Source organism: Stegostoma tigrinum, chromosome 24 (genome assembly GCF_030684315.1).
Source record: "Stegostoma tigrinum isolate sSteTig4 chromosome 24, sSteTig4.hap1, whole genome shotgun sequence".
Classification (NCBI taxonomy): Eukaryota; Metazoa; Chordata; class Chondrichthyes; order Orectolobiformes; family Stegostomatidae; genus Stegostoma; species Stegostoma tigrinum.
In genome coordinates, this window is record NC_081377.1 from 130,757 (window position 1) to 406,341 (window position 275,585).

At 44.5% G+C, this 275,585-nt stretch overlaps 1 protein-coding gene across 2 annotated transcripts; it reads right to left on the bottom strand.

The window, feature by feature from the left end:
* Nucleotides 1–51,533: 51,533 nt before the first annotated feature.
* LOC125465071 (granulocyte colony-stimulating factor receptor-like) lies at nt 51,534–227,923 on the bottom strand. Of its 2 annotated transcripts, XM_048558158.2 has the most exons (16): nt 227,582–227,923; nt 205,854–205,939; nt 178,984–179,295; nt 174,425–174,551; nt 150,404–150,594; nt 145,853–145,998; nt 144,347–144,500; nt 128,023–128,105; nt 115,738–115,960; nt 102,868–103,053; nt 88,739–88,840; nt 82,421–82,567; nt 79,250–79,390; nt 74,616–74,712; nt 62,942–63,023; nt 51,534–53,213 (listed from the first exon to the last, which is right to left on the bottom strand). In XM_048558158.2, the coding sequence occupies exons 2-16, from the start codon at nt 205,918–205,920 to the stop codon at nt 52,722–52,724; spliced, it is 2,550 nt and encodes an 849-aa protein (XP_048414115.2). In that variant the 5' UTR covers nt 205,921–205,939; nt 227,582–227,923; the 3' UTR covers nt 51,534–52,721. The 2 variants fall into 2 exon arrangements, with proteins under 2 accessions (XP_048414115.2, XP_048414116.2); XM_048558159.2 differs by lacking the exon at nt 88,739–88,840.
* Nucleotides 227,924–275,585: the final 47,662 nt, after the last annotated feature.

Below are 275,585 nucleotides of genomic sequence, written 5' to 3' on the forward strand. Positions count from 1 at the left end.
TTTTCTACATCTCAATAAAATTACCTCATTCTCCGATGCTCCAAGGTGTATCCTGACCAACTTCTTCCAATCACTGAGGACTACTAAGGGTGGCAAGGTGGGTCACGGGGACAGCACAGTGGTTCAGTGACTCATTCATTCATTCGTAAAACAGCGATCTTGCCATACTTTCCACTGTTAAAGGGAGACTAAATTAAAATTCTCACCCTATTACAATAAGACGCTACCTCAGAATTGGCTATCAGACAACACTGCACTTCCACATTACTGACTCTTTGACAAAAATGCACTGCCTCAGAACTGACTTGCTGACTGAGGTACTATCTCAATCCAACCATCTTGAATTGCTGTACTACAGGCTCTGTGTTTCTATTTCCTGGGGGCTCTGTTATTTTGTGTTGATTTGCAGTGGGCCTTCTGTTTTTGGTTTTAAGAACTGGAGGCTCTGTGTTTTAGGAATTGTTTACAGTCACCTTCTTTTGTTTACTTATACGAGGCTCAGTTTTAGGGAGGATTTGCAGGGGGGACTGTGTTCAGGCTTTATTTTCAGGGGCCTCTGTCTTTTATAGTTTCTTATGGGGGCTCTGTGTTTTATATTTTATTTCCCAGGGAGCTTTCTTTGGGTTTATTTGAAGGGGTCTCTGTGCTTGAAAGTGTATTTACACGGGGCTATGATTTTAATGTGTTTAAATGAGGGTCTGTGCTGGAGATTCTTTACAGGAAGCTTTGTGTTTCAGGATTCATTTTCAGGGATGTCTGTGTTTTGGAGTTTATTTCTAAAGGAGATAGTTGAAGCGATAGCGGAATCATTAGTGGTGATCTCTCAGGAATTGCTCGAGTCAGGGAGGGTTCCAGACTACTGGAAAACCACTAACATGACAGCCCTGTTTGAAAAGGGAGTAAGGCAAAAGACAGAAAGTTATGGACTGATTAGCCTAACCTCGGTTGTTCGTAAGATTTTGGAGTCCATTGTAAAGGATAAGTTTTCTGAATATTTAAAATTGTATCATAAAGTTGGGCAAAGTCAGCAATGGCTTCATCAAGGGGAGGTCATGCATGACAAATCTGCTAGAATTCTTTGTGCAAGTAACTAGCAGGGTAGACCAAGGACAGCCAATGCATGTTATCTACCTGGACTTCAAGAAGGCCTTTGACAAGGTGCTACACAGGAAGCTGCTGAGTAAGACAAGGGCCCGTGGTGTTAGAGGCAAGGTGCTGGCATGGATAAAAGATTGGCTGTGTGGCAGAAAGCAGAGAGTAGGGATAAAAGGGTTTTTCTCAGAATAGCAGCCGGTGACAAGTGGTGTTCCGCAAGTATCAGTGTTGGGGCCACAACTTTTCACTTTATACATTAATGATCCAGATGAAGGAACTGTGGGCATTCTGGCAAAGCTTGCAGATGATACAAAGATAGGTGGAGGGACAGGTAGTATTGAGACTCTTTCGAATGGAGATAAGGAGAAACATCTTCAGCCAGAGAGTGGTGAATCTATGGAATTCACTACCACAGAAGGCTGTGGAGGTCAGGTTATTGAGTACATTGAAGACTGAGATAGATAAGTTCTTGATTATCAAGGCGATCAAGGATTATGAGGAAAAGTGGGAGAATGGGGTTGAGGAACTTATCAGGCATGAATGAATGGCAGAGCAGACTCCATGGGCCAAATGACCTAATTTCTGCTCCTCTGTCTTATAGTCTTACTGACAGGAGGCTCAGCATTGACCCTGTCAGGCCCCTTTATGTTTCAATGACATCACCTTTCATTCTTCTGAACTCCAGTGAGTACATCCCAACCAATTTAGACTATGTTCATTAGACAATCCCTCACACCAGGGATCATTATGTACATTGTCGCCAACCCATTCTGAAAATGTTGTAAGGCAGTACGACATGGGGAACAGGAATAGACCATTCAACCCCTCTAGTCTGTCCCACCATTCAATAGGATCATGGCTGATCTGACATTCCTCATGTCCACTTTCTTGCTCTTCTCACCTGTTACTTTTAAGACCCCGGCTGATCAAGAATGCAATCGGTAAATTCTTAGCTCCTCAAAATTTGGTTGACATTATAAATGGAGAGATATCAGATCCTTAACTAGGTATTCAGAACCTCCACTGTCAATTCCGGGATTGGCCTGTTCAGTATATCGTCAACAACTTTTGAAATTGATGATTCATGGGATCTGGGCATTGCAGCTGGATGAGGATTTATTACCCATTCCTAAATGCCCAGTGAGGGCGGTTAAGAGGCAGTCACACTGCTGTAGGATCTGTAGTCACAGGTAGGCCAGACCAAGTAGGGATGGCAGGTTTCCTTCCGTAAAAGGATATCAGTGATCCAGATGGGTTTTTACAGTCATAGATATTGGATTCACGGTTACCAAGAGACTCTTAATTTTCATTGTTTACAAATTTAATCCTGTTTGAATTGCTTCAAAACCTATTTTAGCATCCTAAACTTACAAGAAGAGAAAATATACAAATTACAAAATCATTTAAAGTACAGAATGCTCCAGGTTGACACTAGGATTTGAGCACATTGAGTCACAAGGAGTGACTGCACAGCCTGAGAAGATTGGGGCAAGCGCACACTGCACTGCAAAATCTAATATAATTTTTAAATTAGAAAAAGGATGCCTGAAAGCATTTTTCCAAATTGTTACCAGATTGGACCAATTGTGAACTGTGCAATCATTTTAAAGCATGAGTGTTGGCCCCTTATTTCAGGAAGTTTCCACATTTAGATGTACAGTGTTAGTGTACAGATTACGCAAAGATAGGTGGAGGGACAGATAGTAGTGAGGAGGCAGGGAGGCTGCAGAAGGAGATAATGGGAACTGCAGATGCTCCAAGATAACAAAGTGTGAAGCTGGATGAACACGGCAGGCCAAGCAGCATCTCAGGAGCACTGAGATGCTGCTTGGCCTGCTGCGTTCATCCAGCTTCACACTTTGTTGTCTAGGCTGCAGAAGGACTTGGACAGATGAGAGAAGTAAAGCAAAGAAGTGGCAGATGGATTACAGAGTGATAAAGTGTGAGGCTATGAACTTTGGTGAGAAGAATAGAGACAGAGACTGTTTTGTAAATGGTGAAAGGCTTCAGAAATCCAAAGCACAAAGGCATATGGGACTCCGAGTTCAGGATTCTCTTCAGTTTGACAGACAGGTTTAGTTGGCAGTTAGGAAGGCAAAGGCAATGTTCACATTCATTTTGAGGGGGTTAGGATACAAGAGCAGAGATGTCCTGCTGAGGCTGTATAAAGCTCTGGTCAGACCACATTTGGAATATTGTCAGCAGTTTTGGCTTGTAACTAAGGAGAGGTATGTTGGTCTTGGAGGGGGTCTCGAGGGGATCCATAAGAATGACCCCCAGATGAAGGGCTTGTCGTATGAGAAGAGGTTCAGGACTTTGGTTCTGTACTCCATGGAGTTTAGAAGGATGAGAGGGAATCTGATTGAAATTGACAGAATCCCGAGAATGGACATGGAAAAGATTTTTCCACTAGGAGGAGAGATTTGGTCCTAAGGGCATAGGCTCCGAGTGCAGAGCGCATTCCAGGCACCTCCCACCTCTTTAAAAAAAATAGACTTGCTTTGCAATCTGCTTTGAACTTGCCCCTTCTCACCTTAAACCTATACTGCATAGAATTTGTCAATTCTGCAATTATTTACAATTCTGCCTTTTAGAGCTAAGATGAGGAGGAATTTGTTTAGCCAGAAGGTAGTGTATCTGGGAAGTCACTGCTGCTGAGCTGTGGACACCAAGTAATTGAGGGTGTTTCAGATAGGTAGGTTTTGGATTAGTAAGGGCATCAAGGGTTATGAGGAGAAGTTGAGAGAATGGGGTTGAGAAACCCCATTGATAGAATCCTATTGCCATGATAGAATGTTGGAGCAGATTCAATGGGCCAATCTAATTCTGCTCTGATATCTTACGGTCTTGTAGAAATCTTACTACAACAGTGCATGGAACACTGAACAGTTTTGGATGTAAGTTTGCTCGATGAGCTGGAAGGTTCATTTTCAGACATTTCGTCACTTTTTTATTTGAAAAAATATACTTTATTCATAGAATGTACAAAAAATAAAACATATTTATACACCTACCCAGTCATGCAAGCCGCTCCGAGTACCCGGGGGTACATACACCAACTAAAGGAAAAACTAAAACAAAGAAGAAAAAAAAAACAAAGCAAAGAAAATATCCCAGCAGTCGTCTCCCCGCACAGTCCCAGTTGGCCCCCTGACCAGTTGGGGAAGGCACCAGCTGGGCCCAGTTACCAGATAGGGCCCTTTTTTCTATTCTGGATGAGGGGTTTCATACCGTGGTCTTTCCCGACTGCGCCTTGGTGGCGGCTGCCCCAAGCTTTAGCGCGTCCCTCAGCACATGGTCCTGGACCTTGGAGCGCGCCAGTCTGCAACACTCGGTCGAGGTCAGTTCTTTCAGCTGGCAGACCAGCAAGTTGTGGGCAGACCAAAGAGCATCTTTCACCGCATTGATGGTCCTCCAGGTGCAGTTGATGTTGGTCTCGGTGTGCGTCCCAGGAAACAGCCCGTGGAGCACAGAGTCCCGCGTGACGGAACCGCTCGGGACGAACCTTGACAAATACCACTGCATCCCCCTCCAGACCTCCTGCGCATAGGCACACTCCAGAAGGAGGTGATTGACAGTCTCGTCCCCCCGCAGCCGCCTCGAGGGCAGCGTGCAGTGGCATACAGGATCTCACTGGCAGAGCCCCTCTCACCGCCAGCCAAGCAATATCCTTGTACTTGTTTGAAAGTTCTGGCGATGAGACATTCTGCCAAATGACTTTGGCAGTCTGCATGGGGAACCACACGATGGGATCCACCCTCTCCTTTTCCCGAAGGGTCTCGAGGACACTACGTGCTGACCACTGCCTGACGGCCTTGTGGTCAAAGGTGTTCCCTTTCAAAAATTTCTCCACGAAGGACAGGTGGTACGGGACGGTCCAACTACTCCACAGTAACAAGGCCAGGCCCATCCTTCGCAACATCGTGGACAGGTAGAACCTCAGTAAGTAGTGACACTTGGTGTTTGCGTACTGAGGGTCTATGCACAGCTTGATGCAGCCACACACAAAGGTAGCAAGGGTGCCATTCGGTACGCCCTTTCCCCTGTTCCCCAGGTCTTTGAACATGGTGTCTCTGCAGACCCGGTCCATCCTCGACCCCCAAATGAAGTGGAAGATGGCCCGGGTGACCGCAGCGGCGCAGGTCCAGGGAATAGGCCAGGCCTGCGCCACATACAATAGTACCAAAAGCCCCTCGCACCTGACAACCAGCTTCTTACCCGCGATGGAGAGGGACCGGAGCATCCACCTGCCCAGCTTCTGCTGCAGTTTGGCGATACGCTCCTCCCAAGTCTTAGTGCATGCCCCAGCTCCACCGAACCAAACACCCAGCACCTTCAGGTAGTCTGTCCTGACGGTGAAGGGGTTGAAGGAGCGGTCGTCCCAGTTCCCGAAGATCATGGCCTCGCTCTTACCCCTATTGACTTTGGCACCCGAGGCCAGTTCAAACTGGCTGTAGATGTCCAACAGCCTACTCACCGACCGAGAAATGGTGCAGAAGACTGCGACATCGCCCATGTACAGGGAGGTCTTGACCTGAAGGCCTCTGCTGCCTGGGATAGCCACGCCCTTCAAACTCACGTCCTTCCTGATGGATGCGGCGAAGGGCTCCATACAGCACACGAACAAGGCAGGAGAGAGCTGGCAGCCCTGACTGACTCCAGATCTGACGGGAAAACTATCCGATTCCCAGCCATTGATCGAGGCTGCGCTAACGACACTGGTGTAGAGCAGCCGGATCCAATTGCGGATGCCCTCCCCGAACCCCAATTTGGAGAGATCGTCCCTCATGTAAGCATGAAAGACCCTGTCGAAGGCCTTCTCCTGGTCCAGGCTGACGAGGCAGGTGTCCACCCGCCTGTCCTGCACGTAGGCGATCATATCCCTGATGAGCGCAAGGTTCTCAGCGATCTTCCTGCCCAGCACAGCACAGGTTTGGTGAGGGTGTATCTCCAACTCCAGGACAGACCTGATCCGGTTGGCTATGACCCTGGCCAGGATTTTGTAGTCCACGTTCAATAATGAAATGGGACGCCAATTCTTAATTTCTTCCCTCTCCCCCTTCCTCTTGTAAATGAGGGTGATGATGCCCTTCCTCATGGACTTGCACATTTCCCCTGCCCGAAGCACACTATCGTACACCTCCAGCAGGTCCTGGCCGACCAGGTCCCACAGAGCGGAATACAGCTCGACCAGTAAGCCGTCGCTTTTGGGAGTCTTATTCCTCTCCAAGGACTTGAGGGCTCTGGTCAGCTCGTCCAGTGATATTGGCCGGTCCAGCCACTCCCTCGTGCCGTCGTCTGAGACCTCAGTCATAGATGACAGGAACGACTCGGAGGCCGTGCTGTCCGTGGGCTTCGCGTCATACAGTCCAGAATAGAAGGATCTGCTGATCCTCAAAATGTCAGGCCGAGACGACATCACCGAGCTGTCGTCCTCCTTCAGCCGGTGAAGCACAGAGCTCTCCTTGTGCACCTTCTGAAGGAAGAAACGCAAGCATGTCTTGTCCTGCTCCATGGACCGGACCCTGGACTGGAAAATTATCCTGGAGGCCTCAGCGATGAAGGGCGAGGCTTGCTGGCCCCTCACCTCGCGGAGGTCCTCCGTGACATTGACCCCCATCGACTGCAGAAGGAGCCGGCTCTGCATCCTTTTCTACCTGACCACCGTCAAGGCAGACCTCCTGTTTCTGCAGGAGTGCAGGATACCGCACCTCAGCAGGTACGGGAAATGATCGGGCGCCTGGATTGTGGGCCTTCGATCTGGTCCTTTCCCCGCCTCTCTCCCGCCTTCCGAACACCCTTTAGAACAAAGTACCTCTAGATGTTCTCCTTCACTGTCTCCCACCAGTCGCCCGGAGACTCAAAGAGGGGTTTCACGGTTCTCCAACCGGCGTACTCCCTCTTAAGCTCCTCGACGTTCTCTGGGGTCAACAGAGTCGTGTTGAGCTTCCATGTCCCCCTGCCGGCAGGCTGGTCGTCCTGTAAGTGATAGTCGGCCAGCAGGAGGCAGTGGTCAGAGAAGAACACCAGCTCGACGCCGGTGGACCTGACTGAGAACGCCCGTGACACAAACAGGAAGTCTATCCTTGAGCGAATAGACCCGTCTGGCCGTGACCAGGTGTACCTCTGCTGCGCTCCGTCTGCAGGGTTGCTGAAGACGTCGAGCAGCTTGGCGTCCTTTACTGTGCCCATCAGCAATGTGGATGTGACGTCCAGTTGACTCCCCCCACCCGCAGTCCCCACGCCGGATCTTACATCTGCATCGATGATGCAGTTGAAGTCTCCCCCTAGGATGACCGGCCTGGACGTAGTCCGCAGGGGTGGAAGCCGCTGCAGGACGGCCAACCGCTCACTCCGTACCGCTGGGGTGTACACGTTGATCAGCCTCAGGGGAGCGTTCCTGTAGGTGACATCAGCCACTGGGAGGCGCCCCCACCACCACCTCCTGAACTTGAGAGATGGTGAAGTTGCACCCCCGCAGCAGAATAGCCAGGCCCGAAGAGCGACAGTCATTACCCCGCCGACCAGATCGAAGGCCCACAGATCCAGGCGCCTGACCATTTCCCGTACCTGCCGAGGTGCGATATCCCGCACTCCTGCGGAAACAGGAGGTCTGCCTTGACGGTGGTCAGGTAGGCGAACGTGGACACACATCTTGCGGTGGACTTGACACTGCGCACGTTAACGCTAGGAACTCATATCCCCATTGTGGGCAGTGACCGCAGTACCCTCCCCGAGTCCAAGGTCCAGCCCCTCCATCTGTCCCTTCATGCCCATTGCCCGGGCTAACTGCTGGACGCTCTCCCGGCTCAGGAAACCATCTGTGCTGCCTTCCGGGTGGCATCCCCCCGTCGGGGGTACGGAGTCCGGCTCTGGGTCAGGCTGGGGACGCGCTGTTTCCTCCTTCCCACCTGGAAGTTCCGGGGGGCCCTCCAGTGCCCCAGCAGCACGTGACTGGGTGTCGGAGGGAGCCTCAGGACGCCTCCCGTCATCTGGAAGCGTGGTGCTGCTTTCCTTCTCCCTTGAGATCTTTAACTTCTGCTTCGTTGGGCCCTCTCCGAATCTTCCTCGTCAGAGGAGCTCTTATAGCCCCCCTGTAGCTGCCTCTTCCCGCCTGATGGTTGCAGTTCCTGGGCCCGCCGACGCACCTTCCTCCTCGCTTTCCGGACCGTCGTCCACTCCCCTGGGTTGCCTGTCACCGCCTCCATTGACTCCGGATTGTCAGGGGGGAGCGGAGCCTGCAGGGGCGCTTTGCTGGCCTCGGGTCCAACCTGCGGGGCTGGGCCCTCCTGCACGACCTGGCCTTCCTGCACATTAGTGGGGTCCTTGCTGGGCCCTGGTGCCTTCCTCTCCTCCGGGGGAGGGGGGGGGGGGGGGCTGCTGGCCCCCACATTGCCCCTGCCGGCAACCTGGGCATATGTGGTCCCCCGCCGCGGGCATGCCCTATAGAGGTGGCCCGCTTCCCCACAAAGGTTGCGGCTTTTTTCTTGTGGGCAATCCTTTGCAAGGCGTCCCTCCTCCCTGCAGTTCCTGCAGATGGTGGCTTTGCAGTCGGCCGCCACGTGACCTGACTTACCACAGGCATGGCAGACTTCAGGTTGCCCTGCGTAGGTCAGGTAGGCCTTGCTCCCGCCGATCGCGAAGCTGGATGGTGGGTGTACAATGTTCCTGGTCCAGATGCCAAAGGGGTCCATGATGTCGGTTAGGTCCCCTTCCACCTTCACGTACCTTCCAAGGAAGGTCAGGACATCAACTGCTGGCACATGCGGGTTGTACATGTGTTCAGTCACTTTACGGCTCCTCTGCGCTGGCATCACAAACAGTGGGACAGCAGTCAATACAGAGAGGGGGCCCTCACCTCCTTTCTCCTTGAAATCCTCCAGGAAGCGCTCGCAAAGCTTGGCACTCCTGAAGGTCACATTGTAAAAACCTCCTCCGGGGAAATCCTGCAGGCAGTAAATGTCCGCAGCAGCGAACCCACTACAGTCCAACAGGACCCTCTTCACGAAGAAGGTGCGGTCCACAGATGCACCTTCATCCACCTTCTTCACGGAGGCACAGATGGTGTTCCGGACCCCCTGAGTACTTGCCGCATCCATCGTTGCAGGTTGGCTGCTCCCCTGAACCAGCGTTAGGCCGAAGCCAGCATTAAGATCCACCGGTTGCAAGGGTGCACAGTCAACCCGACGTCTTCCTTCCACCTCCAACACAGTCGTGCTCTCCTCTTCTCGGTCCACAAAAGAGTGGGTCTTTATTGCGTTCGGATGTAAGCTGGTTCACTGAGGGGGAAGGTTCGTTGCCAGACGTTTCGTCACCATTCTAAGTAACATCATCAGTGAGCCTCCGGTGAAGCGCTGGTATTATGTCCCGTTTTCTATTTATCGGTTTAGGTTTCCTTGGGTTGATGATGTCATTTCCTGTGTTGGTGATGTCATTTCCTGTTCTTTTTTCACAGAGGGTTGTAGATTTGTTCCAAATCAATGTGTTTGTTGATGGCGTTCCGGTTGGAATGCCATGCTTTTCGGAATTCTTGTGCGTGTCTCTGTTTGGCTTGTCCTAGGATGGATGTGTTGTCCCAATCAAAGTGGTGTCCTTCCTTATCTGTATGTAAGGATATGAGTGATAGTGGGTCATGTCATTTTGTGGCTAGTTGATGTTCATGTATCCTGGTGGCTAGCTTTCTGCCAGTTTGTCCAAGGTAGTGTTTGTCACAGTTCTTGCAAGGTATTTTGTAAGTGATGTTTGTTTTGCTTGTTGTCTGTATAGGGTCTTTTAAGTTCATTAGCTGCTGTTTTAGTGTGTTGGTGGGTTTGTGGGCTACCCTGATGCCAAGAGGTCCGAGTAGTCTGGCAGTTATTTCGGAAATGTCTTTGATGTAGGGGAGAGTGGTTATGGTTTCTGAGCCCGTTTTGTCTGTTTGTTTGGGTTTGTTGCTGAGAAATCGGCGGACTGTGTTCATTGGGTACCCGTTCTTTTTGAATACGCTGTATAGGTGATTTTCCTCTGCTCTTTGTGCTGCAGTGTGTGGTGGCTCATTGGAATAATGTTCTAATGCAGCTTCGTTTGTGGGTGTTGGGATGGTTGCTCCTGTAGTTCAGTATTTGGTCCGTATGTGTTGTTTTCCTGTAGACGCTGGTTTGAAGTTCCCCATTGGCTGTTCGCTCTACTGTGACATCTAGGAATGGCAGTTTGCTGTTGTTTTCCTCCTCTTTTGTGAATGTTATGCCAGTAAAGGGTATCATTGATGGTCTTGAACGTTTCCTCTAATTTGTTTTGTTTAGTGATGACAAAGGTGTCATCCACATAGCGGACCCAAAGTTTGGGTTGGATGATTGGCAGAGCTGTTTGTTCGAGTCTCTGCATTACTGCCTCTGCTAAGAACCCTGATATCGGAGATCCCATGGGTGTACCGTTGGTTTGTCTGTAGGTTTTGTTATTGAAAGTGAAGTGGGTGGTGAGGCATAGGCCCACTAGCTTGATGATGTTGTCTTTGCTGATGAGGTTGGTGGTGTCTGGTGTATGTGTCTTTGGTTCTTCTAATAGTGTCATCAGTGTTTCTTTGGCCAGGTTGATGTTGATGGATGTGAACAGGGCTGTCACGTCAAAAGAGACCATTATTTCATCCTCTTCCATCTTGGTGTCTTTGGTGTTCAGGAATTCTTGGGTGGAGCGAATGGAGTGGTGGGAGTCTTCTACTAGGTGTTTTAGTCTTTGGTGTAGTTCCTTGGCTAATCTGTAGGTTGGTGTTCCAGGTAGCGACACTATGGGCCTGAGGGGGGGCGTCTGGTTTGTGAATTTTTGGTAGTCCGTAGAAGCGTGGTGTGTTGGTTCCATCTGGTTTCATTTTTTGGAAGTCTCTCTTGTTTAATTCTCCAGATTTTTGAAGTTTTTTGAGTAAGGCTGTGATTCGGTTCTCTAGTTGTGGGGTCGGGTCTATCGCCACCTGTTGGTAAGTGTCGGTATCTGCAAGCGGTGCGTTCGCTTTCTTAATGTAGTCTGTTCAGTTTAAAATGACTGTCAAGCGTCCTTTGTCTGCAGGTAGGATAACGATGTTTTTATATTTTTTGAGTCCTTTTAGTGCTTTCCTTTCTTGTGTATTAAGTGTGTTTCCTTCCTTTCTCCTGCTTCATTTGGATTTTCTTCAGATCCCGCACCAGCCGATGACTTTTTAAAAAAAGTTAAGGTAAAAGAAAATTGACAAGAAATTTAACAAAAAGCAGCAAGAGCTTCTAAGTGTATAAAGAGAATAGGTCATGCGTGTGTGTGAGATCCTTAAAAGAAAGAATAGCTAATGTAAATGTGGGGCACTTAGATGATACAATACTTGGGGAATTGGTAAAGGGGAACAAGGAAATAGCAAAATTTAAACCAATAGTTTGCATTGTTCCTCACAGATGGAACAAATATGAGTATCCCAAAGATATCATGGAGGCAAGGTTTGAATGGGTGGAAAGTTCTTCTGACTGTCTCTCATGATAGAGACCATGCATTTGACAAACGAATGGGACTAAAGTCAGGACTAATCTGCCAGGACTTTATCATCTGCATTCAAAAGTCTTAAAGGAAGTTTCTACAGATGTAATGGAGGCACTATTGGAAATATTTTAGAACTCATTACATTCCAGAGAATTTAGAAGCTCGATAAAGTGACACCTATGTTTGAAATTAGGAGAAGATAGCAAGCAGGAACCTGCACGCCAGTTAACCTAACATCCATTGTTCTTTGAGGATAGAAGCTGGTCATTAGTGTGTTTGGATTTCTAGAAGGCATTACCACATAAACCATTAGAGGGAATGTATTAACATGGAGTAAAGATTGGATAATACACAGAAGACTGAGAGTTGGGTTTAATTGGTTGGAGAGACGTAATTAATGAAAATGTCAATCTTAGAAATGCAAATATTTATATTCTATCTTAATGACTTGAAGGAGAGGGCAGAATGTAAATATTCAAGTTTTTTGATGATACAAATAAAGGAGTGCATGTTGTGATAAGGATGTAAGGAATCTGAGGTGAAATAGTTTTAGTGAACAGACAAAAACTTGTCAGCTGGAGTTTAATGTAGGAACTTGTGAGGCTATGTATTTTGGTGGGAAGAATCAACAGATTCTTATTTAAATGGAGAAGAATTTTAAAAAAAGCAGCACAGAAAAATTTGGGTATTTGTGTGCACTAAATCCAAAATGCAAGTGCAGCAAGTATCTTGGTTGATTCACTGGATTGATTTCTGGTGTGAAGGGGTTGATTTATCAAGAATAGCTAAACAGGTTGACCTTTGCCCACTTTTAGTTGACATAAATGCAAGTATGGTGGGTGGGTGCAAAATTGAAACATAAGAAGATCTTGAGGAGGCTTGATAATGTAAATATTCAGTATGCCTTTCCATTTGTGGAGCAATTTCAAACCAGGGATATCATTATAAAATAAGAGACTCTCATTAAAAGCTATGATGTGAAGGCATATCTTCTTTCAGATGGTAATGAATTCTCTAACTGGGGAGCTGTGAACAAGCTCTTTGAGCCCATCTACCTCATTTTTGATGTTATCTCTAGTTTTCTCTTCACAGATGTTGTCAGAATGTTTACACCATTTTTGTTTTTTTTTCACATTTCCAGCATCCACAATATTTTGCTTTGAGATGGTTATTTGGTTGACTGGCGAATTGAGGACTGTGAGGAGTTGAATGAATTCAGAACAATGACTGACATAAAACGGTGTGAACACAGCAGACCAAGCAGCACCAGAGGAGCAGGAAAGCTGACGTTACAGGTTGAGACCATTCTTCTGAAGAAGGGTCTCATCTGAAACATTAGCTCTGCTGCTTGGACTGCTGTGTTCATCCAGCTTCACACTGTTTTATCTCAGATTCTCCAGCATCAGCAGTTCCTGCTGTCTCAGAACAGTGACTACTTTGTTTCCTTTTCTGTTCAGCAGACAGTGAAGAAAGCTAATGGCGTGCTGACCTTCATAACAAGAGGAATTGATTATAGGAGCAAAGAGCTCCTTCTGCAGCTGTACAGGGCCCTGGTGAGACTGTACCTGGAGTATTGTGTGCTGTTTTGGTCTCCAAATTTGAGGAAGGATATTCTTGCTATTGAGGGAGTGCAGCGTAGGTTCACGAGGTCAATTCCTGGAATGGCAGGACTATCATATGTTGGAAGATTGGAGCGACTGGGCTTGTATACACTTGAGTTTAGAAGGATGAGAGGGGATCTGATTGAGACATATAAGATTATTAAGAGATTGGACACTCCGGAGGAAGGAAGCATGTTTCCGCTGATGGGTGAGTCCAGAACCGGAGGACACAGTTTAAAAATAAAGGGTAGGCCGTTTAGAACAGAGTTGAGGAAAAACTTCTTCACCCAGAGAGTGATGGATATATGGAATGCTCTGCCCCAGAAGGCAGTGGAGGCCAACTCTCTGGATACTTTCAAGAAAGAGATAGATAGAGCTCTTAAAGATAGTGGAATCAAGGGTTATGGAGATAAGGCAGGAACAGGATACTGATTGTGGATGATCAGCCATGATCATAATGAATGGTGGTGCTGGCTCGAAGGGCTGAATGGCCTACTCCTGCAGCCATTGTCTATTGTCTATTGTCTATTCACAACAAATTTTAAATATAACCGGTTTGATAGGGGTAATTAGACAGGTTTCAGACAATATCTGGTTCGGTATTAAGAACAAGTAGGTTCCTTCAGCAACAAATATTGAATTATAACCACGACAAACGTCTTTAAGCAAAGAACAGTGACAAACAGCCTGGATTATAGGAATAAGTGCAAATGCATTTACCCTTCTAAGAAACACATAAACATGCTAAATAATGGTTAAATACGTGACAAAAAGTTGCAGACTGTCCCAGCTGTTGCTCTCATTCTGTTGTTATTCTGCACATTCAATTTGCTGGTATTGGGGATTCTTCCTGGAACAGTTGCGTTTGGCTGAATTCCCTTTACTTCAAAACTAGCTCCGTTCAAATGAGTCCTGCACAAGAATTTTCCATCAGTGTTATACATTTTAGTGTTGAAATGCATCTCCTGTTTTAATCTTTCCCACGAAAGGAATCATTGATGGGATAGCCAGTTGACTTAAGAGCTTGTATGATTCAATAAGTTCAACTCTCATTCTCAGTTCTAAGTTGTTATAACATTAACATAATCTGCACATCACAGAAATAATTGAAGTGAAACATCTTTGAAGTGCTTCAAAAGTAACTCCGTATTTTTGTTTCAATTTGTGTGGTCCAAACTGCACAGTGTGCATCAGATGTGGACTCCATTGTCCTCTTACGATGCTGTGAAACATCTTTACACTTGTACTCAATATCCCTTGTGCAAGAAACGGCATTTTGCATTTATCTTCCCAATCAATTGTTCCACCTGCACTTTGTGAATCCCATAGCATGATATCCAAATTCTTCTGTACCACTTACCCTCTCTATTGGGGTATCATGGTAGCTCAGAGGTTAGCACTGCTGCCTCACAGCACCAGGAACCTGGGTTCAATTCCACCCTCAGGCAACTGCCTGTGTGGAGTTTGCACATTCTCCCTGTGTCTGCGTGGGTTTCCTCCAGGTACTCTGGTTTCCTCCCACAGTCCAAAGATGCGCAGGCTAGGTAGATTGGCCATACTAAATTGCCCAAAGTGTTCAGGGAAGTGTAACTTAGGTGGGTTATACAGGGATGGGTCTGAGTGAGATGCTCTGAGGATCAGTGTGGACTTGTAGGACTGTAGGGCCTGTTTCCACACTGTAGGGATTCTATAATAAGAATGAAAAAGTTCTATCCATCCGGCTAAAATGGTCAACTTTCCATAACCAGTGTTACATTCTTTCTGCTGAATGTTTGCTCAATGTGTTTATACCTTTTCAGGTTCCCAACATCTACTTCCAATTATTGAATTACTATCTTTGGTGCATTAGCTAATTTAGATCTAATCCATACACACCTTCATCCAATTTAGAACAAAGAACATAGAACATTACAGCACAGTTCAGGCTCTTCAGCCCTCGATGTTGTGCCGACCTGCCATACCGATCTCAAGCCCATCTAACCTACACTATTCCATCTACGTTCATATGCTTGTCCAATGACGACTTAAATGTACTTAAAGTTGGCGAATCTACTACTGTTGCAGGAAAAGCGTTCCATACCCTTACTGCTCTCTGAATAAAGAAACTACCTCTGACATCTGTCCTACATCTTTCACCCCTCAATTTAAAGCTATGTCCCCTTGGCTCGCCATCACCATCCTAGCAAAAAGGCTCTCCCTATCCACCCTATCTAACCCTCTGATTATCTTATATGCCTCAATTAATTTTTTTGAGTGCGAGCAGCAGCGGAGGCAAGACGGACCCGGAAGACTGCAGCTAAGGTAAAGCAGTTTATTTTTAAAATTACTTACCGGTAGCGGGCAGCGGTGTTTTTTTTTCCTCTTTCAGAGAAGGAGCGGGAGCATCAGAGGAAGTGACGAGGACCAGAGGGGCAGCCGGGAAGGAAAGCAGTGAGTATAAATACTCACCCTTCGACGCCAACGGCCTTTTTGAGTGCGAGCAGCAGCGGAGGCAAGACGGACCCGGAAGACTGCAGCTAAGGTAAAGCAGTTTATTTTTAAAATTACTTACCGGTAGCGGGCAGCGGTGTTTTTTTTTCCTCTTTCAGAGAAGGAGCGGGAGCATCAGAGGAAGTGACGAGGACCAGAGGGGCAGCCGGGAAGGAAAGCAGTGAGTATAAATACTCACCCTTCGACGCCAACGGCCTTTTTGAGTGCGAGCAGCAGCGGAGGCAAGACGGACCCGGAAGACTGCAGCTAAGGTAAAGCAGTTTATTTTTAAAATTACTTACCGGTAGCGGGCAGCGGTGTTTTTTTTTCCTCTTTCAGAGAAGGAGCGGGAGCATCAGAGGAAGTGACGAGGACCAGAGGGGCAGCCGGGAAGGAAAGCAGTGAGTATAAATACTCACCCTTCGACGCCAACGGCCTTTTTGAGTGCGAGCAGCAGCGGAGGCAAGACGGACCCGGAAGACTGCAGCTAAGGTAAAGCAGTTTATTTTTAAAATTACTTACCGGTAGCGGGCAGCGGTGTTTTTTTTTCCTCTTTCAGAGAAGGAGCGGGAGCATCAGAGGAAGTGACGAGGACCAGAGGGGCAGCCGGGAAGGAAAGCAGTGAGTATAAATACTCACCCTTCGACGCCAACGGCCTTTTTGAGTGCGAGCAGCAGCGGAGGCAAGACGGACCCGGAAGACTGCAGCTAAGGTAAAGCAGTTTATTTTTAAAATTACTTACCGGTAGCGGGCAGCGGTGTTTTTTTTTTCCTCTTTCAGAGAAGGAGCGGGAGCATCAGAGGAAGTGACGAGGACCAGAGGGGCAGCCGGGAAGGAAAGCAGTGACCATATATATCAGCAAGGTGGCTTAACCCGAGACTCTACAACTGTAGTGTCTCCCACCCGCCCTCCTCCTCTAACCTAGTTAATAAGGTAAGGTTCATTCTAAACTTTCTCTATTGAACATAAGTTTGTTATTAATTTGTTATTATTACTTGAAGTGAGCTTTCTGCTTTAGTATTGAGTGGGTGTTCAGATAAGTGGGGTATGGATGCTAGGGCAGTTGCTTGCTCCTCCTGCAAAATGTGGCAGTTGGGAGATGTGGCACACGTCTCCGCTGGCTACATCTGCGGGAAGTGCACCCAGCTACAGCTCCTTGAAAACCGTGTTAGGGAAATGGAGCTGGAGCTGGATGAACTACGGATCATTCGGGAGGCAGAGGGGGTAATTGAGAGGAGTTATCGGGAGTTGGTCACTCCTAAGGCTCAGGACGAGGATAGATGGGTTACAGTTAGGGGGAGGAAAGGGGACAGACAGACAGTGCAGAGATCCCCTGTGGGCATTCCCCTCAGCAATAAGTATACCGTTTTGGATACTGCTGGGGGGGTTGACCTACCAGAGGAAAGCCATAGTAGTCAGTTCTCTGGCACTGAGCCTGACACTGTGGCAAAGAAGGGAAGGGGGCAGAATAGACAAGTACTCGTGGTAGGGGACTCGATAGTTAGGGGAATCGACAGGAGATTTTGTGGGCAAGATCGGGATTCCCGGAAGGTATGTTGCCTCCCTGGTGCCAGGGTCCGGGACGTCTCCGATCGGGTGTATAAAGTTCTGAAAGGGGAGGGTGAACAGCCAGAAATCGTGTTACATATTGGCACAAATGATATAGCCAGAAATAGGTTTGAGGATATAAAAAGTGATTTCAGGGAGTTAGGATGGAAGCTGCAGAGCAGGACGAACAGAGTAGTGTTCTCTGGTTTACTACCGGTGCCACGAGATAGCGAGGTGAGGAACAGGGAGCGGGCGCAGCTGAACACGTGGCTACGCAGCTGGTGTAGGAGGGAGGGTTTCAGATATGTTGATAATTGGGATGCCTTCTGGGGAAGGTGGGACCTGTACAAGAAGGACGGGTTGCATCTGAACTGGAAGGGGACCAATGTCCTGGGTGGAAGGTTTGCTCGAGTAGTTCGAGAGGGTTTAAACTAGTATGGCAGGGGGGTGGGAACCTGAGCTGTATACCAGAGGTGAGCGTTGATGCAGGTGAGGCAGTAGCAAGAGGTAGACCAGCTAGTGAGAAGGATTTTCCTGGGAAGGAACCAAGGGATCGGTTAAAGTGTGTTTGCTTTAATGCAAGGAGTATCAGGAATAAAAGTGATGAACTTAGAGCATGGATCAGTACCTGGTGCTATGATGTTGTGGCCATAACAGAGACATGGGTTTCTCATGGGCTGGAATGGTTGCTGGATATTCCAGGGTTTAGAACATTTAAAAAGAATAGGGAGGGGGGAAAAAGAGGAGGGGGTGTAGCACTACTAATCAGAGAGGGTATCACAGCTACAGAAGCTTCCATTGTCGAGGAAGATCTGCCTACTGAGTCAGTATGGGTGGAAATTAGGAACAGCAAGGGAGTAGTCACCTCGTTAGGGGTTTACTACAGGCCCCCCAATAGCAGCAGGGAGATTGTAGAAAGCATAGGTCGACAGATTTTGGAAAAGTGTGGACGCAGTAGGGTTGTTGTAATGGGTGACTTTAACTTTCCTAATATTGATTGGAACCTCCTTCGAGCAGAAGATTTGAATGGAGCTGTTTTTGTAAGGTGTGTTCAGGAGGGTTTCCTAACGCAGTACGTTGACAGGCCGACGAGGGGAGAGGCCATTCTAGACTTGGTGCTCGGAAACGAGCCGGGGCAGGTATCAGATCTTGTGGTGGGAGAGCATTTTGGTGATAGTGACCATAACACTCTCTCATTCTACATAGCTATGGAGAAGGAGAGGATTAGGCAGAATGGGAGGATATTTAATTGGGGAAGAGGAAACTATGATGCGATTAGACACGAGTTAGGAAGCATGGACTGGGAGCAGTTGTTCCATGGTAAGGGAACTATAGACATGTGGAGATGGTTTAGGGAACAGTTGTTGGGAGTGATGAGTAAATATGTCCCTCTGAGACAGGCAAGACGGGGTAAGATAAAGGAACCTTGGATGACGAGAGCGGTGGAGCTTCTAGTGAAAAGGAAGAAGGTAGCTTACATAAGGTGGAGGAAGCTAGGGTCAAGTTCAGCTAGAGAGGATTACATGCAGGCAAGGAAGGAGCTCAAAAATGGTCTGAGGAGAGCCAGGAGGGGGCACGAGAAAGGCTTGGCAGAAGGAATCCGGGAAAACACAAAGGCATTTTACACTTACGTGAGGAATAAGAGAATGGTCAAAGAAAGAGTAGGGCCGATCAGGGATAGCATAGGGAACTTGTGTGTGGAGCCTGAGGAGGTAGGGGAAGCCCTAAATGAGTTTTTTGCTTCTGTCTTTACGAAAGAAACGACCTGTGTAGTGAATGAAACCTTTGAAGAGCAGGTGTGCATGCTGGAATGGATAGAGATAGAGGAAGCTGATGTACTGAAAATTTTGTCAAACATTAAGATTGACAAGTCGCCAGGCCCGGATCAGATTTGTCCTCGGCTGCTTTGGGAAGCGAGAAATGCAATTGCTTCGCCACTTGCGAAGATCTTTGCATCCTCGCTCTCCACTGGAGTCGTACCTGAGGACTGGAGAGAGGCAAATGTAATTCCTCTCTTCAAGAAAGGAAATAGGGAAATCCCCGGCAATTATAGACCGGTAAGTCTCACGTCTGTCGTCTGCAAGGTGTTAGAAAGGATTCTGAGGGATAAGATTTATGACCATCTGGAAGAGCATGGCTTGATCAAATACAGTCAACACGGCTTTGTGAGGGGTAGGTCATGCCTTACAAACCTTATCGAGTTTTTTGAGGATGTGACTAGTAAGGTTGATGAGGGTCAAGCTGTGGATGTGGTGTATATGGACTTCAGTAAGGCATTTGATAAGGTTCCCCATGGAAGGCTCATTCAGAAGGTCAGGAGGAATGGGATACAGGGGAACTTAGCTGCTTGGATACAGAATTGGCTGGCCAACAGAAGACAGCGAGTGGTAGTAGAAGGAAAATATTCTGCCTGGAAGTCAGTGGTGAGTGGGGTTCCACAGGGCTCTGTCCTTGGGCCTCTACTGTTTGTAATTTTTATTAATGACTTGGACAAGGGAATTGAAGGATGGGTCAGCAAGTTTGCAGACGACACAAAGGTCGGAGGTGTCGTTGACAGTGTAGAGGGCTGTTGTAGGCTGCAGCGGGACATTGACAGGATGCAGAGATGGGCTGAGAGGTGGCAGATGGAGTTCAACCTGGATAAATGCGAGGTGATGCATTTTGGAAGGTCGAATTTGAAAGCTGAGTACAGGATTAAGGATAGGATTCTTGGCAGCGTGGAGGAACAGAGGGATCTTGGTGTGCAGATACATAGATCCCTTAAAATGGCCACCCAAGTGGACAGGGTTGTTAAGAAAGCATATGGTGTTTTGGCTTTCATTAACAGGGGGATTGAGTTTAAGAGTCGTGAGATCTTGTTGCAGCTCTATAAAACTTTGGTTAGACCGCACTTGGAATACTGCGTCCAGTTCTGGGCGCCCTATTATAGGAAGGATGTGGATGCTTTGGAGAGGGTTCAGAGGAGGTTTACCAGGATGCTGCCTGGACTGGAGGGCTTATCTTATGAAGAGAGGTTGACTGAGCTCGGTCTCTTTTCATTGGAGAAAAGGAGGAGGAGAGGGGACCTAATTGAGGTATACAAGATAATGAGAGGCATAGATAGAGTCGATAGCCAGAGACTATTTCCCAGGGCAGAAATGGCTAGCACGAGGGGTCATAGTTTTAAGCTGGTTGGTGGAAAGTATAGAGGGGATGTCAGAGGCAGGTTCTTTACGCAGAGAGTTGTGAGAACATGGAATGCGTTGCCAGCAGCAGTTGTGGAAGCAAGGTCATTGGGGTCATTTAAGAGACTGCTGGACATGCATATGGTCACAGAAATTTGAGGGTGCATCCATGAGGATCAATGGTCGGCACAACATTGTGGGCTGAAGGGCCTGTTCTGTGCTGTACTGTTCTATGTTCTATGTTCTATGTTCTATGTTCTAAGTCACCTCTCGACCTTCTTCTCTCTAACGAAAACAGCCTCAAGTCCCTCAGCCTTTCCCTCCATACCAGGCAACATCCTAGTAAATCTCCTCTGCACCCTTTCCAAAGCTTCCACATCCTTCTTATAATGCGGTGACCAGAACTGTACGCAATACTCCATGTGCAGCTGCACCAGAGTTTAGTACAGCTGCAGCATATCCCCTTGGTTCCAGAACTCGATTCGTCTATTAATAAAAGCTGAAATACTGTATGCCTTCTTAACAGCCCTGTCAACCTGGGTGGCAACTTTCAAGGATCTGTGTACATGGATACCGAGATCTCTCTGCTCATTTACACTACCAAGAATCTTACCATTAGCCCAGTATTTTGCATTCTGGTTACTCCTACCAAAGTGCATCACCTCACTGTCTGTGTGGAGTTTGCACATTCTCCCCGTGTCTGCGTGGGTTTCCTCCGGGTGCTCCGGTTTCCTCCCACAGTCCAAAGATGTGCAGGCTAGGTGGATCGGCCATGCTAAATTGCCTGTAGTGTTCAGGGGTGTGTGGGTTATGGGGGATGGGTCTAGGTAGGATGCTTCAAGTGGCGGTGTGGGCTTGTTGGGCCAAAGGGCCTGTTTCCACACTGTAAGGAATCTAATCTAATTACATTTGTCTGCATTAAACTCTATTTGCCACCTCTCAGCCCAGCACTGCAGCTTATCTATGTCTCTCTGTAACCTACAACATCCTTCGTCGCAATCCACAACTCCACCGACCTTAGCGTCGTCTGCAAATTTACTAACCCATCCTTCTACACCCTCATCCAGGTCATTTATAAAAATGACAAACAGCAGTGGACGCAACACCAACCCTTGCGGTACACCACTAGTAACTGGTCTCCAGGATGAACATTTCCCATCTGTCTTCTTTCAGCAAGCCAATTTCTGATCCAAACTGCTATATCTCCCACAATCCCATTCCTCTGCATTTTGTACAATAGCCTACTGTGGGGAACCTTATCGAATGCCTTGCTAAAATCCATATACACCACATCAACCAGTTTACTCTCATCTACCTGTTTGGTCACCCTCTCAAAGAACTCAATAAAGTTTGTGAGGCACGACCTTCCCTTCACAAAACCGTGCTGACTATCCCTAATCAATTTATTCTTTTCTAGATGATTATAAATCCTATCTACTTATAACCTTTTCCAACACTTTACCAACAACTGAAGTAAGGCGTATAATTACCAGGGTTATCTCTACTACCCTTCTTGAACAGGGGAGCCACATTTGCTATCCTCCAGTCGTCTGGCACTATTCCTGTAGACAATGCCAATTTAAAGATCAATGCCAAACGCTCGGCAATCTCCTCCCTAACTTCCCAGAGGATCCTAGGATAAATCCCGGTCCAGGGGACTTATTTATCTTCACCCTCTGAGGATTTCTAATACCCTTGTGAACCTTAATCCTATCTACTCTAGTAGCCTGTATCTCAGTATTCTCCTCAACCGCATTGTCGTTTTCTAGAGTGAATACTGTTGAAAAATTTATTGGCATAGATTATACATGACCCCAAACTGATGTCTGTGACACTCCACTAGTTACCACTTTCAAATACAAAAATAAATATTTATCCTATTAGCCAAAGTGGGGTGGTGGGGGGCTGGGAGGTCCCTTCCTCCTGTGTTTTATAATGTGTTCCAAAGACTGAATAACTGCACCTGTTGAGAGATAATGGGAACTGCAGATGCTGGCAAATCCAAAATAACAAAGTGTGGAGCTGGATGAACACAGCAGGCCAAGCAGCGTCTTAGGAGCACAAAAGCTGACGTTTCAGGCCTAGACTCTTCATCACAAAAGGGGGAATATGAGAGGATTCTGAAATAAATAGGGAGAGGGTGGAGGCGGACTGAAGGTGGATAGAGGAGAAGATAGGTGGAGAGGAGAGTATTGGTGGGGATTTAGGGAGGTGATATGTCAGTCCGGGGAGGATGGACAGGTCAGGGTGTGGGATGAGGTTAGTAGGTAGGAAATGGAAGAGCGGCTTGAGGTCGGAGGAAGGGATAGGTGAAAGGAAGAACAGGTTAGGCAAGCGGGGACGAGCTGGGCTGGTTTTGGGATGCAGTGGGGGAAGGGGAGATTTTGAAACTGGTGAAATCCACATTGATACCATTGGGCTGCAGGGTTCCCAAGTGGAATATGAGTTGCTGTTCCTGCAACCTACGGATGGCATCATTATGGCACTGCAGGAGGCACAACACATCATCCTCTGACACTTCCACCATCTACAATCTGACCCCACCACCAAAGACATTTTTCCAACCCCACCCTTGTCTGATTTCCAGACTGACCACTTTCTCTGCAACTCCCTTGTCTGCTCCACACTCCCCTCCACCTCCACCACACCCGGCACTTTCCCCTGCAACTGCAGGAAGTGCTACACCTGCCCCCACACTACCTCCCTCACCCCCATCCCAGGCCCCAAGATGACTTTCCACATCAAGCAGATGTTCACCTGCACATCTGCCAATGTGGTATACTGCATCCACTGTACCCGGTGTGGCCTCCTCTACATCAGGGAAACCAAGCGGAGGCTTGGGGACCGCTTTGCAGAACACCTCCGCTCGGTTCGCAGTAAACAACTGCACCTCCCAGTCGCAAACCATTTCCACTCCCCCTCCCATTCTTTAAATGACATGTCCATCATGGGCCTCCTGCAGTGCCACAATGATGCCACCCGAAGGTTGCAGGAACAGCAACTCATATTCCGCTTGGGAACCCTGCAGCCCAATGGTATCAATGTGGATTTCACCAGCTTCAAAATCTCCTCTCCCCCCCACTGCATTCCAAAACCAGCCCAGCTCGTCCCTGCCTCCCTAACCTGTTCTTCCTCTCACCTATCCCTTCCTCCCACCTCAAGCCGCACCTCCATTTCCTACCTACTAACTTCATCCCACCCCCTTGACCTGTCCGTCCTCCCCGGACTGACCTATCCCCTCCCTACCTCCCCATCCATACCCTCCTCTCAACCTATCTTCTCCTCTATCCATCTTCAGTCCGCTTCCCCCTCTCTCCCTATTTATTTCAGAATCCTCTTGCCATCCCCCTTTTCTGATGAAGGGTCTAGGCCCGAAACATCAGCTTTTGTGCTCTGAAGATGCTGCTTGGCCTGCTGTGTTCATCCAGCCCCACACTTTGTAACTGCATCCTGTTGTTGTGTAACAGTTTCCAGGGACTGAATAGCAACCTCTTGTCCCAAATATAATGGCTCCAAATGATTGCATAGTATTTCTCTGTGCTATGTAACAGATTCTATGGTTTGAGTGAGAAATTATATGGGGTAGAGGCAGAATTTGACCATTCAGTCCTTCAAGCCTATTGCACAATTTCGAAAGATCACGGCTGATCTGATTATGGCTGAACTTCACTTTCCTGCCTGTTCCCAATAAACATTGACTCTAGGTTTTTGAGAAGATTTGTAGCTTGGGTGTTGATGCTGTATATGTGTTCTTCCTTGACTTTGTATCTTTAGAAACAATGGTTAGCTAAAAACGTAGTCCGCCAATACCTACATATGAGATCACAACAGGAAGATACAACACATCCAGAGACACTAGTCACCCCACAATACGTTAAGGACATATCTGAAATGACAACCAGGTTACTCTGTTCCTTAGGAATCTCGGAAGTCCACAAACCAACAGCTACACTCTGGCAGATTTTGGTTACAAGATACCATTGCAAAACATTATGTAGAGAAAACCGGAAGGAAACTAGCCATCATGATTCATGAATACCAACAAGCTACCAAGAGACATGACCAATTATCACTCATTTCAATACACATGAACAATAGCAACACCAATTCGACTGGGACAACATAGCCATTGTAAAACAAACCAAGCAAAGGCACGCACAAGAATTCCTGGAGGCCTGGCACTCAAACCAGAACTCCATTAACAAGCATGTAGACGTGGCCCCATATGCCAACCACTAAGAAACAAATCCAGATGTGATGATATCCACCCCAGCAAACCAAGACAAATAAATAACTAGTGGGACAGAATACCGATGCTTCACCAGAAGCACATTGATGATGATACCTCATGTGATGAGGAGACGTCTGCAAACAAACTTACCAGCTTGGTAAGCAAAGCAACAACTGAAACATTGACTCCCTTATATATAAAAGATCTATCAAGTTCAGCCTTGACTATCTCTAATAACCCAGTCTTCACTGCTCCTTGGGGAAGAGAATGCTGCAGAGTGGAACATCCTGAACTCAATCTTAAATGGGCCTCTTACTTTTAAACTGTGTTCCTTCACATCAAGTCACTTCCTCTTTGTGACAGAAGGTCAAAACAATTAAGAACAGAAGTGGATCACCCAGCTCTTCAAACTGGTCCCACTTCCCCCTTGATTCTCTGTGTTCAAAAATCTATCAAACTTAAGCTCCACTGCTCTCTGAACAAGTCCGCCTGGTCATTTCAGTCTGAAATGGGAGAGCCTGTATTTTTAAATTCTGTTCCCAGGAAGCCCCACACTGGAAAACAACTTCTCAACCACCCTGTCAAGGGTTGATTTACATCTCAGTAAGACTACTGTCGTTCTTTAAAACCCCATTGGATGTAGGCCCAAAAAAGAGCTTGCCAACCTCAAGCTAAATTGCTTCCAATGTAATTGTATCCTTTCTCTGGTAAAGAGACAAAGCTTTGCACACACAAAAAAAAGGTATGATTGTTCTATGTTCTATATATTCCTCCAATGTGATCTTAGTAAGACTGAGAAAGGTAAAGGTAATGTGGTCAAAGCCTTCCCATTCCATAGGGCTGCTCTCTCATTACAAATAGATGGCTGGTGACAGTTTAACCTGAGAGGAGCTCCTCCTCAGGTGAAGGAAAAGTTCGAGAAGGTAAGCCCTTCACGGTAACCTCATCCCAGTGCAAGTATTGAACCCACACTGTTAACATCACTCTGCATTGCAAACCATCACAAATTTTGTTGAGGCAGGCCAATAGTATCATGAATAATAACTGGGTGAAGGATAATCCAGAACATGCTATAAACATCATTCTCTAGAACATTCTCTAGCCAGAATTCTTTTTAAATGGCTGGATGTCAGTTAATTTAACAAAAGGGGGAAAAGATTCTATTCTAGTAAGGAGGAGAAACTGTTTCAAAGTTCCCTCAGGAAGTAACAAAGATCAATATACTTCTCCTGCATTTATGTTTCTTCGCTACAGAGGATCAACCATATTTAGACAGAAATTTCCAACTGACTTCAAGGACCCAGGATAGAATTATTCAAGGTGACAACATTTTCACCCTCCTTTTTAGGAGCATACCTGTGTCTGCTCTCAAGAGATTGAATGAATGTGTTCAAGAGGTCATCTGTTCTAATGGATGTGTATCTATAAGTTCGGGGAGGGAATATTTGCTTGTTTTCAATTCAGTCCTCACTTTCTGAAATAATTCACACCTTCCCATTTGTTATTTGAGGTCTAATAGATTCAATAAATAGAATTGATCTGGAGTATTATTGTAGCAAAGATGTGACTGCATGGAACAGAGTATGAAAGCTACATACGGCTTGGGTTCCAGAGACGAGAAACTACAGTTGTGAGGAGTTGGGATTGTTCTCCTTGGTTAAAAGAAGGCTGAGAGGAGATTTGATAAGGCTTTCAAAATCTTGAGCTTGCTGTATTGAATAGATATGATGAAGCTGTTTCTGCTCACATTAGGGACAAAACCAAAAGGGCATAGATTGAAAAGTGAAGCACAAAAGAAATCCGGGTGATGTGAGAAAAAGCTTTTTTCACACCACAAGCACTTAGGATATGGATTGTCAGGCCTGGAAGTGTGGTGGTGGTGGCATGTTCAATTGAGGCATTCAAGATAATTATTTGGACAGAAGCGGTCTGCAAGGATATGGGGAAAAAGAGATTGACACTTGGTAATGAGATAACAAGGTGTAGAGCTGGATGAACACAGCAGGCCAAGCAGCGTCAGAGAAGCAGGAATGCTGATGTTTTGAGTCTCGACCCTACTTCAGAAATGTGTCTAACCCTAACCTACTTCTGAGGAAGGGTCTAGACCCGAAACGCCAGCCTTCCTGCTCCTAAGATGCTGCTTGGCCTGCTGTGTTCATCCAGCTCTACACCTTGTTATCTCAGATTCTCCAGCATCTGCATTTCCTACGATCTCTGACACTAGGCAATGCTGCTTGAAGAGATGGTACACACACAATGGACCAAATGGCCTCCTTCCACGCTGTTACATGCTACAGTTGAACAACCACAAGATATTGGCATATAATATTACTAACAAAAACTCTAATCCCCTTATAAAACCCCTCTATGCATTCACACAGATGAACAAATAGGGAAAAGGTAGAATTCTATCAGTGCTGAAAAACACATTATTGTTGGCAAGTGAAAGACCTGGTGAGACCTGGTGTCACTACGCAACAGACCAGTCAACTTCCTGCTATCAATAAAAGCTGTATCAATATCTACCCTCAGTATCAGTTTGACTGCAATCTGAACAATGCCTGCTGTGGGCATCAGGTTATGTGGTTTCAAATGTGCAATGGAAGTAGGGGGTGAGAGGTGGTATTCAAGATACAGAGGGAAATGGAATGTAACATAGTGCGAGGGAGGGAGCTAGAGAAATGAGTTAGAGTGAAAATGACAGAGCAAAGCAGGGAGAAGGAGGAAGGGAGTTGGACTGAGAGAGAACAAAAGAGGGAGTAGAGATGGAAGTGGAGAGATGGAAATGGATCCAGGGATTATGTGTACACAATGTTTTCCATAAATAACAAGATTTTGTTCTTGGAAGGAATGAAAGCTAACTTTCAAGTAGATGAGAGAAAGAAGGCAACAGTCAACTGACATCATGAGTTGCTGTCCTATTTTCATTGGCCAAGAAAGCAGAGATGGCCAACAACTAAAATAATGCATATCAATCGGGATCAAAGAGGACAAGGAATTACAAGTGAGAGGACCCAAGGAATTGAGCTACCATCTTCTTTGGAGAAGACCACGAGTTCCCCTGCATCAGCCTGGGGTAAGAAGAAAATCAAATATATTGCTTCAAAGCCACCAAACCTCCGATCCTCAGGTCAGCTTTGGGACCAGAAAATCAGTTTTATACTCACTTTGCCTATTTAATTAATGTATCATATGTAAGTGGCAGCTCCTTAACAAACTCTATAAATGTTCTGAAATTTGTAACAAATTATTAACTGCCAGGTTAACTTTGATATTGAACCCCAAGACCAACAGGACATGGGATGTCACAAAAGTTGAGGCTGTATTTTGGGAAATTGTGAAACCACAGTCTTTGATTATATTTGAACATATGCTGTATAATTTCGAATCATTGGGTTTTGTGTATGCTAGACAGCAGTTACTAGAAAGTTTGATTATGGATATCAGCAGTGCTGTTTTAGGAATAGCCAAAGACTGTGATGGAGATTGCACGTCAATTTGTGATAAACTTTCTAGGGAGACTCAAAAGGGTAGGATGAAGGTAAGAAAACTCCAGAATGTGCTCATGGGTATTAGAGGTCAGCTTATTCTGGAGTTTTCTTACCTTCATCCTTGGCTATCTATCTGCCCACCTCTGTCTCTGTCTTTGTGTGTGTGTGTGTGTGTGTGTGTGTGTGTGTGTGTGTGTGTGTGTGTGTGTGTGTGTGTGTGTGTGTGTCTCTCTCTCTCTCTCTCTCTCTCTCACGCGCGCGCGCTCTCTCTCTCTCTCTCAACACCTTGTGTAATTGCACTCCAATTGTACATGACATCCTGACACTTACTTAATTCCCCAACCAATAAAGACAAGCATACCACATACCTTCTTCACCATCCTATCTACTTTCCGGGAGCTATGATCTTGAACCTCAAGATCCCTATGTGCATTAATGCTGTTCAGGGTCCTGCCATTAACTGTATTCTTCTTCTTAACATTTGATCTCCCAGAGTGCAACATCTTATACTGAGCTGGAATAAACTCCATCAGCCATTTTTCTGCACATTTCTGCAACTGATTTATATCCCGCTGCATCCTTTCTCTCTCTCTCTCTATGCCGGTGTGCGTGTGTGTCTCTGTCTGCTCTGAGGGAGGCACTCACACACAGGCATGGTCAGAAATACACTAACATACAGGTAAAGAGAGAGAGACACACACAGTGAGTTAAACATTTTGTGGAGTTGTACTTCTGCTATTTATGAAGGTCCAATCATATTCAAGTCTTTCCGTAAAAGTGCTCATGTTCAGGTAACATGTTGATTGATTTCCATTACTTTCAATATCTTCGTTGAACAATTTTCATTTATTTTGATTTTCTCACAAAAAAATGCATCTCTGCCTGGGATCAGCAGCAGGTCAGTCCAAGGAGGGTACACCTGCACCTGTGCAAGAGGTCTTCAGTCCCCACAATACACTGGTCCAAGTCTTCACAGCAATGTGTGTGAGTTTAAATTTGCTCCCAGGACCTAGAGAAGCACGGGCTTAACCTTTGGGGACATTGAACTTTGTGTTATGATTTCCGAATGACAAGCGTGGTCTTGAAACTACAACGTTGCAGATAGCTTAATTTAGTCGTAAAAATCAAATGGCCAGGCTTGTACAGCAGAGGAAGGAGAGACCTTTTCCAGCCAGGTACATGTCTCTTGTATGTTAACAGTCAATCGCTAGAAGCCTGGCTAGGGCCTTAAAAGGCAGTGATTAAGACTGAAGTTTAGTTTAGGTTGTGAGTAATCTCAGTTCATCCCAGCTCTACTTTTAAAAAATGGGATTGCTATGCTTCATACAAGCAAATGGGAGAAGGCACACCTTCAGTGAGGGACAGCCTGAATGAAGGTCTGATTCTGGAAAGTTTGTGACCATGAGAGTTCGGTGTATGAGAAAAAGTCCTTTAAGGTTCTTTTGTTCATAGGTTCTTTTTTGGGGTTTATAGTTTTTGAGGCGATATTCCTCAGCTTCAAATGAGCAGTGAGAAAAGAGTTGGAGTGGAGGGATTGATTGTGCATACCGGTAGGTTCTGCAGATTGGGAAAACAAATCAAAACAGGCGCATCACAGGGAAGTAGTGAGTTGATTGTTCATGACTTTAAAAAAAAGTGCTTAAAAAAACTGAAAAACAGTAGGAATAACTGAAAATCAGGGCCAATACAGTAAAAGCATATAAGTAAGCAAAGTAGGGTAAGGGAAGTACAGATCGTGTAAGTGAAGGGGGTTCTAGCCAATTAGATACAAAATAGGCTTGAAGGTAGGAGACAGACGATGGTGGTAGAGAGTTGCATTTTGGACTGGAGGCCTATGACCGTCGTGTACCACAAAGATCAGTGCTCGGGTCCACTACTTTTTATCATAAATATGAATGATTTAGATGTGAAGACAGGAGGTATGTTTAGTAAGTTTGCAGATGCCAACAAAATAGGTGGTGTAGTGAACATAGAGGAAGATTATCTCAGAATACAATGGGATCATGATCAGATGGCGCAAAAAGTCAAGCAATGGCAAATGGAGCAAAATTTAGGCAAATATGAGATGTTGCATTTTGGTGGGACAAATCTAAGCGGGCTTATACAATTAATAGTAGGGCCCTGGCAAGTTTTGCTGAACAAGCAGACCTCGGGATGCAGATGCATAGTTCCTTGAAAATGGAGTCATAGGTAGACAGGGTGGTGAAGTTGATGTTTGGCACACTTGCCTTCATTGGTCAGAACACTGAGTATAGGAGTTGGGCTGTACTGGACAAAAAGAGGCCACTTTTGGAATGCTTAGTACAATTCCAGTTGCCTTTCCTTCAGAAGGAATTTGATAAATTTAAGAGGGTTCAGAAAAAAATTGGATGTTGCCTGGGCTATTGGGTTTGAGTTATAGGAAGAGGCTGAACAGTATGGGTCTTTTTTTCCCTACAGCATAAGAGGGTGACCTTACAGAGTTTATAAAATCATGTAAGGGCATGGATAGGGTGAATAGCCAAGATCTTTTTCCTAGGATGGTGGAATCCAAAACCAGAGGTCATAAGCTTAAAGTGAAAAGGATAAGATTTCAAAAGGGCCGTGTATGAAATGAGCTGCGAAAGGAGGTGATGGAGGCAGGTACAATTACGACAGTTAAAAGGATGAGTATATGAATAGGAAGGATTTAAAGAAATCAGGGCCAAGTGTTACCAAATGGGACTAGGTCAAATTGAGATGTCTGATTGGCACAGATGAGTTAGACGCACAGGTCTTTTTCTGTGCTGTATGACTCTATGATTCTATATTCTTACAGAAACATAATTATATTCTTTTGAAAAATAGAGCTGCACAGGAGTTTAAAACAAATCATGACAATAGTGCCCGCGCCTTTGATGTGCTCCCGCTTGTGCTGTGTAGCAAATCATGGAAGCTTCAGTTGTCTCTCGTGACCTACTGTGCAGTAAGTGGGTCCAGCTGCAATTCCTGGTGAACTACATTTCAGAGCTGGAGCTGCTGCTGAATTCACTGTGGAGCACTTGTGATGCTGAGCAAGTCATGGATAGCTTAGTCACTCCACAGGTACAAACTGAACAGGTAGAAAGGATCTGGGTGACCACCAGCAATCAAGGTAGGCAAAAACATTTGGTGCAGAATCCCCTATGGCATTTTCTATCAGTTATGCTGTTTTGGATACTGTTGGGGAGTGCAGGGGACATCATTGGGAGTGAGTTTTGAGAAGATTTGTAGCTCAGGTTGAGGTTCTGGATGTGAGTTTGCTCGCTCACCTGGAAGGTTAGTTTTCAGACATTGCGTCACTTTTTTTTAATTTGAAAAAATATACTTTATTCATAAGATGTACAAAAAATAAAACATATCTATACACCTACCCAGTCATGCAAGCCGCTCTGGGTTACCCAGGGGGTACGTACACCAACTAAAGGAAAAAAACAAAGAAGAAAAAAACAAAGCAAAGAAAACACCCCGGCAGTCGTCACCCCGCACAGTCCCCGTTGGCCCCCTGACCAGTTGGGGAAGGCGCCAGCTGGGACCAGTTACCAGACAGGGCCCTTTTTTCCATTCTGGACAAGGGGTTTCATACGGTGGTCTTTCCCCACCGCGCCTTGGCAGCGGCTGCCCCAAGCTTTAGTGCGTCCCTCAGCACGTAGTCCTGGACCTTGGAGTGCGCCAGTCTGCAACACTAGGTCGGGGTCAGTTCTTTCAGCTGGCAGGCCAGCAAGTTGCGGGTAGACCAAAGAGCGTCTTTCACCGCATTGATGGTCCTCCAGGCACAGTTGATGTTGGTCTCAGTGTGCGTCCCGGGAAACGGCCCATAGAGCATGGAGTCCCACGTCACAGAGCCGCTCGGGACGAACCTCGACAAATACCACTGCACCCCCCCCAAGACCTCCTGTGCACAGGCACACTCCAGAAGGATGTGATCGACAGTCTCGTCCCCCCCGCAGCCGCCTCGAGGGCAGCATGCGGTGGCGCAGAGATTCCGGGCATGCATAAAGGATCTCACTGGCAGAGCCCCTCTCACCGCCAGCCAAGCAATGTCCTTGTGCTTGTTTGAAAGTTCTGGCGATGAGGCATTCTGCCAAACGACTTTGGCAGTCTGCGTGGGGAACCACACGACGGGATCCACCCTCTCCTTTTCCCGAAGGATCTCGAGGATACTACGTGCTGACCACTGCCTGACGGCCTTGTGGTCAAAGGTGTTTCCTTTCAAAAATTTCTCCACGAAGGACAGGTGGTACAGGACAGTCCAACTACTCGGAGCGTTCCACGGCAACGAGGCCAGGCCCATCCTTCGCAACACCGGGGACAGGTAGAACCTCAGTAAGTAGTGACACTTGGTGTTTGCGTACTGAGGGTCTATGCACAGCTTGATGCAGCCACACAAAGATAGCTGTCAGGGCGAGGGTGGCGTTCAGTACACCCTTTCCCCCATTTTCCAGGTCTTTGTACATGGTGTCCTTGCGGACCTGGTCCATCCTCGACCCCCAAATGAAGTGGAAGATGGCCCGGGTGACCGCAGCGGCGCAGGTCCAGGGAATAGGCCAGGCCTGCGCCACATACAACAGTACCGAAAGCCCCTCGCACCTGACAACCAGCTTCTTACCCGCGACGGAGAGGGACCGGAGCATCCACCTGCCCAGCTTCTGCTTCAGTTCGGTAATACGCTCCTCCCAAGTCTTAGTGCGTGCCCCAGCTCCACCAAACCAAACACCCAGCACCTTCAGGTAGTCTGTCCTGACGGTGAAGAGGATGAAGGAGCGGTCGTCCCAGTTCCCGAAGAACATGGCCTCGCTCTTACCCCAATTGACTTTGGCACCCGAGGCCAGTTTAAACTGGCCGCAGATGTCCAACAGCCTACTCACCGACCGAGAAATGGTGCAGAAGACTGCGACATCGCCCATGTACAGGGAGGCCTTGACCTGAAGGCCTCTGCTGCCTGGGATAGTCACCGCCTTCAGGCTCATGTCCTTCCTGATGGATGCGGCGAAGGGCTCCACACAGCACACGAACAAGGCAGAAGAGCGCGGGCAGCCCTGCCTGACTCCAGATCTGACGGGAAAACTGTCCGATTCCCACCTGTTGATCGAGACTGCGCTAACGATGTTGGTGTAGAGCAGCCGGATCCAATTGCGGATGCCCTCCCCAAATCCCAATTTGGAGAGGACGTCCCTCATGTAAGCATGAGAGACCCTGTCGAAGGCCTTCTCCTGGTCCAGGCTGACGAGGCAGGTGTCCACCCGCCTGTCCTGCACGTAGGCGATCGTATCCCTGATGAGCGCGAGGCTCTCAACGATCTTCCTGCCCGGCACAGCACAGGTTTGGTCAGGGTGAATCACCGACTCCAGGACAGACCTGACCCGGTTGGCTATGACCTTGGCCAGGATTTTGTAGTCCATGTTCAATAGTGAAATGGGACGCCAGTTCTTAATTTCTTCCCTCTCCCCCTTCCTCACGTCTCGTCCTGCTCCACAGAGCAGACCCTGGACCGGAAGATTATCCTGGAGGCCTCAGCGGCGAAGAGCGAGGCTTGCTGGCAGCTCACCTCGCGGAGGTCCTCCGTGACATCGACCCTCATCAACTGCAGAACGAGCAGGTTCTGAACCCTTTTCTGGAGTCGCGACAGCTTTCCCCGCCTCTCTCTCGTCTTCTGAACACCCTTGAGGACAAAGAACCTCTTGATGTTCTCCTTCACCGTCTCCCACCAGTCGCCTGGAGACTCAGAGGGGTTTCACGGTTCTCCAACCGGCATACTCTCTCTTAAGCTCCTCGACGTTCTCTGGGGTCAACAGAGTCGTGTTGAGCTTCCACGTACCCTTGCCGGCCGGCTGGTCGTCCTGTAAGTGACAGTCGACCATTAGGAGGCAGTGGTCAGAGAAGAACACCGGCTCGACGCCGGTGGACCTGACCGAGAACGCTCGTGACCCAAACAGGAATCTATCCTTGAGCGAATAGACCCGTCTGCCCGCGACCAGGTGTATCTTCACTGCGCTCCGTCTGCAGATGATGCAGTTGAAGTCTCCGCCTAGGATGACCGGCCTGGACGTAGTCAGCAGGGGTGGAAGCCGCTGCAGGACGGCCAACCGCTCACTCCGTACTGCTGGGGCGTACACGTTGATCAGCCTCAGGGGAGCACTCCTGTAGGTGAAGTCAGTCACTCGGAGGCGCCTCCCCACCACCTCCTGAACTTGAGAGATGGTAAAGTTGTGCCCCTGCAGCAGAATAGCCAGGCCCGAGGAGCGACAGTCGTTACCGCCCGACCAGATTGAAGGCCCACAGGTCCAGGCGCCGGACCATTTCCCGTACCTGCTAAGGTGCGGTAGCCCGCACTCCTGCAAAAACAGGAGGTCCACCTTGACGGTGGTCAGGTAGGCCAACGTGGACACACATCTTGCGGTGGACTTGACGCTGCGCACATTAATGCTCGCAACTCGTACCCCCATTGTGGGCAGTGACCGCAGTACCCTCCCCAAGTCCAAGGTCCAGCCCCTCCATCTGTCCCTTCATGCCCATTGCCCGGGCTAACTGCTGGATGCTCTCCGGGCTCAGGAAACCGTCCATGCCGCCTTCCGGGTGGCATCCCCCCGTCGGGGGTACGGAGGCAGGAGAGTCCGGCTCTGGGTCAGGCTGGGAGTTCTGGGGGGCCCTCCAGGGCCCCAGCGGCACGTGACTGGGTGTCGGAGGGAGCCTCAGGACGCCTCCCGTCACCTGGAAGCGGGGTGCTGCTTTCCTCTTCCCTCGAGATCTTTAACTTCTGCTTCGGGCGGGCCCTCTCTGAATCTCCCTCGTCAGAGGAGCTCTTATAGCACCCCCGTAGCTGCCTCTTCCCGCCTGCTGGTTGCGGTTCCTGGGCCCGCCGACGCGCCTTCCTCCTCGCTTTCCGGACCGTCGTCCATTCCCCTGGGTCACCTGTCGCTGCCTCCATCGACTCCGGATTGTCGGGGGGGAGCGGAGCCTGGAGGAGCACTTTGCTGGCCTCAGGCCCATCCAGCGGGGCTGGGCCCTTCTCCATGACCTGGCCCTCCTGCTCATTAGTGGGGTCCTTGCAGGGCCCTGGTGCCTTCCTCTCCCCCAGGGGGAGCTGGCCCTGCATTGCTGGGCATAGGTGGTCCCCCGCCGTGGGCATGCCCTATAGAGGTGGCCCGCTTCCCCGCAAAGGTTGCAGCTTTTTTCTTGTGGGCAATCCTTTGCAAGGTATCCCTCCTCCCTGCAGTTCCTGCAGATGGTGGCTTTGCAGTCGGCCGCCACGTGACCTGACCTACCACAGGCATGGCAGACTTTAGGTTGCCCTGCGTAGGTCAGGTAGGCCTTGCTCCCGCCAATCGCGAAGCTGGATGGTGGGTGTACAATGTTCCTGGTCCAGATGCCAAAGGGGTCCATGATGTCGGTTAGGTCCCCTTCCACCTTCACGTACCTTCCAAGGAAGGTCATGACATCAACTGCTGGCACATGCGGGTTGTACATATGTACAGTCACCATACGGCTCCTCTGTGCTGGCATCACAAACAGCGGGACAGCGGTCAATACAGAGAGGGGGCCCTCACCTCCTTTCTCCTTGAAATCCTCCAGGAAGTGCTCGCAAAGCTTGGCACTCCTAAAGGTCACATTGTAAAAACCTCCTCCGGGGAAATCCTGCAGGCAGTAAATGTCCGCAGCAGCGAACCCGCAACAGTCCAACAGGACCCTCTTCACGTAGAAGGTGCGGTCCACAGGTGCACCTTCATTCACCTTCTTCACGGAAATGCAGATGCTGTTCCGGACCCCCTGTCATGTGGTATGAGCACTTGCCGCAGCCATCGTTGCAGGTTGGCTGCACCCCTGAACCAGCGTTAGGCCGAAGCCAGCATTAAGATCCACCGGTTGCAAGGGTGCACAGCCAACCCGACGTCTTCCTTCCACCTCCAACACAGTCACGCTGTCCTCCTCTCGGTCCACAAAAGAGTGGGTCTTTATTGCGTTCGGATGTAAGCTGGTTCACTGAGAGGGAAGGTTCGTTCCCAGACGCTGCATCACCATTCTAAGTAACATCATCAGTGAGCCTCCAGTGAAGCGCTGGTATTATGTCCCGTTTTCTATTTATCGGTTTAGGTTTCCTTGGGTTGATGATGTCATTTCCTGTTCTTTTTCTCAGGGGATGGTAGATTGGCTCCAAATCAATGTGTTTGTTGATGGAGTTCCGGTTGGAATGCCATGCTTCTAGGAATTCTCGTGCGTGTCTCTGTTTGGCTTGTCCTAGGATGGATGTGTTGTCCCAATCAAAGTGGTGTCCTTCCTTATCTGTATGTAAGGATACGAGTGATAGTGGGTCATGTCGTTTTGTGGCTAGTTGATGTTCATGTATCCTGGTGGCTAGCTTTCTGCCAGTTTGTCCAATGTGGTGTTTGTCACAGTTCTGCAAGGTATTTTGTAAGTGATGTTTGTTTTGCTTGTTGTCTGTATAGGGTGTTTTAAATTCATTAGCTGCTGTTTTGGTGTGTTGGTGGGTTTGTGGGCTACCCTGATGCCAAGAGGTCCGAGTAGTCTGGCAGTCATTTCGGAAATGTCTTTGATGTAGGGGAGAGTGGTTATGGTTTCTGAGCCCATTTTGTCTGTTTGTTTGGGTTTGTTGCTGAGAAATCGGCGGACTGTGTTCATTGGGTACCCGTTCTTTTTGAATACGCTGTATAGGTGATTTTCCTCTGCTCTTTGTGCTGCAGTGTGTGGTGGCTCATTGGAATAATGTTCTAATGCAGCTTCGTTTGTGGGTGTTGGGATGGTTGCTCCTGTAGTTCAGTATTTGGTCCGTATGTGTTGTTTTCCTGTAGACGCTGGTTTGAAGTTCCCCATTGGCTGTTCGCTCTACTGTGACATCTAGGAATGGCAGTTTGCTGTTGTTCTCCTCCTCTTTTGTGAATGTTATGCCAGTAAAGGGTATTATTGATGGTCTTGAACGTTTCCTCTAATTTGTTTTGTTTAGTGATGACAAAGGTGTCATCCACATAGCGGACCCAAAGTTTGGGTTGGATGATTGGCAGAGCTGTTTGTTCAAGTCTCTGCATTACTGCCTCTGCTAAGAACCCTGATATCGGAGATCCCATGGGTGTACCGTTGGTTTGTCTGTAGGTTTTGTTATTGAAAGTGAAGTGGGTGGTGAGGCATAGGCCCACTAGCTTGATGATGTTGTCTTTGCTGATGAGGTTGGTGGTGTCTGGTGTATGTGTCTTCGGTTCTTCTAATAGTGTCATCAGTGTTTCTTTGGCCAGGTTGATGTTGATGGATGTGAACAGGGCTGTTACGTCAAAGGAGACCTATTTCATCCTCTTCCATCTTGGTGTCTTTGGTGTTCAGGAATTCTTGGGTGGAGTGAATGGAGTGGCATGAGTCTTCTAGTGTTTTAGTCTTTGGTGTAGTTCCTTGGCTAATCTGTAGGTTGGTGTTCCAGGTAGCAACACTATGGGCCTGAGGGGGGCTTCTGGTTTGTGAATTTTTGGTAGTCCGTAGAAGCGTGGTGTGTTGGATCCATCTGGTTTCATTGTTTGGAAGTCTCTCTTGTTTAATTCTCCAGATTTTTGGAGTTTTTTGAGTAAGGCTGTGATTCGGTTCTCTCGTTGTGGAGTCGGATCTATCGCCACCTGTTGGTAAGTGTTGCTTCATCGGAGGCTCACTGATGATGTTACCTAGAATGGTGACGAAACATCTGAAAACTAGCCTTCCAGCTCAGCGAGCAAACTCACATCCAGAACATCATTGGGAGTCAATGCCATGACACCATTTGCTGCACGAACGTGAAGTCGTCAGAATGACAGAGCTGTACTGATAGGGGTTTCAATGGTCAGGGGAACAGATAGGAGTCTCTGCGGCTGCAGGAGAGATCCTAGGATGGCATGTTGCTTCCCAGGCATGCCACTGAATGGTTACAGTGCATTCTGAACCGGGGTGGGTTGCAGTTGGTGGTGAGTGCAAACTGAAAGAGATCATGTTACATGTTGGTGCCCATGGCATATGAAGCAAAGTGGACAGGGTCCTGAATATAGAATTTAGGGAGCTAGGAAGTAGATTAAAGAATAGGACAAAAAAAGATGATAATGTCTGCATTTCTCCCAGTATCATGTGCATGTGAGTAAATATAGGAGGCTAGTCTAGGAGGGAGGGTTTTAAATTCATTGAATCCCTGCAGTATGGAAAAAGGCCTTTTGGTACAAGAAGTCCACACTGACCCTCAGAGCATCCCACCCAGACCTATCCCCCTATAACCCACCTAACATCCCTGAACACTATGGGCAATTCCCATGGCCAACCCACCGAGCCTGCACATCTTTGGACTGTGGGAGGAAACCGGAGCACCTGGAGGAAACCCACACAGACAAGGGGAGAATGTGCAAATTTCACACAGACAGTCACCCGAGGCTGGAATTGAACTCGGGTCCCTGGCGCTGTGAGGCAGCAGTGCTAACCACTGAGCCACTGTACCGTCCCGCATCAGGGCCATTTTTTGGGGTGGTGGGACTTGTACAAGGTAGATGAATTAAACCTGAACTGGAATTATGCCAGCATCTTGCGGCGAGGTTTACTTATGCTGCTAGGGAGGTTTATACTAACTGGGCAGGGGGCGGGATCCAGAGAGAAGGTTCAGCTGGGGAAGATGAATAGCCACAATTAAAAGAAACAGCAAGTGAATCAGGAACATAGAACATAGAACAATACAGCACAGGAATGGGCCCTTCGGCCCATGATGTTGTGTCAAACAAGATGCCAAATGAAACTAATCCCTTCTTTCTGCACTTCGTCCATATCGCTCTGTGTCTTGCCTATTCATGTGCTTGTCTAAAAGTCTCTTAAATATCCCTATCATATCTGGTTCTACTGTCACCCCGGCAGTACCCCGGCAGTGAATTCCAGTGGCCTGTACTGTGCTGTAATGTTCTATGTTCTGTGTAAAAAATGTGCCCCTCACATCTATTTTGAACTTTCCCCCCACCTTAAATGCATGTCCTCTAGTTTTAGACATTTGAACTCTGAGTAAAAGGTTCTGATCATCAACACCATCTATGCATCGAATAATTTTATAGACTTTTGTCAAGTCTCTGCTCAGACTCCACTGCTCGAGAGAAAGAACATGGATTTCTTCTAGCCTCTCCTAATAGCTTTCTACCCCTTGAATCCAGGCAGCATCCCGGTAAACCTCTTTTACACACTGTTCAAAGCTTGCACATCTTTCTTGTAATGTGGTGCCCAAAACTGAACACACTTCTCTAAGTGTAGCCGAAACAAAGTCTTATAAAGATGCAACATGACATCCTGACACTTACTTAATTCCACGACCAATAAAGACAAGCATACCAAATACCTTCTTCACCGTCCTATCTACTTGCATGGCCACTTTCAGGGAGCTATGATCTTGAGCCTCAAGATCCCTATGTGCATCAATGCTGTTCAGAGTCCTGCCATTAACTGTATTCTTTTTCTTAACATTTGATCTCCCAGAGTGCAGCATCTTACACTTACCCGGAATAAACTCCATCAGCCATTGTAGAGACGGGCACGATAGCGTCATTTAAGATGTATCTAGAGAAATACATGAATGGGCAGAGTAGAGGGATACAGATCCTTGGAAAATAGGCGAAAGGTTTAGATAGCGGATCTGAATTGGCGCAGGCTTGCAGGGCCAAAGGGCCTATTCCTGTGTTGTAATTTTCTTTGTTCTTCTTTGTTCTTTGGAACAGAATTTTTAAAATGCATCCGTGGGATCTGTTTCAGTCAGTATTTGTAAGGACCTACAAAACAGGGGTGGTCCTAGATTTAATTTTAGATGTTGAAGCTGAACAAGTTTTTGAAGTATCAGTAGTCAGGTATTTGAAGTGAAACTTTCTCAAATGGGTAATCGTTAGTTGGGAAGGCAACTTAACTACAACTCATTGTACTTTTAATGAGACCCTAATGTAATAACACCTTTCAGCACCTGTAACTGGGAAGGTTGACTAGCATTAAGAGCCATAGAAGGACCCTCTTATAACGCAATGATAGATATCTTTATCCCTGGAACAAGAAAGCCAAGTTTAATTCGCGTCTGCTCTCGAAGTATGTTAAAAAATGTTTAGAAAAAAAAGGTTAATAAAAAATATTAAGAGCCATAGATTCAGGAAGATTATTAGCACAGAACAAGGCAATCAGCCCATTGTATCCACAATAGTGAAAAACAACCACCTCAATATACGAATCCCATTTTCCAGTACCTGGCTCATTCTTTGAGGATCTAACCAGTAAAATAGATAATGGGGATCCAGTGGAAATGGTATATCTAGGCTTCCAGAAGGCATTTGACAAGGTGCTGCAGAAAAAAACTGATCCAGAAGGTTAGATCGCAGGAGGTTAAAGCTTGTATAGAGGATTAGCTGACTGACAGAAAGCAGAAGGTCAGGATAAATGAATCCTACTCTGGATGGCAAACTGTGACTAGTGGGGTTCTGCAGAGTTCATTTTTGGACCTTAATTATTTACAATCTATATACTTCAACTGCAAGCAGGAACAGAGTGTACCGTCGCAAAGTTCTTGGATGATATTAGAATAGGTAGGAAAGCAAGCTGTGATGAGGAGATAAAGGATTTACAGATGAATATTGATAAGGTAGGAGTGTGGGCCAGAATCTGGCAGGTGAAGTTTAATATGGAGAAGTGTGATATTGTTTATTTTGGCCAGAAAAATAAAACAACAACAGTAGGAACTGCCGATGCTGGAAAATCTGAGATAACACGGTGTGAAGCTGGATGAACACAGCAGGCCAAGCAACATCGGAGGAGCAGAAAAGTTTGACGTTTTGGGTCACGACCTGAAATGTCAAACTTTCCTGCTCCCCTGATGCTGCTTGGCCTGCTGTGTTCATCCAGCTTCACACCGTGTTATTTAAAATAAAACAGACATTTTTTTTATAAACAGGAAGCAGATTCAAAGTGTGCTTGAACAGAGGACTTTGGGTGTTATTGTGGATGAATTACAGAAAGTGGGTACGCAGTTACAATAAATAGTGTCAAAGGCAAATTGAACCCTGGCATTTATTGCAAAAGGACTGGATTATAAAAGTAAATAAGTGTTGTTACAATTAAGTAAGATATTGGTGAAACCACATCTGGAATATTGTGTCCAGTTTTGATCTTCGAACTTGAGGACAAATGTGGAGGCACTGGAGGTAGTAAAAGGAGGTTCACTAGGTTGATTCCAGGGATAAAAGGGTTGACATACAATGAGGGGTTGAATAGCTTGGGCTTGTACTCACTGGAATTCAGAAGAATGAGGGAGAATCCAACTGAAGTGTATAAAATGCTGAAAGGAATTGATAAGGTGAACATTGAATAGATGTTCCTCCTTGTGGGTCAGTCTTGAACAAGAGGAAATAGACATAAAGCGAGAGGAGGTAGGTTCAAAACTGAGATGGGGAGAAACTACTTCTCTCAGAGGGTTGTGAATCTGTGGAATTCACTGCTCCAGAGAGCAGTGGAGGCAGAATCAATCAAGAATTCAAGAAAGAAATAAATATGTTTCTGATAAAAAGAGGGATAAAGGCCTGTTGGGAGCAGGCAGGAAAGGGGAGTTGAAATCAGAATAATTTCAACCATGATTATGTTAAATAGTACAGCGGGCTCAAAGGGCTGAATTACATACTCCTGCTCCAAATTCCTATGTTTCTACAGCCTTGGCATTACAAGTGCATATCCAAATACTTCTTAAATGTCATGAGGGTTTCTGCCTCTACCACCCTTACAAGCAGTGAGTTACAAGTCTCCACCACCCTTTGGGTGAAAAAGTTTTTCCTCACATCTCCTCTGAACCTTTTTCTTTTAATTTAAACCTATGGCTCCTGCTCCCACTATCAAGAAGAAAAAGTTTCATCCTAACTGTTGGGGAGAGATGTCAAAGAGGAGTCTCCAGTTCTGTGTTCAATAATACAAGTGACCTTTATTTGGAGCTCTTTACCACATATGTGAGAGAGACCAGAGACTGCTCTCAATCTGGCTTTCATGTGGGGATCTGTTGTCCTCTTAATCACAGCTCAGACGGGAGGTCAGAGGAGCTTCTCCTTTCCCAATAAAGTACAGGATATTTATACATACGCATTACAGTCATTACATGCAACACTGACATCAGTGTTCCACATCCATTCTGACATACATACCCAATTCTGTATCCACGATCAATGATCAACCTTAGGTTCCCCATGATCTCATGATGTTTAGCAGACATTGTTATCAGCAGGCCTTGAGGTATATTACATTAAGGTATCACATTAATTTATATTCCAATGTTACTAGTGTATTCTTTCTGAGACATTTGCCAGACTTTCTTGTCTCCAAGGACTGTTTGAATTCTGTTATTGATTCATTGCTATCTTTCTCAAATCATGTCATTCACCTTATACTATCCTTATCAGAGGAGGTGCAAAAAGATGCTAATTCCTAGTAATTGCTATAGAATTCTTAATACAAGCTCTAATCTAAAGTTAGTTGCATATAAAGTTAATGTTAGAATTCTTTCACCAATGAGTTTTGATCAGCTTAATTCTCATCTGAACTTGAAACGTCAAACAAACACTTCCCCTCTATCTACCTGCAATTATAAATCCTTCCAGTCACATGCTCTCTGTAAGTTGTTTGAAACAGGAAATTGCTTCTAAGACAAAATTTATTATCCCTACTCTAAATATTTACACACTATTTTACCTAATAAGACATCTATTCAAATTTCATTAATGAATGAACTGCAACTCAGTCACTTTCCCAGCTCAGAAATCTTGCCTGAATTTCTAGGTTTTCACACTTTATTTCTGTCCTTCCCCAACATGATCCTTGGAAGTAAGAATTCAGCTGAGCTGTCGACATTTTCATCTAAGTTTGCTTATTTAGAATGGGAAGGTGCCATTGTTTATTTTCTTGACTTCAAACTGGTACCCTTTCGAGATCATCTGATTACCCAATTGTCATTCAGTCCCCTTGCCAACAGGATGGAGGCTCCACTTCACTATCTAGATTTTCATGTTTTAAAGCAATTAAATCAAAGCTCTTAACATTATTTGTTCATTTGCATTTCTCAATACTCAATTACCTAAAGAGTCTTGTTATTGTGGGATCATATTTTTCTTTTAATTCTTGCTAAATTACAAATTCAACCTGTCTGTTTCCAAACTGAATCAAACTTATCAAGCTGCTTCTTACATAGATCTACTTCTGTGACTTTGTGCTGGACTTCCTGGATTTCAATTTGTAAGATTTTTTGTTCTGTTACCTTGGGTTTATTTCATTCTAAATGCTACCATTGTCCTAATTTATGATCTCTCTTTAATTCTGAACTCAGCAAGCTAATTCAGTTAAAAATATTTTCTGCCATATTTATGCCAACTAAAAGTCCTTATGCAGCTAACTTATGCCATGTCTGGCCATGGGCTGCCTCAACATTATCTACCCTATCTATGCCCTTCATTATTTTATACATCTCAATCATGTCCCGTCTCAATCTTCTCTGCTCAAAGGCAAACAACCCCAGTCTGTCCAATCTTTCTTCACAGCTGAGGCTCTAGCCCAGGCAATGTCCTGGAAAATCTCTGTACCCTCTCCAAAGCAATGACATCCTTCCCATAATGTGGATCCCAGAAATGCGCACATTATTCTAGCAGTGGGCTAACTAATGTTCTGTACAATTTATGCATAATTTCCATGCTTTTGAAATCTGAACCTCGACCATTAAAGAGAAGTATCCCAAATGCCTTATTAACCATCTGTATCTTTATCCACCCATATATAATAGCTTAAGGGACTGGTGTACATGCACACCAAAGTCATTCTGATCCTTGGTGCCTTCTAGGGTCCTTATGTTCATATGTATTTCTTTGCCTCATTTCTCCTGCCAAAGTGGATCACCTCTCATGTAAAAACAAAACAAAAGAACAAAGAACAAAACAGTGGTATGGCACAGGAACAGCCCCTTGGCCCTCCAATCCTGTGCCAATCATCGTGCCCTGACCAAACTAAATAACAAACCTTCTGCCCTTATTTAGTCTGTATCCCTCTATTCCATCCCTATTCATGTAACCATCCAGATGCCTCTTACATGTCGCCAATGTGCCTGCTCCCACCACCTCCTCTGGCAATGCATTCCATGCTCCTACCACTCTCTGCATGAGAAACTTTCCTCGCACATTTCCCTTAAAATTTCACCCTCTCACCTTGAACCTGTGCTTCCTTGTAATTGCAACTTCAACCCTGGGAAAAAGCATTGGACTATCCACACTATACATGCATCTCATAATTTTGTAGACCTCTATCAGGTCTCCGCTCAGCTGCCATCTTTCCAGTGAAAACAATACTAGTCTTTTTAACCTTTCTTCATATCCAATGCCCCGGAGACCAGGCAATATCCTGGTAAACCTTCTCAGCACTCTCTCCAAAGCTTCCACGTCCTTCTGGTAGTGTGGCAATCAAAACTGCACATAATACTCCAAATGCAGCCTAACAAGGGTTTTATATAGCCACAACATTATACTTTATGGCCAGGCTAATGAAGGCAAGCATGTTATACGCCTTCTTAATCACCTTGGCTACCTATGTTGCCACTGTTGGGGAACTGTAGACCTGCACATCCAGATCTGTCTGAATGTTAATGTTCCCAATGGTTCTGCCATTAACAGTATAATTCACACCTAAATTTGATCCTCCAAAATGTATCACCTTGCATTTGTCTGGATTAAATTCCATCTGCCATTTCTGTGCCCAAGTCGTCAATCTACCTGTTTCCTGTCGTATCATTTCACAATTGTGTGGTCTGTCGTGGGGATAATGGTGGATTGTGCTTTTTGGGAATCATTCCTTTGAAAATCTCCGTATAAGTGCTTCTGTTCTGCTTTTTTGCAATTCTGGGTTGTTGCAGTGTGTTGTTGCTCATTTGAATAATGTCCTGATGGAGCTCTGTTTATGGGCTTTGGGGCAGTTGCTGGTGTAATTAAGCATTGGTCCGTATGTGTGGTCTTATTGCATATGCACTAGTCTGGAGACATATCAGAGATGACTACAAGACTACTCAACCCCTGAGTATCAAGATAGCCCACAAACCAACAACCACTCTGCAACAGCTATTGACAAACGTAAAGGATCCTGTACCCACAATCACTAAAACTAATGTAATGTACAAAATACAATACAGGGACTGTGAGAAACATTACATCGGCCAAACTGGAAGAAAGCTGACAATAAAGATACATGAACACCATCTAGCCACCAAGGAACACAACCAATTCTCACTGGTCTCAATACACACGGACAAAGAAGGACACAAATTCGACTGGAACAACACAATAGCACAAGCCAAACACAGGCAATGCCAGGGAATTTCTGGAGGCCTGGCATTCCGACCAGAACACCTTCAACAAACATGTTGACCTGGACCAGATATACAAACCACTGAAAAACAGAACCAGAAGTGATGCAAAACACCCCAGCAAACCGAGGTATGACAAGCTAGAGGGAAAATGATGATGTTATCTAGCTGGATGACAAAATGTCAACAACCAAACACACCGGCTCAGTGATAACAAAGTGTGAAGCTGGATGAACACAGCAGGCCAAGCAGCATCTCAGGAGCACAAAAGCTGACGTTTCGGGCCTAGACCCTTCATCAGAGAGGGGGATGGGGAGAGGGAACTGAAATAAATAGGGAGAGAGGGGGAGGCAGACCGAAGATGGATAGAGGAGAAAACAGGTGGAGAGGGGAGTATAGGTGGGGAGGGGATAGGTCAGTCTGGGGAGGACAGACAGGTCAAGGAGGCGGGATGAGCGAGCAAGTTTACAACCTCAGGAATTGAAATTTTGGCAAAAACTGTTTCTGTCGGTGGTGGTTTGCAATTGCCTTTCATTCATGGGGCAAAATGGATTCTGGGTAATCCAGGATGGAGGATGGGATAAAATATGTGGCTGTAAGCTGTCCTTTTTTTTGACCTTTTTTTTCCACACTGCGTTGGAGGTAATTTCCTCGATTCTTTTAGAGCAGTAATTCCTGCTTTGTAAGCTGTTGAAATGTTTGGAATGTTGGAAAAAGCAGATCAAAACAAGGTACTGTAAAACAAGAGAGAGAGAGAGCAGGGTCACATGGAAGTGGAAAACAAAAACAAGCAGTGAGCCTACACAGCTGTCTGAGCAGGCAGTAAATTTTCACAGTTGACTGTCTCTGCTGCTAATTTCAAGTATCTCTAGACATTGGAGATCTATCCAAGAAAAATAAACAAACAGTAAAATTCACAGCTGACCTTGGAGAAACTCAATATTGGATCTCCTCACAGCAAGGGAACAGCTAAGTGGTTTATTCAGTCTAATCGTACTCTGTTTATTAATCTATAACAGTGAGTAGAGTCTTTTTTTTGTATATATGTTTTATTCAGATCTGTCTCTAGATTAAACTTTCTTAAAAAATATAAAACATAGGCACCAAATTACCCTGGAGCAGTGTTTTTTTTAGAGCAGTAAAGATTGTGCTATTTTCTGGGTCCGTAGATTGTTAAGGTACAAAGCTGGCCTTTAGTAGAGTGATGTGCTCTCCTTGTTGGATCTGAAGTGGGAGATAAGAGAGAATTTCCACGTTACTGAGGATTATGTCTGCAGAATATATAATTAGTTGTGAATCCTATTGGATCGCATGGATCAGTTGAGCTGCAGTTAGAGGCAATGAGGAATTTTACAGGATCTGGGAATGTGATAGATGGCAGTTTCAGGAAGGTAGAAAAAATGCAAATACGGTCAGGTAAATAGGTCACTGCTAGGAAAGGTAGAAGAGGAAGGCAGCTAGAGCAGGAATCTCTTGTGGCTATACCTATCTCAAACAAGTATGCTGTTTGGAAAATGTAGGGGGTGATGGGCTCGCAGGGAATGTAGCATGGACAGTCAAGTTTCTGAGAATTGCTCCACTGCACTAAGAGGAACACAAAGTTCCAGGAGATTGATTGTGATAGGGAACTGTCTAGTCAGAGGTACAGACAGACATTTCTGTGGCTGGCAACGAGAAAATGGAATGGTGTGTTGCCTCTCGGGTAACACATGGGAGGGTGTGTCAAGGATGTCTCGGAGAGGCTGTAGAATATTCTCAAAGGGGAGAAGGACCAGCAGGATGTTGTTGTTCACATTGGAACCAATGACACAGGAAGAAAAAGGGATGAGGCTCTAAATACAGGAAATTAGGCAGGATGTTAAAAAGTAGGGTCCTCGAGGGTAATAATATCTGGATTACTCCCAGTGCCATGAGCTGGTGAGAGTAGGAATAAGAGGATAGAGCAGATGAATGAGTAGGTGAAGAACTGGTGCAGGAGAGAAATATACACATTTTTGGATCACTGAAATATCCTTTGGGGTAGAAATGTCCTGCATAAGAAGGATGTGTTGCACCTGAACTGGAAGAGGACTAATATACCATTGGGGAAATTTGCTAGTGCTACTCAGGTGTCTTTAGACCAGTAAAGGGGTGGGGGAGTGGGAGAACCCAAAGACATAGTGAGAAAAGAGTCAAGTCTGAGGCTGGTACAATTGAGAAGATGAGCAAAAGCAAGGGAGAGAACAAGGTGAGACTGATCAATTAAACTGCAATTATTTCAACGTAAGATGCCTGACAGATAAGGCAGATGAACTCAGGGCACAGTTGGAAACATGGGACTGAGATATTGTAGCTATTACAGAACATGGCTCAGGGATGGACAGGACTGGCAGCTTAATGTTCCACAGTTTAGATGCGATAAGAAGGATAGAAAGGGGGCAAGCAAGGAGCAGGGATGGTGTTTTTCATTACAGATAACATTATGGTTATACTTATGGAGACTATTGCAGGGCATACATCCAGTGATGGTATTTGGGTGGAACTGAGAAATATGGAGGGGATGATCAACTTATTGGATTGTGCTATGGAACACAACCCCACCACACCACAATCCCAACCCCCAATTCCTGCCACCAACCCCCCCCCCCCCCCCCCCCCCCGCCCTGACTCTAACCCCACCAAATGGTCAACAAGAAATTGAGAAGCAAATTTTAAGGCGATCTCAGTTATCTACAAGAATAATAGGGTGATAATGGTAGGGTATTCTAACTTTTCAAACATAGCCTGGGACTGCCATAGTGCTAAGGGATCAAATAGACAGGAATTTGTTAAGCGCTAAACAAGAAAATGTTCTTATTCACATGTGGATGTACCTTCTAGAGAACAAACAAAATATTACCTACTCTTAGGAAATAAGAGAGGGCAAGTGACTGAGGTGTTAGTGGGGGATCACTTTGGGACAAGTGATCATCATTCTATCAGTTTTAAAACAGTTATGGAAAAGGATAGACCTGATCTAAAAGTCAGAGTTCGTAAATTGGAAGAAGGCCTAGTGGTAAAGTCTGAAGCCTTCAAAAATGAGACAGCAAACATTCAGGAACAGTATGTCCTTCTTGGGGTGAAAGGCAAGGCGAGTAGATGTAGGGAATGCTGGATGACTGGAGAAAAAGGAAGCATATATCAGGTATAGGTTCAGACATCAAAGGAATCCCTCGAGAAATATATGTGTAGTAGGGGTGTACTTAAGAGGGAGATCAGGAGGGCAAAAAGGGGACATGAGACAGCTTTGGCAAATAAAGTTAAGGAGCATCCAAATGATTCCCACAAAGACATTAAGAACAAAATAATGAGAGGGGGAATAGGGTCCTTAAAAATCAGCAAGGCCACCTAAATGTAGAACCGCTAGAGATATAGGAGATACTAAATGAATATTTTGCATCACTGTTTACTGTGGAGAAGGATATGGAAGCTAGAGAGTTTGGGGAAATAAATAGTGATATCATGAAAAATGTCCACATTACAGGGTGGAGGTGTTGGATGTCTTAAAATGGATAATGTGGATAAATCTCCAGGACCCGATCAGGTGTAGCGAGAAGTCTGTACGAAGCTAGGGAAGTGATGGCTAGGCCCCTTGATGAGATATTTGTATCATCAATAGCCAAGGATGAGGTGTCGCAAGGTAGGTTAATGTGGTGCCACTATTTAAGAAACCAGGGAACTATATCAGTGGTGGGCAAGTTGTTGGAGGGCATTTTGAGGAACAGGATACACATGTATTCAGAAAGGCCAGGATTGATTAGGAATCGTCAACATGGCTTTATGCTTGGGAAATTGTGTCACAATAACTTGATTGTCATTTCTTCAAAGCAAAGAGGATTGATGAGGGCAGGGAGGTGGATGTTGTGGAATGCCTGAAGTCCATAGACAAAGTTGCACATAGTATACTGGTTAGATCACATGGAACACAGGGAGAACTATCCATTTGGATACAAAATTAGCAAGAAGGTAGGAGACAAGTAGTGGTCGTGGAGGGATGATTTTTGCACTGGAGCCAGAGGTATGCCAGAAATCGGTGCTGGATCCACTGCTTTTTGTCTTCTATATAAATGATTTGGATGTGAAAATAGGAGGTATGGTTAGTAAGTTTGCAGATGACACTAAAATTGGTGATGCGGTGGACAGCCATAGAAGATTACCTCAGTGTACAATAAGACCTTCATCAGATGGGCCAATGTGTGACAAATGGAGTTTAATCTAGATAAATGTGAGGTGCTACATTTTAGTAGGGCAAATCAGGGCAGGACCTATACACTTAATGGAAAGGTTATGGAGGGTAAAAACAGAAGTTGCTGGAAAAGCTCAGCAGGCCTGAAGAGAAATCAGAGTTGGCGTTTCGGGTCCGGCCAGCCTTCCTCAGAACTGGTAATGGGAGTGTTGCCAAACAAAGGGACCTTGGAGTACAGGTTCATTGTTCCTTGAAAGTAGAGTCGCAGATTGACAGGGTAGTGAAGATAATGTTTGATACGCTTGCCTTTATTGGTCAGTGCATTGAGTATAATTTTGGGAGGTCATGTCGTGTCTATACAGGACACTTTTGGAATACTGCATGCAATCCTGGTGTCCTTGCCATAGGAATGACATTGTTAAAGTTGAAACGGTTTGGAAAAGATTTCCAAGGATTGGCCAGGTTTGGAGGGTTTGAGCTGTAGGGAGGGGCTGAATAGGCTGTGGCTATTTTCTCTGCAGTGTTGAGGACTGAGGGGTGGTCCTAAAGTCATGCGGGGCATGGATAGCATGAATAGTCACAGTCTTTTCCCCAGGTTAGGGTGAGATGTTATTGGGATAACATCCCATTGATTTCTACATTTCTGTAAATTAATGTCCTTTATCTACTTACATATAGGCATGCAGACACTGTCTTAAAACTTCCTGCCCAACTAGAATTAGGTGTAAAACTTTGTAACTCCTTATCTTCCTAACACAGGAATGCAGACACTGCCTTAAGCTTCCTGCCTGAATAGAATTAGAGTTAAACTGTGCAACTTTATCTTCCTGCATGGGGGTATGTGGAAACTGTCTCAAATAGAGTTAAGTGAGGAGCACTTGTAAAGGTGTGGGACTTCTGAAGTATGTAACTTGTGTTCCTGACCAAGGGGCCAGGCCACTGACTTTTGTTCAAGCCAGACACTTTGGCGGCTTGAAACCGCCTCCTGTCATTAGCAGTCACTTCGCAAACGATCAACACTATATCCTGCTCTCTTTACGTTTTCGATGTCGTAATTGTTTTGTATCGTGTCATTGTCCGATGCAGTGACTGTTTCATGTATCATGCCATTGTGAGATGTAAAATTGCTTTATGTATTATGCACTTGGTAAGGTATAAAAAGCGGGGACTGTCCGCTGCTCGGGGAGAATTGCTTATGAGACTCTGCACTCTGTGCCGGGTTGAGTAGAGTGATACTCCACATCTTGCACTTGCTTTGTAATACAGGATTTGTGTTTTTCTAAACAGGTCAGTGCCTTGTTATTGCAACAAGTCCATGAGGGTCTCCGAAAATGAACCTAACAAGAGGAGTCCAAAACTAGAGGAGATAGGTCCCTTTTAAATTTTTCCCCTCTCACCGTAAACCTAAGAGCCACAATTTCATGCAGAGGGTGTTGCGTGCTGGAATGAGCTGCCAGAGGAAGTAGTGGAGGCTGGTACAATTACAACATTTAAAGGCATCTTTAAAGGATGGGTATATTAATAGGATGGGTTGAAAGGGATATGAGCCAAATGCTGGCAAATGGAACTAGATTAATTTATCTGTGTGGCATGGATGAGTTGGACCGAAGGGTCTGTTACCATGCTGCACATCTCTGTGACTGTGACTCTGACTCTGACTCCATGAGGTGTGGAGACAGGTGTGAACTTCACATCAGCTAGATCAGGAACTGAACCTGCAGTATTGGTGCTATTGATAACCACATGATAGCCAAGTCATTTAACTAGCACATCTAGAGATGATAATCTGGGACAAAATTAACAGTCACTCTGTCAAGGGTAGACAAGATTCAAGATTGCAGCACAGATTTGTTCATGGAAAGTTTAATAAACTTTGATTGCATCTTTGAGTAGATTTTATAGTTGATAGTAAATGTGATTGGTGTCATGTACATGGATTTCCAAAAGGTTTTCTTTAAAAATGCTTTGTCAGCAAAGCTGAGGCCCAAGGAACAAAGGCAATCGAGGCAGCATGGATACAAGTTGTTTGAGTAATAGAGAATGGGTGTTCGATCAGGCACGATCACACTGAATGGTGGGGCAGACTTGATAGGCTGAATAGTCTACTCTTGATCCTCACGATTTATGGTTTCTCATGATCTATATTAATGACCAAACTTGGGTGTGCAGGCCACAATTTCAAAATTTCCTGATGACATAAAATTGGAAGCATTGTGAACTGAGAGAGGACATCATGAGGCTGATCAAATGGCTGGGCTTATGAAGTTTAGTTCAGAGAAGTGTGAAATAATACATTTTGTTTGGGTAATATGAAAAGGTGAGAGAGTGAAGGATACAATTCTCTCTCTAAATAGGGTGCAAGAGCAGAAAGATCTGGAGAAATACCAATATGAATTATTGATATTGGTCATATATTGAATGTGAAAGTGGTTAATGGGAAAATGAAACTTTGGGCTTTGCAAAAAGAAGTATATACACTACAAAAGTAAGGAGTTTGTGGTGAACATAGCTCAGTTTTAATTAGAGTTTTGTGTCTAACTACAGGTAACAGTCTTTTTAGGAGGACACAGAAAAATAAATGAGAATGGTTCCAATGACAGAAGACTTCAGTTACATGTATAAATCAACAAAGTTGAGAGTTTTATCCTTTGGGAACTGGTTGTTGCAAGGAAATTTGATGCACGTATTCAAATGACCTGAGGTTTGGATCAAACAGTTTAGATAAATTCTTTCCATTGGTGGAAAGGTCAAAAACCAGAGGACATTTGATTAAGGTGATCAGCAAAAGTACCAAAAGTGACAGGAGAAAATCTGAGAGCCAGTGTTTGAAATCTGGAATGTACTTTTGGAGATTGGTGGGGGAGGCAGATTCAAATGTGGATTCAAAAGGAATTTATAGAACTCCATGAAGAGAAGAAACAAACTGCAGGTCAATGCAGAAATAGCAGAGGAATTGGGCAGAGTGAGTTGCTCACACTGGTGCATGGAGCAGAGCTGTTACCATTCAGCATTGACGATTGTGGCATCTTTGAAGCATCAGTGCATCATCAATCAATGTGTCACCATTTCTGTAATTCACCAATGGGTCATAACTGTGTCACCATTTAATCAGCTTTGTGCTCAGACACCAATCCCCATAAAAGTGGGAACGTTTTCCAGATTTCCTCCTCTTCAACTGTAACACCTGACAATGAAATATCCTGGGACGATTCACTGTCATTTGTAGCAGACGTTGTAAACCATGGATTCTCATATAGTTTGGGACTTGGGGTTAATTCATGCAGAAGTGGTTGAGTGGAATCTGACCTCAAGAAGAGTGTGGGTGGACCTTTAGAGTGCAACACAGTTGCATACTGAGCCTCCTCAGAATGATTGTGGTATGACATGTAAACAACATAATTATGCCCCTCTGAGCAACAGTGCAGAGTTGCTACACCACTGGTGCTCTTTATATTCACGTCAACGTTCAGAACATTTTCATCATCAAGCAAGGGGTTTGATTTTGCTCCAAAAGCGGTGTTCTGTCTTTCGTCTCTCTGAAGTAAAGTAACAGAGGAAACAACGTGGTCAGGGGCTCCTTCCAAAGAATTCCAATCCTGAATAAAACAAGTATCTCAAATTAATAGAACAGAATCATACACAAAGTTCTGACAAACTCAGAACTAATCTTACTAATCTAAAGCCAAATAATAAATACAGTATTGCCATTTTGCTCTTACTTGAGTAAAGATATGTGTAGCTGTACTGGTCGTACTTGGCCAGAGATGTGGCAAGTTCTGAAGCTCAGGTCTTCAGACCTATTACCAGAGAGTGTTGTCAGGGCCCATAGGCTTTCAGGATAAAAAGCCTGGAGGCATTTCTAGATATCACATGGAGTGTATTCAATTGGCTGCAGACTGACATCTGTGATACTGGGGAACCTTTGGAGAAGACCTAGGCGGATTATCCACTCAGTATTTCTGGCTGAAGAATGTTGCAAAAGCTTCAGCTTTATCTTTTGTACTTAGCTGCTATGCAACACCACCATCCTCCCCACCCCAGGTAAGGATGAGAATATATGTGAAACCTTGTTTAAGGAGGGTGGCAGGGATAATCCAGCTAATGACAGGCTGGTGAGCCTTACGTCAGCGATAGGGAAATTATTGGAGAGAATTCTTTGAGACAGGATTTACTCCCACTTGGTAATAAATGGGTGTATTAGTGAGAGACAACATGGTTTTGTGAAGAGGAAGTCATGTATCACCATCTTGATTGAGTTTTTTGAGGAGTGACGAAGATGATTGATGAGGGTAGGGCAATGGATGTTGTCTACATAGACTTCAGTGAGGCCTTTTACACAGGTCCCTCATGGCAGACTGATGCAGAAAGTAATGTCACATGGGTTCAGAGGTGAGCTTGCAAGATGGATAAAAATACTGGTTGGTCATTGAAATCAGAGGGTAGCAGTGGAAGGGTACATTTCTGAATGGAGGTCTGCGACTAGTGGCGTTCCTCAAGGATCAGTGTTGGGACTTTTGCTATTTGTAATATCCACAAGAGAGATGGTAGATGGAGTTTAAAACCAGAAAAATGAGAGGTAATGCATTTGGGAAGGCCTAATCCAGATGGAAGATATACATTAAAAGGCAGAACCCTTAAGAGTACTGATAGGCAGAGGGATCTGGGTGAGCAGGCACACAGGTCAATGAAAGTGGCAATGTAGGTGGAGGAGATAGTCAACAAGGTATATGGCACACTGGCCTTCATTGGCCAGGGCATTGAGTTTAAAAATTGGCAGGTAATGTTGCAGCTTTATAGAAACTTAGTTAGGTCGCATTTGGAATGTTGTGTTTAATTTTGGACATCACACTACCAGAGAGATGTGGTAGCTTTGAAGAGCGCACAGAAAAGATTTACCAGGATGTTGCCTGGTATAGTTGGCATTAGTTATGACCAGGGGCTGGAGAAACTTGGGTTGTTCTCACTGCAATGACAGAGTTTGAGGGGTGACCTGACAGAGGTCTATAAGATTATGAAGGGCATAGACAGAGTGGAAGCTTTTTCCCAGGGTGGAAGAATCAGTTACTAGGGACCATGTGTTTAAGGTGTGAGGGGCAAGGTTTAAAGGTGACGTACAAGGCAATAGTTTTTACATAGAGGATGGTGTATGCCTGGAAATCGTTGCCGGGGGAGGTAGGAGAAACATATAGTATAGTGGCTTTTAAAGGGCGTCATGACAAATATATGAATAGGGTAGGAATAGATGGATATGGTCCGCGGAAGGGTAGGGGTTTTAGTTGTGATGGGCAGCATGTCAGTGCAGGCTTGGAGGGCTGAAGGGCCTGTTTCTGTGCTGTAATTTTCTTTGTTCTTCGTTCTGCTGAGGAAGTGGGCTGAGAAATGGCAAATGGAGCTGAATAAAGATAAGTAGGAGATGTTACCTTGATTTGGCTTTCCAAAATGTAGGAGTTTCAGGGTGAATGGTAGGGTCTTAAGGAGTGTAGTGGAAGAGACAGACCTTGGAGTTTAGGTGCACAGTTCCCCAAAAGTGGAGTCACAGGTAGACAGGGCAGTGAAGATTTTTGGTGCACTGGTCTTCATAAGGCAGGGCATTGAATATAGACATTGGGAAGTTATGTTGCAGTTGTACAGGACACTGGTGAGCCTGCACTTCGAGTATTGTGCTCAGTTTTGGTCACCTTGCTGTAGGAAGGATGATATTAAACTAGAAAGAGTGCAGAAGAAGTTTACAAGGATGTTGCTAGTTCAAGGGGCAACAATTAGGGACATTTAAACGGTCCTTGGATAAGCATATGGATGATGATGGGATAGCGTATGGGGATGGGCTTAGATTAGTTCACAGGTCGGCGCAACATCAAGAGCCGAAGGGTCTTTTCTGCGCTGTATTGTTCTATGTTCTATGGGACTGAGTTATAGGAAGAGTTGGACAAGCTAGGACTTTTTCTTTAGAGGGTGGAAAGCTGAGGGGAGATCTTATAGAAGTGTATAAGATCATGAGAGGTATGGATAGGGTGAATGCACTCAGTCTTTTTCCCCAGGGTTGGGAAATCAAGGACTAGAGGGCATCAGTTTAAGGTAAAATGGGATATAATACATGGGAACCTGTGAGGCAACCTTTCTTTTATTTTTTTACACACAGAATGTGATACACATGGAATGAGCTGCTAGTGGAAGTGGTTGAAGCGGGTACATTAACAACATTCAAAAGGCATTTGGGCCAATACGTGGACAGGAATAGGTTAGAATGATAATCGGCCAAGTGCAGGGAAATGGGGTTAACATGGATGGAATTTTGTTTAGCATGGACCAGTTTGGGTCAAAGGGCCTGTCTCTGTGTTGTAGGACTCTGTTTATGACTGTTTAGTCAATTGCCCTGTTGGTGTACATGTGTATGTGAGGAGGATTTTTGGTTCTAATGCCAATTTAGGACATCTTGGGGACAGTCACCTTCCTGACCCCAGAAGCATATGCAGTATTCCAACTCTGACCAATCAAGTGGCCTGTATTGTTATCATGTAATAACCCTGTTCTTATATTTGATGTCACTGAATAAAAATAACTATCACACTGTTGTGCATTTCCTTGTGTTGTTTCTTCTTTCCAACCATATTATCTTACTTTTCTCAGGATTGATTTTCTTTTGCTAATGTTCTGCTTGCCAACTTCTATAATGACGACACAATACCTAAAGCTTAATTTAGCAGTGGACAGCATGAGAAAAGGGAAATTGAAACGGATTCTCAAGTCAGCTTGCTCCTGAACCACTTTGTACTGAACTCCAAGGCTTAGATTTTTGCTCTGCTGGAGACCTTAGTGAAAATTACAGAAGTTGCCACGATCATTCTGTCCTCAGACAGGGTAATTTCTATTTTCACAAGGTGAAATTGGAGGCAAGGCACATTTCACACCTCCTTACCTTATGGAGACAGCTGGCATTTTAAATTTTCAGCTTCCTTTACTGAGGTGGAACTTTGGTATCTGTACACAGTGTGAAACCTGAATTGTACAGATTAGGCCTGATAAGAGAAGATCTGATCTTTGTAGGTTCATTTCTATAGCCAGGATATCTCTTTGGAGTGGTAAGATGTCCTTTAGATATACTATGAGGGAGGTAAGTTTCCCTTTGGAATTGTTAAAAGTAGACAGAAATGTATGTAAGCAGTATATGTAGCCATTAATGTCACATACATGTCAACAAACATGACAAATATCATCCGTCAGAATTGACAAAAGGACCTAGGGACCGATCAAAAAGGAACTGTCAAATGTATCAAGCGGATGTATCAATGTCACCTGTCTAAAAAGGAGCTGTTGAGCATTTAAAAGTCCTGCTCTTTTTAAAAAAGGTCCTGCCTTTTTAAGCAGAAATATCTTGTTGTTAAAGAAAAGTCTGTTATTTCATGCTGTTGATATTTAACTTTACTGGATTAATGCTGTATGATGTTTTTCACAATCATGCATTACCACTCTACGGAGCCTGCCATTTTAGTTTCATAGAAACTACAAGAGGTTATAGACTGCTTCAAATTTCAGACCTGTTTGATTACTCTAGGTCAAGTCAGCATTTGCTATTATAAAAGGAATTGTATGCTTGAATGCAAAGTATGCTGTTATAAGATTTTTATTTACTGGTAGGATTGCAAAAGTATCAAATAGGTTTTTATATGAGAGCTTTTTTTTAAAATATGTCTACATTCGACATTTAGAAATGTATTTAATACTTTATCTTATCTTGGTATGGGTCCTATGGATCTTCCCATTGAGGATACCAGATTCGTTGGCATGGTCGGTGAAAGGCCAAAGGGTTGGGGGCCCATGAGTTGGCATTAGATCGGTAGGGAGTTGAATGAAGAACAGGAGGTCATACACACACGCGTGTGTGTGTGTGTGTGTGTCATTCATTATGTTTACATTTTAGCCACAGATTGTGAGGTAACATGTACACCCAGAAAGAAAATGCAGGCGCAGTGGCTCAGTGGTTAGCACTGCAGCCTCACAGCGCCAGGGACCCGGGTTTGGTTCCCCCTCGGGCGACTGTCTGTGTGGAGTTTGCACATTCTCCCTGTGTCTGTGTGGGTTTCCCCTGGGTGCTCTGGTTTCCTCCCACAGTCCAAAGATGTGCAGGCTAGGTGGATCGGCCATGCTAAATTGCCCGTAGTGTTCAGGGGTGTGTGGGTTATAGGGGGATGGGTCTGGGTGGGATGCTTCAAGGGGCGGTGTGGACTTGGTGGGCCAAAGGGCCTGTTTCCACACTGTAGGAAATCTAAATCTAAATAATACTGCAAATGCTAAAGATCTGAAATAAAAGAGGACGGGAGAAACTCAGCAGATCTAGCAACATTTGTGGAGAGTGAAACAAAATTAATGTTTTGAGTCCAATACCTAACATCAATTCAATTGTTTGCTACATTATCAGATTTAAAACATGAACCTGCTGTGTTTCTCCAGCAGTTTATTTTTAATCCATGCCCATCATCCTCCTTAGTTGCTAAAATTTACTTCTGACTTCTAATTCAACTCAGTTCCCCCCCACTATGAAGCTGAAAATCCAACATTGAATCGGATTTTTAAATTTGGCTGGGTCAGAGCAGGGAACTTTCCAAAGTGAAAATTCAGACCCAAGTGCTTCAGGCCCTCGCACCAAACCAAAGTGTTCTCATGCAAATGGACTCAACTCCAATTCGTCACAATCACAAAAACAGTGAATCTGACATTTTCAGAGTAAAAGTATTTGAATCCATGCCGACTCTCTGCAGGACAACCCATTCGGCCCCATTCTTCCGTTCTACTCATTACTGCAGCAAACTAATTTCCCTCAAGCATCTATTTAATTTTCTTTTGGATGATGTGCTAGGGAATGAGGAGGATCAAATGAATGATGTATGAACTTGGGTAATGGCAATGTAGGGTCACTAGAGAAAGGGTTGGCCCACATGAGGACAAAGGAGGGAATTTATGAAATGAGTCAGAGAAAATGAGTGAGATTCTTAATGAGTACTTTGCATCCGTTTTCACCAAGGACAGGGACATGATGGATAGATTAGGGATAAATGTTTGATTACTCTAGGTCAAGTCAGCATGAGGAGGGGCCAGAAGTGTTGGGTATTCTAAAAGGCATTAAGGTGGACAAGTCCCCAGGTCTGGATGGGATCTATCCCAAGTTACTGAGGGAAGCAAGAGAGGAAAGAGCTAGGGCCTTAACATATCTTTGCAGCATCCTTGAGCACGCGTGAAGTCCCGAAGGACTGGAGAATTGCTAATGTTGTCCCCTTTGCTAAGAAGGGAAGTAAGGATAATCCAGGTAATTATAGACCGGTGAGCCTCTAGTCAGTGGTGGGGAAACTGCTGGAGAAGATACTGAGGGATAGGATCTATTTACATTTGGAAGAAAATGGGCTTATCAGTGATAGACAGCATGGTTGTGTGCAGGGAAGATCATGTCTTACCAACTTAATAGAATTCTTTGAGGAAGTGACAAAGTTGATAGATGAGGGATGGCCTGTAGGTGTCATATACATGGACTTGAGTACGGCATTTGATAAATGTTCCCCATGGTGGGCTGATGGAGAAAGTGAAGTCACATGGGGTGCAGGGAGTACTAGCTAGATGGATAGAGAACAAGCTGTGCAACAGGAGACAGAGTTGTAGTGGAAGGGAGTTTCTCAAAATACAGAACTGTAACCAGTGGTGTTCCACAGGGATCCATGTTAGGAGCACTGTTATTTGGTGATATAATAGATATCTATACCTTCCTGCAGATAATTTGATTAGCAGGTTTGCAGATGACGCTAAGACTCGTGGAGTAGCAGATAGTGAAAGGAACTGTCGGACAATACAGCAAAATATAGATAGATTGGCGAGCTGGGTGGAGAAATGGCAGCTGGAGTTCAATCCAGGCAAATGTGGAATTTTGCATTTGGGAAGATCTAGTTCAAAAGTGAACTTATACGGTAAATGGAAAAGCCCTGAGGAAAATTAATGCACAGAGATCTCGGCGTTCAGGTCCATTATACCCTGAAGGTGGCAACATAGGTAGAAAGAGCGGTCAAGGCAGCATATGGCATGCTTTCATTCATTGGACGAGGTACCTAGTACAAGTGTTGGCAGGTCATGTTACAGTTGTATAGGACTTCGGTTCGGCCATATTTAGAATACTGCGTACAGTTCTGGTCGCCACATTACCAAAAGGATGTGGATGCTTTGGGAGAGAGTGCAGAGGAGGTTCACCAGGATGTTGCCTGGTATGGAGGATGCTAGCTATGAAGAGAGGTTGAGTAGATTAGGATTATTTACATTAGAAAGACAGTTTGAGCGGGGACCTGATTGAGGTTGACAAAATCATGAGAGGTATTGACAGGGTGGATAGCAAGAAGCTTTTCCCACCCAGAGTGGGGGACTCAATTACTAGGAGTCACGATTTCAAGGTGAGGGGGGAAAAGTTTAAGGGAGATATGCGTGGAAAGTTCTTTACGTAGAGAGAGTGGTGGGTGCCTGGAATGCATTGCCAGCGGAGATGGTAGAGGCGGGCATGATAGCATCATTTAAGATGTGGTAGACAGATACATAAATGGGCAGGGAGCAGAGGGATACAGATCCTTGGAAAATAGGCAACAGGTTTAGATAGAGGATCTGGATCGGCACAGGCTTGGAGGGCCAAAGGGCCTGTATTGTGCTGTAATTTTCTTTGTTCTTTCCTTGATGATGATATTCAGAATGCAGAAGAGTAATGAATATTCTGGAGTAAAATTTCTGAACTGGAAGAGAGCTAATTTCAACGGGATAAGATAGGATCTAAAGTTTACAATACTCCAGTCTTCCAGCACCTCAGTGCAGGGAAGACTGGCAGATTGTGGCTAATGCCCCAACAATTCCTACGCTCACTTCCTTCAAAATCTTTTGATGCATCTCTTCTGGTCTTGCTGCCTCTTCAACTTTTAGGCGGCAAACAATTTATTGCACCCATTCTATTCTGTACCTCTAGCCAAATTAACTCTGTCCTTGAACACCCCAAGACATCCTTGTTCTCCAGCACTGCAAGCCTCCTTAACCAACACTGCTACTCCTCATTTATCTCCTTTTCTATCTTTCTAGGACAATTGATACCCAGGAATGTTTAACATACATTCCTATCCTTACGTGAAGCAGATCTCCATCACTGCCACAATGTCAGAACCACACATTGCACATCTGCACCTGGAACCCCCCACCAAATTTATTTTCTATATTCTACATGAACATTAACTCTGTTTTTGACTTTCCTTCTTTCTCCCTTCCTTCAACATCATTTCTTAACTTACCATTTTCTATACTAGTGGCAACTGTATCCCTAGGTATTTTGCAAGCTCTGAGAATTTCTACCTATGTTGCCACCTTCAGGGTACAATGGACCTGAACACCCAGATCTCTCTGTGCATTAATTTTCCCCAGGGCTTTTCCATTTACCGTATAGTTCGCTTTTGAACTGGATCTTCCCAAATGCATCACTCCACATTTGCCCTCCCCATGGCACTGGTAAAGCTCCCATAAGGACCTCAGGCCCAGCTTTGTTCAGGTGTAGCCCATAAACTTGTAGAGGTACTATCTTTCCCAGAGTCAGCCTCAGTGTCTCAGGATTCTAAAGCCTTCCCTCCTGCACCATCTTTCCAGCCATGCATTCATCTTTCTTATCCAGGTATTTCTGTACTCGCATGTGAAACTGGAGATTACTATTTCTGTGGTCTCAGAGTATGGTGAAGACTTGAATTGCTGCTCTTACTCCTTTGCGATCTTAAGCTGTTCTCTCCCACCAAGTCTATAATAATATCACCATGGTCAGTGATGCAAAAGGCACTCCTCAACATTAACCTTTCCAGAATTTTGAACTCTTATACAACAATGTTTTACTGCCCAATCTAAACTGTCTCCTATTTTACAGGGACAGTAGACACACCATCCGACCCATAAGCCTGTTGAATGTCCACTTAAGTATCTTATGTCACTGATTCATGGCAATGGTATAAAACTTTCACTGTATTTTGTATTGAATACATGTGAAAATAAATTATTCAACCCAGTAAAATAATCCTACCTCTATCGGGGTGGCACATGCCAGGTTGGTGGTCTAGCGTGTTTTACTGGATAGCTAGTAATTGCTCAAGAACAGTGGGGAACGGGTGTTGGGTGTCTGCTGTGATCATCAGAATCAGTCATCCCAAAGTCATACCCATACCTTTAATCTTCTGTCCACCTGAATTTTAAATGGCGATGCATCATGTCAAATTCCCTCATTTTAATGTTTCAATAAGATCACCTCTCATTCTAAGTTCCAGTAAGTATCAAATTTGTTTAATTTTCTGACCACTTCATGCCCCTTAGAACAAATGTTTGGTTAATTTTCCTCCCCACTGTTGAACTGCAGTATCCAAAACCGAGACTCCAGTTCATTAGCCGTGAGGTGACGTTTGTCAAACCACAGACATCCATTGCAAATGTGGTAACTGTGACTAGTGTCCATCATATAATGGCAACAGATCACCTGGTCTGTCATTTCCCTTGTGTGTTATTTAACTAATTTAAGTTTGAGTTTTGAAGTATCTTTCTAATTACCATTTCAATGTAGGTAGTGTAACAATCTTTCATGTATTACAGTCATGTTCAAACGTTAATGCATTAATGTAATTTACCCCACAGTTCCAATTTAATTGTTTAAATATATTTATGTATCAAGCAAATTCTTTTACACAAGCTCACTGAATTTTCATAATCACTAAAATTCCCTTGTATTTTGCTGAAATTTACGCTCATCGAAAACTGCTCTATGCCAATAATCAGAATCCCTGGAGTGTGGAAATAAGCCCTTCAGCCCATCCAGTCCAAACTGACCCTTGGAGCATCCTACCCAGACCCATCCCCTTATAATCACCTAATCTACACATCCCTGAACACTATGGGCAATTTCTCACAGCCTATCCACCTAGCTTGCACATCTTTGGACTGTGGGAGGAAACTAGAGCACCCAGAGGAAACCCTCACAGGCACTGGGGAGAATGTGCAAACTCCACACAGACAGTTGCCCAGGGGTGGAATCGAACTGAGGTTCCTAGCACTGTGAGGCAGCACTGCGAACCACTGAGCCACCTCTTCTTTATTAATTTACCATCTAGCATACTTACCACATGAATATTTTGAATTTGCCATCTCTCAGTTGCCAGGGGTGAGGCGGCAGGGAGTAATCAATATAAAAGGGGAGTGATGGAAAGTATGGTGTTGTCAGGAGGGAGCTGGATAGTAACCTTCTGAATTTCAGTCACTCCATGGTATTAGACACTGTAGCTAATATATTTACCTGGGATTGCCTCCCTGGGCTCCAGCTGGCAAGGGCGCTGTTTGCAGGATTTGGTATCTTTGGCCATAGTTGGCCAGTTGACCTGTGATTAATATCAAATACATTTGTGTAAATATTCCAAGCGCAGCAACTATTACACAGTCATAAAATTAAATTGCATTTCCTGTTTGAACATTGTGGTATAGATTGAAATAGATATTGCAGTTAGGACCATTCAAAATGGTAGATCACACAATGACACCTTCAGAAATTCAAGTTGGCACAAGATTCCAGCATTACGACATAACCAGCCTCCTGAACCAGTGATGTTATCCACTCTGTTTTTCACTCGCTGGGGCATTTTCAGGTTGGGAAAAGTTCAAAGTTAATTTGCATCTCAGTATGAAGATGACTTAGACATCAAGACGCCTTTTCCTTGTAAAGTAATTTATTTAGTAAACTACCACACAGTTCATACGACGCCTTGGTATCAACTGCATGTGTTTCACAAAAAAATACAAAACAACTTATTTGGACATGTTCCAGGGGAGTTGGGACTTGAACCATACTTACACAGTGCCATAAGACCCTTTACAAAGTCATTGGATAAATTTATTTTCACTGGACAATTACACCCTGTATTTGTAGTTTCCAATAGCACCAATGTTTATATAGAAAGGCACATTTAACTATCTTTGTTATTTTCTGGCCCTCCTGGTCCAATGAACAGTATTTATCAATCCCTCCCACAAAGGAAACTATAAACTCTGATGTACTCTTGGGGGTATGTAGGAATGCAGAGTGGAGGTTAAAAATCAGATCAGTCATGATCTTATCAAACGGTGGACAAGGCTAAAAAGGGTCGAGTGGGTTATTCCTGTTCCTTAGACTACTCAAATATCTATCTGGAGACTGAAGCATTACTGAAAAATTCTAGTTTCATACTTCAACGAAAGTCAAGGCTATAAACACAAGTACACATTTTTCTGATTGTAATTTCTTTAGTATTGCAATTGCTGTCAAGGGCGGCATGGTGGCTCAGTGATTAGCACTGCAACCTCACAGTGCCAGGGACTCAGGTTCAATTCCAGCCTCAGGTAACTATCTGTGTGGAGTTTGCACATTCTCCCCATGTCTGCATGGGTTTTCTCTGGGTGCTCTGGTTTTGTCCCACAGTCCAAAGATGTGCAGGCTAAGTGGATTGGCCATGCTAAATTGCCCAGTGTTCCAGGGTGCGTGGGTTATAAGGGGATGGGTGTGGGTGGGATGCTCCAAGAGATGGTGTGGACTAGTTGGGCCGAAGTGCCTGTTTCCACGCTGTAGAGAATCTAATCTAAATCTAAAAAGACTTTCTTAACAGTAATCTGTTTCATCACCATACTCAACCCAATACATTATAACTAGCACTGGTTATAGTCTAAGTGCACAACTAGCTTAACTGTCAGACTTCTTGGCTGCAGTTTTTCCAGATTGATCCAAAGTCACTTCTGACTTATTCTGCTTACTAAGATCATAAGAGGTCATTCATCCCAACGAGTCTGCCCCAATGTTCAATGAAATAATGGTACATCTGACCTCCCATCCTCAACTCCACTTTTCCACCTAATCCCCAAACCCTTGATTTTCTTTACTGATTGAAAACCTGTCAATCTCAGCCTAGGATACACTTAATGACCCAGCTGCAATAGCTCTCTGCATAAAAGAATTGCAGATTCACTACACTTTTGAGAGAATAATATTTTTGTCATCTCTATCTTAACCTCTTATGCTGAGATCATGCCTTGTGGTTCTAGACTCTCTCACAAGGAGAAGTAATCTCTCTCTGCAACAACTTTGTGAAGCCCCCTACAAATGTGTTTCAATAAGAACACATCTCATTCTTCTAACCTGCAATGAGGCTTGCCTATTCAACATCTCATAAGAGAATCTTTCAAACTCAGCATCAGCCTAGTAAAGGGGTAACAAAGTGTGGAGCTAGATGAGCACAGCAGGCCAAGCAGCACCTTTTTCTGATGAAGGGTCTAGGCCCAAAACATCAGCTTTTGTGCTCCTAAGATGCTGCTTGGCCTGCTGTGTTAATCTAGCTCCACACTTTGTTATCAGCCTAATGAACCTACTTTGGTCTATTTCTAATGTTACCATATCATTCCTTAGATAAGGCATGCAAAAACTGTTCACATATTCCAGCTGTAGTCTGGCTAATGCTTTGCACAGCTTTCACAAGACTTCCCATTCTCTCTGAAACAAAAGGCCAACATTTCACTTGCCTTTCTTAATACCAGTTGAACTTGTATGCTAGCTTTTTGTGATACATCTACAAGGACTCCAAAATTTGTGTGTGCTGCAGCCTTCCACAGTCTTCCCTTGATTTAAATATTCAACTCCTCCATTCTTCCTGCCAAAGCGCAAAGCCTCATTTTCCCACACTATATCTCACAGGCCAAGCTTTTGCCCACTCAATTAATCTGTCTACATCCCTCTATATAGTCATCTTCACCATTTGCCTACCCATCTCTTGTGCCATCCACAAACTTGGTTAGAGTACATTCACCACACATCTAAGTCATTAATAAATGTTGTAAGTAAATTTGATCCCAGCACTGAAGCCTGCAGCACACCATTAATTACAGATGACCATCTTGAAAGTACTTTTCCAATTCTTGATCTATGGTAATACTCCACCACACTAGATTCTTATCAAATTAAGTTGCCTACTGTGCCATAACTTGTCAAAAGCCTTTGGGAATTCCAAATATATCCAATGGTTCCCCTTTATCTATCGTGCTTGTTATTGTAGTCATTGTAATGAGGTCAGCCAGGTGGGTAGAATGAGTTCCCTGATTGGACCAGATTAACAGCTCCAATCAGGGTGTCCTGGCTGACAGTTTAAACAGGTGTGTCAGAAGTTGCGTTCAGAACTGGCTTAGTATCAAGGACTGCCCATGTATAAATAAAAGGTGATTTGGTGTTAGGATACTGGCCTTGTAGAGTTATTTCTGTGGCAACAAATAAAAAGTGCACTTTTGAAGAAACACCTTTGAGTTGGGGGTTAGCATTTTTGGCATCATACTGTTATTTGGAAAGCTTGATATCTTTGTTCCTGCCAAAGACAGTGCCCAGTATGTGGAAAGGGTATTATTTTTCAGAAAAATGACATCAGAATAGATGAAAAGCAACAAGTAATTCTCCTGCTTTCCTGCTCCTCTGATGCTGCCTGGTCTGCTGTGTTCATCCAGCTCTACACCTAGTTATCTCAGACTCCAACATCAGCAGTTCCTACTGTCTCTAAGTAATTCTCTTGACAGCTTGTGGACCTGCAGCTTTCAGTTATTAGGAGCCTAACTTTCCCTGAGGCACCAGATACTGAAACCTTTCAAGAGCTAATGGATTTAGTTAAGGAATATTATGATACCAATCCTCCTCTAATTCTGACATGCTATTGGTTTTATTTGGCAATCTGAGAAGTGGGGAATCCGTATCAGGATTTTAGACTCTGTTAAGATGACTGGCAGAGGCACCTGACTTTGATTTAATGCTTACTGACATGCTGAGGGACTATTTAGTATGTTGGATTAATGATGTAAAAAAAAAATGTAAGAGTGCCTATTAGCTGAAGCCCAACTGGACTTTAAACAAGCACTACAACTGGCTTTATCATTGGAAAATGTGACAAGTGGAGCACATGAGTTGCAGGGTGTTCCAATGTAAGTGGACACACTTGCCAGTCCAATTGAGCTTGGGGAACACAGAGTGAAGGCAATTGCAATTGCAGACGGACTGTAGGTCCAAAGCAAAGCCTTGGCCAAATTGTTGTCTTGTTCTGGGAAGGTAAGCCAATGTAATGGCTGCCAGTATGCAGTTAAGACAGCAGAAGAGTCCCAGATGTAAATGGAGGAGGAACTCAGTTACCTTTTTATTTACACAAGTCGTTGACACTGATCCAGCTTTCAGAGTGAACAAACCCACAAACTCCTGTTTATATGTCAGCCAGGGCTCCCTGATTGGGGCTATTAATCTGGTCCAATGAGTGAACTCATATTCTATGATGTCCACCTGGCTGACCTCAGCACGTTCACTCTAGTTTCTACCTCAAATTTCAAATTTGAGAGTCATGATTCCCTCTGAGAATTCGTGGTGATTCTGCTCCATGATATTGTGTTTCTAAATGGTCTTCTATTATATCCTTTATTATAGACTTGAACTTTTTCCTCAATATCAGATGTCAAGATAACTAGCCTACTGTTACTGGTATTTATTGCCTTCCTTTTTGAATTGGCAGTTTTACAATTGTGGCCAGATGGCAGGGGCAGGGGGGGGTGGTGCTGAACAGCTAGGCCGGAGACCAGAATTGTCCATCTTTAAGCAACTAGTCCTTATGGGACTTAAGATAGGTGAAGAACAAAGCATCCACATGAGACAACGTTAGGCAAGGATAACAACAAATACAAAAACCCAGCATAAAAAGTGTAGAGCTGGCTGAACACAGCAGGCCAAGCAGCATCTTAGGAGCACAAAAGCTGATGCTTTGGGCCCAGACGCTTTTGTGCTCCTAAGATTTTGCTTAGCCTGCTGTGTTCATCCAGCTCTATACGTTATCTCCGATTCTCCAGCATCTGCAGTTCCTATTATCTGATACAAATGCCCAGCAACTGTGAAGGGAAATCAGTTAATGTTTTGGGTCTAATGACCCTTCTTCAGAACTCAAAGCAAATTCAAGCCCAGAGTCCTTGTGGAATAACAAGGCTGGTTTGTGTATTCAATTAGTGACCAGATTCAGTAGAACGTCAGGTTCCCACCAGGGCCATGTATATGGAGGGGAATATGTCCTTGACACCTTGGGCTAAGGGTAGCCCAAGTGTCTTCCTTACATACCTTGGCTTGGAAAATCAATTGGCTGAGGGCAAGAGAACATTCTGGAAGGATGTTGCAGGGAGGGTTATAAAGAGACACAGTGGCCATTCCCTCAGTTAAGACTCAACCTGACTCAGCATGCAATTCTACTCCCTGGAGGGGGTGTGCGTGTGCGTGCGAGAGAAAAAAGTGCATTACCAACTTTTGCCAAGTTAAATCAGTGCCACCTACACCCGAGTCAAGTTTAACTGCATGGAAAGTACCTGGTCTCTGTCTGATAGCCAGTAAGGCTTAGAAAAGGGTTGCGAGAAAAAGAACTTAACATTGCGATTGGTAGAATCACGAATGTAAGAATTGGGATTTTTTTTAATCTCAAAAAAGAGCAGGGTTCTGTCTAATATTTAGCCATACAGCATCTTTTATGTATTTTGCCTATAAAGTTGCCATGAATTGTGAATTGACTCTGGCTCTTCTGTTCTTCTCACATATAATGCCTAAGTAAAATCCTCCAGCCTCAGGTAACTGTCTGTGCGGAGTTTGTACATTCCGCCTGGGTCTGCGTGGGTTTCCTCTGGGTGCTCCGGTTTCCTCCCACAGTCCAAAAGATGTGCAGGCTAGGTGGATCGGCCAAGCTAAATTGCCCATATAGTGTTCAGGGGTGTGTGGGTTATGGGGGATGGGTCTGGGTGGGATGCTCAAAGGGGTGGTGTGGACTTGTTGGGCCGAAGTGCCCGTTTCCACAAGTAGGGAATCAAATCAAACCAAGTTTACATAGAAACTGGTCAAAATGACCAAAGCATGGATAACCCAATCAGCAGACTTTTCCAGAATCTAAGGTTTCTTGGAAGATTACTGCCAGTGCGCTTACCTCCCTGCTGTCCTAAGAAAAAAACCATCAAGTCCAGGGAACTTTAGCCCCATTATTAACAGTTGCAGCAACTGTTTCCTTTCTACTTTTTTTCTTCTTGATAATTTAATATTTCTGGAAGTCTACTAGTGTGTCTAATGAAGACTGATAAATTCCTATTCAACTCTTCTGCCATTTACTGGCTCCCCATTATTTCTCCAGCAACATTCTCTAAAGGGCACCATGTTCATGTTATCCTCTTCCTTTTAACACATTTGAAGAAAGTCTTACTGTTCATTTTTTATAATACTTGCAGGGGCACACTCAGTTTATAGTTCCCTCTATTGTTTGGTTAGTTTTTAAACACTTCCCCAATTCGTTTAATATTGGTCAAATTGCATGTTTTCTTTTCAATTTGACATAATCATGTTACAGTTGTATAGGATAACAAAGCATGAAGCTGGATGAATACAGCAGGCCAAGCAGCATCTCAGGAGATGCTCTTAAGATGCTGCTTGGCCTGCTGTGTTCATCCAGCTTCAAACTTTGTTATCTTGGATTCTCCAGCATCTGCAGTTCCCATTATCTCTGATCACAGTTGTATAGGACTTTGGTTTGACTGAATTTGGAATACTGTGTACAGTTCTGGTCACCACATTACCAAAAGGATGTGGATGCTTTGGAGAAGGTGCAGAGGAAGTTCACCAAGACGGTATGGAGTATGCTAGCTATGAAGAGAAGTTGAGTATGTTAGAAAGTCTGAGGTTGAAGGGGGACCTGACTGAGGTCTACAAAATCATGAGGGGTAGAGACAGGGTGGATAGCAAGAAGCTTTTCTGCCACCCAAGTGGGGGACTCAATTACTAGTGGTCACAAATTCAAGGTTGGGGGGGGGGGGGGGGGGGCAAAGTTCCTTACGCAGAGGGTGGGTGCTTGGAATGTGCTGCCAGCAGAGGTGGGCACGATAGTGTCATTTAAGATGTATCTAGACAGATGCATGAGTGGGCAGAGAGCAGAAGGATACAGATCCTTGGAAAATAGGTTGATGTTTCAGGTCTAGGCTCTTTTTCTTACAAATTTAGCACAATTTGCTACAAATGTAAAAACAATAGCAAGAACTTCTGCAGGTATTTAAAAAGGATAGTAAATAAAGAGCATTCTTCTAGGAGGAAACTGAGGAATTAACTGAAATAAGGAAATGGAGAATGTAGTGAAATATTTTGCTTCTGTCTTCATGATTGTCTCATCCTCTGTCTTACTTTCATGCAGCAAACAAGCAGCCATATCTTAAAGTCTTACAGGAGTGGTTGTCATCAATGTCCATAGAGGCCCCATCAGTCAGGGAAGCCTATGATGTCAGTCCAAGAGATTGGCCATGATCAAGCATTGCTCAAGGAGTTGGCTCATGTTCAGCCCCTGGGCTCCATCTAATGGAAACGAGGAGGAAAGGGAGCTAGGGTTAGGGAGTGGCTGCAAGGGTAAATATTGCCTTGAGAATGAAGCTTGGCAAGTTAGTATTGGGGGCTGGGTAGCTGGGTGAATGTAGGCAACAATATCTTAAATGAGGGTGGGAATGGATAATACGATGAAGGGTGGCTGGGAGGACAGTCATATGGGAGTGGCTATTTGTTCATGGTTGGGCACACCCTGGTATTTGGGTCAAACAGTATTTGACCACACCTTGTGGTCATCTCATACACTAGGGGCTGGAGGGGAGAGTTGAGCAGCTGTAGGCTCATGAAGAAGACGTGCTTGGTGTGGACCTGAGTAGGTACAAAGCCGATGCAGTTTATAGGAAGGGCTGCCAGGAAATGGGTTAGGACATGCAGGAGCTCACCAAGATATTCAGGCAGAGGCTGAAGCATGCTTATTGTCTCCTTCCCTTGGGCTGGAAATAGAAAGTGTGCAGTAGGAAGAAAATATCAACAGCCACATCCAGACTAGATGTTGTTAATGAATCGACCTGTGACTTGATAGCCACTGATGACAGGGCTTGCAATGAGAAAGAATACTTGGCACACTGACCCATGTGCTCTAAGTGACAGATCTGCAAGGTCCCTAATCCCTGGCTATCCTCATGGATTGCTTCCCCACCCCCACCCCTACTCCTTAATTCTGCAGCTGGAGTGAAAGGACTCTGCTCAGCAGTGAAAACCGTGAGCCTTGGAGGTTTGGTCAGGTCACCCAAGGTGGGTGGGGCCTTGTCTGGACAGGCCTGACACAATGAGGCTTTTTGATATGAACTTTCAAGGTACAGAACAAGACAAGCAGGGTGGACCGATCTAGTCACCACTATAAAAAGAATTACTATAGGACCTGAATATAGGTATCTTGGCACTGCCCTGTCTCCCTGTGAGAAAGGGTGCAGAATGTGGCAGGTTATCCAGCCTCTTCTTCAGTTCTGAGGTCCAATGGTTGGACCATAGAGTCCAAGTATATGTGCTTCTCCAGCTGACCCTGAAGGTGCTGGTCCTGGCTCTTAGCGACAGCTACCAACCTGTTCATGGAAGCCGCTGGGTACTTGCATGACACTTCACTGTTGCAACTCTGGACAATGACAGCAGTTGCATCTCATACCTGTCTGCCAGTCTTGTTCATCCCTATACATATACAAGAAAATCACTGATTCTTGATAGTACACAGTGTCTTCTCCCTCTCTTGGGCTGTGCAGGTCCTGCACTCTGGCAGTCCTCAGAGTGCCAGTGGACTGGGGCATTTCTTCAGCCAGCAGTAAAACTGTCATAGTAAGGTGTTCACTAGCTGTGCTCCCAAATTTTCTAAGCCTGGCTTTCCCGCAGGTGTCACTCAGGTCTGGTGGGGGTTGCAAGAATTAATCTTACCAATGTTTCCTGCGTTCTCAGATGGGGCCTGGATGCCTCTGCATCCCTGCAGGAGTGATCCTGGACTTCTGAGGGCCAGGATTGTCCCTTCATCTGCCATCATATGGGTGAGCAGTCTAGTGTCCAGCATATCTCCAATTATACATGCTCACTCTGCCCTGCTATGGGCTGTTTTTCTCCTGTAATGAGTGGAAAGGGTCTGCATGGATGTCATTACAGCCTCAGGCTGTTCAATTTCTCCTCTTAGGTTAATTCCATTCTGTGACAAGGCTAGCCTTTCTTAGGCAAGGGGATGAGATGGCATACAATATTCCAGGTGGAGTCTCACCAGTGTTCCATACAATTGGGCAAAAGCATCTTGCTTCAAAAGCCTTCTCAGTTGGTTGCTGCACCTATATGCTAGATTTCAGTGACATTCAGACAAGAACACCTTGACAAATCATTAACACTTTTGACACCAATACTTTTCAATCTCTCAACATATTAAGAAATACTGAGCCTTTCTTCCACAAAGTGCATCATGTGATACTTATCCACTCCACTTTTACTTGCTTTTTCTAAATTCCCAAGAAACTGTTTTACATTGTCCTCAACATTCATTCCCATCAACTTTTATTTAATCTCCAAACTTGGAAAGATGACTATTGGCCCTTATTTCCAAATTATTGATCTAGCTTGTGAACAGCTGTCACCCAAGCATTGATGTTTACAGTATGATGTTGTCGCAGCCTGCTAAACAGAGATTGGTCCACTTATTCCTAACTTCTACTTGTTAGCCTGTCATCCAATGTGATATAATGGGACTGACTGAAAGCTTTGAGAAAAGGATACACCACATCTACCGATTCTCCCTGACTGCCTCTGCCAGTAATACCCTCAAACTCTCATGACTTCCCCTTAAAATTCCATGTGGACGCCGTCTGATCAGACAATTACATTCTAAACATCCAGTATCACATTTTATATAAATAAAACAAAAAAAGGTGCCGATTCTGGAGATCTGAAACGAAAACAGAAATTGTTGGAGAAACTCCGCAGATCTGGCAGCATCTGTGTAGGAACAAAGTGGCGTTAAACTTTAAAGTCCAGTGACTCTTCACCAGATTCGAAACTTGAGTTTCTCCAGTAATTTGTGTCTTTGTATCACATCCTTTGTGTGAGATTCTAATATTTGTCTGACACTAGTAATTGGCTTTTGTTTAAAAAAAAACTGCCCTTCCTGGCTTTCTCTCTCCCACTTTTCTTAAATCAGAGTTACATTTACAAACTTCCAATCTGGAGGCACTGTTGTAAAGTTAATAGAATTTTGACACGTGACCACAAACATCCATTATCTGTACAGCTGTTTCTTTCAACACTCGAGGGGGAATATTATTAAGTTCTAAGAATGTCAACTTACAGTTCATTAACTTCTCCTTTTTCTAATAGTAATTTTCTTCAGTTTCACTCAGACCCTTGGATCTTACTTGTTCTAGGGAGAGATTCCTCCCCCCACCCTTTGAGAGAAGGCATAAAATACTTATTTTCTCGTATAAATTATCCTGTCTCTGCCTATCATGGTCATGCATTTACCTTTGATAATAATTTCCTTTTCACGAATTGATGGAAACTTTTACAACCTATTTCTATGTTTCTTACCATTTTGCATTCATATTTTTATCAATTGGTTGTTCCTTGAATTTTAATTTTTTTGACCCTTAGGCCTCCAACTTTGTTTTCTACAACTATAGAAGCCTTATCATTTGATCTAATACAATCTTTAACTTGCCTTGTTAGACACTGCATTCTCAATTTTTCTGTTGGGTAGTCTAGTTTTAAAGATTTTTTTTTCCCCCAAATGAAGCATTAACTCTTTAAATACGAGCCATGACCTACCTATATTCGAATATACTCTTCCAATCCTCCCAGTCAACTACCCCTACATATCTTAATAACTGCCCTGGTTTTAAATTGAAGAACCTGTTTTGGATTAAAACACATCATCTTCAAACAATGGTCATCAAGCAAGTTCTAAACTAACTTTATTGTCCTGGCATAAGTATCAATTGAATCAATCTCTGAACTGCGTATTGTTAGGGCAAGTCTCTACATCAACTGGCTTTTGGAAGAAATCCAAAACCCCTTTGATAATGAGTGATCCAAAACCCAGATGGGTAAGGGCCGCAACTAACTCAACATTTTGAGCATCTGAATGCTGAGTGTGCAGGGAGCATGACATACATTTAATGTAAGGTTTCAGGGAATATTTGAGCATTGCAACCCTGTATAAGCCCATCAGAAATTAATTCTAATGCAGTGGACACTGTATATTACAAAACAGTGGCAACTATTTTTGTTATGTAGTTTGATGCGCACTATGAGCTTGAGTTCTTCACAAACTGGGGAGAAAGTAAAGTCAAGAACTGTCCTGGGCTTATGCTTCATCGGAACACTAATATTTTCTAAACATTACTATACACAGTAACTATGGTTATGACAGGCTCTGACTTAAGAGCAAAAATCTTATAACTAATTTTATAACATGGCAACAATTAAGGTGCATTCCTTGTGTTGAATTGACACTGATTATTCATCTGCAGAAGCAAAACAAGTCATAGAAAGTGAGTCATATTGTACACGTGAAGACCAGATTTTGGCAGCTGAATGGCTGATTGTAAGTGGACAAGATGATATTGTCATTTCCAAGTTTTTAAATCATCTTCTACAACACAAAAAAAACTTGCCCACCACAGCAATGGTCTTGGTCCTGTTCAACTGTAACCTATACAGCTTGTATTGTTACTATCTCCTCCAGAATTGATCTGACGGTCTCAAATCTAAAGCCCCTCTTTGACATCTTGTCAGCTTCCAATTCATTTGTTGAATGTTCCTATTTCTGTACTCACTAGCACATAAGATTGGGGCTTCTTTCCCAGCTGCCTAACATCATCTTGCAGAGCCACTTCCCACTTGCTGTAGCTATGGAGCATAACCTTTGATTGCTTCTCCTTATCCGTAAATTTCTGCACTTGGTCAGAATGGTAATACAATGAGAAACTGAAGTAGCAGACAATATGCAAACAGATGCCACAAGATGTATTGGATTTAACTTTCTCTCATTCACTACACTGTAGACTCACTACAGAATGATACAACTTAAAGGATATCAAGTACTTACATCTTTTTGTAAAGAAAATACATCAAAAGCAGAACGGACATCAAGAGAAGGAGAATTAGGAAAAGCCATGCAATGATAATCACAATGTTCTCATCATCTGCAAGAAACAAAATGAGATAGTTTGTATAATAATGTTATTAGAAATCTGCTACATACCTCAAGGAGAAAAAAATTCAGTACCTTCAAGATTGTGGCTGTGTGGTCTCTTTATCGGTGTCTCACTTGATCTCCATCTCTGTGTACTTTTTTTAACCTTTGTCTGTTATCCTTACTTTTCCTGTCTCTCTATCCAAATCTCTCTTGCTTTTTGCTGGTTTGGTTTGGGGATACCAAGCCAGACAAAGAACTCTCTCACTCTCCAGTAACCAAAACTTCTGCTCTTGCTCTTCTCCACGCTACAACTGGAGTGATCTAGATTATCTTAAATTGGGCTAGAGTATGTTGACCAGAGGGCAGGAATAGACGGTAAATCTCTCTTGTATTTGTAATGGAAAGTTCATTTTCTCCACAAGGCAGCCCCTTTACGCCTGTCATTTTCCACTTTCCCTTTAACTTCTGTGACTGGACCCAGTGGACTGTGGTTCATCCCCTTGAGTGATCTTACCAGACATCCCTGGAAGAGAAATGCCTGAAACTTTGACTAAAGCACATGTATCTCATCACCGTATTGATCCTACTCCCCTAGGCTGGCTATTATAGAGCCACAAAAATGACTGTGATTAATTCCTCCAACTGCAGAGGCACAGACCCCTGACTGAAAACATCCTGACTAGGTGCAGTCCATGACCTATCCTCTGCACTGGTAGGAGAGACAGCCTTGGACATACTGTGCCAGGATCATCTGACTAACAAACAGAACACAGAATGGTACAGCACTGGAATAGGCCCTCGTGCTGAACAGGATGCCAAATGAGACTAACCCCTGCTGCCTGCCATTGGTCCATACTCCTCAGTAACACCCAGCCTGGATACTACCAGGGTCCCTCGTCACATTGGTTCAAATCTGGATGACGCACAGAATTCAAGCGGTGAGGTGAAAATGATAGCCCTTGACATCAAGGCCACATTTGACTGAGCCCTAGCAAAACTAGGGTCAATTGGTATGGAGTCTCTCGTGTCCAAGGTTCAACCATTTTCAGCTGCTTTAATGATTTTTTTTTCCTCCTCCATAAATCAGATCAGAAGTGAGGATGCTCACCAATTATTCATGATGCTCAGCACCATTCGTAACTCCTCAGTGAAGGAGTCCATGTTCAAATGCAACAAGACCTTGATAATGTCCAGGCTTTTGGTTGAAAAAGTGACAATTGGACTTTGTACTATACAAGTGCCCCCCCCCCCCCAGGCAATACCATCCTGAACAGGAGGAAATCTAACAACAGTGGCTGAATAGTTAGCACTGTTGCCTAACAGCACCGCAACCTGGATTAGATTCCAGCCTTAGCTGATGTCTGTGTTCCATGTTTGCCCAGTGTGTGCATGGCTTTACTCCTGGTGCTCCAGTTTCTACCCATAGTCCAAAGAGATGAGGATCAGATGGATTAGCCATGGTAAATGTGATTACAGGATATAGCCAGTGGCTATCTCTGGGATGCATGCTCTTCAAAGTTGTTGCAGACCAGCTGGACTGAAAGATTCCCTACAGTATGGAAGGAAGCCAACGATTCCATGATTGCCCTTTCTCATTCAGTGAGATGACCATCACTGAATCTTCCATTGCCAACATTTTTGGGGTCATTATTGACCAGAAACTCAACTGGTCTCACCATATAAATATATTGGCTATATGAGCAGGTCAGAGGCAAGGAATACTGCAGTGAGTAACTCACTTCCAAAGTTTGTCCACCATCTGCAAGGCACAAGTCAGGAGTGGAATGGAATATTCACCACTAGCCTCAGAGCATACCACCAACTCTTGTTTGACACCGTCAAGGACAAAGCAACCCACTCGATTGGTATCTCAATCATCCATTCCCTCACCATGATTGCTTAATTCATACTGCTGCTCCTATCTACAAGATGCACTGCAGAAATTCAAAGATCATTAGGCAGCACCTTCCAAATCTGTGACCTCTTCCATCTAGAAGGACAAGGGTAGTGGCTATATGTGAACACTACTACATGCAAGCTCCCCTCCAACCCACTCTGCTCTACTCTTATTGCTAATTTTTCAGTGTCACTGGATCAAAATCCTTGTATTCCCTCACTAAGGACATTGTACACGGACCACAATGGTTTGAGAAGTCAGCAAGGCACCACCTAGGGCAATTACAAGAAAAAGGTGGCTCAAGGATGACCTTGTAGTGAGCCAATGTGATTCATATTGGCATGGAGCGGAGTTTTGAGATGTAAACAGTTCTAAGACATCCTTGAAAGCCTCAGACATAGACAGGCTCCAAAGTTCTGAGGGAAATTATCTAGGAGGCACAGAATTTCTACGGTTTCTGTGGTGTAAGAATGGAGAAGGAATTCAAGCGTGGATTTGTAATGGCCAAATTCATGAGAATTTGAAATGAATCTGGAAGACTGAAAGGAGTATACTTTCTGCAAGAGGGAGGATCTCACCATGGAAAAAAATAGTTGGGGTTAAAAGTTTAGATCATCATATAATCCCTACAGTGTGTAAACAGGCCCTTCGGCCCAACCAGTCCAAACTGACCTCTCACCCAGACCAGACCAATACCCCAATAACCCACCTAATCCCTGGACACTACAGGCAATTTAGCACGGCCAATCCACCTAACCTACATATCTTTGTATTGTGGGAGGAAACCAGAGTACCCAGAGGAAACCCATTCAGACATAGAGAATGTGTGGAGTTTGCACAGACAGACAGTCACCCAAGGCAGGGTCCCTGGTGCTGTGAGGCAACAGTGCCTTCTACTGAGCCACTGTGCCTCTGTACACGCTAGGTTGTGAAAACAAAAAGGGAGGAAATAGAAGTAAACTCTTGGGGCCCAAAAACCATTTTGGTTTTGGAAAAACAAAAGATTACTTAAGGGATGGTGAAATCTGTTTTATAGCTTAAACCATAGTGACCTATATAAAAAAGAAAATTGTACTTCATCAATTATGTCTGTAGTCTGTGAGATTTACAGCATAAGTTTTTTACATCATGAAATTTTGTTGCACAGAGAGGGACAGATGGTGGTGTGGTTGTAATAACACTGGCCAAATAACCCAGGGGCCCAAGCTAATACTCTGGGGACATGTTCAAGTTGATTTTTAATACAACTAATAAAATTTGGAATTTAAGATTTGCCACTATTGCTGAGGCTATGAAATTAACAAAAATGATAAAATCCCAACTGGTTCACTCATGCCCTTTAGTGAGGGACATGTGCCATCTTTACTTGCTCTGGCCTGCATGTGACGGCAGACTCTCAAGTGTGGTTAACTCTTAACTGGCCTCTGAAGCAAATTAGGAAGCTGCTCTGTTCAAAGGGAAATAGGAATGGGCAACAATTGTTGGCCTTGTCAGGGACATCCACACCTTACAAGAGATTTATTTTTTAAAAATACTTTCTGCAATCAACTGGAAATTTAAATAAACAAGAACTGTAAATCAAGAACAAAAGCAGAAGTTGCTGGAAAACCTCAGCAGATCTGGCAGTATCTGTAGAAAGAAATCAGCGTTAACATTTCAGGGATAACAAGGTGTGGAGCTGGATGAACACAGCAGGCCAAGCAGCATCATAGGAGCAGGAAGGCTGATGTTTCGGGCCCAGGCCCCCCTTCTCAAGATTTAGGATCAGCTGACCCTTCCTCCAAACTGATGGCAGCTGGGAAAATGTTGATTTACATGTCTATGTTTTCTCTGCTGCCATCAGTTCTGAGGAATGTTCACCGGACCCAAAATGTTAACTCTTATATTTTTCTTCAGATGCTGCCAGACCCGCTCAGCTTTTCCAGCATCTTCTACTTTTGTTGTGGGGGTTTGAATTACCTTTTTATGTTTTAAGTGCATGCTTTCTGGGGAGATTGGAACCACTAGGAGGCGAATCATATGCAATGTCTCTTTATACCAGTCTTTCTGCCTGTCTTTCCATATTGGTCAACTTGTCTGACAGGTTTAGCACTCCTCTCTGTACAAGGTGGTATATTAGCCAACATCCAATTCTACCTAAACCATCATCTAGCATCCTTAGGTGCAATGGCAAGGCAATTTTAGTCTATGGTACACTCCTCAAAACGGACAAGTACATTCCATTCTGAAAATTTCTTTACACAAATCAATTTGAAACCCTGGGTTTTGATATTTGATTCAATAAAACAAAGTAACAGTAATACTTTATATATTATGTTTGTAATAAGGAGCATGATGCAAGGAAACTACACATGATACAGATATAGGTTAAAGAAACGAACAAAGGGAAAATTCCTATTGATTGTGAATTCAGTACCTTTGCATATTAAAGATCTGTGCAGAGTGAATTCAATTCCCACACCTAATGAGGTTAACATGAAGGACTGTCCTTTTCAACCTCCCTCCTTACCCGAGTGGTGATTTCCCCAGGTTAAACCACCTCTTAGTGAATCAGCATCCCTCTGTCTGGCAAAAATCAGTGACTGTCCTGTTATTTTTATAATTGTGGAAAAAACTGCATTTTGCACACAAACAGATTGATATTTACCAGATTTCTTTGTGGTAAGATTCAAGACAGAACTATTTGTTCCACCTGCATCAGTTGTTGCCATGACTGTCACCTCATAATCAGTAGCAGCTCGAAGCCCAGTCAACACGTATCTCTTTTCCAATTCATTTCTCACGATATCTAAATTTATCAAAGAAGCAAAATATGTGAAAGTCAAATGGAAAAGTTATGAACAGCTGAAACAGAACTAACACTAAAAGAACAGAACAATACTTGGTGATTTTCTGAAAGAAATTGATACTTTTGGAGAACCAGCACTATAAACTCTGTGGAAACAAGCCACTTGGCCCATTGAGTCTGCAGGGTAGGATACAAGGATCTGCAGTCTAGACAGATTAGCCACAATAGGTGTAGGATTAAGGACACAGGGTCTGGGTCTGGGTGGAATGATCTTTGGAGAGTTGTTGCAGACCAGAGGGTCTCTTTCCGCACTGTAGGGATTCTGTAATTCTGTGTGGTGAAATGTGGAATGTGCTGGCAGAGGAGGTTTGAGAAGCTGATACATAGCAAGGTTTAAAAGGCATTTTGACAGATACATGAGAGGACAGGGATATGGACTGTGTAGAGGCAAAAGGGTTTTCAGTTTGAAAACTCCGGTGGGTTTGGTGGACCAAAAGGCCAGTTCCTGTGACATACTATTCTTTTATTGTTTGTACTAACAGGGCTTGATAGGGTGGACGTGGAGATGAATCCACTAGAAGAGACTAGGATCCAAGAGTGCAGCCTCAGAATGAAGTGTTGACCTTTTAGAACCAAGATAAGGAGGAATTTCTTCAGCCAGAAAGTCAAGAATCTGTGGAACTCACTGTTGCATAAGGCTGTAGAGGCCAAGTCATTCAGCCTATATAAGGCAGGCTAAATAGGTCTTGATTACAAAAGGGTTTCAAGAGTTGTGGGGAGAAGGCAGGAGAATATAATTTAAAAAAAAACACTTATCAGCCGTGATTAAATGCAGAGCAGACATGATAGTCAAAATGGCCTAATTCTGTTCCTCAATTTTATCATCTTACAATACAAGATAATTTTATCATATGACAGCAATAGGAACAATTTACATTGGATAGACATTAATTATGGCTAAGGCAAACAGGGCCCCGATATATCTGACTACATTGGGATCTAGAGTGGACCTTAATTGATTCTCCAAGCAAGACAGGTAACATCAGACTGATGGAACCCAATGCAGTCTAGAACATTAATCCTTTCAGGACCTTTCCAACATCTTCCCAGCATCCCCTCTCCTCAGTCCAAGCTTCATTCTATATAGCTAACATTTAAACAATTTCCTACAAACCCATCTCCCCTCAAGTCTCTGACTTCACAAATTCAAGCTGACTGGAGGTTTTAGAATTCTTCCAGAACACAATCACGTTGATCGTTCTAGTCTTCCAAATCCAATCTTGATTCAGATCTTCTGTAAATCATTTCTATCATGAAAGGATTTGCAGATCAAAACGCATTTAGAGATGTATTTACATACATTATCTTTACACATTAATAAAGAGATGTCTGTGGATTCATAGAATCCCATCCCTACAGAGTGGAAATATGGCATTTGGCCCATTGAATCTACATCAACCCTCAGAGCATCCCATCCCTGTAACCATGCATTCCCCATGGCTAATTCACATATCCTTAGACACTGAGCAATATATCATAACCAATCCACCTGACCTGTATATTTTTGGACTGGAGGAGGAAACCTATGCAGAGACAGGGATAATGTGCAAATTCCATTCATGCTTACACACTAACGTGACTTCGAACGTGGGTCCCTGGCACTGTGAAGTGGCAATGCAAACCAGTGAGCCACCATACCACACATTAAACAAATGCTGACATTGGAAAGGAACTGCTTATTTTGCCAAAATCCAGGAAAGAACTTTAGATTTTCAATGTAACACTCTCTGAACACTTAGAATTCTTCGATGAGGTGACCAAACATGTGGATGATGGTAGAGCAGTGGATGTGGTACACATGGATTTAAGTAAGGGGTTTGATAAGGTTCTCCATGGTAGGTTCATGCAGAGGGTAGGGAGGCATGGGATAGGGGAAAATGTGGTAGATTGGATTCAGAATTGGCTGACTCTTAGACAAAAGGGTGGTAGTGGGTGGAATATATTCAACATTGTTGTTAGTTGCGCGTGGTGTACCATAAGGATAAGGATAATTTCTGGGTCCTCTATTTGTGATTTCTGTAAATGATTTGGATGAAGGAGTGGAAGGGTTTGTGGATGATAAGAAGATTGGGGGTTTGTTAGTAGGTTTGTGGATGATAAGATGATTGGGGTTGGGAGGGCTGCTCCAGGTTACAAAGGGACATTGATAGGATGCAGAGCTGGGCTGAGAAGTGGCAGATGGAGTTTAACCCTGAACAGTGTGAGGTGATTCATTTTGGAAGGAAGAACTTGAAAGCAGAATACAAGGGTAACAGAAAGATTCAAGGCAGTGTGGAGGTGCAGAGGGATCTTGGGTTTCATGTCCACAGTTCCCTGAAAGCTGCCACCCAGGTGATAGAGCTGTTAAAGGCATATGGCGTATTAGCTTTCATTCATACAGGGATTGAGTTCAAGAGCCATGAAGTTATGCTGCAGCTATAGAAAGGCCTGGTTCGGCCACATCTGGAGTATTGTGTCCAGATCTGGTTACCTCATTACGGGAAGGATGTGGAAACGTTGGAAGAGGCGCAGAGGCGATTTACCAGGAATGGAGGGTAGGTCTTAGGAGGAAAGGTTAAGCGTGCTAGGGCTTTTCTCTTTAGAATGAAGGATGAGAAGTGACTTGATAGAGGTGTACAAAATGATCAGAGGTATAGAGTTGTCAGCCAGAGACTCTTTCCTAGGGTGGAGGTAGCTATAGAGAGAGGGTCATAGTTTTAAAGTGAGTGAAGTTAGATTCAGGGGAGGTGTCAGAGGTAGGTTATTTACTCAATGGTCAGTATGTAGAATGCATTGCCAAAGGGTAGTGGAGTCGGCCAAAAAATGGCTGAAGAACTAAGAACTTTCCAGCCCCATGTTTCTGTACACTGAAGATCATTGAGCATTGAACATCCACAAAGAAAACAACATCCAATAATTATTCAGTCGTAACAGTGAATTTTAACAATAGGTAGAAAATTATTGTCTTATATTGTTGATTCAGATACTCACGTTGAACAAGCCCTGTCTTATCACTGTAGAATATTGTGTAATTCCGAATAAAACCTTGGCGTTTGTTGATTGGAATCTCCTCCCAGATCACCTCAGCTTTAGATTTCCAAATACGGCTTGCAGTTACTTTCGGGCCAGTCAGTGGGGCTGAGACAGAGGTAATCAGAATGAGACAGTTACTAATGAAAGCTGATTAGCACGATGCCGGACAGGCAACAGCACAATATTTCATTTTCATTCTTGGGGCCAATTCAAAATAAATGAACCTTATTAGTATTGCATTGTAAAATGTACAGACAATAAAGAACATGTTACACATGAAGGTGATAGGCAGAAAGAACTGAAGGAAAGGGACATCCATGATTAAGAAAGACATAGGAGACGGGCAATGTGAAGATGAGAAAAGACGACCGAGAAGAAAAAGGCCAATAAAAGAGAACTGAAGGTAGAGATAAGGATAGAGGTACAGCAATAAAGGAGAGGGATAGGGGCCATGAAACTGAAGATGCGATAAGCAAAGCAAGAGATTGAGGGGTTGGGGTGAGCGAAAGATGGAGAGAGAGAGAAAAACAAAGAAGAAAGAAAGACTTGCACTTATTTTACAACCACCAGCCATCTGCACTAGAGCCAATAAACCACTAAGTGTAGCTACTGTTATACTGTGAGACAGGCGAGCTAATTGATTCACAGCAAGCAGTCACGTGATCAGATCATCTCATTTGTTTTTGGAGAATTGACCAGAAGACCAGGACCTTCTGCTCCTCTTTTGTATCAATCCGTGCCGATGTACCCTCCGACAGTGCAGCACTCCTTCAGTACTGCAGTGCTACCTTGAGTTTTTATGCTGCAGCCCTGCAGTAGGATTTTAACTCTGACTTAGAGACAAGTTATAGTAGCTGAGCTCAGCGGTGAAGTGGGCTGAGTAACATAATGGATGGAATAGGCAAGGAGGAGAGGGATTCATAGGATAAATGGAGATTCAGGGATTAAAGTTGAACAGTGGTCCGGTGTTCGTATCCTTATCAAGTCCCATCTGCTTCACAGCTATGTAGTAACATGTCTAAATAGGTTGGTTAGAAGAAATCTACATTCAAAATGATTTTTTTTTCTTAAACAAAAGCAGAGTCCTTCCATTTAAATGGTAATGCCCCTGTATTTAAGCAAGTAGGTCCAGATTCAGTTCCTCCCTATTCTAGAGCGCAATGACACTGGTGATTAGGAAATACTGAATAAAACTCTTGCGGTGCAGTCCCAACCTCCCTACCTCTGAACCAGTAGGCTAGGGTTCAGGTCTCACCTGCTCCAAACAGGGTATAACAACATCTCCAGACGAGCTGATTGTATAAACAAAATGATCTCTTCTATTCTGCAGGACTCCTGCTGAGATGCCCTGGGACTGAGATGTCTGACCTTCAAAAACCACTGTGTGGTAATCAGAAGGATGTTTCCTTGTTCACATTTGATCTAATACCGTGAAAGCTCATGAGGACCAGAGTCATTGCGAAGGACCCAAGGGTGACTACATCCTGAATGTATACCACTGTGCTGCAATTATTGGTGTGTCTGCCCTGCTGCTGGGAAAGAACATGACGACTGGTGCCTGGTTGCAGGCTATAATTTTGTCAGTATGACGGTCAGTCAATAGTTTTAATAGTTTGGCTGAGGGTGTCAAAAAACTGGGGACAGTAAGAAAGAGGTAGGCCATTCATGACAGATGAAGAGGAATTTCTTTACTCAGAGTGGTGAATCTTTGGAATTCTCTATCCACAGTGCAAATACTCAATCATTGATTTCCATTTGGAACCTAGTCAATGGGTTTGTGGAAACCAACATCATCAAGGGTTATGGAGATGATGTGAGAAAAAGGGGTTAACATAGAAGATCAGGGATTAACTTACAGCTAATATTTAAAGAACACTTGCATGAATATCAGCAACTTATCATTTCTGTCTGGCACAAAAACAAAACAAAGGAAAGTTGGTTCATCTAAGGTTTACAAAAGAAATTCGGTAGAGTAACAGATCTAAAGAAGACCTAGGTGGTGGGGCTGGTGGGGAGCGTGGAGTGGACAAGGGAGTCACAGAGTGGTCCCTCCAGAAAGCAGATAAGGGTGGGGAGGGAAAAACATCTTTGGTGGTGGGGTTGGATTGCAGATGACAGAAGTGTCCAAGGATGATGCTTTGGATCCGGAGGTTGGTGGTGTAGCAAGTGACGATGAAGGGTAATTGTTATTATTGCAGAGAGGAGGTGTGAAGGATGAGTTGCAGGAAATGCGAGAGACACGGTCGAGGGGGTTTTCGATCACGATGGAGAAGTTGTGATCCTTGAAAAACGAGGACATCTGGGATGTCTCCCAGTGGAATGCCTCATCTCAGGAGCAGATGCGGCAGAGGCGAAGGAATTAGGAATAGGGAATGGCATTTTTACAGGAAGGTGGGTGGGAGGTGGTGTACTCTAGGTGTCGGTGGGCTTGAAATAGATATGTTTCCGGGAGTCGGGGAGGGGTAGAAAAAAAAAGAGAGGCTGGTGAAGTGGATGAGCTGTTTGAGCTCCTCGTGGAGCATGAGGTGGTGCCGAGACAGACAGACACAGATGTAACTGAGGAAGGTGGTGGGGTTTAGGGCCAGTGTAGCTATGGAAGGGAGATTGTTCCACGTATCCTACAAAGAGGCAGGCATAGCTTGGTACCCATGGCCACCCCCTTTGTCTGTAAAAAGTGGGAGGAATAGAAGAAGTTAAGGGTCAGGATGAGCTCAGCTAAGTGGATAAGGGTGTCAGTGCAGGAGGGCTGGTCAGAGTCCCCTCCATAACTATCCATCCCCCACGATCAAACTCCCTTGACCAGGTCTCTTGCATTTCCTGCAAGTCATCCCTCACATCCCCACATCCCCTCCCTGCAAACAATAACAGAATCCCCCTTGTCCTCACGTACCAACCCCCGGATCCAACGCATCATCTTCATCGACTTCCGCCATTTGCAATCCAACCCTACCACCAAGACATTTTCCCCCCACCCTTATCTGTATTAGAACATAGAAAAGTACAGCACAGTACAGGCCCTTCGGCCCACAATGTTGTGCCGTGGAATAATCCTAATCCAAACATAAAATAACCTAACCTACATTCCTCTCATTTCACTGCTGTCCATATGCACGTCCAGCAGTCGCTTGAATGTCACTAATGACTCCACTTCCACGACTACCACTGGCAAAGTATTCCATGCGCTCACAACTCTCTGGGTGAAGAACTTCCCTCTGACATCTCCTCTATACCTTCCTCCTAACACCTTAAAACTATGACCCCTCGTGGCAGTCAATCCTGCCTTGGGGAAAAGTCTCTGGCTACCGACTCTATTCATACCTCTCATTACCTTGTACGCCTCCATCAGGTCACCTCTCTTCCTCCTTCTCTCCAGAGAGAAAAGTCCGAGCTCAGTCAACCTCTCCTCGTAAGACAAGCCCTCCAGTCCAGGCAGCATCCTGGTAAACCTCCTTTGCACTCTCTCCAAAGCCTCCACATCTTTCCTATAATAGGGTGACCACAACTGGACACAATATTCCAAGTGTGGTCTCACCAGGGTTTTGTACAGCTGCAGCATAACCTCGTGGCTCTTAAATTCGATCCCCCTGTTAATGAAAGCCAAAACACCATATGCTTTCTTAACCTTATCCACCTGGGTGGCAACTTTGAGGGAGCTATGCACTCGAACACCAAGATCCCACTGTTCCTCCACACTGCCTAGAATCCTGCCTTTAATCCTATATTCAGCATTTAAGTTCGACCTTCCAAAATGCATCACTTCGCATTTATCCAGGTTGAACTCCATCTGCCATTTCTCAGCCCACCTCTGCATTCTGTCAATGTCTCGCTAAGCCTGCAATAGCCCTTGATACTATCAACGCCACCTCCAACCTTGTGTCGTCAGCAAACATACTAACCCAGCCCTCAACCTCCTCACCCAAGTCATTTATAAAAACTACAAAGAGCAGAAGCCCGAGGACAGAGCCCTGCGGGACACCGCTCAGCACTGACCTCCAGGCAGAATACTTACCATCTACAACAACTCTGCCTCCTGCCAGCCAACCAATTCTGAATCCAGACAGCCAAATCACCCTGTATCCCATACCTCCTGACTTTATGAATGAGCCTGCCGTGGGGAACCTTATCAAATGCCTTACTGAAGTCCATGTACACCACATCCACTGCTCGACCCTCAACCTGTCTTGTGACCTCCACAAAGCACTCAATAAGATTTGTAAGGCATGACCTGCCCCTCACAAAGCCATACTGACTCCCTTTAATCACGCTGTGCTTTTCCAAATAGTCATAAATCCTATCCCTCGGAATTCTTTCCAAAACCTTGCTGACCACAAACGGAAGACTGACTGGTCTGTAAATTCCAGGGATTTCGCTGTTCCCTTTCTTGAAAAGAAGAACATTTGCCTCCCTCCAATCTTCCGGTATGACTCCCGTGGAGAGAGAGGAAGCAAAGATCTTCGCCAGCAGCTTAGCAACCTCCTTTCTTGCTTCCCGGAGCAACCTATATTCACATAACCCGCAGAAACCTATATTCACATAATATAGAATTTTAGTCATCTGCAGGTTTTTTTTTTCCAGACGTTGAAGAGTGACAAGCAGAGCAAACAAATCCTACAAGCCTAATTGCAGAGCTGGATGTATACCTCTGATCTGCTGATCTGCCAAACTCTGTTGCTGAATCAATACATGATGCAGACTGCTCATCATGTGGATCAGCAAGTTCTACAGTTCATAAGTAAATTAAATATTATGCAATAACAGATCGGCAGATACCAGCAAATGACGCCACACTGCTGATTGCCAATTTCAGAGAAATGTCAAGACATGTAAAGATCTGGATCTATAACCCTCGATTAATGGGTACAGCTTCAGTATACTAAATATACCCCAACCACAGCATCATTATTCATCAGCTATGTAAGACAGCAGGTCTTGGTAGGTGCTCAACAATACAAGACATCATAAACATTTGAACACAAGGGTCGTGCAATAGCAGTGGAATCGTTATTTTCCAGGGAAGTAGAGGACCAATGTCCATGCAACTATATTCACTCAGGTTGATTAGCTCATTATTCAAATGAAGAGTCAAGGAAAGCATGCCAGGAGCTGCACCAGACAGACGTGAAAATAAGGCGTCAGCCTGGTGAGGCTACAAAGGAGGACTATTTGCATAGTGTTCTGGAGGGACGACTCACTGACTCCCTTGTCCACTCCCCATCACACCTGGCACTTTTCTTTGCACCTTCAGGAAGTGCTACACTTGCCTCTACACCACCACCACCACAACCTTCGTCCCCATCCCAGGCCCCAAGAAGACCTTCCTCATCAAGCAGATGTTCACTTGCACATTCGCCAATGTGGTATACTGCATCCGCTATTCCTGTTGTGGCCACCTGTAAATCGGGGAAAACAAGTGGAGGCTTGGGGGCCTCCTGGCAGAACACCTACGCTCGATTCACACCAAACAACTGCACCTCCCAGTCGCGAGCCATTTCAACGCCCCCTCCCCCGCACCCCGGATGACAAGTCCATCCTAGGCCTCCTGCAGAGCCACAACGATGCCACCTCAAGGTTGCAGGAGCAGCAACTCATTTCACTTGGGAACCCTGCAGCCCAATGGTATCAATGTGGATTTCAAGGATGTTTTGAGCGGTATCTCGTATTCATAGAATGATCAAATCCCTACAGTTCGGCCCAACAAGTCTGTAGTGACCCATGGAGCATCCCACCCAGACCTATTCCCCTAGAACCCACTTAATCTACACATCCCTGAAAACTATTGGCAATTTAGCATGGTCAATCCATCTAGACTGCACATCTTTGGATTGTGGAATGAAACCAGAACACGCAGAGGAAACCCACGCAGACACAAAGAGAATGTGCAAACTCCACACAGACAGACAGTCACTCAGGGTGGAATCAAACCCAGGTCCCTGGTGCTGTCAGCAGCAGTGCTAACCACTGAGCCACCGTGGCACCCATCATAATTATTGTTAACAATTGTAGAAACTATACCTCTGGAAGATTGTAAAGACCTTAAAAAAATCCAGCACAAGTTTATAATGTTTGCAGCCCTATGAAACTTAACTGATGAGGAAAAAGATGATAACTCTTGGTGACATTCATCCATCTACCTAACTCAGATTTGATCCAGAATTATCCTGTTCAGAGAATGGGTCAATCAGCAATGTGAGATGTCACATGAAGTGTTACAGTGAAACGCTAATTAAAGAGCATGATAGAAAATGGACAGAGAGAGGGAAGTTGACAGACACTTACCACCTTGCTTGGAATATGCTTCAGTAGAATATGGAACTGCAAGTCCTTTGAAAAGCAGAGGGTAGATGGAGATGGCATAACATTTCATGGGTTCAATATTCTCTGCAGGGATGAACATTGCCGCAAAGTTTTACTAACATACATTTGGAGGAATCATTTGGAGTATGTAACAAGGTTAACTGAATGATGGCAACATACACTGCAATACGCATTCAGGACTAGCAAAAAATGTTGTCGAAAGCAACATTAGGGTTTGCCCATAAAACCACATTGATTAACTGAACAGATATCCTACACCCTATTTACAAATATTGCTCCGCAATCAAATTCAGTGTATTTAGACTTGTGTTTACAGATCAAGACAGACCGTGGCAGCAACCTACTGTCATCTAAATTGGCTCATCTCCTCTAAATTAGCTAAAGCACCAGCTCAATACACTTCCTCAGTTCATGTTGGGCTGCATTTAAGAAGTGAAATTGTTTTGATTTGGGAATGCTAGAAAACCAAAATCTTTAACAAACAACAAGTAGTGTAGTAAGGAGATGCTCACTCTCCAAGGCAGCAAGCTAGGCTGATAACATCATAACAGCATGTGATCAGACTCTTAAAAGCAGCAGTCAACCATATTTACATAAATACACAAGAGAAATAATTTCTAAAACAGGAACAAAGAAACAAGATGCTATTCAATCAATACCCTGGGCCATCAATTAGACAGGGATGATCAACATAATATCTATATTTTTCCTGTCTTTGATATGTATCTAATAGAGATATATCAATCTTAGCCTTGAATGTTTCAACCAACTCCCAGTATCCACATTTTAAAGTAGAATTTGATTTTATGTTATCTCTTTATAGCTGAATTTTGTTCTACTTTTAACTTATTTTGCCCGAAAGAGCGCCATGGGTGGGGGACAGCATTTGAGGCAGGTGGAAGTGAGTTGTAGCACAGAGTAACAATATCACTGGCAGAGTAATTCCAGAACACTAGGTTAATAGTCTGGGTACATGGATTCAAATCCCATCTGCATGGTGGGAGTTTTCTTAAAAGAATTCATTCATAGGAAAGAAAGTGACATATTTCCAAGTCAGGAAGGGACTTACAGGTGGTGGTATTCCCATGTACATTCTGCCTTTATCTTTCAAAATGGCATTGTCATGGATTTAAAAAGGTGCTGTCTTGGTGAATGTCTACAGTGCATCTTATACATGGAACTTACTGCTGTCACTGACACTCAGTTGTGGAGGGAGTGGATATTTGTGGATGTGGTGCCAGTCAAAACGGCTGCTTTGACCTTCCGATGGAGTTGGCTGGATGGCTGATTTGCAAAACAAAAATGCCAACAGCATGGGTTCAATTCTCACAGACCAGCTGAGGTAACCATGTTTCTCCATCGTGGCCTCAGGTTACACTCACCAACGGTTGCTCGCTGTAACAAGAGAACAGTCCTAAGGTCTCTTGGATCATGGTGACTTTACCCTTTACCACTAGGATAACATTGTTTTCGGGGGGGGGGGGCATGTAAGGCCCGTATATTTAGCCTTTAATGGGTTTATCCTTCTTAAACAAAATACTTTACTACATTTACGGCTTAAAAGATTTTTCAGAAGATTTCTAGCTCAGTTTATGGATGAGGTTGTATATGTGCTCACAGACCTGGTGTGTTTGGTTGCAGATGTTTTGTCACACTGCTAGATAACATTGTCAGTGCACCTTTGGTGTTCCGTCCTGCTTGTTATACCTCAGTCAGCTGGGGTGGTTAGCATTACTTCCAGTTCTGTTTTTCAGTGGTTTGTACATCGGGTCCAGTTCTACATGTTTGTTGAAATTTCAGATGGAGTCAGAGAATTGGTCGTTTCCCTTCGTGGTCATGGATACTGTTGGGGGAGATGGCTCACCAGGGGAAGGCAGGTTCCTGGCACCGTGGCTGGCTCTGCTGTACAGAGGGCGGGGAAAAGAGTGGAAGGCCTATAGTCAAAAGGGGATGTGATTGTAAGGGGAGTAGATAAGTGGTTCTGTGGTCAAAAACAAGACTCCCAAATGGTATGTTGCCTCCCAGGTGCACAGGACAGGGATGTCTCAGATCGACTGCAGGACATTCCGAAGGGGAGAGGGTGAACAGCCAGCTGTTGTGGTGCATAAGCACCAATGATATAAGTAAAAAAGGGGTTGAGGTACTACAGGCAGAATTTAGGGAGTCAGGAGGCAAGTTAACAAGTAGGACCTCAGAGGTAGTAATCCCAGGATTGCTACCAGTGCCACGTGCTAGTCAGAGTAGAAATGAAAGAATAGGCAGGATAAATGAGTGGCTTAAGAGATGGTCCAGGAGGGAGGCATTCAGATTTTTGGGACATTGGGACTGGTTCTAGGGGAAGTGGGACTGTTACAAATCGGACAACCTACACCTGGGCAGAACTGGAACCAATGTCCTAGGGGCTGCTTTTGCTAACATGTTGGGAGGGTTTAACTAATGTGGCAGGGAGACGGGAACCAAATGAGGATATTAGTGGACAGTAAGGAGGTAGTAACTAAAGCCTGTAAGGAACTAGGTAATAAAGTCAGTACTTTTAAGGGGAAAGAGTAGACCGAGAGCAGATGAACGCAAAGTGACAGGTGATCTGAGGTGCATTTGTTTTAATGCGAGTGCGCAGGAGGTAAGACAGGTGAATTTAGGGCTTGGGTTAGTACCTGGGAGTATCATGTTATTGCTTTTACTGAGACTTGGTTGAGGAAAGGGCATGATTGGCAACTAAACATCCCAGGAGATAGATGCTTCAGGCAGGATAGAGACGGAGGTAAAAGGGGTGGAGGAGTTGTATTACTGGTCAAAGAGGACATCACAGCTATGCTGAAGGAGGGCACTATGGAGGACTCGAGCAGTGAGGCAATATGGGCAGAACTCAGAAATAGGAAGGGTGTGGTAACAATGTTGGGGCTGCACTACAGGCCTCCTAACACCGAGTGTGAGGTATAAGCACAAATATGTAGACAGATTGTGGAAAGATGTAGGAGCGACAGGGTGGTGGTGATGGGAAATTTTAAATTTTCCCAACATTGACTGGGATTCACTTAGTGTTAGGGGTTTAGATGGAGCAGAATTTGTAAGGAGCATCCAGGGTTTTATGGAGCAGAATGTAAATAGTCCAACTCGGGAAGGGGCAATATTGGACCTGGTGTTGGGAATGAGCCCAGCCAGGTGGTTGATATTTCAGTAGGGCATTACTTTCAGAACAGTGATCACAATTCCATAAGATTGAGAATACACATCAACAAAGGTGATAATGGGTGGCTTTTAAAGAGAGTTTGATGAGAGTGCAGGACAGAAATATACCTATGAAAATGAGGGATAGGAAAGGCAAGATTAGGGAATCATGGATGATGGGTGAAATTCTGAGACTAGCAAAAAAAAAGGAAGCACAGAGGGGGTCTAGGTAATTGAAAACAGACGAAGCTTTGAAAGAATATTGGGAAGTAGGACCAATCTGAAATGAGGAATTAAGAGGGCCAGGAGGGGTCATGAAATATCTTTAGCAAACAGGGTTAAGTAAAATCCCAAAGCCTTTTATTCATACATAAGGAGCGAGAGTGTAACTAGAGAAAAGGGTTGGCCCACTCAAGGACAAAGGAGGGAAGTTATGCGAGGAGTCAGAGAAAATGAGGGAGATTCTTAATGAGTGTTATGCTACGGTATTCACAGAGGAGAGGGACATGATGGATTAGATTAGATATCCTACAGTGTGGAAGCAGACTCTACAGCGTGGAAGCAGGCCCCTCGGCCCAACAGGGAAGGGAGTTTCTCAAAAAAGTGATCCCAACACAGATCCATTGTGATATACATAAATGATCTGGAGGATGGTCTGATTAGCAAGTTTGTAGATCACACTAAGATTGGTGGAGTAGCAGATAGTGAAGGGCATTGTCGGAGAATAGAGCAGAATATAGATAGATTGGAGAGTTGGGCGGAGAAATGACAGACGGAGTTCAATCCAGGGAAATGCGAGGTGATGCATTTTGGAAGATCCAATTCAAGAGCAAACTATGTGATAAATGGGAAAATTGATGCACAGAGAGATCTGGGTGTTCAGTTGGATGGCAAGAAACTTTTTCCTAGTGTGGGGGACTCAATTACTAGGGGTCACGATTTCAAAAAGAGAGGAGGAAAATTTAAGGGAGATATGCGTGGAAAGTTCTTTACGCAGAAGCTGGGGGATGCTTGGAAATGCATCATTTAAGAGGTGTCTAGACAGATACATGAATGGGCAGGGAGCAGAGGGATACAGATCCTTGGAAAATAAGCAACAGGTTTAGATAGAGGATCTGGATTGGCACAGGCTTGCAGGGCCAAAAGGCCTGTTCCAGTGCTATAATTTTTTGTTCTTCCCGACTCATTGGTGTTAGCATATCCATATTGTCAGTTTTCTTCCCGTTTGGCCTGTGTAATGTTTCTCACAGACCTCACTGAAAAAACAGAACTGGAAGTGATGCCAACCACCCCAGCAAACTAAGGCATGTAAATAACAATGTGGTTGACTCCTGACTGCCCTCTGGGCATTTGGAAATGGGAAATAAAGACTGGACCTGGCCAGCAACAGTCAAAATAAAAAACAGGTTTTGATTTTCTAAGCCTCTTTCTTAAACCCAGAGTAGATAGCAGTCATAATAACAAAGTGTGGAGCTGGATGAACACAGCAGGCCAAGCAGCATCTTAGGAACACAACAGCTGATGTTTCGGGCCTAGACCCTTCAGAGAGGGGGATGGGGAGAGGGAACTAGAATAAATGGAATAATAAAAATAAACTGAAATCATTTATTCTAGTTCCTCTCTCCCCATCCCCCTCTCTGATGAAGGGTCTAGGCCCGAAACGTCAGCTTTTGTGCTCCTGAGATGCTGCTTGGCCTGCTGTGTTCATCCAGCTCCACACTTTGTTATCTTGGATTCTCCAGCATCTGCAGTTCCCATTATCATAGATAGCAGTCATGATTAGAATAGAAATATCGGGTGAGAGGAGTTTAAAAGAAGACCATATGGTCATGAGAATTCAAGAGTGGATATCTCTCTCCAAGAAACAGTTCAGTACTGGGAAAGTAAGGGTGCCATGTGAGCAGTGTTTTAGAAGTTGGGAAAATGGTCAAAAGGACATCATTTGACTATAGAGAATGCAAGAGAAACATGACTGGTCTGGTAGCATCTGTAGAGCAAAAACAGAGTTAAATGTTTCGAATCCAGTGATCTTTTGCCAGAAATTGAAGGCCGCTGGGAAAGAACGATATTTATGCTGATGATAGGGTGGATGGTTGGGGTAGTGAACAGAGTAAAAGAGGATGGAGCCCAGAGAGAACAAAAGGGATAGTTCATAGCTGATAGTGAAGGGTGCAAATAAGTGCTAGATGGGGAGCTAATGAGAACTGTGAATAGTTGAAAGTGGGTTCACTATGGGTTGGTCATATTCTGACATTATTAAACGCAATGTTGAGTCCTGGAGGATTATAAAGGCATCTTGATGGATGATAGGATGTTGTTTCTTCAGCTTGCAGTGAGCTTCGCCGGAGCACCACAGCAGGCCTGAGAGGCAGATGTTAACCAGGAGAGGCAGTGGGTTTTTTTTGTGGCCAGAACATCTGTGCTGTACAAGATGGTCATCCAGTCAAGCAGTGAATACAACTGACTACATTCAGTGGACTGCCGGGGGTGGGGGGAATTTAAAAAAGAAAAGAAAAAGAAATCGCTGTTTCACCTGCAAGGTATATCTTGTGCCTTGGTAGTAAGGAGGAAGGAAGTGAACAGGCAGGTGTTACACTTTCTACAATTGCAAAAGAAGATGCCTTGGGAGGTGGGGACATGTTGGGAGTAGAAGAGAAGTGGACCAGGGTATCCTGGTGGAAATAATCCCTGTGGAATGCTGATAAGAGAGAGGAGGGGGAACACATTTCTGATGGTGACATCCTACTGGAGGTGTTGGAAATAGCAGCTAATGCACCTTTGGATAGGAGGGCTCTTGGGGTGGCAACTGAGGACCAGGGCACACTATCACTGTTGTGGGAGAGGATAGAAGGGATGAGGGCAGAAGTGTAGAAAAGGGGTCGAACATGACGTAGGGCCCTGCCATTCAGCAAATGGTGGCATCAACACAAAGATGGATTTAAGATGAAGACACTGAATGGCAGTGTGTCTTTACAGGAAGTAGGGTGTGAGTATGTATAGTCAAGATAACTATAGGAGTCAGTGGATTTTGATGGCCAGTCTATCCCCAGAATTGAGGAATGATAAAAAGGAGGAGTCAGAGATGGACCAGGTGAAGATGAGAACAGGGTGGAAATTGGAAGTGAAATAGATAAACCTTTCCAATTCCAGACGAGACAGAAGTTGCATTGATTATGTCATTGACGTACCAGAGAGGCAGAGAAAATGGAGAGGAACCTGAGTAGGACTGGAACAAGAAACGTTTCACGTACCCCACAAAAGAACAGGTACTCAAGGCCAACCCTTTGATCTGAAGAAAGGGAGAGGATTGAGAGTCATGGAGGCAGCTGTACAGCATGGAACAGACCCTTTGGTCAAACTTTTCAATCAGATATCTTAAAGGAATCTAGTCCCATTTGCCAGTATTTGGCCCATATCCCTTCCTATTCATATATCCACCCAGATGTCTTTTAAATGTCGTAGTTCTACCAGTCTTTTCCACCACTTCCTCTGGTAGCTCATTCCATACACACGCAGCCCTCTACGTGAAAAAGTTGTCCTCTCACCTTAATCCCGTGCCCTCTAGTTTTTGGACTCCCCCCACCTTGTCTATTTACCTTATCTATGCCACTCATGATTATATAACGATATCCAAGGTAACCCTGTAGCCTCTGATGCTCTGCAGAAAATAGCCTCAGTCTCTTTATAGCTGAAGCCCTCCAAGCCTGACAACATGCTTATAAATATTTTTTGAACCCTTCCAAGTTTCACAACATCTTTCCTGTAGCAAAGAGACCAGAACTGCATGCATTATTCCAAAAGTGGCCTAACCAATATCCTATACTGCGGCAACATGACCTCCCAACTCCTTTACCCAATGCACTGACCAATAATGGAAAGCATACCAAATACCTTCTTCACTCTCCGGTCTACCTGCGACTCCATTTTCAAAGGAACTATGAACCTGCACTCCAAGGTCTCTTTCTACAACAACACTCCCCAGGCCTAAACCATTAAGTATATAAATCCTGCCCTGATATACCTTTCCAAAATACAGCAACTCACATTTATCTAAACTAAACTCCATCTGCCACTCCTTGGCCCATTGGCATCTTGATCAGATGGGCCATTGTACTGAGGCAACTGTCACTGTCCACTACACCAATTTTGGTGTCATCTGTAAACTTACTAACCATACTTCCTATGTTCACACCCAATCATTTATACAAATGAAGAAAAGCAGTGGACCCACTACCAATTCTTGTGGCACACCACTGATTACAGGCCTCCAGTCTGATAAGCAACCCTTCACCACTACCTTCTGTCTTCTACCTTCGAGCCAGTTCGGTATCCAAATGCCTATTTCTCTCTGTATTCCATGTGGTCTAACCTTGCTCACCAATTTACCATGTGGAACTTTCTGGAATATCAACTGCTCTACCCGCATCAATCCTCTGTTACTTTTTCAAAAAGCTCAATCAAGTTTGAGAGACTAGCTTCCCCATCCACAAAGCCATGTTGACTATCCCTAATAAGTCCTTGCCTTTCCAAATACATGTAAATCCTGTCCCTCAGGATGCCCTCCACCGATGTTAGGCTTGGTGGTCAATAGTTCCCAGCTTTTCCTTGCCACCTTTCTGAAATAGTGGCACTACATTAGCCAACCTCCAGTCTTCCAACTCCTCACCTGTGGCTAGCGATGATACAAATTTCTCAAAGGGTCCAGCAATCACTTCCCATGGAGTTCTCGGGTATACCTGAACAGATCCCAGGGATTTATCCACCTTCATGCATTTTAAGACATCCAGTTAAAAGAGAGGATGTTTGTTAGGAGATAGCAGTTTTGACTTTTGACTTTAGAGGCTAGCAGAATTTAGAGTATGTCCCAATTCTAAAGGTATAACATTTAAGCACATGCCACTGTCTCCTAATGATGCCAGTGTTTAATTTGAGCAAGCATGTCTCTTTCTGAACTTAGCGCAAATGATGGTTATTCCACTCATTTTCCTTGTTTTGTTTCCCACAAGATAGATATCAGGAGCTGCAGACATCTGCCCCAAGGGTCCATCATTATACTCTGATGAAGCTGCACACCTAACATACCGTTCAACAAATTTGCACCAGTTGGCCATACAGATTACAGCCAGGATAAGGCACCTACAGTCACATCCAGGTGTCTCAGGAAACCAGTAAGCATTAAATACATGCATACATATTTACAAGGAGTAGCCAATTAACCTTTTGAACCACCTTCACCTACTGAAATTATGCTGATCTCATTGGAAAATAAAGTTGAGACAAACTGCCCCATTGACCTTTTCAGACCCATGTTGGTCACAGGTCTATTCAACTCAACCATGAAAATTTCAATTCCACGGAATAACAACTTCTGAGAGAAAAAAAAATTCTCCTCATCTCCATTTTTATTGCAGGATTTCTTTAGTTTTATATCATGTTGTCACAGTGACTTGGAAGAGTGCGCTGATGATCATGTCCCACAGTTCCACAAGGTATTGTGCTATGAACAAAATCCCAATGAAAATACAATATGGGTTTCATGGGCAAAAGACCCTTTCTGTGCTAAAACAATTGATTTACCTGATTTATTTCCTGAATAGCAGTCAGTCAAAGTGATTCACACCAAATTTAATCTTAAAACAGAAAATAACTACTGTAGCACACTTACAGTACAGCAATAAGACAGACAAAAGACAGATGGATATTGACAAATATTATGGATGGAAAAACCTCAGACAGGGAAACAAAATTCTGAAGATCAATAGTTCAGATTCCAAGGGGGTGTTATTATTGTCTCTTCAGTTCATTTTGATTTTAACACTGATGATGCACTATTGTCTGTAACAGAACGGTCATTCTCACACTTAGTAGACGTAGGTCTTTGCCACTTAAAAGAGAGGATTCTAAAGCTTCTGTCTTTAAACTTTTTTTTGTCTTTTCACCCACAGAGAGAGGCAGTAAGAGACAGAGGGCGGGGGGGGGGGCGGTGCACGTGGGGGAAAGATGGGAGCTACAATCAGATTTCGGGCTCTGGAATTCTCTAGCTGCCCTGTGTGTACAAATTTATAGCAAACAGTGGCTGAGCCAATCTGAGGGTAGTCATCAGGCAGTCTTTCATTTCATTCAGTGCTGTGTCTCAAAATATCCTCTTCACTGATCATCATCATCTTGCAGAGCTCAGAATGTGACCTCCAAGGAAGGGTCACAAGATCCGAAATATAATTGATTTTTTTTCTTCAGTTGCTGCCAGACCTACTGAGATTTTCCAGCAACTTCTGTAAGCTTGTTCAAAATGTGCACTATTTGATTACCATAGAATCCCTACAGACACTGGGAGAATGTGCAAACTCCACACAGCCAGTTCCCTGAGGGTGGAATTGAACCCAAGTCCCTGGGGCTGTGAGGCAACAGTGCTAACTACTGAGCCACTGTGCCACCCAAATTATACAGCAATTAAACTTCCATTTCAGTTTACAGTTCAAACAGGGAAATATGTGGTCCTTTTAGTATCCCCTGGTTCCATCCTCTCCCAAAAAATGGAAACATCCTCCAGTGTCCACCATTTCAAACCACCTCTGGACCTTTATATATTTCAATACATTTCTCATTGTTCCAAATCCAAATCAATACATGCCCAATCTCAAATCTTTTTTTCATAAAATAATCTCAAAATAACATCATCCTGGGAATCAGACATATAAACATTCTCTTAATTGCTTCTAATGCAACTATACAACCTTTCAAGTAATAATTTAACACTCTACATTATATTCCAGATGTGGTCTCACCAACTCCTCCAACACAGCGAGAAAAATCCAGTCTGAGAAACAGCCACCTACCACAAACAGAAGTTTTCTCTCCTTCCTTCAAGCTAATTTTCAACCTAATCAATGCTTTCTGGAATTTTGTATAAACAACATCTAGAGGCATCCACACATCTACCTTACTTGTGCGTGCTAAAGGAAATTTCAAGAAGGTTCGGCAAACCTTATTTCCCCTTAACAAAGCCATACTAACTGCCCTGGGTCTGTTCAAATTTGTGAAATTGTCATTGATGTTACTGATAGCATGGTGGTTCAGTGGTTAGGGCTGTTGCCTCAGTACCAGGGACGCAGATTTCATTCCACCCTTGCAAACACCACACAGATAGTTACAAGGGTTTCCTCCAGGTGCTCTGGATTCATCTCAGTCCAAAGATGTGCAAGTTAGGTGGAATGACCATGCTAAATTGTCCATAGTGTCTAGGGATGTGCAAATTAGGTAGATTAACTATCGGAAATGTAGAGCTACGGGGATATGGAATGGGGGAATTGGGATGCTCTTTAGAGGAATGGTGTGGACTTGATGGGCTGAATGGCCTGCTTCCACATGGCAGTGATTCTATGATTTTAAGCTGACTGGTCTGTCATTATGTGCTTTATCTGAACCTGAACAGACTTCAACCAAATAGAAGTTCTGATTCCAACATTATCAAGGATATGCAATGAAAGTTGATGAAATTGGTTTTTTACCAACTTGGTGGATTCTAGTGAAATGAAATTAAGCGTTAGAAAGCTTCACAAAATTCACAGGAGATATCATTGTGCTTGGAAAGAGAGTTTTGCACCTTGACATACGGTAAATGGAAAAGTTCTGGGGAAAATTGATACAAAGAGATCTGGGTGTTCAGGTCCATTGTACCCTGAAGGTTGCAATGCAGGTCGATAGAGTGGTCAAGAAGGAATACAGCATGCTTTTATTCATCAGATGGGCTATTCAGTACAAATGTTGGCAGGTCATGTTACAGTTGTATAGGAGATAATGGGAACTGCAGATGCTGGAGAATTCAAAGATAATAAAAGGCTTGGAGACCGCTTTGCAGAACACCTCCGCTCAGTTCGCAACAAACAACTGCACCTCCCAGTCGCAAACCATTTCCACTCCCCCTCCCATTCTCTAGATGACATGTCCATCATGGGCCTCCTGCACTGCCACAATGATGCCACCCGAAGGTTGCAGGAACAGCAACTCATATTCCGCCTGGGAACCCTGCAGCCATATGGTATCAATGTGGACTTCACCAGTTTCAAAAGGACGGGACAGATGAGGGGAAGAATAGGTTAGGGAGGCAGGGATGAGCTGGGCTGGTTTTGGGATGCAGTAGGGGGAGGGGAGATTTAAACTGGTGAAATCCACATTGATACCATTGGGTTGCAGGATCCCCAAGCAGAATAGGAGTTGCTGCTCCTGAAACCTTCGGGTGGCATCATTGTGGCACTGCAGGAAGCCCAGGATGGACGTGTCGTCTGAGGAATGTGGGGGGTGGTGGGTGTTAAAATGGTTCGCTACTGGGAGGTGCAATTGTTTGCTGCAAACCGAGCGGAGGTGTTCTGCAAAGCGGTCCCCAAGCCTCCGCTTGGTTTCCCCAGTGAAGAGGAAGCCACAACGGGTACAGTGGATGCAGTATACCACATTGGCAGATGTGCAGGTGAACATCTGCTTGATATGGAATGTCATCTTGAGGCCTGGGATGGGGGTGAGGGAGGAGGTGTGGGGGAAGTGTAGCATTTCCTGCTGTTGCAGGGGAAGGTGCCAGGTGGAGCAGACAAGGGAGTCCCGGTGAGAGTGGTCTCTCCGAAGGCAGGCAAGGGTGGGGATGGAAAAGTGTCTTGGGTGGTGGGGTCGGATTGTATGGCGGATGATGCGTTGTATCTGAAGGTTGGTGGGGTGGTATGCAAGGACTAGGGGGATTCTCTTTGGGTGCTTATCTCCCCTCCCCCAACTGCATCCCAAAACCAGCCCAGCTCATTCTTCCTCTCACCTGTCCCCTCCTCCCACCTCAAGCCACACCTCCATTTCCGGCCTACTAACCTCATCCCGCCCCCTTGACCTGTCCGTCCTTCCCAGATGGACATATCCCCTCCCCACCTATACTCTCCTCTATCCATCTTTGGCCCGCCTCCCCCTCTCTATTTCAGAACCTTCTCCCCATCCCCCTTTTCTGACAAAGGGTCTAGGCCCAAAACGTCAGCTTTTGTGCTCCTGAGATGCTGCTTGGCCTGCTGTGTTCATCCAGCTTCACACTTTGTTATCTTAGACTCTCCTGCATCTGCAGGTCCCATCATCTTGGAAAATAGGTGACAGGTTTAGATAGAGAATCCAGATCAGCGCAGCTTGGAGGGCTGAAGGGCCTGTTCCTGTGCTGTAATTTTTTGATCTTTGATTAAATGTCCCCAGTTTCTCTTCTGTTTCAAGGAGAATCACAATTATATTTTACTTGCTGCTGAACTCTTTTCAGTCACTGAGCATTAAATGACAGGAAAGCCGTTATTTAACTATTAAGGAAGTTTTATATCAGAGATTCAGTGGTAGACATTTACAGGAAATATTTCACAACACACGGAACAGAGATTTGAACAAGTTAGTAAAATTCTAAGGGATGAACCAAGGGATAGTTAACTAAAAATGTCAAAGATAGTGTCAAAACAAAAATGATAATGCATATATTTGTGTGAAATGTATAATTGTGAAAAGATTTAAGAGAAAGAATATGGTAGGGGGTTAGCCAGAAACAAAAACAAGTAGTAAGACATCCTCTAAATATTTAAAGAAGACTTAAAGTGAAGGTAGTCCTTTAGAATGTCAGTCGAGAGAATTAAGAATGACATAAGGAAATGAAAGATGAATTGAACAGGTGAAGGCTGATGCAAAGCACTAGAAGACAGTTACTAGAGGGGATTCTATTAATATCCTACAAGCAGTTTTTTAAAAAAAAGAGGAAAATGGAAGGGAAGGAGAACTCAGCAAACTCCTAATCGCCACAACTATGCGCTGATCAGTGTTCAGATCTTGATGGACTACGTCCCAGAGTCTTCAATGAAGTGGAAAGTAAGATAGTAGATGCAGGATTTTCATTTTTTCAAATTCCCTTGATTTGGGAAGGTCTCAGTAGATTGGAAATAATGAATGTAAATTGTTTATTCAAAAAGAACAGGAGAAGAAAGCAGCGCGCGTGAGGGCGGTGGGTGGAGCAAGCGAGCGCACGCGAGGGCGCGGGAGGGTGCAGAGCCTGTACTGTTCTAAGTTCTAAAAGGCTCCAGCGGTCTGTGGAAGTTATTTGAAATGGTGACTTTGGAATTCAAGCAAGACACAATGCTGTGTGCTTGGAAAACACATTGTTCAAGGATTTCTGAGGGCTTGGTACCCATTATGAAACAACTGAACTGGCAAACTACAATTCTTTGTATCCTATTCCTTAACTATCTGTTGTCCAGTGTCAGAGTAGGTCTGATATGTAAAGAAGATTGTGCTAATATTCATAGATATTAAGTAGATCACCTTGTTGTTTATCCATGTTTTGCTAAAGTCATGTTATTAACAATAAATTGTTCAGGGTTTTGACGTCGGATGTCTGCTATTGTAAAATCTGATTAGGAACAACTGGGCAATGGTGAGAGTTTTTGAACATTTTCATTTTACAGAGCAGCAAATGTGGGGGCACAGAAGCTGATATGGTTTGGTCTGCTGTCCCACATTGTAACATGGGCATTAAAAGAACAGACTTGTGAGAATCTGTCATGGTGTGTTTCCATCCGATTGGTGAAGTGCACTTGTTGAGGATGATAATGTAGGAGAAGCATCAGTCAGCATGAGGATGAGGCTGAGTGGGTATGGTGAAAATGACAAACTACACAGAAAGACAAATAATGCAATAATAAACTCAGAGCCTAGATCCTAAGGAAATTGCTTTGCTTTCCACCTCCCCCCCCCCCCCCCCACCACCGAATTTGGACTTTGCAAACAAGCAGTTGTTTGTCTACCTTTTCTTCAAAAAAAAAGGGAAGCAAAGGAAATAAAAATCCACCCTGGAATACGATACAATTCACTTTCTCCGCGTTGTCTGTGACAACAGCTTCAGTATATGATGGCAGATAATGATGACTTACCTTGTAGAACAGAACTAGTGCTGTCTGCTGAAACTTTCTTCCAGTTGATTTCACAGGAATATTCTGACATTTTGCACCATTCTACAATGTAACCAAGAACTGGGATGCTGAGAAGAGTCCAATTAATTTGGAGACTGTGTTCTGTTATTGGGATGATGTTTACATGTGGATGAAGAGCAGCAATATCTGAGGGTAAGTGAATAAAAGATCCATAAATCAGAATTCGGAATGAATAGACCAACTCAAAATATGAACTGGCGACTGAGATCAATGTGTAACCTTATTTTTAGATTCATGTTGTTTAGATTTGGGATACTAAACACTTGGTGAGTACTTTTAATTTTACCTTCAATCATTAATATCTTTAGGGAAGGAAGTTTGCGTCTTTACTCAGTCAGGCCTACATATAAATGTGACTCCAGACCCACAGCAGTATAGTTGATGTAGTATGTTATACCACATTAGAGCAGGGCACTGACAACAAAGCACTACTATTCCCAGTCATCACAAAAAAGTTAAGATATTTAAAAGTGCACAGGATTCCCCAATTACTTTCTCTTAGACCCTGGTTGACAGCAAGTATAGATTTGGTTTCTGTATTTATCAACAATTCTTGTTAGTTGTATTAAATAGACCAATAACATTGGTAATTAAAATTCTAAACCTGGTTATAAACTCTCCCTTAAACACAGAGTCAAAGGTAAGAAAAAGAAGATGGGTGTCACAGACAGAGGGAAAGATTGGGAAAGTAATGGCCTTTATTCAGAGGATTTGCTGAGATGATTCTTGTGCTGATCAGATCATTGCTTCTTGGTCTTCTTCTCCAGACACTTACACTTATTTGCAGCAGTCACAGGGTGACTGGATAACACAACTAGTTCTACGACTTAGTAAAATTTACAGCAACTGTAAAATGACAGTCAATATCTGGTGACTTGTTCACAAACCAATTAGTACTTGTCAGCTGAATCTGTTTGTGGAGAGCCCTTGGCTCTAGCTCGTCTGCAAGCCACCCACTACTACTCGAACCAGCAGCTGTGTAAAAAGAAACTAGAATGAATAGCAGGTTTCAGATAATGGGAACTGCAGATGCTGGAGAATCAGAGATAAAAGCGTGGAGCTGGATGAACACAGCAGGCCAAGCAACATCTTAGGAGCACAAAAGCTGATATTGCGGGCCTAGACCAGGTAACTTATGTTCAAAACTGCAGTGATCCTTCAATAACCCTTGGTTTTTGAAACAGTTCTTTTCTTATTTAACTCCATAAAAAAATATTAAATTGATATAATCTTTAAATGGTTTAGAAAGGCTGAAGTCTGCATTAAGCTGCAGAAAGTATGTGCATGTTATAGGGCTTTGGTGAGGAAAGATTTTGAAATGGACAGATGCATAGTTTTCAGCCACCCAAACGTCTTAGTTACAATGTCTGTCTTACTCAAGTAAGCTGCAGCTGATTGCTAGCATGCAGTAAACTCCACTTTGTTTGAAGTAAGAGCCTCAACTGTTGGTTATTTGAAATGTAAAGAACTACTTACAACTGAGTAAGCAAAGCTGCTATTGTGGGGTGAAACCATAAGAAACAGATACAAGAAAGGAACTCACAAGCCATATTACAAATTAAACCAAGTGCAGAGAACTGGCAACAGCACACAGCCAGAGTTAAGTCAATAAAGGGTAAAATATGTCTGTTTTAGGCTTCCAATCTCCAATTGAGGGTGCAAATATCAAGGCAGATACATAATTGAAGTTGCAGTTAAAGTGAGAAGAATTTATTTAGGCTGTGGAAACCAGGATTATTCAGAAGCAAAAGAATATTTCCTTTATTAAAAATTGTGCAGCTTTAGTCAAAACCATGTGAATCATCCAGGGAAAACTACTAAGAAGCAGGATTCATCTTTAACATTTCAGGTGGCAAAATTGATTCAAGAAAATCAAAAACAGATTTGATTGCTTGCTGCAAAACAGTCATCCACTTAGCGATGGCAAGAAATATCTATTTCAAAGTCATAGAATGAGGTTCATAGAGTCTGTGCTGACCAGTTTATGCCAGTCTCACTTTCCAAAACTTGGACCATAGCCTTGAATACTTGGAAATTTCATGTGCTCATCCAAGTAATTGTGAAAGACTTTGACATTTTCCACCTCTACCACCAACCCAGGCAGAGAACAAAGAACATTACAGCACGGCAACAGGCCCTTCAGCCGTCCAAGCCTACGCCAATCTAGATCCTCTATCAAAACCTGCCGCTTATTTTCTAAAGATCTGTATCCCTGTCCATTCACGTATCTGTCTAGATACATCTTAAAATGACACTATTGTTCCTGCCTCTACCACCTCCACTGGCAACGCATTCAAAGCACCCACCACCCTCTGCGTAAAGAACTTCCCATGCATATCTCCCTTTTCGCCTCTCACCTTGAAATCGTGACACCTAGTAATCCCCCACTCTGGGGAAAAAGCTTCTTGCTATCCAATTAGTTTTCACCTGGAGAGAAGAAGTGGGAATCTAGAAGACACTGACCTCCTCCTCGGACCAAAAAAAAAATAGATGACTCTGGTGTGTCAATAAGGTAAGGTTTTACTTTTTTTAAAAAGTGTGCAAATAAGTAGAGTGATTGGTTTTTAAAAAAAATTCATTTCATTTATCTAGTATTTGATTTTAATAGTAGGACCAAGTTAAGCTTAGGAGTAAAAACGGCAGGAGATTCCAGACCCATGTTATGCTTCTCTTGCTCAATGTGGGAGCTCAGGGATACGGCTGATGTCCCTAGCTCCTACACGTGCAGGAAGTGTCCAGCTGCAGCTCTTGTTAGACCACATGACGGCTCTGGAGCTGCGAATGGACTCACTTTGGAGCATCCGCGATTCTGGGGAAATCATGGATAGCACGTTCAGCAAGTAGGGTTGCTGAGGGAAAAAGGGAATGTGTGACCAAGAGGCAGAAAAAAAAATGCAGGAAGGCAGTGCAGGTGTCCCTGCGGCCATCTCCCTCCAAAACAGGTATTCCGTTTAGGATACTGTTGGGGGAGGTGGCTCACCAGGGGAAGGCAGCAGTAGCCAGGTTCATGGCACTGTGGCTGGCTCTGCTGCACAGAAGGGCAGGAAAGAGGGTGGAAGGGCTTTAGTCACAGGGGATTCAATTGTAAAGGGAGTAGACTGGTGGTTCTGTGGTCGAAAACCATAGTCCAAAGATGTGCAGGCTAGGTGGATCGGCCATGCTAAATTGCCTGTAGTGTTCAGGGGTGTGTGGGCTATAGGGGAATGGGTCTGGGTGGGATGCTTCAAGGAGCGGTGTGGACTTGTTGGGCTGAAGGGCCTGTATCCACACAGTAGGGGATCTAAAATCTTTTAAAAAAGTGACTCCCGAATGGTATGTTGCCTACCAGGTATTAGGGGGTCAGGGATGTCTCAGATCAACTGCAGGACATTCTGTAGGGGGAGGTTGAACAGACAGCTGTCATGGTGCATGTAGGCACCAATGAAAAATCGGTTTAAAAAAGGGGATGAGGTCCTACAAGCAGAATTCAGGGAGTTAGGAGCCAAGTTTTAAAAAGTAGAACCTCAGAAGTAGTAATCTCAGTGCCATGTGCTAGTCAGAGTAGAAATGAAAGAATAGGCAGGATAAATGAGTGGCTTAAGAGACGGCGCAGGAGGGAGGGGCTCAGATTTATGCGACCCTGGGACTGGTTTGGGGGGGGGGGGGGGGGGGTTGTTGGTGGTGGGACTATGACAAATTGGACAGTCTACACCTGGGCAGGATTGGCATCAATGTCCAAGGGGCTGCTTTTGCTAATGTGTTGGGGAGGGTTTAAAAATTAAATGTGGCAGGGGGATGGGAACCAAATGGAGAAAGAAAGATGGTGGACAGTAAGGAGGTAGTAACTAAAGCCTATAAAAAGGAACTAGATATTGAAGTCAGTGCGACTAAGGGGAAGAGTAGGCAGAGAGCAGATGCTGAATGCAAAGGAACAGGTGGTCTGAGGTGCATTTGTTTTAATGCGAGAAGTGTAGTAAGAAAGAACTTAGAACAGTACAGGCCCTTCAGCCCATGATGTTGTGCCGAACTTTTACCCTCATCCTAAGTTCTAACTAACCTCCACTGCTACCTTTATACTATCATCCTTAGGCCTACTTATTAGGGGCATTTAAGCAGCTATTGAGGCTGACTCCACTACCCACTCTGGCAATGCATTCCACGCCCTGACCACACTGAGTAAAGAACATACCTCTGACATCTCCCCGATATCTACCTCCTTTCACTTAAACTATGTCCACTCAAAAGCTACCTCCACCCTAGGAAAACGTTTCTGGCTATCTATACCTCTGATCATTTTGTACACCTTAAAATCAAGTCACCTCTCATCCTTCGTTCTAAAGAGAAAAGCCCGAGCTCTTAATCTTTCCTCAAGACTTTCCCTCCAATCCAGGCAATTTCCTGGTCAATCTCCTCTGCTCCTTTTCTAATGCTTCCACATCTTTTCTGTAATGAGGCAACCAGAACTGGACAAGACTCCAGATGTGCAGAACCAGGCTTTTCTATAACTTGAGCATAACTTCACAGCTCTTGAACTCAATCCCTCTATTAAGTGAAAGCTAACACCATATGCCTGCTTAACAACTCTACCTACCTGGGTGGCAGCTTTCAGGGAACTGTGAACATGAACCCCAAGATCCCGTTGCCTCTCCACACCGCCAAGAATCTTTCCGTTAACCCTGCAGTCTGCTTTCCACAATGAAGCACCTCACACTTAAAAGGTAAGGCAGATGAACTTAGAGCTTGGATTAATACCTGGGAGTATGAGGTTATTACTATTACTGAGAGTTTGTTGAGGGAAGGGCAAGATTGGCAACTAAATATCTCAGGAGATAGATGCTTCAGGTGGGATAGAGGTGGAATAGAGGTGGAGGAGTTGTATTACTGGTCAAAGAGGATATCACAGCTGTGCTGAAGGAGGGCACAATGTGGGACTCGAGCAGTGAGGCACTATGTGCAGAGCTCAGAAATAGGAAGGATGCGGTAACAATGTTGGGGCTGTACTACAGCGAGGCTGAGATAGAGACACAAATATGTTAGACAGATTATGGAAACAGGTAGGAGCAACAGGGTGGTGGTAGGGATGGGAGATTTTAATCTTTCCAAAATTGACTGGAATTCATTTAGTGTTAGATTCATAGAATCCCTGCAATGTGAAAAGGGTTTAAGATGGAGCAGAATTTGTAAAGGAGAATCCAGGAGGGTTTTATGGAGCAGTATGTAAATAGTCCAACTTGTGAAGGGGTCATACTGGACCTGGTGTTGGGGATTGAGCCCAGCCAGGTGGTTGATATTGCAGGAGGAGATTATTTTCAGAATAGTGATCACAATTCTGTAAGATTTAGAATACTCAAAATGAGAGAGTGGTTCTCAAGGAAGTGTGCTAAATTTGGCAAGAGCTGGGGAATGTGGATTGGGAGCATCTGTGTGAAGGTAAATCACATTTGGTATGTGAGAGGCTTTTAAAGACAGGTTGATTAGAGTGCAGGACAGATATGTCCCTGTGAAAATGAGGGATAGAAAAGGGCAAGATTAGGGAACATTGGATGACAGGCGAAAATGAGACTAGCAAAGAGGAAGCATACAAAAAGGTCCAGGCGACTGAAAATAGACGAAGCTTCGAGAGAATATTGGTAAAGTAGGACCCATCTGAAACAAGGAATTAAGAGGGCCAGAAGGGGTCATGAAAATCCCAGAGCCCTTTTATTCATATGTAAGGAGCAAGAGGGTAACTAAAGGGTTGGCCCATTCAATGGCAAAGGAGGGAAGTTATGCGAGGAGTCAGAGACAGAGACAGAGACAGAGACTGTTAATGAGTTCTTTGCGTCGGTATTCGACGTTGAAGTTAGGGATAGATGTTTGATTATGCTAGGTCAAATCAGCAGAAGTGGGTAGGGGAGAAAGTGTTCAGTACTCTAAAAGGCATTAGGGTGAACATGTCCCCTGGTGCGGATGGGATCTATCCCAGGTTATTGAGGGAAACAAGAGGAAATAGCTGCGGCCATATCAGATATCTTTGCAGCATCCTTGAGCATGTGTGAGGTCCCGGAGGACTGGAGAATTGCTACTGTTGACCCCTTGGCTAAGAAGGGTAGCGAGGATAATCCAGGTAACGACAGACCGGTGAGCCTGGTGTCAGTGGTGGGGAAGCTGCTGGAAAAGATACTGAGGGATAGGATCTATTTACATTTGGAAGAAAACAGGCTTATCAGTGATAGGCAGCATGGTTTTGTGCAAGGATGGTCATGTCTTACCAACTTGATTGTCACTACCTCAAAGAATACAAAGTTGATAGATGAGGCAAGCGCTCTTGACGTCATGTACATGGACTTCGATAAGGTGTTAGATAAGGTTCTCCTTGGTAGCCTGATGAAGACAGTGATGTCTCATGGATAAAGAACTGGCTGGGCAATAGAAGACAGTTGTAGTGGAAAGGAGTTTCTCAAAATGGAGAGCTGCAACCAGTGGTGTTCCACGGGGATCCTTATTGGGGCCACTGTTGTTTGTGATATACATAAATGATCTGGAGGAAGGTATAGATGGTCTGATTAGCAAGTCTGCAGATGACACAGATTGGTTGAGTAGCAGATAGTGAAGGGGACTGTTGAAGAATGCAGCAGAATATAGATAGATTGGAGAGTTGGGTAGAGAAATGGCAGATGGAGTTCAATCCAGGCAAGTGTGAGGTGATGCATTTTGGATGATCCAATTCAAGAGCGAACTATACGGTCAATGGAAAAGCCCTGGAGAAAATTGATGCACAGAGAGGTCTGGGTGTTCAGGTCCATTGTACCCTGAAAGTGGCAACGCAGGTCAATAGAGTGGTCAAGAAGGCATGCAACAGCTTTCCTTCATTGGATGGGGTACCAAGTACAAGAGTTTGCAGCCCATGTTACGGTTGTATAAGACTTTGGTTCAACCACATTTAGAATACTAGATACTGCTCTGGTCACCACATTACCAAAAGGATGTGAATGCTTTGGAGAGGGTGCAGGGGAGGTTCACCAGGATGTTGCCTGTTATGGAGGGCACTAGCTATGAAGAGAGCTTGATTAGATTATAATTATTAACATTAGAAAGACAGAGGGGGGTGGGGGTCAAGACCTGAAGGAGGTCTACAGAATCAAGAGGGGTATCGACTGGGTGGGTAGCAAGAAGCTTCCCCCCCCACCCCCACGAGAGTGGGTCTCAATTATTAGAGGTCACGGTTTCAAGGCGAGATGGTAAAGTTTATGGGAGATAGGAGTGAAAAGTTCTTTACGCAGAGGATGATGGGTGCTTGGAACACGTTGCCAGCAGAGGCAGGCACGATAACATCGTATAAGATATATCTAGAGAGATACATGAATGGGCAGGGAGCAGAGGGATACAAATCCTTGGAAAATAGGTGCTAGGTTTAGATAGAGGATCTGGATCAGCGCAGGCTTGGAGGGCCGAAGGGCCTGTTCCTGTGCTGTAATTTTCTTTGTTCTACCCTCTAACGATAGCTAATTTTAACTTCTGAGGAAGGGTCACAGGTCCCAAAAACATTAACTGATTGAACTTCAGATGCTGCCAGACCTGCTGAGTATTTCCAGCAACTTTGATTACTTTTTGCCAGTATCTCCTCCCTCTCAATTTTCACCTTTTTTGAACATCTCTACAAACTAACTTGGTGTGTCAGAATCCTCTTGCTTTGTAAATTTCAGTACAAAGTATTCCAGGCTTATGCTGGAATGTGTCATCTTTGTCCTGGCTAGTACTCATTTCACTTCAGGGGAAGGTTTTTGTTTTCCCTGTTCCTTTTTGAAGGAACAAAAAAAAAAACTGGGTTTTCACCAGTTTTTAAATTCCTCATTACTTCCCCGCTTAATCTATTGTTTGACCTGGTTCTCACTTGAATACACTTGATGTACATGTAGACTTTGCTGATAGGATAACAAGGTGCAGAGCTGGATAAACACAGCAGGCCAAGCAGCAGGAATGCTGACATTGTGTTTGGCCTCTTCTTCAGAAAATACACTTGTGTTCTGTTGCAAGACTGCTTTATTTTATTCATTGTATATACCTACATTATATATTTTAGTGTTTCTCTCAATGTGACCCAGAGTGTTTTCTCAGAGCTAAATTAGCAAATTTAATAAGATAAAGAACCCTGTCCCTATAGCCTGTCTCATATGATTCTCACCACATCCTAACATCTGCTATTCCCAGAATGACTCACTGCTTCTGGGATATCCCAGAAGCAACCAGCATCCCTGGTATAATCTTTACAAGGCTGCTGTACACCCAGACAAGCACTGTCAGTCTGGAATTGCCCTGCATTTGTTCTTGACATTTGGCCTGGATATGGCAACAAAGGCAAATTGGCATCTCATTTTGTGGACAGGATCCTGGAGGAAGAGATGGACGCAGCAGTGAAGATTCAGGGCATTCTCTTGCCCCAGGACGTGTAGAGGAGGTTACCAGACCAGAACATGTTGGAGTTGTCACCCAGGTTATCCATCTGGAAGTAGTGATCATAATACATCAGAGCAGATTCAAGCTATTCAGCCCATCAAGCCTGCTCTGCCATTCAATGAGATCATGGCTGATCTGATACATCTCAACTCTACCTTCCTGCCTTTTCCCAATAACCCTTGATTCCTTTATTTAAAATCTGTCTCAGTCTTGAATATCCTTAATGACACAGCCTTGACAGCCCGTCAAAGAATAATATCAGTGATCTTCTCCACACTGCCAGCTAAGTGCCACCATATCTAAGAGTTCAGACAGACACTGTTTACTGTACTGACCTCCCACAAAGGCTCATGCTCTATCACTGTCATTACTACCTGCAACATCTGCCTCATTTGCTGTTATCCACTCATTCTGCATGCCCTCTGTGCTGCCTACTCAATCATTTGGGACAACTTCCTACCTGTACCAAAAATAACAGCTGTTCCATCGATTTTCACCTCCCTTTATGGATCATAAAACAATGCAGCACAGGAATGGACCCTTTGGTGTCATTAAGGATATTCAAGACCGAAAGATTTTAAATAAGGGAATCAAGGGTTATCAGGAAAAGGCAGGAAGGTAGAGTTGAGATGTATCAGATTTTGCGCCAGACATGACGTCAAGTTAACCTAATCCCTTCTGCCTGCCGTTGGTCCATATTCCTCCATTCCTCGTATATTTGTGCGCTCATCTAGAAGTGCCTTAAACACACCTAACTTAGCTGCCCCTTCCACTACCCCTTCAGTACATTCCAGGCTCCCACCGCTTTGGGCAAATCTTGCCCCTCATTTCCTTTGAGGGTTTCCCCCTGTCACCTTAAATGCACGTCCCTTAGTAGTAGGCATTTCAACTCGGGGTGGGGGGGAAAGAGGAGAAGGATTCGGATCATAAAATCCTATTTATGCAACTCAATTTTAGAGACTTCAATCAAGTCTCCTCTCAGCCTCCATCATGCAGAGAAGGCAACCCAGGTTTTATTAGAATCTAATTCATGCAGCATCCTGTACAGCTCTTCTGAACCCTTTCCAGAGCCTCCACATTCTTCTTGTAATGCAGTAACCAGAATTGAATGCAGTACTCCAGGTGTGGCCTAACCAAAAAGTCTTATAAACATGACATCCTAAATCTTGTACTCAATTCCCATAAAGACAAGCCATAAGCCCTCTTTATCACCCTATCTACTGGTGTGACCACTTTCACGGAGGGAATGCCAATATCCCTCTCTACATCAATGCTGTTTAGGGTCCTGTCATTAACAGTATTCTTTTCCTTCAGATTTGATTCCCCAAAATGTCCCTCCAGCCCAGGAAACATCCTGACAAATCTTCTCCTCAGCCTCACATTTATCCATCTGCCATTTCTCCACCCATATTTTCAAATGATCTATATCCTGCTGTTCCCTTTGACAACTTCTACACTATCCATAACTCCATTTGATCTTTGTATTGACTGAAAATTTACTAATCCACCCATCTACATTTTCATCCAAGTCATTCATATATCACAAAACAGCAGAGGTCCCCATATGGATCCCTGCCAATCACTAATCACAGAACTCCAGCCAGAAAAACACCCTTCCACCACTACCCGGTCTTCGATGGGCAAGCCAATTCTGATTCCAAGATGCTAAGTCACCATGGAGCTCACGTATCTTAATTTTCTGGATGAGCCTACCATGAGGAAGTTTGTTGAAAACCTTAGTAAAATCTTTGTAAACAACATTCACTGCTCTGCTCTCAATGATCACCTTCTCCAAAAATTCAATCAAGTTAGTAAAGACATGCCCTGCCCCACACAAAGCTATGTTGACTGAGCCTAATTAAGCTATGCTTTTACATGGTTTACAATGGCTCCCAACCAATGTGAAAATCACTAGTCTATGAGTTTCATGGATTATCCTTATTTCTCTTCTTGAACAGAGGAACAACATTAGCAACTAACCAGTCCTCCGGGGACCTCTCCCGTAGTTAGTGAGGATATAAAGATCTCGGTCAAGGCTCTAGCCGTCTTTTTCTGGACTCTCAATGACTTGCAGACATATCCAACTTAGTGCTCTTCAAGAAACCCAACACTACTTTATCCATGATCTCAATGCCCTAGCATATTAGTAAATTCCATACCAATCTCACTAACCTCCACATCCTTCATTTGGATGAATGCCAACAAAATACTCATTTAGGGTCTAAACCATATCTTCTGCCTTCAAGCATGTTATCCTTCCTCTAAGTCTATGCCTCATTCATTCTAGGAAGGAACCCACAATAGGCCAATGCTAGAGTGCAGTTCTGGCATCAGAGGAGATATGGTATTGCACTGGAGAGGCTGAGGAGGAGATTTGCCAGGATGTTTCCTGGGCTGGAGAATCTCACTCAAGACAACCAGGGTTGTTTTTCCTGGTAGCAGAGGAGATTGAAAGAGCATGTGATTGAGATGGAAACAGAAAAACCCTTTCCTCATGATGGAGAGATAAATTGCAAGAGGGACATAGCTTGAAGGCAGAGGGTTTAGACGTGATGTGAGGAAAAAACTTCTCATCCAGAGACAAGTAGGAACCTGGAACTCACTCCCTGCAAGAGTGGTAGAGGCAGAAACTCTCATAACATTTAAGAAACAAACAGCCTAGACAGATTCGAATCTAATGAGGAGTGAATCCCGACTCTGACTGCCCCAGTGGCTGATAAAAGTGACTAGTCAAAGTATTTTCTCCAGGGTAAAAGTCCAAAACTAGAGGGCACAGGTTTAAGGTGAGAGGCGAAAGATTTAAAAGGGACCCGAGGGACAACTTTTACACACAGAGGACGGTAGTGTGCGTGGAATGAGTTGCTAGAGGAAGTGGTGGAGTTAGATACAATTACAACATATAGTCCTGGGCAGAGTAGTTGCCACCAGAAACTACAAAAGGTGGTGTGCGCAGCCCAGATCCTCACAGAAGCCAACCTTCTGTCCATTGGACCCTATTTACACAGCTCACTGCTACAGAAAGGCAGCCAACATCAAAGACCCATCGTACCCTGGTAATGATCTCCTACAACTTCTTCAGTCAGGCAGAAGATACAGAAGTCTGAACATACACAAGTTCAGGAACAACTTCTTTCTGACCATAATCAGACTGTTGTATTGAGGCTGGAGTCCAATAATGTAACCTGTACGCCTCTATGTCTTTTTTGTCTGTACATCTTCTGCTTGCTGTGATCTGCCTGTACCACTTGTAAACAAAGCTTGTCACTGCACTTCTTTACAAGTGACAATAAAAGCAATAAGAACAAACCAACCAACATTTAAAAGACATTGGGACAGGAACATGGTTAGAAAAGGTTTACATGAATGAGGACCAAGCCCTGCAATAGAACTATTTCAGGTAAGGAAACCTGGTTGGTAAGGACAAGTTGGGCCAAAGTTATAATGCTGTATATTTTTCTGAATCTTGTTTGTAGATGAGCTGGGTTCAATAACTCTGAGCAAATTGAGATTCAGCAAGCAATGAGCAGCTGATTGATTTGTAGCATAGTAACCAGTTATTGATTTAAAACAAAAAAAGCCCTCTGTCTGCCAATAATTGAGTGATTGGCTCTCCAGATCATCACCAGCTCAGAAGCTCTCCGTTCTCTGCAGTAAATGCCTTCTTAAACACTGTCTACATATGATTGTGAACTAGTCACCCTGTGCATCCTGAAATTCAATGAATGGATGCAAACAAAAAAGTCTGAGGGGCAGCATTCTGAACACAAGAATCATCTTAACACACCCTGTGAACAGACAACAATGAGCTGCTTTCTCATTTTTTTCCCCCCTTTCTCCATGACATCTGTGTCTTTGTCATGGTCATGTGTAGTGATTGTGTGCGAGGGCACACAGTGAGTTTTACAATATTACTAGCATTTAAGCAGCAGAGTAATATTCCACAAGTTCAAAGTTGTTTGTTTGTAGCTGGTGTTTATTTACTTGAAATAGTAATCCTTGCTAAGTGCAGAACTCTGAATAGAGGGGTAAATTAGACAAGTTTGTCTACTTCTATAAAGTCTATATAATACATTCCATTTTATCAATCTCAACCTTCAGTCTCAGAGCACAGCTCCTCCCCCATTCTTCACATGACCCATCTTGCCTTTTCTCCCAATCTCTGCCACCTTACATTGCCCTACTTCTTAAAACTTCTCAAGCCTAACTAAGTTTTTGATACATTCTTCCCTTTATCCCCCATTTCTTTATCTCATTCTCTTGTTCTTTCTTCCTCCTGCCTTCTTTTTGCCAGGTCCAGACTCTCCACTTTGTTCCACCAGCAGTAAAACAGAATGCAGACCTTCCTTCCCACCTCCTGGATTGAGAGGCTGGGGAGGTGTTGTCTGAAAAACTTACCTGTCTGGTATAGAGTCGGCAGTGCCAGCAATGCAGCAGGAGAGTGCCCAGCTGTGTTGTAAGCACGGACACATATGTTGCCATCTCCTTTGGGAGTTGAGATTCTGCAGCTCAAACTTGTAGTATTACATAAAGTGACTTCAGGATGATTAGCATCAGGTTCACATCCATATGTCACTCTGTAGCCTTGGATCCTCCCATTCATTTCTGACTCCTTCAGTTCCTGTTACAACATTGCAAATATATTCAAAACCAAAGCACAGAAAAATAAAGCAAAGCAATCTCTGCCAAACCCTGCACAGATCAGCTGATTGACATTTGTCCAACTTGTCACAATCATTTGTGAAAGTGTGTCAGGTTTCAATAGGATCTTAAACAGGTGTGGCATATTCACAGAGTAGCCCTAATTCCAGTATGCACATCCTTGCTACTCTATCCCTCCCCCAATTAACATCCCCTTTACCCTGGCCCCAAATCACTTATCATAGACCTGCCCTGTCCCAATTAATCTATCACTAACCCAGACACAACCCACCAATAACTTAGCCCCAATTAACTAACCCCTTGTCTTGACTCAATTAACCCATCCCAAATCCTGCCACAGTGAACCCTTATTCTGCATCAATTATTCTACCACTCACCCAACCTCAATTAACCCACTCCTAATGATGCCCCAATTTACTTACCCCAGACTCAGCCACAACTACTGCTGTTTCAGGAGCCATGCACTGTATCTTGTAGATGGTGCACACTGCTGCTACTGAGCATCGCTGCTGGAGGGAGTGGATGCTTGTCAGTCATGCAGGCTGCTTTGTCCTTGATGGTGTCAAGCTGCCTGAGTGTTTAAATAACTCCACAAAGGCTGGTATCCCATTTGCAAGTTACCCTTTTTTTCAGTAAATGGTAATAACCCAGCTAGCTCCTAGAGTACAAAGAATCCCTAACACTCCTGTTTATATCTGTCAGCCAGGACTCCCTGATTGGACCAGGTTAAGAGCCCCACTCAAGGATCTCATATGCTATTGCAATCCACCTGGCTGACCTTGTTCCAATCACTACAAGTGTTGCTAGAGCTGCACCCATCTAGTTAAGTGGGAAGCATTCCATTGTATCAGAGATAATAGGAACTGCAGATGCTGGAGAATCTGAGGTAACAAAGTGTGGAGCTGGATGAACACAGCAGGGCAAGCGGCATCTTAGGAGCACAAAAGCTGATGTTTCGGGCCATCGTACTTCTGACTTGTTCCTGTAGATGGTGGATGGGCTTTGGGGAGTCAGGAGGTGAGTTGTTCACTGCAGTATTCCTAGTCTGTAACTCGCTCTTGTAGTCATTGTATTTGAATGGTGAGTCCTGCTCAGTTTCTCATTAACTGTAACTCCAAGATGTTGTTTGTGGGGGATTCAATAATGATAATGTAACCGTATGCCAGATGGCAATTGTTAGATTCTCTCTTGTTCAGCATGGTCATTGCCTGGTGTTGTGTGAATGTTACTTGCCACTTGTAAGCCCAAGTCTGGATATTGTCCTGATCTTGTTCAATTTGAAAGTTTCTATGGAATGCTTCAATACCTGAGGAGTTGTGAATGGTGATGAGCACTGTGCAATCACGGTAGCTGAGTTCAAAACTAGAGGGCGCAGGTTTAATGTGAGAGGGGAAAGATTTAAAAGGGACCTGAGGGATGACGATTGTACGCAGATAGTAGTAAAATGGCATTGTAGTATTATCACTGGACTGTTAATCTAGAGATCCAGTTACTGTTCTGGAGACTCAGATTTGTACCCTGCCACAGCAGATGGTGGAATTTGAATTCAATAAATATCTGGAATTAAGAATCGAATGATGACCATGAATCCATTGTCAATTGTGGGGAAAATCCCATCTGGTTCACTAATATCTGTTAGGGAAGGAATCTGCCATCCTTATCTGGTCTGGCCTACATGTGACTCCAGACCCATAGCAATGTGGTTGACTCTGAACTGCTCTCTGGGCAATTAGGGATGGGCAATAAATGCTGCCTAGCCAGCGTTGCCCTCATCCCATGAATGAATAAAGGATGCATGCAATGAGCTGCCAGAGGAAGCGGTGGAAGTTGGTACAATTACAACATTTAAAAGGAATTCGGATGGGTATGTGAATATCTGGAATTAAGATATAATTATAAGTCATTTTTAAATAGGAAGCGTTTGGAGGGATCTGGGCCAAATGCTGGCAAAAGGAACTAGATTAATTTACGCTATCTGGTCAGCATAGACAAGTTGGACTGAAGGGTCTATTCCTGTGCTGTACAGCACTATGCCACAATGACATTGATATGGATTGTAATTTGTTAAGGTCCCAGCCCTGATCCTTGTGGTACACTACAAGTTGTAGCTTGACCAGCTGGAAATGACATATTTATTGATATTCTCTGAGTGAAATGTTATAAGAGCCTGAGCAGTGTAGTCTATAGCGGGAATATGTGGCAGAATTGAACAGAAAGTCCAGCAAACCAACTTAAACATCAGGAGCAAATCACACCATCTTTTATAATTTTTACAAGCAGCAGGGAAGATTCTGTCTTGGCAGTCATGAGGTGCACTTTGACCCTAGTTGTTTGTTTGTCAAATTGATCGTCAAACACCTTGTTAACACCACAAGTCACCTCATTAATGTACACACTCCCATATTATCAAACTCATCAAAAAAAGCTAGAAAACACGAAAGCAGAGTGAAAATTTGGCGGATTCGGCTCACTGTGTGCTCTGAATGAACACTGGGCATCGACGTCTCTGGCATATTCCATAGCCAGTAACCACATGCACCCCACAATGACATCTGACATGTGCCAGCTTCTAACAATCCTCATGACACATCTCTGATCCACTTATAGGAAACTTCTGCACCTCAGGCTGCCAGTAACTACCACTGTAATGCTGCAGCAAGACCGCTATGTTCTCAGGGACATACACCCAGCTCATTGACTGGACTTGGCTGTACCACCTAGGTTCTTCACTCACTGAACTAGCACGCACTCACTCTGGGTCTATGTGAATGCTCATGGCATTACTGACTTGCATTGCCTGGCCTTTTTTTTCACTTTTCTCCCTCAGTCAGGAATACCAGATTTATATTAATGATGTTGCCATGCTGTTTAGTGCAGATACAAATGCCGGAAGCTTCTCATGGTTATCAGCAGGCCTCAGTAAAGTCCAGAGGAAGAATTGATGTGCAGAGGTTTCCTATAAGTGGATCAGAGATGTGGCATGAGGATTGTTAGAAGCGGGCGCATGTCAGATGTCATTGTGGGGTGCATGTGATTACTGGCTATGGAATATGCCAGAGACACCGATGCCCAGAGTTCATTCAGAGGGATAGAGTTTGCTCAGGTACATCTCTGCACATTAAGTCATGGGCAGCCTTCAATACTTATCCAGATCCTGCTTGGGGTAGTCAGAGTTGGGATCCTAATCTCATAAAGGGTGAGAAATCAACTGTCAGGCAGCACACCACCATCTGGACTCTCTCTTCCCCATTATGGGCTGTTTTCCCCCTTTGGAATGAGATAGAGGCAGGTACGATGGGAGATGAAGTAGAATTATACGGTACAGAAGAGGCCCTTCGGCTAATCAAATTTGTACTGCCACAGCTACACTAACCTGCGCTAGTCCCACGTTCTAGCTCTAGGTTGATAGGCTTGAATGTTATGACATTCCCAACTGCTCATCCCAGTACCTTTTTTAAAAGGTTGTGAAGTATCCTGCCTCAACTACCCTCCCGGGCAGTGAGTGACATAGCTATTAAAGTCTGTGCAGGTGGGGAGGTGTTGTAGTGAAGCAGTAGGCAGCATAGTTAAGGGTGTTGGAGCTTGGGATGGATGAAGGTGATTGGGGAAGTAGTATTGAGAGTTGTAGAGCAAGGGCCATGCTGAGAGATGGGTCCAGTAGCAGAGGCAGAGCTAGTGTAAGGTCTCATAGGAGGAGGGAACATGATGAACATCCCCAGTCTGAATGGAAAGGGAGATTAACCTTCTTCCTACAGGTGGTGTGTTAAACTGGCAGGCAACAGGCAGTTCAGGGTCTTTTTGGTGAGCAGAACATAGATGTTCTGCAAAGTGGTCGCCCATTCTACACTTTTCTCCAGAAAGCTGAGACTACTTTAATCCAAGTGGACACCTCCGAGCCAGTTGGCATAGTCTGGTGGCATGGCCACCACATGAAGACCTACCTATGCACCATCCCACCCAGCCACACCCCACCCACAATGCAGAGCACCAACTTCCACATCCGTATTGTCTGGAATCAATTTCAGGAGACATGCAGGACAGCTCTGAACTAAATGTGTTTCTAGGCACACAGCAGGCTTTTAAAGATGGTGTAGGAGCAAAGGATGCTGATAAATTCCAGTGTACCTGCTGAGTTGTTGTAGAAATAAAACCTGGTGAGGTGGGGTAGAAATCAAATTCCTTAGGGTGTAGTGGTCAATTAATGAGGTGAACCTGATCACTAATCCCTCCAAACAGCTCACTTCAGCTGAGGTTTAGATGCAAAAAAATCTAAGATTCAGCTCAATAAAAACGGAAAGAATTGCAGATGCTGTAAGTCAGGAACAAAAACAAAGTGGCTGGAAAAGCTCAGCAGGTCTGGCAGTGCCTGTGAAGGATAAAACAGTTTCAGAGATAATGGGAACTGCAGATGCTGGAGAATTCCAAGATAATAAAATGTGAGGCTGGATGAACACAGCAGGCCAAGCAGCATCTCAGGAGCACAAAAGCTGACGTTTCGGGCCTAGACCCTTCATCAGAGAGGGGGATGGGGAGAGGGAACTGGAATAAATAGGGAGAGAGGGGGAGGCGGACCGAAGATGGAGAGTAAAGAAGATAGGTGGAGAGAGTATAGGTGGGGAGGTAGGGAGGGGATAGGTCAGTCCAGGGAAGACGGACAGGTCAAGGAGGTGGGATGAGGTGAGGAGGTAGATGGGGGTGCGGCTTGGGGTGGGAGGAAGGGATGGGTGAGAGGAAGAACAGGTTAGGGAAGCAGAGACAGGTTGGACTGGTTTTGGGATGCAGTGGGTGGGGGGGAAGAGCTGGGCTGGTTGGGTGGTGCAGTGGGGGGAGGGGACGAACTGGGCTGGTTTAGGGATGCAGTAGGGGAAGGGGAGATTTTGAAACTGGTCAAGTCCACATTGATACCATATGGCTGCAGGGTTCCCAGGCGGAATATGAGTTGCTGTTCCTGCAACCTTCGGGTGGCATCATTGTGGCAGTGCAGGAGGCCCATGATGGACATGTCATCTAGAGAATGGGAGGGGGAGTGGAAATGGTTTGCGACTGGGAGGTGCAGTTGTTTGTTGCGAACTGAGCGGAGGTGTTCTGCAAAGCAGTCCCCAAGCCTCCGCTTGGTTTCCCCAATGTAGAGGAAGCCGCACCGGGTACAGTGGATGCAGTATACCACATTGGCAGATGTGCAGGTGAACCTCTGCTTAATGTGGAATGTCATCTTGGGGCCTGGGATAGGGGTGAGGGAGGAGGTGTGGGGACAAGTGTAGCATTTCCTGCGGTTGCAGGGGAAGGTGCCGGGTGTGGTGGGGTTGGAGGGCAGTGTGGAGCGAACAAGGGAGTCAAGGAGAGAGTGGTCTCTCCGGAAAGCAGACAGGGGTGGGGATGGAAAAATGTCTTGGGTGGTGGGGTCGGATTGTAAATGGCGGAAGTGTCGGAGGATGATGCGTTGTATCCGGAGGTTGGTAGGGTGGTGTGTGAGAACGAGGGGGATCCTCTGAGGGCGGTTGTGGCGGGGGCGGGGTGTGAGGGATGTGTTGCGGGAAATACGGGACGATCACTGTGGGGGGAAAGTTGCGGTCCTTAAAGAACTTGGACATCTGGGATGTGTGGGAGTGGAATGTCTTATCGTGGGAGCAGATGCGGCGGAGGCGGAGGAATTGGGAATAGGGGATGGAATTTTTGCAGGAGGGTGGGTGGGAGGAGGTGTATTCTAGGTAGCTGTGGGAGTCGGTGGGCTTGAAATGGACATCAGTTACAAGCTGGTTGCCTGAGATGGACACTGAGAGGTCCAGGAAGGTGAGAGATGTGCTGGAGATGGCCCAGGTGACCTGAAGGTTGGGGTGGAAGGTGTTGGTGAAGTGGATGAACTGCTCGAGCTCCTCTGGGGAGCAAGAGGCGGCGCCGATACAGTCATCAATGTACCGGAGGAAGAGGTGGGGTTTGGGGCCTGTGTAGGTGCGGAAGAGGGACTGTTCCACGTAACCTACAAAGAGGCAGGCATAGCTGGGGCCCATGCGGGTGCCCATGGCCACCCCCTTACCCAACGTTCAGTTCACCTGGGCCATCTCCAGCACATCCCTCACCTTCCTGGACCTCTCAGTCTCCATCTCAGGCAACCAGCTTGTAACTGATGTCCATTTCAAGCCCACCGACTCCCACAGCTACCTAGAATACACCTCCTCCCACCCACCCTCATGCAAAAATTCCATCCCCTATTCCCAATTCCTCCGCCTCTGCCGCATCTGCTCCCACGATAAGACATTCCACTCCCGCACATCCCAGATGTCCAAGTTCTTTAAGGACCGCAACTTTCCCCCCACAGTGATCGTCCCGTATTTCCCGCAACACATCCCTCACACCCCGCCCCCGCCACAACCGCCCTCAGAGGATCCCCCTCGTTCTCACACACCACCCTACCAACCTCCGGATACAACGCATCATCCTCCGACACTTCCGCCATTTACAATCCGACCCCACCACCCAAGACATTTTTCCATCCCCACCCCTTTCTGCTTTCCGGAGAGACCACTCTCTCCGTGACTCCCTTGTTCGCTCCACACTGCCCTCCAACCCCACCACACCCGGCACCTTCCCCTGCAACCGCAGGAAATGCTACACTTGTCCCCACACCTCCTCCCTCACCCCTATCCCAGGCCCCAAGATGACATTCCACATTAAGCAGAGGTTCACCTGCACATCTGCCAATGTGGTATACTGCATCCACTGTACCCGGTGCGGCTTCCTCTACATTGGGGAAACCAAGCGGAGGCTTGGGGACTGCTTTGCAGAACACCTCCGCTCAGTTCGCAACAAACAACTGCACCTCCCAGTCGCAAACCATTTCCACTCCCCCTCCCAGTCTCTAGATGACATGTCCATCATGGGCCTCCTGCACTGCCACAATGATGCCACCCGAAGGTTGCAGGAACAGCAACTCATATTCCGCCTGGGAACCCTGCAGCCTAATGGTATCAATGTGGACTTGACCAGTTTCAAAATCTCCCCTTCCCCCACCGCATCCCTAAACCAGCCCAGTTCGTCCCCTCCCCCCACTGCACCACGCAACCAGCCCAGCTCTTCCCCACCACCCACTGCATCCCAAAACCAGTCCAACCTGTCTCTGCCTCCCTAACCGGTTCTTCCTCTCACCCATCCCTTCCTCCCACCCCAAGCCGCACCTCCATTTCTTACCTACCACCTCATCCCACCTCCTTGACCTGTCCGTCTTCCCTGGACTGACCTATCCCCTCCCTACCTCCCCACCTATACTCTCTCCACCTATCTTCTTTACTCTCCATCTTCGGTCCGCCTCCCCCTCTCTCCCTATTTATTCCAGTTCCCTCTCCCCATCCCCCTCTCTGATGAAGGGTCTAGGCCCGAAACGTCAGCTTTTGTGCTCCTGAGATGCTGCTTGGCCTGCTGTGTTCATCCAGCCTCACATTTTATTATCAAGGATAAAACAGTTAATGTTTTGGGTCCAGTCACCCTTCCTCAGAACTGGTGGTGGCTCAGAAAACGTCAGATTATATGTAGTAAACAGGGAGGTGTGTGGGGGAGGGAGTAAACAATAAGATAGAGCCCAAAGAGAGACTGTTGGACAGACAAAGGAGTTGCTAACGATCAGGCTCGGAGGGTGAGTAGTTTTTAATGGGAACTGTTAGTGACTAACAACGGAGGCGGGGTGGGGGGGGTATGTAGTGGCAGGCTACGTGGTACCAAGCCCTGGTGCGTGGAGTGGGGGGCTGAGACATGGGAGAGTTTAGGCCGTTAAATTATTGAACTCAATATTGAGTCCAGAGAGTTGTAGGGTCCCCAAGTGGAAAATGAGGCATTCTTCCAGCTTGTGTTGAGCTTTGCTGGAACACTGCAGAGAGCCAGAGACAAAGATTATGGCCAGGGAGCAGGGTGGTGTGTTAAACTGGCAGGCAACAGGCAGTTCAGGGTCTCTTTGGCGTAGATGTTCTGCCAAGTAGTTGCCCAGTCTACGCTTTTCTTCCCCAGTGTAGAGGGGACCACATTGTGAGCAACAAAGGCTAGAATCTGGGAAGTGCAGGTGAAGTGTTGCTTCACCTGAAAGGTATGTTTGGGCACTTGGATACTGGGGAGTGAGGAGGTAAATGGGGAGGTGTTCCACCTTCACCAGTTACAGGAGAAAGGTGCCGTAGGGCTGTGGGGAGGTGTTGAGGGTGAAGGAAGTATGTCCCGAAGGGAACGGTCCCTGAGGAAGGCGGACAAGGGAGGGGAGGGGAATATGTGTCTAATGGTGGCATCTTGCTAGAGGTGGCGTAAATGGCGTCTGATAATCTTCTGGATGTGGATGCTAATGGGATGGTAGGTAAAGATAAGGGGACCCTACCGCTGTTGCGGGAGAGAAGAGAAGGGGTGAGGGTGAAAGTGCGGGAGATGGGTCAGACCTGGTTGAAGTGCCTGTTGACAATGGAACTGGGGAATCCTCAGCTGAGGAAGACTTTGGACATTTTGGAGGCTCCCTTGTCAAAGTTGGACTCATCTGAACATATGAGACGGAGGAACTGAAAGAATGGGATGGAGTCTTTACAGGAAGTGGGGTGTGAGCATGTATAGTACAGGTAGCTGTGGGAGTCAGTGGGTTTGTAATGGATATTAGTGGCCAGTCTATCCCCGGAAAAGAAAACAGAAATGTCAAGGAAAGGAGGAGTAAGAGATGGGCAAGGTGGAAATTGGACGCGAAATTGATGAAGTTTCCCAATTCCAGGTGAGAGTGGGAAGCAGCACCAATGATATCATCAATGTATCGGAGACAGTGTTGTGGGTGGGGGCTGGAATAGGACAGGAACAAGGAATGTTCCACGTACCACCTGAAGATACAGGCCTAACTGGGGGCCATGCAGGTACCCACAGCAACGCTCTTACCTGAAGAAAATGAGAGGAGTAAAAGGAGAAATGTGTAATATTTAGCCCTCTTTCAATTCACTAACCAAGCAAATATGTTGACCCTACACATTAAATTTGATTTTGTGCTATAGTCATTGGTATGACATCTTATCAAATGCCTTCTTGAAGTCCAAGTACTCCACATGTGACAGACATTAGGATAACAGGCCTGTAGTTTTCTGATTTCTATCGTTCTCCTTTCTTGAATGCAGGAGTTATATGCATTACGTTCTGATCTGAAGGGACCTTTCCAGAAACTAAGGAATTTGGAAAATGGCAATATCCAATACTTCACCAGTCACTTCTTTTAACTCTACTTAATATGGCAAGCCATATAAATACCGTGGCAACAACAGCAAGCCAGCAGCTAGGAATTCCTTGGTGAGTAGGTAAATTTCGAGCTCTCAAAAGCTGAGAACCCCAACTCCGAGATAATAGGAACTGAAGATACTAGAGAATCTGAGATGACAAGGTGTAGAGCTGGATGAACACAGGTCAAGCAGCATCAGAGGAGCAGGAAGGCTGACGTTTCGGGCTGAGACCCTTCTTCAGAAATTGGGGAGGGGAAGGGGGTTCTGAAATAAATAGGGAGGGAGGTGGATAGAAGATGGATACAGACGTTGATAGGTGGAGAGGAGACAGACAGGTCAAAGAGGTGGGGGTGAAGCCAGTAAAGGTGAGTAGAAGTAGAGAGGAAATAGGTCAGTCCAGGGAGGACAGACAGGTCAAGGGAGCAGGATGAGGTTAATAGGTAGGAGATGGGGGTGGGGCTTGAGGTGGGAGGAGGGGATTGGTTAGGGAGGCGGGGGTGAGCTGGGCTGGTTTTGGGATGCAGTAGGTGGAGGGGAGATTTTAAAGCTTGTGAAGTCCACATTGATACCATTGGGCTACAGGGTTCCCAAGTGGAATATGAGTTGCTGTTCCTGCAACCTTTGGCATCATTGTGGCACTGCAGGAGGCCCAGAATGGATATGTCATCTGCAGAATGGGAGGGGGAGTTGAAATGGTTTGCGACTGGGAGGTGCAGTTGTTTAGTGAGAATTGAGTGTAAGTACTCCGCTTGGTTTCCCTGATATAGAGGAGGCCACAACGGGTATAGCGGATGCAGTATACCACATTAGCAGATGTGCAGGTGAACATCTGCTTGATGTGGAAAGTCTTCTTGGGGCCTGGAATGGCAGTGAGAGAGGAGGTATGGAAGCAGGTGTAGCACGTCCTGCGGTTGCAGGGAAATGTGCCGTTTGTGGTGGAGCTGGAGGGGAGTGTGGAGTGGACAAAGGAGTTGCGGAGAGTGTAGTCCCTCCAGAAAGCCCTCACCCCCATCCCAGGCCCCAAGAAGACTTTCCTGCTGTATTCATCCAGCTCCACACCTTGTTAACCACAACTCAGGAGTGTGACAGAATACTCTTTAATTGCATGAATGATGCAACTTCAATAATGTTCAGGCTTCTCCCCTGTTCAAGAAGGGGAGTAGAGACAACCCTGGGAATTACAGACCTGTGAGCCTTACCTCAGTTGTTGGTAAAGTGTTGGAAAAGGTTATAAGTAGATAGGATTCATAATCATCTAGAAAAGAATAATTTGATTAGGGATAGTCAGCATGGTTTTGTGAAGGGAAGGTCGTGCCTCACAAACCTTACTGAGTTCTTCGAAGGTGACCGAACAGGTAGATGAGAGTAAACCGGTTGATGTGGTGTATATGGATTTCAGCAAGGCTTTCGATAAGGTTCCCCACAGTATGCTATTGTACAAAATGCGGAGGAATGGGATTGTGGGAGATATAGCAGTTTGGATCAGAAATTGGCTTGCTGAAAGAAGACAGAGGGTGGTAGTTGATGGGAAATGTTCATCCTGGAGACCAGTTACTAGTGGTGTACCGCAAGGGTCTGTGTTGGGTCCACTGCTGTTTGTCATTTTTATAAATGACCTGGATGAGGGCGAGGAATTTCAGGCGACACCAAGGTCGGTGGAGTTGCGGATAGTGCTGAAGGATGTTGTAGGTTGCAGAGAGACATAGATAAGCTGAAGAGCCAAGATGAGAGGTGGCAAATGGTGTTTAATGCAGACAAGTTTGAGGTGATGCACTTTGGTAGGAGTAACCGGAATGCAAAGTACAGGACTAATGGTAAGATTCTTGGTAGTGTAGATGAGCAGAGAGATCTCGGTGTCCATGTACACAGATCCTTGAAAGTTGCCACCCAGGTTGACAGGGCTGTTAAGAAGGCATACAGTGTTTTAGCTTTTATTAATAGAGGGATCGAGTTCCGGAACCACGAGGTTATGCTCCAGCTATACAAAACTCTGGTGCGGCCGCACTTGGAGTATTGAATACAGTTCTGGTCGCCGCATTATAAGAAGGATGTCGAAGCTTTGGAAAGGGTGCAGAGGAGATTTACTAGGATGTTGCCTGGTATGGAGGGAAGGTCTTACGAGGAAAGGCTGAGGGACATGAGGCTGTTTTCGTTAGAGAGAAGAAAGTTGAGAGGTGGCTTAATTGAGACATGTAAGATAATCAGAGGGTTAGATAGGGTGGATAGGGAGAGCCTTTTTCCTAGGATGGTGACGGCGAGCACGAGGGGGCATAGCTTTAAATTGAGGGGTGAAAGATATCGGACAGATGTCAGAGGTAGTTTCTTTACTCAGAGTAGTAAGGGAATGGAATGCTTTGCCTGCAACGGTAGTAAATTCGCCAACTTTAGGTACATTTAAGTCGTCATTGGACAAGCATATGGACGTACATGGAATAGTGTAAGTTAGATGGGCTTCAGATTGGTATGACAGATCGGCACAACTTCGAGGGCCGAAGGGCCTGTACTGTGCTGTAACGTTCTATGTTCTAACAGTTTCTGGCACAAAGAAGGAGGTGGAGGCAGGTTCTTCAAATGCTGAGTTGGATAGGTTTTTGATAGTGAGCAGAGGCATACATTTCAGGGTGCAGGCAGGAATGTGGAACTGATGGCACAACCAGATCAGTCATGGTCTTAGTGAACCCATGTCACATCTCAAGACTGATTTCTTTTTTTAAAAAAAAAATCATGTTTCCACTGTCCCTGTAATCAATATAGGCCTCGACAACAGTATGAAATGAATAAATTCTCTCTCCAGATTACTCACTTTCCAAAATATTCGAATGTGCATTTTTTCATCTTGAGCAGAACCTTCAAAATGCCACCAGACGTCAGGTGTCCCCACAGGAGCTACAACAGAAAAACAATAGTTAACTGAGGATTTTTCAATGTCATGGATTAGTGCTCTGCCTGTTTTGGATATTTTTGAGGAATCTATAATTGACAGCAATACTCTTATCTGAAACATGCTGTTGCTTCCTGTGCATTCAAATATGAGACAATATAGAGGCAGATTTATAATGTAAGTAAACCCTTCTGTTAATCTTCTGGGAGTGTTTGAAGCAGATGGTGTGGAGGGAGCTTTACTCTGAATCTGACCCCATGTTGTACAGAGGAGCTCAAACAGTTCATCCACTTCACCAACACCTTCCACGCCAACCTCAAGTTCACCTGGGCCATCTCCAACACATCCCTCACCTTCCTGGACCTCTCAGTCTCCATCTCAGGCAACCAGCTTGTAACTGATGTCCATTTCAAGCCCACCGACTCCCACAGCTACCTAGAATACACCTCCTCCCACTCACCCCCCACCCCCTGCAAAAATTCCATCCCCTATTCCTAATTCCTCCGCCTCCGCCGCATCTGCTCCCAGGATGAAGCATTCCATTCCCGCACATCCCAGATGTCCAAGTTCTTCAAGGACCGCAACTTTCCCCCCAAAGTGGTCGAGAACGCCCTTGACCGCGTCTCCTGCATTTCCCGCAATACATCCCTCACACGCTGCCCCAGCTACAACCGCCCAAAGAGGATCCCCCTCGTTCTCACACACCACCCCACCAACTTCCGGATACACGCATCATCCTCCGACACTTCCGCCATCTACAATCCGACCACCACCCAAGACATTTTTCCATCCCCACCCTTGTCTGCATTCCGGAGAGACCACTCTCTCCATGACTCCCTTGTTCGCTCCACACTGCCCTCCAACCGCACCACACCCAGCAGCTTCCCCTGCAACCGCAGGAAGTGCTACACTTGCCCCCATACCTCCTCCCTCACCCCTATCCCAGGCCCCAAGATGACTTTCCATATTAAGCAGAGGTTCACCTGCACATCTGCCAATGTGGTATACTGTATCCATTGTACCCGGTGTGGCTTCCTCCACATCGGGGAAACCAAGCGGAGGCTTGGGGACTGCTTTGCAGAACACCTCCGCTCGGTTCGCAATAAACAACTGCATCTCCCAGTCATGAACCATTTCCACTTCCCCTCCCATTCTTTAGATGACATGTCCATCATGGGCCTCCTGCAGTACCACAATGATGCCACCTGAAGGTTGCAGGAACAGCAACTCATTTTCCGCTTGGGAACCCTGCAGCCCAATGGAATCAATGTGGACTTCACCAGCTTCAAAATCTCCCCTTCCCCCACCGCGTCACACAACCAGCCCAGCCTGTCTCTGCCTCCCTAACCTGTTCTTCCTCTCACCCATCCCTTCCTCCCACCCCAAGCCGCACCTCCATTTCCTACCTACTAACGTCATCCCACCTCCTTGACCTGTCCGTCTTCCCTGGACTGATCTATCCCCTCCCTACCTCCCCACCTATACTCTTCTCCACCTATCTTCTTTTCTCCATCTTCGGTCTGCCTCCCCCTCTCTCCCTATTTATTCCAGAACCCTCACCCTACCACCCTCTCTGAGCTTTTGTGCTCCTGAGATGCTGCTTGGCCTGCTGTGTTCATCCATCTCCACACTTTGTTATCTTGGATTCTCCAGCATCTGCAGTTCCCATTACCTCTCCCATGTTGTACTGGGAAGTGTTTGATGAAACAGTAGTGTGAGAGTGCTACTCTGTGTTGAGGAACATAGGAACGGGAGTACACCATATAGCCCCTCAGATCTGATCCTCTATTCAGTGAGATCATAGCTGATCTGCGGCCTAACTCCATATATCGACCTTTGTCAATATCCCTTCTCTTCCTACCTTGACTCAGTCTTCTCCCATGGCCCAATCCCTACCCACATACATCCATGATTCATCTGACGCCTAATGCTGGTTTCAAAGCCTCCAGTTTCCCGGCTCCAGCCACCTCTGCTTTACCTTGGATGTGCAATCCCTTTACACGTCCATCCCCCACAAGGAGGGTCTTAGGGCTCTCCGCTATTTCCTGCAGCAAGGACCTGAACCATCCCCATCCACCACCACTCTCCTCCGCTTGGCTGATCTTGTCCTCAACCTCAACAACTTCTCTTTCACCTCCTATCATTTTCTTCAGGTAAGAGGGGTTGCCATGTGTACCCGCATGGGTCCAAGTTATGCCTGCCTCTTCGTGGGGTATGTGGAACATTCCTTGTTCCAGTCCTATTCTGGCCCCCACCCACAACTCTTTCTCCGAAACATCGATGATATCATCGGTGCTGCTTCCCTCTTTCGATGGGAATTGGAAAACTTCAACAATTTCACCTCCAATTTCCACCCTGCCCTCACTGTTACCTGGTCTATCTCTGACTCCTCCCTTCGGTTCCTCGACATTTCTGTTTCCATTTCTGGGGATAGACTGGCCACCTAATATCCATTACAAACCCACTGACTCCCACAGCTAACTGGATTATACATCCTCACACCCCATTTCCTGTAAAGACTCCCTCCCATTCTCTCAGGTCCTCCATCTCCATTGCATATGTTCTGATGAGGCCAAGGGAGCCTCCGAAATGTCCATGTTCTTCCTCAACTGAGGATTCCATAGCTCCATTATCAACAGTGCCCTCAATCGGGTCTGACCCATCTCCCGCACTTCTGCCCTCACCCCTTCTCTTCCCTCCCGCAACAGTGATTAGGGTTCCCCTTATCCTCACCAATCATCCCTCCAGCATCCACATCCAGAAGATCATCAGACACCATTTCCGCCACCTCCAGCAAGATGCCACCTCCGGACAATGTTCCCCTCCCCTCCCTTGTCCACCTTCTGCAGGGACCATTCCCTCTGGGACACCCTGGTATGTACTTCCTTCACCCCTAACACCTCCCCACAGCCCTACGGCAACTTCCCCTGTAACCAGCAAAGGTGCAACACCTGCCCATTTACCTCCTCCCTCCCCAGTATCCAAGGGCCCAAACATACCTTCCAGGTGAAGCAACACTTCTTGCACTTCCCAGAATCTAGTCTACTGCATTCGCTGCTCACAATATGGTCCCCTCTACATTGGGGAAGAAAAGTGTAGACTGGGCAACTACTTGGCAGAATATCTATGTTCTGCTCGCAAAAAAAGACCTAGAACCACCTGTTACCTGCCACTTCAATGCACCACCTTTCTCCCTGACAAACACCTCTGATTCCGGCTTGCTACAGTGATCCTGTGAAGCCCAGTGCAAGCTGGAGGAACAACACCTCATTTTCCACTTGCGGATCCTACCGCCCTCCGGATTCAATATTGAGTTCAATAACTTTAGGGCCTAAACTCCCCCATGTCGCAGCCCCCACCCCACACCCCAGGCCTTGTTACCACATAGCCTGCCACTACGCACCCACTGTTGTTAGTCACTAACAGTCCCCATTAACAACTATTCACCCTCCCAGCCTGATTGTTAGCTACTCTTTCTCTCTCTTTGGGCTCTATCCTATCGGTTACTCCTGACCCCACCCACCTCCCCACTTTCTGCATATAAACTAACGTTTTCCCAGCCGCCACCAGTTCTGAGGAGGGTCACTGGACCTGAAATGTGAACTGTTTTCTCCTCCACAAATGCTGCTGAGCTTTTCCAGCCACTTTGTTTTTGTTTCCCTTTAATTCCTTTGCTTAACAAAAACTGATCTATCTCAGATTTAAAATTAACAACTGATTCTGCATCAACTGCCATTTGTGGAAGACGGTTCCAAATATCCTTTGTGCATGGACATGATTCCAAACATCTCTCCTGAAGGATCTGGCCCTAATTCTCAGACTATGCTCCTTGTTCTAGAATCACCAACCAGTGGAACCAGTTTACCTTTCTCCACAGGGTTAAAATTGTTTCAGAGATAGTAGGAACTGCAGATGCTGAAGAAGCTGAGATAACAACGTGTAGGGCTGGATGAACACAGCAGGCCGAGCAGCATCAGAGGAGCAGGAAGGCTTAGGGTGTCTTTCCTAAGATATGTTTTCCAAATCTGCTTGCTGTGTACCAAGTAGGGTCTGATCAGTTTTGTGTAACTGCAGCATAATTTCTGCATCTTCATACACCTGTCCTCTAGATACAAAGGCCAGCATTTCAGTAGCTTTCTCAATTATTTTCTCCAACTGTTCATGACATTTTAAAGATCTATTGACCTGAACCCCCCAAGAGTATTTGGACAACCCCTGTATTTAATACCCCACCATCTAGTAAGTATCCCTTTTCAAGCCTCCCACTTGCTTAAATTGAGCTAACAAAGTGTGAAGCTGGATGAACACAGCAGGCCAAGCAGCATCTTAGGAGCACAAAAGCTGACATTTCGGGCCTAGACCATTCATCAGAGAGTTTTTGTGCTCCTAAGATGCTGCTTGGCTTGCTGTGTTCATCCAGCTTCACACTTTGTTATCTTGGATTCTCCAGCATCTGCAGTTCCCATCATCTCTGCTTAAATTGAGCTCAATTTGCCACAGTTCTGGCAATGTACTTAGTCAACCAATATCCCTTTGTAATTTTGTGCTGTCATCATTAACATTGTGTCATCAGCAATTTTGGATATATGATTTTCTATGCTATTATCCAAGTCATTAATTATGGACGTACATGGAATAGTGTCGGTTAGATGGGCTTGAGATCGGTATGACAGGTCGGCACAACATCAAGGGCCGAAGGGCCTGTACTGTGCTGTAATGTTCTATGTTCTATTAATAAACAATGTGAATAATGAAGCTGTAACTCATCCTTGAAGGACACCATTGGTCACATCCTGCCAATTTGAGAATTTAACTATTACCCCTACGTTCTGTTGCCTGCCACTCTACCAATTTCCCAGCATGTCAGTAATTTGGTCAAAGTTCTGTAGGCTTCTGTGTCAGTAAACAGTAGTTTATGTGGGACTTTCTCAAGTGCCTTCTGGAAGTCCACAAAGACGGCATCCATAGACATTCCCTGTCCAACACCTTAGTCGCCTCTTCAAAATATTCAATGAGATTTGTCAAGCATGACGTACTGTCATGAATCCAGGCTGGCTTTCCCTACCCTTGGGTATAGGCTCCAAAAATTTCTCAACCACAGGTGTGAGGCTAACTGGCTTGTAATTTCCCAGGTCTCCTCTTTCACCCTTCCTAAAAAGTGGAGCGTTATGTGAAATTTTCCAATCCAGAGGACAGCTCCTATATCGAAAGTCAAGGTATCAAAAATGTCCTCCCCTAGTTCCTTTTAATATCTTTTTTAAAATTAATTTTTACTAACACTTACTAATTATTAATCCTGTGCTTGTACCTGTACTGGTACAAATGTTCACTCTAATTTGTCATCATAGATGCTGCCAGACCCGCTGTGTTCAACAAGCAATTTCTGTTTCTGTTATTCTGTGTCATGTTGTACTTGTCCTGGGAGTGTTTGATGGGGTCAGTGTAGAAAGAATTTTATTCTGTATCTAAATCCGTGCTGTACTTGTCCTTGGAGTGTGTGATGGAGATTGAAGAGAGAAAACGTCATTCTGTTTGAAACCTGTGTTGTCTCAGTCCTGGAATTGTTTGATGGGGATAATTAATATGTGCTCTTATATAATCTGTTCTCAAACTTGTCCAACTCTATCCCTCTACAATAAAGCCAAGTGCTTGTTTTGATTTTTGATGGCCTGTGGGACACCATTTAAGGTAAATTCTTTAAAACTGCCGTTTCAGTATTCTTTCAGTTTAAATTTGGAAAGTCGTTGGGGCCTCAAATTCCACTGAGCATCACAAGATTCATTTTAGAGTTGTTTACCATGGGACCTGGCTCACTTGGTTCCATTTTAGGGTATTCTTTGCTATTCTCTGACTTGTGTGTCAGTGCCACCCACTGCCTGACGTCTGCATCAGGAAGAACACATCACCAAATAAAATAAACACACACCTGCTGGAACTGCCATCCCACCTCCTGGGGAGCCCCCCAAAACTACACAGATGCCAAAGACCTTCCGTTCCTGGCCAGCTGCAGTGTTTCAGCCCTATCAAACTCCCAAGCAGCTAGACCAGGATCCCCTACCTTGCTGAGGCTCACTCCCTCTGCACACAACAGTGGCCCACAACTGAAGTGAAGAATATGTGGAGCTGCTGAACTCCACCTGGAACAGAGCAGGATCTTCCCCTCAATCTCTGACCCCTCCCTGCCAATAATCATCCTTTGTCCCCTACATGGCCCATTTCTAAGGCTAAGCCTTTTTAAAAAAGTCAATGAAAAGGTGTCGAATGGAGGCCAGGTCACGTATGAACTTTCAGGAATGGCTCACCAGCCCAAGGAAAGACCTAAGCCCTGGAACAGATGCGGCAACCAGGGCACTTTTTTGATTAGGCTCACTTTATCTTCCAACAAGTAGCCTGGTCTTGTTGACTCTGTAGCCCAAGTAGGTCAATGTACGATGCCTGGGACACATTTTTTTTTCCCTTTATAAAGCACATGCTCACCTGCAAGAAATCTCTAAGAATTATGTCCGAGTTATCTAAGTGCTTCTTATTGGTCTTCCCTGTTTTAGCACATCATGTAGGTAAATAGAGACCTGAGGTAGACCTTTACAAGTGTGAGGTGATGCACTTTGGTAGGAGTAACCAGAAGGCAAAGTACAGGGCTAATGGTAAGATTCTTAGTAGTGTAGATGAGCAGAGAGATCTCTGTGTCCATGTACACAGATCCTCGAAAGTTGCCACCCAGGTTGACAGGGCTGTTAAGAAGGCATACAGTGTTTTAGCTTTTATTAATAGAGGGATTGAGTTCTGGAACCAAGAGGTTATGGTGAAGCTGTACAAAACTCTAGTGCGGCCGCACTTGGAGTATTGAATACGGTTCTGGTCACTGCATTATAAGAAGGATGTGGAAGCTTTGGAAAGGTTGCAGAGAAGATTTACTAGGATGTTGCCTGGTATAGAGGGAAGGTCTTACGAGGAAAGGCTGAGGGACTTGAGGCTGTTTTCATTAGAGAGAAGAAGGTTGAGAGGTGGCTTAATTGAAACATATAAAATAATCAGAGGGTTGGATAGGGAGAGCCTTTTTCCTAGGATGGTGACGGCGAGCACAAGGGGGCATAGCTTTAAATTGAGGGGTGAAAGATATAGGACAGATGTCTGAGGTAGTTTCTTTACTCAGAGTAGTAAGGGAATGGAACACTTTGCCTGCAACGGTAGTAGATTCAACAACTTTAGGTACGTTGTAGTCGTCATTGGATAAGCATATGGACGCACGTGGAATAGTGTAGGTTAGATGGGCTTGAGATCGGTATGACAGGTCGGCACAACATCGAGGGCCGAAGGCCCTGTACTGTGCTGTAATGTCCTATGTTTATAAAATGTTCTCCAGTGTCCATTGAAAAATTGCACAGGCTGATGATATTCCAAATAGTAGTGTTGCGTATTGGTACAAACCCTTTATGGGTATTGATGAGAGCAGAACTCTGGGAATCTTCATCTAAATGCAATTGCAAGTATGCGTGGCTCATGTCCAGCTTTGTGAAGGACACCCCCTGCCAGCTTTGTGTATAAATCCTGTGAAAGGGATTGGGTATTTGTCCAGCTGCAAAAAGCAGTTTACTCTGATTAAAATCTCCAAAGGTGGGCTTCACAATCAGTATGACTGGTGCTGCCCATTTTGCCAAATGTATTGGTTTGATGATCCCTTCATATTCCAGCTTCCCGATTTCTGCCTCTAGTTTTGTGTGGAAGGCAAATGCCACTGGATGGACCTTACAGAATCATGGAATTGCTTCCTCATCAACATGCAAGGTGGCCTTAATTCCTTTGTCAGACCCGCCGCCTTCCTGAAAAACCTCTGGGTGTTTAATTAGGGCTCAGGCAACCATTTTCCATTGAAAAAATGATGAGCCGATGTTGGTGAATCTTTCACAACAAATCTCGACCCATCAAGCTTGTGCCCGAGCCATTGACTACAATCAAGTAACTGAACCCACTGCTTCTTGTAAGAGACTGGAACTGGAGATGTACCCTTAATCTGAAAAGGATTTCTAGTATTAGTACTCAGCCTAACTGAGGCCTTATGCAAACTTAAGCGTTGGGGACCAGAGCCAATTCTGGTAAACACTGCTTCCGTGATCACTCTCTCACACACACACACTCTCACGAGCTCTCTCTCTCTCTCTCTCTCTCGCACGCGCGCGCTCCCCCCCTCTCTCTCTCGTGCGCGCGCCCCCCCTCTCTCTCTCGTGCGCGCGCTCCCCCTCTCGCTCTCTCGTGCGCGCGCTGCCGCCTCTCTCTCGCGCGCGCGCCCCCTCTCCCACGCGTGTGCGCGCTCCCTCTCCCTCTCTCTCTCTCTCACACGCACGCTGCCACACACCCACGCTGACACTTCGCGAGAGACTAGCTTTTAGTGCTGTGGTCATTGAACTATTAACTCTTTGTGGTCTGGTTTGAATGCAGCTTTGTTTAATGGTTGTTAAATGTTGTCTTATGTAATATTTGTGTTTTTTAATTCTCTGGAGTTCAAGATCTGGGAGTGCTTTGAAATTAGTTTGCTGTCTGGATATCTGTATCAATGTGGAACATGTCTGGTTAATGTAATGTCCTTTTAAGGAACTATCTTTGGTTGCGCAAAGCAAAAATCTGCAATGAAATTTTTTTTTAAAGCTTGGTAAACATTTACATCTTGGAATTGGAAATTATCACATTTGGAATTTCATCTTCTGGCCAGAGTGAACTTCCAAATTCTATTTTAACACATGAGTGAATCTTTAATTCTGGATGAGATGATTTGCTTATTGTAAATGTACTTTGGTGTGAAAGTATCCAAGTAATAGGAAAGTTGGAATTTTGGAAATGCAATTTTCTCTGAACAAAATCCCTGATGAAACTAATATCAAAGTGTTTAAAAACAGTGTACAATCTAACAAAGGAGATGGGCTTTTTCTATGTTATTTATAAGACATTTATTTCTGAAATGGAGGAAGAGAGAGAGTTGATGTAATTATGTCCAGGAGTTACCACCCCACCCCTTAAACATTACTAATTAACCCATTCTGCTTGAAGTGGAATGGATGGATGGTGTTTTGTTTTTCAATGACTGAAAGACATTGAAGGCTTTCATGGATAGCTACGAACCTCTGAACCTGTCTGCAGACTTTCAAAGTTTTCAGCACAGTGATGGGTGAGGTATCCTCAATCCATCAAACCAATCATTAATAGCACATCTCAGCATCGGAGAACTACTGCGATAACATTAAAAGTATTGGGTATCAGGAATTTCAATGCATAAAAATTGTTGGCGACTTTGGGGGAGTAAACAGAATTTTGAATTTGAACAAATCTACACAGGAGATGTATCAAATGTCCAGAATGAGTTATAAAGTAACTTTAAACTATGTGTGCCATCTTAGAGATAGAATGAACAAAGCATGTTTTGACTGAATCAAACGGAAATGTTGGATTTCTGTTTTAAACTATTATAAGATGATTTACCATGGACTACATATCTCTTTAGATCTCTGGAATTAGATAGGTGGCAGTAGTTAAATTGCAAAATTGGATGAGATGAGGTAATTAGGGATGGAGTGAAGTGATGGGGAAAGAAATAGAACAATGATTTGAAATGGCAATTGAAGTTATAACATGCATTTTAGTGGAAGAGAATTTTAGGTTAGAGCAGTAAACTATAGCTTTCTCTTGTTGATGTTTGTGTACTTGTCTTTCAAAGAACAAAGAAAATTACAGCACAGGAACAGGCCCTTTGGCCCTCCAAGCCTGTGCCGATTTGAGATCCTGTGTCAAACCTGTCATCTATTTTCTAAAGGTCTGTGTCCATTTGCTCCCTGCCCATCCATGTACCTGTCCAGATAAATCTTAAAAGACGCTAATGTGTCTGCGTCTACCACCTCTGCTGGCAACACGTTCCAGGCACCCACCACCCTCTGTGTAAAGAACTTTCAAAGTATATCTCCCTTAAACTTTCCTCCTCTCTCTCTTTTTTTGAACTCATCACCCCTAGTAATTGAGTCCCCCACTCTGGGTGGGGGGGGGGGGAAGCTTCTTGCTGTCCACCCTTTCTCTACCCCTCATGATTTTATAGACCTCAATCAGGTCCCCCCCCTTAATCTCCGTCTTTCTAATGAAAATAATCCTAATCTACTCAACCTCTCTTCGTAGCTAGCACCCTCCATACCAAGCAACATCCTGGTGAACCTCCTCTGCACCATCTCCAAAGCATTCACATCCTTTTGGTAATGTGGCAACCAGAACTGTACACAGTACTCTAAATGTGGCCGAACCAAAGTCTCATACAACTGTAACATGACCTGCCAACTCTTGTACTCAATACCCCGTCCGATGAAGGAAAGCATGTCTTATGCCTTCTTGACCACCCTATTGACCTGCGTTGCCACCTTCAGGGAACAATGGACCTGAACACTCGGATCTCTCTGTTCATCATTTTCCCATTTACTTTATAGTTCGCCCTTGAATTTGATCTTCCAAAATGCATCACCTCGCATTTGCCTGGATTGAACGCCATCTGCCATTTATCTGCCCAACTCTCTAGTCTATCTATATTCTGCTGTAATCTCTGACAGTCCCCTTCACTATCTGCTACTCCACCAATCTTAGTGTCATCTGCAACTTGCTGATCAGACCACCTACATCTTCCTCCAAATCATTTACATATATCACAAATCAACAGTGGTCCCAGCACAGATCCCTGTGGAACACCACTGGTCACAGGTCTCCAATTTGAGAAACTCCCTTCTACTACTCTGTCTCCTGTAGCCTAGCCAGTTTTTTTTTTATCCATCTAGCTAGCACACCCTGGACCCCATGTGACTTCACTTTCTCCATCAGCCTGCCATGGGGAACCTTACCAAACGCCTTACTGAAGTCCATGTATGTGACATCTACAGCCTTTCCCTCATCAATCAACTTTGTCACGTCCTCAAAGAATTCTATTAAGACATGACATTCCCTGCTCAAAACCATGTTGCCTATCACCGATAAGCCCTTTTTTTCTTCCAAATGGGAATAGATCCTATCCCTCAGTATCTTCCCCAGTAGCTTCCCAAGCACTGACGTCAGGCTCACCAGTCGATAATTACCTGGATTATCCTTGCTACCCTTCTTAAACAAGGGGACAACATTAGCAAACCTCCAGTACTCCGGGACCTCACCCGTGTCTAAGGATGCTGCGAAGATATCTGTTAAGGCCCCGGCTATTTCCCCTCTCGCTTCCCTCAATAACCTGGGATAGATCCCATTCCGACCAGGGGACTTGTCCACCTTAATGTCTTTTAGGGTACCCAACACTTCCTCCTTCCTTATGTCAACTTGACCTAGAGTAAGCAAACATCTATCCCTAACCTCAACATCTGTCATGTCCCTCTCCTTGGTGAATACTGATGCAAAGTACTCATTAAGAATGTCACCCATTTTCTCTGACTCAGTGCATAACTTTCCATCTTTGTCCTTAAGTGGGCCAATCCTTCCTCTAGTTACCCTCTTGCTCTTTTATATATGAATAAAAAGCTTTGGGATTTTCCTTAACCATGTTTGCCAGCAATATCTCATGTCCTCTCTTAGTTCTCTTAATCCCTCGTTTTTGATTCGCTCGACATTCCCCATTTTCTTCCAAAGCTTCGTCTGCCTTCAGTCACCTAGACCTCATGTATGCTTCCTTTTTCCTCTTGGCTAGTCTCTCAATTTCACCTGTCATCCAGGGTTCCCTAATCTTGCCTTTTCTATTCCACATTTTCACAGGAACAAGTCTCTCCTGCACGCTAATCAAACTCTCTTTAAAAGCCTCCCACATATCAAATGTGGATTTATCTTAAAACAGTTTCTCCCAATCTACATTCCCCAGATCCTGCCGAATCTTGGTATAGTCGGCCTTCCCCCAGTTTAGAACTCTTCCTTTAGGACCACTCCCATCTTTGTCCATGAGTATTGTAAAACTAAGGGAATTGTGGTCACTATTTCCAAAGTAGTCCCCTACTGTAATTTCAACCACCTGGCCGGGTTCATTCCCGAACACCAGGTCCAGTATGGCCCCTTCCCGAGTTGGACTACGTACATACTGCTCTAGAAAACCCTCCTGGACATACCTTACAAATTCTGCTCCATCTTGACCCCTAATACTGAGTGAATCCCAGTCAATGTTGGGAAAAATAAAATATCCCATCACCACCACCCTGTTTCTCCTACACCTTTCCATCATCTGTTTACATATTTGTACCTCTATCTCACGCTCGCTGTTGGGAGGCCTGTAGTAAAGCCCCAACATTGTTACTGCATCCTTCCTATTTCTGAGTTCTACCAATATTGCCTCACTGCTTGAGTCCTCCATGGAGCCCTCCTTCAGTGTGGCTGTGATATCATCTTTGACCAGTATTGCAACTCCTCCACCCCTTTTACCTCCATCTCTATCCCGTCTGAAGCAGCGATATCCTGGGACAACTAATTGCCAATCATGCCCTTCCCTCAACCAAGTCTTAGTAATAGCAATAACATCATACTCCCAGGCACCGATCCAAGCCCTAAGCTCATCTGCCTTGTCTACTACACTTCTCGCATTAAAACAAATGCACCTCAGACCACCTGTCCCTTTGTGTTCATTATCTGCTCCCCGACTACTTTTCCCTTTAGTCACTCTGACTCCATTATCTCGTTCCCTACAGGCTTTCGTTTCTACCTCTTTTCTGTCCAATATTTGGTTCCCATCCCCCGCCACATTAGTTTAAACTCTCCCCCACAGCATTAGCAAAAGCACCGCCAAGGACATTGGTTCCAGTTCTGCCCCGGTGTAGGCCGTCCGATTTTATGATAGTCCCACCTTCCCCAGAACGGTTTCCAATGTCCCAACACCTCCCTCCTGCACCATCTCTCAAGCCATGCATTCATCCTGGCAATTCTTTCACATCTGTACTGACTAGCACGTGGCACTGGTAGCAATCCTGAGATTACTACCTTTTGAGGTCCTACTTTTTAACTTGGCTGCTAACTCCCTAAATTCTGCTTGTCGGACCTCATCCCATTTTCTACCTGTATCATTGATGCCTGTATGCACCACGACAGCTGGCTGTTCACCCTCCTCCTTCAGAATGTCCTGCAGTTGATGTGAAACGTCGCTGACCCGTGCACCTGGGAGGCAACATACCATTTGGGAGTCTCGTTTTCGACCGCAGAACCGCCTATCTACTCCCCTTACAATTGAATCCCAATGACTATCGCCCTTCCACTCATTTTCCCGCCCTTCTGTACAGCAGAGCCAGCCACGGTGCCGTGAACCTGGCTACTGCTACCTTCCCCTGGTGAGCCATCTCCCCTAACAGTATCCAAACCCGAATACCTGTTTTGGAGGGAGATGATCGCAGGGGACACCTGCACTGCCTTCCTGCTCCTCCTCTGCCTTTTGGTCACCCATTCCCTTTCTCCCTCAGCAATCCTAATCTGTGGTGTGACCAACTTGCTAAACGTGCTAGCCACGACCCCCTCAACATCGCGTATGCTCCAAAGTGAGTCCATCAGCAGCTCCAGAGCCATCATGCGGTCTAACAAGAGCTGCAGCTGGACACACTTCTTGCATGAAGGAGTCAGGGACATCAGCCCTGTCCCTGAGCTCCCACATTGAGCAAGAGGAGCACAACACGGGTGTGAGATCTCCTGACATTGTTAAACTTAACTCAGATAAATGAAAAAGGAACGAGAGACCTGAACTTGGTGATCAAGCCACTGCCTGAGACATCAGGACTGTATGTGGAGAGATAAATAAAATCTCATAAATCTTTTGATATGATCATATGAGAGTCGAGAATGCATGACATGGTTTTGGGATAGCGATGTAAGTGTACGAAAGTGATTGTTGCCTTGGAAGTAATCAACATGAGGGAATGTTTGGTTTAAAAAATAATTTGGCACTGAAGAATGGGTCTCAGACATGTACACCTACTTGACAAATAATTAGTGTGGCTAGGAAGAGCCCCAGAGCATAGTTTAAACGATAAAGACACTGACACATAATCCATAGAGAAACTGACTTCAAAACAATGATAGTGAGCTGAAGTGGAAGGGTCCGAAACTGTTGACATACAGATACCTCAAAAAAGACAGCTAAGAAATTTGAATTCATGTATGATGTTAATGAGCAACCAGTGATTGAGCTTGAAGCTTAATAACAATTGTTATAATAGCCCAAGATAAGGAACTTGATTGCATCATTTTTTGTTGTTCTGATTCTTGTTCTGTATTTCTTGTTTATGTTGCTTAAATGTTGGATTCAGCAAATGCCTAAAATTCTTTATTTTACTGCTCTTCGATACTCCAGGTGACCTACATATTATTACTAGGTTTGTTTGTGTGATTCTGTCTGGGAAGAATCAAAAGTAGGGGGAGTATATTGAAAATTGTGTGATCAAGCTACGGCGTAACAAGGGTTAAATTTACATACAGTTGCATAAACCTGGGTGTGGTCGAAAGTAAGGAAATCAATCTAAAGCAGACATGAGAGTACATGACGAATGGATTGTTGCCTAGACCTTGTGATTATAGGGTATGGGGAACAGCTTTCGAGTATGTCACAGAGGATCAAGTCAAAGTGTTTAAAAAACACAATTAAAGCTGTTGCTGCAGAGGTCGCAACTTCCAACTATGTAGTCAACAAAGAAAAAGAAATAAAGCCAGATATTTGACAAGATCGTGGACGCGTTCCTCTTTTCTTAGTGATCTAACACAAATCCTTTCGTTGGACTGGACCATGTTGGGTAGCACAACAACATTTAAAAGTTTCACAAATGAAAATGAAAGATTAGGCAGGTAAACATTCAGCAGGTAGAACATTTCAAGTGGGAGATGATGTATTGGCATTGTGAAGCAGTATGGGGAGGCGCCAGTATTAAGCACCAGAGACACTGGTAATGTTCTATGGACATGGGTTTCAATCCCTCCATGGCTTGTTGTTGAATTTAAATTCATTTAAAAAATCTAGCATTAACAGTCAAATGATGACATAGAACATAGAACATTACAGCACAGTACAGGTCCTTCGGCCCTCGATGTTGTGCCGACCTGCCATACCAATCTGAAGCCCATCTAACCTACACTATTCCATGTACGTCCATATGCTTATCCAATGACGACTTAAATGTACCTAAAGTTGGCAAATCTACTACCGTTGCAGGCAAAGCGTTCCATTCCCTTACTACTCTCTGAGTAAAGAAACTACCTCTGACATCTGTCCTATATCTTTCACCCCTCAATTTAAAGCTATGCCCCCTCGTGCTCACCGTCACCATCCTAGGAAAAAGGCTCTCCCTATCCACCCTATCCCACCGATTATTTTATATGTTTCAATTAAGTCACCTCTCAACCTTCTTCTCTCTAATGAAAACAGCCTCAAGTCCCTCAGCCTTTCCTCCTAAGACCTTCCCTCTATACCAGGCAACATCCTAGTAAATCTCCTCTGCACCCTTTCCAACGCTTCCACATCCTTCTTATGATGCGGTGACCAGAACTGTACACAATACTCCATGTGCAGCCACACCAGAATTTTGTACAGCTTCACCATAACCACTTGGTTCCGGAACTCGATCCCTCTATTAATAAAAGCTAAAACACTGTATGCCTTCTTAACAGCCCTGTCAACCTGGGTGGCAACTTTCAAGGATCTGTGTACATGGTCACTGAGATCTCTCTGCTCATCTACACTGCTAAGAATCTTACCATTAGCCCTGTACCATGACTATGAAACAACTGTCGATTGTCAGATAAAGGCATCTGGTTCATTACAGTTCCTGTACAGAAGGAAACTGCTGCCCCTACCGGGCTTAGCCTACATGTGATAGTAGACTGACAGCCTGAACTGCCTTCCCACTCCTTTCCTCCATCCATTGCACCCTTTCTTAGTGTCTGTTTGTATGTGTAGAGGGGGGGCATTACAGGGGTTTAGAGTTTTAATTGGTCAAGGGATATGAAATGGTTCACCATTATATGTCTGGAATCTACTTATTTGTAAAAATCAATAATTCTTGTCAAGTACAAAAACGTGGTCCATGCTTTCTGGCAACCAGACTCTCAAAGTAAACTGGCTTTTATAAAATCTTTAACTTTTGTGATAACTCTAGCAGGCTTTGATTTTCAGTATGATACTCTGGTGAGAGATAACCGACTCAAAGGTCCCAGGTACACCCTTTGGTTGTTTGGTGAATGTATGCTACTTGGGCAGAGGTTTAGCCCTATGTGTGATGGTTGTGGTACGTACGGCTTTCTGCAGTGCGTCCAGAGTATTCTGTGCTCCAGTCACTCCAGTATTGAGTTGTACCAGACAACTTACAACGCATGCGGATTAGGTACTCAGTGCCTGGTGACAACTGGCACAGACGCTCCTCTTTCTGCAGTTCTTTGAAAGCCAAAATCTGTGAAAATGAAAGTGAAGAGCTTAAAATAAAATGCTTTTCAAAAGTCCTCACAGTCCAATAAATCTGGCAAGGTGGTGACACGGTAAGTCGCTCCATTTTGGAGCTACACTCTGCTCACCAGTTCCCTTTACTTTTCTTTTCTTTCACTTCCTTTGCTCCTCTCTGCAGTATTCTTAACCCTGCCCAACCCCCGCCCGTTTAACTAATGGCCTAAGGAGTCGGGAAGGGGTTTGGTCATAACTAGAAGCTGAACAGGCAGGCCATGTTCTGCAGTGACGGCAGATCGAGCATGGGCCACAGCAACAGTGGCGGATCAAATGTGGGCTGGTTCAGCAGGAGGAGTGGGACGGCGGGGCAGTGACAGCAGGGAAGGGGTGGTGAGGCGGTGAGGGTGGGATGGTGAGGGAGGGATGGTGAGGTGATGGTCGTGAAAGCGGTGAAGGTGGGCCGGTGACGGCAGTGAGGTGGTGACAGTGAGGCGGGGACGGTGAGGGAGTGATGGACGGTGAGGCAATGATGGAGGTGGGACTGTGAGGGCAGGGTGGTGATGGCGGTGAGGGAGGGATGGTGACGAAGGGACAGACGGTGAGGTGATGGGGTTGACAGTGGTGAGGGTGGGACGGTGAGGGTGGGACAGTGAGGCGGTGATGGTGAGGGAGTGATGGACGGTGAGGCAATGATGGCGAGACGGGGATGGTGAGGGTGGGATGGTGTGGGAGGGAGGGATGGTGAGGTGATGGGAGCGGGGCAGTGAGGGTGGGATGGTGAGAGAGGGGCAGACGGTGAGGCGATGGCAGTGACAGCGGTAAAGGTGGGATGGTGACGGCAGTGAGGGTGGGACAGTGAGGCAGTGACAGCGAGGGAGTGACGGACGGTGAGGCGATGGGAGCAGGGCGGTGAAGGTGGGATGGTGAGGCGATGATGATGGAGGTGGAACTGTGAGGGCGGGGTGTGATGGCGGTGAGGGTGGGATGGTGAGGTGGTGACAGCGGGGCAGGGGCGGTGAGGCGGTGACGGTGGTGGAAGTGTTTTGCCTCCTGGGTGATCCAGTAATTGGAGCAGTGCCTGCACTGTTGTGGCGATGGAATTTGTGGCTCTGAGATCTGGACTCTGTTTTCTTGCTTACTTTCTAGCTCAGTTAAACCTTTTAATTCTGGTTTATGTAACCAAGTGGGCACCAGTGAATGGTGACTTTGTGCAGTTTTCGCTGTACCTATGTATTCCTATGCTTAGCACGTGACAAATAAATCTAAATCTAAATCTGATGTCGTGTCACCCTTAACTATTGCCAGAAGTTGACTTGCACCTAACATCCTCCCAGGACAAGAATCAATATGATCAGCACTAACTTGTCTCCAAGCAGACTCGCTGTGTTCCCGGTACTGCAACTGGCATTGAATGTGGGGTTTAATTCTTATCCTCCATCTTAGAATCAAACAATTGCTGCTTCGTGGATCTCCTTGTATGATGGGATCGACAGGCTGCTCTAGTTTCACTAATGTGAGAACAAAGAGGAAGCAATAATCAGGGCAAAAATTGGCAGCTGAGGCACAAGATTTCTCAATTACAGTGTCATAAAAACTCAGAAGGATCTGAAAAAAGTCAAAACTCGGAGATTCACCAATGGCGCAGATGCTGTGACTTTCAGATTGCTCTGACTGTATTCTGAGTTTCCGACACAATGATCACCCAGTGCCAGATACTGTAGTATCGAGGTTCCAGATACTGTAGTGTCAGGCTCCCAGGTACAATGGTAGACTCAGATACCTTAATGTTGGGACCCATGTGCAGTTGTGTCAGATATGGTAAGTGTCCACGTAACATCTGTTATGGCAGTGTCTGTATTAATGCACAGATACAATCATGGCCGGTCCCAGATACTGTACTGCTCTAGTCTCTGCTACTTAGTGTTGAGTGTGTCCCACATTCCACTATTGCAGCTGTAAAATCTCAGGAACAATAGTGTTGGAACCCCAGATACTCTACTTTTAGATCCTAGTTGCTATAATGTTGGAGTCCATATTCTGTAGAGTCAGCATTCCAGATCCTGTCATGCCAGGTTCCCAGTTCTTATGGTATCAGAGTCCCAAGTACAGTCGTATCAGAGCTCTAGAATTGTCAGGGTTCCAGAAACTGTAGTGTCAGTGCTCTGATTACTGTCGTGTCATGGTTCCGGTTATTTTTTAATTAATTCAGTGGATATGGGCATCGCTGGCTGGGCCAGCATTTGTTGCCCATCCCAAGTAACCCCTGAGGACTTTTCTTCTGAACCGTTATAGTCCAAGTACCGTATGTATACACATAATGCAGTTATGGAACAAGATCCAGAATTTTAACACTGTGACACCGGGGGAATGATGATACATTTCACATCAGGATGGTGAATGATGTGGAGGTGGACTTGGAGATGATGGTATTCCAATGTACCTTCTGCCTTTGTCCGCCTAGTAGTGGTTGTGTGTTGGGAAGATGCTGTCTCAGGATCTTTGGTGAATTTCTGCAGTGCATCTTGTAGATGGTACACACTGCTGTTACTGAATGTCAGAAGTGAAGGGAGTGTATGTTTGTGGAAGTGGTGCCAATCAAGCGGGCTGTTTTGTCTTGGATAGTGTCAAGCTTCTTGAGTATTGTTGGTGCACCCATCCAGGCATGTAGGGAATATCGTATTCCTGACTTGTGCCTTGTAGGTGGTACAGTGTAAATGTTTCAGTTGCTGTTGAATCACAGTCCCACTAGTTTTAGTGCCAGGATTCATTGATGGTATTGTCAGAATCCCAGATACTGTCATGCTGGCATCCTCATTCTTGAAGATGACGTGACCAAGAAGGAAACAAATAGTAAAACATGAATAATACTCGAAGGGGTCTTACTTTTACATAAAAGATTTGCAGATGGGTGCTGAGGGTAAAATCTCCAAATTTGCTGATGATACTTAGCTAGTAGTGAATAGTGAAATGAGTGACTTCAGAGGGACATTGACAAGTTGATAAAATGGGAACACACCTGGCAGGTGCATTTCAGTACAGAAAAATGTGAGGTAAAGAATTTTGGTAGAACAAACAGAGATAATAAACGTTGAATGGTACAACATTGAGGAGAGTGAAGCAGTAGAGGGGTCTTGGGGTTCAATGCATGATTCTATGAAGGTGGGCAGATAAGTTGAAACAGTTGTTAAAAAGGCTGATTGGATCCTTGAGTTTCTAAGTAGAGGCATTCAGTATATAAGCAAGGAAGTGATGCCAAACCTCTACAAATCAAATCACATTTGGAGTATTGTATTCAGTTCTCAATACCTCATTTAAGGAAGGATGCTAAAGCCCCAGAGGTAATGCAATGGAGATTTACTGGAATGATGCCAGGCATGAAGGATTTTAGAGAAAACACAGTGTGGAGCTGGAGGAACACAGGAGGCCGGGCAGCATCAGAGGGGCAGGAAAGCTGTGTTTCAGGTCAGGACCCTTCTTCTGAAATGGGGGGGGGGGGGGGGGGGTGAAGGAAGCTGGGAAATAAATACAGAGACGGGGGTGGGGTTGGGGAAGGTAGGTGTGTTGGCGATAGGTGAGTGCAGGTAGGGAGTGGTGGGGATTGGTCAGTGAGGTGGGAGGAGCAGATAGGTGGGAGAGAAGATGGATAAGTTGTATCAGGTCAAGGAGGCGAGGATGAGAGGCAGGGTTGGTCATGGGATGAGGTCGGGGGTGGTGAGATTTTAAAACTGGTAAAATCCATAGGTGAGACCTTGGAGATTGCTTTGTAGAGCGCCTGCGACAAACGACAACACCTTCCACTTGCCAACCATTTTAACTCCCACCTCCCACTTCCTGGGGGACATGTCCATCCTGGGTCCCCTCCAGTGTCACAATGACGCCACCTGCAAACTGGAGCAGCAGCACATCTTATTCCACCTTGGGAGCCAACAGCCCAATGGCCCAAATGTGGATTTTATCAGTTTTCAAAATCTCCCCATGACCAACCCTCCCTCTCATCCCCACCTCCTTGACCTGACCACAACCTGTCCATCTTCTCTCCCACCACCTCACTGACCAATCCCCACCACTCCCCGTCACCTTCCCACCTACCTTCTCCAGCCCCAACCCTCCTCTTTCTCTTTATTTCAGAGATCCCTTTCTCTCACCCCCATTTCTGAAGAAGGGTCACAATCAAAAACGTCAGCTTTCCTGCTCCTCAGATGCTGCCTGCCCTGCTGGGTTCCTCCAGCTGCACATTGTGTTATCTCTGACTCCAGCATCGGCAGTTCTTATTAGCTATGGAGGATTTTAGATCTAAGGAAAGATTAGAGAAATTGGTGTGGAGGTGCCCATCATGAATTGGGTGGACAAAGTCAGAAGTCACATGACACCAAGTTATAGTTCAACAGGTTTACTTGAAAACACAGGGAACATCGATGGAGCAGCATTCCAAATGCTTGATTTCAAATAAACCTGTTGGACTATAATCTGGTTCTTGTGGCTTCTGACTTTATTCTTCTTGCAACAGAGGTGACTGTATTGAGATGTTCAATAGGATGAACAATTTTGAAAGGGTAAAGAAGGCTATTCTGTTTCCACGTGGTGGTATATCAGGAATGAAGGGTCACAATTTCAAGGTTGTCAGTAAGAGAGATAGAAGTGAGATGGGGTGATTCCTTTACAAAGAGTTGTTAGGATTTGGAATACTCTGCCTGGGAGGTTTAAAAAGAAGGCTAGGTTATATTTGAAAGTGATGAGGGCTATACAGACAGGGCCGGAGACTGGGGCTGGCTGGGTAGCTCTTTTGGGACCTGTTATGGACACAATGGGTTGAAGGTCTCCTTCAAATTCTACAATTCTATAAATTTGACCTGAGTCTCATTCAGCACTTTTACTGGTTTTCCTTCTTGAAAGGCGCAGTAGGGTCAGAGTCTGTTTTCATGCAGTGTCAGGGTCTATGATAATGCTGTGTTGCAGTCTGTGTTACAGTAGTGACAGGGTTCATATTATTGTAGTATTGGTGTCTCAGACACCATAGTGCTAGAGTACCTGATAGTTTAGTATCAGCTCCCTGTTAATGTTGTGCCAGGCTGATGGGTCTAGTTACTGCACTCACACCATGTTAGCGATGTGTGATGTTTTCAGGTTCTCACTATTACTGTAGCATCAGGTATCAGTTACTATGGTGTCCTGGCCCCAGACAGCGGAGTGTTATAAAACATAGAACAATACAGCGCAAAACAGGCCCTTCGGCCCTCGATGTTGCGCTGACCTGTGAACTAATCCCTCCCCCTACACTATCCCATCATCATCCATATGCTTATCCAAGGACTGTTTAAATGCCCCTAATGTGGTTGCATGAACTACATTGGCAGGCAGGGCGTTCCATGCCCTTACCACTCTCTGAGTAAAGAACCTGCCTCTGACATCTCTTTTAAATCTATCATTCCTCAGTTTGTAGCTATGCCCCCTTGTACAAGCTGAAGTCATCATCCTTGGAAAAAGACTCTCACTGTCAAACCCAGATGATATAGAAACAAGTCACCAGATTGTTTAATGCCAATGTGTGTAATACTGTAGAGTCTGATTACCAGATAGTTTACCATTGGGGTCAAGGTACTGTGATGGTGGAGTGATGGGTCTAAATAACTAAACTAAACTCATGGTACCTGTCAATGCCCTTGATTGCAAAATGTCAGGGTCCCAGTTCCTATGGTGTCAGGATCCTATGTCAGCGCATCAGTGTCAGAGTGCAGGGCACTGTAGTGTCAGGATATTAGTTCCTATAGCTCTGTGCTATCTAATGAATATCCACCGACAGAAGAGTTGGAGGGAGTAATTGGCACAGCAGAATGACACCATATGACAAACGGGAGATCAGCAGTTGAGGGAGAATTTGAGAACAATGTTTACAGAGCTTCAAAACTCACTCACCCACATCCATTGCATCAAGGCACAGGACGTCAGACACTTGGGATCCGAGTTCATTCTTCGCGAGCACAAAGATATCGTCAGTGGAGAAGAGACGGAGTTTGTCACGAGGAACAGTACAGGAATGGGAATCCTGAGACAAGCAATCATTCCACTTTGCATCCATTTCATGATTATGGCACTTACCCAAATTCCTAAGGAGGAAACATGCCGACACAGATCAGCAGGCAGCATGGGCAGGCAATTCCCTTTCGAGGGAAATGTAGGAGCAATAAGTTCAGAGAACCCTGATGTCAAAGATAATTCAGGACTGGATAACAAAGAGTCGGGCTTTCAGCAAGTCCAAAGGGAGAAAATCATCTGTGGTCCAAAAGGAATAGAGGAAGAGTAAGAGGGAACCTACAAAAGCAATTAGAGCAAAAAGGGGGCATGAAAAAGGACTTGCAAAACAGGATTACAGAGAATCCTAAGATATTTTATCAATATATTCAAGGGAAGAAGTTAACCGGGGTAAATTAGGGCCTATTAGGGGTACACTGAGGAATTTACAGGAAGCAGAGAGTGTTATAGACATTAGTTACAGGGAGGTGGACATACCACCAGTTCAATCAGGTAGATGGGTGACCGCCAGGAGAGGCAGGCAGGTAGTGCAGGAGTCTGAGATAACACAATGTGAAGCTGGATGAACACAGCCTATCGCAGCTTGGGCTGCTATGTTCATTTAGCTTCACACCATGTTATCTCAGATTCTCCAGCATCGGCAGTTCATCCTATCTCTAGCACAGGAGTCTCCCGTGGATACTCCCCTTTCAAAGAGGTATACCACTTTGGATACTGTTGTGGGGGCACAGCCTCTCAGGGGAATATAATAGCAGCAGCCAGGCCTGTGACACCACAACTGGCTTTGCCATAGAACAGCATTGGGCAAGATCGAAATGAGCAATAGTGCTGCAGACTCGCTAGTTAGGGGCACAGACAGGCATTTCAGTGGCTGCATTCAAGACTCCAGGGTGGTGTGTTACCCCACTTGTGCCAGGATCAAGTACGGATATGAGTGGGTTCCACAAAATTCTTAAGGGGGAGAGTGAGCAACCAGAGGTCGTTTGTGTACATCGGGCCAACGATATAGGTAGAAAAAGGGATGAGGTCCTGCAGAGACAGTACACTGAGTTAGGAAAGAGGCTGAAAAACAAAACCTCGAGGCTAGTAATCTCTGGGTCACTACCAGTGCCAGTGCCACATGCTAGTGAGGCAAGGAATAGAAAGATTGGACAGATGTAAGTGTGGCAAAGGAGCTGGTGCAGGGGGCAGGCTTTCATGTTTTTGGATCATTGAGACCTCTTCTGGAGCAGGAGAGAACTGTACAAGAGGGATGGGTTATGTTAGGATCAGTAAATCAGGAAGAAAGGACAGGCAGAGACAGCTAAGTGAACACAATGGCGCTACTGGACTGAAGTGTATTTATTTCAACACAAGGTGTATTATAGGTAAGACACATGAGCCTGGAACTTGGTCAATGTGTGGGACTATAACGTTGTAGCCATTATAAAGACTTGGTTGAGAGAGGGACGGAACTGGCTGCTCAATGTTCCAAGGTTTTGTTGTTTTAGACAAGCTAGAGAGGAAGGTAAAAGCGGAGGAGGAGTGGCATTACTAATCGGGGAGATGTCACAGCGACACTCAGGGAATATATTGGAGGACTCATCTCCTGAGGCAATAAGCATAGAATCACTCCGTTAGGATTATACTGGAGGGCCCTCAACTGCCACCGAGATATTGAGGAACAAATATCTTGTCAGATTATGGAAAAATGCAATAAAAACCAATTGTCATAGTGGGTGACTTTAACTTCCCCAATACTGACTGGGACTCCATTAGAGCAAGAGGCGTAGACAGGGCAAAATTTGTTAAAGGCATTGAACAGGGTTTATTGAAACAGTACGTGGATAGTCCAGCTAGACGAGGGGCTATACTGGGCCTTGAATTGGCTATTGAGCCCAGCCAGGTGGCCGACCTTTCAGTGGGACAGCATTCTAGAAACAGTGATCACAGCTCCTTAAGTTTTAAGATGGCTTTGAATCAGAATAAATCAGGACCTTGTGGCAAGTTACTAAATTGGGGGAGGGCAAAGTATTGGGCAGGAGCTAGGGAGTGTTAATTGGGAGGAGCTATTATTGGGCAAGTCCACATTTGACATGTGGGAATTGTTTAAGATCTTGCTGATGAGAGTTCAGGGCTGGCATGTTCAAGGAAAAAGGAAGGACAAAAAGGAAGGGCTCCTTTGATAATGAGAGGCTATGAATTTAGTCAAAAGAATAAAAGAAGCATATGTAAGGTTTAGGGAGCTAAAATCAGCAGGGCCCATGAGGAATATAAAGAAAGTAGGAAAGAACTTTAGTAGGGAATTAGGACAACAAGAAGGGGCGATGAAATGACCTTAGCAAGCCGGGTTAAAGAGAATCCCAAGGCATTCCATACATACATTAAAACAAAACGATAACGAGGAAGAAGGTAGGGCCATCCAAGATTTAAGGAGGGAACTTGTGCTTGAAGGCAAAGCATGTGTGTTAGATCCTAAGTGATTACTTTGGATATTCATCCACTTGAAGGATATGAAAAATAGTGAGATTTGTGTGGCGCATCCTAATGTGCTAGAGCACTTTAAGATCAAGAAAGAAGAGGTGTTGAATCTCTTGAAGAGCATTAAGGTGGATAGGACTCCAGAGCCTGATGGTATCTACCTCAGGCTATTGAGAGAGTCAAGAGAGGAGATTGCTGGAGTATTAGACAACTTCTTTGTATCATTATTAGCTACTGGAGCGATCCCATAAAACCAGTGAGTAGCTAATTATGCTTGTCTGCTCAAGAAGGGAAACCAGCATAATCCAGGAAACCCTAGGCCGATGAGTTTTGTATCAGTGATTGGGAAACTATTGGAAATAATTCTTAGGGATAGTATTTGCACACATTTGGAAAAGTATGGCTTAACTAGGGATAGTCAGCATAGCTTTGTGGAGGTCATGTCTTGCTAACATGATTGAATTGTTCAAGGAGGTGAGAAAGGTGCTCAATCAGGGCAGAGCAGTGGATGTTGTCTGTATGTATTTAAGTAAGGCTTTTGACAAGATCCCTCGTGGAATGTTCATCCAGAAGATTAAGATGTGTGGGATGTGCGTTGACTTGGCTGCTTGGATTCAGAACCGACTTGCCCATAGAAGGCAGAGGGTCGTGGAAAGGTGATTCCATGGCTGGATGTCTGTGACTAGTAATGTTCCACAAGGATCTGTACTGGGACCTCTGCTATATTTTTATTAATAACTTTGAAAATGTAGATGGGTGGTTTTGTAAGTTTACAGATGATACAAAGATCGGTGGAGTTGTGGATAGTCAAAGGATATAGCGGGATATAGATCAGTTGCAGATATAGAACATAGAACATAGAACATAGAACATAGAACAGTACAGCACAGAACAGGCCCTTCAGCCCACAATGTTGTGCCGACCATTGATCCTCATGTATGCACCCTCAAATTTCTGTGACCATATACATGTCCAGCAGTCTCTTAAATGACCCCAATGACCTTGCTTCCACAACTGCTGCTGGCAACGCATTCCATGCTCTCACAACTCTCTGCGTAAAGAACCTGCCTCTGACATCCCCTCTATACTTTCCACCAACCAGCTTAAAACTATGACCCCTCGTGCTAGCCATTTCTGCCCTGGGAAATAGTCTCTGGCTATCAACTCTATCTATGCCTCTCATTATCTTGTATAAAACCTTAAAAGCCAAAAGAACTGCAGATGTTGGAAATTGGGAACAAAAGCAAAGTTGCTAGAAAAGTTCAGCAAGTCTGGCAGCATCTGGAAAGAAAAAAAATCAAAGTTAACGTTTCGGGTCCAGTGACCTGAAAAGTCCTGAGGAAGGGTCATTGGACCCAAAGCATCACCCTCGATCCTCTTCTTCACAGATCTAGCCAGATCTGCTGAGCTTTTCCAGCAACTTCTGTTTTTGTTCCTGATAAAATCTGTGGTTATCTCAGGGCAGTGACTGGAAAGCAATTCTGGAATTTGTATACTAATCGTTTCTAAATGAAGTAGACAGTGTGGCATTTTACAAATTCCTACTTTGGAAATAAAACCAGTCTGACTCCAGGTTGATACACAGCCAGGTTTTAAACAATGCCTCACACTTAAAATGCATTGTCTGACCTGGGATATCACTTCTGGTTTACTGAGGGAACTGATAAAACTTTTGATATCTCGGGGCTTTAACTTGAAAGAAATTCAGGATCCTGCATTTTAATCCTTTCTAACTGATTAAAGATTTAACAGCCATTTTAACTTTGTTCAATACATTTGCATCAGTTCTATTTGATTTTTCGCTTATAACTTCTGTGTCCAATGCCACCTCTCTCACTGACACCTGAAGAAAAAGTGAGTCTCCAAAAACTTGCGTCTTCAAATAAACCTGTTGGGCTATAACCTGGTGTTGTGTGATCTTTGACCTTATCTTCACAGATTGAAACTGATGTTAGAAGCCAAATTTGAACTATGAACCAACTCATAATCAATCATTTGCCATTTCCACTGCCAATCTTGCAGTCTTAACTCTCTACTCTTCCATGTGATTTCTTAACATTTCTGTGAGTGAAGTTTTGAACTCATCCAAAATAATCCTCTCTACCCACATGGTCACTGATTATTTCATTTGTTTAGCCACTTTCTGAAATGAAATGAGAAAGGCTCTTACATCCTTCTCAACAAACCTAGACAATGCTTGGACATATTTTAACAGATCCCCACCAGGTCTTTGGTGATGATGGGATTGATCTCCATCACTGTCCTCATTGCTACTCCTAATTTTCACCTCTACCTCTGCCATTTTTAGTCGATTTTGAGTTTTCAGTCCTAACCCCTGAAATTCAAAAACCCTCTCTTTCTCCCTTTCCTATCGCGCTATCTTCCTTTCTTCTGCTAGGCCCTTCCTTTCCTTTTTTTCCTTTGATTTTAATCCACTTTCCTCTCACACAGGCAACTGTAACTCCAGTTGTTTGCCAATCTTAAAGGTTTGCCGTACTCACTTTCTGTGGAGAAATGACTTCTTCCACCTCCAGGTGACTCTTAGCAACTGAAAGAGCCATTATTACGCAAGGCTCACCCTGTTTAGCCCATGAATAAAAGACACCACCACTCACCACTCACTGCCTTTGAGTCCAACAATTTTAAACCCAGCCTGGATTTAGAGATTTCAATCCTAACTGCAGTTGAGAGGCTTGAGTGTTCTGTTTATCTTGAGAGTGATCCTGTCAAGAATTCTTAAATCCTGGAAGGGCCACCCATGATAGGATGGTCAGAGGGGAGGAAACAGACAAGGCACAATCCAAAATAACGGTGATCCAGTTGGAAGATACTCTTTGAGATCAGCTGTGATTGAGGGTAAGACTGTTGGGATCAGTGAGATCCCCAGTCTTTGAGATTGCATTGTCTCTGGAGCTGGATCTACCCTCTGTCAAGGAGACTGCATCTGCTGATGTGCAGCAGTATTCCCATTGTAAGGATGTGGCCACACCAGACGTCCGGAAGCCCCTAACATCAGACTGGTATGTAGTCAGTGGAGTGTCAGTTTTGGAATCAGGGCAGGAGTGCATTTCGGCAGCTTTCTTCCCGCCTGAGTAACCCTCTTCAGTAACCCACTCTGCTCATCCATAAAATTAGTCTGCTCCATCACCAACCAGGCTGGAAAAGCACATCCCTTGCACTCATCAAAATCAAGCCAAAGTCAAAATCAATCTCAGAATCCAGAATATATGAGCACTCACAGCTAATGTTTGTAGTATATATAAATGAGCTGGAGGAAAATGTGGCTGGTCTGATTGGTAAGTTTGCAGGTGACACAAAGATTGATGGAGCTGCTAATAGTGCCGATGATTGTGAAAGGTTACAACAGGATATAGATAGAATGGTAACTTGGGCACAGAAATGGCAGGTGGAGTTTAGTCCATTTTGGAGGATCAAATTTAGCTGTGAATTATACTGTAAATGTCAGAACCCCTAGGAACATTAACATACAGACGGATCTGGGCGTGCAAGTCCACAGTTCCGTAAAAGTGGCAACACAGGTGGCCAAGATGACTAAGAAGGCACATGGAGACAGTAAGAACTACAGATGCTGGAACCTGGAAATGCACAGCTGGTCAGACAGTACGCAAGGAGCAGGAGAATCAACGCCCTGGGCCAAAACCCTTTGTCAGGGGTGGGGAGGGGGAGAGGAGCCAAGAAATAAATGGGGAGGGGAGGTGCTGTGGGAAGGTAGATGAAATGAAGCTGATGATTGGTGGATGCAGGTGGCAGGCCACCGCGGTTGGCCAGTGAGAAAGGCGGAGTGGAAATGTGAGACAGACGATACACAGTTTAGGGAAGAAGAGGCCCCGCAGCTACCGAAGTCAATGTTCAGGCCACCAAGCTATATGTTCCCCAAGTCGAAATATGAGATGTTGTTCCTTCAGATCACATCTGGTCCCACTCTGACAGCGGAGGAGGCCAAGGATGGGCTGTCACAGTGAGACCAAATGCAAACCAGAGAAACAACACCTGAACTCTCACCTTGGGAGCTTTCAGCCCCATGGCCCAAACATTGACCTCACCAGCCTCAAAATCTCCCCACCCCCAACTTGATGGATGGAGAAATGGTAGATGGAGATTAATCTGAGTAAGTGTGAGGTGCTGCACTCAGGGTGATCAAATATTAAGGAGTAGTGTACAGTTTCTGATAGGAGCCTGAACAGCATTGATTACAAAGGGCTCTTGGGGATCAAGACCTTATCTGCCTGAAACTGGCAACAATGGTGAAGAAGGCATTTGCCATGTTTGCCTTATTGGTAGGGGAATTGAGTACAAGTCTCAGGATGTCACGTTGCAGCTTTTGAAGACTCTGGTCAGGCACATTGAGGATGTTACATTCTATTCTGATCACCACATTGCAGGAAGGATGTGGAGGCTTTGGAGAGGATGCAGAAGAGGCTTACCAGAATGCTGCCTGGATATGAGCTGTAAGGACAGGCTAGAAAAACCCAGGTTATTTTCTCTGGAGCAGAAGATGGTTAGGGGAGACTCGATATAAATTCTGAGATGCATAGACAGGGTTGACAGTCAGGATCTTTTTCCCAGAATTGAAATGTCTAAAACTAGGAGGCATGCATTTACGGTGAGAGGGGCAAGTTCAAAGGAGATATGAGTGGCATACTCTCTTACACAGAGAGTGGTCCGTGTCTGGAACTTGCTGCCAGAAGCAGTGGTGGAGGCAGAAATGATAGCAGTGTTTAAGGGGCTTTTAGAGAAAAACATGAATATGCAAGGAACAGAGGAATATGAACCAAGGGCAGGCAGAGGGGGTTAATTTAATTTGGCATCAGGTTCAGCACAACATCATGGGCCAAAGGGCCTGTTCCTGTGCTGCATTGTTCTCTGTTCTAATGGGGGGGGGGGGGGCATCCTCTGTGTGATTCCACGGATCAGCAGAAGGGTGTTAAAGAACAAAGACCAAAGAAAATTACAGCACAGGAACAGGCCCTTTGGCCCTCCAAGCCTGCGCCGATTGAGATCCTCTGTCTAACCTGTCAACTATTTTCTAAGGGTCTGTGCCCATTTGCTCCCCACCCATCCATGTACCTGTCCAGAAATATCTTAAAAGACGCTAATGTGTCTGCGTCTACCACCTCCGCTGGCAACGCGTTCCAGGCACCCACCACCCTCTGCCTAAAGAACTTTCCACGCATATCTCCCTTAAACTTTCCTCCTCTCACTTTGAACTCATGACCCCTAGTAATTGAGTCCCCCACTCTGGGGAAATGCTTCTTGCTATCCACCTCGTCTATACTCCTCATGATTTTATAGACCCCAGTCAGGTCCCCCCCTCAATCTCCATTGTTCTAACGTAAATAATCCTAATCTACTCAACCTTTCTTCATAGCTAGCACCATCTCTATACCAGGCAACATCCTGGTGAACCTCCTCTGCACCCTCTCCAAAGCATCCACATCCTTTTGGTAATGTGGCGACCAGGGCTGCACGCAGCACTCTAAATGTGGCTAAAACAAAGTCCTATACAACTGTAACATGACCTGCCAAATCTTGTACTCAATACACCATCCGAAGAAGTAAAAAATGCTGTATGCCTTCTTGACCACCCTATTGGCCTGTGTTGCCACCTTCAGGACCTGAACACCCAGATCTCTCTGTACATCAATTTTCCCCAGGACTTTTCCATTTACTGTATGGTTTGCTGTATAGTTTACTGAATACTTTACTTTTCTTAGGTTCTTCTTTTCCAGAGTAATGACCAAAGAATCGAGTTCGAGAAAAGGGACTGTGAGCAGCTTGCACAATTTGACATGGGAGATGGATAGGTATCGGAGGCTCTGTCAAACTTAGACAGATAATTCTGTTGTCTGTTGGCACAGGGTGGAATTTGAATTCAATAAATATCTGGAATTAAGATTGTGATAACAGTGAATCCACCGCCGATTGTCAGAAAAACCCACCTGGTTCACTAATGGCCTTTAGGGAAGGAAACTACCATCCTTACCTGGGCTGGCCTGCATATGACCCCAGGCCCACAGCAATGTGGTTAACTCTGAACTGCCCTCTGGGCAATTAGGGATGGGGAATAAATGCTGCCTGGCCAACAACATCCTCATCCCGTGAATAAATAAATGAATAAAAGGCAGTACAAAATTGCAGGGGTTCTGACGCAAATTTTTAATTCCTCTCTGGCCATGGGGGAAGTGCTAGAGGGCTGATGTACTTTTTTTCATTCTACTTTTTAAGAGGTATGGTAGAGATGAACCTGGAAATTACAAACTGGTGAGTCTCACATCAGTCATAGGGAATCTGTTGGAGAAAGTTCACTAGGAGCAAATTAATACCTGCTTGGAAAGGCACAGATTCCTTAGGGATGGTCAACATGGCTTTGTCAGAGGGAGATCATGTCCAACAAATTTGTTAGAATTGTTTGAAAATGTAATCAAATGTGTGGATAAAGGAAGTTCCGTTCATGCAGTTTAAATGGATTTTAAGCAAAGCTTTTGACAATTGAGGATGTTAAAGCACATGGAATTGAGGGAAAATTGGTGAGATAGACCAGAAACTGGTTTAGTAATTGGACACATGAGGTGGTGGTAGAAGTCCATCTGAGTGGCTGGAGACTGGTGTCCAGCAGTGTACCGCAAGTATCAATATTGGGATCCTTATTGGTTTTTATATGTAGAAATGACACAGATGACGATGTGGAGGAAATGTTAAGCAAACTTGCGGATGATACCAAGATCAGTATTGTGGTTAATAGCGAAGAAGATGGTTGTAGGTTAGGGTTGATGGGTTGGGCAGTCCAGTGGCAGATGGTATTTGACCCTTATAAGTGCACTTTGGAAGGAGAAACAAGATGAGAGCGACTGTAATGAATGGCAGGGCATTAGGTAGCTTAAAGGAACAGAGGGATCTTGACAGAACATGCAAATAGGAAAGATATAAATACGTATGGAACATTTGCTTTCATCAGTCCTGGCATACAGTATGAGAGAAATGAGGTAATGTTGGAGTTGTACAGTGCATTGGTTAAGCCACAGCTAAAGTACTGTGCGTAGTTCTGGTCATCTGATTACAGGAATGATGATAGCACTAGCAGGGGTACAGAGGAGGTTCACCAGGATGTTGTCTCGGTTGGAGATATTGAGCTAAAAGAAGAGGCTAGATAGACTTGGATTGTTGTCTTTAGAACAGAGAAGATTGAGGGAGGACATGGTTGACATGTAAAATATTGAGGCGTAAGGGCAAGGTGAATTGACAGCAGCTGTTCCCCTTGGTTGAGGGGTCAATCACAAGAGAGCATCAGGTACGAGGCAAGAGATTCAGTGGTGATTTGGGGGCAAACAAGCCTTTTTCATTCAGCAGCTGGTGGGAATCTGGAAAGCATTGCCGAAGAAGGTAGTGAGGCCGGAAACCTTACAACATTTAAAAAATATTTGGGTTTGCACTTGAAATATCATAACATTCAAGGATATGGGACAAGTGTAGGAAAATTGGGATTAGTGCAATTTTAGTGTAGTTAAGTCGGTGCAGACTCAAAAGGCCAAAGGGCCTTTTCTTCTTTGTATGATCCTATGAGTCTGCGAAAATATGAATACAAGTAACGCTTGAATCACAAAACAGGAGAAGGCCATTTCATCCATCCTGTGTGCTAGCCTTCTTAAGGTGCAATTCCAGTAATGCAGCTCCCTCAGTCCCTCCCCATATCCCTGCACATTCCCCCTCTTCAGAAATTTAGCCAAGTAGAAAAAAATTACTGTACAGAAGGACACTCTGCATGTCAGCACTGATCAGTAAACAAACCACCTAGCTTAATAAAAGTCGAAGGGTCTAATCCAATTCTACAACATTCCAACAGGGTTAATGGCAGGATTCTCGGCAGTGTGGAGGAACAGAGGGATCTTGAGTTCCATGTCCATAGATCCCTCGAAGTCGCTGCACAAGTTATCAGGGTTGTAAAGAAGGTGTATGTTGTGTTAGCTTTCATTGGCAAGGGAATTGGGTTTAAGAGCAATGAGGTTATGCTGCAGCTCTGGTTAGACCACACTTGGAATATTGTGTTCAGTTCTAGTCACCTCTTTACAGGAAGGATGTGGAAGCCTTAGAGAGGGTGCAGAGGAGATTTACCAGGATGTTTCCTGGACTGGAGGAAAGGTTGAGGGAGCTAGGGCATTTTTCATTGGAGCAAAGAAGGATGAGATGTGATTTGATTAGAGGTGTACAAGATGATGAGAGGCATAGATACAGTGGATCGTCAGAGACTTTTTCCCAGGATGTAAATGACTATTACAAGGGGGCATAATCTTGGGGTGATTGGAGAAAGGTATAGGGGAGATATCAGAGGTAGGTTCTTTACACAGAGGGTGGTGGGTGCATGTGGAATGTGCTGCTGGCAATGGTAGGGGAGTCAGATACTTTAGAAACTTTTAAGTGACTCTTGGATAGGCACATGGAGGATAGTAAAATGTAGGGTATGCAGGGTAGATTGATCTTAGTGGGATAATAGGATGGAACAACATCATGGGCCAAAGGGCCTGTGCTGTGCTGTACTATTCTATGTTCTATGATTTGTATCTCTGGAGGTTTCAGAATTTCAGGTACATATCTAAATAATAATGATTAATTGAGTGAATGGGTATTACTATCTGATTATTATGTTTGGGATTCTGTTGAGCTGATCAAATCTTGTCCTCTGGTCAAAGAATCAGGATAGAACCCCTCTCAGTCCCTTGGCATTGTCTAATGGAATCCAGAGACCCTGCCCTATGACTGAAGCCCCTGATGGAGGAAGGCCCTGTTGATGGAAGTTCCCAGTGAGAGCCAATAATTGGCTGCATTTCACTTTGACACTGATACCCATAGAAATGGTGGGTTTTAACAGTGCTGCACTTACGCCAGCCCCAAGAATATCAAAGAACCCCTACACCAATGGTAAATGAAGCAGGATGGAAACTGCCAGGTGCCTGACCACCTCACTGTAAGAAGTCATCCCCAGAATGTGGCTGGCAAACTTGGCAAGGGCAAAAGAAAGCCAGTACCCACCACTTAATCCCTGAACCACCACCTAAATGGGTTCCAAGGTAAATGGGTGTTAATTATCTCATGAATGTGGCTAATTAACATACAGACACAAATAACATGAAGTAGGGAGAGGAGTAGAGCACTCAAGTTGGAAGTCTGCACCACCATTCAATCAGCTAATGTCACATCCTAATTATTTCATATTCCCACCTCTCCCGAATAGGCTTTCAATCCCTTCCTCATCAAAAAAACTACCCAGCTCTGCGTTAAATGTCTCATGGACTCTGCTTCCCACATTGTCTTAGTTAAATTGTTCCAAAGATTCATGATCTTCTGAGAAAACAAAAATTCTCATCTATCTTAAATGGACAACCCCCTGATTTGAAACAGTAACCTCTTGTACATAATTCTCTCACAAGAAGAAACATAATTTCCATAACCACCTGGTTACATCTCCTCAGGACATTATACCTTTAATTTTAGTCCTCTCTTACTCTTCCAAGCTCCAGCCAATCCAATCTTTTCTCATTAGACAATCCTAACTTTTCAAGGGTTTAGCAAGCTACACATTCTTTGAACTGCTTGCAACGCATTTACATCCTTCCTTAACTAAGGCGACCAATACTGTACGCAATACTGCAGATACGGTCTCATCAATGCTGTGTGTAATTGAAATTTATCCTTTTGTATTCAATGCACTTCAAAATAAGTAATAATAATCCAGTAACTTTCCTAATTACTTACTATATCTGCAGCCTGACCTTTTATAATTCAAGTACTGTGACATCCTGATGTCTCTGAAATATCCCAGTTGTAATAATATGCTCCTTTTTTTTCTATTCTTTCTGCTAAAATGGACAATTTCACATTTTACCACATTATGCTCCATTTGCCACATCTTTGCCCACTTAAGGTTACAAAGGATAGATAAACACTATGTCCTTTTCACAATTTATTGTCCAGTTTTCTTTGTGCCATTAGTAATTTTAGGAACCACACACACAGTCCCTTCATCTAAGCCATTTATACAAACTGTTAATGTTGAGACCCCAATGCTGACTCCTGTGAATCTCTGCTCATTTCACCTGGCCAACCAGAAAAGGACCCATTTATGCCTACTTTGTTTCCTGTTGCCAACAATCTCCTATCCATAACTATATGATAACCCATACACCATCAGCTTTTATTTTCTGCAACAACCTATCTAATATCTTTTAAAAATCTAAATTCATTACATCAACTGGTTCCCCTTTACTCATTGCACATGTTCCCTTCTCAAAGAAGTCCAATACATTGTTCTAACATAATTTCCATTTCATATAACTATGTAGACTCAACCTGATTAGCTTCAACTTTTCAAACTCCCTTGCCGTAATCTTTCTAATAATAGCCACTAATGTTGACTTTCCGACAGATGTAAATTTAAGTGACTTGTCATTGCCTGCTGTCTCCAGCCCTAATTGAATAAAGAAGTTACATTAGCTATTTTCTAATCCACCAGAGACTTCCCTGAATCTAGGGAATTTTGCAAAATTAAAAACAATGCAACAACTATCTCACAGGCCATATTTTTAAGATTCTAAAAAAGAAGTCTACCTGGACCCAAGAATTGCTGTCCCACAGCTGCAACAATCCCAAATTCTTTTGGGATTGTATTTTCTTGAGCTTTTCCCATCCCTTCCATTTCAATGATATTACTTGCATCCTCTATTGTGACGGCTGATGCAAAATGCCTGTTAAATAATCTGCCTTTGCTTTATTTCTATTTTTAAACTCTAAACTGACTTTCTATAGGTCCACTACCTATTCTGTTAACTGTTTTTCTTTTTAAACATCTATACAAACTCTTACTCTCTGTTTTAATATTTCTGGTTATCTTTCTCTCCTTATTAATCTTTTACCACTCGGTTAGTGGAACTTCCACCATTGAGGACTTCAATTATTGAAGAGGCCTTGTGATTACCACTTCGATGTCTTAAGTTCTATCATATTAAAGAGTCTTGCAGCAGAGAAAAAGGCTCTTCAGTCCATCCCTGCCAATCAAAACCTTAATTATTCTGTCATATTATCCAGCACTTGGCCCAGAGCCTTGTATGACTTGGACACATCTGCACATCTAGATACTTGTCAAATTTCATAAGGGTTTCTGCCTCTACCACTCCTAACAGGCAATGAGTTTCAGATTGCCACAACCCTCTGGGTGAAAAAGTATTTCCTCACACTTGTTCTGTCTCACCTCACCTTTAATCTATGCCCCTTCGTCATTGATCCCTCCATCAAGGGGGAAAGTTTTTTACTCCTTTCGATCCTACCTATACCCCTCATCATTTTATATATCTCAATTATATCCCTCTAAAACTACTATGCTCTAAGGAAAGCAACCCCAATCTGGCTTTACAACTAGCCTAGGCAATATCCTGATAAATTTCCTTTGCACCCTCTCCAGGGTTATCGCATCCCTCTTGTAATGTGGATTCCAAAACTGCACACAACACTCCAGCTGCAGCCTAGCCAATGTTTTATAATGTTCCACCATAACCTCCCTGCTATTAAATTCCATACCATATGTCTTCTTAACACTTTATCCATGGCCCTGATACCTTAAGGGATTGATAGACATACACACCTGATCCTCAGTGCTCCCCAGAGTCCGAGCATTGATCATTTATTTTACACTTTGGCAGGACAAATAAGGTATCACCTCACATTTATCCGGATTGTATTCCTTTCGCCATTGATCAGCCCATCAGAGCAGCCCATCTATATCCTCTTGTAGTCAAAGGCTATCGTCCTCACTATTTACCACCACATCAGTCTTTGTATTGGCTGCAAAATTGCTGATCAATCATCCTACATTCTAGTCCGAATCATTTAAATAACCCATAAACAGCAAGGGTCCATCACTGAACCCTGTGGACCCTCATTGAATTTAGACACAGAAAACCACTCCACCATTACCCTCTGCTGCCTTCCACTCAGCCAACTGTGTATTCAGTTTGCCAAATTTCCTTGAATCCCATGGTCTCTTACCTTTGCTATCCGTCTCCCATATAAGATTTTGTCTAAAGCCTTGATGAAGTCCAAGTAGACTACATCAAAAGCATCCCTCTGAAGAGCATCCCAACCAGACACAGACACTCCTCTTAAATCTTCACAATAGGGTGGGAGCATGTGCATTAGGAGTTTGCTGATGAAGGATATTGCTTTATGAATGTTGAGTCTGAGTCCCATCCTCTTGCTTCCCTCATTGAATATGTCAATGAATCTCTGAAGATCCATTCGTGACAGTACTTCCTGCAATACCATCAGCATGTTGGAGCTCTCTGGTCACAGTTTACCATCCATTTGATCAAGAATGAGTGGGCAACTGAGAGGGAGAGGCATCACTTTAGCACAAACATTAGAGCCTGGAAGCAGTCACCTGCACTGAGGAGCTGATTGTCGTGGGCCTGGTATCAAGGAGCACTTAAGATCTAAACATTACATCAATATAGTGTTTCCCTCCCTCCCCCTCTTGCTCTAATCAAAAGAAAAATACATGGGAGAGAGAGACGTGGTATTTAAAATTTGTTGGTAGCAGAGTGAGAAATGAGTACAGATAAACTCAAAGTCCTTTTAACTTTCATCTTAGAGCATTTGAGATGGTAGTTAGGGCAGTGGCATACTCCTCCTGCAGGATGTGGGAGATCAGAGAAGCTTTGATTGTCCCTGATGACTACACGTTGTGGGAAATGTACCCAGCTACAGCTCCTGGGAGACCATGTTAGGGAGCTGGAGCTGGAGCTGGATGCACTCAGGATCATCCAAGCTGCTGATCAAATCACAGATAAGTGTTTCAGAGAGGTGGTCACACCTCAGTTGCAGGCAGAGAGTAGTTGAGTGACTACTAGGAAAGGCAAAGGGAGTAGGCAGAGAGTGCAGGAATCTCCTGTTGTCATTCCCCTCAAAAAAAGTATTCAATTTTGGATAACAAAGTGTGGAGCTGGATGAACACAGCAGGCCAAGCAGCATCTTAGGAGCACAAAAGCTGACGTTTCAGGCCTAGACTCTTCATCAGACAAGTTTAAAGGAGCAGGGTTGGAGCCTGTATAGGTGGGGAGGTAGGGAGGGGATAGGTCAATCTGGGGAGGATGGACAAGTCAAGGGGGCGAGATGAGGTTAGGAGGTAGGGAATGGAGATGCGACTTGAGGTGGGAGGAGGGGATAGGTGAGAAGAAGAACATGTTAGGGAGGCCGAGATGAGATGGGCTGGTTTTGGGATGCAGTGGGGGGAGGGGAGATTTTGTAGCCTGTGAAATCCACATTGATGCCTTTGGGCTGCAGAGTTCCCAAGCGAAATGTGTTGCTGTTCCTGCAACCTTCAGGTGGCATCATTGTGGCACTCCAGGAAGCCCAGGATGGACATGTCGTCCAAGGAATGTGAGGGGAAGTTGAAATGGTTCGTGACCGGGAGATGCTGTTGTTTGTTGTGAACCGAGGTGTGGGTGTTTTGCAAAGTGGTCCCCAAGCCTCCACTTGGTTTCCCCAATGTGTAGAGGAAGCCACGCCGGGTACAGCGGATGCAGCACATTGGTAGATGTGCAGGTGAACATCTGCTTGATGTGGAAAGTCTTCTTGGGGCGTGGTGTGGGGGCAAGTGTAGCACATCCTGTTTGTTGCAGGGGAAAGTGCCGGGTGTGGTGGGGTTGGAGAGGAGTGTGAAGCGGACAAGGGAGTCCGGAGAAAGTGGTCTCTCTGGAAGGCAGACAAGGGTGGGGATGGAAAAATGTCTTTGGTGATGGGGTTGGATTGTAGATGGCGGAAGTGTCGAAGGATGATGCGTTGTATCCAGAGGTTGGTGGGGTGGTATGTGAGGATGAGGGGTTTTCTCTTTTGGTGGTTATTGCGGGGGCGAGGTGTGAGGGATGAGTTACGGGAAATGCAGGAGCCACGGTCGAGGGTGTTCTCGACCACTGCGGGGGGAATGTTGCAGTCCTTGAAGAATGAGGACTTCTGGGATGTACAGGAGTGGAAAGCCTCATCCTGGGAGCAGATGCAGCAGAGGTGAGGGAATAGGGGATGGAATTTTTGCAGGAAGGTGAGTGGGAGGAACTGTAATCCAGGGTGAGAGGTCCAGGAAGGGGAGGGATGTGTTGGAGATGGTCCAGGTGACTTGAGGTTGGGTTGGAAGGTGTTGGTGAAGTGGATGAACTGTTCGAGCTCCTCGATACAGTCGATACTGTCATCAATGTAACGGAGGAAGAGGTGGGGTTTGGGGCCTGTGTAGGTGCGGAAGAGGGACTGTTCTACATAACCTACAAAGAGGCAGGCATAGCTTGGGCCCATGCAGGTACCCATGGCTACCCCCTTTGTCTGTAGGAAGTGGGAGGAATTGAAAGAGAAGTTGTTGAGTTTGAGGACGTATTTGGCTAGGCAGATGAGGGTACTGGCGGAGGGGGACTAGTCAGGCCTGCAGGACAGGAAGAAGTGGAGGGCCTTAAGGCCATCTGCATGAGGAATATAGGTGTACAGGGACTGGACATCCATGGTGGAAATGAGTTGTTGGGGACTGGGGAATTGGAAGTTCTGGAGGAGGTGGACAGCGTGGGTGGTGTCACGGACGTAGGTGGGGAGTTCCTGGACCAAGGGGGAGAAAATGGAGTCCAGATAGGTGGAGATGAGTTTGGTGGGGCAGGAGCAGGCGGAGACAATAGGTCAGCCAGGGCAGGCGGGTTTGTGGATTTTGGGAAGGAGATAGAAGCGGGTGGTGCAGGGTTGGGGAACAATGAGGTTGGAGGCTGTGGGTGGGAGATCCCCTGAGGTGATGAGGTTGTGGATGATTCAGGAGATGATGGTTTGGTGCTCGGGGGTGGGGTCGTGATCAAGTGGGTGGTAAGAGGTGATGTCGGAGAGTTGGCGTCTGGCCTCAGCAATGTAAACGTCAGTGCGCCATACTACAACTGCACCACCCTTGTCTGCGGGTTTGTTGGTGAGGCTGGGGAGGGAGCGGAGGGCTGCCCGTTCTGCAGGGGAGAGGTTGGAGTGGGAGAGAGGGGTGGAGGGGTTGAGGCGGTGATGTGTTGACGGCAGTTGAAGATGAAGAGGTCGAAGGAGGGTAGGAGGCCTGGGGGTGGTGTCCAGGAGAAGGACTTGTGTTGGAGGTGGGTGAAGGTGTCAGTGGAGGGAGGGTTAGGCTCCCAGTTAGAGAAGTAAGCATGGAGGCGAAGGCGGCTGTTGTGGGGGATGACCATTCAGGGAGAGGCAGCAGTAACCAAGTCGGTGGCGCTACTGCCTCTGGGGCACAGTGGGAAAGGGTAAAGGTAAACAGGAGCTCAGTGATAGGAGACTCAGTAGTTAGGGGGACACGCAGGAGATTCTGTGGCTGCAGACAGGTATCCAGGATGGTATGTTGCTTCCCGGGTTCCAAGGTCCAGGATGTCTCAGCAGCTGCAGAATGTTCTCAACGGGGAGGGTGAGCAGCCAGAAGTCATTGTGCATGTTGGCACATATGACATAGGTAAAAATCGAGATGAGCACATGTGAAGTGATTATAGAGAGCCAGGAAAAAAGTTAAGAATCAGGACCTCAACTGTAGTAATCTCCGGATTACTTCCAGCGCCATATGCTAGCGAGGGAAAGAACAGAAGGATCTGGCAGGTGAATGCGTGGCTAAAGCATGGGCATAGGGGGCAGGGATTCAGATTCCTCGGTCATTGGGATCTTTTCTGGTGCAGAGGTGACCTGTTCAAGAAGGATGAGTTACACCTGAACTGGAGTGGGGGTACCAATGTCCTGGCTGGCAGATTTACTAGTGCTACAAGGGACAGTTTAAACTAGATTGGCGGGTGGGTGTGGGGGGAGTGGATCCTCAGCAGTGGGGAGGCAAGTACGAGGCTGGAAGGGGATACAGTAATCAGAAATAGCAAGTTGAAGAGGATGGAACAGGACAAGGAACAAAGGATCAAATTGCATCTATTTCAATGCAGGAGGGTTGACAGATAAGGCCAATGAACTCAGGACGTGGATAGATACAAGGGACTGGGATATTATAGCCATTGCAGAGACATGGCTAAGGGAGGGACAGGACTGGCAGCTTAATGCGCCAGGGATGGATGCTTTAGGCGGGACAGAGGTGGAGGAAAGAGGGGAAAGGGTGTTGCAGTTTTGATTAAGGGGAGTATCACAGCAGTAGTCAGAGATGAAATTATTGAGGGACATCCAGTGAGGCCTTGTGGGTGGAGCTAAGAGCTAAAGGGATGGTGATGTTATTGGGGTAGTACTATAGGCTCCCAAATAGTAATGGGAATTGAGGAACAAATATACAGGGAGATTGCAGACACTTGCAGAAGAATTAGGGTTGCCAAAGTGGGGGATTTTAATTTTCCTGACATAGACTGGAACTGCCATTGTGTTAACTGTTCAGATGGGATGAAGTTTGTTAACTGTTTTCAGGAAAGTTTCCTCAAGCAATATATAGAGCAGCCTATTCAGGAAGGGGGAAAAGCCCAACCTACTCTTAGGAAATAGGGCAGGGCAGGTGACTGAAGAGACAGTGGGGGAGCACTATGGGATCAGTGATCATAACTATATTAAAATTAATAGAACTATGGAGAATGTCAAAACTGGGCCATAGGTTCACATTCTACATTGGGGCAAAGCACAGTTTGGTGGAATTAGATAGGAGCTTGCCGGGGTTCATTGGAGTAGTTTGTTTGCAGACAAAGGGACCTCTGGCAAGTGGGAGGCCTTTAAAAGTTTGATAGCTAGAGTTCAAGGTCTATACTATTCCTGTGAGGGTGAAGGGCAAGGTTGGCAAGAGTAGGGAACCCTGGAGGACAAGAGATATTGAGGCTTTGACCAGAAAAATGAAGGAGGCATGGCTCAAGTACAGGCAGCTGGAATCAAGGGAATCCTTGGATATACATGGGGAATATACCATTTACTAAAGAAGGAAATCAGGTGAGCAATTCTGTTATGTTTACTTTAGTGATGGAATGGGATAGGTGTATAACACTGGGCAAGAGTTATAGCTGGGGGAAAGGCAATTACGATGAGATTAGGCAAGACTTAGGGAGCATAGAATGGGGAAGGAAACTGCAGGGGATGGGCACATTAGAAATGTGGAGCTTATTCAAGGAAAAGCTCCTGTGTGTCCAAGTATGTACCTGTCAGGCACGGAGGAAGCTGTAGAGTGCAGGAGCCGTGGTTTACGAAGGAAGTGGAATCTCTGGTCAAGAGGAAGAAGAAGGTTTATGTTAGGATGAGATATGAAGGCTCAGTTAGGGACTTGAGGGCCACGAGGGAGCCAGGAAAGACCTAAAGAGAGAGCTCAGAAGAGCCAGGAGGAGACATGAGAAGTTGTTGGCGGATAGGATCAGGGTAAACCCTAAGGCTTTCTATAGGTATTTAAGGAATAAAAGAATGATGAAAGTAAGATTAGGGCCAATCAAGGATAGTAGTGGTAAGTTGTGTGTGGAGTCAGATGAGATAGGGGAAGCGCTAAATGAATATTTTTCAACAGTATTCACTCTAGAAAACGACAATGTTGTCGAGGAGAATACTGAGATACAAGCTACTAGACTAGGTGGGATTGAGGTTCACACGCAAGAGGCATTAGAAATCCTTCAGAAGGTGAAGATAGATAAGTCCCCTGGGCCGGATGGGATCTATCCTCGGATCCTCTGGGAAGCCAGGGAGGAGATTGCTGAGCCTTTGGCATTGATCTTTAACTAGTCATTGTCTACAGGAATAGTGCCAGATGACTGGAGGATAGCAAATGTGGTTCCCCTGTTCAAGAAGGGGAGTAGAGTCAACCCTGGTAATTATAGACCAGTAAGCCTTACCTCAGTTGTTGGTAAAGTGTTGGAAAAGGTTCTAAGGGATAGGATTTATAATCATCTGGAAAAGAATAAATTGATTAGGGATAGTCAGGTTTTGTGAAGGGAAGGTCGTGCCTCACAAACCTTATTGAGTTCTTTGAGAGGGTGATCAAACAGGTAGATGAGAGTAAACTGGTTGATGTGGTGTATACGGATTTCAGCAAGGCGGTCGATGAGGTTCCCCACAGTAGGCTATTGTACAAAATGCGGAGGAATGGAATTATGGGAGATATAGCAGTTTGGATTGGAAATTAGCTTGCTGAAAGAAGACAGAGGGTGGTAGTTGATGGGAAATGTTCATACTGGAGACCAGATACTAGTGGTGTACCGCAAGGGTCGGTGTTGGGTCCACTGCTGTTTGTCATTTTTATAAATGACCTGGATGAGGGTGTAGAAGGATGGGTTAGTAAATTTGCAGACGACACTAAGGTCGGTGGAGTTGTGGATAGTGACGAAGGATGCTGTAGGTTGCAGAGAGACATAGATAAACTGCAGAGCTGGACTGAGAGGTGGCAAATGGAGTTTAATGTGGACAAATGTGAGGTGATGCACTTTGGTAGGAGTAACCGGAAGGCAAAGTACAGGGCTAATGGTAAGATTCTTAGTAGTGTAGATGAGCAGAGAGATCTCGGTGTCCATGTACACAGATCCTTGAAAGTGGCCACCCAGGTTGACAGGGCTGTTAAGAAGGCATACAGTGTTTTAGCTTTTATTAATAAAGGGATCGAGTTCCAGAACCAAGAGGTTATGGTGCAGCTGTACAAAACTCTGGTGCAGCCGCACTTGGAGTATTGTGTAGAGTTCTGGTCACCGCATTATAAGAAGGATGTGGAAGCTTTGGAAAGGGTGCAGAGGAGATTTACTAGGATGTTGCCTGGTATGGAGGGAAGGTCTTACGAGGAAAGGCTGAGGGACTTGAGGCTGTTTTCATTAGAGAGAAGAAGGTTGAGAGGTGACTTAATTGAAACATATAAAATAATCAGAGGGTTAGATAGGGTGGATAGGAAGAGCCTTTTTCCTAGGAAGGTGATGGCGAGCACAAGGGGGCATAGCTTTAAATTGAGGGGTGAAAGATATAGGACAGATGTCACAGGTCGTTTCTTTACTCAGAGAGTAGTAAGAGAATGGAACGCTTTGCCTGCAACGGTAGTAGATTTGCCAACTTTAGGTACATTTAAGTCGTCATTGGATAAACATATGGACATACATGGAATAGTGTAGGTTAGATGGGCTTGAGTTCGGTATGACAGGTCGGCACAACATCGTGGGCCGAAGGGCCTGTACTGTGCTGTAACGTTCTATGTTCTAAAAAGGGGGCACAAGATAGATTTGTCTGAGAAGATTAGGGTGAATCCAAGGAAAAACAATAACCAGAGAGAGAATGAAGGATCAAAGTGGACATGTATGTGTGGAACTGCAGGAGATGGAAGATGTTCTCAGTGAATATTTCTCATCTAATGTTTACCATGAAGAAAGACACAATGACTTGCAAACTTGAGGAAGTTAGTGTGTATATCTTGAAGATAGTCTATATCAGAATTGAACATAGAACATTACAGCACAGTACAGGCCCTTCGGCCCTCTGTTGTGCCGTCCTGTCATACCAATCTGAAGCCCATCTAACCTACACTATTTCATGTACGTCCAAATGCTTGTCCAATTGAGTAGGTGTTGAAAGTATTAGAATGTGGATAATTTTTTTTCATAAAATCCCTACAGTGTGAAAATAGGCCTTAAGCCCAGAAAGTCCACACTGAACCCCAGGCCACCCACCCCACTAATCTGTATCTCCCTGAGAGGGCAATTTAGCGTAGCCAATCCACCTAACCTGCACATTGTTGCACTGTGGGAGGAAACTGGAGCACCCAGAGGAAACCTGCGCAGACACGAGGAGAACGTGCAAACTCCACACACAGTCGCCCAAGACTGGGATTAAACGCAAATCCCTGGAGCTATGAGGCAGCAGTGCTAACCACTGCGCCACTGTGCTGTCCCTAGTCTTGTTCTGGTTCTGATCAGATACACCCAAGAAGCCGACAAGAGGCTAGAGAAGAAATTGTGGGGCCCTGATGATATATTTTGTATCATCATTAGCCCCGGGTGAGGTCCCAGAAGACTGGAGGTAGTGAATGTTGTGCCTTTATTCAAGAAGTGCTGCAAAGAAAAACCTGGGAATTATAAACCAGTAAGTTTAACATCTGTGGTAAGTTACTTGAGAAGGTTTTGAGGGATAAAATATACATGCATTTGGAAAGACAGGGTTTGATAGGGATAGTCTGCATATCTTCATGGATGGGAGATCATGCCTCACAAATTTGTTGGAATTCTTTGGTGAAGTGACCAGGAAGGTTGAAAAGGGAAGGGCGGTAGACATAGTCTATATAGATTTCAGTAAGGCCTTTGGTAAGGTTTCACATGGGAGGCTGCTCTGGAAGGTTAGATCACATGGGATCCAGGGAGAATTGGCAAATTGGATACACAATTGGCTTGATGGTAGGAGTCAGAAAGTAATAGTTGAAGAATACTTGTCGGACTAGAAGCCTGTGACTAGTGGTATACCTCAGGGGTCGGTGCTGGGCCCATTGTTATTTCAATCAATGATCTGGATGAGAATGTACAAGGCATGATTTGTAAGTTTGTGATGTCACTAAAATAGGCCGTATTGTGGACAGTGAGGAAAGTTATCAGAAATTGCAGCAGGATCTTGATCAGCTGGGAAAGTGGGCCGAGAAATGGCAAATGAAGTTTAACAAGTGTGAGGTGTTGCATTTTGGAAAGTCAAATCCAGGTAGGAGTTTCATAGTGAATGTCTGGGCCTTAAGGAGTGTAGAGGAACAGAGGATCCTTGGAATTCAGGTGCATGGTTCTCTGAAAATGGAGTCACTTGACAACAGACCTGGAATGACGATGCAACCGTGTTTCACTTCTGTCTTCACCTCAAAGGCTCTTTGAAGGATCCACTGATAAAGATCACTGCTCATAGTTCACCATGAAACTTGATGACAATGGAAGGACGATAATGAATTTTGAAGGATACTCATGATCTTCTCTATCTCACAGTTTTGCAGGATTTTACAGTCAAATGATTTTGTCAAGTTTGAAAAATGTTGTCAAGAAATTGATGTCGCTTACAACACTTTTCTTGTAGTGGGCAAGCTGTGAAGATCCGAGGCTCTGCCTCTAGGTGGCCTAAACCCACAGTGAGATCCGGGGAGTTAAACTCTTCACGTATAATGAGTTAGTCAGGAAGAATTCTTGCAATGAATTATCCTGCAATGGAGAGCAGCCTAACATGTACAGAACAGGCACACATACACACATGCACATAACACACATACACATGGTAACACACACTCACATACACTCACAGTCACACACACGCACACATTCACATTCAAAATGACACACACAATAATCAACAGTAGTCAGTAAAACAGAAGCAATGTTCACACCAAATGATTGATGTGTCAAGTTATTTTGCAGAATGTTGATGCCAGGTTACTAAATTAACTCCAACAGGTGGTGGGGGGGGGGTGTTGTGGCAGATGTCATAGCAACTCACTTTATTCTGCGGAGTGTGTAGGTTGTTCGGATGTAGGAGTCCCTGCCTGGATCCCAGCTGCATGTCATGCTGATTTTTTCCTTCCAGCTTGTTACACAAGTTAAATTCGTTGGTTTCTCTGGAGGAACTGGAAACAGAGACACAGGCTGCAAAATGAAGCACTTGTAAAAGGGACAATACACGCTAGACAGGAACAGCTAGGCTGAAGGATTTGAGGTCACCTTGTTATCAAGGGTTGCCAACTCTGGCTAGATCAATTGCATGATGGAGTCTCCAGCAATGCGTTGCCCTTTTGAGATGATATTTTGACACTTGTTATGATCTAACCTTCACCCTGCAGGATCATGGTTATGGAATCAGGTGTGACCCATCTCTGGATGAACAAAACCCTTTGATGCAGTAAGAAGTAAGGGAGGTTCTGATATAATATGTAGGTGAGCCAAGTTGTGGATAGTGCAGAGGGCTATTCTAGGTTGCAAAGGGACATTGATTGGATGCACAGCTGGGCTGACAAGTTGCAGATAGAGTTTAACCCTGAAAAGTGTGAGGTGATTCATTTTGGAAGAAAAAACTTGAAAGCAGAATACAGGGTTAACAGAAAGATTCACGGCTGTGTGGAAGAGCAGAGGGATCTTGGGGTTCATGTCCACAGTTCTCTGAAAGCTGCCACCCAGGTGGATAGAATTGTTATGAAGGCATATGGTGTGTTAGCTTTCATTAATAGAGGGATTGAATTCAAGAGCCGTGAAGATATGCTCCAGCTAAACAAAAGCTGGTTCAGCCACATCTGGAGTATTGTGTCCAGATCTGGTCACCTCATTTACAAGAAAGATGTGGAAGATGTTGCCTGGAATGGAGGGAAGGTCTTGCGAGGAAATGTTGAGAGAGCAATGGCTTTTCTCTTTAGAATGACCAAGGATAAGTGGTGGCTTAATAAAGGTGTACAAAATGATCAGATGTATAAATAGAGTAGACAGCCAGAGCCTATTTCCTAGGATGGAGATAACTATTACGAGGGGGCATAATTTTAAAGTGAGTGGAGGCATATATAGGGGAGACAGAGGTAGGTTCTTTACTCAGAGAGTGGTCGGGGCATGGAATGCATTGCCGGAAGCAGGTAGTGGAGTCGGCCTCATTAGGGGCATTTAAGCGGAAATTAGATAGGCATATGGATGATAGTATAAGGTAGGGGTGGAGGTTAGATAGACCTTAGGATTAGGGTAAAAGTTCAGCACAACATCATGGGCTGCAGGGCCTGTACTGTGCTGTACTGTTTTATGTTCTACGACAGGAGGCACTTAGAGACCATAAAATTGGTTCCTAAACTTTGATCTGTGAATGTGGTCGTTGTTGACTCATCAACTGTTGCTCTGTGAATGTTGGTCAAGAGTGAAAATCGCTCCAGGAAACTCGCTGCATGATCCAATGCTATCCTAACCTGCTGCCTGGGAAGAGTCAGCTCTGAGAAGTCTGCCATACCATCCTTTCTCTGTTCTCGCCTTAAAGGGAATCAATTGTCCTAAAAACTCATCTGGTTTATGTACTGATTACAACAAGGTCAGCCAGGTGGACCTCACAGAATATGAGTTCCTTGATTATGGCCATTAATTTGGTCCAATAAGGGAGGCCTGACTGACAGATAGGGACAGGGCTGTCAGACATCCTAACGGTCCTCTGAGAGCTGGTTCTGAGGAAGCTAAATCAGTGTCAAGGACTCTCATATGCAAATAAAGGGTGACTTGGTGAAGGGATACCAGCCTCTGGAGTTAATTCAGTGGCAATGGAAAAAAAAGCACATTCCTGCAGAAATTCATTTGAATCAGTCGTCTTTGAGTTGGGTTCAGCACTTTATTATTTGCGGAGCTTGACTTATTCGATCCTGCTATCAAAGGCTAGGCCAGCATGTGGAAAAGATTCTGGGCAAATGACAATGGGGCAGATGAATGGCAACAGCCTTGTTTGAAGACCCTTCTAAGATGTCATCTCTCCTTATTCAGTAATTGACTCCTCAACCAGAGACAGGAACTGAATATCTACGGCTATTTATCATTACCATTTATAACACCCCGATTGCCTACATGCTGCTGCAGAGTTACTGGGAGCACAATGTTTTCAGCTGAATTGACTGTAGTTGCTTAGGTCATACTGGACCAGTGGAAGGGATGGTCAGTTTTTGAAAGGCCTCTGAATTAAACAGCTACTGATTAGTCACAATGTAGCTACAATTTGTCTTGGGCTGCAGAATGACAATGGTATAGAGCAGAGACTGCAGAGAAGTCTGTCAGTGTGGTAGAAGACTGTTTGTGTGGCATTGTAGATAGTCTCAAAATATCTAACCTAGATCTCGCAAGCCTACCGACTCCCACAGCTACCTAGAATACACCTCCTGCCACCCACCTGCCTGCCAAAATTCCATCACCTATTCCCAATTACTTCGCGTCCGCCGCATCTGTTCCCAGGATGAGGTATTCCACTCCCGCACATCCCAGATGTCCTCGTTCCTCAAGGACCGCAACTTCCCCGCCCCCACAGTGGTTGAGAACGCCCTCAACCGTGTCTCCTGCATTTCCCGCAGCTCATCACTCATACCCCGTTCCCATAATAACCACCAAAAGAGGATTCCCATCGTCCTCTCATATCACCCCACCAACCTCCCAGATACAACACATCATCCTCCAACACTTCCGCCATCTACAATCCGACCCCACCACCAAAGACATTTTTCGATCCCCACCCTTGTCTGCCTTCCAGAGAGACCCCTCTCTCCGTGACTCCCTTGTCCGCTCCACACTCCCCTCCAACCCCACCACACCCAGCACCTTCCCCTGCAACCGCAGGAAGTGCGACACTTGTCCCCACACCTCCTCCCTCACCCCTATCCCAGGCCCCAAGATGACTTTCCATATTAAGCAGATGTTCACCTGCACATCTGCCATTGTGGTATAGTGCATATGCTGTACCTGTTGTGGCTTCCTCTCCATCGGGGGAAACAAAACAGAGTCTTGGAGACCGCTGTGCAGAACACCTCCACTTGGTTCGCAATAAACAACTGCACCTCCCAGTCGCGAACCATTTCAACTCCCCCTCCCATTCCGCAGACGACATATCCATCCTGGGCCTCCTGCAGTGCCACAATGCTGCCACGCGAAGGTTGCAGGAACAGCAACTCATATTCCACTTGGGAATCCTGCTGCCTAATGGCATCAATGTGGATTTCACAAGCTTCAAAATCTCCCCTTCCCCCTACTGCATCCCAAAACCAGCCCAGCTCATCCCCACCTCCCTAACCTGTTGTTCCTCTCACCTATCCCCTCCTCCCACCTCAAGCCGCACCTCCATTTCCTACCTACTAACCTCATCCCACTTCCTTGACCTGTCCATCCTCCCCTGGCTGACCTATCCCCTCCCTACCTCCCCACCTATACTCCCCTCTACTGGCTCCATCCCTGCCCCTTTAACTGGTTTGTCTCCTCTCCACCTATCTTCTCCTCTATCAATCTTCGATTTGCCTCCCCCTCTCTCTCCCCATTTATTTCAGAGCCCTCTCCCCATCCCCCTTTTCTGATGAAGGGTCGAGGCCCGAAACGTCAGCTTTTGTGCTCCTAAGATGCTGCTTGGCCTGCTGTTTTCATCCAGCTCCACACTTTATTTACCTAGATCACTGATTCTTAGTCCAGATTATGCACACCTAATTAAAAATGGACATGCAATTTAAGTCAGGACAATGGTTTGGTGAACATAAGTAGATGTTTGTTCATTAAGTTAAGGCTCTGCAGCAGGTAAAGGTTGGGATGGCGTCTACTTTAAGATGAGAAGGAAAACGACAGCAGCAATTGAGATGAATTTACTCTATTTCCTTCCTTTTGAGGACCATTGTAATTTAGTCTCAGTCTATGTGCTATTGTCATTCATGTGTCTAGGTGTCCCTTGATTCTATTGAGCAGCAATGTCAGTTCCATTCTGACAACTCCTTCACAATGTTGTGTCCATTTTAAAGGAAAGGACCGTGTCTATTCCTATCATAAGCTCCTGGCATGTTTTCCATTTAGGCTGGTTAGGCTGAAGAATTTGAAATGTCTCAGTTCGGAACTTCGTATAATTTTTTGACCAACCAAATAATATCCTTAGATATGTTAAGGATAAACGTAGCTGGAAAATGACAGCAGTAATGGATTTGTATGACCATTCCCCCCCATGTCTGCATGGCTTTCCTCTGGGTCGTCTAGTTTCCTTCCACTCCAAAGATATTTAGGTTAGGTGGTTTTGTCATGGGAATTACAAGGATAGGGTTGGCGTGATTCTGGGTATGATACTCTTTGGAGAGTCGGTGTGGACTTATTGGGCCAAATGGCCTATTTCCACACTGAAGGGATCTATTTGCCCACAGTGAGATATACCACAGATTTTCAAATGATACCTGTGGGCTGTAATGTTTACAAAATATTCATTGGTGGACCAATATAACTTCTAAAGTAGCAACTTGGAGACAGACAGGGAAGCCAACAGCTGCAGTTTGACAAATTTTCCAGAATGTTGTGCTTCTGACTGTTGATACTTACAGCCAGCTTGGATTTGCACATCATTTTGCAGAATTCCTTCTGATCCTTGTGGAATCTGACAGCTGAGGTTTCCAACTGTTTGGTTGAAAGCAGAAATGTTGACTTGGGACATGGTCTTTTCCACAATTGTGTACTGTGTCTTGTCAATGTACACATTGTCGTGTTGCCACAGTATCTCGGAGGCGTGAGCAATAGAGCCCATAAGACAGGAGGTGTTTATTATTTTGCAGGTAGCAACCAGTGATGACCCCAGGTGCACAGGGTTGGCATTGAGCGAGATCCTGAGGCATTCATGTGCATCCGAAAGGACTCCTGTAAAGAAATAGGAGCAAACAGTCATCATATTGATGCTTTATTTTCAAACCACTGTTTTGTAACTGACATGTAAATAACTCAGGAAAGGCTAAGCTTAGTTATCTTATGAGATGCCTTCCAATCAGAATGAAATGATGGGAAGAGTCTTTTCACGACATTAAAGAAACAATCCACCAGTTAGAGATAGCAAGAACTGCAGATGCTGGAGTCAGAGTGTGGAGTTAGAGGAACACAGCAGGCCAGGCAGCATCAGAAGAGCAGAAAGTCTGTGTCCCAGGCCAAAATGTCAACTTTCCTGCTCCTCTGATGCTGCCTGGCCTGCTGTGTTCCTCCAGCTCCATACTGTGTTGAGTCTGCAATCTGCCAATACGCCTGTCCACAAAAAGCACTAATCAACCACATAATGGGGGCTTTGACAAAGACCATGATGAGATCCACTAGGTCAAGGACAGTCAGTGGCTAAGATTTGGCATTTTGGAGTTCACGTACGGCAGCTGATGTACCCTCTGCCTAGTCTGGGATGAGCATTCTCACACTATCCAATGGTTTTCAGCTAATTTAATATGCAATGAAATTGAAGAGCATGTTAAATGGCAAATTGCATGTGACTCTTGGATGAATGTTCCGAACCCAAACTCCCCTTCACTCACTGGGAAATCTTATTTGTTCATTTGATTACCTCGAAAGATGAAAGGAGAGACTTAATTCAGAGGCTCAGGCTAGTGCTCTGTAGATGGGATTTCAATTCCCAATGTGGCACATGCTGCAATTTAATTTCAATTATTAAAATCTGGATTTGTATTTTGTCTACAGTGGCAAAACTTTCATCTTTCAATTTGAAACCTTGTTTCTTACTTACTCAAAAAATATAATGAAACTGGGTGTAAAAACACTTATGTAGCTTTATGGTAATGTACCTATCTCTGAGCCAGAAGGTCTTTACCTGGATGGCATCACAATACAAAACATTGGCTGGAGTGCCTTCTCACTCTGGTAATGTCATTTTAATTCATTAGATTTTTAAAGTTTTGTTCTAGCTGCAGTGAAGGTTTAATCACCTTCAAGGGTTTGATGATTAATTTAGATTACGGAATCATTATGGCACAGTAGGAGGCACTTCAGTCCATCATTCTTACAACTTCCCTAGTGCCATCTCCTGCCTTTATCCCACATCCGTGCACAATTTCTATCCAAATAACTATTTAAAGCCTCAATTGAACCTGCCTCCACATTTGCAGACAATGCATTCCATACCCTAACCGAAAGTTAGTTGTCATGGTCTTACCAGACCATAGGGCTGGTCTCTCATTGAGGAGAGATAACTGTTGGTGGTTCTAACGTGATGGTCACCATGCCTCAGATGACAGGGGTTAGAGAAGAAGACTCCTTTGTGGAAACAGTTCAGGAATTGAACCCAAGGTGTTGATATTGCTCTGCATCACAAACCAGCCATCCATCAACTGTATTAACCAACTCCCTAACAAATCACTCGCTATGAAAAGCATTTATTCTCACGTCATCCCTTGTTTTGTTTACACATCACTTTAAATCAATTCAACCTTTTCGTTCCTTTTATGAATGGAAGCAGCTTCACCTCAGCTATACTGTCGAGCCCACTCATGATTTTGAAAAGTTCAATCAGATCTCCTCTCAATCTTCTTCTCTCCAGGAAGATCAGTCCTCAAAACTGACACTTCTCATTCATGGCACCATTCTTTCCAATGTATTCATATTCTCCCTATAATGTGATGTCCATGACTGTAAATAATACAGGTCTGACAAATCTCTTTGACCAAGATCTTTGTTTCCTTGTGAGTCACTAGAGAGGTCCCTGAGGACTGGTGAGTAGCCAGTCTGTTCCTCTGTTCAAGAAGTGAAATGGGGATAGTCCAGGAAATGATAGACCGGTGAGTCTCACATCTGTGGTTGGGAAGCTACTGGAGAGAATTTTCAGGGACAGGATTTATACACATTTGGAAAAGCATGACCTAATTTGGGACAGTCAGTATGGCTATGTGCAGGGCCCGTAATGTCTTACCAACTTGATCGAATTTTTCAAGGAGGCGATGAAGGTGAGCAGAGAGATGCAGCAATCTATGTTGTCTACATGGATTTTGGTAAGGCTTTTGACGAGGTCACTCATGGCAAGCTTACCAGAAGACTAACATGCATGGGATTGACTTTGGCACATGGATTCAGAATTGGCTTGCCCACCAAAGACAGAAGGTAGTGATGGAAGGGTGTATTTCTGTTTGGAGGTCTATGACTAGTGGTGTTCTATAGGGATCTGTAATGAGATCTCTGCTTTTTGTGATATATAGAAATGACTTGAATGAAAAGGTAGATGGATTGGTTAGTACGTTTGCAAACAACACAAAGATCAGTGCAGTTTTGGACAGTGTAGAAGATTTTCAAAGGATACAGTAGGATATAGATCAGTTGTAGGTATGGGCGGAGAAATGGGAGATGGAGTTTAATCTGGGCAAGTGTGGTATACTGCACTTTGGGAGATCAAATATTAAGGAAAAAAATATAGTTAATAGCAGAATACTGAACAGCTTTGATGTACAGAGGGATCTTGGGGATCAAGTCCAAAGCTCCCTGAAAGGGCCCACACAAGTAGATAGGATAGTAAAGAAGGCATATGGCATGCTTGCTTTTATTGGTCGAGGAACTGAGTACAAGAGTCAGGATATCATGTTGTAGCTTTATAAAACTTTGGTTAGGCCCCAGTTAGAGTACTGCATTCAATTCTAGTTGTCACTTTACAGGAAGGATGTGGAGGCTTTGGAGAGTGTGCATAAGTGCTTCACAGGTTGCTGCCTAGAGGGGATGACCTATAAGTTGAGGCCATAAAATTTCAAGTGTTTTCTCTGAAATGGCGGATGCTGATGGTGAGACTTGATAGAAGTCTATAAAATTACGAGAAGCAAAGATAGGGTTGATGGTCAGAATCTTTTTCCCAAAGTTCGAATGACTAAAATAGGGGGCATGCATTTAGGGTGGGAGGAGAAATGTTCAAAGGAGATATGAGGGGCAATTTTTTTTAAACTGAGTGGTAGGAGTCTGGAACGTGCTGCCTGGAGTAGTGGTGAACGCAGATACAATAGGAGCATTTAAGGGACTTTTAGATCAGCACATGCAAAGAATAGAGAGACATGGACCAATGGCAGGCAGAAGAGATTAGTTTAATTTGATATCATGTTCACTGCCATATTGTGGTGCAAAGGGCTCATTTCTGTGCTGTACTGTTCTATGTTCTATATATTCAACATCAACTCCTTGCACCATGAGTCTACTCATAAAGCTGAAAACACAATATATCTTTTAACTGCATTCTCCAACTATCGTGCCACCTTCAATATTCTCGGCACATATACACCCTCTGTGCCTGCCCTGCCCTTTAGAATTGTACTTCCTATTTTGGATTTTCTTTGAATGTTCTTCCAACCAACGTGCATCATCTCACATTTTTCTGCATTGAACCTCATCTGCCATTTCTCGACATAGTGCACCAACTTGTCAATGTCTTTTTGGAATGTATCCTTCTCACAGTTAATAATTATTTTCCCAAGCCTTGTGTCATCTGCAAAATTTGAAATTGTCTCAAGTGCAGCAAATTCCACATCATTGCTACATGACAGGAAAAGCAAGGGTTCCAAAGTCGACCGCTGGGGATCTCCATTACAAACCTTCCTCCAGCCTGAAAAATGACTCTTGACAATGACTGGCTGGCTGTCTTTTTCTGATCAATCGGTCAATCTTGTCTCCCTCGCTCCCATCCCAGACCCCAAGAAGACTTTTCACATCAAGCAGATGTTCACGTGTACATCTGCCAATGTGGTATACTGCATCCGCTGTACACGTTGTGGCCTCCGCTACATTGGGGAAACCAAGTAGAGGCTTGGGGACCGCTTTGCAGAACACCTATGCTCGGTTCACAATTAACAACTGCACCTCCCAGTCGCGAACCATTTCAACTCCGCCTCGCATTCCTCAGAAGACGTGTCTATCCTGGGCCTCCTGCAGTGCCACAATGATGCCACCCGAAGGTTGCAGGAACACAACTCATATTCCGCTTGGAATCCCTGCAGCCCAATGGTATCAATGTGGATTTCACAAGCTTCAAAACCTCCTCTCCCCCTACTGCATCCCAAAACCAGCCCAGCTTGTCAGTGCCTCCCTAACCTGTTCTTCTTCTCACCTATCCCCTCCTCCCACCTCAAGATGCACACCTATTTCCTACCTACTAACCTTATCCTGCCCCCTTGGCCTGTATGTCCTCCCCGGACTGACCTATCGCCTCCCTACCTCCCCACCTACACGCACCTCTACAGGATCCATCCCTGCTTCTTTAACTTGTCTGTCTCCTCTGTACCTATCTTCTCCTCTATCCATCTTCGATCTGCCTCCACCTCTCTCCTTATTTATTTCAGAACCCTCTCCACATGCCCCTTTCCTGATGAAGGGTCTGGGCCCGAAACTTTAGCTTTCCTGCTCCTAAGATGCTGCTTGGCCTGTTGTGTTCATCCAGCTCTACACCTTGTTATCTCAGATTTTCCAGCATCTGCAGTTCCTATTATCTCTTCCACATTACTACTGGCCCTTTTATATCATGACCTATAAGTTTCCATACGAGGTTCCGTATAAGTTGCCTTCTAGAAATGAACAATGTCATAAGCTTTACCTTCATCAACCCTTGCTATTACTTTTTCTAAAACCTCCATTTTTTTTTAACCATGATTTCGTCTTCAGAAATCAATGGTGATCCTTTCTAATTTATAAGTTGTCTATTCTGTTCTAGAAGAAGTATGAAGGGTGACTTGTTACCTGCCTTTTACTAGGAACTGCTCGAAGTCTGGGACATGTTGACCTCCTGCCAGAGCTCTCTGCTATCAGGAATACTGGCTGTTGTCATAAAGCTAGATGTCACTAATGGAACTTTTGAGTTACGTGTTGATAGAATCTGCTATAAATTGGATATCAAAGTTAGGAGTGCTGACCTTTTCCAGCACAGCCTGGAAAGTGTGGCATGTAGCAGTCCCATGGTTCAGAGAGTCCCAGGTTCTACAGCCTTGGGGATCTGTGTTCCACATGTAAATATATTGTACAGGGCTACAACCATTTCAATATTTGAAGGAGCTTCTGCTAAAATTCAGGTTACACTTCAATCCCACATTCCTGATCTTTGTCCACATGACAGATAGAGGAGTGGACAGTTCAGAGGATTTCATAGAATTCCTGTACCTGGCCTGACTACAGTGACCCATCAACAGGTCCAGGCAGCAGTGACAGAGTGGGTAGGTCATATTGATAGCCTGCTCTTCTTCCTATCTGAAGTTCATGATTTGGGAAGATGCAGACATTTAGAGTCTGAGTCGTAGATATCTACAGCATACAAAAGGGCCGTTTGGACTATCGCATTTAAGCCTGTCAAAAACAGCCACTTACTATTCTAATTCCATTTTCCAACTCTTGGCTCATAGCTTTGTATGCCTTGGCATCACAAGATCATGTCAAAATACTTAAATTTTATGTAGATTTCTGTCTCTACACCCCTTGCGTTCTAGATTCCCCACCAATATCTAGACGAAAAAGCTTTTCCTCACACCTCATCTAAGCCACCTGCCCCTCAATTTCAACGTATAGCCCATGATCACTGATCTCTCCATCAAGGGTAAAAGTTTCTTCCTGTCTACCCAGTCTATGCCCTTCATAATTATGTTACTGTTAGGTTGGAACTGGAAAAGTTGAATTGGAGTTAGCTGTTTAAGGTAAATCCACATCTGACATGTAAAAGTCTTTTAGAATATAGAATGTCCTTTTTATTGTTGTGGGTAATCAAGTACAGAAGCACAGGAGTACAATGAAAAGTTTAAAAATGTCAACTCTTTAGGTGCCAGCTTAAGTACATGCACCCAGTACAAATCTTTACATACTAAAGAGGAATAAAACAAAAGTAGTTGCATTACTTTACAGTTTTTAAAGAATAAGTTAGAAATAAGACATAGTTAAAGGATTGACATTGCAGTCAGATTAAAAAAAAGTTTCAAATAAACATTACATTGTAGCAGGTCAGCACAGGAGTTTCCACACATGGGCTGATTGCCCGTGCCTGGTCCTAGTCCAACAACTGTCCCCTGTCTGCTCCAAGCCCCTAGTACTCTCTACACTGGCTCTCAGCTGCTCCAAGGTAAATTTCCTCTAGGACTGCTTCCCCATTCTGGCCACTGCTTCCCCATGTGCTGGCCTCCACCAGGGACTCGCTCCTCATGCCAGCCACTGCTTCAGTACTGCTTCCCTGTGGCAGCCATTGCTTCAGAATTCACCTCCAAGGCTCCCCAGCACCTCCATTCCCCGAAGACAGAAAGGGGATAAAAAAGAAGAGAGAAAAGGAAGAAAAATAACAGGCTGAGCAGAGGAGGTCCAGCTGGGCATCTTACTCTGCCACCATCGTGCTGGAAATGCCAGTTTTAAAGTCAGTTGACCAGAGTTTGGGATCAGTGTGTTCCTGAATGAAAGATAAGGACAGCAAAATTTGGGAACCTTGGATGGCGAGACATGTTGTAAGTTTAGTTAAAAAGGAAAAGGTCTCGTCTCACAAACATTTTTGAATTTTTTGAGGAAATGATGAAGATGATTGATGAGGGTAAGGTAGTGGATGTCGTCCGCATGATCTTTACTAAAGCATTTGGCAAGATCCCACATGGTAGCTGGTCCAGAAGATCAAATCATATAGAATCTAGGTGAGTTGGAAAATTGGTTTAGCCAAAGAAGACAGAGGGTAGTTGTAGAAGTGTATTTTTCTCTGACTGTACGTCAGTTAGCAGTGGGGTTCCGCAAGGATCAGTGCTGGGACTTCTTTTTGTTTGCAATATACACGAATGATTTGGATGAAAATGCAGGAGGTCTGATTAGTATGTTTGTGGCTGACATGAAACTTGGTTGAGACGTGGATAAGGAGGAATGTTGTCAAAGGATACCACACACTGCAGCACAGAGGAACTACGAAGAGCAGAAGAAAATCACGTATACAGCGTATTCAAAAAGAATGGGTACCCAATGAACACAGTCTGCCGATTTCTCAGCAACAAACCCAAACAACCAGACAAAACGGGCCCAGAAACCATAACCACTCTCCCCTACATCAAAGACATTTCCAAAATGACTGCCAGACTACTCGGACCTCTTGGCATCAGGGTAGCCCACAAACCCACCAACACACTAAAACAGCAGCTAATGAACTTAAAAGACCCCATACAGGTAACAAGCAAAACGAACGTCATCTACAAAATACCTTGCAAGAACTGTGACAAACACTACACTGGACAAACTGGCAGAAAGCTAGCCACCAGGATACATGAACATCAACTAGCCACAAAACGACATGACCCACTATCACTCATATCCTTACATACAGATAAGGAAGGACACCACTTTGATTGGGACAACACATCCATCCTAGGACAAGCCAAACAGAGACATGCACGAGAATTCCTAGAAGCATGGCATTCCAACCGGAACTGCATCAACAAACACATTGATTTGGAGCCAATCTACCATCCCCTGAGAAAAAGAACAGGAAATGACATCACCAATGCAGGAAATGACATCACCAACCCAAGGAACCCTAAACAGATAAATAGAAAGCGGGACATAACACCAGCGCTTCGGAGGCTCACTGATGATGTTACCTAGAATGGTGACGAAACGTCTGAAAACTAACCTTCCAGCTCAGCGAGCAAACTCACATCCAGGACCTCAACCTGAGCTACAAATCTTCTCAAAACTCACTATTCTATGTTTTCTATGTTCATATATCTCAATGTCTCTGTATCTTAATGTCTACAGAGTCAGTTTGGGTTGAGGTCCAGAACAAGAAAGGAACAGTCACTTTGTTGGGTTTTATTTACAGATCCCGTAATAGTTGCAGAGAAGTGGAGGAGTGGAAGAGGAGGCAGATACTGGAAGGGTGCAGAAGTCACTGGATTGTAGTCATGGGTGGCGTTAACTTTCCAAATATTGATTGGAAACATTTTAATTGTAATAGTTTAGATGGAGAGGATTTTGTCCAGTGTGTTCAGGAAGGATTCCTGACACAGTATGTAAATAGACTAACACGAGGAGAGGCCACTTTGGATTTAGTGCTTGGCAATGAACCAGACCAAGTGTTAGACCAGTTGGTAGGAGAGCATTTTGATGGTAGCAATCATAACTCTGTTACTTTTACAAAAGTCATGGAAAAGGACACGTACATACAGAGGGTAATGTTTGTAATTGGGAAAAGGGTAATTATAATTCTGTTAGGCAAGAACTGGGTAACGTAAAATGGGAACAGATGCTGTCAGGGAAGAGCACTATTGAAACGTGAAGATTGTTTAAGGAATGTATACTGCATGTGCTCGATATGTTTGTCCCGAGTAAGCAGGGAGAATGCGGTCGAGTGAGGGAGCCTTGGTTCTCAAGAGAGGTCAAATGACTGGTTAAGAGGAAGGAGGCTTATGTACGGTTTCGGAAACAAAGAATGGAAAAGGCTCGAGAGGGATACAATTTACCCGGGAAGGAGCTGAAGAGGGGTATGAGAAAACCTTGGTAGATAGGATCAAAGAAAACTCCAAGGCTTTTTACACGTACGTGAGGAATAATAGAATGACCAGAGAAAGGGTAGGGCCAATCAAGGATTGTAAAGGGAATTTGTGCATGGAGCCTAAAGAGATAGGAGAGGTGCTTAACGAATACTTTTCTTTGGTATTCACAATTCAGAGGGACCTAATTGTAGAGGACGTTGTGAAACAGGCTGGTCGGCTAGAGAAGGTAGATGTTAATAAGGAAGATATACTACAAATTTTGAGGAAGTTGAAGATAGCTAAGTCCCTCGGGCTTGATGGGATTTATCCAAGGATTCTATGGGAAGCGAGGGAAGAGATCGCAGGGCCTTTGGTGATGATCTTTTTGTCCTCCCTGTCCACGGGTATGGTGCTGGAAGACCGGAGACAGGCATTCCCTTGTTCAAAAAAAGGAAATAAGGATAACCCCAGAAATTACAGGCCAGTTAGTCTTACATCAGTGGCGGGCAAATTATTGGAAAGGGCTCTGAGAGATAGGGTGTATGATCACTTGGATAGGTACAGTTTGATTCGTGATAGTCAGCATGGATTTGTGCGTGGTAGATCATGTCTCACAAACCTTACTGAATTCTTTGAAGAGGCGGTCAAACACGTGAATGAAGGTAGAGCAGTGGATGTAGTATATATGGATTTAAGTAATGTGCTTGATAAGGTTCCCCATGCTAGGCACATGCAGAAGGTAAAGAGGCATGGGATAGGGAGAAATGTGTCAGATTGGACTCAGAATTGGCTGACCCTTAGAAGACAAAGGGTGGTAGTGGATAGAAAATATTCAACACGATGCTCAGTTACAAGTGGCGTACCACAAGGATCTGTTCTGGGTCCTCTTCCATTTTGATTTTTGTAAATGATTTGGATGAAGGAGTGGAAGGGTGGATTAGTAAGATCATGGACAATATGAAGGTGGGTCACATTGTGGACAGTGCAGAAGGTTGTTCTGGATTACAAAGGGGCATTGACAGGATACAGAGGTGGGCTGAGAAGTGGCAGATGGAGTTCAACCCTGAAAAGTGTGAGGTGATTCATTTTCGAAGGAAAAGCTTGAAAGAAGAATACAACGTTAACAGAAAGATTCTTGGCAGTGTGGAGGAGCAGAGGGATCTTGGGGTTCATGTTCACAGTTCCCTGAAAGCTGCCACCCAGGTGGATAGAGTTGTTAAGAAGGCATATGGTATGTTAGCATTCATTAATTGAAGGACTGAGTTCAAGAGCCGTGAAGTTATGCTCCAGCAATACAAAAGCATGGTTTGACCACATCTGGAGTCTTGTGTCCAATTCTGGTCACCTCATTACAGGAAAGATATGGAAGCATAAAAGGTGCAGAGGAGATTTACCAGGATATTGCCTGGAATGGAGGGAAGGTCTTATGAGGAAATGTTGAGAGAGCTAGGGTTTTTCGCTTTAGAATGACCAAGGATGAGAGGTGACTTGATTAGAGGTGTGTAAAATGTTCAGAGATATAGATACAGTAACCAGCCAGAGGCTTTTGTCCTAGGGTGGACATAGCTATTATGAGGAGACATAGTTTTAAAGTGAGTGTAGGGGAGATGTCAGAGGTAGGTTCTTTACTCAGAGAGTGGTTGGGGCGTAGAATGCATTGCCGGAGAGGGTCGTGGAGTCGGCCTCATTAAGTGGCAATTAGATAGGTATATGGCATAGAAAAAGTAGGGGTGGAGGTTAAATAGACCTTAGGATTAGGGAAAGTTCGGCAAAACATCATGGGCCAAAGGGCCTGTCCTATTCTATGTTCTATCACGTCCCCTTTCAATTTCTTCTGTTCTAAGGAAAATAAACCCAGTCTTTCCAATACCTCTTCACAACTGAAACTCTCCAGCCCAAATAACATCCAGGTAAATCTCCTCTGCACCCTTTCCAGTGCTGTTATATCTCTGTTATTTATATAGAATCCAGGACTGTACACAATACTCTAGCTGTGACCTAACCAATGTTTTATACTGTTCCAGCATAACTTCCCTGCTGAAATTCTAGTCGTTGACCAATAAGTGCAAATATACCATATGCCTTCGTAACCACTTAGTTTATTTGTCCTGATATGTGAAGAGACTGGTGTACATGCACACCAAGATTTCCTATGATCCTTGGTACTTCCCAGCGTCCTACTATTCGGCTTTTTCTTTATTCATTCTTGAGAGCTCAGCATCATTGCCTAGACCAATCTGGATGACAGAGGGCGCTTCTGAGAAGCAATTGAGAAGGATTCTGGGAAGAGTCAAGTCAATCACCAGCGATTTCCCAGGAGCAAATAAAAGGGAGGCAAAGCTACAGTGGAGTGACCATATTTACTTTGTGGGTGAATTGCTGCACTAGATTTAAGGTGTGGGTTTTGTTAAGGAAGGTGATCAGCAAAGGGGTAGGGGTAGGAATAAGGATAAGGTTAAGGGTAAAGGTAGATTCTGTTCTTGGACTAAGCATAAAGAGGTAGAAGTGGCAGTTAGGACAGTGGTGTGCTCTTCCTGTCAGATATGGGAGATCAAGGATTCAGCTCAGTTTACAGGAGGTGATGTCCTCATGGTATTTTTGTTGGACTGTTAATCCAGAGGCCCAGATAACATTCTAGGGAGAGATAATGGGAACTGCAGATGCTGGAGATTCCAAGATAACAAAATGTGAGGCTGGATGAACACAGCAGGCCAAGCAGCATCTCAGGAGCACAAAAGCTGACGTTTCGGGCCTAGACCCTTCATCAGAGAGGGGGATGGGGGGAGGGAACTGGAATAAATAGGGAGAGAGGGGGAGGAGGACCGAAGATGGAGAGTAAAGAAGATAGGTGGAGAGGGTGTAGGTGGGGAGGTAGGGAGGGGATAGGTCAGTCCAGGGAAGACGGACAGGTCAAGGAGGTGGGATGAGGTTAGTAGGTAGCTGGGGGTGCGGCTTGGGGTGGGAGGAAGGGATGGGTGAGAGGAAGAACCGGTTAGGGAGGCAGAGACAGGTTGGACTGGTTTTGGGATGCAGTGGGTGGGGGGGAAGAGCTGGGCTGGTTGTGTGGTGCAGTGGGGGGAGGGGATGAACTGGGCTGGTTTAGGGATGCAGTAGGGGAAGGGGAGATTTTGAAAATGGTGAAGTCCACATTGATACCATATGGCTGCAGGGTTCCCAGGCAGAATATGAGTTGCTGTTCCTGCAACCTTCGGGTGGCATCATTGTGGCAGTGCAGGAGGCCCATGATGGACATGTCATCAAGAGAATGGGAGGGGGAGTGGAAATGGTTTGCGACTGGGAGGTGCAGTTGTTTGTTGCGAACTGAGCGGAGGTGTTCTGCAAAGCGGTCCCCAAGCCTCCGCTTGGTTTCCCCAATGTAGAGGAAGCCGCACCGGGTACAGTGGATGCAGTATACCACATTGGCAGATGTGCAGGTGAACCTCTGCTTAATGTGGAATGTCATCTTGGGGCCTGGGATGGGGGTGAGGGAGGAGGTGTGGGGACAAGTGTAGCATTTCCTGCGGTTGCAGGGGAAGGTGCCGGGTGTGGTGGGGTTGGAGGGCAGTGTGGAGCGAACAAGGGAGTCACGGAGAGAGTGGTCTCTCCGGAAAGCAGACAGGGGAGGGGATGGAAAAATGTCTTGGGTGGTGGGGTCGGATTGTAAATGGCGGAAGTGTCGGAGGATAATGCGTTGTATCCGGAGGTTGGTAGGGTGGTGTGTGAGAACGAGGGGGATCCTCTTGGGGCGGTTGTGGCGGGGGCGGGGTGTGAGGGATGTGTCGCGGGAAATGCGGGAGACGCGGTCAAGGGCGTTCTCAATCACCGTGGGGAGAAAGTTGCGGTCCTTAAAGAACTTGGACATCTGGGATGTGCGGGAGTGGAATGTCTTATCGTGGGAGCAGATGCGGCGGAGGCGGAGGAATTGGGAATAGGGATTCCGCATGGAGATGGCCTCAAGGCCCTCCGCTTCTTCCTGTCCCGCAGGCCCGACCAGGCCCCCTGCACCGACACTCTCATCCGCCTAGCTGAACTCGTCCTCACACTCAACAACTTCTCTTTTGACTCCTCCCACTTCCTACAGACTAAGGGGGTGGCCATGGGCACCCGCATGGGCCCCAGCTATGCCTGCCTCTTTGTAGGTTACGTGGAACAGTCCCTCTTCCGCACCTACACAGGCCCCAAACCCCACCTCTTCCTCCGGTACATTGATGACTGTATCGGCGCCGCCTCTTGCTCCCCAGAGGAGCTCGAACAGTTCATCCACTTCACCAACACCTTCCACTCCAACCTTCAGTTCACCTGGGCCATCTCCAGCACATCCCTCACCTTCCTGGACCTCTCAGTCTCCATCTCAGGCAACCAGCTTGTAACTGATGTCCATTTCAAGCCCACCGACTCCCACAGCTACCTAGAATACACCTCCTCCCACCCACCCTCCTGCAAAAATTCCATCCCCTATTCCCAATTCCTCTGCCTCCGCCGCATCTGCTCCCACGATAAGACATTCCACTCCCGCACATCCCAGATGTCCAAGTTCTTTAAGGACCGCAACTTTCCCCCCACGGTGATTGAGAACGCCCTTGACCGCGTCTCCCGCATTTCCCGCGACACATCCCTCACACCCCGCCCCCGCCACAACCGCCCTCAGAGGATCCCCCTCGTTCTCACACACCACCCTACCAACCTCCGGATACAACGCATTATCCTCCGACACTTCCGCCATTTACAATCCGACCCCACCACCCAAGACATTTTTCCATCCCCTCCCCTGTCTGCTTTCCGGAGAGACCACTCTCTCCGTGACTCCCTTGTTCGCTCCACACTGCCCTCCAACCCCACCACACCCGGCACCTTCCCCTGCAACCGCAGGAAATGCTACACTTGTCCCCACACCTCCTCCCTCACCCCCATCCCAGGCCCCAAGATGACATTCCACATTAAGCAGAGGTTCACCTGCACATCTGCCAATGTGGTATACTGCATCCACTGTACCCGGTGCGGCTTCCTCTACATTGGGGAAACCAAGCGGAGGCTTGGGGACCGCTTTGCAGAACACCTCCGCTCAGTTCGCAACAAACAACTGCACCTCCCAGTCGCAAACCATTTCCACTCCCCCTCCCATTCTCTTGATGACATGTCCATCATGGGCCTCCTGCACTGCCACAATGATGCCACCCGAAGGTTGCAGGAACAGCAACTCATATTCTGCCTGGGAACCCTGCAGCCATATGGTATCAATGTGGACTTCACCATTTTCAAAATCTCCCCTTCCCCTACTGCATCCCTAAACCAGCCCAGTTCATCCCCTCCCCCCACTGCACCACACAACCAGCCCAGCTCTTCCCCCCCCCACCCACTGCATCCCAAAACCAGTCCAACCTGTCTCTGCCTCCCTAACCGGTTCTTCCTCTCACCCATCCCTTCCTCCCACCCCAAGCCGCACCCCCAGCTACCTACTAACCTCATCCCACCTCCTTGACCTGTCCGTCTTCCCTGGACTGACCTATCCCCTCCCTACCTCCCCACCTACACCCTCTCCACCTATCTTCTTTACACTCCATCTTCGGTCCGCCTCCCCCTCTCTCCCTATTTATTCCAGTTCCCTCCCCCCATCCCCCTCTCTGATGAAGGGTCTAGGCCCGAAACGTCAGCTTTTGTGCTCCTGAGATGCTGCTTGGCCTGCTGTGTTCATCTAGCCTCACATTTTGTTATCTAACATTCTAGGGACCTGGGTTTGAATCCTGCTACAGCAGATGGTAGAACTTGAATTCAACAAAATTTCTGAAATTAAGAATCTAATGATGACCGTGAACCCATTGTTGATTGTTAGGAAAAACCCATCTGGTCCTTTAGGGAGGGAAACTGCCATCCTTACCTGGTCTGGCCTACATTAGACTCCAGACCCACACAATGTAGGTGACTCTGAACGGCCCTCTGGGCAATTAGGGATGAGCAACAAATGCCACCTGGCCAGCAAACCTCCATCCCATTAATGAATAAAAAGTCTGGTGTCCCTGCCAGCCACGTCTGAAGTGTGACCAGCTGCAGCTACTCATTGTTCAGCAGAGAGGTAGTTGATCACACTGAGGAGCATACAGAGAGCAGAGTGTGACTGACACTAAGTGACCACGAAGAGAGCTAGGCAGGTAGTGCAGGAGTCCCCTGTGACTATTCCTCTCTATCAAGTATGCCGCTTTGGACATAGCTGGGGAGGGGGGGGTGTGCCATAACTGCTCTTCAGGGTCTTGCAAAATCCAAGTGAATGTCAATAGTGGGAGGCTCACTAGTCAGGGGCACAGACAGGTGTTTCTTTGGCCACAGTCAAGACTCCAGGATTGTGTTGTCTCCCTGGTGCCAGGCCAAGAACATCTCTGAGCAGTTGCATGAATTTTTTAAGTCAGAGTGTGCAACCAGAGGCGGCTGTACACATTGGGAACAATGACATAGGTAGGAAACTGGATGAGGTCCTGAAGAGTGATTATTGGGAATTAGGCAAAAGACTAAAATGGAGGCCTTCAAGGGTTGGAACTTCTGGACTGCTTCTGGTGCCACATCCGATTTAAGGGTTGGGATAGGAGGATTTGGCAGATGGATGCATTTCTTGTGACCTGGTACAGGGGGCAGGGATTCAGATTCTTGGATCTTTAGGATTTCTTCTGGGGCAGAGATGATCTGTACAAGAGGAATCTAGAGGCGGACAAACATCCTGGCTGAGAGATTTGCTAGAGACTTTCAGGAGGGTTTAAACTAGTCTGGCAGAGCTGTGGGATCCAAAGCAGTACGGAGATGAAAGGGAAAATTGAGGACAGTACAGAGGTTAATGAGACGAAGTTAAATAGTAAAGGCAATGTTGGACATCCCAGGATAGACAGGTAACGCAGGAGCACAACAGGAAGCAAGGTAAGTCTGGGTTAGGCTGTATTTATTTCAATGCAAGAGGCCTGACAAGTAAGGCAAATGAACTCAGGCATGGATGGATACGTGGAACTGGGATGTTACGTCTGTTGCATGGCTAAGGGAGAGACAGGGCTGGCAGCTCAATGTTCTGGGGTACAGATGCCATAGGGAGGATTGAAGGGAGGTGAGAGAGAGGGGAAGTTGCATTTTTCATCAGGGTAAACATCACAACAGTACAGAGAGGATATCGTTTAGGGTTCACTTTCTGAGTCTATATCGGTAGAACTGAGAAATAAAAAGGGGAGATCACTTTGATACCATTGTACTATAGGCTCTCCAATAATCAGTGGGAGATTGAGAACTGAATATGTGAGGAGATCACAGATAGCTGCAAGAATAATTGGGTTGTAATGGTAGGGGATTTTAACTTTCCTAACATTGACTGGGATTGCCATTGTGTTAAGGGCTTGGATGGAGAGAAATTTGTCAAATGTGTGTTCAGGAAGAATTTCTCATGCAGTTTGTAGATGGCCGGACTAGAGAAGGGGCAAAGATGACCTCCTCTTGGGAAATAAGACAGAGCAAGTGATGAAAATGCTAGCTGGGGGGCCCTTTGGGACCAGTGATCATAATTACATTAGTTTTAAAAAGGTATGAGAAAGGATAACTCTGATTCACAACTTAAAGTTCTAAATTGGGGCAAGGCTAACTTTGATGGTCTTGAACAGGAATTTTCAGAAGTTGACTAGGGGAGGGTGTTTGTAGGCAAAGGGATGTCTGTAAGTGGGATACTTTCAAGAGTGAGCTAATTTGGGTTCAGGGCCAGCATGTTACAGTGAAAGGTCAGGCTGGCAGGGGCAGGGAATCCTGGCTGACTAGAGTTTTTGAGGCCCTACTCTTGAAAACGGAAATATGGCATGTATCAGCAGCAGGGACCAAGTGAATTCCTTCAGGAGTATACTGGGTGTCAGGGTACACTTAGAAAGAAATCAGGATGGCTAAAATGGGACATAGGATGCCATTGAGAGATAAGGTAAAGGATAATCCAAAGAGATTCTACAAGTACTTGAAGGGCAAAAGAGTAACTAAAGAGCAGGGACTCTTAAAGATCAACAAATTCATTTAAGTACAGAGCCAGAAGAGATGGTTGAAATCCCAAATGAATATTTCTGGTCAATATTTACCATCGAGAAAAGTATGGATGCTAGGAAACTTGGGGAAGTAAATAGTGATTTCTTGAAGAGTTCCACATTGTGGAAGAGGAAATGTTGGAAGTTTTAAAATGCATGAAGGTAAATAAGTCCCCAGGACATGATGGAGTGTATCCCAGGGCTTTGTGGGAGGCTAGGGAGGAAATTGCAGCCACCCCTAGGGAAATATTTGTGTCATCAACAGCCAAAGGTAAAGCACCTAAAGTTTGGAGGGTAGCTAATTTTGTGCCATTATTTAAGAAAGTCTGCAGGGAAATGTTTGGGAATTATGACTGGTGGACCTAATGTCTGTGGTGGGTTAGTTGTTAAAGGGGATACTGAAACAGAATCTAAGGGCATTTGGAGAGGTAAGGTCTCATTTGGGATAGTCAGCATGGTTTTGTGCATGGGAAATCTTGTTCTCCGGGGTCTGGGAAATGGCAGATAGAGTTTAATTTAGATAAATGCCTTTTGTAAAGGCACACCAGGGCAGAACTTAACCGGCCAATGGTAGGGCCCTGGGGGGTGGTATAGAACAAAGATCTAGGAGTACAGGTTCATTGAAAATGGAGTCACAAGTAGACAGGGCAGTGAAGAAGGCTTTCAGCATGCCAGCTTTCATTGGTCACAGAACTGAGAATAGGAGACGAGATGTCTTGTTGCACCTGGATAAGATGTTGGTGAGGCCACATTTGGAGTACTGCGCACTATAGAAAGGATGTGATTAAATTAGAGTGCAGAAAGATTTACTCTGATGCTACCCAGGCTGGAAGGTTTGAGTTATAGGGAGAGGCTGGACCAGCTAGGACTTTATCCGCTGGTGTGTAGGTGATTGAGGGGTGACAATATAGAGGTATATAAAATCATGAGAGCATAGATAAGATAGACAGTGGACTCCATTTTTTCCTCCATGGTAAGAGTCTAAACCTGAGGGGCATTGGTTAAAGGTGAGGGGGGAGATACAAAAGGGTCCAGAGAGGCAATCTCTTTACACAGAGTGTGGTGAGAGTCTTTAACAGGCTAGTACAACTTCATCATTGAAGAAACATTTAGACAGGTACATGGATAGAATAGGTATGGAAGGAAATGAACCAAATGGGAATACTTTAAATTGTGAAAACTGGGCAGCATGGTCAAGTTGGGCCAATGGCCCGTTTTCATATTATATGTCTCTAAGACTCTACAACTTCTTGACCTGTTCCTAGTTGCACTTGAGAATGAGCTGCTTTCTTGAGCCATGTGCTGTTGGTAGTCCCACAATGCCCTTTGGAAGAAATTCCAAGAATTTGATACAGTGGCTTGGACAAGAACTTGTTCCCATGATTTTGCTGTCCTTGGCCTTCTAGGTGGAAAATTGTTTTCCACTGCCTTATTTCTCCTGCCCAAATGCATCACCTCAAGTTTATCCAGATTGGTTGATCAGTGGCAAATTAAGTTCAACCTGACCAGCCTAACTACATCATCCCGTAATCGCAGGCTACCCTCCTCACAATTACCCACCACAGTTATAAATCTACTGACCAACCCTCTATAAACAGCAAGGCCTCCAACACTGATCCCTGTAGATAACGCTGGTCACGTTTCCAATCAGAAAAACACACTTCAACCATCACACTCTCTGCTTCTTGCCACTTAGCCAACTGTGGACTCAATTTGTCAAATTTCCTTAGATCCAATGGCTTTTACCTTTGCTAACAGTCTCCCATGCATATCAAATCACCTTTGCAATGCTGCATTCTGTAAATAAGTAAAGTGAAGTGAAAGATTTATCAGCTGAACTCCTAGTTCATCTTGCCTTCAATTCTGCTTTTGGTGTGTCACAGGGGTTGATGAGGGACCTCAATTCTTTACATATTACATAAATGCTTTGGATGAAAGGATCAAAAACAGGTAGATATCAGTTATGAAGTTACAGTGCTCACAAATGAGTGGAAAGATGTGGCATATGAGAACAATGTGGGAAAGTGTGAAATTGTCCATTTTTGGTAGGAAAAATAAAAAAAGGATATTATCTAAATGGTGAGAGTTTGCAGAGGTCTGAGACACAGAGGGCTGTGTGTCCTGTTGCATAAATAACAGCAGGTTATTACGCGGGTACAACAAGTAATCAGGAAACCTAACAGAATATAATGTTTTATTGTCAGGGGAGCTAAATGAAAGAGTAAGGAGGCTATGCTTCAGTTATGTAAAGTTTGAGATTGTATCTGGAGTATTGTGTACAGTATTGGTCACTATACTAACAGAAGGATGTAAATGTGCTGGAAACAGTTCAGAGGTTTATCAGACAAACACTTGCAATGGATGGGCTGTCATCTGAAACAGTGAAACACAGAAGTTAGGAACAGGAATAAGCGATTCAACCCCTCCAGCTTGGTTCACTATTCAAATGATCTCAGTTGATCATTGAGCTCAATATCATTAATACCGTCGTCCCCACATTTTACCTACCCCCGCCATCCATATCCCTTGTTCCCTTTAGGCACAAGAGCTATATACCCCTTATCCTTAAGTTGTGACTCTTGGTTCTGGACTCCCCCCACAATTGGGAATCTTCTTGAATCTAGCATGTCTTGTCCTGTTAGAATTTTATAAGTTTTTGTGAGATCCCCCTTCATTCTTCTAAACTCCAGTGACTACAATCTTAACTGACTCAATCTCTCCTCATACATCAATCCTGCCATCCCAGGAATCAATATGGTAAACCTTCTTGTACTCCCTCTATAACAAGAACATCCTTCCTCAGACAAGGAGGCCGAAACTGCACACGGTATTAAAGGTGTTGTCTTAGCAATGCCCTGTTCAGATGATGTAAGATGTCCTTCTTCCTGTACTCAAATCCTCTCACTATGAGATACAGTTTACCTTCTTTATTGCCTGCTACACCTGTGTGCTTACTTTCAATGTCTGGTGCAAGATAGACAGCCAGATCTCATTGACCATTCTTCTCTCTCAATTTATTTAATTGAAATAATAATTTGCCTTTTTGCTTTTGCTACTGAAGTAGATAATCTCACATTTATCCACAATATCAGTGTATTGTGCTATGTTTATCCGTTCACTCAGCCTGTTCAAATCACACTGACATGTCTGCATCTTCCTCACAGTTCACCCTAGTGAGGCTACCCTCCAAGCGGTAGGAACTGTTCCACAGCCAAAAGAATCTTGGAAGATGGTCGCCAAAGCATTCACTATTTCTAGGGCCACTTCCTTAAGTACTCTAGGATGTAGATTATCACACTTTGGGGATTTATTAGGCTTCAATTCCATCAATTTCTCCAACAGCATTTCTCTACAAACACAAATTTGCTTCAATTCCTCCCTCTCACTAAACCTTTTGTTCCCAGCATTATGGTACGTTATTCATGTCCTCCTTCGTGAAGACAGAAGCGAAGTATGAATTAGTTCATTGGCCACTTCTTTGGTCCCCAATGTAAATTCCACTGTTTCTAATGATAAGGGACTGACATTAGTTTTCACTGATCTTTTTCTCTTTATATACCGATAGAAACTTTTACAGTGTTCCCCCCAAGCTTACTCTTATACTCTATTTTCCCCTTCTTAATCAATCCCCTGGTCTTCTTTTGCTGACATCTAAACTGTTCCCATTCCTCAGATCCTTTGATTTTTCTTGCCAATTTGTATGCAATTTTTTGCATCTAATTTTATCGCTGATTTCCCTCGTATGCCATTGTTTGACCACTGTTCTCTTTTTGTACTCTTGGGCCAAACAGGAATAAACAACTTTTGTAGTTCATCCATTGTTTGCCATTGTCTATCCACTGTTGTTCCTTTCAGTGACCTTTCCAAATCCACCATTACTTACACACACCTCATATTATCATATTTTACCTGATTAGGATTTGAGCCTTCGTCTCAGAGCGAACTACCTCACCCTCATCAACTACCTTGATGAGGGAGTCTATTATATTATAGTTGTCCATGTCCAAGGGGCCTCTCACAACTACATTACCAATTATTCCTTTCTCATTACACAATACCAGTCTACAATGGCTTATTCTTCAGTTGGTTTCTCAAAGTATTGGTCCAGAAGACCATCCACATATACTGCAGGAACTCTATTCACGGTGTTGTGATTAATTTGATTTGCCTGACCTATACACAGGTTAAAGTCATCCATAATTATAGACCTTTTTTTACTGCATGCACCTCTAATTCCCCGATTTTAATGTTATTCCTAATGTCAGCAGATGGTCTCCATACCAACTTCATTCATGTATTTTATCTCTTGAGTATTTCTCAATTCTACCCACACAGATTCTACTTTAGAACATAGAACAGCACAGCATAGCAAAGGTCCTCTAGTCCAACATGTCTGTGCCAACCATAACGCCATTCTAAACTAATCCCATCTGTCTACACATGATCTGTATCCCTCTGTGCGCTGTATATTCACATCCTCTGGCTGTGGTTTATTCGGACTCCAACTATCCACTCATCTCATAATTTTATATACTGTCTAGGTCACCCCTCAGCCTCTAACGCTCTCGCAAAACCATTCCAACCTCTCTTCAAAGCTAATATATTCCAATCCAGGCAACATCCTGGTAAACCTCTTTTGCACCCTCTCCAAAACCTCCACATCTTTCCCGTAGTGTGGCTCCCTGAACTAAACCCGAAATTCCAAATATGGCTTAAAGTTTTATAGTCTCTAACATGACTGTTATACACAATGCCATGACTGATGAAGAGCTTGCCGTAAGCCGCCTTGACATTATCTGCTTGTGTTGCCACTTTCAGCGAACTCTGCATTTACACCTCAACATCCCTCTGCATTTCGGTGCTTTTAAGGGTCCTGCCATTTATGTCATACTTTCCCCTTGCATTTGACCTCCCAAAATGCATTACCTCACACTTGTCCAGATTAAACCCCTTTTGCTGTTTCTCTACCCAACTTTCCAACTGATCTGTATGCATGAAACCTTTGACTACCTTACTATCCACAACTCCATCAATTTGTGTCATCTGCAAACTTATTAATCAGTCCACCTACATTTTCATCCAAATTACGGATATACATTATAAACAGAGATTCCAGCTCAGATCCTTGCGAACACCACCAGTCACCGACTTCCAGACAGAGAAGTACATGTCAACAACTATGCTCTGTCTTCTATGACCAAACCAATTTTTTTACCAATCGCCATGGATGCCATGTGACTTAATCTCGTGGACCAGCCTATCAGGACAGACCTTGTCAAATATTTTAGTAAACTCCATGTACACAACATCCAATGTCCTACCATCATCAACCACCTTCATCATTTATAGAGTTGTACCTCCTCATTAGTTATACAGCACAGAAATAGACCCTTTTGGTAAAACTGTCTGTATCAACCAGACATCCCAAACTAATCTAGTCCCATTTGCCAGCATTTGACCAGTATCCCTCTGAACCCTTCCTATTCAAATACCCATCTAGATGCGTTTTAAATGTTGTAATTCTACCTGTGTCCACCACTTCATCTAGCAGCTCATTCCATACACGCACCACCCTCTGCATGAAAATGTTACCTGTCAGGTCCCTTTTAAATCTTTCCCCTCTCACCTTAAACATATTCACTCTATTCACCCTATCCATGTCCCTCATGATCTTATAAACTTCTGCAAGGTCACCCCTCAATCTCCAACGCTCCAGGTAAAACTTCCTCAGCCTATTCAGCTTCTCCCTACAAATCAAACCCTCCAGTCCCAGCAAAATCCTTAATTCTTTTCTGCACCCTCTCAAGTTTAACAATATCCTTTCTATAGAAGGGCGACCGGAAGTGTATGCAGTATTCTAAATGTGACCTCACCAATGAGGTTTTAGACTTGCTTGCTGAGCCGGTATGTCTTTATTGCAGACGTTTCATCACCTTGCTAGGTAATATTGTCAGTGTGCCTCAGGTCAAGTGTTGGTCTTCAATCCCGCTTGTTATTTACATACCGCAGTTTGCTGGGGTATTGGCATCACTTCTGTTTCTGTTTTTCAGCTGGCTTGTTCTCATTCAGACATTTCATCACCATGCTAGCTGACATCATTACTGGAGCCTCCAATGAAGTGACATAATTCCACTCTGCTTGGTCTTATACTGTCTAATCCATTATCGTGAGTAGTGTCATTTCCCGTTTTGATCTGTATGGGTTTGTAAATGAGGTCCAATTCTATATGTTTAATGATTGGATTATTGGCGGAGAACGGGTGTTTAAGACCATAAGACCCTAAGACATAGGAGTGGAAGTAAGGCCATTAGGCCCATAGAGTCCACTCTACCATTTAATCATGGCTGCTGGGCATTTCAACTCCACTTCCCTGCACTCTCCCCGCAGCCCTTAATTCCTTGTGAGATCAAGAATTTATCAATCTCTGCCTTGAAGACACTTAACTTCCCGGCCTCCACTGCGCTCTGTGGCAATGAATTCCACAAGCGCAACACTCTGGCTGAAGAATTGTCTCCTCATTTCCGTTTTAAATTTACCCCCTCTAATTCTAAGGTTTTGCACAGGTCCTAGTCTCCCCGCCTCACAGAAACAACTTCACAGCGTCCACCCTTTCTAAGCCATACATTATCTTGTAAGTTTCTATTAGATCTCCCTTCAACCTTCTAAATGAAGACAATCCTCAGCTGTTCATCGTACGTTTAAACCTACCATTCCAGGGATCATCCGTTGGAATCTCCGCTGGACACGCTCCAGCGCCAGTATGTCCTTCCTGAGGTGTGGGGCCCAAAACTGGACACGGTATTCTAAATGGGGCCTAACTAGAGCTTTATAAAGTCTCAGAAGCACATCGCTGCTTTTATATTCCAACCCTCTTGAGATAAACGACAACATTGCATTCGCTTTCTTAATCACGGACTCTACCTGCAAGTTAACCTTTACAGAATCCTGGACCAACACTCCCAGATCCCTTTGTACTTCGGCTTTATGAATTTTCTCACTATTTAGAAAATAGTCCATGCCTGTATTCTTTTCTCCAAAGTGCAAGACCTCACATTTGCTCATGTTGAATTTCATCAGCCATTTCCTGGACCATTCTCCTAAAGTGTCTAAATCTTTCTGCAGCCTCCCCACCTCCTCAGTCCTACCTGCCTGTCCACCTATCTTTGTATCATCGGCAAACTTCGCCAGAATGCCCCCAGTCCCTTCATCCAGATCACTAATATATATAAAAACTGAGACAAGGTAACCATAGTAGCCCAAACCACACGTAGACATGCGTGGGAATTCCTAGAGGCATGGTTCTCCACCCGTAATGCAATCAACAAACATATACAATTGGACCCCATATAGAAACCCATACAGATCAAAACCGGAAATGACAGTACTCACCATAACGGACCACGACATAGTATAAATTCCAAGTGGAGTAGAATAACATCGCTTCATCGGAGGCTCCACTGATAATGTCACCTCGCATGGTGACGAAACGTCTGAACAAGAACAAGCCAGCTTGGCGAACAAGTCAACAACCTCATTCTACCATTATGTCTAGGAAGGGTAGTCAGTTATTGTTCTCTTCTTTTTGTGAACTTTATTTCGGTGAGGATGTTGTTTATATGTCGTTGGGTTTCTTCTTCTGTGCATTTGATAATCACAAAGGTGTCATTTGCTAAGCAGACCCAGACTTTGGGTTGTGCAGCGGGAGCGCTGTTCATTCTAACCTTTGCATTACCACTTCTGCAAACAGTCCTGGTATCAGGGATCCCATTGGTATTCCATTGATTTGTTTGAATATATGGCCATTGAAGGTGAAGTGGGTTGTGAGGCACAGATCCAGCAGTTTCATGGTGCTGTCCTTGTTGATGCTGTTGGTGCTGCGGAGTGCCTGCCTTCCTGATTCCTGATAAATAAGCAGGACAGAATATCAATGCTTCACTGTAGTCGCATTGACCATGTTACCTAGCAGGGAGTTGAAACGTCTGCAATCAAACATACCTGCTCCGCAAGCAAGTCTACAACCACATCCACAACACGAGCTGCATATCTTCCCAAAAACTTTGACCTCACCAATGTCCTGTACAGCCACATCATGATATCCCAACCCTATACTCAATATTCTGACCAATGAAGGTATGTATAACAAAAGCCACCTTCTTGCTGCCTACCTGAGACTCCACTTTCAATGATCCATGCAGCTGTACTTCTATCTGTTCAGCAACATTCCCTGCAGCCCTATCATTAGCTGTGTAAGTCCTGCCTTGGTTTGCCTTACCAAGATGCAACAGCTCACGTTTATCAAAATTTCCTCAAAAAAATTCAATCAAATATGTCAGACAAGACCTCTTACACCATGCTGATTGTCCCTAATAAATCTGTTCTTTTCCAAATATGAGTTAATCCTGTCCCAATAATCTCCAATAATTTCCCAACCACTGAGGTAAGGCTCACCATCCTATAATTTCCTGAATTATAAGTCACATCAAAAGTGCCAATTAACTGTCCCTTGAACACTCCTGGAATTCATTTATTCATTATTTTTGTTACTTCCTTGTGCTTTAAGCTAATCTGTAACTGTATATGAAAATGCTGATCTCGAGTACCTTAGGCCCAGGAGTCTATGCATATCTCCCTGAGGCTTTATGCTCATTATCTTTTACGATTCTTCAACTCCCTTACATAGATAGTTCTCTCTTGCCATGTCTAAGGCCTCTCCAAGGTCTTCTCGGTTATGGATGTCAACTATGAGATCTGTTGCACCGACATAACTTGTATGAACCCCATTATAGCGTACCTCTTCCAAAGTCCCTCCTGCTAGATGACTGATACAATGTTTTTATCTCAATTCCGCCTGTCTTTAATACATTGAGTGAAATAATGCCTATTTCCAGTTTCTGGAACATGTTGAAATCTACCAAACATTGAGACCACTGTTTATGTCAGTTTTAATTATCTCACTTGTTTCATGAAGGCTGAAGGAAATTATTATGTTTCTCGGATGCTTTCCAGTGCACCAGGAATCTGATTCAAAAGAGTCTCCCCTTCCAAGGACAGAACATGTCAAAACTAGGAGCTTGTCTATTTGAAAGGAAAATGCTGCATATTCTGCTAAAGTGAAATGAAAACAGAAAGTAGTGGAAAAATTGAGAAGCCCTGGCATCATCTATGAAGATAGAAACAGAGTTAACTTTGTGAGTCCAGTCTGACTCTTTAGAACAGAAATGGGGGAGGGGTAGAGGGTTTTTAAATAAATAGGGAGAGAGGGGGAGGTGGATAGAAGATGGATAGAAGAGAAGATAGGTGGAGAGGAGGCAGACAGGTCAAAGAGGCAGGGATGGAGCCAGTAAAGGTGAGTGTAGGTGGGGAGGTAATGACGAGATAGGTCAGTCCACGGAGGACAGACAGATCAAGGAGGCGGGATGAGGTTATTAGGTAGGAGATGGGGGTGGGGCTTGAGGTGGGAGAAGGGAATAGGTGAGAGGAAGAATAGGTTAGGGAGGCGGGGCGAGCTGGGGTGGTTTTGGGATGTGGTGGGGGAGGGGAGATTTTGAAGCTTGTGAAATCCACATTGATATCATTGGGCTGCAGGGATCCCAAGCGGATTATGAGTTGCTATTCCTGCAACCTTCGGGTAGCATCGTCGTGGCACTGTAGGAGGCCTAAGATGGACATGTCGTCTGAGGAGTTAAAATGGTTCGTGACTGGGAGGTGCAGTTGTTTAGTGGTTTGTGTCTATTTTTGTGAGGGTTCCCAATAATGCCCACTACCTACACAAAATTAAACACAATTAATACATGATCAGCAGTGATGGCAGCTGACAGTGTTGGAATGCACCAGTGTCCCTGCAGGAGATGACAGCTCACTCTGCCAACAACACACACACACACAGACACACACACACACACACAACAGCACGACATACAACATAACTGCAAAAAAACTGGAAGAAGTCCCTCTCCCCTACCTGTATGAGGTATAAGCAGATAAAAAAGGAAACCAAGCAGATAGGTTGAATCCACAGATTTCCACATGATGTTGAGTGATCACCACCTGCAAATCACAAGAGATAATTAACACTCAATGAATTAAAGTTATATTACTAAACCCAGACATAGCCACAGAATCTAACAAATGGCAGGGTAGACCTAAGACAGTGTGGAGCTGGAGGAGGATAGCGGGCCAGGTGGCATCAGTGGAGCAGGAAAATTGACGTTTCGGGTTGGGACCCTTCTTCAGAAAATAGATGTGAGCATTCAAAAGAAAGGACAGATAGTGTAATGGACAATAAAATGAATAGGGTCAAAGACAATGGTGAAAGGACAGGGCACAGTACATAAAAACTGACCATTAGAATGAGCAATATAGAATGGATCCGAAGAAGAGATTAGAGTGGACAGTATACAGCAGACAGTAGGGCAGTACATTGAGTATTATAGACACTAAGAGGATAATACATTGGGCAGTATAGGCTACACAGTAGGAGGACGGTACTGAAAGATAATGGGAACTGCAGATGCTGGAGAATCCGAGATAACAAAGTGAGGAGCTGGATGAACACAGCAGGTCAAGCAGCATCTTAGGAGCACAAAAGCTGACGTTTCGGGCCTAGACCCTTCATCAGAGAGGGGGATGGGGAGAGGGTTCTGAAATAAATAGGGAGAGAAGGAGAAGCAGACCAAAGATCGATAGAGGAGAAGATAGGTGGAGAGGAGAGTACAGGTGAGGAGGTAGGAAGGGGATAGGTCAGTCCAGGGAGGATGGACAGGTCAAATGGGTGGGATAAGGTTAGTAGGTAGGAAATGGAGGCGTGGCTTAATGTGAGAGGAGGGGATAGCTATGAGGAAGAACAGGTTAGAGAGGCAGGGATGAGCTGGGCTGGTTTTGGGATGCAGTGGGGAGAGGGGAGATTTTGAAGCTTGTAAAATCCACATTGATAGCATGGGGCTGCAGGGTTCCCAAGCGGAATATGAGGTGCTGTTCCTGCAACCTTCGGGTGGCATCATTGTGGCACTGCAGGAGGCCCAGGATGGACATTTCGTCTAAGGAATGGGAGGAAGAGTTAAAATGGTTCGTGACTGGGAGGTGTAGGTGCTCTGCAAAGCGGTCCCCAAGCCTCCGCTTGGTCTCCCCAATGTAGAGGCAACCACAACGGGTACAGCGGATGCAGTATACCACACTGGCAGATGTGCAGGTGAAACCGCACCCCCCCCCCCCCCCACTGCATCCCAAAACCAGCCCAGCTCGTCCCCGCATCCCTAACCTGTTCTTCCTCTCACCTATCCCCTCCTCCCACCTCAAGCCACACCTCCATTTCCTGCCTACTAGCCTAATCCAGCCCCCTTGGCCTGTCTGTCCTCCCTAGACTGACCTATCCCCTCTCTACCTCCCCACCTATACTCTCCTCTCCACCTATCTTCTCCTCTATCTATCTTTGGTCCTCCTCCCTCTTTTTTCCCATTTATTTCAGAACCCTCTCCCCATCCCCTTTTTCTGATAAAAGGTCTAGGCCCGAAATGTCAGCTTTTGTGCTCTTAAGATGCTGCTTGGCCTGCCGTGTTCATCCAGCTCCACACTTTCTTATCTAGGAGGACAGTACTCCATCAGTTCTCCTTGAAGGTTGCGCTCAGTTAAATGAAGCATCCTGTGATTGTAATCACTTCGCAGTTACACTCACAATGATGACTACATTTAAATAGTTATTCTTTTGCCACACAAGATACACATATTGGCACAGCCTGAGGAAGTAAAAGCTGCCTCATAAAATTGAGCTTTTGGCTTTGTAGTTGACTGACCGCATCCTAACCAGCAAATAGCACTGTGGGAGCACTGTTCTTCAAGGACAATGGTGTCAGCTCACTGCCACTTTTCCAAGCTTGATTGATGATTGACCGGTGGCAACCATTTCCCATTAACCTCACATTGAGAATAACCTCCATCGTGTTGTGTGGCACTATCACCGTGCTAAATGGGACAGCATTCACACAGATCCATGAGCTGCTGTGGGCTAGCAACAGCAGCAGGATTGTACTCCAGCACAATCTGTAACCTCATGGCCCAGCATATCCCCCACTCAACCATTACCATCAAGCCAGGGGATCAACCCTGGTTCAATGGAGAATGCAGGGGGCCATGGCAGGAGCATCACCAGGCATACCTGAATATAAGTCAACCTGGTGAAGCAACCAGACAGAACTACTTGCATGCCAAACAGCAAAAGCAACAACTCATAGACAGGGCTAAGCGATCTGACAACCAACAGATCAAATCAAAGCTCTATAGTCCTGCCACATCCAGCCGTGAATGGTGGTGGACAACTAAACAACTCACTGGAGGAGGGCGCTCCACAAATATCCCCATCCTCAATGATGGAAGAGCTCAGCAAGTCAATGCAAAAGATAAAGCTGAAGCATTCAAGTGGATGATCCATCTTGGCCTCCTCCAGTGGCCCCCAGCATTACGATACCAGTTTTCAGCCAATTTGCTTCACTCCACATGACATCAAGAAATAGTTGGAGACTCCTAAGACCACATAAGATGATGAGTGCACACAAACCTACATCAAGACTGCACCAAAAGTTATCAAAGACTAAAGACCCGATACTGACAGTAATCCTGACTAACGTGATACACAGAATCCAATGCAGCAAGTGCAATAAACATTACATTGGACAAACAGGGAGGAAACTGACAACCGCAATACACAAACACCAGCTGGCAGTAAAAAGACACGACCAATATTTACTTGTCTCAATACACACAGACAATGAGGGCCAAACCTGGAGTGACCTACAGTACATGGGACTATGATGTGGTTGAGAGATGAACGGAACTGGCTGCTCAATGTTCCAGGGTTTTGTTGTTTTGGACAAGATGGAGAGGAAGGTAAAAGAAGTTGAACAGTGGCATTACTAATCAGGGAGAATGTCACATCTGCATTGAGGGAGGACATACTGGAGGGGTCACCCACTAAGGCAATATGGGAAGAGCTCAAAAATAAGATGGGTTTAATCACTCTGTTAGGATTATACAATAGGTCCCCCTAACAGCCACTGAGATATTTAGGAATAAATATGTGGGCAGATTATGGAAAGGTGCAATAAAGGATAAGCATAGGACGTACATGGAATAGTGTAGGTTAGATGGGCTTCAGATTGGTATGACAGGTCAGCACAACATCGAGGGCCAAAGGGCCTGTACTGTGCTATAATGTTCTATGTTCTAAAAAGAGAGTTATCATAATGGGTGACTTTAATATCCCCAGTATTGACAGGGACTCCATTAGAGCAAGGGGCTTAGATTGGTCAAAATTTGTTAAGTGCATCCAACAGGCTTTCTTAAAACAGTAAGTGGATAGTCAAAATATAGAAGGGGCTATACTGGACCTTGTATTAGCTAATGAGTCAAGCTAAGTGACAGACCTTTCAGTAAGAGTAATTTGGGAATCGTAGTCACAACTCCTTTGGTATTAAGGTGGCTGTGAATAAGGCTAAGTCAGGATTTTGTGGGAACATACTGAATTGGGGAAGGGCAATGTACATCAGCATTAGGCAGCAGCTTGGGAGCATTAATTGGGAGGGGCTGTTATCAGGCAAGTCCACATTTGACATGTGGGAATTGTTTAAAGATTTACTGAGAGAGTTTAGAATTGGCATGTTCCAGTAATGAGGAACATAGAACGTAGAACAGTACAGCACAGGAACGGGCCCTTCAACCCACAAAATTGTGTGAAATATGATACCAAATGAAACTAATCCCTTCTGCCTGCTCATTGGTCCATATCCCTCCATTCCTTGCATATTCATGTTTTTATCTAAAAGTTCCGAAAACACCTCTATCATATCTGCATCCATCACCACCCCGGCAGTGTATTTCAGATTCTTGCCTCTCTCTGTGCAAAAACGTGCCCCCACATCTTTGAACTTTCACCCTCTCAAATTAAATGCATGCCCCCTAGTTTAATACATTTCAACTGTGGGAAGAAGATTCTGACCATCAACCCTATCCATGCAGCTCATAAATTTTTAGCCTTCCATCAAGTCTTCTCTCAACCTCCGCTGCTCCAGAGAAAACAACCCATGTCTTTCTATCCTCTCCTCATACCCTCTAACCAGGCAGCATTTTTCTGTGCCCTCTCCAAAACCTCCACAAACTTCCTGTACTGTGGGGACCAAAATTGAATGGCCAAAAGAAGCAAGCATGCTATATGTGATCATGGGAACTGCAGATGCTGTAGAATCCAAGATAACAAAGTGTGGAGCTGGATGAACACAGCAGGCCAAGCAGCATCTGAGGAGCACAAAAGCTGACGTTTCGGGCCTAGACCCTTCATCAGAGAGGGTGATGATAGAGGGTCTAGGCCCGAAACGTCAGCTTTTGTGCTCCTCAGATGCTGCTTGGCCTGCTGTGTTCATTGAGCTCCACACTTTATTATCAAGCATGCTATATGTGTCTTCTTTATCACCCTATGTAATTGCATGCCCACTTTCAGGGAGCTATAGGCTTCAACCCCAAGATCCCTCTGTACATCAATGCCGTTCAGGGTCCTGCCATTAACTCTACACTTTTCCTTAACATTTGGTCTCCCAAAATGCAACACCTGACACTAACTCTAAGGGTGTCAAGGTAGGGGATCCTTGGATAGCGGGGGAGGTTGTGAATTTAGTTGAAGGGAAAAAAAAGTACAATGTGTAAGATTTAGGAAGCTAAAATCAGGCAGGGCCCATGAGGAATATAAATAAAGCAGGAAAGAGCTCAAGCAGGGAATTAGGAGAGCAAGAAGGGGCCATGAAATGACCTTGAAAAATAGGGTTAAAGAGAATCACAAGGCATTCTACACATACATTAAAAACAAGAGGTCAATTACAGAGAAGATAAGATCTCTGGACAATGGGGGAACTTGTACTTGTAGGCAGAGGATGTGGGTGAGATCCTCAATGTGTACTTTGCGTTAGTATTCATCCAGGAGAGGGATAGGGAGGATAGTCGGATTTGCATGGAAACTCTAATATGTTCAGACATTTTGAGATCAAGAAAGAAGTGGTGTTGGGTCTTTAAGGTGAATAAATCCCCAAGGACCAATGGTATCTACCTCTGTTGCGGGAGGCAAGAGATGAGATTGCTGGGGGCTTGACCAACATCATTGTACCCTCACTAGCTACTGGAGAGGTCCCAGAAGACTGACAAGTAACTAATGTTGTTCCACCATTCAAGAACAGAAATAGGGATAATCCAGGAAACTGCAGATCAGTGAGTCTCACACCAGTGGTTGGGAAGATATTGGAGAGAATTCTTAGGAATAGGATTTACATGCATTTGGAAAAGAATGGTCTAATTAGAGATAATCAACATGGTTTTGTGCAGGGCAGGGCATGTCTTACCAACTTGAATGAATTTTTTGAGATGACAAGGCTGATCAATGAGAGTAGAAAGCAGTAGATGTCGTCTACTTGGATTTCAGTAAGGCTTTCAATAAGGTTCCCTCATGGCAGGTCTTCCAGATGCATTGGATCCATGATGTCTTGGACATGTAGGTTCAGAATTGATTTGCCCATAGAAGGCAGAGGGTAGTGGTGGAAGGACATTTTTTTGACTGGAGGTCTGTGACAAGTAGTATTCCGCAGGACTTGGATGAAAACGTAGATAGAATATAGAACATAGAACATTACAGCGCAGTACAGGCCCTTCGGCCCTCGATGTTTCACTGACCTGTGAAACCAAATTGAAGCCCATCTAACCTACACTATTCCATTATTATCCAGATGTTTATCCAATGACCATTTAAATGCCCTTAAACCTGGCGAGTCTACTACTGTTGCAGGCAGAATATTCCACACCCTTACTACTCTCTGAGTAAAGAACCTACCTCTGACATCTGTCCTATATCTATCACCCCTCAATTTAAAGCTATGTCCCCTCATGCTAGCCATCACCATCTGAGGAAAAAGGCTGTCACTGTCCACCTATCTAATCCTCTGATCATCTTGTATGTCTCTATTAGGTCACCTTTTAATCTTCTCTCTAACAAAAACAGCCTCAAGTCCCTCAGACTTTCCTCATAAGACCTTCCCTCCATACCAGGCAACATCCTGGTAAATCTCCTCTGCACCCTTTCCAATGATTCCACATCCTTCCTATAATGCAGTGACCAGAACTGTACACAATACACCAAGTGCGGCTGCACCAGACTTTTGTACAGCTGCAACATGACCTCATGGCTCCGAAACTCAATCCCTCTACCAATAAAACTGAACACACCGTATGCCTTCTTAACAACCCTACAAACCTTGGTGGCAACATTCAGGGATCTATGCACAGGGACCCTGAGAACTCTCTGCTCATCCACACTACCAAGAATCCTACCATTAGCCCAATACTGTGTATTCCTGTTATTCATTCCAAAGTGAATCACCTCACACTTTTCCACATTAAACTCCATTTGCCTCCTCTCAGCCCATCTCTGCAGCTTATCTATGTCCCTCTGTAACCTGCAACATCCTTCTGCACTATAGATGGGCGGGTTAGTCAGTTTGCAGACAATATAAAGATCGGTACTGTTGTGGATAGTGTAGAAGGTTGTCAAAGGATACAATGAGATACAGATCAGCTGCAGGAAAAAGTATATAGTTAATGGCAGGACCCTGAACAGCATCTTGTGGTTGAAGTCCATAGCTCCCTGAAAGTGGCCGTGCAAGTAAATTGGATAATAAAGAAGGAGTTAGGCATGCTTCCCTTTGTTGGTTGAAGAAATTGAGTACAAGGTTTCGAATATCATTTTGTTTATTACACTTTGTTTAGGCCACAATTAGGGTATTACGTTCAATCCTGGTCACCACATTACAGGAAGGATGTGGTGACTTTGCAGAGGGTGCAGAAGAAGTTTACCAGGATGCTGCCCGGATTCATGTGTCTGAACTATAAGGCGAGGCTAGAAAAACTCGGGTTGTTTTCTCTGGAGCGGCAGAGACTTAATATAAGTCTAAAAAAGTAATGAGTTGCATAGATAGGGTTGATGGTCAGAATCTTTTACACAGAGTTGAAATGTTCAAAACTAGGGGACAGGCATTTAATTTAATAGAGGGTTAAAATTCAAAGGAGACGTGAGGGTTAAGTTTTTTTTTACACAGAGTGGTAGGAGTTTGAATGTGCTGCCAGGAGTGTTGGTGAAGGCAGATACAATAGGTGCATTTAAGGGACTTTTAGTAAGCACACGAATATGCAAAGAATGGAGGGATATGGACCAAGAGCAGGCAGAAGGGAGTAGGTTAATTTTGTGTTCGGCACGGCATTGTGGGCCGAATGGCCTATTCCTACATTTTAGTGTTCTACGTCCTATGGTCAAGATCTGAGAGACATATCTGCCACACAGGCTCTGTTGCAGGTGAGGAAGTCAACGTAAGGAGGAATACATTTGTCCATGACAGTATGAGTAAGAATGACCACTACACAGTCCTATGGTTACCCACTGGTGCCACTGCCCAAGAAATGAAAATCCAGTTCTCCCACAGCAGTCTTTGAGACACATTGTTTATTCTTATTTGCTCCACTCTGACAGTTACCCAGAGCTTGTTACTTTCGAGGCTCTGCTTGATAATTTAGACCCTGATTGCTCATACTCACGAAGCAGAAGCTTTTTGTTTTAGTCCAACCCATGTCAGAGGATGACAGCAATAGCATACAATTCCTTTACTATCATTTTGCTTGCTTTTATCCTAAAGAAAACTTTGATTTTTTAAAAAATGTTAGTTGCCAGACTCTTCTTAACTGCCTATAGTAAAGATATTATCCTTAATGTTACATAAAGATAATAAACTAGGGAAAGGCAGAGCATTCAGCCCAACATTCATAATACATAGGAGCAAGAGTCAGCTATTCAGCTCATTGAATCTGCTCTGACATTCAATAGTGCCATGGCTGGTCTGATAATCATTAACTCCACTTTCCTGCCTTTTCCCTTGCTGATTAAAAATCTGTCTATCTCAGCCTTGAATATACTTAATCACCCAGCCTCAAGAGTCCACTGTGGGGAAGAATTCCATAAATTCACTACTCTTTAAGAGAAGAAACTTCCCCTCATCTCTGGTTTAAATGAGTGTGCCATTATTCTGACATTATGGCATTTGGTTTTAGACTCCCACAGAGGGAAACAGCCTTTTTGCAATGACCCCATGAAGTCCCCTAAGACTGTAGACAACATATCGTGGATCCAGCGAGGGACTAGATTTTGGATCTGGTGATGTGTACCCAAGTGTGTAATATTTCGCAAAAATCCCTAATGTTAGAAACATATGGACAGAGCCTTGTTCCTTTTAAAACCATTAAGAAGAGCTATGCTGTGTCTGCAGAGAAGTTAAAACCCACAAGCAGGTGGTGGGATCGACCTGTGAATGGGTTTGGGAAATCCGGAGGCAACTACAAAGGAAGGACAGTCTAGCGGGGAACATTAACTCAATCAAACAGCTTGTATTTACAATCAAAATCTTGTATCCAAAACAATTAACTTGAAACCAGAGGAATCAGCCAGAGACAGTCTTCATTCTTCCAGCCACGCAGCCCACAGAAGATAAAGGGTCGTGAAGACAGTGTGGAGCCAAGACAGTCATTGCAACAATCTAACATCATTCAAAACCATTAAAACCTCTTCCAAGCATCAGAAATCCAATGAAGCCAATCAAGCCCACAAAGGAAACATCAACAAGACAAGGGGCCTAGAAATTGGGGAGTCCTGAAACTAGTATAACTGTATGCCCCAATTTCCCATCCTGGGAGCACAGAAACTGAAGACAGAAACACCAAGAGAATGTGTTTATAAACCAATGGCAAACCTCAATAAACATCATGACAGAAACACGCCTCCGAGTAGTCTGACTAAGTCTGACAGGATTCGAAGTACTGACATGACAAGTCCTCAGGTACAACTGAGGTGAAGATTAAGCTCAACAAACAGCAGAAGTAAAGAAAACCCAAGTACTCACCCAACAGATCCAATACATGCCTAACTGCATCAGCGGACTCAACCTAGACTGAGGAGGTGTGCAGCAAGGAGTTCCTTATCATATTTAGGGTATCATGACCCAGAACAACCACAGTTGGTGAACCTCAAAACTGTGTTTGGGTTGTTGAGCATAATCCTGAGATGCCAGAGTTCCAACTTTGTCAGTAGTTGGAGGTCGGTGGTATCAGTATATTGTAATTCGGCATAATAGGATAATCTTCATGATAATGCATAGTTGAGTTACTTTTCTTGTATTGTTGTTAACCTTCTTGGACATGAGGCATTCCATTCCCATACATCCCAGATGATGAGGCATTCCACTCCCTTACATCCCAGATGTCCTCGTTCTTCAAGGACTGCGACTGCACCCCCCACAGTGGTCGAGAATGCCCACGACGGTGTCTCCCGCATTTCCCGCAACTCATCCCTCACACTCCGTCCCTGTAATAACCGCCCTAAGAGGATCCGCCTAATCCTCACATACCACCCCACCAACCTCCAGATAACACGCATCATCCTCCGACACTTCCACCATCTACAATCTGACTCCACCACTAAAGACATTTTTCCTTCCCCACACTTGTCTGCCTTCCGGAAAGACCACTCTCTCCGTGACTCCCTTGTCCGCTCCACACTTCCCTCCAACCCCACCACACCAGGCACCTTCCCCTGCAACTGCAGGAAGTGCTACACCTGCCCCCACACCACCTCCCTCACTCCCATCCCAGGCCCAAGATGACTTTCCACATCAAGCAGATGTTCACCTGCGCATCCGCCAATGTGGTATACTGCATCCGCTGAACCCGTTGTGGCTTCCTCTACATTGGGGAAACCAAGTGGAGGTTTGGGGACCGCTTTGCAGAACACCTCCGTTCGGTTCGCAATAAACAGCTGCACATCCCAATCGCGAACTATTTCAACACCCCCTCCCATTCTTTAGATGACATGTCCATCATGGGCATCCTGCAGTGCCATAATGATGCCACCTGAAGGTTGCAGGAACAGTAACTCATATTCCGCTTGGGAACCCTGCAGCCCAATGGTGTCAATGTGAACTTCTCAAGCTTCAAAATCTCCCCTTCCCCCACTGCATCCCAAAACCAGCCCAGTTCATCCCTGCCTCCCTAACCTGTTCTTCCTCTCACCTATCCCCTCCTACCACCTCTAGACACACCTCCATTTCCTGCTACTAACCTCATCCCACCCCCTTGACCAGTCCATCCTCCCCGGGCTGACCTATCCCCTCCCTACCTCCCCACCTATACTCTCCTCTCCACCTATTTTCTCCTCTATCCATCTTCGGTCCGCCTCCCCCCTCTCTCCCTATTTATTTCAGAACCCTCTCCCCATCTCCCTTTTCTGATGAAGGGTCTAGGCCCGAAACATCAGCTTTTGTGCTCCTAAGATGCCGCTTGGCCTGCTATGTTCATCCAGCTCCACACTTTGTTATCTCGGATTCTCCAGCATCTGCAGTTCCCATTATCTCTGATCACAATTTTAACCTTCTTGGACTGTTGTGTTAACTTTTATTTCTATATATACACATATACGCACAAACATCTGTCTGCTACCTTTTCATTGCAACCTGATTAATAAGTTGAGTGTCTAGAACCAGGGGCTGGAAGCATTTCAAACTGCTTAGAGGTCAGGGGTAAAACTAACTGAAAATCAAAACCCGTATTGGTCAGCTTAATAAAATATACCAGAGTGAAAAGACTCCTCAGTAACAGTGACTATAACATGGTAGAGTTCAATATGAGAAGGAGAAACTTGGGTTGGAAACAACTGTGCTAAACTTAAATAAGGGTAGTAACAAACGAATGAGGATACAGCTAGCTGGAGTGGATTACAAATAGAGTTTAAGATCCAAAAGCACTGCAGATGCTGTAAATCAGGAACAAAAACAAAGTTGCTGGAAAAGCTCAGCAGGTCGGGCAGCATCTATGGAGGAGGGAAAAAAGAGTTAATGTTTTGGGTCCTGAGGAAGTTTATCAGCAAATACAGTTGAAAATGAATGGTAGGCATTTTCATGGCTCACACCAAAGATATATTACAGTGAGGAAGAAAGATTTCAAGAACAGAATAAGCCAACTGTGGTGTATCAGAAATATTAACGATAGCATCAGATTGAAAGAAGAAAAAAAAACATACAATATGGCAAAGATTAGTGAAGATTGAGAAAATTTAAAAGCTAACAAAAGACAATCAAAAATATAATGAAAGGGGAGAAAATAAATTTTGAGGATGAACTTGCAAGTAATAGTCAGATAGACATTCTTTAAATATATAAAAAAGAAGAGAGAAACCATAGAGCAAGGCTGGGCAAATAATAAGGAACAAGAAAATGGTAGAGGAGTTGAATGAATGCTTTGCTAGAAGAAGACGTTAACAGCATTCTTGAAAAGTCGCATTGGATTGGAAAACTACCAAAGTAATACATTTACTAAAAATGGAAGGAAACAAAAAAACAGTAATTACAGGTCAATTAGCTTAAAGTCTATTTCTAGGAAAATTTTAAAGTTTATTATGGAGGATGTCACAATTTTTCTTTCATTTATCTTCAGTTTTGGTTTGGAACTTCAGAATTGAATTTGTGAATTTTACTTTGGACTGCAGTTGGTTTTTTAATAAAGGGAACACAAGACAGATGTTTGCTGTTGGGAATTGGCCTGAAAGCTTAGTGCAGGTTTGTTACAGCTTTAAGAATATTGCAGATGGTCAAGATGATTCTTAATGAGTACTTTGCATCACTATTCACCAAGGGGAGGGACATGACAGTTGTTGAGGTTAGGGATAGATGTTTGCTTACTCTAGGTCAAGTTGACATAAGGAAGGAGGAAGTGTTGGGTATCCTAAAAGACATTAAGGTGGGTAAGTCCCCACATCCGGATGGGATCTGTCCCAGGGTACTGATGGAAGTGAGAGAGGGAATAGCGAGGGCCTTAACAGATATCTTTGTAGCATCCTTAGACACGGGTGAGGTCCCGGAGGACTGGAGAATTGCTAATGTTGTCCCCTTGTTGACGAAGGACAGCAAGGATAATCCAGGTAATTATTGACCGGTGAGCCTGACGTCAGTGGTAGGGAAGCTACTGGAGAAGATACTGAGGGATAGGATCTATTCCCATTTGGAAAAAAATGGGCTTATCGGTGATAGGCAACATGGTTTTGTACAGGGAAGGTCATGTCTTACCAAATAAATGGAATTCTTTGAGGACGTGACAAAGTTGATTGATGAGGGAAAGGCTGTAGATGTCATATACATGGACTTCAGTAAGGCGTTTGATAAGGTTCCCCATGGCAGGCTGATAGAGAAAGTGAAGTCACATGGGGTCCAGGGTGTGCTAGCTAGATGGATAAAAAAACTGGCTCGCCAACATGAGACAGAGAGTAGTAGTAGAAGGGAGTTTCTCAAATTGGAGACCTGTGACCAGTGGTGTTCCACAGGGATCTGTGCTGGGACCACTGTTGATTTGTGATATACGTCAATGATTTGGAGGAAGGTGTAGGTGGTCTGATCAGCAAGTCGCAGATGACACTAAGATTGGTGGAGTAGCAGATAGTGAAGGGGACTGTCAGAGATGACAGCAGAATATAGATAGACCGAAGAGTTGGGCAGATAAATGGCAAATGGAGTTCAATCCGGGCAAATGTGAGGTGATGCATTTTGGAAGATCTAATTCAAGGGCGAACGACGTGGTAAATGGAAAAGTCCTGGGGAAAATTGATGAACAGAGAGATCTGGGTGTTCAGGTCCATTGTTCCCTGAAGGTGGCAACGCAGGTCGATAGGGTGGTCAAGAAGGTATACGGTGTGCTTTCCTTTGTCGGACGGGGTATCGAGTAAAAGAGTTGGCAGGTCATGTTACAGTTGTATAAGACATTGGTTCGGCCGCATTTGGAGTACTGTGTACAGTTCTGGTTGCCACATTACCAAAAGGATGTGGATGCTTTGGAGAGGGTGCAGAGGAGGTTCACCAGGATGTTGCCTGGTATGGAGGGTGCTAGCTATGAAGAGAGGTTGAGTAGATTAGGATTATTTTCATTAGAAAGACAGAAATTGAGGGGGGACCTGATTGAGGTCTACAAAATCATGAGGGATATAGTCTGGGTGGATAGCAAAAAGCTTCTTCCCAGAGTGGGGGACTCAATTACTAGGGGTCATGAGTTCAAAGTGAGAGGAGGAAAGCTTAAGGGAGATATGCATGGAAAGTTCTTTACACAGAGGGTGGTGGGTGTCTGGAATACATTGCCAGCGGAGGTGGTAGACGCAGACACGTTAGCGTCTTTTAAGATATATTTGGACAGGTACATGGATGGGCAGGGACCAAACGGACACAGACCCTTAGAAAATAGATGACAGGTTAGAGAGAGGATCTTGATCAGCACAGGCTTGGAAGGCCGAAGGGCCTGTCCCTGTGCTGTAATTTTCTTTGTTCTTTGTTCTTTGTTAGGCACCAAAATGCTGTTGTTGTCAGGGACCAGCGACTGAATTGGTCAATTAAGGGAAGATCAGTACTTGCCAACCAATCACAGAAAATGCTGAAAAAGAAAGAGAAAACAAACACTAGATTGGCTCTGACTCGGCTTTTGGGCAGAGGCAGTTTTTGCTTTAGGTGCTGCTGGATTGGAAAGCTGTTTTATTTTTCTATGGAGGTGGGTGGTGGTGTTGCTGTCTCCAATTTTTCTCCAGTTATTGATTTGTTGAAAATCCCGAGAGGAGAAGTCAAGTCAGCCTTTAAGAAATCATGAAAAGCCGCTGAAATTCTGCCGAAGCTGTTTGCGTTGACCAGTCACTTTGGAAATCAAGTCAGTCCTAGCGCCTGTAATCAAACCCATCATCCAAGGATTTCATGAAGGCCTGATGTTTATCATTTCAAACAGTGAACAAACTGACCAATTGTTTCTTTTCTAACTTATCCCTGAACTGCATCTGGCTGGCTCAGTGTGTGAGTGGGCTTTGTATTTAAAAAAAGACTGGGTTTAGACTGTAGATATTAATTAGATTGCCTTGTGGTTTATCTGTGTTCTGTTAAAGCTACACCCTTAGTTGTGAAGGGCAGCATGTCGGTGCAGGCTTGGAGAGCTGAAGGGCCTGTTCCTGTGCTGTAATTTCCTTTGTTCTTTGTTCATGTTCTTCATAATAAATTGGTAATTTTGTTTTAAGTTATAAATTTGTTGTCAAAGGGCTGTTATTTGTAAAGTCTGATTAGGAACAATTGTATAGTTTTTAGGGTCATTGAGTGATTTAATTTCATCCAGTGTTGCAAATCCAGTGACAGAGAGGCTGGTTTGATTTAGTTCACAAACCCCATATTTTAACAGAGATAATGTGAACTGCAGATGCTGAAGAATCCAAGATAATAAAATGTGAGGCTGAATGAACACAGCAGGCCAAGCAGCATCTCAGGAGCACAAAAGCTGACGTTTCGGGCCTAGACCCTTCATCGATGAAGGGTCTAGGCCCGAAACGTCAGCTTTTGTGCTCCTGAGATGCTGCTTGGCCTGCTGTGTTCATCCAGCCTCACATTTTATTACCCCATATTGTAACAGGCATTTTAGAAGAGTATTAAGAAACGTATCACATGATTAAGTAAAATCAATGTGGCTTCAGGAGAGGAAACTATGATTGACAAATTCACTAGAAATCTTTGAGAAAATCACAAACAGGACACATAAAGGGGGAACAATTGATTGAATATATTTGGATTTTTAGATGGTATTTGAGAATCTGGCATAGCTTTGTAACAAGTATATCTTTGATCAGATAAAGGCCTAAAACTGTTCATGTATTGACAAAATTTCCTTACTTTTATACTCCATTCACCTTGAAATAAAGGCTTACATTCCATTTGCCTTCCCTATTACCCACTGAACCTCTTGTAATTCATGAATGAGGATTCCCAAATTCCTGTTCAAACCATCAGAGATACATTTCGCTGTACCCTCCAGCCACATTTTGGTAAATCAGACCGTAAGGCTCCGCTCCTTCTCCCAGCTTACAAGTAGAAACTGAAGCACGAGGATTTGGTACAGGAAGTTGTACAGTGTGGTCTGAGGTAACGAATGAACTCCTTCGTGACTGCTTCGAGTTGATGGGCTGGTCCATATTCAAAAATGCAGCAGCCAACCTAAATGAGTATGCCACTACCATCACAGATATCACTCGTAAGTGTGTAGAGGACTGCATGCTAAAGAAGTTAATCAGAGTGCTGCCCAACCAGAAACCATGGATGAACTGGGAGATCCACTCCCTCCTCAAGTCCAGGTCTGAGGCGTTCAAGTCAGGTGACACTGACCTATACAGAAAATTTAGATATGATCTTTGCTAAGCCACCAAAGTTGTGTGTGGAGTCAGAGGAGATAGGGGAAGCACTAAATGAATATTTTTCAACAGTATTCACTCTCGAAAACGACAATGTTGTCGAGGAGAATACTGAGATATAGGCTACTAGACTAGGTGGGATTGAGGTTCACAAGGAAGAGGTATTAGAAATCCTATAGAGTGTGAAGATAGATAGGTCCCCTGGGCCGGATGGGATTTATCCTCGGATCCTCTGGGAAGCCAAGGAGGAGATTGCCGAGCCTTTGGCATTGATCTTTAACTCGTCCTTGCCTACAGGAACAGTGCCAGACTGAAGGATAGCAAATGTGGTTCCCCTGTTCAAGAAAGGGAGTAGAGACAACCCTGGTAATTATAGACCAGTGAGCCTTACCTCAGTTGTTGGTAAAGTGTTGGAAAAGGTTCTAAGGGATTGGATTTATAATCATCTAGAAAAGAATAAATTTATTATGGATAGTCAGCACGGTTTTGTGAAGGGAAGGTCGTGCCTCACAAACCTTATTGAGTTCTTTGAGAGGGTGACCAAACAGGTAGATGAGAGTAAACCGGTCGATGTGGTGTATATGGATTTCAGCAAGGCGTTCGATGAGGTTCCCCACAGTAGGCTATTGTACAAAATGCGAAGGAATGGAATTATGGGAGATATAGCAGTTTGGAACGGAAATTGGCTTGCTGAAAGAAGAGAGAGGGTGGTAGTTGATGGGAAATGTTCATACTGGAGACCAGTTACTAGTGGTGTACCGCAAGGGTCGGTGTTGGGTCCACTGCTGTTTGTCATTTTTATAAATGACCTGGATGAGGACGTAGAAGGATGGGTTAGTAAATTTGCAGATAACACTAAGGTCGGTGGAGTTGTGGATAGTGACGAAGGATGCTGTAGGTTGCAGAGAGACATAGATAAGCTGCAGAGCTGGGCTGAGAGGTGGCAAATGGAGTTTAATGCGGACAAGTGTGAGGTGATGCACTTTGGTAGGAGTAACCGGAAGGCAAAGTACTGGGCTAATGATAAGATTCTTAGTAGTGTAGATGAGCAGAGAGATCTCGGTGTCTATGTACACAGATCCTTGAAAGTTGCCACCCAGGTTGACAGGGCGGTTAAGAAGGCATACAGTGTTTTGGCTTTTATTAATAGAGGGATTGAGTTCCGGAACCAAGAGGTTACGGTGCAGCTGTACAAAACTCTGGTGCGGCCGCACTTGGAGTATTGCGTACAGTTCTGGTCACCGCGTTATAAGAAGGATGTGGAAGCTTTGGAAAGGGTGCAATGGAGATTTACTAGGATGTTGCCTGGTGTGGAGGGAAGGTCTTACGAGGAAAGGCTGAGGGACTCGAGGCTGTTTTCATTAGAGAGAAGAAGATTGAGAGGTGACTTAATTGAAACATATAAAATAATCAGAGGGTTAGATAGGGTGGATAGGAAGAGCCTTTTTCCTAGGATGGTGACAGCAAGCACGAGGGGGCATAGCTTTAAGTTGAGGGGTGAAGGATATAGGACAGTTGTCAGAGGTGGTTTCTTTACTCAGAGTAGTAAGGGAATGGAATGCCATTGCCTGCAACGGTAGTGGATTCGCCAACTTTAGGTACATTTAAGTCATCATTGGATAAGCATATGGACGTACATGGAATAGTGTAGGTTAGATGGACTTGAGATCGGTATGACAGGTCGGCACAACATCGAGGGCCGAAGGGCCTGTACTGTGCTGTAGTGTTCTATCTACCTATCTACCAGGGATGCGGAGAGGCAGTACCAGAATAAATTAAAGTCCCAGGCTAACCACTCAAAGATTCATCAATTCTGACAAGGTTTCCATGATAAAACCAGCCACAACGCAAAGTTACATAGAATAGCTGACAACAATGCATCCCTCTCCGATGAGCTCAATGTGTTCTGCGCTTGTTTTGAACAAAAGGTCAGTGAAATAATGTAAGCTGCTTCAACAGCCTCAGGTGCACCTATACCCACAGTCACCACCACAGACGTCAGATTTTGAGAATGTCTTTTTGAGAGTGAATCCACAGAAAGTGACTGGCCCGGTTAGGGGCACTGGCCATGTCCTCATCCTGCATGGATCAGCTGATGGAAGTACTCACAGACATCCTTAACATCTCTTTACTCCAATCTGAGGCTCCCACCTGCTTCAATAAGACTACTGTCATCCTTGATAAAGAATGATCAGGAGGCGTGCTGCCCAGTGTCTCTGACATACATAATTATGAAGTGCTTCATGAGGTTAGTCATGGCTGACATCAACTCCTGCCTCCCAGATTGCCTTGATCCTGTACAATTCACCTACCAACACAATAGGTCCACAGCAGTTGCTGTCTCCCTGAACCTACACTCATACCTGGAACACCTGGACATCAAAGACACCGATATTAGACTCCTACTTAACGAACATAGCTCTGCTTTCAACAACCATAATTCCAACCAAACTCATCTCAATACTCCAAGACCTAGGTCTCTGGTCCTCCCTCTCCAACTGGATCTTCAACTTACTGACCTGCAGACCGCAATCAATGTGGATAGATGACAACGCCTTCTCTAGAATAATCCTCAACACCGGTGCCCTGCAACGCTGCGAATTTGGCTCCTTCTCATAACACTCATGACTATGTGGCCAAATTCTGCTCTAACTCCATTTACAAGTTTGCTGATGACAGCACGCAATGGGTCAGATCTTAAACGACAACAAGTCAGAGTACAAGATAATTTAATGGCCTGTTGTAAACACAATACTCTCTCCTGCCAATGAAGGAGCTAGTCACTGACTTGAGGAAGTGGAGTGGAGGACATGCCCTTCTCAGTATCAGTGGTACTGAGGTGGAGATAGTCAAAAGTTTCAAGATCCTGGGAGTAAATATCACCAACAATTTGTCCTGGTCCATCAACACTATGCTTAACAAAGCAGATCAACGCCTTCACTTCCTCAGAAGGCGAAGGAAGTAGGTCCACAATGACTCATCTATTTTTATAGATAGTATGGCAACTGCTCTTCCCAATGCCACAAGAAATTACAGAGAACCATGAATCAGATTATAAGGCTCTGCCCCTTCTCCCAGTCCATCTCAAAAACCAGTCTTCTGTTCAGTGCCTCTGTCTATACTTGCCACTGTCCCAGGAACACAACCAACATTATCAAAGGCACCTCCCAACCCAGTTATACTCTCTTCCATCCTCTTCCATCGGGCAGAAGATATAAGACTTTGAAAACTTGTACCAACAGATTTAAGAACAGCTTCTTTCCCGCTGTTTTCAGACTTATGAATGGACCTCTCATATTAGAGTTGATCTTTTTCTGCACCTTCTCTGTAGCTGTAATCTGCATTCAGTTGTATTATTCTGATTTAACCTATGATTTGCTTGGATAGTACACAAAACAATACAATTCACTGTATCTCAGTACATGTGACAATAATAAGATCAAATGAAATCAAAAAGCTTTCTGTACTCTTTTTGTATTTAAATAATTTTCAGCTCCTCTATTTTTCCTGCTAAAATATATAAACTCGTGTTTTCTCAATTTATATTCCATCTGCCAATGTCTGTAGATTCTTTCTGAGATCTTCATCTCTTGTCTTCCTAACTATCTTTCCAATTCAGTATTAACAAGGTTGATCCTCTGTTACTATCTCCATTTCCACATCAGAGTGGTCAATTGTCTATCTCCTTCAGCCTTAAATATTTTCAAATGTGGAGCCTCCACACTGTCTGGGCTGGAGAATTCACAAGTATTCCAGCCCTCTAAGCGAAGAGTTTTCCATATCTCTGTCCTGAATGCTCCCACCAGGAGGTTAGATTAGAGCAGCTAGGATTATAGCAGGTTTGATTCCAGCGTTGGGTAATGGTCAGTGTGGAGTTTGCACGTCCTCCCTGTGTCTATGTAGGTTTCCTTCAAAGCTTTGGTTACCTCCCACTGTCCAATGATGTGTAGATGGATTGGTCATGCTAAATTACCCATTGTGTCTAGGGATGTGCAGGCTATGTGAGCTATTGTGGGAACATGCAGAGTTACAGCGAGTGGATCTGGGTGGGATGCTCTACAAAGCATTGGCGTGGGCTCCATGGGCCAAATGGCCACACTGTAGGGATTCTATGAAATTCAGGGAAAGACATAGACATGACAACACACAGCTTGGGGAAGGCAGCCCAGTAAAATCTGTAGGGATCACACACCAGCTGATGTGACAACCCCAGACACCTGCATCTAACTGTTCAGGCACTCCATCTCCTCTTCTCACCCTCTGTCACAAATAGTAATCCACCCACCACCCACACCTCTCTGTCTCTCTCTCTCTCTCTCCTCTCTGTCAGCTGTCTCCCTGCTCCTCGCTCTCTCTTTTCCTGTCTCTCCCCATCTCTCTTTCTCTCTCTCTCTTATGTTCGCCCTCTCTCTCCTGCTTGCTCTCTATATATCTCTGTTTTCCACACTCTCTTTCTCTTGGTTGCCCACTCTCTTGCTCTCGCTCTGTTGCCTTATCGCTCTCTCTCTCTCTCTCTCTCTGCTGCTTACCCCTTTCTCTCTGTTGCCTCTCTTTCTTCCTCTTCTGCCCTCTTTCTTTCCTTATTTAAATAGAAAAAGAGTACAGAAAGCTTTTTGATTTCATTTGATCTTATTATTGTCACATGTACTGAGATACTCTTGTTGCCCACTCTCTCTCTCTCTCCAGTTCTCTTCCTTGCCCATTCTCTGTTTCCCTCAATCCTCTCTGTTAACCACAACCCCCCTCTCTCTTCAGATCCCTCCATTACTGTCACCCTCTCTCTCTCTTTCTGTCTCTGCTGCTCCCTCTCTACACCCCCTTCTCTCTCTCTGCTGCCACACTCTCTCCCTCATTGCACTTTGGTAGGAATAACCGGAATGCAAAGTACTGGGCTAATGGTAAGGTTCTTGGTAGTGTAGATGAACAGAGAGATCTCGGTGTCCATGTACACAGATCCTTGAAAGTTGCCATCCAGGTTGACAGGGCTGTTAAGAAGGCATACAGTGTTTTAGCTTTTATTAATAGAGGGATTGAGTTCCGGAACCAAGAAGTTATGCTGCAGCTGTACAAAACTATGGTGTGGCCGCACTTGGAGTATTGCGTACAGCACTGGTCACTGCATTATAAGAAAGATGTGAAAGCTTTGGAAAGGGTGCAATGGAGATTTACTGGTATGGAGGGAAAGTCTTACGAGGAAAGGCTGAGGGACTTGAGGCTGTTTTCGTTAGAGAGAAGAAGGTTGAGAGGTGACTTAATTGAAACATATAAAATAATCAGAGGGTTAGATAGGGTGGATAGGGAGAGCCTTTTTCCTAGGATGGTGACGGCGAGCACGAGGGGGCATAGCTTTAAATTGAGGGGTGAAAGATATAGGACAGATGTCAGAGCTAGTTTCTTTACTCAGAGAGTAGTAAGGGAATGGAACGCTTTGCCTGCAACAGTAGTAGATTCGCCAACTTTAGGTACATTTTAGTCGTCATTGGACAAGCATATGGACGTACATGGAATAGTGTAGGTTAGATGGGCTTGAGATCGGTATGGCGGGTCGGCACAACATCAAGGACCGAAGGGCCTGTACTGTGCTGTAATGTTCTATGTTCTATGTTCACTCTCTTTCCCCTCTCCTCTCTTTCTTTCTCTACTTCCTCCTCTCTCTCCCTGCTGCCCTTTCTGTCTCTCCCTGTCTTCCCCCTCCCCCCACTGCCTCTGCCACCCTCTTTCCGTCTGCTGTGGTCTCTGTCTCTCTGCCGCATTTTCTATCTGCTGCTGTCTCTCTCTCGCACCACCCACCCCAAGCCCCTCTTTCTGCTGGTTCAGTTACAAGTCATTGCAAAGGAGCTGCTGCTGCTCCTGTTGTTGTGTGTGGCTCTTTTGAGAGCAGGTCAATGAGCACCATCTTGCTAAGATTAGATAACCGGCCAAAGGAAAAGCCATGGGGTTTCAGCAGCAGAAATCCCCTCGGCCAGGCCTTTCCCTCCGTTGTCTAATCGCCTGTGGGAAACCCAAACTATTCACTGAAGGAACTCCATCAGTTTGATTCATTGGTTTTATTGCTTTCCTTTCATTAGATTTATAAATCATGTTATAGTTGCGTTTACAGTTACATGTAAAAATCTGTGGAAATATTGCTTTAGTTGAGAGATTGCAAGATAAAATATTCATATGTAGGCAGCTCAACTCTAGCGAAGGATTTGAGTACTCAAACCCTCATGTATCTAGTGAGGTAATTGGGAATGGCTTCCCAAGTCGCCTGTATATTTCCCAGTTTTCACTGGAAACATGCACACAAACTGAAGTGCTCCCTCAGAAAATTAAAGCAATTAATCAGAAATACAACCAATCTATCACTAGCTTAGCAACTCACAACTGACACTTACCAAGTTTATTAAGATCATTAATACTGTTGTTCCATCTTCAGTCTGGAGATATAATCAAGTGTGTGCTGCTGGAGTCTAGTCGTCATTTAGTAGAGAGAACATTTCCATCATACTCACAGGCACAAGTAAGAATCAAAGCCAAGGACAACATGATTGAATAAAGTGACAAAATCATCTGTTGGTATGAGAGTCTGAACAGTCAGCCACAAATCTCATGAAATAAACCGAAAACAGCACTGAAATGGCCACTTCCCAGTTTTAGAGCAAAAAAAGACACGAAAACATTACAAAAACTGAAATTAAAAAAAGGAAGAAACTGCAGTTGTGAAATGAAGACAGAGAACAATGCGACCAGATAATGTGCTGACAAATAAAATCACACAGACACTCACTGTGCACTGTCACTGGTACTCATTGTGCTCAACCCACTGTCAGTGACATTCACTGTGTTCAATTCCCTGTCACGACACTCACTGTCATTCACACTCACTGTGATTAATGCTGTCAGTGACACTCACTGTGTTCAGTGCTGTCAGTGCTACTCACTGTATTCAATGCTCTGTTAGTGATATTCAGTGTTCAATGCCCTGTTATTGGTGCTCAATGTGTTCAGTGCTGTCAGTGAAACACACACTGTTCAAAGCCCTGTAGTGAATCACACTGTGTCAAATACCCTGTCATTGACACTCACTGTGTCCAATGCCCTGTCACTGACACTCAGTGTTCAATGCCCAATCATTCACATTATGTATAGTGCTGTCAGTGACACTCACGCTGCCCAATGCCCTGTAATTGACTGTCACTGTGTTCAATGCCCCGTTACAGACGCTAAGTGGGTCCAATGCCTTGTCATTGATACTCAGGGTGTTCAATGTCCTGTTATTGATACTCAGTGTGTGCAATTCCCTGTTAGTGATCTCACTGTGTTCAATGCCCTGTCAGTGACACTCACTGTGTTCAATTCCCTATCAGTGACACTCATGCTGTTCAAAGCCCTGTTGTGATCTCACAGTGTTCAATGCCCTGTCATTGATACTCAATGTGATCAATTCACAGTCAGTGAGGCTCACTTTGTTCGGTGCTGTCAGTGACACTCACTGTGTTCAATTCCCTATCAGTGACACTCACGCTGTTCAAAGCCCTGTTGTGATCTCACAGTGTTCAATGCCCTGTCATTGATACTCAGTGTGATCAATTCACAGTCAGTGAGACTCACTTTGTTCGGTGCTGTCAGTGACACTCACTGTGTTCAATGCCCTGGCAGTGACACTCACTGTGTTCAACGGCCGGTTAGTGAAACACACGCTGTTCAATGCACTAACACATGCTGTTCAAAGCCCTGTGAGCAACTCTCACAGTGTTCAACAGATCGTTACAGACACTCACTGTGTTGAATGCCTTGTCAATGGTACTCAGTGTGTTCAATTGATGCTCACTGTGTTCAATGCCCCCGTCAGTGCTACTCACCGTGTTCAATGTCCTGTCATTGATACTCACTGTGTTCCATGCCCTGTCTTTGATACTCACTGTGTTCAATTCACTGTCAGTGACACTCACTGTGTTCAATGTTATCAGTGACACACTGTGTTCAATGCCCTGACAGTGACACTCACCCTGTATAAAGCGGTCAGTGAACACACTGTTCAAAGACCTGTAATGATCTCACTGTGTTCAATGCCCTTTCATTAATATTCACTATGACCAATTCCCAGTCAGTGAGACTCACTGCATTCAGTGCTGTCAATGACACTCACTGTGTTCAATGCCCTGTCAGTGACACTCACTGTGTTCAATGCTCTGTCAGTGACACTCACTGTGTTCAATGCCCTGTCATTGATACCCACCATGTTCAATGCTTTGTCTGCACCACTCACCGTGTTCAATGCTCTGTCTGTGCCACTCACTGTGTTCAATGCCCTGTCAATGACAGTCAGTGTTGAATGCCCCATCATTGACACTCACTATGTATAATGCTGTCAGTGACACTCACGCTGTTCAGTGCCCTGTCATGACTGTCACTGTGTTTGATGCCTTGTCATTGATTGTCAGGGTATTCAATGCCCGTTTATGGATACTCAGTGTGTGCAATTCCCTGTTAGTGAGACTCACTGTGTTCAATGCCCTTTTAGTGATACTCATTGTGTCGAATGTCCTTTTATTGATACTCCCTGTGTTCAATGCCCTGTCATTGATACTCATCGTGTTTCAATGCCCTGTCATTAATACGCATCATGTTCAATGCCCTGTCATTGATACTCATCATGTTCAATGCCCTGTCATTGATACTCATCGTGTTCAATGCCCTGTCATTGATACTCATCGTATTTCAATGCCCTGTCATTGATACTCATCTATTTCAATGCCCTGTCATTGATACTCATCGTGTTTCAATGCCCTGTCATTAATACTCATCGTGTTTCAATGCCCTGTCATTGATACTCATCGTGTTTCAATGCCCTGTCATTGATACTCATCGTATTCAATGCCCTGTCATTGATACTCATCGTGTTCAATGCCCTGTCATTGATACTCATCGTATTCAATGCTCTGTCATTGATACTCATCGTGTTCAATGCCCTGTCATTGATACTCATCGTGTTTCAATGCCCTGTCATCGATACTCATCGTATTCAATGCCCTGTCATCGATACTCATCGTGTTCAATGCCCTGTCATTGATACTCATCGTATTCAATGCTCTGTCATTGATACTCATCGTGTTCAATGCCCTGTCATTGATACTCATCGTGTTCAATGCCCTGTCATTGATACTCATCGTGTTCAATGCCCTGTCATTGATACTCATCGTGTTCAATGTGCTGTCATTGTTACTCATTGCTGTTTGATGTCCTGGAAGTGACACTCACTGTCTTCAATGCTCTTTCTGTGACACACAGTGTTCAATGCTCTGTGATCGTCTCTCACTGTGTTCAATGCCTTGTCAATGATACTCAGTGTGTTCAATCCCCTGTCACTGGTACTCACTGTGTTCAATGTTGTCAGTGACAATCACGCTATTCAATACCTTGTCATTGATACTCACAGTGTTCAATGCCCTGTCAATGACTGTAAATAAGTTCAATACCCTGTCAGTGACACTCACTGTGTTCAATTCCCTGTCAATGACAGCCAATGAGTTCAATGCCCTGTCAGGGACACACACTTTTCAATTCCTGGTCAGTGACACTCACTCTGTGTAATGGTGTCAGTGAAACACCCACTATTCAAAGCACTGTAGTGACTCTCACTGTTGTCAATACCCTGTCATTGATACTCACTGTGTTCAATTCCCAGTCAGTGACAGTCGCTGTGTATAATGCTGTCAGTGAAATACATGCTGTTCAATGCCCTGTGATCGACTCTCACTGTGTTCAATGCTTTGTCAATGATACTCAGTGTGTTCAATCCACGGTCACTGATACTGTGTTCAATGATGTCAGTGATACTCAATGTGTTCAATGCTGTCAGTGACACTCTCACAGTTCAATGCTGTCAGTGACACTCACTGTGAATAATGCTGTCAATGAAACACGCTGTTCAAAGCCCTGTAGTGATCTCACTGTGTTCAATGCTCTGTCAGTGACACATTGTGTTCAATGCTCTGTGATTGACTCTCACTGTGTTCAATGCCTTGGCAATGATACTCAATGTGTTCAATACCCTGTCATTGATACACACAGTGTTCAATGCCCTGTCAATGACTGTAAATGAGTTCAATACCCTGTCAGTGACACTCACTGTGTTCACTTCCCTGTCAATACAGCCAATGAGTTCATAGAACATAACAGCACAGTACAGGCCCTTCGGTCCTTGATGTTGTGCCGACCTGTCATACCGATCTCAAGCCCATCTAACCTACACTATTCCATGTATATCCATATGCTTGTCCAATGACAACTTAAATGTACTTAAAGTTGGCGAATCTACTACCGTTGCAGGCAAAGCGTTCCATTCCCCTACTACTCTCTGAGTAAAGAAACTACCTCTGACATCTGTCCTATATCTTTCACCCCTCAATTTAAAGCTATGCCCCCTTGGCTCGCCATCACCATCCTAGCAAAAAGGCTCTCCCTATCCACCCTATCTAACCCTCTGATTATTTTATACGTCTCAATTAAGTCACCTCTCAACCTTCTTCTCTCTAACGAAAACAGCCTCAAGTCCCTCAGCATTTCCTTGTAAGGCCTTCCCTCTATACCAGGCAACATCGTAGTAAATCTCCTCTGCACTCTTTCCAAAGCTTCCACATCCTTCTTATAATGTGGTGACCAGAACTGTACGCAATACTCCAAGTGCGGCTGCTCCAGAGTTTTGTACAGCTGCAGCATAACCTCTTGGTTCCGGAACTCGATCCCTCTATTAATAAAAGCTAAAACACTGTATGCCTTCTTAACCGCCCTGTCAACCTGGGTGGCAACTTTCAAGGATCTGTGTACATGGATACCGAGATCTCTCTGCTCATCTACACTACCAAGAATCTTAACATTAGCCCAGTACTTTGCATTCTGGTTACTCCTACCAAAGTGCATCACCTCACACTTGTCCGCATTAAACTCCATTTGCCACCTCTCAGCCCAGCTCTGCAGCTTATCTATGTCTCTCTGCAACCTACAACATCCTTCGTCACTATCCACAACTCCACCGACCTTGGTGTCGTCTGCAAATTTACTAACCCATCCTTCTACGCCCTCATCCAGGTCATTTATAAAAATTATGAACAGCAGTGGACCCAACACCTGACCGTTGCAGTTCACTACTTGTAACTGGACTCCAGGATGAACATTTCCCATCAACCACCACCCTCTGTCTTCTTTCAGCAAGCCAATTTCTGATCCAAACTGCTATATCTCCCACAATCCCATTCCTCCACATTTTGTACAATCACCTACTGTGGGGAGCTTTATCGAACGCCTTGCTGAAATCCATATACACCACATCGACTGGTTTACTCTCATCAACCTGTTTGGTCACCTTCTCAAAGTTCAATACTCTGTCAGGGACACACACTGTGTTCAATTCCTGTCAGTGACACTCACTCTGTTGTAATGGTGTCAGTGAAACACCCGCTATTCAAAGCAGTGTAGTGACTCTCACTGTGTTCTATACCCTGTCATTGATACTCACTGTGTTCAATTCCCAGTCAGTGACAGTCACTGTGTATAATGCTGTCAGTGAAACACATGTTGTTCAATGCCCTGTGATCGACTCTCACTGTTTCAATGCCTTTTCAATGATACTCAGTGTGTTCAATCCCCGGTCACTGATGCTGTGCTCAAAGATGTCAGTGATACTCAATGTGTTCAATGCTGTCAGTGACACTCACGCAGTTCAATGCCTTGTCATTGTTACTCATTGTGTTTAGTGCCCCTGTCAGTGCTACTCACTGTGATCAGTGCCTTGTCACTGATACTGCGATCAATGCTGTCAGTGATTCTTATTGTGTTCAATTCCTTATCAATGACACTCACTGTGTTCAATGCCCCAAGAGACACACACTGTGTTCAATTCCCTGTCATTGACATTCAATGTGTTCAAAGCCCTGTCAGTGTCACTCACACTGTACAATACCCTGTCAGTGACACTCACCGTGTTCAATGCCCTGTCAGTGACACTCACTGTGTTCAATGCCCTGTCAGTGACACTCACTGTGTTCAATTCCCTGTCAGTGACACTCACTGTGTTCAATGCCCTGTCAGTGACACTCACTGTGTTCAATGCCCTGTCAGTGACACTCACTGTGTTCAATGCTCTGTCAGTGACACTCACTGTGTTCAATGCCCTGTCAGTGACACTCACTGTGTTCAATGCCCTGTCAGTGACACTCACTGTGTTCAATTCCCTGTCAGTGACACTCACTGTGTTCAATGCCCTGTCAGTGACACTCACTGTGTTCAATGCCCTGTCAGTGACACTCACTGTGTTCAATGCTCTGTCAGTGACACTCACTGTGTTCAATGCCCTGTCAGTGACACTCACTGTGTTCAATGCCCTGTCAGTGACACTCACTGTGTTCAATGCTCTGTCAGTGACACTCACTGTGTTCAATGCCCTGTCAGTGACACTCACTGTGTTCAATGCCCTGTCAGTGACACTCACTGTGTTCAATGCCCTGTCAGTGACACTCACTGTGTTCAATGCTCTGTCAGTGACACTCACTGTGTTCAATGCCCTGTCAGTGACACTCACTGTGTTCAATTCCCTGTCAGTGACACTCACTGTGTTCAATGCTCTGTCAGTGACACTCACTGTGTTCACTGCCCTGTCTGTGCCACTCATTGTGTTCAATGCCCTGTCAATGACAGTCCATGTTCAATGCCCTGTCAATGACGGTCCGTGTTGAATGCCCCGTCATTGACACTCACTATGTACAATGCTGTCAGTGACACTCACTATGTACAATGCTGTCAGTGACACTCACGCTGTTCAGTGCCCTGTCATGACTGCCACTGTGTTCGATGCCTTGTCATTGATTCTCAGGGTATTCAATGCCCGTTTATGGATACTCAGTGTGTGCAATTCCCTGTTAGTGATACTCACTGTGTTCAACGCCCTGTCATTGATACTCATCATGTTCAATGCCATGTCATTGATACTCATCGTGTTCAATGCCCTGTCATTGATACTCATCGTGTTCAATGCCCTGTCATTGATACTCATTTCTGTTCGATGTCCTGGAAGTGACTCTCACTGTCTTCAATGCTCTTTGTGATCAATGTGACACACAGTGTTCAATGCCCTGTGATCGATTCTCACTGTGTTCAATGCCTTGTCAGTGATACTCAGTGTGTTCAATCCCCTGTCACTGGTACTCACTGTGTTCAATGTTGTCAGTGACACTCACGCTATTCAATACCCTGTCATTGATACTCACAGTGTTCAATGCCCTGTCAATGACTGTAAATGAGTTCAATACCCCGTCAGTGACGCTCACAGTGATCAATTCCCTGTCAGTGACGCTCACTGTGATCATTTCCCTGTCAGTGACACTCATTGTGTTCAATGCTCTGTCAGTGACACACACAGTGTTCAATTCCCAGTCAGTGACAGTCACTGTGTATAATGCTGTCAGTGAAACACATGCTGTTCAATTGACTCTCACAGTGTTTAATGCCCCGTTACAGGCACTCAGTGTGTTCAATGTATCTCATCACCTTTTTGCACTCCTGATTTCCCACTTAAGTATACTCTTATTGCCTTTATACTGTTCCACGGATTCACTCAATCTCCGTTGTCTATACCCACAAATCCAAAATGTCAATTTCTCTAGTCATCCAGCACTCCCTACACCTACCAGCCTAGTCCTTCACCCTAACAGGAACATACCATCTCTGGAACTCTCGTTATCTCATCAATTGAAGCCATCCCTTTACCTGCAAATATCTGACGCTAATCAATTTTTCAAAGTTCTTGCCTAATACCATCAAAATTGGCCTTCCTCCAGTTTAGAATTTTAACTTTTAGATCCGGTCTATCCTTTTCCATTACTATTTTAAAATTAATGGAGTTATGGTCACTGGCCCCAAAGTACACCCCCACTGACACCTCAGTCATGTACCCTGCCTTATTCCCCTAGAGTAGGTCAAGTTTTCCACCTTCTCTTGTCAGTACACGCACATACTGAAAACTTTCTTGTACACACTTAACACTATGGCAGTCCCAGTCGATATTTGGAAAGTTACAATTCCATTCATAACCACCCTGTTATTACAGATATCTGAGATCTCCTTACCATTTTGTTTCTCATTTTCCTGCTGACTACTGGGGGCTCCATAGTACAATCCCAATAAGGTGATCATCCTTTCTTATTTCTCAGTTCCACTCAAATAACTTCCTTGGACATATTTCTAGGAAGTTCCTCCCTAAGTACAGCCGTACTGTTATCCTTGATCAAAAATGCAACACGAGCCTTCCCCTTTCCATCCTTCCAATAGCGTCTATGCCAGGGGTGGGAAACCTTTATATGTTGGAAGGCCACATTTTATTTAACCAAGATCCCATTAGGTTGCATGCTGAGAATTTAACATATACAACAAAATATCATATTTTTGTCAACATATTCAATCATTTTAATTAAAGGACTTTAAATGAAATAAATATTCTGCAAAGTCACATTTATTTGTTTGGCAATGTTGACAATAGAACTACTAATAAGTGAAAAATTTAGACAACAAACAATTTGCTGACTTTTTTATGATTGCTTATTACGAGGTAGGAATCAAATATTTGGTTCCAACATCATTGGCCACAGCATTAATTGGTCTTCCAGATGAATATCCATCATCTGAGATCTCAAGCGCATTTTAATTTGTGTCTCATTAGAAAATGTTGATTCACAACAGCAGGTTGTGCCAAAACAAGACAACATTCAATGAGCACATTGATGTAGAAGTGGGTATACAACAGCATTTTTGCATATTTCAGTGGGATCCTTCTTAGTGTCCAATAGGGACTTCAGAATATTATCTTCTGACAGCTCAATCAATTCCAACTGTAAGTCATCAGGTGCTTTGGAGATATCAACTAGGTGTGGGTGAAAAGCTAGTTTCAGTGTGAGATAGCAATGTGTAGAGCTGGATGAATACAGCAAGCCAAGCAGTATCAGAGGAGCAGGAAAGCTGACGTTTCGGATCTAGAGATAATGGGAACTGCAGATGCTGGAGAATCCAAGACACAAAATGCGAGGCTGGATGAACACAGCAGGCCAAGCAGCATCTCAGGAGGGGTCTAGGCCCGAAACGTCAGCTTTTGTGCTCCTGAGATGCTGCTTGGCCTGCTGTGTTCATCCAGCCTCACATTTTGTTGTTTCGGATCTAGACCCTTCTTCAGAAAATTTCAGAAATTCAGTGTGAGATCATGTTTCTCAAAATTTGTAAACCTTTCACAACATTCTCCATTCAGGGAATCTCAAACAGCTGTGTATTCTTTCATATCACATTTCCTTAATGATATGTTTGACTCCTGTTCATTAATTATATTTGCCAGTTCAGGAAAGTGTTCAGCTGAAAGTTCCAATCAGATAAGGGAGAGTTTTGGAAAAGGTCAGTTTTTTCCGAAATGCCTAGAATTTTAGCCATGTATTATGTATAGATTTAGTTTAACCTTGCAAAAAATATTCAGATCATTTTGCTTTGACATTCTATCACACAAAAATGCAGTATTTCTGCAGATATCCTCTTTTGGCAATTCGCATCGTTCATTCAGTTCCTCAAGAACTCTTGCGATTTGTTTTCGCAAAGATAAAAGTTTTTCAAGTATTTGTCCTTGGGACAATCAGTGCACTTTAGAATGATTTGGCAGATCCACACTGAAAGTTTCATAATCAAGCTGAAGTATGTTCCAAAATTGGCAATGCCGTGATGCATTTTCTCAAATGTAATTTCCAATACATAGAACATAGAAAAGTACAGCACAGTACAGGCCCTTCGGCCCACGATGTTGTGCCATGGAATATTCCTAATCCAAAAATAAAATAACCTAACCTACATTCCCCTCAATTCACTGCTGTCCATGTGCATGTCCAGCAGTCACTTAAATGTCACTAATGACTCCGCTTCCACGACTACCACTGGTAAAATATTCCAATAGCTCACAAATCTCTGGGTGAAGAACCTCCCTCTGACGTCTCCTCTATACCTTCCTCCTAACACCTTAAAACTATGACCCCTCGTGGCAGTCAATCCTGCCCTGGGGAAAGGTCTCTGGCTATCGACTCTATCCGTGCCTCTCATTACCTTGTACACCTCGATCAGGTAGCCTCTCTTCCTCCTTCTCTCCAGGGAGAAAAGTCTGAGCTCAGTCAACCTCTCCTCGCAAGACAAGCCCTCCAGTCCAGGCAGCATCCTGGTAAACCTCCTTTGCACCCTCTCCAAAGGCTCCACATCTTTCCTATAATAGGGCGACCACAACTGGAAACAATGTTCCAAGTGTGGTCTCACCAGGGTTTTGTAGAGCTGCAGCATAACCTCGCGGCTCTTAAACTCGATCCCCCTGTTAATGAAAGCCATATGCTTTCTTAACAACCTTATCCACCTGGGTGGCAACTTTGAGGGAGTTATGCACTTGAACACCAAGATCCCACTGTTCCTCCACACTGCCGAGAATCCTGCCTTTAATCCTATATTCAGCATTTAAGTTTGACCTTCCAAAATGCATCACTTTGCATTTATCCAGGTTGAACTCCATCTGCCATTTCTCAGCCCAGCTCTGCATTCTGTCAATGTCTCTCTGAAGCCTGCAATAGCCCTTGATACTATCAACGGCACCTCCAACCTTTGTGTCATCAGCAAACATACTAAACCCACCCCTCAACCTACTCATCCAAGTCATTTATAAAAACTACAAAGAGCAGAGGCCCAAGAACAGACCCCTGTGGGACACCACTCAGCACTGACCTCCAGGCAGAATACTTACCATCTACAACCACTCTCTGCCTCCTGTCAGCCAACCAATTCTGAATCCAGACAGCCAACTCACCCAGTATCCCATACCTCCTGACTTTATGAATGAGCCTGCTGTGGGGAACCTTATCAAATGCCTTGTTGAGCCTGCTGTGGGGAACCTTATCAAATACCTATGATTTTATTTAATGTGTCACTTAAAAATAGTAGATTTGGCACAGAGATTCTGTTGATGCATAAGACAATGTAAGAAAATCAAAGTATCTGGATCTAGCAATTCTTTTTACAGTAACGCAACAATCCTTCACGGTTTCCTCTCATGTTTCCTCACACTGTCTGTAGTGTAAATTACATGAACGTAGTTTCGCCTCACAGCATTTTTCTTTGAAGACAGTGAAGATGTCAACTCCAAGTGCCCTCACTGTAAGGGTACCCAAAGTCGTAACTCCTTGTGTTAATGAAAATCTGTCGTTATAATACGAATAAAAAATGACACCTGCACTGAGTCAATGTCAGTTATGTCATCCAAAGTAATTAAATAATAAATGGCTTCGCTATGGCATGCTGTATGAAGTTGTTCTGTTACAATGAGGACTACTTCATGTTGCCGATCAGTTATGGTCCTTCTTCAAAGAGCTTGTTGTTGTACTTTTTAACCTTATCTGAATCTGAACATTCTACAACTTCAGCAATGCATTATTTTATGATTTCCAGATTGCTAAATGACTTACCATTTCTTCCAAGCATACATGCTACTGTATAAGTTGCTTCAGTGATGTCAGTCCCTTGTCCTGACATCATTTTAAATGCTTGCTGCTGCTGCTTTTTCTTAAGTGCAGACTTTTGGGGTTTCAATTTAGCATATCTGTGGTTCTTCTGAGTTGTACAATGCTGATATACTTTGGATTTCTTCATTGTTGCAATTATGGCATTGCAGAGCAAACACATAATTTTATCTTTCTCAGCAACTACATAATTCTGTAATTCCCATTCTTCATTCAATACTCTTCCTTTAATTTTTCTTAGTTTTTGACATGACCGAGTCACTAGTAAAAAATTTTAAAATGGTACACCGATCTAAAAAGGTGGATTTAGTACTTTTGGGCAGAAGGCCACAACTATTACCCCAAAAGGCCACAGATTCCCCACCCCTGAAACATTAGGATGCCAATCCGGTCCATCCCTGAGCCACATTTCTATAATTACTAAGATATCCCAATCCTAAGCATGCCCTCAGTTCATCTGCCTTACTTGATGTCTCGTGCATTGAAATAAATGTAGCTTAATTAATCAGTCCTACCTCATTCTCTGTTTGTGCCTACCTACCCTGACTATTTGACTTGCTTCTTTTCACAACAACACCAGTCTCAGACTGGTCTCTTCCTCACTATCTCCCTGGGTCACACACCCACACTCTCCTTACTAGTATAAATCCTCCCAAGCAGCTCAAACAAATCTCCCCACCAATATATTAGTCCCCTTCCAATTCACATGCAATCTGTCTTTCTTATACAGGTCACTTCTACCCCAGAAGAGATCCCTATGATCCAAAAATGTGAATCCTTCTCCTCTGCACCAGGTCCTCAGCTACTCATTCATCTGCTCTATCCTCCGATTTCTACCCTCACTAGCTCATGGGACTAGGAATAATCCTGATATTACTATTCTCAAGAACATAATTTTTAAATTCCTGCCCAATTTCTCATATTCATTCCTCAGAATCTCATCCTTTTCTCAGAATTTCATCTTTTTCCCTTCCTATGTCATTAATTCCAATGTGTACAGTGACATCCTGCTTACCTTTGAGAATATTCTGCCCCCCACTCTGAGATAGCCTTGATCCTGGCACCAGGTAGGCAACACACTATTCTGATGCCTTGTTGTCAGCTGTAAAAACATCTGTCTGTCTAAACAAGATAATAAAGTGTGAGGCTGGATGAACACAGCAGGCCCAGCAGCATCTCAGGAGCACAAAAGCAGACGTTTCGGGCCTAGACCCTTCATCAGAGCCTGTCTGTCTAAACAGTTCCCTATTACAATTGATCACTTGGAACCTGACACATTCCCCGTAACATTACAGCCAGTCTCAGTTTCAGAAACCTGGCTGTCAGTGCTACATTCAGCTGAGAGTCCATCACCCCCTACACTTTCCAAAGCAGCTTACTTGTAAGAGATGGGGATAGCTACAGGAGACTTCAGCACTACCTACCTTTCTCTTATGCCTTTCCTAGAAGTGACCCATCTACCTGACTATATGTACAGTTTTTCCACCCTCCTGCAACCACCATCCATCACACTCCCAGCTCCCGTAAATTCCTCCTTGCCTCTAACTGCCCATGCAACTAATCGATGTGATCCTGAAAGGTTCGCAATCAAACACACTTCCTGCAGAAATAATCATCAGTAACATGGAAACTCTCCCTAATCTCCCACATCGGACAAGAGGAGAACACTCTACTAAAAGCCATCTTTGCACCTTAACAATCTAGACACCCAGTCTCACTGTTCTTACAACACTGCTCCAGACTAACTTAGTGCCTATGTTTTATGTTTTGAAATTTTAATCAAAAGACAGATCTCAATAAAAAATACAATCAAAAAACATACTCTATTGTGGTTTGCACAATGTAAACAGTAAGGTAGCACCTTAAAAGAGCCATTTAGCTGTTCCCCTGCTGTAAGCCACCCACTCTAAGGTCAGCTACGAATTTCACTGTTTGTTTATTTTTCTTGAATGAATTCCGATATCCAAAGGTATTTGAAACTAAACAGCAGAGGCAATCACCATGCACGTTCGCAGTTGGGTCAGACAGCTGAGCAGGTTTACTGATAATAACAAGGTGTAAAGCTGGATGAACGCAGCAGGCCAAGCAGCATCACAGGAGCAGGAAGTCTGATGTTTCGGGCCTAGACCCTTCTCCAGAAAAAAAGCAGGTTTACTTCTCTGTTTCAATTCCCACACAGTCACTGCTTTGTCTGTCTTCCTCCTTTTTTAAAGTGCCAATGTTCTGATCTCTTTTTTTTCTAAAGTTCCAAAATAATGCAGCAGCTTATAAAAAAGTAACTATTGCTCCTAGAATTTGAGGAATCAGCTCCATCACTGAAAATACTTCAAAAAAAAGGAGCAGCTCTTACAGCAGCCACTTTTTCCCATCTTCCATCTAAAGGAAACAATTTTCAAAGACAGATAACTTAATTTTCTACTTGGTTTCCTTTCAAGGGAAGAGTGTTTTTTAAACTAAAGACAGGGGTATTCAGTCTCATGTATTGCACAGCCTGCAGCATATGGGACTCCAGACAGTCTGGACAGTTACATCTGCAGGCATTGCCACTGGTTTGATGAGCTTGAATGTCAGGGGTTAGAGTTGAGCTTCAGTTGAAGGAACAGTGATTATGTGAAGCTGTGAGTTAATGTTTCCAGATATGGTCACCCTGCAACTTAAGGAAATGCAGTCAGGGAAGGAATGGGCCACCAGTCATAAGAAAGCAGGCAGTTAGCAAAGTGCCAGGATGCATCTTACTCAAGAACAGTTTTCCTGTCATGGAAAACATTGAGAACAATTCCTCTGGGAAATACACACAATCAGAATTCAGCTGAAAAAGGTGGGAGAAGACAGGGAGGAAGGGGCGACTTGAGTGAAAACTGATTTTAAATATGAGACAGGAATGGCCAAACTGGACTGCGAGCAGCCATTTAAAGGAAAATCTATGTCAGAACAGATGGAGATATTCCAAAGGGAAATTGTGAAAGTGTAGGGGCCAACATCTTCCCGTAAAAGGTGAAGCGTGGGAGCAAAATTTCCAGAGACTTGGATGTTGAAGATACGTTAAAGAAAAAGAAAGGAAGCTTATGGTAGACATTTTCTAAGTATTTCAGGTGCAAGAGAATTACCAGGTAAAGAGTGAGGCCCATTTGAGACTGAAATGTCAAAATACTAGTGAAGCCAAAAGATACAGGTGCGGTTTTGACTGAGCATTTCATATCCAAGTTCATGATAGAGACGAACAACGTTATGTATAGAAATGAAGGGAGAGGAATGTAACACACTTGAACAAATTATAATTGAGAGCATGAATGCATTAGCAAGCTTAATTGGATAATTCCCTCAGTTTAGCATTGGTAGCTGTGCAAGGCAAGTAAGATTTCAGGGGCCTGAACATTAATCTACAAATCCTCTCTGGACAGTAGTGAGGTACCAGAGGACAGGAGGACAACTAGAGTGGTACCATATTCAAGAAAGGTGATATGGATAAACTGGAAGGTGTGACATCAGTGGTAGGGAAACAATTGGAAAAGATTCTGATGGGCAGAATTAATGCCACCTGACAAGGCAAGGAATAATTAAAAACAGTCAACTTGGCTTTGTCAACGGTAGATCATGATTGGTAGGTTGAGTAAATCTTGCAAGGAGCTACCTAGATGAGATGATTATAGTGCTGCTGTGGATGTAGTCTACATGGATTTTGGTAAAGCTATCCACAAGGCCTTACATGATTGGTCAAGAAGTTAAGAGTTAATAGGATCCAAGGCAATTTAGCAAACTGGGTCCAAAATTGGCTTAGTGGCAGGAAGCAGAGGGTGATTGTCAGAGGGTGTTTTTGTGACTGGGGGTTCTTGTCCAGTAGTGTACCACCGGGTTCGGTGCTGGATCTTTTGCTGTTTGTTGTGTAAGTTAATGATCTTGACATGAATGTAAAGGTTTGATCAATAGGTTTGCAGATGATACAAAATTGGTGGTGCAGTAAATAGTGAGGAAGAAAATCTTAGGCTATAGAATGGTATAGATGGGGTGGTCAGATAGACTGAACAGAGGGAAATGGAATTTAATCATGAAATTTAAGAGATGAAGAATTCTGGGAGGCAAGTGCACAATAAATAGGAGGACCCTAGGCAAGTATTTGATAGTATGGTTCCCACCGGTTTAAACTGGTGTGGCAGGGAGAAGGGATTCTAAGCAGAGTGACAAGGGAAGAAGAAACAAGGAGGGCAATAAAAGAAAGAACAATAAAATGCAAAAACAGTAAACACAGTAATCAAGGGTACGAAGCAAATAGGCCACAGTGCAAGGAAAAGTTAGGATAATTAAAAATGGCAAGAAGACAAACCTAAGGGTTTTGCATCCTAATGTACAAAGCAATCAGAATGAGGTAGATGAACTTATGGTGCAAATCAAGGTAAATGGATGTGAGCATGCAGCCATTATAGAGACATGATTACAAAGCGATCAGAACTGGGAACTTAGCTTTCAAGAAGATTTGACTTTCCAGACAGACGGCATGGAAGGAAAAGGCGATAGGACAGCCCTATTAATAAGAAATGAAATGAGGGCAGTTGTGAAATATGATCTCAGGTTGGATAATATGGAGTCCATTTGGATGGAGGTAAATAACATCAAAGGAAAGAAGACATTGGCAGGAGTAGTATATAGACCCCCAAACACTGTAGGAAAGGGCATAAATCAATAAGTAACAGGAGCCTGTAAAAAGAACAGAGCATAATTATGGTGACTTTAATCTTCTTGTTGAAGAGAGACTAGTTTGGGAAATTTGGTCAGTGCAGATGAGCTGGACTGAAGGATCTGTTTCTGTGCTACATGACGCTATGATTCTAAGTATAGAGAATCAGTGTCTCCCTGATCATGTCCATATACCCTTGAAAGCAACAGGACAAGTGGAAAAGGTCATATAGGAAACTTTCCTTCAATAGTCAAGGCATTGAATACAACAGCAGGAAGGTAATGTTAGTGATGTAAAAGACATTAGAACAGGAAGCAGCTGGATTACTGTGTGCAGTTCCGTTTGTCACAGTATAAGGATATTGCTTGCACTAGAGAGAAGATAGGTGGAGTGGAGACAGACAGGTCGAAGTGGCGGGGATGGAGCCAGTATAGGTGGGGAGATAGGGAGGAGATAGGTCAGTCCAGGGAGGATGGATAGGTCAAGGGGGTGGGATGAGGTTAGTAGGTAGGAGTTGGGAGTGGGGCTTGAGGTGAGAGGAGGGGATAGGTGGGATGAAGGACTGGTTAGGGAGGCCGGACAAGCTGGACTGGTTTTGGGATGGGGTAGGGGGAGGGAAGATTTTGAAGCTTGTGAAATCCACATTGATACCATTGGGCTGCAGGGTTCCCAAGCGGAATATGAGGTGCTGTTCCTGCAACCTTCAGGTAGCATCGTTGTGGCACTGCAGGAGGCCCAAGATGGACATGTCGTCTGCAGAATGGGAGGGGGAGTTGAAATGGTTCACGACTAGGAAGTGCAGTTGTTTAGTGCGAACCGAGCGTAGGTGTTCTGCAAAGTCGTCCCCAAGCCTCCGCTTGGTTTCCCCGATCTAGAGGAGGCCACAACAGGAACAACGGATGCAGTATACCACATTACCAGATGTGCAGGTGAACATCTGCTTGATGTGGAAAGTTTTCTTGGGGCCTGGGATGGGGATGAGGGCTTTCCGGAGGGACCACTCTCTCTGTGACTCCCTTGTCCACTCCATACTCCCCTCCAGCCCCACCTCACCTGGCAGTTTTGAGTGCCACACCTGCCCCTACACCTCCCCCTTTACTCCCATCCCTGCCTCTTTGATCTGTCTGTCTCCTCCACCTATCTTCTCCTCTATCCATCTTCTATCCGCCTCCCCCTCTCTCCCTATTTATTTCAGAACCCCCTTCTCCTCCCTCATTTCTGAAGAAGGGTCTAGGCCTGAAACGTCAGCCTTCCTGCTCCTCTGATGCTGCTTGGCCTGCTGTCTTCATCCAGCTCTACATCCTATTGCTTTCCTGCTGTTTTTCTAGTTAAGTATACTTTATCCCACTCTGGGGATCATTATCCAAACATTTACCCTGCAATACTGATGTATGTTTTTCCTTTGTAAACCTACAAATCAACTCTGCCAAACTCTCCCTTCCCTCTAATGACCAATTGAATTCAATCTGGATAAATGTGAGGCGATGTTCTTGGTCAGGACAAACATGCAAGGGGGATCTGGGTAAGTGTGAGGTGCTGCACTTAGGAAGATCAATTGCTAAGGAAACGTATATAGTTAATGGCTGGATCCTGAACAGCACTGATTTTGAGAGGGATCTTGCAGTTCAAGTCTATATCTCCCTGAAAGTGGCCACACAAGTTGATAGAGTGGTGGTAAAGAAGTTGCTTTCCTTTATTGATCAGGGAATTGAGTACAAGAGTCAGGATGTCATGTTGCAGCTTTATTAACTTTGGTTGGGCCACACTTTGAGCATTGCATTCAAAACTGGTTGCCACATTACAGGAACAATATGGAGGCTTTGGAGAGGGTGCAGAAGAGGTTTAACAGGGTTAGAGGGTATAAGCTATAAAGAAAGGTAAGAAAAACTTGGGTTGTTTTCTCTGGGGCGGCGGAGGCTGACAGGAGACCTGATAGAAGATCGTAAAATTATGGTCAGAATCCTTTTCCCAAACAAATTCTCTAATACTGGGGGCATGCGTTTATAGCAAGGGGGAAAATTCAAAGAAAATGTAAAGGGCAGGTCTCTTACACAGAGTCTAGAATGCGCTGCTAGGGGTGGTGGTGGAGGCAGATATGATATGGGCATTTAAGGTACTTTTAGATGAGCACATGAGTATGTAAGGAATGGAGGTATATGGGCCAAGGGCAGGCAGAAGGGATTAGTTTAATTTGGCATCATGTTCAGTACAGCATCATGGGCTGAAGGGCCCATTCCTTTGCTGTACTGTCCTATGGTCTATGAAACTTACGAAATACTGAGAGACCTGATAGAACGGATATGGTGAAGATATTTCCATTAATAGGAGAGACTAGGACCCAACAGCACAGCCTCAAGAATCAAGGGACAACCCTTTAGAAGTAAAATGAGTTGGAATTTCTTGCCAGAGTGGTGAATATTTGGAACTCACTGCAACAGAGGGGAGTCAAGGCCAAGTCATCGAGTTTATTGAGATACACAGGCTCTTCATGAGTAAGGGGATCAATCATTACAGAGAGAAGGCAGGAGAATGGGGTTGTAAAATGTATCTGCCATGATTGAATGGTGGAGCAGTCTCAATGGGCTGAATGGCCTAATTTTGCTCCTATATCTTATGGTTTTAAGGACTGTGTCAAATTAAAAGAGAAATAATACACAAAAGAGAAAGATTGTTGATAAACCAGAGATTTAACAAGTTATAGAAGGCAAATAAAAAGAACCATGAACATTGAAGATAACCTAGCAAGTATCATAAAATCAGGCAATTAGAGTTTCTTTAAATATATAAAAAGGAAGAGAAAGGCCAAAATGAAGATATGCCTCTTGGAGAGTGATACTGGGGAAATAAGAATGTGGAGCTACAAAATGGCAGAAGGTTTCTTCACAGTAGAGGATATAGAGTCATACAGCACAGAAACAGACCCTTTGGTCCAACCAGAACTAAACTAGTCCCACTGACTGCTCCAGGCCCATAGCCCTCCAAATCTTTCCTATTCATATATGTATCCAAATGTATTTTAATTGTTATAATTGTACCCACATCCATTACTTCCTCAGAAAGTCACATGCAAGCCACCTCTGTATAAAATATTAGCCCCTCATGTCTTTTTTAAATCTCTGTCCTCTCATCTTAAAAATTGGTCCCAGTCCTGAAATCACCCATCCTAGGGAAAAGAACAACTACCATTAACTCTATCTACACCCCTCACTATTTTATAAACTTCTATGAGTTACCCCTCAACTTCTTACACGCTGGTGAAAAAAGTCCCAGTCTATCCAGCCCTTCTATATAACTCAAACCTTAGAAACCTGGCAACATCCTAGTAAATCTCTTCTGAACCCTTTTCAGCTTAGTAATGTCCTTCCTGTAACTGGGCAACCAGAACTGGGCACAGTACCCTAGAAGAGGCCTCGCCAATGTCCTATACAACCTCAATATGACGTCCCAACACTTGTACTCAAAGTACTGAGCAACGAAGGTAAGCGTGCCAAGTGCCTTTTTAACTAGCCTGTCTATCTGGGACATAAACGTCAAAGAATTATGTACCTGAACTCCTTAGTCCACTACCCAAAGCCCTACCCTTGTTGGTTGTACCAAAGTGACCTGACAAGTAATCCAAAATTACTAAGTAATTAAGGGGCTAAAGGGGTAGGGGCAGGAAATAAATACAATTATTCTCACTAAAGAAACTAATGCAGCTAAAATCCAATAAGTCGATAGACTGATGGGAAGCTTCCTAGCATTTTAAAGGGAGTAGCTAAAGAGATAGCAGATGTTCTAGTTGTGATCTTCCATTAATCTGTAGATTCTGGCAAACCCTCAGAGGACTGCAGAATTGCCAATGTTACATGCTTCTTCCAAAATTGGAGAGAGGCAAAAAAAAATCAGCCAACTACTGCCCAGTTGGATTAAAATCTGTTGTAGAGAAAGTATTATTGAGGATGTAAAAGTGGAGCATTTCCAAATCCATAATATGATCAAACATGGCTGCATGAAGGAGTAATCATGCCTGACAAACTTATGAGAATTCTTTGAGGTAACAAGCAAGACAGATTATGTTTTTTCTTTACTTAATCATGGAACAGGGGTGTCACTGCCTGGTCATCATTTATTGCCTGTCCCTCACAGTCCTTGAGGAGGTGGTGATTTGGAGGTGTCTTCAATACTTGATAGAGAGGGAGAGCCCACAGTTTCCACATAGCCCAGAAAGTCAGAAACGCTGTTGAGGAGCTAGGCAAATTTTGCCTCCGTACCTTTTGTGAGTTAGCATGCTCATCGACATGCTCATTCAGGGCTGTTACATGTAACTGAACTTTATACATCACTGGACCTACCTCACGTCAACCATGCCTCTCACCCACGCAGGGCCATTCCCATGGTCCAACACCAAACTTTGTCCCCTGAAGTAAACTCTCTCTCTCGCTTGGTGGAATCTTGTGTCCGTCATTTGTGTTTCTAATGCCATTTCATCCTCCCGCTAGGTCCAAGATCAGATTTAACCTGGTGCAGAGTCTTCTCCCCATTAGCAATTCTGCCAGAGCTGTCCCTGTAGTTGCATGAGGGGTAGTCCTATATCAAACAGGAACTTAGAAAGTTTGGTATCAAATGAAGCTGTAAGCTGTTTTATTAAGCCTGCCTTCAAAATTTAGACTGCTCTTTCTGCCAGACCATTGCACAATGGATGGTATGGAGCTGTCCTTATATGTTGAATACCATTCAACTTTAGGAAATACTCAAATTCCTGCTGTTATGGCCTGTTATCTGTGACCAACACTTCTGTGAGTCCGTGTTCTGGAAAAGGTGTGTGCAGTTTGTCAATCATCGTCCCCATGTGTAGGGAATGAACTCTATACCCGTTCAGCCCCTTTGAGTGGGAGTCCACAATGACAAAGCACATTGAGTCCATGAGAGGACCTGCATAGTCGATGTGTAAATGAGTCCAGAGTTTACCTGGCCATTCTAACAACTGTGGAGGACCTCCTGGCGATATTTTGTGTCCTTCTTGGCACTTTGGGCACTGCCCACCATTGCGGCTACGTCTGCATCCAGTCCTGGCCACCAGGCATAACTTCTTGCCAACACCTTCATTGCGGAAACCCCTGGATGACCCTGGTGAAGCTCAGCCAGTACCTCATAGCAACCTTTACTTGGGAACAATAATATGTCATCCTTTTCTGTGATTTAGTCTCTTTGGGTCCAAAAGGTTTCTGGTTGTGATGGCCCTTTGGCTTCCCCCCCATCACCACCAGCTGTTCCACTTTTGTCAGTACCAGATCTTTCTGCATCCAAGGTCTGATATTGTCAGCTGTAGCTGGAAGTGTGTCCAGAAAATATAAAACCATTACGGACTCCTCCAGTGGTGGTCCCACTGGAGGTATATCTGCCAGCAGGAGGCGGTTCAATAAATTCACATTTGCTACTTGGTCTCCCGGATGGTGTTTCAGCTTTTAATTATACGCACCTAGTATTAAAGTCTGCCACGGAATTCAGCCTGAAGATACGGGAGGCACTGCTTTGTCCTCTTTAAGTAGGCCTAATGGGGGTTTCTGGTCCATTATTATTGCAAATTAATATCTTTAAAGTTATTGGTGGAACTTCCTGACTCCAAATATGATCGCCAAACCTCTCTTCTCTATCTGCGCAAATTTATGATCTGCCTTGGCTAAAATCCTGGATACATAAGCTATTGGGCCACCGGCTAATACTAACCCGGCGCCATACAGGGATGCAGCACGTGTCAATGTCGGCTCTCACTTCGGATCATAATGTACCAACACCATAGAATCCCTATATTTGACACAACAAGTCCACACCAACCCTCTAAAGAGCATCCCACCCAGACCCATCCTCCTACCCCTTTTCCTTGTAACCCACCTAATCTACATCCCTGAACACTACGGGCAATTTAGCATGGCCAAAAAACCTAAGCTGCACATCTTTGGACTGTAGGAGGAAACTACAACACCCAGAGGAAACCCACGCAGACACGGGGAGAATGTGCAAACTCCACACAGTCAGTCGCCTGAGGTGGGAATCAAACCCAGGTCACAGGCGCTGTAAGGCTGAAGTGCTAACCACTGAGCCACCATGCTGCCCATCTTAGGGGGTAATAGCTGTACCTTCACCTTCCCTGAAAGATATGGCTTGCCTGCACAATCAGTTCCAAGGCTGACCCTTTTCTCAATGAGTTGATGCAAAGGTGCCAGGATGGATGCCAGGTTATTTATGAACATTCTGTAATAGTTCACCAGCCCAAGGAAAGACCTTGACGGCCCTTAATTCAACACTGATGTGGGGACCAGGGCACCTCTGATCATCCTCATTTTATCTTTCAATGAATATAACCAAACACTGTCAATTCTTTACCCCAAGTACCCCTACTTGGAACACAAATTTTTCCCTTCTAACACACACACCCGCCTGAGAGAAACACCTGAGAACGATGTCCAAATTCTCTCAGTCCTCTTTATTGGTCTTCCCTGTTATTAGCACTTCATCTAAATAAATGGCAACCTGGGTACGCCTTTAAAATGTTCTCCATCATCCACTGAAAAATTGCACAGGCCGACAATACCCCTCATGGCAGTCTTGCATATTGGTACAGACCTTACAGGTGTTGATTGTACTACATTTCTGGGAATCGTCATCTACCTGCAACTGTAAATACGCATGATTCATGTCCAATTTCATGAAGGACAGCCTCTCTGCCAGCTTTGTGTATAAATCCTTTATGTGAGGGTGTGAGTATTTAGCCAGCTGTGAGAAGCTGTTTAACATCCCAAAGAGGTGAAACAATCGATTGGGCTTCACAAACTACACAACTGGTGCTGCCCATTCTGCAAACTGTATTGGTTTGATGACTCCCTTGCTTTCCAGCCTTCTTCAGGGTCTAGGCCCGAAACGTCAGCCTTCCTGCTCCTATGATGCTGCTTGGCCTGCTGTGTTCATCCAGCTCTATACCTTGTTATCTCAGATTCCCCAGCATCTGCAGTTCCTACTATCTCCGAAGCATTCTTTCCAAATACTGGGCCCTGTCTTCGACGGCACGGTCAACAAACTCAACCTTCCCAAATACAGGCATAATGCCAGAATGCTTATGCCAACTCAAAGATGACTGTTGCAAGTGAACTTCTTCAGGAGCATGCTTTTCTCTCATTGCTACTGAAGTAACTCCGCAGAGGCCAGTTACCCATCACTGAGTCAACCTTTATTTACACACATCCTTGACTCTAACGCAGCTCCCTCAGAGCCAGGTCTCAGTGAGCAGGATGTCTGACAGTCCGGTAACCCTAGTCACACCTGATTAACAGCTACAATCAGAGAACTTATATTCCATAAGGTCGACCTGGCTGACCTCACTACAAAAACTGCAGGAAGGAATTCCAGGATCGCAACTCAGCAAAGGAAAGTCAGATCGTGAGTGGTTTGAAGGAGAACTTGCAGATGGTGGTGTTCCCGTGTATCTGCTGTCCTTTTCCTTCTAGGCGGAAATGATTGTGTGTTTGGAAGGTGCTGCCTAAGGATCCTTGATGAATTCCTGCAGTGCAGCTTGTGGATAGTACATACTGCTGCTACCGACCATCAGTGGTGGAATGATTGGATGCTTGTGGATGTGGTGTCAATGGCTTGGGCTTGGTGGTGTATAGCCTCTTGAGTGTTGTTGCAGATTCATCAGTGGGGAGTATTCCATCACACTCCTGACCTCTGCTTTGTAGATGGACAGGCTTTTGGAAGTCACCCAGTTAAATATAAATGACGAGGAATTTCTTTTCTCACAGTGTAGAAAAAGTGTGGGATGATTTTCCATTGAGGGCTGTCAACACTGGGTCATTAAGTATATTCAAGGCTGGGATAGGCAGATCAATCATCATAGAATCCCTACAGGGTGGAAACAGGCCCTTTGGCACAACAAGTCCACTCTGACACTCAGAAGCTCCCACCCAGACCCATTCCCCTAATCTAGGTATCTCTAAATACTACAGGCAATTTAGCATGGCCAATCCACCTAACCTGTGCATCTTTAACCATGGGAGGAAACCAGAGCACCCAGAGGAAACACATGCAGTCACGGGGAGAATGTGCAAACTCCACTCAGACAGCTGCTCAAGGGTGGAATTGAACCCAGGTCCCTGGTGCTGTGAAGTAGCAGTGCTAACCACTGAGCCACTGTGCCATTTAATAATTAATCAATAAGGGAATCGAAGGTTTTAGCGATATGGAAGCAAAATGGAGTTGAACATTATCTCGTCAGCCATGATCTCATTGAATGGCAGAGCAGACTTGATGGGCTGAATGGCCTATTTCTGCTCCCATGGCTTTACATGCTGACAGGAAAACTGGGAGAATAGTGTGGAATCTTACAGGAAGCAGGACAAGAGGATGCACAATCATGCAATGTTTGGACGTCAATGGTGTTTCAGTGGATATTAATCGGCAGCCCAGAAACAGAGACAGAGAAGTCAAAGAAGTGAAGCAAGGAGTTGAAGATGGTAAATTTGATAGAAGGGGGAAATTGCAAACAGAGATAATTAAACTTTTCAGTTCATGATGAGATCAGGAAGGGAAACTAACACAATCATCTGTCTACCAGAAAAATAGATAAGGGAGGGGTCCAGAGTAGATCTGAAATAAGGACTGTTACACGTGTGTCGCAACTAGACTGGCAAAGCCAAAAGCACGCAGGTAACCATGGCAACACCTTTTATTTGGACGACGAAGGTGAAGCTGAAGAAGAAGTTGTTTAAGGTGAGACAGGCTGAGGAGGCTGTTGTTGGATGGAAAATGTTTGGATCTTTTCAAGAAAGAAACAGAATGCTGAGGTGGTCACATGTAGGGTTGAAGGTAAAATAGGAAAATAGTGAAAAAGAGACAGAGGGGACCTAGTCATAGACATAAAGAAACTCCACAGTAGCACGAAAGCCAATTTAAAATTCAGAGAAAATAATTTCCTTTTTCTAACTGAAGCTTAGAGTGTAAGACCAGGGAAATTACACTCAAATGATGTGAAACACCAGTTAGACAGCAGTTACAACAATTTGTGCAGTTTGCTCACCACTTTACAGGAAGGATGAAATTGCAAGAAGCTACAGAAGCAATTCCAAAGGATGTTGCCAAAAATGACCCATGTTAAATATAACCAAAGATTGTTCATGTTTTCTTGGAATGGAGGAGGCTGAGAGGAAATTTAATTGAGGTGAAATGAAGAAGAGCCCACATTGGATAGAAATGACCCATATCCACTGGTAGAAAAATCAACAGCCTGGGGTCAAATATTAAAAGTATTTGGCAGTAATTGGAGGACAGTGTTTATCCAAAAGAGCATGATAGAGTCTGAAAATCCATGTCTGAAAGGGTGGGAGAGGCAGAATTCCTCATCACAATAAAAGAAAAACACTTGGACATGCAGTTCAGATGCTGTTACCACTGAATGTCTGGACTAAGAGCTGGGCAATGAACTAAAGACTCTTTTGCAGTAAGGGCAGTTCAACTGGGAATCTTTCAATCTTCGTGAGTTTTTTTTTGTTTTGTTTGGTATAATCCTTATTGATCAGATTCCAGGAACACCTGAGGGTAACCTTACCCAAACAACTTAGATTTCCCTTCTACCACTGTACACTTCGACAACATGGATTTTACTCCTCTGTGCAAAATGCTTTGTCAGTTTCTAAGCTTCATCTTTACACAACAATACCCCGCTACCACGCTATATTTCAGCGTTGTACATTGCAAAATAGGTGTACAGCTGAATGGTATGAAACAATCATTGGATATGGCTAAAACGCCATAACAAACCTAATAATTCCATTCTCAGTGATTCACACTTCTTTTTAATTCACTTGAGAGATGCTGGTTAGCCAGCATTTCATTGCACGTCTCTAGTTACCCTTGAGAAAGTGGTGGTTAGTTGCCTTAGAAACATAGAAAATAGGTGCAGGAGTAAGTCATTTGGTCCTTCAAGCCTGCACCACCATTCAATATGATCATGGCTGATCATGTAATTCCAATATCCCAGTCCTGTTTTCCTACATACCCCATTACAAGAACATAAGAACTAGTAGCAGGAGTAGGCCATCTGGCCCCTCCAGCCTGCCCCTCCATTTAATAAGATCATGGCTGATCTTTTTGAGATTCAGCTCCACTTACCCGCCCACTCACCATAACCCTTAGTTCCTTTGCTGTTCAAAACTTCATCTAACTTTGCCTTAAAAAACATGCAGTGAGGTAGCTTCAACCACTTCACTGGGCAGATTCACAGCCCTTTGGGTGAAGAAGTTCCTCCTGACCTCAGTCCTACATCTGCTTCCCTTTATTTTGAGGCGATGCCTTCTAGTCCTAGTTTCACCTGCTAGTGGAAACAACCTCCCTGCCTCCACCTTATCTATGCCCTTCATAATCTTATATGTTTCTATAAGATCCCCCCCCATTGTTCTAAATTCCAATGAGTATATCCCAGTCTACTCAGTCTCTCCTCATAATCCAACCCTCTCAACTTTGGAATCAACCGAGTGAATCTCCTCTGCACCCCCTCCAGTGCGAGTGCACCCCTTCTCAAGTAAGGAGACCAAAACTGCACACAGTACTCCAGGTGTGACCTCACCAGGACCCTATACCCAGCATAGCCTCCCTGTTTTTAAACTCCATCCCTCTGGCAATAGCAGACAAAATTTCATTTGCCTTTTTAATTACCTGCTGTACCTGCAATCCTACTTTTAGCGATTCATGCACCTGTTATCCTTTAGCTGCGAGGGCCATGTCCAGCTCCCTCTTGAATAAATGTAATGAACTGACCCCAATAGCCTTCTGTCTTAGAGAATTCCACAGGTTCACAACGCTGTGTGAAGAAATTCTTCCTCATCTCAGTCCTGAATGGCTGACACCTTCTTCTTAGACTGTGACCCTTAGTTATGGACTTCCCTAACACTGGGAACTTTCTTCCCACATCTAGCCTGTATAGTCCCATCAGGATTTTATGTTTCGAGGAGATACCCACCACATTCCTCTAAATTCCAGTGAGTACAAGCCCAGTCGATCCAGTTTTTCCTCAAATGTCAGTCAGTCCTGCCATCCCGTGAGTCAGTCTGGTGAACCTCACTGGACTCCCTCAATAGCAAGAATGTCCTTCCTCAGACCAGGAGACCAAAACTGCACACAATACTCAAGGTGTCTCACCAAGATCTGTATAACTGCAGCAAAACATCCCTACTCCTCTATTCAAACCCTCTCGCTAGGAAGGCCAGCATGCTATTACCTTTCCTCACTGCCTGCTACACCTGTATGCCAACCTCCAGTAACTGTTCCACCATGATACCCGTATCTTGTTGCATCTCACCTTCTCCTAAACTGCCACCATTCAGATAATAATCTGCCTTCCTGCTTTTGCACTAAAGTGGATAACCTCACATTTATCTATATTATTTTGCATTTGGCCAAGTATTTGCCCAATCAGCCAGTCTGTCCAAGTCACCCTGCAGACTCTTAGCTTCCTCTTCACAGCACACACTGCCACCCAGCTTAATGTCATCTGAAAATTTAGAGACATAGCACTCAATTCCTTTGTCCAAATTGTCAGTGTATACTGTGACCAGCTAGGGCCCCAGCACTGAACCCTGCAGTATCCCATTCATCACTGCCTGTCACTCTGAAAAGGTTTATTCCAACTCTCTGCCAACCAGTGCTCTATCCATGTCAATGTATTAACTCTGATAGCATGAGCTTTAATTTTGCTCTGGTGTGGAACCTCTTGTGTGGAACCTTGTCAAAAGCCTTTTGAAAGTCCAAATATACAGCATCCACTGATTCACACTTGTCCACTTTTTCTGGTCACATCCTCCAAAAATTACAAAAGATCTGTAAAGAATGATTTCCCTTTACTGAATCCATCCTGACTTAGACTGATTCTGTAACTGCTTTCCAAATGTTCAGTTGTTACATCCTTAATTATAGGCTCCAGCATGTTCCCTGCCACCTATTAACCAGGTTAACAGGATAACCAGACTAGAATTCCCCGTTCTCTCTGTAGGGTTACATTAGTTACCTCCAGTCCATTGGAACTCTTCCAGGGTCCATAGAATGCTGGAAAATGACACTAATGCATCCGCTATATCTAGGACCACCTCCTTAAGTACCCTGGGATGCAGAGTGTAAGGCCTTGGGAATTAATTGGTTTAATCCCATCAATTTCCTCAATACCATTTCCTGACTGATAAGAATTTCCTTCGATTCCTCCTGCTTGATCTTCTGTCCCCCAGCATTTCGGAAGGTTATCTGTGCCCTCCTTAATGAAGACAGATCAAAGTATTTGTCTGATGAAGGGTCTAGGCCCGAAACGTCAGCTTTTGTGCTCCTGAGATGCTGCTTGGCCTGCTGTGTTCATCCAGCCTCACATTTTATTATCTTGGAATCTCCAGCATCTGCAGTTCCCATTATCTCTGAAAGTATTTGTTCAACTGGTCTGCCATATCTTTGTGGTCTGTTATGAATTCACATTATTCTAAGTGTAAGGAAGCTACATTTGTCTTCACCAGTCTTTTTCTCTTCATATTTCTATGGAAGTGTTTGCAGTCAGTCTTCATGTTTTCCGCAAGCTTACTCTTGTACTCTATTTTCCCCTTCCAAATTAAACCGTTTTCTTGTCCTCTGCCAAATTTGAAATTTCACCCAGTCTTCAGGTTTGCTGCTTTTTCTGGCCAACTTATAGCCTCCTCTTTTTGACTTTAACACTATCCCTGGTTTCCCTTGTTAGCTATGGTTGAGCCACTTTCCCTGTTTTACTCTCACACTAGATAGGGATGCACAACTATTCAAGTTCATCCACATGTTCTTTAAATGTCTGCCATTGCCTATCCATCATCAGCCCTTAAGTATCCTTCGCCAGCTTATCCTAGCCAGTGCCTTCCTCATCCCGTTAAAGTTAGCTTTCTTTAAGTTCAGGACCCCAGTATGAATTTAACTGCGTCACTCTCGCCTTAATGAAGAAATCTACCAGAGGATCTTGCACTGCAAGGTTGTTAATTAATCCTCTCTCCTTACACAATACCCAGTCTAGAATGGCCCACTCTCTAGGTGGTTCCTCAACATACTGGTCGAGGAAACCATCACTCATATATTCCAGGAAATCCTCCTCCATCATATTGCTACCAGTTCAGTTAGTCCAATCAGTATGTAGATTGAAGTTGTCTTAAATAACTGTTGTACCTGCTGTATTGTTTGGTAGTCTGTGCAGATCATCGAAAATCATAGAATGCCGAAAGTGTGGAAATAGGCCCTTCAGCCTGAAAAGTCCACAGTGACCCTCGGAACATCACACCCAGACCCATGCCCCTAATCTATACATCCCTGAACAGTATGGGCAAGTTGGCAAGGACAATCCACCTAGCCTGCACATCTTAGTGTTGGAGCGCAAAACCAGGGCATCCAGACGAAACCCTCTGGATGTTGAGTTCCCATCCTTAGTCACCCTGGAGTCAGGTCTCTGTGATCCCAATTACATTATATCCATTAATAATTGTCTGCACAGTTATTTCATGGACCTTACTGCAAATGCTCAAAACCTTCAGGTTCATTTCTTTTGATATTTATTGCCCTTAAGACATAATGCGCCCCTTTTTGATATTTGTTTTTGGTTTCTTTGCCTTCTACTTTCACTTTTTCCCTTACTGCCTTTTGTTTCTGTCCCCACTGTACTTCCCTCAGACTTCCTGCAATAGTTCCCATTCCATATCAGTTTAAACTCTCCAAAACAGCACTGGTAAACACACTCTCAGGACATTGGTTCCAGTCCTGCCCAGGTGCAGACGATCCAGTTTGTACTGGTCCCACCTCCCTTAGAACCAGTTCCAATATCCCAGGAATTTAAATCCCTCCCTTTAATATCATCCCTCAAGCCATGTATTCATGTTAGCTATCTTGCCATTCCTACTTTGATTAGCATATGGCACTGGTGACAATCCTGAGATTATTACCTTTGAGATCCTTCCTTTTAGATGAACTCCTAACTCCCTAAATTCAGTTTGTAGGACCTCATCCCACTTTTTACCAAAATTGTTGGTGCCAACATGCACCATGATAGCTAGCTGTTCACCCTCCCCCTCCAGAATGTCCTGCAGCCAAGGAATGTCTCCAAGACATCCTTGACATTAGCACCAGAGAGGCAACATACCATCCTGGACTCTAACATGTGGCTGCACAAACACCTATCTATCCCCTTACAATTGAATCCCCTATAACTACAGCTCTGCCAATCTTTTTCCTGCTCTCATGTGCAGCACAGCCAACCACAGTACCATGAACCTGGCTGCTGCTCCCTTTCCCTAGTGGGCCATCTCCCCCAAGACTATTCAAAACGATATATCTGTTTTGGAGGGAGATGACCACAAGGGATTTCTGCACTGTCTTCCTACTCTTCCTGTGTTTTGTAGTCGCCCATTCCCTATCTTCTGCAGTTATTTTTATCTGCAGTGTGACCAATTTACTGAACGTACAATCTATGATTTCCTCAGCCTTGCAGGTGCTTCAAAGTGAATCCAGCTTCAGCTCCACAACCATAGAACTGTCAGGCAGGAGCTGTAGCTGGACACATTTCCCTGAAGGAGTTCAGGACATCAGAAGGGTCTCTGAATTCACACATTGCACCCACAATGCCCTTAGGGAGGAAGATTCAGGATTTTGACCCAGCAGTCAGGGTGGTGACTGGCTTGGAGAGGATGTTGCAAGTGGTGACATTCCCATGCTTCCCATTGTCCTTCTCGATGGATGGAGGCTCATTGATGAAGCAGCTGAAGATGGTTGGGCCTAGGACACTACCCTGAGGAATTCTTGCAAAGAATCCTGGAACTGAGATGACTGACCTCAGCCAAGCACAACAATCTTTCTATGTGCTAGGTATGGCTCCAAACAGTGAAGAGTTTTCCCCCTAATACCCATTGATTCTAGTTTTTGGGCTTCTTAATGCCACACCTAATCGAATGTGGCCTTGATGTCAAGGGCTGTTGCTCTCGCCTCACTGTGTTCACTCACCTTTCTTTAAACTAAGTGTAATTCAGGAAATTACAGGTGCAGCCAATAAATGTAAGAGAGTCATCACAGTGAATATTAAAGTGAGACTATTAATCTGGGAAAGGCACCTGTAGAATGGTAGCATGGAAGACAATCTTTAAAATATACAAAATGGCATTTCCTAGATCAGTATGTCATGTAACCTAGTGTAAGGGAGTAGGCCGGAGGGCTATCAATATTGCCCCCATGAAGTCTCACCATATCAGATCAACCCACGGGCAAGGAAACCTTCTGCTGAATACCACATATCACACACCCCTGTTACCACTGGTGACTCAGTATTCCTTCATGTTGAACACCATATGAAAGAAGCACTGAGTGTGGCAAGAGCGCAGAAAGTGTTTTGAATAGAAGACTAATTGTTAACCACCAAGAGTGGCTCGACAGCATCACTACTGATCAAGCTGGCCAGGCCCTAAAGGATCTGGCTACTCGACTGGGTCGGCAACAGGTGGTAACTGAAACATCAAGAGGGAAAAACATTCTTTACCCCATCCTCACTAACGTGTCTGCCACAAATGCATTTGCCCATGACAGCATTTGTAAGGGTGACCACTGCTCCATCCTACTAGGGGTGAAATCCAGTTTTTGCAGTGAGAATACCCTCTATTTTGTCTTGTGGCACTATCACCGTTCTAAATAGGACAGACTTCAAACAAATCTGCCAAGTCAATCTGGGCATCCAGCTCTGGGCCATCAGCAGCATCAGAATTGTAGTACAACACAATCTACAACCTCATAGCCTGGCTTATTGCTTATAACAACAGAGAGGTTATGTTGGAGCTGTACTGAACTTTGGTTCGACCACAGCTATGTGCTGTTTTCGTCATCACAGGAAGGACGTGTTGCACTGGAGGAGATTAGGAGAAGATTCACCAATATGTTGTGTGGATGGACTACTTTAGCTCTGAAGACAGGCTGGACAAGCTCAGCTTGTTCCTTTTAAAGCAGAGAAGGTTAAGAGAGGCCTGATTTAATGTATAGATTATGAGAGGCACAGACATGATAATTAGAGAGCAGCTGTTCCCCTTGTTTGAAGAATCAATAATGACAGGGCACACAATGAAGATGAAAAGCAAAAGGTTTAGAGGGGACTTGAGGAAAACATTTTTCACCCAGAGGGTTGAGGGGTCTGGAATGCACTGCCTGGGAGAGTAGTTGAAGTGGAAACCTTTTAAAAAGTACTTGGATGGGTGCTTGAACTATCATTAACATTCAAGGCAATGAGCAAAGTGCCCAAAAGTAGGACTAGTGTAGATTTAGACTCGTTTTTTGTCAGTGCAGACTTGATAGGCCGAAGGTCCTCTTCTGTACTGTATGATTCTATGTTTCTGTACCCTCCACTCTACCTTTACCATCAAGCCAGGGAATCAACCCTTGTTCAATGAAGAGTGCAGGAAGCATGCCAGGAGCAGCTTTTAGGCAGACCTGTGAGTAACTGGTGAAATTACAACACAGTACTGTCACAACCAGTCATGAATGTGGTTGAAAATTAAACAACTTTCTGGAGGAGGGACCTCCACAATTACCCCATCCTCAACGATGGAAGATACATCAGTACAATACATCAGTCAGGCAGCACACTGTCTCAGTCATTACCACTACTGCACCAGCAAGCCAGGTTCGATTCTAATCTTGAGTGACTGTCTGTGTGGAGTTTGTGCTGAGGGCCACTTGCAGAGGCCGAGATGGATCCTCCATTCAGCATTTCTGGCTGAGAATTTCAGTGAATGATTCAGCCTTACCATAGAGGAATCATAGAATCCCAATAGTGCAGAAGCAAACCATTTGGCCAATCGTGTCCACAATGACCCGATGGAGAGCATCCCTCCCAGACCTACCCCCCCTACCCAATCACCCAGATTTCCTCCAGGTGCTCCGGTTTCCTCCCATAGTCCAAGGATGTGCATAGGAAATACATGGTTTTATAAGCCTCCGAGGCTCCAGGGAGAAAAAAGCCCTAACCTATTAGAATAGTGTGGGGAAGAGCTGGCTGATGGCATGATCAGTCATACTCACTTCTTTCACTCATTTACAAAACTGTAGTGAAGTAGTTCAATGACGATAAACAGCTTCCTTGAATTGTTAGGAAAGGGGAAGTAAGATTACTTGAATTCTTGATTCCGATCTGCTGCAAGCTTCCTCAGCCTGCTAGACATGACAATACACTGACCTGCAGCCAGTAGCTGCTACATGACAAATACAGTTTCACTGACAGTTAATGCTGTATGACATGTCACTTTGACAGGGACTTTGCTTGGAGAGGTGAATTATCAGGGAGTTGTGAAACTAGAGGTGGCGTATGTGGGGTAAGGAGATTGTGACCATTGTTTCACTTATCCTGGCTCTGACTCATGTCAAAGCGAAAAAAGATTTAAAAAGTGAAATTTTGTTAATGATTTCTTCTTTTGGAGTCATAGTATTCCTACAGTGTGGGGACAGGCCCTTTGGCCCAACAAGTCCACTCTGATCCTCAAAGCATCCAGCCCAGACCCATCTAATCTACACATCCCTGAACACTACAGGCAATTTAGCATGGCCAATGCACTTAGCCCACACATCTTTGGACTGGGGGAGGAAACTGGAGCAAACCCATGCAGACATGGGGAGAATGTACAAATTCCACAGTCACTTGGAGGTGGAATTGAACCTGGGTGCTGTGAGGCAGCAGTGCGAACCACTGAGCCACCTTTTTTTAGTAATTTTAGTGATTTTGGCTTATAATTCCTCCATGGGGATTTTAATAGGGTACAAACACGAAATATCAGATTCTCATCAGATTGGAGTGATTCTTCAATTGCACCTCTTTTCAAATGTTTGATTTCCTTGTTTCCTTGATTGGAGATAGGATAAGAACTAAGAGTGGGAATAGGCAATTTAGCCCCTCAAACATGGTTTAGCATTTAATATGATCGAGGCTGATCTCATCTCAATATCAACTCCACTTTCCTGTCCACTCTCCATAACCCTTCAACCCATTACTCAATCAATTTTCATAGGATAAGCCCTTCACTTCTTGATTCTTATCTAGTGAACCTCCTCTGAACTGCATGTAATACAACAACATCCCCCTTCAAGTAAGGGGACTAAAACTATACACAATACTTACTTTCCCATCTATTTTAGTGTCAGCTGCAAATTTGTCTATCATTCATTCTATCCCTGCAGTTCATTAATACAGGTTGTAAATAATTGGAGTCGAAGTACCAAACCCTGTGGCATCCCCATTAGTTACATCTTGCCACCCAGTGAAAGACCCATTTATCCCAACTCTGCTTTCTGTCTGTTAGCCAACCATTTATCCAAGCTAATGAATTACCCCAACACCATGCGATCTTACCTTATGTATTAACCTTTTGTGTAGCACCTCATCAAATGCCTTCTACAAGTTCAGATATGCTACCTCTGTAGGATCCCCATTGTCCATATTGCTTGTTAAATCTTCTAAGAATTCTGGCAAATTAGTCAAACCAATTTACTCTTCATAAAACCATGCTGACTTTGATGGTTTGTGTTTTGATTTTCCAAATGTGCTGTTATTACTTCCTTCATATTGAATTTCAACAATTTCCCAATGACAGACATTAAAACAAATTGGTCTATAATTACCTACTGTTCTTGAATTGGGGTGTTACATTAGCATTTTTACATTTGACTGGAACTTTCCCAGAATTCGTAGAACTTCCGGATATATAATTATTATTGCCAGTCCACTCTTGTTGCTGTCACTTCCATTAAGACTATGAGTTGCTGGGACATTATCTGTCTTTACCCACAATAGTTTTCTCAGTACTTTTTTCTCTAGTGATACCAGGGTTTTAAGTTCCTCACTTTCAATAATTTCTGCATCACCTATTTCTTTTTGGAGAGTTTCAGTGTCCTCCATTATGAAACCTGAGGCAAAATAGAAATTTAGTGACTACCATTTCTGTGTTTCTCACTTTTAACTCCCCACACTTGTCCTTCAAGGGATCAACATTCATCTTGGCTGTTCTCTTTCATTTTATTCACTTACAAAAGCTCTAACTATCCATTTTACTTTTTGCGCTAATTTTCTTTCTAATTTTCTCTTTTTATTACTCTTTTAGTAACTCTTTGTTGGCCTTTAAAAGTTTCCTAATCCTCCAGACTACCAGTGAGCCTTTGTAATATGGTATTGCTGAGGTTTTGTCCTTTTGTTATCTTCAAGTTCAATGCTGAGCCGTGGATGCTATTTTTCCCTCTTCAAATCTTTGTTACCCTCTGCAATATATTTTAGTTGGAAGGAATTAAATACCTTCTTAAATTTCTGCCACTGTTCTACCTTTTCACAGTTCAACCCAATGTCTAGCACCAAATCTGTCCTCATGCCTATATAATTAACTTTTTTTAACACCAGAAAACTAGTGTGAGACTCTAATTCTTTTGCCCTCCGACTGAATTTGAAATTTGAGCGTGCTATGATCATTTAACATGAGATTATTGATTAATCCCACTTTATTGCACAATACCAAATGCAGAGTAGTTCCGCTCCTGGTTAGTTCCCCAACATATTGCTCCAAAGAAATAATCGCTATCTAATACATTTAATGAATTCTCCCTCATGGCTATCCTTACCAATTTGATTCATCCAGTCTATGTCCATACTAAAATCACCAACGATCTATTTTTAAAATCACCCATGACTTTTCTTACAAATCCCTATTACTTCTTAGTTTACACTGTGGAACTAGTGTTAAGGGACCAATATAGTCCTCCCACCAGGGACTTCTTCACCTTGTTATTTCTTAATTGCTACCTGAATTGACTTAATATCATGAAATCCAGTGCCAAAATCATTTCTCACTACATCCTCTTTTAGTAAAAAAGCTACACTGCCACCTTTGTTTCCGACGTATCTTCCTGAAACACTGAGTACTGCTAGATATTCAATTCTCAAACCTGCTCTCTCTGTAAGGTTGCAGAGTAGATTTGTAACTCAGGTTGTGGATGCTATGGTTGGTTTGCTCGCCAAGCTGGTTCGTTAGTTCACAGACGTTTCATTACCCTGCTGGGAAACATCAATGCAGCCTCCGATGAAGCGATGTTGTGTTCTCCCACCTGGTATTTAAATTCTGGGGTCTGTTCGATTTAATTACTTCATTGCATGAACACCAACTAGCAACAAAAAGGCAAGACCAATACTCACTCATCTCCATTCACATGGAGAAGGAGAACTACCAGTTTGATTGGGACAACAGCAGGATCCTAGGACAGGCCATCAGAGACAAGCACAGGAATTCCTACTGGGAATTATGTAGACTTAGACCCTATATGTACACCACTGTGGAGGAAAACCAGAAATGAGGTCATCAGATCCAACAGACCCCAGAGTTTTAAACACCAGATGGGAAAACTCAACAGCACTCCATCAGAGGCTGCTCCAACAATGTTGCCCAGCAGAGGAATGAAATGTCTGCGAACTAACGAACCAGCTCAGTGAGCAAACCAACCACAGCTCTCTCTGTAATCACACCTCAGTAACTGCCAACCAAATTGTACCCTTGCATTTTTTCATTTGTGCCATTAACTTAATAATTCTAGTCTGAACACTATGTGCATTCAGTGACAAAGCCTTTACGTTTGTCCTATGATTAATTTTCCCTCCTCTTGCGTAATTCTTTGGTGCATTATGATGTTCACATGCTCTGTCCCTTCTTTTAATTTTCTGGTAAAAATCAACCTAATCATTTATTTGTGCTCCAACCTTTTCCTTCCTCACAAGTCATGTGACACCAGGTGATAATGGGAACTGCAGATGCTGTAGAATCTAAGATAACAAAGTGTGGAGCTGGATGAACACAGCAGGCCAAGCAGCATCTCAGGAGCACAGAAGCTGACGTTTCGGGCCTAGACCCTTCATCAGAGAGGGGGATGGGGTGAGGGTTCTGGAATAAATAGGAAGAGAGGGGGAGGCGGACCGAAGATGGAGAGAAAAGAAGATAGATAGAGAGGACAGTATAGATGAGGAGGTGGGGTGGGGGGAATAGGTCAGTCCAGGGAAGACGGACAGGTCAAGGAGGCGGGATGAGGTGGTAGGTAGGAAATGGAGGTGCAGCTTGAGGTGGGAGGAAGGGATGGGTGAGAGGAAGAACAGGTTAGGGAAGCAGAGACAGGCTGGGCTGGTTTTGGGATGCTGTCCCAAGCCCAACTCATATTTCGCTTGGGAACCCTGCAGCCCAATGGTATCAATGTGGACTTCACAAGCTTCAAAATCTCCCCTTCTCCCACTGCATCCCAAAACCAGCCCAGTTCTTCCCCTCCCCGCACTGCATCCCAAAACCAGCCCAGCCTGTCTCCGCTTCCCTACCCTGTTCTTCCTCTCACCCATCCCTTCCTTCCCACCTCAAGCCACACCTCCATTTCCTACCTACCACCTCATCCCACCTCCTTGACCTGTCCGTCTTCCCTGGACTGACCTATTCCCCGGCCTCTCATTCCCTGGCTTTTCCTTACCACCTTTCTTAAATAATGGCACCACATTAGTCACCCTCCAGTCTTCTGGCACCTCACCCATGGCTATCGATGATACAAATATCTCAGCAAGGGGCCCATCAATGACTTGTGGCCCCAACAAAGTTCTGGGACATACCTGATCATACCTTTGCTCTGGTTACCATGGTGTAAAGGTGAGTGCGCTGGTTTCTGAGCACTGTGATCGGAGTTCAAATCTGGATGCAGCCTTTTGAGTAGACAGCCAGAGACTTTTTCAAAAGGTGGAGGTAGCTTTTATGAGGGGTCATAGTTCTAAAGTAAGTGGAGGTAGATATAAGGGAGATGTCAGAGGTAGGTTATTTACTCAGAGAGTGTTAGGGGCATGGAATGCATTGCTGGAGAGTCAGCCTCATTAGGATCATTTAAATGGCTAATAGATAGGCATATGGATGATAGTATAAGATAGGCGTGGAGGTTAGACAGACTTTAGGATTAGGGTAAAAGTTTGGCTCAACATCGTGGGCTGAAGGGCCTGTACTATGCTGTACTGTTCTATGTTCAATGTTCTATGATTGGGTCCCAGGGATTTATCCATCTTTATGCATTTTAAGATGTCCAGCACCACCTCCTGTGCAATATTTCAAGCTGTAATTTTTCAAGAAATCATTGTTTATTTCTCCAAGTTCTCTCACATCCTTCTCCATAGTAAATACTGATGCAAAATACTCATTTAGTGTCCCACGCATCTTCTGCAGTTCCGTAAGTGCTTGTTGATCTTTAAAAGGCCCAATTCTCTCCCCAGTTACTCTTTTGTCCATAATGCATTTGTAGAATCTCTTTGGATTCTCCTTAACTCTATTTACCAAAGCTATCTCATGTCCCCTTTTTGCCCTCCTGATTTCCCTCTTAAGTATACTCCTACTGCCCTTATACTCTTTGAGCGATTCACTTGATCCCAGCTGTACATATGTGCCATATTACTCCATATTTTTCTTGACCAGAGCCTTAATTCTCTTGTCATCCAGCATTCCCTACACTGAACAGCCTTGCCCTTCACACTAATAGGAACATACTGTCTCTTTACTCTCATTATCTGATTTTTGAAGGCCTCCCACTTTCCCACCATCCCTTACTTATGAATCAACTGTTGAAAGTTCCTATCCAATACTGTCAAAATTGACCCTCTTTCAGTTTAGAACTTTAACTTTTAGGTCCAGTCTATCCGTTTCCATAACTACTTTAAAACAAATGGAATTATGATCACAGCCCCAAAGTGCTCCCCCACTGACAGTGCAATCACTGCCCTGTCTTATTTCCCAAAAGCGGGTCAGGTTTTGCTCCTTCTCAAGTAGGCACATCCACAAACCGAAAAAGGTAATTTTCTCGTACACTCTTAACAAATTCCTCTCCATCCAAGACCCAAATGCTACAGCAGTCCTAGTCTATATTGGAAAGTTAAAATCTCCTACCATTACATCCCTATCATTCTTACAGATATCTGAGATCTCCTTACAAATTTGTTTCTCAATTTCCTGCTGACTACTGGGGGGGCCTATAATGCAATCCCTATAAGGTGATCATCCCTTTCTTATTTCTCTGTTCCAACCATATAACTTCACTGGATATACTCCCTGGAATAGCCTCCCTCGGGTCAGATGTTATTGTTATCCCCCTTTCTATCGCCTCTCCATAGCATCCATACCCTCGAACATTGAGATGCCAGCCCTGTCCACCCCTAAGCCATGTTTCTGTAATAACTATGATATCTCTGTACCATATTATCAACCATGCCCTGAGTTCATCTGACTTACCTGTAAGGCCCCTTGCATTGAAATAAATGCAGTTTAATTTAGCAGACTTACCTTGTTCTCTGCCTTGCTCTTGCCTGTCTTGAATATTAGACTTGTCCGTCTTTTCAACTATACCAGCTTTAGAGTTATCTCTTTTCTCACTGTAACTTTAGGTGACCCCCTCCCCCACACCCACACCCCCCTAACTAGTTTAAAGTCTCCTAAGTAGCACTAGCAAATCTCTCCATCAGCACGTTGGTCTTCTCCCAATTCAGGTGCAACCCATCCTTCTTATAAAGGTCACTTATACAGAAGAGATTCCCATGATCCAAAAATGCAAATCCCTCCTCTCTGCACCAGATCTTCAGCCAGGCATTCATTTCCTCTATCCTCCTATTCCTACTCTATCACGTGGCGCTGGGAGTAATCCTGAAACGACTACCCTTGAGGACCCACTTTTTAACCTCCTGCCTAATTTCCCATATCCTCTCTTCAGAATCTTGTCTCTTTCTCTTCCTGTGTCTTTGGTACCAATGTATACAACAACCTCATGATGGTCACTCTCCCCTTTGAGAATATTCTGCACCTTCTCCGAGATAATTTTGACCCTTGTACCAGGGAGGCAACACACCATTCTGAAATGTCTGTCTGTGTCCTGACTACAGTCCCCAGTCACAAATGATTGCTTGGATCCTGACATATCCTTTTTTTAGTAGAGCCAGCGTCAGTCCCTGAAATCTGGCTGTCAGTGCTACATTTCCCTGTGAGATGGGGATAGTCACTACAGACTCCCGCACGACTCCTAACTTTCCTAAAGAACTGACTACCTGACTACATCTGTGGTTTTGCTACCTTCCTGAAACTGCCATCCATCACATCCCGGCTCCGGTAAATTTCTCATTGCTGCTCTAACAAATCCACGCAATCCAATAGGGTTCACGAGAAAACACACCTCCTGCAGACCCAATCATTAGTAACATTGAATTTCTCCCTAAACTGACACATGCAACAGGAAGAGCACATCACTCTACTCAAGGCCATCTCTGCATCTTAATCTACAGACCTAGAAAAAAGCACATTCTTACTGCTCTGAAAACACTGCTCTAGAATAACAATATCAATGTTTTATATTTTTTTTAAATTATCAAGAAATAGATCTCAGTAAAACATAAAAAACCCTATTCACTATTATAGATTTTCAAAAAAAATTAAGATCTGTAAGTTTTATAAATCTTAAAAACACTTAGCTGATCCAGTAATCCTGCCACTTCTGGTTGTGAGTAGTTCCAATAATAAGGTCTTTCCAAAGTCAGCCGTGAAATTTCAGTGTTTGTTCTTCTTTGAATGAACTGCTTGGAAGTAGACGGTAAAACAAAGCTGCATGAGCACGCTTTGTCAAGCAGAGGTCACACCCAACAAAATAATTAGAACTCTTTGAGAAGATAACAAGCATGTTAGACAAAGGAGAGCCAATGGACATGATTGATTTGGAATTCCAAAAGCCTTTAACAAAGTACCTCACAGGAGGCTGCTGAATAAAATAAGAGCCCATGGTGTTAGGGCTAGGTCCTGGGATGGATAGAGGATTGGCTGATTGGCTGAAGGCAGAGAGTGGGGATAAAGCGGTTATTTTCAGGAGGCTCCCAGCTGACTAGTGGAGCTCCACTCAGGGGTCGGTGACAGGACCACAAATATTCACACTATACATTAACAATCTGGACAAAGGAAGCATTCTTGCTAAGTTTGCAGATAACACAAAGATAGGTGGAATGTCAGGTAGTGCTGAGGAAGTGAGGAGGATACAGAAGGACTTGGACAGACTGGGAGAGTGGGAAAAGAAGTGGCACGTGGAATACAATGTGGGAAAGTGAGAGGTTATGCACTTTGGTAGAAAGAATAGGGGTGTAGACTACTTTCTAAATAGGGAAAGGCTTCAGAAGTCTGAAGGACAAATGGACTTGTGAGTCCTAGTTCAGGATCTCTTAAGGTTAACATGCAGGTTTAGGTAGCAGTGTGGAAGGCAAATGCAATGTTAGCATTCATTTTGAAAGAACTGGAATACAAGAACACAGGTGCACTGCTGAGGCTGTATAAGGCATGACCTCATTTGAAATATTGTGAGCAATTTGAGGCCACATACGTTAGGAAGGATGAGCTGGCATTGGAGGGGGTCCAGAGAATGAAGAGCATGTCACTTGAGGAGCAGTTGAGGACTCTGGGTTTGCATTTAATTGTGGTTAGAAGAATAAGCAGCAAATCTGATTGAAATTTACAGAATACTGAGATCCCTGGACAGACTGGACTTGGAGAAGATTAGTATAACAGACTAGGAACCAAGTGCAGAGCCTGAGAGTAAAGGGATGACTCTTCAGAACTGAGATGAAGAGGAACTTCTGCAGCCAGAGGCTGGTTAATCCGTGGAACATATTTCCACAGAAGGCTGTTGAGTTCAAGTCATTGGCTGTATTTAAGATGGACTTAGATGGGTTTTGATTAGTAAGGGGATCAAGGATTGAGAGGAGAAGGCAAGAGAATGGGGTTGAGAAACATATCAGCCATGATCGAATGTTGGAGCAGAATGAATGGGCCGAATAGCCTACTTCTGTTCCTATATGTTATGGCCCAATTTAGTGCCATTTGCAGCTTACTAGTTATACCTTCTACATTACACATTCACATCCCAGTCATTAATGTAACTAATAAACACCAAGGGTCCCAGCATCTCACCCTGTGGTACACTACTGGTCCCAGGTTTCCAGTCACAGAAAGAACCCTGCACCATCACTCTTTGCCTCCTATTTGTGAGCCAATTTTGGATCCAGTTTGCCAACTTTCCTCACATTCTATGAGTGTGTATCTCTTGGATCAGACTTCCATGTGGGACCTTATCGAAGGCCTTAATGAAGGCCATGTAAATCACAACAACTGCACTAACCACATCAATATATTTAACCAACTTTCAAACATCTTAACTAAATGAATCAGACAAGATCTCCTTCTGACAAATCCGTGCTGACTTTCTCTGATCAATCCCTGCCTTTCCAATGTTGATTAGTTCTGTCCCTCCGATTTCCTTCCAATAATTTCCCTACCACTGATGTCAGACTAACTGGTCTGTATTACTTGGCCTATCCCTGCTGCCCTTCTTAAACACAGCAACCATATTAGCTATGATCCAGTCATCTGGCACTTCACCTGTGACCAGTGAAGTATTAATATCTTCACCTGGGCCCCAGCAATCTCTTCCCTTGCATCCCATAATAATCTGAGATACATCTTATCAGGCCCTGGGAATCAATGCACGTCTACAAAATCATGAGGGGTATAGACAGGGTGGATAGCAAGAAGCTTTTTCCCAGAGCGGGGGACTCAATTACTAGGGGTCATGAGTTCAAAGTGAGAGGAGGAAAGTTTAAGGGAGATATGCGTGGAAAGTTTTTTACACAGAGCGTTGTGGGTGCCTGGAACGCATTGCCAGTGGAGGTAGTAGACGCAGACACATTAGCGTCTTTTAAGATTTATCTGGACAGGTACATGGATGGGCAGGGAGCAAATGGACATAGACCCTTAGAAAATAGATGACAGGTTAGAGAGAGGATCTCAATCGGCGCTGGCTTGGAGGGCCGAAGGGCCTGTTCCTGTGCTGTAATTTTCTTTGTTCTTTGTTTATGTGAAGATAGAACCAAAGAATGTGTTCAATTCTGGATGGCAGTGGACAGATTATTCCCCAAAATAAAGACAGAGAGGTCAAGGAAAGGAAGGTGAGTGTCAGAAATGGATGATATAAAAGTTATGGAGGGGTGGAAGTTGGAGGCAAAATGAAGAAATTTTTCAATGTCCGGGTGGGTGTATAAACTCTTACACTCTTACTATGCAGTAAATCCACAACTGGCTTTCTCCTCAACAGGATCATGTCATCAAATCAAAAAGATGCTTTACTGACCACACAAATGAGTGATGTGATGTGCGATGTGATACATGAGTTTCAGTGCTCATGTGATGCCAAGTATGCAAGCAATATGTTATAATCACAAGTGGATCATTACAAACAATACCTTTTATTGTCCCATCACAGCTGACAATAGGCAGCTCATGCTCATCCAGCCTGTGCTTGCAAGCTTCAGAATAATTATATCCACCAATAAATGTGATTCTGGTGTTGGAAATCATTTATTAAATAATCCAGACTGTGCTGAGCATTGCACCGAAACCAATTTACGATCATTACTTAGGCCCACAGTCTGATGCATTTGTGTTTGCTAGAAATACTCAGGATACTGTCCTATGGATGCAAAAGGAATTTGCATTGACATTTTGCCTTGAAGACAGCCAACATCTGCTGCATCCCATGACAAGGCCCTGACCATTCAGAATCTACTGTCTGCTGTGAAAATTAAGATTGACAGTTAACTGTCTTTGTTCGAGAGGCAATGATCGATCAGAAATTGGCTTGCTGAAAGAAGACAGAGGGTGGTGGTTAATGGGAAATGTTCATCCTGGAGTCCAGTTACTAGTGGTGTACCGCAAGGGTCAGTGTTGGGTCCACTGCTGTTTGTCATTTTTATAAGCGACCTGGATGAGGGCATAGAAGGATGGGTTAGTAAATTTGCAGACGACACTAAGGTCGGTGGAGTTGTGGATAGTGATGAAGGATGTTGTAGGTTACAGAGAGACATAGATAAGCTGCAGAGCTGGGCTGAGAGGTGGCAAATGGAGTTTAATGCGGACAAGTGTGAGGTGATGCACTTTGGTAGGACTAACCGGAATGCAAAGTACTGGGATAACGGTAAGATTCTTGGTAGTGTAGGTGAGCAGAGAGATCTCGGTGTCCATGTACACAGATCCTTGAAAGTTGCCACCCAGGTTGACAGGGCTGTTAAGAAGGCATACAGTGTTTTAGCGTTTATTAATAGAGGGATCGAGTTCCGGAACCAAGAGGTTATGCTGCATCTGTACAAAACTCTGGTGCGGCCGCACTCGGAGTATTGCGTACAGTTCTGGTCACCGCATTATAAGAAGGATGTGGAAGCTTTGGAAAGGGTGCAGAGGAGATTTACTAGGATGTTGCCTGGTCTGGAGGGCAGGTCTTACGAGGAAAGGCTGAAGGACTTGAGGCTGTTTTCGCTAGAGAGAAGAAGGTTGAGAGGTGACTTAATTGAGGCATATAAGATAATCAGAGCGTTAGATAGGGTGGATAGGGAGAGCCTTTTTCCTAGAATGGTGATGGCGAGCACGAGGGGGCATAGCTTTAAATTGAGGGGTGAAAGATACAGGACAGATGTCAGAGGTGGTTTCTTCACTCAAAGAGTAGTAAGGGTATGGAACGCTTTGCCTGCAACGGTAGTAGCTTCGCCATTTAGGTACATTTAAGTCATCATTGGACAAGCATATGGACGTACATGGAATAGTGTAAGTTAGATGGGCTTCAGATTGGTCTGGCAGGTTGGCACAACATCGAGGCCGAAGGGCCTGTACTCTGCTGTAATGTTCTATGTTCTATGTAAACAATCAGCTGCTGCATAAAATGGTGCCCGCTTTTTCTGAGATAGTATGAACTGCCGATGCTGGAGAATCTGAGGTAACACAGTGTAGAACTGGATGAACATAGCAGGCCGAGCAGAAAAGCTGACGTTTCGGGTCGAGAGCCTGCTGTGTTCATCCAGCTCTACACCTTGTTACCTCTGCTTTTTCCGAATTGGTTTTATGTAGCTGAGCTCTAAAAGAGTGGGAGAGGAAACGGAGTAACTTCTAGTCTCCCCTTTGTAAGGTTTACATCTTTAATGCAAATTTTAATTCTTGTAATTAAATGAAACAAAGATGCACGGTCAGGCGATGTGTTGCACCTGCATGATGTGGGAACTGGCAATCCCCATTGTCATTCATAGAGACCACATCTTTAACAAGTTTTGGTTGCTCGAGGAGCTCCGACTCAGAGTTGATGAGCTGGAGTTTGATCTTCAAACGCGTCAGGGAGGGGGAGAGTTATCTGAAAGCTGTGTTTCAGGCAGTCACACCCTGTAGTTTAAGTGCTTCGAATATAATTTGTGGCAAGGGAAAAGAGGGTGTGAATACAAGTGAGGCGTAGAACATAGAACATAGAACAGTACAGCACAGTACAGCCCTTTGGCCCTCGACGTTGTGCCAAAATTTTACCCTAAACCTAAGGTCTATCTAACTCCAGCGTTACCTTATACAATCATACATATTGCCTATCTAATAGCCACTTAAATGTCCCTAATGAGGCCGACTCCACTACCCTCTCTGGCAATGCATTCCAAGCCCCTACCACTCTGAGTAAAGAACCCATCTCTGACGTCTCTCCGATATCTACTTTCTTTCACTTTAAAACTGTGTCCCCTTGTAAAAGCTACCTCCACCTGAGGAAAAAGTCTCTGGCTGTCTCTCTATACCTCTGATCATTTTTTACACCTCAATCAGGTCATGTCATCAGAAAGAGAGATCATGGAGGAGGATTACTCCACTGAGTCAGGATGGGTGGAAGTAAGAAACAGGGGAGGAACAGTCATTTTATTGGGAGTTTTCTCTAGACCCCCCAATAGCAACAGAGACACTGAGGAACAGATTGGGAGACAGATTTTGGAAAGGTGCTGAAGTAATAGGGTTGTTGCCATGGGCAATTTCAACATACCTAATATCAACTGGAACTCCTAAGTGCAAATACTTTGGATGGAGCAGATTTTGTCAGGTTTGTCCGGGAAGGATTTCTGACCCAATAGGAAGATAGGCCGACTAGAGGGGAGACCATATTGGATTTGGTGCTTGGCAACCAAACATGCCAGGTGTCAGCTGTCTCGGTGGGAGAGTATTTCAGTGATAGTGATCATAACTCCTTGACTGTTACTATAGTCATGGAGAGGGATGGGAGCAGACAGTATGGGCAAGTATTTAATTGGGGGAGAGGAATTACAATGCTATTAGGCAAGAACTACGGAGCACCAATTGGGATCAGATGTTCTCAGGGAAACACCTGATAGAAATGTGGAGGTTGTTTTGGGAGCAGTTGCTACAGGTACTGGAGAGGTTTGTCCCACTGAGACAAGGAAAGGATGGTATGGTGAAAGAACCTTGGATAACAAGACATGTTGGACACCCAGTTAAGAGGAAGAAGGAAGCTTACTTAAAGTTGAGGAAGCAAGGATTGGTCAGGGCTCTAGAGGTCTACTGGTTGGCCAGGAAGGAACTGAAGAATGGACTTAGGAGAGCGAGAAGTGGGTATGAGAAAACCTTGGCAGGTGAAATCAACAAAAATGCCAAGCCGTTCTAAATTTATGTGAGGTTCAAGAGGGTGGCCAGAGTGAGAGTAGGGCCAATCAGGGATAGTGGAGGGAACCTGCGCATGGAGCCAGGGGAGGTAAGGGAAGTCCTTAATGAATACTTTGCTTCAGTGACAGGGACCTTAATGTTTGTGAGGACAGCATAAAACAGGCAAATATGCTCGAACAGGTTGATGTTAGGAACAAGGATGTGCTAGAAATTTTGAAAAACATGAGGATAGATAAGTCAGAGATAATGGGAACTGCAGATGCTGGAGAATCCAAGATAACAAAGTGTGGAGCTGGATGAACACCGCAGGCCAAGCAGCATCTTAGGAACACAAAAGCTGACGTTTCGGGCCTAGACCCTTCAGCAGAGAGGATAGGTAAGTCCCCTAGGCCAGACAGCTTATACCCAAGCTTACTAAGAGAAGCGAGGGAAGAGATTGCTGCCCCTTTGGCAATGATCTTTGCGTCCTCACTGTCCACTGGAGTAGTACCAGAAGATTGGAGGGTGGCAAACGTCATTCCCTTGTTCAAGAAAGGGAATAGGGATAATCCTGGAAATTACAGACCAGTCAGTCTTACTTCTGCTGTGGGCAAATTATTGGAGAGGATTCTGAGAGATAGTATTTATGATTATTTGGAAAAGCACAGTTTGATTAGAAATAGTCAGCATGGCTTTGTCATGGGCAGGTCATGCCTCACAAGCCTTGCTGAATTCTTTGAGGATGTGACAAAACACATCAACAAAGGTACAGCAGTGGATGTGGTGTATATGGATTTTAGCAAGACATTCAGTAAGGTTCCACATGGTAGGCTCATTCAAAAAATAAGGGGGCATGAGATTCGGGGAAATTTGGCTGTCTGAATACAAAACTGGCTGTCCAATAGAAGACAGACGGTGGTAGTAGATGGAAAGCATTCAGCCTAGAGCTCGGTGACCAGTGGTGTTCCACAGGGACCTGTTCTGGGACCTCTGTTCTTTGTGATCATTATAAATGACTTGGATGAGGAAGTGGAAGGGTGGATTAGTAAGTTTGCTGATGACATGAAAGTTGGTGGAGTTGTGGACAGCGTGAAGGGCTGCTGTAGGTTGCTTTGGGACATTGACAGAATGCAGAGCTGGACAAAGAACTGGCAGATGGAATTCAACCCAGAAAAGTGCGAAGTGATTCATTTTGGAAGGCCGAATTTGAATGCAGAACACAGGGTTAATGGCAGGATTCTTGGCAGTGTGGAGGAACGGAGGGATCTTGGGGCCCATGTCCACAGATACCCCAAAGTTACTAAACAAGTTGAGACGGTTTTAAAGAAGGCGTAAGGTGTATTGGCTTTCATTGGCAAGGGAATTGAGTTTAAAAGCTGCAGCTCTATAAAACTCTGGTTAGACCACACTTGGAATATTGTGTTCAGTTCTGGTCACCTCATTATAGGAAAGATGTGGAAACTTTAGAGAGGGTGCAGAGGAGATTTACCAGGATGCTGCCTGGACTGAAGGGTAGATCTTACGAGGAAAGGTTGAGGGAGGTATGGCTTTTTTCATTGGAGTGAAGAAGGAGGAGAGGTGATTGAGATGA

Coding starts and splice junctions, on each gene's coding strand:
- LOC125465071 (XM_048558158.2), bottom strand. CDS start 205,920: ATGTGGAAATCTGTGGATTCAACCTATCTGCTTGGTTTCCTTTTTTAT. Junction 150,595..174,424: donor TACACACTCCGCAGAATAAA/GTGAGTTGCTAT, acceptor TTTCCTCCTTAG/GAATTTGGGTAAGTGCCATA. Junction 79,391..82,420: donor TAAGACAGGGCTTGTTCAAC/GTGAGTATCTGA, acceptor TGATAAATTTAG/ATATCGTGAGAAATGAATTG.